This window comes from Amphiura filiformis, chromosome 13 (assembly GCF_039555335.1).
Source record: "Amphiura filiformis chromosome 13, Afil_fr2py, whole genome shotgun sequence".
In the NCBI taxonomy this organism is placed as follows: Eukaryota; Metazoa; Echinodermata; class Ophiuroidea; order Amphilepidida; family Amphiuridae; genus Amphiura; species Amphiura filiformis.
In genome coordinates this window covers 25471299-25759656 of record NC_092640.1, presented here as the reverse complement: position 1 = coordinate 25759656, position 288358 = coordinate 25471299, and the positions used below count along the sequence as shown (strand labels likewise).

Here is a 288358-nt window from a genome sequence, read left to right as displayed (position 1 = left end):
TATCAATTCCCGTATCAGCAGTAGATTTAGCCACTTAATTATTACCCGTATCTGTTGTAGATAGCTACTTCATACCGTATCAGCAGTATGTAGCTACTTCATCATTACCCGTATCAGCAGTATCTGGTTACTTCATCAATGCCCGTATCAGCAGTTGATATAGCTACCCAGCAAACACAAAACGTTTTCGACATCATTCGCCAAAGGTTAGAAAAGGTTGCCAGAAAACGTTTAAATTTCGGGTTATTTAAAGAGTATATAAGGGGTATAAAACGTTTTCATAACATTTAAAAACATTTTTTGATTACCTCCTGCAAATATTCTAAAATAATGTTATATATGTGTTGACAAAATATTTGGCAAAAATGTTTGCACAAAAATATTATTACAATAACATTTTGAAAACATTTTTAAAAGTTTTGTAGTGTGTTTTCATACATAACGTTTTAAAACGTTTTGATCACCTTTATATAACCCGACATTTTAATGTTATTGAAACGTTTTTACCAAAACCCAAAATATAAATATAATTTGCTGGGTAATCAATCAATTCTCGTATCTGCAGTATACAGCTACTTCATCAATACCCGTATCAGCAGTAGATAGTTACTTTATGAATTGCCATATCAGCAGTAGGTAGCTGCTTGACCAATTCCGCATTGTAGACAATAGCTACTTTATCAATGATAATATTATCAGGAGATAGCTTATTCATCAATGCCAATATCAGGATGATATATCTACTTCAACAAAGGTAAGGATAGCACATAGCGACTTCATCAACATCAATATTAGTATAGTAGATAGCTATTTCATCAATGCAAATATCGGTATAGGAGATAGCTATTTTATTTTCATCCATGCAAATATAAGCAGGAAACCCCTATTAAATCAATGCAAAACAAGATAGCAGATAGCGACTTCAACAATGCCAATATCAGTGGTAGATATACAGCTTACATACTGCAAATAAAAATGTTTAGGTTTCTGTATACTTTTTAAAGACATGAACGTGTTTACTAAACCATTGAAGATATTTAATATCAACATTATCTAGAAACTACTGGTATTTTCAGAAACCTCTACTCACATCATACTGCAGTTACTGTTCGTTTTCCTATACACAATACACAGTGCTCTCACCATTGACGCGTGACCCCTAAAAATGATGAACGTTGGAAGAATGGGCACGTGCCTAGTTAACATCACTGTGTGAAAAATAACCAGCCAATATTTTAGCTATTCTCCAAACTTCTAGCAAATATATTTCTCTAACATGACCTAAAATTACAGCTAGGTTAGATGTTCAGAAATAGTCGCACTTTTGTAAAATATGAGTGAGGGCAAGGCATAGCTAGCCAACTCCCCGTGTTAATTGAATGGAGATTTGACCGAAAATATTGGTATCGGACCGCTCACTTCTGAAGGATGCCACAAAAAAAACGGTACAAGCTACATCTTAACTATTCTAAATAGGTTCTAGAAAATATAGTTTTGTAACATGTCCTAAATTTTTAGCTAATTTAGATGTTTGGAGAGGGTCGCACTTTTGTGTTTTAGGAAGGATATGTAAACGACAGATAACACCAGAAATATGAAGAAATTATTTCCAAACCGTGTTAAGTCAACAATCATTATGTTGCTCATTTTGAAGAATGCTGGTTAACAAAAAGCAGGTCTTTGTCTCATTTCGTAAACAAAGCTACACATACCATTGTTTCCTTTCGTTTCCTTTATAATCGGTTAACCAACTGAAGCTATAATACCAGCTTTATTGCGATGTCGCACATTGAAAACAGACACTTGTGCACAACCAGAGAAGATCTGATTTATTCAGTTGAGCTGCTTCAATGAGTGTTATCTTGGTTTAATAGCTTTTAATGGGGTTTAAGTCCTGCAAAGGTCGAGATGAATTCTACTGTAGACATGACTGCATCATGTATACATATTACAAATAAAACCGAACACTTCCATTCCCTTGTCAAATAATTGCACTCTAAAGTTTATACTTTATAAACACTAACGATATAAATGCTTCCTTAAACACCATGTTTAAATTTTAAACATTTTTAGTGTTAAGGTAAACAATATTGAATTGACTCTAAAGACTAACAATATTTAAAACTCGAACATTGTGTTTAAGGAATCGTTTATATCGTTAGAGTGCACACCAGTAAATTCAAGTCTCCTACACCCTGGGAGCAAAAAATCAGTGTTTCAAACAAGGAAACGTGCAATACGACTAAATTAAATACATTAGAAAAGGCTTAAAACCCAAATATTAGGCCCTGATTCATATTTAATCCTCATTTAGGCCTGGGAAATAAATTATCTGTGAAAAATGAGCAGGATCTGACTTTTTATTACAATTTGGCTAAACTTTCAAAATGTGTTACATTTCAGAAACACCAAGCTATTCGTGAGGTGGTGTATGCTGTATGGGCTATAGGGTGATCTAGTCGGCATTTTTCTGGAAAAAATGCTGGGCTCCGTATATAATTTCTACAATAGATGACTTCATCTGACCTTCGACTTGCAGAAAGGGTAAGTTTTGAAGAACTGAGTCGCTCTGGAGTCAAGAAAATGACGTTTTCCTGGACCCTGTTTGTACAGAAAGTCAATGGGAGCTATTTACTGGTGTGCACCCGTTAGTGTTTATAAACGTTTAGAACACTTTGGTATAAACTTTAGAGTGCGATTATTTGACAAGGGAATGAAAGTGTTAGGTTTTATTTGGTATGTGTAATATGTAGGAGTAGAGGTTTCTGAAAATACCAGTAATTTCTAGATAATGTGGATGTGAACTATTTTCAGTTGTTAATAAACACGTTCGTGTGTCTAAAAAGTGTTACAGAAACCTAAACATTTATTTTGCAGTGCAGTACAATATAGTATACAGCTATACTTCATCAATGCAGACACGTTAGCTCAATAGATAAGGCGTTCGACTATGGTGCGAGAGGTTGCGGGTTCGAACCCTGGCGGTGCCTAGTACGCTCTCGTGGAAAAATTGAGTAAGCTTGAAATTCCCATGGACAAGGAACTCACTGCTAATTTATCTCGTTGTAACCCGTGCGAAACTCGGGGAGCTGATCCTGGTTGCGAATGTCTAGGGTGTGCGCTCTTGAAGCAGCAAAGTCCCTGAAATGATGTTAAATGGTTTGTGGAATGATGTGGGCCGTAGTGGTCAGCGACAACCTGTAAAGTGTGCACTATAAATCACTGCGCTTTTTTTTCTTTCTTTCTTATGCAAATATCAGTAGAAGATTGTAGTTTCATCATTCCAATGTTAATTAGTAGCAGGTAGAAACTTCATCATTCCAATATCAGCAGAAGATCAGTGGTATAGATATAAAAAAAAAATGTCGATACAGTGGTACATCGCAACATCATCATACCAACATCATCAGTAGAAGATTGCTAATTCATCAACTTCAATATCCATATCATTAGCAGAGAAGTACTCCATCAATGCCACTAATATCATCATAATTTTATATGTCTATCGTCTACATCGGCTCGGTTTATTTTGCTCGTCTTGCTATGTATAATAAGTGCAATTTGGTGATTCTAATTTATTTTGATGTATTTTGAATGATATCTTTTTATATTAATTTGTGAAATGTCATGCAATTCAGCTTATGGTAGCCTCACACCTCCTTCACTACGATTTCCACTAACTTCTCTGCACGGAGCCTATAGTGAGGAAGGAACAAAAAGGGCCTTGATGTTTCGGGCTAACCTTATGGTTGCGATTTGATGTAATTCTTATAATAAACCAAGAATAATATCAAAATAGATATCAATTATAATTTCAGTAGTTACACATACCTACTTTATCAATACCAATATCTGATATTGATGGTAGATACTAAGATAAACGAGAATCCCAGCAAACACAAAAACGTTTAAAAAAGGTTATACTTTGGGTTTTGGTTTTGTTAAAAACGTTTTAATAACATTAAATGTCGGGTCATATAAAGGTCATGAAAACGTTTTAAAGCGTTTTGTATGAAAACACACTACAGCAATATTTTAAAAATGTTTTTAAAATATTATTGTAAACTATTTTTGCAAACATTTTTTGCCAAATATTTTGTCAACATTATATTAAAATATTTGCACCCAGCAAACACAGAAATGTTCTTAAACTGTTTTTTCAAAACGTTTTAATAACATTTAAATGTCGGGTTATATAAAGGTCATGAAAACGTTTTTAAAACGTTATTGCAAATATTTTGGGTAAACATTTTTGCGAAACATTTTTTCAACCCTAAAATAACATTCTGTTTAGAATGTTTTGTATCAAGTTTTCAAAAATGTTTTTGGAATGTTATTAAAACGTTTTTATTATTTTCAAAGTTATATATTTTTTGTTATACCCTGTATAGATAATCGCTACGTGGCGTACGTGAAGAAGAAAATACGCTTCCGAGAAAAAAAAAAACGTGTTCGAAGTGTTACTATTAACGTATCGATACCCCTATATACACTGTTAATGGCCCTATTCCACTTTAAATTGAAGTTTAAGATTCAAACTATTAAACTTCAATCGTTTAACAGGAATAACTTTTATATGATATAGCTAGCTCTAAACCTTTACGCCACTTTGTGAAACGGAAAATTTGAAGAAAAAAATCACTCTACGCCATATGTATTGCGACCGACGATAGGCTACTTCATATAAACTTCATATCGGCGAGCAGTTAACATTGATTAACAACCATTATCAGCATTAATATAGAAGTGAACAGCAAGTAGAGTTATTTCATCAGCACCATACAGACTATTCCAGTTGAAATCCATACACCCCTGTGTTAGAAATGAATTTCATCTTCCACACACGGGGTGTAGATTTAAATGGAGTTGTAAACCTATTCAGGTGACCCCATTTGAAATTCACACTCCCCGTGTGGGAGATTAAGGTTGTGTCTTCCATAGGGGGTATATGGATTTCATTTGGAATAGGCCTAACTGATTATTCCAGTGGCTCCGAAGGCTTGTGGATGCAAGCCGCAGGCTACCACAGCTCTGAAGAATAAAGTCGTGAGACGTAAGTGAAAACTTTCTTATACTATGATTATCAGTAGTTTTATACATATACTAAATCAATCAGATTTCGTATATATTTGCTGGACAACACCGATTTAACAGGTAAACACAGTGGTAATTACTAATAATAAGATATGGCCGGGGAAATAACTTCAATTTAGATATCAGCACTGCAGCAGTGTATTTGAAAAACAATTCACATCTTTCGCTGAAACCTGAGCAGTTCACTCAAGAGAGTTCTGAAGTTCGAAGCCGTTTTACTCGCTGACAATTGCCGCGTTTAAATGCCCGGTAGCAGTCAACCATCATATTCAATTTGATTTTACACAGCGTCAAATTAGTCGCCTATTCCTCTCTGATAATATACATGATATAGTCATCATGGGAGAGCTATTTAACTTTAATTGTTTTACAATTTTAATGAACGCCTTTCGGTATATTTCACTATCATACTTCATTTTTGTATTTGAGCGTGTTGAATTATTGCTCAAGCATTCTGAGGTAAAGTTCCACAACTAAACATCTCAAAAAAAGTAACTAACCCCCCTTAAATAATGACCATTATTCAAAACGGGTGATTGTATTACAAATCTGTAAAATGCGTTGGAAGCAGAATTTATTTCTGCACATTTTGACACCTCATTTGTAGCAATTGACTAAATATTGACGTCACAGCGTACATTTAAATCAATGTAGCCCAAGATTTGAAAGTTGCAGTAAATTCTATTGATTTTGCATTCAGTGTATGGAAGGAAATCTGTGTAATGATATCTGAGTGTTTTTGTATTGTTAAAATTTGTATGTAAGTGCAACTTTCAAATCTGGACCTCACTACATTAAATTGACCCTCTGAAATTGACCGGTGTTTTATTGTTTTCTGGGCTATCGTATCAAACGAGGTGTCAAAATGCGCAGAAATAAATTCTGCTTCCAAATTCCATTATTTCTCTGTCTTTCTTTCTTTCTTTCTTTCTTTTTTTTTTTCTTTCTTTCTTTCTTTCTTTCTTTCTTTCTTTCTTTCTTTCTTTCTTTCTTTCTTTCTTTCTTTCTTTCTTTCTTTCTTTCTTTCTTTCTTTTTCTTTCTTTCTTTCTTTCTTTCTTTCTTTCTTTCTTTCTTTCTTTCTTTCTTTCTTTTAATTCTTTTTCTTTTTGTTATTGTTGTTGTAGTGATTGTTGTATATACCGTAAACGTTCGCCTAATGGCGCTTTTGGATTCTTAGAAATGTGAGAGCGCCATCCTTGTAAAATCTCAACAGCATTAAGGATACGTGTATGTTAAATTGAGCAACCTGGACATAATGCCTCAGAAAAAATATCGTGACATGACCCAATACTTTAGGTCACTAGGTTAGTTGCTAGAGCAGCAAATGTTTTGGGGTTTCTTCAGGTATTCTTTCTCAAAGTGCTATTGGACTTAATTTGTAAATCGATTCATACGTTATACCTAACTCATTTTGGTAAATCTTTTTATAACATTGTAATTTTTTCATATTTTTTTAATATTCTTCAGTTCAAAATTACACCCTTCTATTGTCTGACCCGTTAGCTCAGTCGGTAGAGGGTGCGCCTTGAATGGTGAATGGTACTTGTTCGAATCTTGATTTCTTCCCCCACTTTTTTGTGAAGAAGGGTCAAGAAATGTTTTTGGATTTTGTCCCCATTTTACGAACGAATATTGTGAAAATTTTTTAATTTAATTTCAATTTTCTTATTTTTTTTAGATAAATAGGCACTGCGAACAAACGGCAACAAAAACCGCTGACAAAATTTGCTCCACCTGCTACCTATCAATGCGTGATATATTCCACTACATTTAACAGTTAAATTAGTCGGGATTATGCACTTTCAGTTTCTCACGCGTTTGAACGGGGATTGGATTGCGTACTTTTTCGATGTCTAGTGAGCAAATTTCTTCAATATTTTGAGAAAATGATGTCAAATTTTCTATTCTATATTGTTTGGTAATAATGTCTTTTGCCAATAGTATGTTTAAAGTTGTAATTTTGTGTGTTTGATCGCAAAGATCGGATATTTTCGTTCCCGATTCGAATTCTGAACCCTTCGCAAGGGTGCCGATTTCGGCAGAACTTTGACGATAATTTTGCCTTTTTGGACACTAAAATGCATTCGATCCTTAATTTTGTTTCAACTGAGTCTTAAATTAGCAAGCACAATAAGGTTGGTACCACTTTTATATACATTGATACAATTTTAAAGATTTTTTTTAAAGTTTCTAACCGGCGCAAAGCGTTAAGTGTGTATTTCCCATTGACATCCAAAATGGGAAATACGAGTCTGATGGACATAGGAACGGCGTCCATGAGACTCAGCGAGTCTAAGTTAAATGACCTTTGAAAAATAGAACGGCCTCAATGTTTCAAATTGTGTAACTACATTACTTTATTCATTTATGCATTATAAATTATCAGCTATTTTTTCTTTTCTTAAAAGGATCGAACCCAAGTAGATCAGACCATTGATCATATAACTATCAGACCACGAAGTAGTTATGTAACTCCGTGATGGTATCGGAACCAAGCACTGTTTGTATGGCGATCATTACGATCACGCTATTTTGGTATGCCTTTTTTGTGTACTGATTGTTTCGATCGTGGTTCTTTACTTCGATACTGAATAGTTGTTGAGTGCACATAATATGGAAAGCCATTGTGGTATTGTGTGCCTTCCAAAGCGCCTTATAACATGTTCTCATTGTGTTGTGGAATCCTGGCCAGTATTCAATGATAGCTATAGAGGCCTTGCGTTTATCGATTGGCTCCAAACAAAAGATTTGAACCGGTTTCTTCCCCGTAATCATGGCGCAGTGCAGTCCATTCAATCAAATGTTGTCATCAACCTATTTGATCGTAGTGCATTTTGTTCCCGGGGGGGTCACTCCCATTGTGGTCTGTACACCATCCGCGATAATGAAAACACGTAAAAAGGGTCGTTTTCGTGGGTAGGCACGATACGCGCGTATCGCGTTTAGGGTGTCAAAAAAGGGTAGCAAAATTGCAATTGCTAAATACGCGGAAATGAAATTTAGGGTATGAAATTTGATGTTAGGAATGAAATCCCTGTTTAGGGTGTCGTTTTAGCCAAGGGTTAAATCCTTGTTTAGGGTGCTTTTCAAAAGTTGATTATTGCGGATGGTGTACAGGTCACAATGGGAGTGACCCCCCCGGGATTTTGTTATGTGTGTGAAACGAACTGTCGCGGTAGATGCAATCATGCTTTTGTTGAATGCATTTGAGTAGTCCACCATATTTACGGGATGATACGTCATATGCACAGCCTCTATTCAGTTGGTCGTTGTATGATTTTGTTCGTTCACTCATTCAAATTTTATTTATATCATTTGAAGACTGAGCCTATTATGATACATCCTCCGTGGAACAGTTTCAAACAAATATAGCTAGGGATTATTGGGGCAGAGGTTATCTTTTGAATCCTCTTAGAGGGCTATCATTTTTTTCGGAAGGGGGTCCCAAATTTACATAAAGTCTGCGTCAATAAAATTGTGCATCCCCTATTTCGGCAACAAAAATTTTATGATCCCAATCCCCAACATTGTATTGAAATCAGTCTTTTTGAATAAAATAACACACTTTCTGTGGTCATCGTGTGACTCCCTACATTTATGACCCACCCTCCTATTATTCTTTCCAAGACTTTATGACCCCCCGTATATTTGGGACCCCCCTTTCGAATAAAATGATATACCTCTTATGACCACTGATGCATAGGCAAGGACACGCGCGCGAATTGAAAGACTTGTCGCACGCGACAGTTCGACTCACACACATAACAAATGCCTATACAATCAAATATGTTCATTACAACATTTGATTGAATGGATTGAGTTACTCTAAAATGAAACGATTAAAACAAAGAATCATGAAAAAAGACACATACAAGATAAAATAATAAAATTATATAAACAATGTTAAAGATAAAATCAAGAAAATAGAGAATAAAATTTCCTCAAATCAGAAAAAAAAACATTGACAGACATCATAATCTGTCAGAAATTACTGCATGAGATTCGAACCATCAATCTTCTCCACACGTTCTCTTTATGCTAGCACTATAGTCTAATGCTCTGCTCACTGGGCCACAACGTATCAGGTGAATGATTACCGCATTATCATGAACAAGTTTGTTCGATCTTCATAATTGTATGTGTCGATAGGTTTCACACTTTAACTACACGTACCCTTAATGGTCAGTGATAATAGTCGGCTTTTACAAGGATGGCGCTCTCACATTTCTAAGAATCCAAAAGCGCCATTAGGCGAACGTTTACGGTATTGCATAACCAGGGTAATACTAAAATTGCCGTGTTCCTGTGCATGTGGCCTGGATTGATATACAAAGTAGGCCTACACTTAATTGAGTTCATTCTTTTCTCGTGGCTCAAGCGTACCTTTGTAATGCTTTTGAAAAATACAAATTGTCATAAATGTGCATAATAATGCAGATTAATCACTTTCCGTGTATTACTAGTATGAATACAAAAATATCTTTGTCCTGATGGTTGTTTGCAAATGGGGTGATATTAACAAGTTCACTACACTGCACTGTCAATAAAAAATATTTAGGTTTTAAAAACTTCAATATAAGGCCAAGTAAATAAAAAAACATGTTTCTCGTCCCCTCCCGCTTCCTTTTTTGAAGAATTTGCATTTTTCTTTTTATTTTGCAATCTTTCTGTCATAACTTTTTGTAAAGATACTAGAGAAGTTGCAACTTCTTCTTATCCTTTACAATAGTATTAGAAGCATATGTGAAGTGTTTTGTGATGACCAGAGGGGTTGACATCTCAAAACAACAAAATAAAATCTAATCTTTACGCTAAAAAAGGATTAAAAGCGTCTAAATACGGCAATTTAGGGCATTTTTTCAATAAAAAATAAAAAGCCCCTCTTCCTCCTTTTTTTCCAAAACCTGGATGAGAAACATGTTTTATTTTTTACTTTGCCTAACCACTTCGTAACACTTTTTAAACACTGCTAAGTGTTTACCACAGTTAAGGTATTGGAGGTATATAAACAAATTTTTAATCTTTCCGCAGAGTAGGTATTGGACGTAATTACTAAATTACCAAAATAATTAAAGCAATAAAATAAAACACGTCTGCAATTTAAAATTCTCACATGCCTTGTCATACAAACCTTTGAAAAAACGCGTTTCTTCTTGAATTTCTTGTGATTTTTTTGATACTATAGCCCTAAAATTACTCAATGTTGAGTAAAAAGGGAACAGAGCAGCAAAATGAGTGAATGGAACTCAATGTTGATTAAATTGTACTCAAATTGAGTCACAATTTAATCAATATTGAGTTCAATTTGACTCATTTTGTTGCTTTGTTCCTTTTTTTACTCATTATCATGTTTTGATGAATCCAAGTGTGTGAAAATATTGGATCCAAAACATAATAATGATAAAATTGGATGCTTTATGCCAAATATTTATTGGTCTTGCTATGAGTTTTAAAATATTGGACTCGACTATGTCTCGTCCAATATTTTAAAACTCATAGCTCGACCAATAAATATGGGCTCAGTCGATCCAATTTTATATCAACATTGAGTAATTTTTACTGTTTATTTTTAATTTATTTAGAGAATCAAAAGCATATAAAGCCTGATAGGATGTTTATTTCCACGTCGGGTGGGCTTGGTTGGTAGGTTAGCATAGTTAGGCCCGGGAGGGGGGAATTCCCCCCCCCCCAAAAAAAAAATAGGGATACATTTATTATTTGTTATGCAACGCGGTTGTAATTGTGTTATTTTTATGAGTTCCGTTCTCCCTCCTTTTTTCGTTTGAATGTCTATTTGATCATCCAGTTATTGTCTTTCAGCATTTCCTTGAAAGCTATCTTCATTTTAAAATGTTTTCCAAGAGGTTTTCCACAACTGGTGAAACATTTTAACCGGAAAGTTTTTCCAATTAAGAACTTTTTTTAGAGCATCGCAAGTTTTCCATGTACAAGACGAACACACTCGCATCACCTTAAACAAGAAAGTGAGCATCAGTGTTATGTGCCTTAGGCTGACTGATGAGTTCTCTCATTTTTCCCGCGTTGTGATAGAGCGCCTGTTATGAACTAAATGTTCCGTATAAAACGGTCTGTCGATAACAACCCGCCAAACTGCGCAAGAGAATTATACCCCCTTTTTACAGGTATTAGGCACAGTCGGATTGGAAACATTCCCAGCATGCATTTGGGTTTAGTATTGTAAAACATTTACAAAACCGGAGTTGTTTTTAAATTCTCTATTCTCTATCGATGTTCTTCAAAACTCTGGTCCCTTTATTCGTTACCATGGTTACTTCATGCACGTATAAAAGCCCTGATTGTTCCGAAGAACAAATAAACACAATGGAGGAACGACTGCGCTCTACAAGAGTAAGCTGAATATAATTAATAATAAGAAAGAAAGAACAGTTAAAGTGTTACAATAAACAAGACAACAACAACAACAACAACAACCAAAAAACACAAATCCAGACCAGCAAACAACTCAACTTGGCAAAAATGCAAGGGGATGTGCCGCCATGTGATTCGAACCCACTACCTTCCAGAAGGACGCCTGGGAGTAAACGTGCAGTCATTGAAGAGGGCTCGTTTGGAAAACGTTAGCTTCAACATAATTATAAAGTCCAAGTTTTGAGATATTTTCTCACAATATTAAGAGCTATCTTAAGAACCACTGATCCAAATACTAGGCTTGTTTGAACAAAATGTAATCTTTTCCCAGAGCAGCTAAGGCACGCTGGAGAAGAGCAGAAGATATATATCTATAGGTATTAGGTTCGAATGATGTTTGTCGCATTCCTATCGGAAGGCATCAGAACTGCATATTTATAATAAATACACACATGTATGAAATGTCTTATACTTTGTTCTCTGAATTGATAGGATGAACAAATTTTAATCTTTTCCCAGAGCAGCCAGCGCACATCGTTGAAAAAAATAGTGCATCTGGTCGGATTCGAACCGGCGACCTTCGTAAGGGTCTTCAGGAAATGATTCAGCACAAAATTTCTGCTGGAGCAAACAAAAATCAAAATTCAAAACCCAAACTCCGCCCTCCCCGTGGCTCTGAAAAAGGCAGGCAGATGAGATGACCTATGATAAAAACCTCGTTACAGTTGGTTCCGATCAGAGTAACGCCCGATTGTCGGACACACTCGCTGTCCTGTACAATTGTCCCAACCTGCCATCTATACGACGACAACACCCCCACCCCCACCCGATCACTTGGCCGGGTTACGTTTCGTCATCGTTTTCTCCCAGATTTCAGCTGTTTAAATGCCTAAATATACTTGACATATTTTTCATGGACCATAGTGAAAAATGGGTGTCTTTAAGAGCTGTCAGAGGCGAGAAATATGCACTTAGATATCCTGTCAAAAGGCCTAAAGAAATTAACGTATCCGCTCCCATCATTTTTTAACCTGGTAACCATGGTAACGTGTTAAACCCAACAGGGGTGATGGATTGTTAAACTGACTTAAAATCATGGAATTGAACTTTTTCCATTAAAGCATCTGACTGATAATATACGGGATGTAGAGTATTGCATTGTGGGATACTTTTCATTCTTTATGTGGGTATTATTTGATGTTGTTTAAAAATGAGCGAGGATTAGGTTTTACCTATATGATAAAAGACGAAACAGTGGTGAAAACATCTGAGCTATCGTCATCACGGGGAGTGCTGTTTGGCAATGCATTTGTCCTCTCCTCGCGCTTAACTAATGTTGTCCAAAAAGTACAAAATAATTAACAAAAGCCGTTTTTATTGTTGTTGACCATTATTTGCAATCTGTACGTAGAAATGAGTACAAACATGCTTAGTGCTGTTCAGTGGCTATTGAGACAGTGCATTTGATATTGTTGAGAATATCACAGTTTTATATCTACTCTGCGAAAATTTACAACAGTGCAGCATTATCACGACTTCATCAAAATGAAGTACAATACAGTTGCTCATATAACGCTAAGCTACATTATGCTTCTTAATGGCATCTACCATTTACGGTATCAACGAAATAGTCATTCGGTCTCGACATTAAGATGTTAACCCGTTTACTGTGTTATATGGGGACATTTATACATTATACCCTAACGCGTCAAATTCTTATATACATTGGATAACATTTATTATTGGTCATACTGGAGAATTGTAATGTCCCCTATCAGTTTTTAAAATGGCCTGTAAAATTTATTGATATACTTATTTATCAATTATTGTCTTGAAGTATTTACATGTAAACGTAACAGCGTTCATTTTGAGAATTTATTGAAAGTTATAATCAAAATCTAAATATAACTTTGTGAACTTGTAAATAATCCAGGTAAAAGAAATTAAACTCAATGAGAGAGTACATTTAAAAGGCACGATAAGTTTAGAGGAAAACCCAAGAGCATGCGTCAGAAAGAATACACTTTTATATAAAAGTTATTAAGAATTTTTTGATTATATAAAAACAAATATTTAAGTTCGCTTGAGTTTGGGACCACGCCTTTTCAGCGAGTTGTAATAAATATCGTTGAACATCAAATCTGACTGTAGACATCAATGCGATATGCATGCAAAATATATTTTGTTCTTTGAGATTAGCCTATATGAAAGAACAATTATAGCACACACATTCCAGTAATATACGAAATCTTACAAAGTTCACGACAATTATTTGTGATCCTCTGAGCTGAGCCATTGGCCGTGATTACCGCGATTCCGTATACGTGCAGCCGTCGCTTGCCCAATACCCATGCACCGCACGCAGAGAGTTACTTTCTAACGTAGTTTTTCCATCATCCGCGTCTCCGTGAAGAACTATCTCGGTGCTGAATTATTCAGGCAGTTAATGGTAAAGGGTGGATAAATCTATCGCGAGAGAGACATTTTGGGCGGATTGCAGCAGATCAACGTAGCTCTATCAAATATTAACGCCTATTCAAGATGGATTTTGAAGGCTTTAAGCACCCATTGCTGCGTAGTTAGAAACAACTATCTACATACTTATATGGATTTATAACGTGCTTGATACCTTTTACTAAGCACGCTTTTATGCGATGTATATGGTTTTGTTTGTTTGCTATTTGTCGCTCAATTTAGACTCAAATTCAAACGAAGAAGCATCGTTAACATTATCTCGGTTATCTATCGTGGCGTACGGGGTATTTATTATAGATTATGGCTGACTGCTATCTTTATGAAAGACGCTTTTATGCACTGTATCTGGTTTTATTTTGATGCTTTTCCCTGTCGGTTAGAACAAAATATCACAATATATAACATCTATAAAAGCTATCATCTATCATGGCGGTATCATTCGAGGAGGTTGCTTTCTATCTAGTTTTCAGTTTCTTGCCATGCACACCTAGCCTAAGAACCGTTGTGCAGCAGTAGAACCCACTCAACACCCGCTCCCACATCCCACCAGTTCACAGTCAGACACCGGCACCCAGACACCCACCCACATATGCACCCCCACCCATCAAACACACACCCCACATACGCCCCATCCAACCGCACGTACATAACAATTAAACATCCAACCGCACGTACATAAACACAAGTACAAGTGTACGAACACCACCCCAACACAGCCCGCACACGCCCAAACATCTATAGCCTGGAACTGTTGTGCATGCAGCAGTAGCACCAACTCAAAACACACACACCCCCACCCAATCAGCTCACAGTCAGACACCGGCACCCAGACACCCACCTACATATGCACACCCGCACACACCCCACCAAACCTTCATGCACTCACAGAGAATGGCAATACGTGATAGTAATGCAAACTGTACTTTGCCGGAATGTCCCTTCAAATTTTTCTTAATCAAAATGTAGCGATGAATCAACGTTTATAGAAATATAGAGTCAGGCATACACACCCCTACACACATACCCCTCACCCACAACCCATGCACCCATCACACACAGCCCGACACTTTCCCACTACAGTCACTTAAACCCCACTCACAGAAAACAGAGAATGGCAAGACCCGATAGCAATGTAAACTTTACGGGATATCCTCGCAAAAATATCGTTATGTAAATACACGGATTCAAATACTCACGTTTACAAAAAATAAGCAGACACACATACTCCTCCATACTCAACATCCCCACCCACACCCCACTCATGCGCCCCCACACACCCCCACATACACCCTAAATATAGTCACATCACCCACAGAAGACAGAGAATGGCAATACCCGATAGCAACGTAAACTTTCCATTTCCGGAATATCTTCGCAAAAATATCGTTATATGTAATTACATAATTAAAATGCAAGGATTCAAGTACTCGCGTTTACAAAAACAGAGCAATTCCTACATACCCAACAACACCATCCACACCCCACTCATGCGCCCACACACACACCCTCCACATACATCCTAAATACAGTCACACCACCCACAGAAGACAGAGAATGGCAAGATCCGATAGCAATGTAAACTTTCCATTTCCGGGATATCCTCGCAAAAAATTAATATCGTTATGAAATTGCATAATTAAAATGCAAGGATTCAAGTACACACATTTACAAAAACAGAGGCACACATATTCCTTCACACCCAACAACCACACCCACATCCCACACATGCACCCCACACACACCCTCCACATACACCCTAAATACAGTCACACCACCCACGTGTGAGAAGACAGAGAATGGCAAGACCCAATAGCAATGTAAACTTACCATTTCCAGGATATCCTCGCAAAAATATCGTTATGAAATTGTATATATGCAAGGATTCGAGTACACACATTTAGAGGCACAAATATTCCTACACACCCAACAACCACACCCCACACATGCACCCCTTACACACAGTATTATACAGTCGCATCCATACCACCCACAGAAACAGAGAATGGCAATACCCGATAGCAACGTAAACTTTCCATTTCCAGGATATCCTCGCAAAAATATCGTTATGAAATTGCATAATTAAATGCAAGGATTCAAGTACTCACGTTTACAAAAAAAACAAAAAAAAACCAAAACAAACAGGCAGGCTCACACACATATACAACTGGCTTTACCATTCTTTAGAAGATTATCAAAACATGTAGATCTATAAATCAAGGCGCTTCAGAATCAAGAGTTTACAATATTCGTGATATACAACGAGATGAGAAACGCAAATTGCATACCTAATGCTCGCTAACACTCGGATACTCACCATGCTCACCATACCCAGGCATTTAACCAATCACCCCACACACCCCTATCACTAAACTGGGGTGCACCCACCCACAATCACAGATTCCAACACAACTGAGTAACTTTTCTTTTGAAAGAGTATAAGTTGGCCTATAAATCAAGGGGCTCCAGAAACAGGAAAGTTCACTGGGTCTGCCTTTCGTCTGTTTCTGTCAAAAATATTCATTTAGAGGCATGATATACCCTTAGAGGACGGTATACTTTTGCAAGGGCTCCGTGCTTCAGAATCTATAAGTATGAAGTTGACATTACAATTTTCTTACTACAATATGCAACCAGTCAAATAATTTAACAACAAACTAGTTACAAATTCAATTTCTCGCTGTAAAGAGAGTTAAAGAAAAATGAACTCCCGCCTGGTAGATTACCCATACTTATCTGCCATTCTCAGTCGGAAATGAAACTAAAAAATAATAAAAGAGAATCATCGTCTTTGCAATGAAATCCTCGCGAATTACCGTGTAAAATCGTCTCAAAATGATCATGTATTACCAAACCTTTTGATTTAAGCCCCCTTGACGTCAGGTCATATTAAGAGATTTCATGAAATTTCTTTAGCTTAATCTCGCCATAATGGAAACTGTATTATCTACGGGTTGGTACTCGGGAGTATGCATGGACGTATGGCTGGTTGAGGGTGATACGACGACGTCAAAAATGATAGCAAACAATTGCGGTGATTTTGATAATGATTTATATGGTCAATTCAATATCAATGCAGAAGTTCAAGTTAGTGAGATGCGACTTTTTAGAAGACGTTTGTTTGCTCGCTTATTTTGCTCAATTTTTTTTCAATATTATCTTATATCAGCTTTCAGCATGTTCACTATACCGGTACCGTTCACCGTTTGTAGAAAGACATAATAGCTAGACATGCTATATTGAAACGGCGGATACGAAGCGAAGCAGCCCGTGAATCCAGATAAATAATCCAAGTAACATCGCATGGTATATATATATACAAGTATGAACGGTATAAAATGTTGCTCAACGATATTTTAAGATAACAAAAATAAATGCACAAATAATTAAAAAAGACAAAAAATAATTTATTTTTGTTATATTAAAACATCGTTTTCATATTGAAGATTTACATTTGTTCCCCAAAAGACCTAAATTTTGTTGGTGTTTTTTGAAAAATATATCTTCAATGCGAAAGGTCAAAATTTTCACCGGCTTTTCATCCCAGCTACACACACTTCATTCGATTTTTAAAGTTTACTTCGAGGACTGTTAAATATCAATTTTTAATCATTTACCATAAAATGTGTATTCATCGCGAATTTAAAAAAAATCAAAATTATTTTATATCATAAGGACATTCTTTGTATTCAGAATGCAATCTCATGTCCCACCAAAAATACTGCCCAAACGCTCATACCCATCCCTTAATGGACTGTATCTTCCGAGTGCCCTGTCGACTTTAAGCTCATTTTGTGGGAGCGGGTGGTTGTGATTTTGTTTTGTTTTCTCGGGGGGCTTTGTTTTGTACCATGCAATTTGGGGTGGCTAAAAAAATATGTTTGGTTGCCCTCAACCGACCGACCCAAAAAATTGGAAATCTTGGGTCGGTTTTTTTTTTTCAATCACTTTTTAGAAGAAACTTTAAATTTGGACAGAATCAAGGATTTTATATTTTTTATTCGCTCATTTTATTTTAAAATGCATATTTGATTGAAAACAAGAAGTATTTCCATTTAAATCCAGTCCAAAAACACAATTATTTTACCATAAAATGATCAAGCATTTTTAAAATGGAGGAAAAATCGAGGAAGAGATGCATGAAAAAAATCGACCTACCGACCCTACAAATGTTTGTCTTGGAAGGGCAACCAAACAATTTTTTTTGCCAAATCGTTGTGCGTAAAGTTTGAAGGATGACGACAACAAATCGAGGATAAAGATTCAACCATTCCCCATATTTGAAAAGATGGTTTATTATCAAAAGAACCATCTATAGTGATTTTTCTAAAGGCACTTTTTGGCCCTCTATTTGTCTTTATGCATTTAATTATTATTATCATTTCCATATTATTATATATAGCAGATAAAATTAATTGAAATAACATCAATATAATTAACTTCAAAAGTGCTTCAAAATCTTTTAATACTCTCAATAAATCATACAATACATAATTATATAAAATATGAAATGAAAAGCGATTCAAAACGCAGTCAAAACTAAGTGAAATGTAACAATGACTGCATGAACAAGTAAAAGATTGAAAATGATTCAAAACATATAGTCCGCGTCAAAAAGACACACCCTATAGGCATGATTGTTTTCTATATGCTGTTTCCTAATCATAGGTTTGTACTTAATACCACAGAACAAATTGATGCTTGTCCCCAGGGCCCACTTACAATCCATTGTATCATCAGCATATATATAATTGTATTATCGTCATTTCGCATTGACAGAAAAGAGTTGTATTATTACGATTGCAGTTGCATTATTACGATTATGGTAATAAAAAAAATATGAAAAGGGTAATTTGGTTATGATGCTTTCGCATAATGCGGCTATGGGTTTTCAGAACATGCAGAAGCAGGCTAACAAAGATGTTGGTTTGTTTTAAATGATTTATCAGTCATTTAAAATATTCATTTTTTCATTGGCAACATTTGTTCATTTTTTTATGTACTAAAATATAATATTTCTGATGATGGTATACATTCTTCATACATGTATGTATTTGGGGCCAAGACAAACACTTCTTCAAAATATAGCAATATTATAATATTCATCAATGACACATACACATTCTTTTAAAAAGTGGTTCCAAAATGGAGCCTAAAACGGTTCTTTAGTCCTTTATAGAACCTTACTAGTTTTACGAAGATCTATACCAGAAAGACCAATTTTAGACGATATCAAAGAGTTCTGTCGACATGGTCGACATGGTCGATGCCAGTAAGAACCATTTTGAGGCTCTTGTAACTTTCTAGAACCATTTTCTCCTAACATAACATAACATAACAGAAAACTTTTGGTGCGCTGTTCCTTATGACAAGCTCGTAGCGCTTACAAAGTAAAAATAAAAACATCTTAAGGTACACAAAGCAAAACCTTAAATAAATAACATTATAGAGTACAAACCTTAAATTTACATAATACAAGTCATAAAATATAAAGATCAACAAAGTAAAACACATCATGGAAAAAGATAGGTCTTAGTTGACTTTTTAAAACTCGCGATGGAAGAGGATTCTCTTATTGTGATAGGAAGTTTATTCCATTCCCGTGAAGCACATAAAGTAAATGTCCTGTCGCCTGCTCTAAGGTGAGCCTTGGGGTAATCCAAACGAAGGAAATCATTGACGGATCTGAGATTACGGGTTGGATGATAAATATGAAGACAAGTATTCAGATAATCTGGTGCTAAGTGGTTTAGAGTCTTGTAGACGTAGAGGAGCAGTTTGTAGATAATACGCTGTTGGACAGGAAGCCAATGAAGAGCAGACAACAATGGTTGCGAATCGTGCTTGCGAGGTACATTAAAAACAAGTCGAGCTGCCCAGTTTTGAAGACGTTGAAGACGAAGGACATGTTTATGTGGAATTGAAGACAAGAGACCATTACAGTAATCCAAACGGGACAAAACAAGTGAGCGAGCAGCATGATTACTATTCTAGTTAAATTACGTAGATGAAATGTAGTTGTTTTGCATAAATTAGTGATGTGCGTTGTCATAGACATATTTGTATCAAACAATGAACCAAGATTACGAACTGACTCTGATGGCAAGATGGTTGAATCTGCCATTTTGAGCGAAACATTGTTGATAAAGCGTGTGTTATGAGGAGACGATGCAATGAAAAATTCAGTTTTATCATTGTTGAGTTGCAATTTGTTTTGGATCATCCAAGTTTTGATTTCATATTATACAGTTTTGAAGTTTTGCAATAGCATTATCTAATTCACCAGGTATCTTAGGGTTACAGGAGACATAGAGTTGGGTGTCATCAGCGTAGACATGGTAGGACACTTTGTGTTTACGGGCGATATCACCGACAGGTAGTGTGTATATTGTGTAGCTAATAGGCCCAACAATTGAACCTTGTGGTAGTCCAAATGTTGCAGTTACTGGTTGTGAAAGTTCTCCTGCTACATCAACGCGAATGGACCATGAGGTAGGACTCAAACCATTTGAGAGCAACACCTTTGACACCAAGGCGATTTGAAAGGCGTGAAAGTAATATTCCATGATCGATGGTGTCAGCCCTTCTTTCTAAGAGTGTAGCATGAAACCGGTTAGATGTACTTCATTGAATAAAAGCATCAGAAAGTTTCTTTAGCAGTTCTAAATATAAGCGGTAGAGAACGACAATAATTTAAATTAGCAGTTGCGAATTATTTTTGCGTCCTCTTCATAACGACATTAACACAAAAAGTAGCGATATAGCGTTACTTCAGTCTTCAATACCAACATCAAAAACTTCATCCATATCTATACATGTATATCAGCAGTAGATATAGTTACTTCATCAATACCAACATCAGCAGAAGATAGCTGCATTGTCAACGCTGTATATATCAGTAAAATAACGTAGCTACTTCATCCATATCTATATAACAGCAGTAGATATATAGTTACTTCATCAATACCAACATCAGCAGAAGATAGCTACATTGGTAACGCTGTATAAAATAGATCGGTAAAATAACATACCCAGCAAACACAAAACGTTTTCGAGATCATTCGCAAAAGGTTAGAAAAGCTTGCAAGAAAACGATTACCGTGTCGGGTTATATAAAGGGTATAAAACGTTTTCATTACATTCAAAAACATTTATTGATAACCTACTGCAAATATTCTAACACAATGTTATTTAAGTGTTGACAAAATATTTAGCAAAAAATGTTTGCAAAAAATATTTTACAATAACATTTCGAAAGCATTTTGAAAATATTGTTGTAGCGTGTTTTCATACAAACCGTTAAACGGTTCCATGACCTTTCTATAATCCGACATTTAATGTTATTAAAACGTTTTATCTAAACCAAAACACAAAATATAATATGTTTAAACCGTTTTAAAAACATTTTTGTGTTTGCCGGGATAGCTACTTCATCCATATCTATACATGTATGTCAGCAGTAGATATACCCAGCAAACACAAAACGTTTTCGACATCATTCGCAAAAGGTTATAAAAGGTTGTCAGAAAACGTTTAAATGTCGGGTTATATAAAGGGTATATTAAGGGTACAAAACGTTTTCATAACATTAAAAATCATTTTTGATAATCTACTGCTCAGCAAACAAAAATGTTTTACAGAAAACGTTTAAATGTCGGGTTATATAAAGGGTATAAAAACGTTTTAATAACATTCCAAAAACATTTTTGAAAACTTGATACAAAACATTCTAAACAGAATGTTGTGTTGAGGTAACCAAAATAAACAGAATGTTATTTTGGGGTTGAAAAAATATTTTGCGAAAAATGTTTGCCCAAAATATTGGCAATAACGTTTTAAAAACGTTTTCATGACCTTTATATAACCCGACATTTAAATGTTATTAAAACGTTTAGAAAAAAACATTTTAAGAACATTTCTGTGTTTGCTGGGTGCAAATATTTTAAAATAATGTTATTTAAGTGTTGACAAAATATATGGCAAAAAGTGTTTGCAAAAATAGTTTACAATAACATTTTTGAAAACATTTTAAAAATATTATTGTAGTGTGTTTTCATACAATAACCCGACATTTTAATGTTATTAAAACGTTTTTATGTAAACCAAAAGCCAAAATCTAACTTATTTTAAAACGTTTTTGTGTTTGCTGGGTAGTTACTTCATCAATACCAACATCAGCAGAAGATAGCTACATTGGTAACGCTGTATAGATCAATCAAATAACATAGCTACTTCATCCACATATATCTATATCAGCAGTTGATATAATTACTTCATCAATACCAACATCAGCAGAAGATAGCTATACATTGGTAACGCTGTATAGATCAATCAAATAACATAGCTACTTCATCCACATCTATATCAGCAGTTGATATAATGACTTCATCAATACCAACATCAGCAGAAGATAGCTACATTGGTAACGCTGTATCAGTAAAATAACATAGCTACTTCATCCATATCTATATCAGCAGTTGATATAATTACTTCATCAATACCAACATCAGCAGAAGATAGCTACATTGGTAACGCTGTATAGATCAGTAAAATAACATAGCTACTTCATCCATATCTATATCAGCAGTTGATATAATTACTTCATCAATACCAACATCAGCAGAAGATAGCTACATTGGTAACGCTGTATAGATCAGTAAAATAACATAGCTACTTCATCCAAATCTATATCAGCAGTTGATATAATTACTTCATCAATACCAATATCAGCAGAAGATAGATACATTGGTAACGCTGTATCAGTAAAATAACATAGCTACTTCATCCAAATCTATATCAGCAGTTGATATAATTACTTCATCAATACCAACATCAGCAAAAGATAGCTACATTGGTAACGCTGTATAGATCAATCAAATAACATAGCTACTTCATCCATATCTATATCAGCAGTAGATATAGTTACTTCATCAATACCAACATCAGCAGAAGATAGCTACATTGTCAACGCTGTATAGATCAGTAAAATAATATAGCTATATACTTCATCCATATCTATATCAGCAGTAGATATAATTACTTCATCAATACCAACATTAGCAGAAGATAGCTACATTGACAACGCTGTATAGATCAGTAAAATAATATAGCTATATACTTCATCCATATCTATATCAGCAGTAGATATAGTTACTTCATCAATACCAACATCAGCAGAAGATAGCTACATTGACAACGCTGTATAGATCAGTAAAATAATATAGCTATATACTTCATCCAAATCTATATCAGCAGTAGATATAGTTACTTCATCAATACCAACATCAGCAGAAGATAGCTACATTGTCAACGCTGTATAGATCAGTAAAATAATATAGCTATATACTTCATCCAAATCTATATCAGCAGTAGATATAGTTACTTCATCAATACCAACATCAGCAGAAGATAGCTACATTGACAACGCTGAATAGATCAGTAAAATAATGTAGCTACTTCATTCTCACCAATATCAGCAGTAGATATAGCTACTTCCATCAACATGATGAATATTCAGCATCAGCAGAAAATACCGTGCTACACCATCAACGCCCTATCCAGGGTGGTCCCTGGTTTATTTCTCAAAGTTGAAAAATCTGTTTCAAGTTGTTGCATATTATTTTGAAAGAATATAATTTCTAAGAGCATTTGATGAAAAGAATTACTGAAAAGAATTTAAATAGAAGAAATGTGGCGCCAGTTTTAAGTCAAAGGGTCAAAGTTAAGTTTGTCCACACGTAAGCCTATGGGACGTGTCATCGGTGCTGCAAAATTTGTCGAACTATGAATCAGAATTGATTCGCACAAACTCATCTTGTAAGAATCAGGGGCGTATAGGGTTGGTAGCGCCCGAGGCAAGATTTCAAAATGGCGCCCCACCACCAATTTTTTTTCTAGCCATTATCTTTGCCAAAAGGTTGACCCTTACCAAATTTGTGTGTCGAAAAACTGGCAATTTTTGATGTTTTCTGTACAGTTTAGAAGAGAGTATGAAGTTGAATCATTTGTTAATGTCGGGGTTTTATTTATTGGCAAATGGTAGCGCCCGGGGCATGTTCCCCCGCCCCCCCCCCACCTCCCGATGTTACGCCACTGGCAATAATAAAGATAATCAATATTACTGCATGTGGAATAGAGATGAATTTAGGAGAGAATCGATTTGGATTCTTGCAAGCTAAGTTAGGAGAATCTTTGCGAGAATCGATTCTCCGATTCTCTCCCAGTGTGCAGCTGTGTCATTGTGGACATTACCACAAGTATTGCGTTAGGCCTATGCATGTATAAACCATTTCTTGTAATTTATTTTATGGTGTTATATAAAATTAGTGAAGGAAATGTGTCAATATATGGTTAGTGGTTTTATTGTACTGTAATCATTCCACTCATAGGGCAATTATGCATCTGGTTGATAAGATAAATAATGCAGTAGAAAATGATGAAACTACTATATAGGAGTGTTTCTAGACCTATCAAAAGCTTTCAACACTATTGACCATAGTATTCTACTTCATAAATTAGAACATTTTGGATTCATAGGAATTGTTTACGACTGGTTCAAGAGCTATTTAAGTGATAAAACACAATATGTGAATTTCAATAATAAAAATTCCAAATATAAAAGTATAATTTGCGGAGTCCCTCAAGGCTCAATATTAGGTCCTTTACTATTTATTTTGTACATAAATGATATAGCGAATACCTCGACTATATTAGACTTTGTATATTGTTTGCTGATGATACGACAATTCTATACTCAAGTAATGACATTGCTAATCAAATGTCATTAATAAATAAAGAGTTATCCGAAGTGAGTAACTGGTTTAAAGCAAACTAACTTTCTGTAATGTAAAAGAGTGAAAAACTTTATCATTCCACCCAACGCTTCCCCAAAAAATGGTCTGACCTCCCCCGTCACATCACTGATATTTATTTGTGTAATAGCTTTAACTGCTTCAAATCCCACTTGAGAGACTACTTTCAGTCCATTCAAGAAATTTAATCCTTGGTGCCATCTATGTTTTGTTGTGGTGATAGGGTGGGAGGGGCATTATCTCATTATGTTGTGGTGTGTTTTTTCCTGCTTGGCTAAGTGCAATATATTGTGTCTCTTGTATCTTGGGGCTTCATGCTTTTAACATAGTGCTGTTTTTAAAAAATGTTTGTACTTTTAATGTGTTAATAATCTTTGTAATTTTTACGTGTATTTATAGTGCAATACTTTGTTTATTTTCATGACCAGCTTGCAAGGGTGGGGTCCACTCATCTTTTAGATGTCAGTGCTTTATTTGCCACTTTTGTTGGGCCCTGGCAGCCCTTGCTTGCTGGTCTAATTTTGCTGTATATTTTTGTTGAAATGCCTAATGAATAATAAATAAATAAATTTAAAAAAAAGAGTGAAAACCACTCTAAAAGAGTGAATTTCAACTCGATCAAGGAGTTAAATCATAAATGAAGGACAACACATTTTTAGAGTTGTCCTTCATTTAACTCCTTGAAAGAGTTAAAATTCACTCTTAAAGAGTGGTTTTCACTCTTTTGAGTAGTTCTAAAGTTAAAAACACATTTCACTCCTTTTTGAGTGGTCTTATAAGTGAATCACTCTTTTTGGGAGTGAGTTTTTCACTCTTTTACATTTACTAATTACATGATTATGGGTACCCTTAGAATGACTTCGATAAATAAGTCACAAGAAAACAGAGATTTTACTTTGGATGGTACAAACTTGCAAAGGGTAACTGAAACCAAATTTTTAGGTGTAATTATCAATGAAAATCTCACATGGAAAAACCATATCAACGGAATCTCAAAAACAATTTCACGGAATATAGGTATGATAAACAAGTTGAAATTTTTTATACCTGGGCGTGTTTTGCACACGCTTTATTGTACGCTTGTCTTGCCTTATATTAATTATGGTATACTTACATGAGGGAATGCATGTAAAACATATCTTGATAAAATACATTTGCTCCAAAAACGGGCCATTACAAAGATATAAGCCACGAAAAAACTCCTGTGAAAAGCATGAAAATGCCCGAGTTAGAATCAAGCCAAAACAAACCCAGGAGATTTCCCGACAACTTACATCTCTGGTACAAAGATAATAACCACCAGCCCCCTGCTCTAGCCTCTTAATCAATTACTGTTCATAATCAAATCACGCATCATGGAAGTTATTTAAAAAATAAAATACATGGAGATGATCTGTGTCCAGTAGAAAGAGAATGCACAAGACAAGAAGCACGGGCAGCCAAAAAGAGCTGGGAAATGACAGACACAGATCAACCCAATAGTTGCATTGACATAATAAACAACAAAAACATGAAGAGGATTCATTATTCATAAGAAAACAACATACAATTAATTGTACACAGTAGTTGTTAAAAAAAAGTGAAATCTCTAATATCAGGGAAAGAAGACAAACTAAACCCACCCACCCCAACCCCCCCCCCCCCCCCCAACACAAACACGACTATGGCCGCCCATACACGACAAAACAGGGGACACAAAAACACATACTCAAACCAAACAAAAACAACAATCACAACACAACATACATGGTGTAATGATGTGGCCTGAAAAAGCAATAACAAAGAAAAACCAATATAACAGGGGTAAAACAAATTAAGAGGCTTCAAGATCAAGGGTCCATTTCTTAAAATGCTTATTTTAAAGGTTTCCCTTGCTTTCAGCAATTTTATATTCCGTGTTTTTCTTAATTTTAACCAAATTTTAAAAAGCAACCAAATTCTGCTGGGTTTGTTGAAATAAACAGATACGTTACCACAGAAAACGTACAAGTTAATTGCTTAGAAAAATCACCCATACATGCTGTGTCATGCACGTTCTGTAACTATTATATTAAAGTTTACGCGGGAGTTTACGATTCTGTAACTATTATATTAAAGTTTACGCGGGAGTTTACGATTCTGTAACTATTATATTAAAGTTTACGCGGGAGTTTACGATTCTGAATGATTTTTATGAATTCTTTGTGGTTGGTAATTTGTCATTCCTGAGACTAAGATTGAACACTTTATCCGAGAATAAAGTCAAAATGTTTTTATTTCAAACACGCCAAGCTATTTTGGAGCCTTGGAGATGGCGTGAGCTGGTACGAGTGATCCTGATAATTGGCAATTTCTCGCGAAATCTGTTTGATTTTATCATTTTAAAAATTTGTACACTTCAAAACAGGTAAAATTGACTATAAATATTTTTCAATGGCTCTTAACTCAATTTTAAGTAATTTTAAGTTATGAGCCGCATTCAAGCTTTTGTTTGGTTTATCTGAATTATTGTATTGTTTTCATGACTGCTGTTATGAAAATTGCTATATTTGAATTGAAAATCTATATCCATTAAGGTTAGCATCTATGACAAACAAAAATTGCATTGATCATTTCATAGCGAGTATGTAGAATTCAAATATCACAGATATACTTTTATAGGTCCTGTGGTTCTTGAGTTATGTTGCAAAGAGGCCTGAAACAACAACACTTTTGTAAAACGTACATAACTCATTAACAACAATAAATCAAGCAAATTTTCAAAGTATATTATTATATTATGACTTCTAAAGGTGTTATTTTACAATAATATATTGATTTAAAAAATGAAATGAACATATTTGGCTGCTTCGACCAACAATACCTCGTCTACTCTTAAATTAATGGCAAGAGACTTTCCATATTTGTTGACCAGTAAAAAGCTTCGTTTTCTTCGCATCAATAAGCAGGGCCGGATTTAACTTTTGCTGATCCCTGTGCACGTCAACATTTGGCCCCTAGTTCTTTGGATCGAAGTGTTACACCCCATCCCACCACTAAGGCCTAATTTGTTGTTTTTCAAGAATTCTTACTTCAAGTTGCTTGAGTGTCTTCAAATGACTTTACAGGGATAAAATACGCACAATGTCACGGCCGACTTAAGGGCTGGGGTATGAACGTTTGGACAGTATTTATTGTGGGACATTAGAGCACATCAGACATATCGAATTGCATTCTGAATACGAAGAATGTCATTCTGATATCAAATAATTTTGATTTTTGCAATTCGCAATTTAATACACATTTTATGGCAAATCATTAAAAATTGATATTTTTGATATTTAACAGTACTTGAAGTAAACTTTACAAATCTGATGATTTATACTTAAAGTGTATGTAGGTGGGATGAAAAGCCGACGATCAATTGAAAATTTTGATCTTTCGTATAATGAAGATATGGATTTTTTTTCCAAAACACACAAAAAAATAGGTCTTTTGGGAAAAAATCCATATCTTCAATATGAAAGTCAAAATTTTCAATTGATCGTCGGCTTTTCCTACCTGCTACATACACTTTAAGAATATGTCATTAGATTTATATAATTTACTTCGAGGACTGTTATATATCAAAAATTTGAAATATATTAAATTTTTATAATTTGTCATAAAATTTGTATTATATTGTGATTTTCAAAAAATGAAAAATATTTGATATCAGAAAGACATGCTTCGTATTCAGAATGCAATTCGATAGGTCTGAGGTGCTCTCATGTCCCAAAAAATACTGTCGAAACGCAATAAACGCTCATTTTAGATCCCTTAAATAACTCGGTCGAATTTTGCTAAAGTTAAAAAAAAAAAAAGTAAAAAAAGTAACTTACGGGTTGTTAATGTAGAAGATGTAAGTGGAATTTAGCAACGCGACTAAGTTTAAGGTGTCGGCCACCCACCTCTGCACAGTATTTTTGTTGGGCCTGAGGGCACATTGCTGAGCTGGTAAGACAGCGCGGGAAAAAAGCCACAGAGGAGATAATTTTAAACTTTGGCGCCTTTTACACGAAAACGTAGGAATTCTGAAAATCGCTCAAATAGGGCCTACACATTAATTTTCTCTACAGCCGGCATTTTGCAATTTATTTAATATTAACATTAGAAATGCCCCAATACTCTATTATAGACTTACACGTGCTTCTTAACAAATTGCAATTATGAAACCTAAAACTTTCAAATTGAACATAATTATATCAACCATCAAATAATGCGGTATACGCAAAACACTCTATCATTTGGAAACTATCGACATACCAGTAAACAACCTCTTTACTGTACACAATAACGTCTATACGGAAGAACTTCAATCAGACACACCCAGCAAACACAAAAACGTTTTTAAAACGTTTTAAATAAGTTATATTTGGGTTTTGTTTTAGGTAAAAACGTTTTAATAACATTAAAATGTCGGGTTATATAAAGGTCATGAAATCGTTTTAAAACGTTTTGTATGAAAACACACTACAAAAATATTTTTTAAATGTTTTCGAAATGTCATTTAAAACTATTTTTGCAAACCTTTTTGGCCAAATATTTTTGTCAACACTTAAATAACATTATGTTAAAATATTTGCACGAGGCAAGCACAAAAATGTTCTTAAAATGTTTGTTACAAAACGTTTTAATAACATTTAAATGTCGGGTTATATAAAGGTCATGAAAACATTTTAAAAACGTTATTGAAAATATTTTGGGCAAACATTTTTTTGCAAAATATTTTTTCAACCCCAAAATAACATTATGTTTAGAATGATTTGCACCAAGTTTTCAAAAATGTTTTTGGAATGTTATTAAAACGTTTTTATACCATTTATATAACCCGACATTTAAATGTTTTCTGTAAAACATTTATATTTGCTGTGCAGTAAATTACCAACAAATGTTTTTTAATGTTATGAAAACGTTTTATACCATTAATGTACCCTTTATATAACCCGACATTTAAACGTTTTCTGACAACCTTTTATAACCTTTTGCGAATGATGTCGAAAACGTTTTGTGTTTGCTGGGCACACATTCACTCTTCGAAATGCTTTTCAGAAAACACTGCCAACTAAGAAAACCAACAACTCAACAAGAATAAATCACTTTGTATATATTTATAAGAAACTTTCATAAATGGGACCCAGTTTAAGAAAGGGTGCAAAGCCACACAGGGAATTTTTAAACTTTGGCACCTTTTTACATTTTGAAACGTTTTTGGAAGATATCATTATACAAGAAACACAACACAACACAACCTGCGATGGCAGGGTTATGGCAACCTGGTAAAGAAGACAGCAGAGAGAGGCTTAAAGGTAATAGATAAATTGATGAAACAAAGTAATTTTAAAAGCTTTTTTAAACATTTTAAGCTGGTGTACCATAAATCGCATGCCTACTGGTAAGTTTTGGAGTCAATGTGCGGGCACCTGCCACATTCTGAACCAGTAACCATGGTAAGACTCACAGATACAGAAATCACCAAAAAAAAATGTGCAAAAAGGTCAAAACTAAATTAATATTCCTATTTCTGCACCACACTAGTACATGTACTTTATTTTACAATTCAGGTTCACACATTTTTCATACCAAAGTCAAATAGGGGAGACCGGGAAGTGTCCGCCCTCGGGGAAAGTCCCCTCAATCCCGTGTTTCTAAGTCAGCCCTTGCATCGTGATTCTTAATTTTCCTTCTCCTGCCGTTGCTGCAAACTCAATGTTCTTACAAATGTGGAAGTATTTAGCTACATCATACGGCTTTAAAGTGTGAACACTATAGCCTTCTGACATTAAAATTGCCCTCTCTAGGCGAGATTGAAAAAAAAGGCGAACACGCCCCCGTCTCCCCTATATATAAGTGCAACCAGCAAATCACAACAAGCATAATACAAACTTTATCGCCTTCCTTTTTACAGTGCAGTTTGCAACGCCTCTTTTTAAAGTTATTCCCAATAAATGTCCAATACAGCCCTTTCCCTTTAATCACTGCGTTGTCTTTTTAAAGACATTTCTTGTTATCATTGACACCAGTGAGACATAATTATGTCCCATTAATATTAATATTTAAAAAAAAATGATCTTTCTCAAACTATAATTAAAATGGATGATTTCACAAACTTTCGTATTACAACCGGTTCAAAACGACGGTGCAACTAAATAGTCTAGGAGCAAAGGGTTTTGAAAAATGGTCGAGATCACATGACAACCAATATTTGATACCATGGGGTGTTAGTAAATACCCTTTAGATCACTGCTAGGGGGTACTAGTAGTGGACTCCAACGGTAGGGTACGTTTTTCGCTAGAGGTTTCGAAATGTCACACCCGGGGGTCACACATGGGTAAAAAACCTGAGAATGCTACGATCTTGTTGAGAGATATACCAAATTACTCGTCTGATGACAAGGATTAAAAAATATGTATAGTTTGTGCTATCTAAGATCTACCGTTATTGAGTTATCCTATACGAAAACCTCATTTTTAGGCTAAATGACATGTTTTTGGTTGTACTTGGATCAAAATTTCAACTTTCTCCGATTTGGGCAAAAATGGTTCGGTGATTCGTATGGACAAAATGGCCGTCTCTCTTATATTGTTCCCATGGATAAAAACTCCTAGCCTACATGTTCGGTAAAAAATGGGAATAAGGCCATACAACATTTTTTAATATAAGTTTGTCTCAGAGACCCGCGCGCATTTTAGATTTGCTGCGTAGCCCTACGCGAGTGGTCTTTTTTTTCTACCTATTGACAATTTTGAGGCAAACAAAAAGTGGACAAAAATGAAATAAAAAGCAAATACCGCACAGCACATAGCTTCCCCCATTAAAAAACAAAAACAAAACAAAACACGCATAGCACTAAGAGCTTCTTGACTAAATGTAACTATGTTTCTGAAATAAGCCTTTTATAACCTAAAAACTCTGCGTGTTTGGTAAAAAGGGTGTAAATTTGAAATTCTATGCAATAGTGATATAATGTTTAGCAGAAGTCTTTGTCACAAATCTTTGGATGAGCAGATAATGAAACTCGTCGCCTCCGACAGCTCTAACTCTGAGCATGTATTAAAAAAACCGATCAGTACCGCAAAAGACAGTGACCGTGAAAGACGGTGACCGCGAAAGACGGGTGACCGCTAGTGTATTAAAAATTTGGGATACAAACTTATGCCGCGAGATGACGAATGTTTGAATGTCTTTCTTGAAACTCAACTTATTGTCGTTGTCTTGTCAAGAGGATGGAAAATGTGTACTACTAAAGTTTGCCAAAAAAAGGTCTGGTCAAAATTTCAAAATACTCCCATTTTGCTCGTTCAAAATACTTCAATTTTATAATACATGACAAAATAAAAAAAGACGAAAGTCCAAAATACCAAGTTTGCCTTTAAAGCGCACTGTCACGAAATTCGGAATGTGTTTGTACGTTTCGTCACCTCATCATTTCATCTGGGTGTTAATTATGTGTTTGCATGAGAGCCAATTTAGATTTGAACACTACGTGATAACATTTTATGTTGTGATTGGCAGCGTCTTGATTAAGAAATCGGGTTAAAGTGACTATTGGGAAATCAGTCCATATTCAAAATTGTCTCTTGCCATTATGTGCCTATCATTGAAGTGACTTATTATGTCAGCGCCTCCCATTTTAAAGAATGTGTTATCAAATCATATTACGGCCCGACAATTTGTTCAAGTAAGTGTTAAATTGTTTGGAGAAATCCAGGTTTTTGAAAAATAAGGAAGGAGGACGGGCTTTTTATTTAAAAAAAAAATTTGGTCTACATGGAAAAAAATGAGCAGGCTTCTTTTATTATTATTATTTTTGGTAGGTTAGACCCCTTTACTGATCACAAAACTTTCCTGAATTGCTTCTTATACATTTGTAAGGCTATAGCAGGTTATAGAACTTCTCAAACATCTTCATTAAAAAGTTATAACTGAAATTTTAGAAAATAAAAAGAAAATTTAAGAATCTTCAAAAAAGGAAGCGGGATGGGACGCTAAACATATTTGTTTTATACTCGACCTAACATATTTTCGTGTCGATCCGGGGTGTCGATATATGAAGAGTTGGTTTCCTAAATCCAATAGCTGCTTTGTGTCACATTTTTCCAGTATATTTTTACATGTTTAAGTTTAAATGACATTTAATGATTGGAATAGATATGTTTGCAATGCTAGCTTATTTTCTAACTATTTTCAACATAATTTTGTTCCCTAAAAATTCTCCAATGCGAAGTTTTAAAATGGCTGCCATTGGATTTAGCTCCTTTCGGAACAAAAAATATATTTTTTTTTTTCTTCGCACGTGGGAGGTTAAAGATTTTGTTTTTGAAGATAATCACAATTTTGTTATAACTATTCTAGTGGTTCAATGTTGTTAGATTGGCAAGGTTACTGCTATCTTCAAATGAACTTACAGAACAGCCTTTTGGAACCAAACTCTTCATAATTATTGCTGCGTTTTGAAATTGAGTGAACAACAAATCGGTATAGAAGACAAAATCTATAGAAAATGAAAGCGTGAATATAAATCATGATAACGGATGCAGATGTACAATTCTGCTAATCTGCTCTGATCTCATCTGCCCTAGCCCTGTATACTGCCCTCTCGAAAACACGGCATAATCCTGAATCCCGTCAAAAATAGGACAAAGGTGGATAATTCACTACGAGCTGATTCTGAGAAAAAAAATTATTTCTGATTTTTCAACGCGATTCCCTTTCATTTGGTATATTTTAGTGAAAAAAAATACCCCATGCAAAAATGTTATCACTTTTGAATGAAGTTTAGAGGGCGCTACCGGACGTACTTGGAACTTGTGCAGGTGAAGTCAATGGGATTTTAGGTGGAAATATTTCCTTTTCTGTTTTTGCCCAAAAAAAATAAAAAATTACTGGCTCAGTGCATGTGTCCAGTATGTTACTTTTCTCTTCAAAATTATTATTAAAAATTAAGCTTTCAAATACGAACAATTCAACACTGTAAATATAATGTGTTTAGGTTCTAAATGCCGAGATGTAACACTTTTAACATAATATATAACCTTAGTGAACCGTGCTTCATTGAGGTAAGACATGCCGTAAAATGAGGTAACTTCGGTCAGCGGGGTAACTTTGGTCGGTCAAATATATTTTTTTAAATGGTCATATTTCCGTACAGCAATATTGTTTTGAGTCATATTTGGTGTCAATTTGTTAAGAAATATATTTGGTAGAAATAATAGTCGCTCGGGATTTTTGACCAAAAATGGGCATTTTTTTACATTTTTTTCAGAAAAAATAAAAATCGATATTTGTGAGCAAGGATGTGTGCTTGATCATTTTTGCAAGGGGTCAAATGTCACAAAAAACAACAACTTGCCCATATACAGCGAAGATCAATTTTTGACATTTTTTTCTTCATGGAATGTAATACTCTGACCAAAGTTGCCCCAAATGCGGGGTAACTTTGGTCAGGCTATTTTTAACCCCTAGGGCACCCTTATTATAAAATTATTAAAAAATCTGTTTTCAACTTCAAATTGTAGAAGGGAACCCTAATGTCTTAAAAAAGAGCTAATTGGTAATATAATTGATTTTGTTTGGAAGCAGTGGTTTAAAAACTCTGAAAAGTGCCCAAAGTTACCCCATTTTACCATTTACGGTGCTTATTTTGCTCAGTCTGAGCTTATCTTGTTTGCTATATAGTTCTATGTGAACTTGCCTTCAGTTTTTGACTTGAAATTGTTTTTAAACTACAGCATGTAGTTTTCGTTGTTTGCTTTTATATTTTGTTGTCTATCCCTGAAGAAGAGCAGTTTATCTGCTCGAAACGTCGGGGTTTTTTTTGTCTGTTTGGTTTTGTTTGTCTCCCCAGGTTACTTTTGTTATTGTACTGTTTTGCTGACACTTCTGTGGGCTCTGAAATTAGCCATTTTTGGCCATCGAACTTTGCCTGTTTTTGTGCCTACATTGGTTGTTTTTTGGTTTACCGAGTCTGTTTATGTGCACAGTGATTTACATCATTGGTCCTTGTTGTTTTTGCAGGTTTAGCACTTTTGTGAGCCTTGGAACTGGTAATTTGTGGCTATCGAACTTTACCTATAGGGGCCTACTTCTAATGCCTACATTTGCTGGTCCCCACCCCCCGCATATAATTGTCTAGTCTGCATTTTACTTGTTTCCCCACATCAAGTTGGTGTACCTTGCTCGTTTTCTTTCTTAATAATAATATTATATACTTTGTAAACACATAAAAGTGTTAAGAAATAAGTGAAAACTGAATTTCAGAATATAAAAATATAATTGAAGAAACCTAAAAAAGGAAGCGGGAGGGCGTGAAACATGTTTAATTTTTATTGGCCTTAAGTCACTTTTCAGTGGTTTGCCAAATAATCGAAAAATTGACTTCACATGCATGCAAAAGTTCCAAGTTCGGTAGCACCCTCTAAACTTGAAAGCCTGCTACAATTTTGCATGTATTATGTCAGTAAAATTCACAAATTTAGAGGGTTTTCCGTTAAAAAAATCATTTTTTCCCAGCATAAGTCTTGCTACCCCTATCATGATCATGCTAGCAAAACCAAATTTCGCCACCATCCCACTGTTCAATGCCTGTCTGTCATAGGCGACGGAAGCGGGGAGACGTCCCCCCTAAATATAAAAATAGAAGAAAAAAAAGCAATAAATTGCCCTGTGCATCTTCCTTTTAGTATGAAAAACACTATATTTGGGCCCAAATAGGGTATTGCAAAATTTGAATGAAATTACCAGGGTACACCTTACGATATTAATTAGATTTAATCAAAACTGCATGCAAAAATGTTATAATTTGAAATCAAAATATCATATTATATAGGTGAAAATTATGACACGAAATATGTCTGGCTTCAGAGTCGAAAACGTAGAAAAATAATTCTATGAAATTTGAATTTCTGAGGTCAACATCAATATATCGTTTGCAATATCATCATGATGTAAGATAAAAAAAAAAAAACATGTTTTAGCGCTTATCAGCCAATTTGAACGTGGTTTAGTTATATTCGTCTCCTGGGTATACATGTAGGCGTATGAACAAAAAAAAGTAATATGAACATTGAAATCACTATTCAAGCTTTTTATTTCTCCGAAACGTATATTGCCTTATTATTAACAATTCGTTCAATCAATCATATTTATCCAGCATTCAATGCACATTGTACATCCCAGCAAACACAAAACGTTTTCGACATCATTCGCAAAAGGATATGAAAGGTTGTCAGAAAACGTTTAAATGTCGGGTTATATAAAGGGTATATTAAGGGTATAAAACGTTCTAATAACATTAAAAATCATTTTTTGATAATTTACTGCACAGCAAACACAAATGTTTGACAGAAAACGTTTAAATGTCGGGTTACATAAAGGGTATAAAAACGTTTTAATAACATTCCAAAAACATTTTTGAAAACTTGATACATAACATTCTAAACAGAATGATATTTTTGGGTTGAAAAAATATTTTGCGAACAATGTTTGCCTAAAATATTTGCAATAACGTTTTAAAAACGTTTTCATGACCTTTATATAACCCGACATTTAAACGTTATTAAAACGTTTTGAAAAAAACATTTTAACAACATTTCTGTGCTTGTAGGGTGCGAATATTGTAACATAATGTTATTTAAGTGTTGACAAAATATTTTGCAAAAAATGTTTGCAAAAATAGTTTACAATAACATTTTTGAAAACATTTTAAAAATATTGTTGAGTGTGTTTTCATACAAAATGTTTTCAAACGTTTTCATGACCTTTATATAACCCGACATTTTAATGTTATTAAAACGTTTTTATCTAAACCAAAAGCCAAAATATAACTTATTAAAAACGTTTTTAAAACGTTTTTGTGTTTGCTGGGTAATTATAAAGAAATGGTGGAGATTTTGCACCATTATTAATAAAAGATTTAATGAATAAAATACATTTATTTTAGACTTGATAAAATACATGATACAAAGTACACACAATTTGCAAAATTTTAGAGCCAATTGCCATAATTATACAAAATATTGAGATTATTGCCGTTTTTGTCGTGTTTGATGTCCGATAGCTTTATTATAATAACGTGAGGTTTATGCATGGTATGAGGAGTGAAAATTACAGCGGAAATATCTTGGATTTATAGAGCCTTTCTTATCAGTCTTCTTTAATTTACATTAATTGCCATTTTTTAATTAAAATGCATGCAGATCAGAACAATCAAAAACATCAATTAAGGGGGTACTACACCCCTCGAAAAAATTGTGTCTATTTTTGCATTTTACTAATAACACAGTGGTAACAAAAGTTATATATATTTTAGGGGCAAGGTATTCAATTACTACACTGGACTTTCAGTGACCCAAGACAAGCGGTTCGTTATTTATGATAAGAAAATAAGGTACCGCTAGGATGTACCTCGTTTCCTATCATATACTGAACCGCTTGTCTTGAGTCACTGAAATTTCAGTGTAGTAATTGGATTCCTTGCCCCAATAATATACAGAACTTTTGTTACCAGTGTGTTATTATTTTTTGAGAAAAAATGCAAAAATAGTCACAAATTTACCCCAGGGGTGTAGTACCCCCTTAACAAGCCGATACATGGTCTAACGACCAAAAAGGGCAACTATTATGATAAAAATTACAATTTATGAAAAGTGTTTTTAATTCGTAAAGCTAAAGGTCAAATCTTCCTGCGCCAAAACATCTTGTCTTCCTTCAAAATGTTCAAAGAGCATAGTTAAAGCTAGTCTCGGGTCATGGCTCAATCGCGAACATAGATTTTAAGGAAAAACAGAAAATTGCTGTGAAGGAGACTTGATATAGTCAAAGCGTCAACTGAATTCCCAGTATCGGCATCACTGCATGATCATCCCTGATCAATATATCGATAAGTATCGATTCCTCTCCGCATCATTCAAGTTGAAGTTGCCACTCTTAATGAGATCAATCCTCTATTCCATGTGATGTTTCCGGCATCTGAAGAACCCTTGAGGAAGATTGGGATAGATAATCCACTCTTAGCCATAAATCCTTTATTCTCCACTAACTTGATCAGACATGGATCTGTGCTTGAATAAAAACCACAGACACGAGGACAATAAACAGAATAATTAATACACATAATGGGGTAATAATGACATGTTTAATCTCTACATGGAGTCTATTATACGTAACGATTTGGCGGTACCACAAAGTCAGAACATGCGATCATAAAACGACATTGAACAGGTAATTTTGTGATGATTTTAAATGTAATCCCTATAATATTATGAATAGATTTATGCAATTGTTGGATGAAATTAACTCAAGTGTTATTGTATATTTAATAGGATAGGGCGGGATCTGAAGACTTTTATGGAGATGTTATTCATAAACATGATAAAGATATTACGATAACGCCTTGATTGCTGTACCAGAAATGATGGCTATCATACATGCACACTTCAATATTTTCGATTATTCCATTTATTTGCAGGTGTGCTGTACATTATATCAATTGGTGGTACTAAAAAAACCCCAAATAAAACAAACAAACAATAACATTTTATATTTAAAGTTCCGTAACCCTTTCATTGATGATGCACAATCCCCAGGACACAACCCCTAAGTCATAATAACTTTTTTCTTTATTGGATTTGTTGTTCAGGCTATGAGAACAGTACATATCTTCTCTGATATATTCAATACGGAAATTCGTTTGAAAATTTGCAACCATGGAAGAAAGTCCAGTTATAGAAGCAGAAGGAAACAGGAGAACCCGGAGAAAGGCAGAAAGCCTGTGGCAGCGAGTCTGGAAACCAACTGCATATAACGAGGTCTTCGGTGACAGCCATGGTTTGCACCCGTTATCACTGCTACGCTTTCACTACGCTGCCTCTTTTCTCTATACGTGATACAGGATCCCGCATGCTATCTACTGAAGATAGCGCACTGCACTGCATGCGCATAAAACGGTCTAATCTCAATGGCTAGATTAATTATTAGTTGAAGTTGATCCTGTTGTGATATGATGATATCATGTACAACAGCCAGATAAAATTTAAACTGTAGCGCGGGATGGTACCAACTACTAAAATAGGCCCAAATGGGGTTTTTTTTTTGACACTTTCAAATTCAAATTCATTACATTTCTTGTAAGTGACATTTCTTGAAAGCTTTTGAACTTTACTATATTTTATTCATTGATGGTGTCATATCGAATTTAGCAAAATAAGACGTCTCGACACAGGCACATACTCTCTAAATGTAAAAGAGTGAAAATCTCACTCCCGAAAAGAGTGATTCACTTATAAGACCACTCAAAAGGAGTAAATGCGTTTTTTAACTTTAAAACCACTCAAAAAGAGTGAAAACCACTCTTTAAGAGTGAATTTTAACTCTTTCAAGGAGTTAAATGAAGGACAACTCTAAAAATGTGTTGTCCTTCATTTAACTCCTTGAGTTGAAATTCACTTTTAGAGTGGTTTTCATTCTTTTTTGAGTGGTTTTGAAGTTTAAAAAACACATTTCACTTATTTTTGAGTGGTTTTATAAGTGAATCACTCTTTTGGGGAGTGAGTTTTTCACTCTTTTACATTTAGAGAGTAAGCCTACATAAATCAAAAGCAGTAAAAAATTGCAATTAAAAATCTGAGAAAATGGATCCAGGAGGTTTTGAAAATGGTTTGACACAAAAGATATGAAAAATGACTTTAGACACTTTGTGCTGTATATAAAAACATTTAATTGCATGACCAAATATGGAGTAAACACGTACACACACACCAAGTGGGTCCCTGTCACAAAATTGTATTTATTTTTAATGCTTCTTTCTACGTGAGAATTATCTCATTTTTTTAAACGGACGTTTTACCGGCCATAAATCAATTCAAATTATAATTTAACTAAAACTGAAGATATTCAGATATTGTGAAAGCATTGAAAGCTGCGAACTCACTTCAATTTCAGCTATTTAAAAACACGTTAACAATCTCCACCCATTTTCCCCGCCCCTGTAATGGTCTCGCCTTGAAGCATCATCATTCAATTATTTTAAATATCCCTGCCAAAAACAAGTAAATTCATCCAGTCTCCATCCAGCACGATATCGCTACTTCCTCATTATTAATAACCCATTTATCAAGAGGGCGTAACGGTGATAGGCTAATATGCCACTTGAACTGCTTCAAGCGTGACTGAGATCGGGGCATTATTATTAAATTAATGTTAACTTTGACTAACCAATCACAAAGTGGCAGATACCGCGGTATTAAGGACTTCTATTGTAAAGAGGCAAAAAACACTTAAGCGTGTATTAGTCATTTATCCTGACAGAATCTTCTTCATCAGTATATCATCAGATATTGTATTAAACAGCATCGCGTGTTACTTCGCTCTATCAAATTTCGCCGGCCGCTCTCTTTAGTGCCAATATCAGAACAAATTCTTATCAACACCCATGCTGAACAGTGGTTCAATCACCATGACAGCCGAGGGAGCGACCAACAGTACCGGGCAGACCTGTGCATCACCAAATCGCCCAGCTAGCCGTGATGGTCCCGTTGCCGCAACTACCACCGACGCCTCGACGGCTACCATAGGAGCAAAACGCAATTCCCGCGAAATGACTCCTTCGCCAATCCATGATAGTGCACCACTGAAAAGAATGCGACCTGAGTTACTTCTTCCCCCTGGTGTTCCAATCCCTAACATGCGTCTTACAGCCAGTTTTGCCCCAGCTTCACATCATCATGAGCATCCCGTGCTCCGTTATCCTAAACCAGTAATTTCAGCAGACATCGAGAGCCGGGAGCCACGGGGAGTTGTGAGAGGGGAGACCGTGATTCGGGAGCCCGTTCGTTCACCGTCTACAGGTAGTGATGGTTCTCATCATGATGCAGATTTAGATTCCCATTACTTAGACGTCACTGGCGATCTCGATGGCAAAGGTATGTCATGTGCAAAATACATGTTTGTTATATAAAGAAATATGAACGGTATCAAATATTGTTCAACGATGTTTTAATATAACAAAAATAAATTCAGACGTTTCGTACGATAGTACTTTATCAATGTGTCAATTAAAGTAGATTGTCCGCACTCGACTCGCAGACACTCTTGTCACATTGATAAATTACTATCGTTCGAAACGTCTGAATTTGTTTTTGTTATATTAAAACATCGTTGAACAATATTTTATGCCGTTCATATTTCTTATAACGTATTTTTTATCAAGCGATGTTATGTGGTAATCTTGTGGTCTGCATTGTGACATTTTTTCATTTTGAACAATTCAGTCCAACTAAAAACGAAGGTGATTTACTCATGTTTTAGTCTGCATGTTTGTGATATCTAATAAACACTTTCTAAACTGTTTTGTTGTAATCGATTTATAAACATGTTTAAAACATAATGATAATCATACATGCCAACTTCCTTATGACACAAGTTTAAACACTACCTGAAAACGCGACATTTAAACATTTACATATCGACGGCAAACATTTGTAATTAAGAAAGAGTGAATTCCTTGGCACGGGATGTTTCTGCAATTTAGTGCTATGACTTCAATAAGAAAAAAAAAAATATTCAAACAGCAATTGAAAATGTAGAGTTTTTTTAAGTTTCGTCTAATATGGGCCGTCCTAGTCAATCTACTGGATACTCGACTCGTTCATCACTATTCGGGGCCGGGGTACCGACTCATCTGAATTCCTGGGCTGACTTCAAGTTCAAACCACACACCTGTCCGTAATGTCACATAATACTCTCACTACATTTGAGCTATTATATATTTCGGTTTGCACTGGGCTTACATTTATTACTTAAATTGCTGAGGTTTAACCATTTAACTTGGGAGAAAGGGGCCCATGCAGTATTTAAAATTTACCGAGACACTCTCTGATAATGTATACGTATACTTAGCATCCCTGACAATAGGATGGGGAAAGATAGCAGCAGAAATCAGAGCAATGCAAGTGCAATATCTCAGGTGCCCATCATAGAAGATAAAGAACTGGATTCCAGAAAAGTCCAGTGACTTTTTTTGATATCTTTGTTCAAAAGTAACTTGTGTGGTGTTCCTATGCTTGTGTAATCTTTTTTGCTGTTGTAAATGACATATCATATTTATTAATTGTATTTTAAGTTGATGTTGTATCTTACTATCTTGCCATTTGTAATTTCATGCTATATGTCTTCATATGTGAATGTTATAGCAATTTGGCGACACTGGGTCATCATGTTGTATTTGTATAAAATGAAATGAAATGTGCTGTACACCTGTACACCTAGGTTGCATTATCATTGAGGTATAGGACTTTTTTATTTTTTCATGTACAACAACAGAGCATTTGTCTAAAAAACAGGGAACAACTTCCTTTACCAACTTTTATATTATGTTTATCTTGTTGGATAATTCTGCTTTATTTGGGTATTTGGTTTGGCACAGATAGAATATCAATTTGCAGAGATAAATTTGAGGCATTATAAGCATAATAATAACTATAAAATGTATTCACAATTCATAGTGTGTCATATGCTTTATTGTTGCCAAAATTGAAATAAGTGGAAGAGTATTATGAAATCACATGTACAGATGTGTCTGTGAATTCAGAAAATAGTTTGTGATAATTCAGAGGAGTTATAAAATCACAGTGGCCGAACTGATATTCATGATATTGTATTAGATTGAAAACAACGGTTGGTGATATAAAGTTTTGAGATTTGCAGCGAGGCATTTTACACCAGTATTTTGCAAACGAGGGCTTCGGCAAATATTTTGTCAACACTGAAATAACATCATGTTAGAATATTTTGCATCAAGTTTTCAAAAACTTTTTCGAATGCATCTTCAGCCATAGACCCTATGGGGTAGGGCACGTTTAAGTGGGTATCTGCCCCCACACTGTTGCATGGTTGAAGTGGAACGGCTAATTCAGTTAATATTACTTTAATACTTTTCATGAAATCGTCTCGAATTATCGGAAAGAACAGCAAGAACAATGATTTTCTTTCTTAATCATATAATGGACAGTTCCATAAGGTTGTACTCTTATTTTTAGATTTATCAATAAAACCTGAAAAAAGATTCAAGGCTTGTTAAAATTAACGACATAGTGTTTAGGATTCCCATTAAAATTGTTTTGAGATATTGTTTTAAACGATATCACGTTCTTTTGTAAGTTAGATATATAGTAGTAAAAATTACTTTAGGAAGTGACAACTTCTAATTTCATCTTAAAACGTGAAAAAGAATCAGTGGTACAGAGAAATAAAGTTTAATCGATGTGGTAAATTAAATATGAGAAAGGTTTTTAACACAAGTCAACACATACATAAATGACAGCCAGTGCATCGGTCCGGTGATCCGAAGGTCCCAGGTTCAAATCCTGGATAGTCAGTGAAATTTTTTCACTGGCTGTCATTTATGTATGTGTTGACTTGTGTTAAAAACCTTTCTCACAATCAGTGGTACACGTTTATATACATTAATGATGCTGATGAGTTGATCTAATGTGGATTCCTATTAAACAGTTAACAGTACAATTCAAGATGCATTGTTTTAAGGATATGAACATCTATTCTAAGTAACCTTAATTGAGTGGATGATAGGCGTTGTCAAGATAAAGTAGAACCAATAAGTATAAGGTGAACACCAAATGGCTGAGACATGGTAAATGGGAATCATTATTGGGAAATGGAAAGAATAAATCTAAGTTCAATTTCTATCAGGTCGTTTAAGAACCCACGCCATGTGTACTGATTTGCCTGATGAAAACATAAGGAGCCTCTTCTCAAGAAGTTCTTAAGAACTGACGCTCCTAAGGATCATGTGAAGAAAAAATTATATCCTAGCTGTAACACTTTTTAAACGCGTTATTAGGCATTTAGTAAAATTGTAATGACTATGCATGTAAACCTTTTTATATAAAAAAAAAAGTTTCTTATTTTGAAACCTATTCTCCTACACATCACAATTCCAAAATGACTAAACACAAGCTAAACACATATTACATACAGGTTTGGTATCTAAACACGTCGCTTAACTAAATGGTAACAGTTAGAGTGTTTAGGACGGGTATGTGTTACGGATGCGTTTAGATACAAATTCAAAGTGTGATAATTAATTATAAACCAAAGGGATCATGGTGTTGATTTTATTTTGGATTTGTGATGTATAGGAGAATATAGCTGTCAAAATATGAAACCTTTTTTTAAAAGGTACCTGTAGATAATCAGGGATGTGAGAGTTCCTCTTTTCATCTGATTTCCTCTTTTTTGTTGCCAAAATTTACGCATTTTCTTTTATTTTCAGCCCATATTTGGCATTTTTACCTTGATTTTACGCTGTTTTTTCAGTGTTTTTTGTAATTTCCCTCTTTTTTGGTCTGTGGCCTCTCACACCCCTGGATAATATTGGTAAACGCCAAAATGGTTAGGCCTTACATGTCCAAATTTAGCCTACACCTAGCTAAATTTACTCAGCCAAATTGGTTGTATTTGTCAATTCGCAACAAGTATACAATCAACTGAATTATCAGCTGAACTTGTTTGTTTGTTTGTTTGTTTACATAGCATGGAGTCCATGGAAAAATCATGGTCCAGACGCAAAATGACAAAGCCTAGCCGATCATCATTTTCTAATATTATTGAAATTACCTCAAAAAGTCATTCGCTTTAAAAGTTTTAAATCCACGTCAATGTCATAATGTAGAATCAACTGAAATTCTACCTGCTTCTTTTTGATTTCGATCTTTTTATAATTATTATTCTCTATTTAAAAATGTGAGTCTCGAATTCATAACATTAACTCATTCATCTGTTTCTTAATTTCGACAAAGCTAACTTAAAATCTATATTTTTTTATTCCAATCCAGGACTGACTGGGGACCCAAATCTCGATTCCCAGGTGAGACGTTACCGTACGGCGTTTACCAGAGAACAGATCGGAAGATTGGAGAAGGAATTCTCCCAAGAAAATTACGTATCTCGACCCAGAAGATGTGAGCTCGCAGCAGCACTGAATCTTCCAGAGACAACTATCAAGGTAGGTTACGAAACATTATAATTGTGGCATATACTGGTGAAGCACACTAGCATTACCGCGAGAAATATTTCAATCTTTTATTGAAAAGAATTAAATAGATTGAAAAATAGTTTGACCTGGATTTTTGTTTGACTCTTATTTTTGTACTCGAGACAGATGGTTCATGCAATCACCCCCTCCCCCACCCCATGTTGACGCCGTGACCATTTTAGGTTTAAAATTCCCGATGTATGTCATATTTGACCATTTTACTATTTAGCTTAAAAATGGCAAAATGTTTCGCGCGCATTTCTACCAAGAGAACAGATTCTCTCTATTTCAGAATTTTGTCACAAATCCCACCGTCCCCACCCCTATGTTGAAATAGAAATCTACGCCACTGATTATCTCCCCGGGATTATCTCTATAGGACACAATTCCTTAACCACAATTTGCTTATACACTCAAAGAATTGCATAATTGTATGGTTGATTAGCCTTTTATGACAGGTTAAAATGAAACTCTGGGTACAAAAACTCATACTCTGCAACTTAGGTCAAATTTTGCACTATGATTGTTTAATTGAGGTTATTGGACTATGCCATTGAGATTAGGCTATTGTGGTCCATAGTGCTGGTCACCGTCTATCGGGTTCTAAGAGGCGGTAAACTGGTTTAAGCCATACAAAGGTCTCGGTTTATTAATTTTGTATTTTAAACAAAAAATATACGCACAAGATTTCATCCCGTGCATATTAATAAACAATAATAAAATCAAATCCAAGCAAATTGTGGTTTTATTTCTAAGCTGTGCATACTTTAAGCAAAACAATTGCTTTTTACAATGTCATGCCAAATAAGGGGCCCGCCGTTGCGGGCGCCCCAAAAAGCGAAACAGAACCCGTCGCCAGGACCCCATCGTTCAGTGAATTTAGTAATGTCTGCAATGAATTTGATAAATGTGACATAATACTTCTTGGTATAATTTGTGTGGATTATGGCATAAATTATCATAATTTTTTTAATCGTTTTTATCATCTGCATTCCGTGCTCTAACTACATGAGTCAGTATCAGATTTTAATAGGGCCTAGATCAAAATCAAGTTTTGACAAACAAACGATGAAACAACTATAAACTTACAGGATAAAATTAAAAATGTAATGTATTATTGCTTGAACAAAAAAATATCCATTTGCGCTTATTTATTCTAACTTCAATCCACATTTAAAACATGTCATGAGTTTGCAATCCTAATATGATCATTGCAATGGCTTGTTTAGATTTATCGGTGTTTTAATCAGTTTTAGTCAAAGATAAGTCGCTACTTAAATCAATCAAGTACATGTATAACTTAAGAGGGTTACAATGGTTACTATGCCTACTATCTGGATCCGCCTCTGCAAGTCATATTATTATTGCAGAGGCGGGTCCAGGGATTTGAAAGGGGAGGGCCACTCATTTATTTCCGGGGGCGGCGAGTGAAGTTATTATTTCCTCCCTTCATTCTTTCCTTCCTTCCTTCATCCCTCCCTCTCTCGTCCTTCTCTGAGTTTTCTTTCTTTCTTCTTTCTTTCTTCCTGCCTTTCTTCCTTCCCGGTCTTCCTCCTTTCCTTCCTTCTTTCTTTCTTCCTTTCTTCCTCTTAAGTTTTCTTTCTTCCTTTCTTCTTCCTGCCTTGCTTCCATCCTTCCCGGCCTTCCTTCCTCCTTTGCTTCCTTCATTCTTTCGTTCCTCCTTAAGTTCCTTTCTTTCTTTCTTTCTTTCACATTTGTTTTAATGTCTCTCATTCTTTATTTTTTCCTACTCAAATTGTGGGCTCCCTGGATCTTTATTTCGGTCATGTGCCCAAGTTGAGCCCATGGTTAATGGGACCAGATCTACATGACTGGTCATGAGTGAAAGAGTTTGTGTTTTATTTTATTCAGAACAACATTTTTGCATATGTTTTGAAGTATGTGACATTCAGGAAACGAAAAGATTATTTTAGTTTAACACTTTAAAAAAAAACTCCTCATTTTCAAATCACATATAAGGAGAATAACTCTCTCGTTCTTAAACAGCCAACCAAAGTTTGTCATTCTTGTAATATACTTACGATTTCGCATCGGTTTCTTATTTTTTCATTGCAGGTTTGGTTCCAGAATCGTCGAATGAAAGACAAACGTCAACGTATGTCTCTCGCCGCCTGCACCTGGCCCCACCACGCCGCCATCGACCCACACCTCTACTCCCTGATGTTAGCTGGCCGCCTCCCATATTCATGCCCAACACCGACACCATTCAATTACTACCATCCCGCAGCCCTTCCCGCTATTCCGCCGACTGCTTCTCCGGCAACCACGCCCGCCGATGCTTACAGTAGCTACGCTCTTCAGCTCCGCAACCGTGCCGAACTCTTCAGGACTCTGCCGTACCCACATCCATACATGCGTTTCCCTGGTACACCCGGTGCAGCAGCATCACCAGTAGATCTTCTAGCAAGAAGTGCAGCAAGCTCGAGTCTGCTTTCATCAGGGGTGCTCCCTTCATCACCTACAGGGTCAGTTCCATGCGGATGTCATTATGGTAGTCCAACGGGTGCTCCTTTGTCGCCACACCACCACCATCACCACCACACAGCAGCTTCGTTACCCTCAGTCGTTCATGCGAGAGAGGCTTCATTGCACTCCGTAACTGCTAGTGCTAGTCACAGTGCATCGGCACCTGGGAGTCTCAGTGCGTTCCCACATCCAGCATCGCTTTCACTCAGTTCAGGCGCTTTATAAACATGGTACTGAACCTTTGTGGTTCCTAACTGTTAGCCTACGCCGTTATTAAAACCTTTGGACGTTAAAATTGCTTATAAGCTTGTTGTGTTTGACTTCTTGGTCCGTAAACACGTCTTGAACAAATGAGGTACACTTTGTGTTTGCTGCTTTAATTAAACAAATCACAGCACTCACTTATACTTAAAGAACACGCTGCACTCACCGGCATTTGAAAAACGCGGGACTTTATTTTGTGTTATCGGTGCTTTTTACGCTGCATGCGGTCGATGTAAGAGTATGCGGCTGTCCCCAAGAGCAAGTTGTGACGACATAATGAGAGCTATTGACAACTCATTTACTTAAAACTAATTGGACTGAAATGAATTTTGTTGTTGTTTCTGTAAATTTTGTTAATTATTGTGTAAATAGTGACAAAATGAAATTGTTATTGAAGAATTGACAAAAAATGTACCATTGAAGTATTCACCTTGTTCTCTGTTTATCAGACACTGAAAATCTGTATTAAGGGCATATATCTTATTAATGTGTGAGCATTTTGTATAAACAAAGATAATTACATGAATAAGGTTCATCATTTGAAAACCGAATCGCAGTTACTTTTGGCGAATGAAATGTGTGTTATTTAAGGGCAGGGAAGTAATGGGTAATTTCGTTTGAAGTATACTCGGCATTCCGCGACTCGTCCTATTGGTCGTAATTCTTTAACGACTGCGAGACAGTTCAATTGTTGCTAAAGAGTTTATAAAATATGGTAAAATATACAGTGAAGAATTATGTGAACTTTTGATTTGCATAACCATGATAACTGGACAGTGGAGCACTGTACGTTATCATATTGCAGTGATTTTAAGTGACATAAAATCATATTTTCTCCGGAATTTTCTCTTAACCATTAACACTGCTTATAGATATTTTGACGAGCATTTATACAATTGACTTTGTACACGAAGTCCATCAAAATCTTAATTTTAATGAAAACAAGTGGAAATCCGTTTGTCCCTTCAAATTCACACATTATTGTTTTTATAGTTAATTATTGTTAAGTGTATGAACTTGAAGATGTTATCGTTATGAAGTACAGAATGAGGGTATTTGTAATCGTCCATTTGGTATCACTTTTGTATTATGCTTAAAACCGTGTATATCTGACATGGCTAAGGTGAAAGTGTTTGGCTGATTGCTCTTATTGGTTAGATTTCTTCAGCAATTGGCTAATGACATGATGTTACGAAATGGATTCGTTCCTCATAAACTGCTCAAATGTCCGTTAATACTCAGCGTGCATATAAAGTCCCCAGATTTGGGGATATCTTCTCAAAATATCTATCTTAATAACTACTGAACCAATACTAGGCTTGTTTGTACTCATTTTAATGCATTTTTCATGCTGATTCCAAATATGGTCATGACATTTACAATTCTGACATTTACAATTCTGACATTTACAATTCTGACATTTGTTAACTTTATACTAAGGCTTTTCGTCTTCAGTCAGCACCTGCGTGGAGAGAGTATGGCGCCCAGTCCAGCATCGTCTGAGGATATCCAAATTCCCTTTAAATAAACTTTGTCATTACCGCATGTTAATATAGACCTAGCTGATCAGCAGAATTAGCTATTTAAAATGAAAGGTATTTTTCGAATTGTTCACTGCTCATCATAGGGGAGTGTTAGGCCCGGTTTATACTTCGTAATCGACGTCAGATATTTGATGCAACACATATTCAATCTATTTCCATGCTATATTCAGTAATTTTTACATTCTTGTCGACGTAACAATCGATAATATATTCTCACCAGATTTTCGACATCAAACATTCGTTGGAAAATTACATTAAATGACTTGAAACAGATTGGATTCCAGTTGCAGCCAATAGTCGACATCGATAAGTATGAATCGGGCTTTAGTTACACAAGTATAAAGACTTTTGAATTACATGGAATGCCCCGTAAGTTTACGGTAGTAACAAATCACAATTTATTCAGTGTCATACGCAAAGCGTGAGTGATGGCTCGGTGTCGATTCAATTCAATTCAATTCCATGTATTTTATTTAAGGAAGATTATTATCCTTGAGCGATCAAGAAATACGGGAAATTGTTGTTTTTAAACTCGTAGAAAATGCTCAGATATGAACATTTTCCTCGAAATATATATAGTACCCTCCTCGAATAATTTTCATATGTATTTTTATATGTGGTGATAACAAATCTGAAGTTAAAAAAAGGGTGGGGTTCGGGGTTAGATTTGAAGCAGAATCAATTCCAAAAAGTGGTTTTTTTCTCCAGATATTACTGTCAGGCTTCAGTGAAAAATATATCAAAATGTTCATAACTTTAAAAAAAATCGTTCATATAATTTGTTTGTTTTCACGTGTTCAGGTCGACTAGAATAATAAAGGTATAGCACAATGGGATGACAGAAAACGTTTAAATGTTGGATTTACATAAATGTTATGAAACATGTTTGTAAGAATTTTCAGAATATCACAAAATATTGTAATATTATTAAGAGGTTTTTAAACGTTTTGATAACATCACGAATATAATGACAAAGAATGTTTAAAACGTATAATCTTTTTTAATGTTAGTAAAACATTTTGTAACCTTTTAAATCATGTATTAAAACGTTTCAAATCGTGATATTTTGTGCTTGCTGCATGGCCGTTTTGGGCGTTGTTCCGGTGTAGTATTCAGCAGTATTACATGTACTTATAAAGTGGTGGAACAGTAACCAGAGCTAGACTCTATACATACAGGGAGGGTGTATCAAAATTATTGGGACCCATTAGTATTGAAATTTATTGAAAAGCCCGCTTCTTCCGAGTGTAACATTTTAATCATATTGAATTTACCACAATGGTCATTTATAACATTTATCCAAGAACCCGATGGGTCCTATGTTGCATTTTGATGTCTTGTTTATAATCGCTAGAAACTGATGAGTACCTATCATTTTGATACAGTCTGTATATAAATATGAAAGTTTTGAAATAACACACATCCTCATTTATTACCCAAAAATGTTTAAAAACATTATAAACGTGTTAAACGCGTTTTGGTTTTGGCGAAAACGTTTTAATAACATCTAAATGTCGGGTTATATTAAGGTCATGTAAACATTAAAAACAATGTTTTATATGAAAATATACTGCAAGAACATTTTAAAAATGTTGTAAAAATGTTATTGTAAAATAATTATATATTTGGCAAACATTTTTGGAAAATATTTTGTCAACACTAAATAACAACATTTTAGAATGTATTACATAAGGTTTTGAGAATGTTATTAAAACCTTTAATAGGCGAGGTCTGCTTGTTTTCTGTTGACAAGGAGCAGTCGTCAGTGAACGGCTCTTTTCAGAGCCACCAAAACTTACAACATCAGCAGATAGGCGAGATCTGCTTGTTTCTCTAGACAAGGGGCAGTCTTCAGCAAACGGCTCTTTTCAGAGCCACCAAAACCTTTATATTAGCAGATAGGCGAGATCTGCTTGTTCTCTGTTGACAAGGGGCAGTCTTCAGTGAACGACTCTTTTCAGAGTCATCAGTAGACAAGGGGCGGTCTACATGTCTTATTCTTAGGTACTTTGTCCTGAAGAAGTCAGAGCTACTCCTGACGAAAGCTTGACAGTTCTAAACTTGTCCGACGGCGAACCCGCTAAAAACCCACTAATTGTTATGAATTCCCGTCGTAAAAGCCTATCCCACAAAACGTTTTATAGTCTACCCTTTTTATATAACCCGACATTGCATTTAAACGTTTTGTGTAAAACGTTTTGTGTTTGCTGACTAACTATACTCTTCCGATTGATTTTAATGGTGCAAATGTCGTGAAGACTTTTTAAAACAAACAACGACCCATTCTAGTTGAAATATACACACCGGCTATGAAGACATTACCTTAATTTCCCACACAGGGGTGTATGTATCAAATGGAGTCACATCAGGTATTCCCGTTTGAAATTCACACTCCCTGTGTAGAAGATTAAAGTTATGTCTTCCATAGGGGTGTAAGGATTTCACCTGAAATAGCAAAATAGGACACTCTTAAAGCTCATACAACTATTCTGATTAAACTTTGTTTGACAGTAAAATCAAAGCAGCTATGGATTTCAGGACGGTACTATTATCAAGACTATAATATTGATATTTTGTAAGATGTATATTATGCATGTTAAAAATACAGATAACATGAAAAATTGAATTTGCCTCTGTTTATTTATTGAAATGGTATTTGTTTATTCTAATCCTATCTTGAGATCAAAAGTTCAGAATTAAAAAACTACTTCTATACACATGATACAGGAAATTCATATCAAATAATTGAACGACTACATATTAAAGGTGCATTTTTCGCTACATCAGTGGCAGCGCCACCCACGGGATCCCCTGGCCCCACCCAACATCAGAACAAATTAGTGACATTCCATCTCAACTTTTAGGCAATTTTTCAGCCCCCCCCCCCCAAATAAATTCACTACCGCGCCAGCTAAGATGGCTTCATCGGTGTATCTACCTTACATGCCTTAGATAACATGATCCATTTTGAGCTTTCTACTTACGATGACTGCATCAATAAGTGTTATCTACCTAAGATGACATCATCAATGAATACTTTCTACCAAAATGACTTCATCAATAAATGCTATCTACCTAAGGTGACTTCAACAATATCATGTTTTTTAAGATGACTTCATCAATGAGTGATATCTACCTAAGATGACTTCATCAGTGAGTGCTATCTACCTAAGATGACTTCATCAATGAGTGATAACTACCTAAGCTGCCTTCATCAATGAGTGCTATCTACCTAAGATGGCTTCATCAATAAGTGCATGCTATCTTCCTAAGATGACTTCATCAATGAGTGCTATCTACTTAAGATGATATCATGAGTGCTATCTAAGATGACTTCATCAATGACTACTATCTATGCCTACGACTTCGTCAATGAGTGCCATCTACCTAAGATAACTTCGTCAATGAGCCAATGAGTGCTATCTATACCTAAAGATGACTTCATCAATGAGTGCTATCTACCTAAGATGACTTCATCAATAAGTGCTATCTACCTAAGATGACTTCATCAATGGGTGCTATCTACCTAAGATGACTTCATCAATAAGTGCTATCTACCTAAGATGACTTCATCAATGGGTGCTATCTACTTTAAGATGACTTCATCAATGAGTGCCATCTACTTTAAGATGACTTCATCAATGAGTGCTATCTACCTAAGATGACTTCATCAATGAGTGCTATCTACCTAAGATTACTTTTTAATTTTGTGCTATCTACCTAAGATGACTTCATCAATGGGTGCTATCTACTTTAAGATGACTTTATCAATGAGTGCCATCTACTTTAAGATGACTTCATCAATGAGTGCTATCTACCTAAGATGACTTCATCAATGAGTGCTATCTACCTAAGATTACTTTTTAATTTTGTGCTTTCTACCTAAGATGACTTCATCAATGAGTGCTATCTACCTAAGACGACTTCATCAATGAGTGCTATCTACCTAAGATTACTTTTTAATTCTCATGAATAAGTGTTATCTATGACTTCGCCAATGAATAATTTCTATTTAAAATGACTTCACCAATAAATACTACATAACATACTAAAGATTATACTCCAGTATGTCTCTTGAGCGCTATCTACCTAAGATGACTACGAAAACTATAACTGCTATAGCTAGTTACTGAAGATTTGTATGTTTTGTTGTTCAAAAGAAATTTGTTTGGTATTTTCTAAAAACCGGAGCATTTTTACCAACATTTGACATCACAGATGTACTCATCAAGAGTTTGCCTTTCTAAATATGCGTACTTTTACATACTTTTGACCAACGATTTAGCAGTTATGACCCCAAAAGTGTTCACAATACCAACTTTAAGGTTAGCAACTATTTTAAACTGTTGCGATTTGGTAGTTCACAGCATCTTGCGAATGGTAGTGAGCTTTGGCAAAAATTGCATTGATCATTTCATAGCGATTGTGTAGCAAAGAATTCAAATTATCACATAATGATTTTGTAGGTCCTGTGGTTCTTGAGTTATGTTGTAAAGAGGGCTGAAACAACAACACTTTTGTAAAACGTACATAACTCATTCACAACAATAAATCAAACAAGTTTTCAAACATGTCAAAGTACCACCTTAACAACTTGACTTCATCAATTACGTCTATCTATCATCAAGGGTGGCTACCCAAAGAAAAAATACCTGTGTCATATGGATACAGAACTAGGCCTTACTACATATACATGTTGTTAGTAATTTTTATAGTACAATCATCATTATAAGATTATAGAAACTACTCAGTCATAATAGATATTGTCTTATCGATGCCAAAAAAGCAGCATTTTTCTTATTATCTTGATATATGTTTACACCACTTAAGTACCGCAGTATATATTGTCTCCTGTTTCTATCAGATAACTCGAGTCTTATTTATTATGAGCATCACGATAATTTGTAAAAACACGAATATAGTAATAGACATTAATCCTTAACCCACGCAAATGTCAACTTGTCACGAGCAAAAAATAAATTAAAAGTTTAAGAAAATATTTATCATATTAGAATGAAATTTATAACTTTCTTAACTTTTGCATGAAACTAAAATCTGTATAAAATGAAATCAAATGAGTACAAACAATGCTAGTATATTAGTATTGTGCTTCTTGATATACCGTAGAAACCCGTCTATAAGGAATAGAAGCGACTGTGATGATAGCATATTTCACGCTAGCGCCCTCCACAATATTATATCATTATGGAATTTGAGCAAATCATTTACCGACACAATCAGGTATACAATGTATTATTTTATCTTTATTTCGCATCTCACGAGCATAGCTCACTTGGCAAGGCATAAGACTTTGGTTCTTTAGATCGGAAGATGGTGAGTTCGAGCCTCATCACGGTCACACAAACTTTTATAAACAAAATATTGTTCAAACTTTATATTTTCTTGCATTTTCTAAAGACTCCTTTCGTGATCATTTTTTTTTCATATTTAGTTTAATTTATTCTATTGTTTTTCTTTTATTGTTTCTTTTCTTTGTCTTTTTTTCTTGTTTAATTTTATTTGTTCTTTATTTTTCTTTGATTCATATAATATTGGCAGGATAAGGAGAGGAGGAACTAAAGACCCATTCAGTGATTTGCTCATCCGGACGATCGTAAAAATCATCAAAATTCACCTTTGTCATTGTCATAGATGGTAACATAGCCTGCTAGTGGTTCAGCAGAAAACCGTGTGACACATAATATACATTTGGCTACATTTTATTATACGATAAATACGAATTTATTAAACATGGTAACAAATATTCTCTAGCAGATCGGTTATACGATGGAACTGGTAGGCATAGGCCTATTATAAATTCGGGATATTAAATATCTTCCTGACGAGACAGATCTGCGCATGTGGTCAAAGACGATTCCTTACTAGCCACAGACCGTCCGCTGGAATTAGTTGAATCGCTATGGCTGTTGGTCGGACCTCTCATCTCTCCACATCGATTGTGACCTATCCCCGACATTGCCCTTATGAACTCACATCCTCCTGTTTTATTTCAATACGCTGGCGAAGTTACGTAATAATCGGATTAACTACCATAGCAATAGGTGAAAACAATTTTTGAATATACCGCGTTATACACTGATACGTTCAGGCGGTACCTCTTCATTGAACCATATCATGCTGCACCTGTAAGATCTTTGAAAAGACCAGTATTGTATTCAATCTATGATTGCAGACATACACAGTACAGGTGATGAGTGTAACCTGCTTGTAGCGCAGCGCGATATGTTCAAAATTGTTTTCACCTATTGCTATGGTAATTAATCCGATTAATTACGCAACTTCACCAGCGTATAATGGCCGAATAAATTCTGACCATCACTTGGCTTGTTGGATTCGTCTATACTACAATTCGCTGTCGAAGTGACGTAATAATCGCAATAACTACCATCAAGCAGATTGCACTAATCACCCGCGTATGTCACCAAACATAGATTGAATACCACTCTTTTCATAAATACTAATCTTACATGGCGAGTGATTAGCATTTCTTTGACAACTATGGTTTAATGCATAGGTGCCACGTGAACGATGAAGTGCAGGGCTATATATTCGAAATTATATTCATCAATTGCTATGGTAGTTAATCCGATTAATTACGTCACATCGACAGCGAATAGCCTATAGTATGGGTTCAAGTGGAACAAAAAATAGTGTATGTCCATTGCTAGCTATGGTAATTAATCATGTTAGTGTTTACATCACTACTTCGGTGAAGACAAGAGAAGTGTGCCTTCTCTACCAACGCCTGTGATATAACAGGTGCAAGCGAAACAAAATTGAATGACCAGAATAGTTTCCTTTGTCAGATGAATTGATTGAAGTTTTTGAAGACACTCTATTCTTGATGGGACAATAGATTCAAATATGGAATAATTATTATTCCTCATCTATTTTTTTTTATTGAAAAAACTGCAATTGTGGCAACAGAACAATATTTATTTTGATTTCATTTCAAGTAGAAACAAAATCGTGCTTAAGCCAAAAACGCACCCTACCTCAAGAATTGGGATGGCACAAAGGTGCAACATAGGTTTTATTGCAAAGACGAGGACAGACAAGTAGTTACAACACATCTGTCTAACCGTGGGTTTCGCTATTATTTAGAATAAATGCTTTTACTAGTTTCTATAAAACCACAAAATTACTAAAAAAAACTATAAAAAAATACTATAAAAAAAAACAACAAAAAACGCACCTAAAATTAAAAGTAGAAAGGTAGATTTGAAGAAAGATAAAAAGAACATGTCAAAAGTTAAAATTAAACGAGAATGAAAAAACGGAACCGGTGCCCGGACCATGCTCTCTTCAGCATGTCTTCAGTTCCAAAGTCTGACGCTCTATCAATTGAGCTATACGATCCTGATATACGAAACAGTCGTTATTATGTCAATACAATTGATTGGTGTTACAACATACTTAGATGGAATGCATAGCCACCCAGTGCCAGTATATATTTGCTCAAACTCCAAATACAACAAGCAACCAATTTTATTGAGGCGGGCGTTTCTTAGGTATATCCTTGTAGACGGGGTTTTACGGTACTATATGTTTTGGTGAATTTCATAAACATATCCCTATTAGGCCTATTTGTCATGCGTGCTAGCCATATATGCTTCTTAACATCAAAAAGGTCCAAGTTTTGCCATATTTTCGCAAAATATCAAGAGCTATCTCAAGAACCACTGAACCAATACTAGGCTTACCTGTACATATTTTAATTCATTTTTCATACTGATTCAAATCTGAAAATTTACAATTGTAAAATTCTTGAAATTAAAAAAAAATTGAAACTTGTCGTCTGCAGTCGACACCCGCGTGGAGGGAGTTAAAAGCTTACAACTGCGTACACAGCATTAAGGGCGCAATGATGATGTTCAAGTACGCCTGATTTGTCCGCGTTCATTATATCTCACCTTTCGATGGCAGAAACGAAGTAGCATGGAGTATCAGCTCCACTCATGCACAACATGTAATTGATGACTTTATAATAATATTATTTACTTGGCGGATGCACTTTCGCTTGGCTACATCTTAATTTTGATAATATAACACCATGTGATGTAGTTGCATTTTAATGCTCTGCGTGCTAGCCATGCGCTTCAACGGAAAAAGTTAAAGTTTTGAAATATTTTCTCAAAATATCAAGAGCTATCTTAAGAACTACTTGATCAATACTAGGCATGTTTGTACTCATTTTAATGCATTTTTCATACTGATTCCAAATATGGTCATGAAAATTTACATTTCTGAAATTTTTGAATTAAAAAAAAATTGAAACTTGTCGTCTGCAGTCGACACCCGCGTGAAGAGAGTTAATGCCTCGTAACGCGGCTATTTAAGGTGTATTATTAATATAACAAACTCGACAGATAATTCAAGGATTATTGCTCATAAAATGAAACAGTTGAATTCATTCAAACTATAGTAAATCCTCGAAAACCACTAAAATTTGTCTGTGTATGTTTATACTTTAATTCTTATTTCAAGGTAAATTGGATCATCATGATGCATTATAGTATAAACAATAATAAAAAGAGGGCAACCAATGAAAATATACTTTAACAATTTCATTAAAATAACTAGATTAAATTATATTATTGAATGTCAATACATATAGTATCTTCTTCATATCTACATTGAAGTGGTATTTTGTGATGTTAGCAACTTAGCATCCTCTTTTTACGATATGGCTCAATAGATATCTACAAAAAGCTTATTTTTAAAATTTCAGTCCATTCGGACATTTATTTTATTTGTGAGTTTCGCATAATTACATGTATTACATCACTCCGCTATACTGTGTCGTAATTTCGGGCTGGTTTTATATAGCGTTCCGTAGTTGCGGACGTACATTTCAGAGACTTTGAGGACCCATAACTCATGATCACTTCTAAATTATTGTATTTTATTGTATTATTGCTTGCTCTGATTTCCTTGGCAGCAAATTGTCCATCTACTCGGGGGATTCAGAAAAAGAATAGTTTGCTCTACCTACAATGTCAAATTACTGAAATATACGATTTTCAAATTTTGAACATTTGGTTGACATTAAGGAATTGCCCATAGCAGATAGCATTTGACGAAGACATCTTATGTAGATAGCACTTTCTTGATGACTCCATCTTAGCATGCTTAGTAAGATAGTCTTTATGAAGTCATCGCAGGTACACTGTTAGAAATGTTCCGTAAATTTTACGGGAAAATACCTGGCAGTTCTATTACCAACCTTTTCCCGTAAAACGATGATTTAACAAGTATTTACCGTAATAGCATATTGCCGTAAAATATACGGTATGCGGTATAATGTACGGCAAAAAGCCCGTAATTTTTACGGTAAAATACCTGGCAGTTCTATTGCCAACGTTTTCCCGTTAAAATTACAGTAAAAACAGTAAAATTACAATAAATTATATGAAGTAGTCTCTAAACACAATCTGTCAAGACAATTACGGCTATTTCCTATTTGAAAAATGTTGACGATGCAACAAATTACAAAATAATCAAATTTAACGGTACTAACATGCCTACTTGTAGAGAAATAGTAATTCAGTTTACGGTAAATTACCGTAAAATTTTACGGTTTGAGCCGTAAAAAAACCGGTGATTTCTAAGAGTGTAGAGAGAATAACACGCATTGATAAAGTCAATTTACTGAATTTAGGTATCATTCATTGATGAAATCATCTGCATGTGATTGATATGTATCAACTCATTGATGAAGTTATAAGCTCACTGATAAAGCCAATTAAATAGACATGACTGAAGCAAGCCATGTAACACCATCATTACCATTGATGAAGTCGTCAATAGTGGAAACCAACTAGTTATACCGTATCTAAAGTAGATAGCACTCCTTAAGGTTGGTCTGAACCCTGGAATTATGGAAACTTTCGGGCCTCATAACTTCTAAATTGTTGGTCTAAAGTATATAAAAGTATACATATTTAGAATGGTAAAGACTTGATAAGTTCATCTGTGAGGTCAAATTTGTGCTAAAATGCCATTTTTGGCCCAAAATCCCAAAAATAACGGTTTTGGCCCACTTTTTTCGTGCATCCTAACAAAAAATTCTTGGGCCAAAATGGTTTTTTTTTATTAATTTTTAAAACTAGATCAAAATATCTAGGACCCGTTTTTCATTTTTTTGAATTTCGACCAATTTCACCAAAAATATTTGAAATTTGGGCCAAAATAGGACCAACCTTAATGGCGTATGGCACCAAAAGATGAAGTCATCTATAGCTTTGATAGCACGCGTTGTGTCATCTTAGGTAGATAGCACAACCAGTTCATGTGAGCCTATAAGCTACTTATAATTAATGGGGTGCTATCTACCCAAGATGACTTTCAATGGGTGCTATCTACCTAAGATGACTTCATTAATATATGTTATCTACCAATGACTTCATCAATGGGTGCTATATCTAACATGACTTCATCAATAGATGTTATCTACCCAAGATGACTTCATCAATGAGTGCTATCTACCTAAGATGACTTCATCAATGGGTGCTATCTACCTAAGATGACTTCATTAATATATGTTATCTACCTAAGATGACTTCATCAATGGGTGCTATATCTAACATGACTTCATCAATAGATGTTATCTACCTAAGGTGACTTCATCAATGAGTGTTATCTACCTAAGATGACTTCATCAATGGGTGCTAACTACCTAAGATGACTTCATCAGTGAGTGATATCTACCTACGATGACATTTTCATCAATCAATTTGTATTTTTCCTGTAGTATTCATGTTTCTCATTGTAAAGCGCTGTGTTCTATGCAGAGCGCTTATAAATGCTTGTATAGAATAGAATATAATAGAATAGAATAGAATCATTGCCATGCTATATCTACCTATAAGATGACTTCATCAATGAGTGATATTCCTAACACGACTTCATCAATGGGTGCTGTATACCTTAGATGACTTCACCAATGGGTGCTATCTACCTAAGATGACTTCATTAATATATGTTATCTGCCTAAGATGACTTCATCAATGGATGCTATATCTTGCATGACTTGATGTTATCTACCTAAGATGATTTCATCAATGAATGCTATCTACCTAAGATGACATCATCAATTAGTGCTATCTACCTAAGATGACTTCATAAATGAGTGCTATCTACCTAAGATGACATCATAAATGAGTGCTATCTACCTAAGATGACTTCATCAATGAGTGCTATCTACCTAAGATGACTTCATAAATGAGTGCTATCTACCTAAGATGACATCATAAATGAGTGCTATCTACCTAAGATGACTTCATCAATGAGTGCTATCTACCTAAGATGACATCATCAATTAGTGCTATCTACCCAAGATGACTTCATCAATGAGTGCTATCTACCTAAGATGACATCATAAATGAGTGCTATCTACCTAAGATGACTTCATAAATGAGTGCTATCTACCTAAGATGACATCATCAATTAGTGCTATCTACATAAGATGACTTCATAAATGAGTGCTATCTACCTAAGATGACATCATAAATGAGTGATATCTACCTAAGATGACTTCATAAGTGAGTGCTATCTACCTAAGATGACATCATCAATTAGTGCTATCTACCTAAGATGACTTCATCAATTAGTGCTATCTACCTAAGATGACTTCATCAATGAGTGCTATCTACCTAAGATGACATCATAAATGAGTGCTATCTACCTAAGATGGCTTCATAAATGAGTGCTATCTACCTAAGATGACATAATCAATTAGTGCTATCTACCTAAGACAACTTCATCAATGAGTGCTATCTACCTAAGATGACTTCATCAATGAGTGTTATCCACCTAAGATGACTTCATCAATGAGTCTATCTACCTAAGATGACTTCATCAATGAGTGTTATCTACCTAAGATGACTTCATCAACGAGTGCTATCCACCTAAGATGACTTCATCAATGAGTGCTATCTACCTAAGATGACTTCATCAATGAGTGTTATCTACCTAAAAGCTAAGATGACTTCATCAATGGGTGCTATCTACCTAAGATGACTTCATCAATGAGTGCTATCTACCTAAGATGACTTCATCAACGAGTGCTATCTACCTAAGGTGACTTTATAAATGAGTGCTATCTACCTAAGATGACATCATCAATTAGTGCTATCTACCTAAGATGATTTCATCAACGAGTGCTATCTACCCAGCAAACACAAAAACGTTTTAAAAACGTTTTAAATCAGTTATATTTTGGCTTTTGGTTTAGGTAAAAACGTTTGAATAACATTAAAATGTCGGGTTATATAAAGGTCATGATAACGTTTTAAAACGTTTTGTATGAAAACACATTACAACAATATTTTTAAATGTTTTCAAAAATGTTATTGTAAACTATTTTTGCAAACATTTTTGCCAAATATTGTGTCAATACTTAAATAACATTATGTTAAAATATTTGAACCCAGCAAACACAGAAATGTTCTTAAAATGTTTTTTTCAAAACCTTTTAATAACATTTAAATGTCGGGTTATATAAAGGTCGTGAAAACGTTTTTAAAACGTTATTGAAAATATTTTGGGCAAACATTTTTCGCAAAATATTTTTTCAACCCCAAAATTAACATTTTGTTTAGAATGTTTTGTATCAAGTTTTCAAGAATCTTTTGGAATGTTATTAAAACGTTTATATACCCTTTATATAACCCGACATTTAAACGTTTTCTGTAAAACATTTTTGTTTGCTGAGCAGTAGATTATCAAAAATGTTTTTTAAGGTTATGAAAACGTTTTATACTCTTAATATACCCTTTATATAACCCGACATTTAAACGTTTTCTGACAACCTTTTATAACCTTTTGCGAATGATGTCGAAAACGTTTTGTGTTTGCTGGGTACCTAAGATGACGTGGCTTCATCAAGGGATGGTTATCTACTATTAAAGATGACTTCATCAATTAGTGCAGTGTTTTATGGCGAAGACAACGAGATTATACCCATTTGGCTAAGTAAAATAATTGAAACACGAAGATCAACAATATCTTGATTTGACATAAAGATTGAATATCATACGTACGTCTGGCTAGACAGTATGCTATTCCATATGAAATCCATACACCCCCTATGGAAGACATGACCTTCCTCATCTCCTACACAGGTGGTGTAAAATTCAAATCAAATGGAGTCACCTATTCTGGTAATCCATTTGATATTCACGTTTGCTCCTTGTATGGAAGAGTATCATGTCTTCCATAGGAGCTCATAGGAGTGAATGAATACCGGTATCAACCGCAATAACCCAACACAGAAGATTCAAGTATCAAAAATGCAAAAAACATGACCAAAATAATGAACATTATCATAAATGTCAGAATACACGCGCTGGTCTTCTATATTGAACACAATACTAACACTATCTATCTGATACTATTATACTGTCAACTTCAAAACACACTTTGTTAAAGTGTTCTCGCCCAGTGAATTAACAAGATTAAAAATATGATTATAATGCGATTAAAACGTGATTTATTAGGTTGATTATTAAGAGGGTGTTTGAGCGAGTCTTTATCAGTTAAAAGCAGCGCTACATGTAGTTAACTCAAGCCACGCGCATCTGACATTATTGAAATTTGAATAGAATGACGATTTGAAATATTTTTTCATGTACATTTTCAACAAAAAAATCGTGAATTGCAATTTCATTGTCTTTTTTTGATTAACCTTCAAATACAGTATTGTTTTTGATTTAGTTGTTATCATGGTTATTGTGACATCCATATTCAATTTTTGCATACATTTTATATCTAGCTTCAGGACAGTTTCGCGGCTTTATATAAATAAAAGGTTACTTCGTAGTGTATGGAGTATGCAGTAAGCTCTCTCTTTTCTCTAGCGCAATCTGCCGCTGGTTATTCATGCGACGTGCGCAGCGGCAAGAGCGGCCTTGTTTTTAATGGTGATAATAATGGTGATTACGATAATGCAATTTTATGGGGAATTTGACAGGATTAAATGTCGCATCAAAATCATTTTTTATATCATTATACAGATAATTATGTAAGAGTGATCTATGGTCAAGGACGCCGTTGATGTAAAATAGTCAAGTCAATATAAAAAGCAAATGTCTGAAAGAAATTTATTTATTCTCCATGTCATTTGGTTTTGTACTTATAGAATGTTTTTGTGGCACTGTAAGGGGGTCTATTAAATCCTCATAAATTTAAAATAAAAATAGAGCCTCATCGTTTTCTTCGAAAATGCTGAATATAATGATATTGCTAGCAATGTCAATTTTTCGTGAAAACTGAGGCTGTATCAATGTCAATTTTGCCAAAATAATAATTTAAAAATATACACCACCCTCCCCACTTTTCCAAAACGTGAGGACGTAAAACGATTATTTAATTTTTATGTGACCTAACCTTTCCATTTTCTTCATATTTTGTCGCTATTCTAAAAAGAAATTGGTTTTAGAGCATTTCCTCGATTTATCAACCTTTTTGAGTGAATTCGGATAATTATTGTACAGATATTTTTTGGTTCTGGCGGATATCTCTGAAATTTCATTTAAGTGTCTTATGCCTGGTCTGCAGCAATAAATATATGCATTTATATCATGCGTGACAACATCCCCTTAACGAGTTCCGTGCACCTTATCAGCACAAACAATTTCCCCCTAAGCAAGCTTTTTGCTACATCTTCTCTGTATGTATTTACAATTATTTTGAAAAATTACTCTAAATAAGTTACCAAGTTAAAAAGAACTACCCTTTTCATGAAAAGGGTGTTTTTAATGCTTGTTTCGCGTACTCATAGGAGTTAGGTCATCAGGGCAAATGCCTTGCACAATGGGCTATTCAATTCGAAATCCACATTCCCCCTGTGGAAGATTTTGGAAATATCTTCCACAAGGGGAGTATGTTTTTCAAATGTAATTGGTCAAGGTTAATCATTTTAAAACCCATACTCCCCCTGTATTATTGCTTTACCTATATCTTCCACAACTGGAGGGAGTATTTCAAATGGAAAATACCCAATTGTCTATTCTATTCGAAACTCATACTCCCTCTGTGGAAGACTTTAGCTAAATCTTCCACAGGGGTAGTGTGGATTTTAAATGGAATAGCCCAATATAGGTCAATATACTTGCTCGGTTATATTTTATGACAATTCTTTATTCACTGATTGCTTATGAGATCACACCACTAAATTGGGTCCAACCCTATCTGACTGTAGAAATAAGAAGCAGTGCTTAATTCGCTGACCATACCAGGTACATTAAAATGGAAAAAAAAAGTTTGAAATGAAGGCTGATATGCCAATTTTTTGGTGATAGTTGTGCTCTGTGGATGTTTTTCTCATCATCTGAGCATAAAAAGATGAAACATACTACAATTCTGAAATTTTATGAAGGTTTTTTGGTTCCATGGACCAACTGATGTCACAACATAGAGGCACTGAGCTGTATAGTTTGGTATGGGTTTACCTCATGTTCATGCACCACTGCGAAAAATCGAGCCGCTCAACTACCAAAAAAATGCTGGTTCTAGGGTAGAATACAGTATATCAGAAACTTTTGGAAAAATGGTGTTTTGAATGAACGATGACGTTATAACCATGAGAAAATGACGATTTCTTGGGTATCTCTTAACACATAAAAGAATAGGAACTTGATTTAGTGGTGTGATTCCTTATAGCATAGCCTAAACATCGAATTTGCAACAATTTTGTAGGACTTGTTTGCATTTGTTAATGTTTGCATATCCATCCCTAAATCGTGCATATTATGAATTCAGATTCCATACATGTAGTTTAATAGTTTTTTGGTGTTTTTTTTAAAATAAAATTACACTGGCCACGTGTGTATATTGTATGCGTTCTCATTTTTTTTTTAAAGCCTTAAAAACATTTTAGTTCGTGCACATCCCGCTATGGTACTATAAATCAAATAAACACTTACTGAACACCTTGAAATTAAATTTAAACTGATGAAGTGCCTTCATTTATTAAGTAAAATAAATAGAGCCATTAAAGATAGCTGCCGCGCCTGGTACCACTGGAATCAATTACCGCCCATTTTGTTGGTTAAACGTGACAGTGTTAAATAAATCATCTTCAATATCCCTTTTCACGCGGGCTTCAACTGCATAAAGAAGACATGTTTCAAATTTTCTTAAAAATTCAAAATTTTTAGAATTGTACATTTCCATGACCATATTTGAAATCAGCATGAAAAATGCATTAAAATGAGTACAGACAAGTCCAGTATTGGTTCAGTGGTTCTTGAGATAGCTCTTGATAATTTGAGGAAATACTCAAAACTTGGATTTTTTAATGTGGAAGCCTATATGATTAGCACGCAGAGCATTACAACAATATAACATCCCCAGGATAACATCAGTTCAGCATTTGAACAAAGTTTATTTCCAACCATCTTGTTTTATTATTTGTTTTTAATGTTTTTTTTAAATGTTTTATTAAGAAAACAAATTAAAAACTCTTATCTTATAAGCTAAAACGCTTATCACTGCAATGATCTTGTATTCATATATACATATAGCGCCCACTTGTTGAGCCAGGAAGCACTCACTAATGTATTGTTATAGTCATCGTATATCAAGGGAGTCATCTTTGGTAGATAGCACGTATAGCCTACTGTTAAAGATATCTGTGTTGGTAGGTAGCTCTCACGCTGATATATTTTGGTAGTCATAGCACCCATTTTGAAGGATTTTGTCAAATCTACAAAAAAATCACCAAAACAATGACATTTTCATCCATGAATGAGTTGTGTTGAATTAAGTATTTATTTTGTTCAAAGATGTTAAATATCCATGTCATTGTGTTCTACACACCAAATATGAAGTTTCTACTCCATTTAGATTAAAAGAAATAGCTACACTGCAATTTGTATCTAGCATGGAGACATGTCTTCAGAAGACATGTCTCAGCGTCTTTGTGCAAGTCACATATCATAACCATGCACATATCTTGTGGTTAGTCATGACTTTATGCATATGAGTCGTGTCTAGTTTAGAGACATATGAAATTGCGATAAGACACGACTCGAAGCATTAGTGACTTGTTAGAAGTCACTTATTCAATAATGTGTCTTTAAGGTCAATTGCCATTTGGTCTAATACCATTTCGTCTAATTCCCGTTTAGTCTATATTCAATTGGTTTATTACCAGAGAGGCTAATTGCCACTTAGTCTAATAATCATATAGTCTAATGTCCATTTAGTCTAATATTGTTTGGTCTAATAACCGGTATGTCTACTAACCATATAGGCCTAGTCTAATAACCATTTGGTCTAATATTTCTTTAATAACCATTTGGTCTAATAACCGTTTGGTCTAATAACCGTTAGGTCTAATACTCGTATGGTCTAATAACCAGTTAGTCTAATACCATTTTGTCTATTTATTAATAAACCAAATGCTTGTAGGACTAAATGGTGTGTAGACCAAATGGGTATTAGACCAAATGGCTATTAGACCTATGGTTATAGACCAAATGAGTATTAGACTAAATGGTTGTTAGACTAAATGGTTTTAGACTTATTGGTTATTAGACTAAATGGTTGTCGGACCAAATGGTTATCGGACCAAATGGTTAAAGGACCAAATGATTATTGGATGTAGTGGATATATACCTAATGGGTTTAGACGAAATGGATGTAGACGAAATGAATATTAGACCAAATGGTATTAGACCAAATGGCAAATCCCCGTCTTTAATTAGGACATGAAGCAAGACATGTCCCATTCTGATCCTATAATTAAGACATGCCTTAAAGCTAGCTACATACTCTGTTGATGTCTTGTAGCTAGTCATATCTTGGATAAGGACATAGCTCAAAGTCCTGTCTTTCCACAAGCCATGTCTCCATGCAAGACATGACTTGCATAAGGACATGGCTAAAAAGTGGCTTCAAAGTCGCGTCTTAAAATAGTGTCCTCAGGTAAGACACAATTTTTGCAGTATAGTTAAAATGTGACATTTTTTTCGGTAAAAAATTACAACAATCCTTAAATAGCATGTCCGTTGCCATGGAAACAGAAAAGAACACGCTGGTTACAAATTTGACAACATGGCAGAAAAGATTCCCAGACTCTCCTGAACATTTTGATATAGGATTTGTCCATTTGAAACAGTTGTCATAAGAAAGCGATAATAGAGCAATTCTGGCTGCATGGCCGCTGTACTGTTACCTAAAGACACACCATGCACATTGGCCTTGATGGGGTTCGAACCCACAACCTCGCGGTCATGAGTTGACGATAGGCCATATTGATCTTGGGTACCAAAATAGGTATATGATTCTCTTTATCCATGCATAACACCAAAATAAGTACCAACAATCATTGGGCTATTCCGTTTAAAATCCACACTGCCCTTGTGGAAGATTTTGGAAATAATATCTTCTACAGGGGGAGTATAATTTTCCAATGGAATGAATACATTAGGCACCTCCATTTGAAACTCACCCCGCCCTCTGTGGAAGATTCAGGTTGAATCTTTCTCAGAGGGTGTATGAAATTCTTATGGAGCTCTCCAATGTTTCAAAAAACATATTATAGATAAAAATTCCTTTAAAAAAGGAATGGGGCGCCCAAATTATGTGAGCTTGGACGTGATATGGTGAATTCCATGGCATGGTGTTTAGATTTGGTCCCGGGGATTTGGTATCATAATGATTTTTTCTAGGGAAGAGTAGAAGATGATCAAATGCAAGACAAATGTGTTTGATTGGGGAAGGTGTATCACAGGACCGTTTTGGATGAAATAAATTGAATTGGAATGAAGCTGTCGTGTCAATTTGCGATTATGTGGGGTGGGGAGTTCAATTTTGGGGCATATTGTAGTGATGATATTGCTTTGGATATTGAATATTGTTGAATTTCGTTATGCAGGGGGGTATATGATGGATAGTATAGAAGAGGATCTACCCCTATGCTGACCAAAAGAAAAGTTTTTATGAATGTATAACGTCTGTGATACATATACATCATAACGTCTGTGATACATATACATCATCTACTTGCTAATACACTGAAAATCTAATAGAGATGAAGGATAAAAGACAATTACAGAACATTCATTCTTCAAAAGTAGCTATATGGGTATACAATGTTTACAAGATAAGAACGTTAATGTTTTGTACATGAACGTAACATCTTTGATACATAGTTGTTAACACACTGAAAATCTGACTAGAGATTTACAATTTGATGATATCCAAAAGAATACTTACTAACTTAGCATTGAAGAATTAAAATAATTACAGAACTTTCATTTGTTAACATACACGTAGCAATGATTAACAATGTTGAAAATACAAACGTAACGTTTTGTTCATAAACATAACATCCTCGACACATCTAGGATCCGCATAATTTGTTGATTAATGTCATAAACAGTCACAAAAGATTTATGGTCTGATCATTTTATCATTTTAAGGGGGACCCGATATTGCATTTGGAAGAACCAGGCTTTTCAATTACTATCAAAACTGCTGGGTACCAAACTTTTGATACAGCTTGTATAGTAATTTGTTCTAATTTCCATGCAAAAGGAGCCAGTTGTTTCATCCTTAAAACAAATAGGCTACACCATAATTTCCAATTACCCCATGCAGATAGATAAGACCTTGGTAAGATAAGCGTGTTAATTGTTATGTCACTATCACTATCTTGATCTTGATAAGATGCCTGACTTTGAAACTTTGGGTACAAAAACTCATGCTCTGCAAGTTAGGTCAAATTTTGCACTATGATTGTTTATTTGAGCTTATTGGACTATGCCATTCAGATTAGGCTATTGTAATCCAAAGTGTTGGTCACCGTCTATCGGGTTCTAAGAGGCGGTAAACTGGTTACAAAGGTCAAAGTGTTTACAAAGGTCAAAGGTCTCGATTTATTTGGTGTTTTTACAAATCCATTAATTTTGTCTTTTAAACAAAGAATATACGCACACCATTTTATCCTGTGCATAACAGAAAACAATAATAAAATAAAATCCAAGCATATTGTGGATTTATTTCTGAGCAAGGGCATAATTTTAGCAAAATAGCACAACAATTGCGGAGTAAATCTAGTAAGACTGAAATTAGAAGCTACTCACAAGTACATGCCAATATTGTGGGACGCCTCCGTAGAGGGCGCCCCAAAAAAGAGAAAATCCAAAATTTGTGGATATTTTTTTCAATTTAGATACTTCGTTCCAGGGACAATTTTTGTTTTTGTAGACTAAAGTTTATATTTTTCATTTTCAGGGAACAGGAACAGGTCTACGATCACAAACGTTTGCCAAACGTTTACGAAAATGTTTAACAAACGTTTGGCTCCTTATCCGTTTATAAACAGCTTGACTATAAATGTTTGACAAACATTGTGATCGGCAATATTTGTTTGACAAACATATTTTATTAGCAATGTATATTAAATGAATTAAATAAATGTTTGGCAAACAATAAATAAATACGTTTTGTTAATAATTTGTAAAAATTGTTTATAGTAACTTTTTTAAACATTAATCTTACGTTTTGTCAAGAAAATCCTTAAATTGATGTTTGTACATTTTCAGCAAATGAAAATTTTGACCAAAAATCGCATTTTTGATCAAAAGTCTCAATTTCGGCTAAAAATTACATTTTGAGTTTGATTAAAATCACATTTTTTGACCAAGAATCACATTTTTGATCAAAATGACCAAAAATTAATTTTTGACCAAAAAATCACATATTCGCCAAAAATCACATTTTTTACCAAAAATCATATGTTTGGCCAAAAAATCATAAAAAAACGTAAATTTAAAAACGTTTGGCAAACATTTGTAAAACAAATAAAAGATGATTAAAATAAAACGTTTGATAAACATTTTGCTCCATAAACATTTGACAAACGTTTAAAAAACGTTAAATTAGTGTGTGGCTCCTTATCCGTTTATAAACCGTTTGACTATAAACGTTTGACAATCATTTGTTTGGCGAAAACTTCAGCTGTGTACCCCATGCATATGTTTCACCGTTTTTCTAAAATGATTCGCTATCTGCACCCTGTACAGCGCCAGATTTGCAGATACATAGACCAAAATTTGATTTCCAGCCAAAATGCTAAAAATGTGCGATTTGTCACGAGGGTTAAGAGATGAAGTTCAAATGCCGTATTACTAATTAAATGAACCGTGGTTCTAGATCACAATTTCATTCAATTCCTGCACACATGACATATCTGTCAATAACAATGAGTACCACCTTCTTCCCTACTTCATGAGGTCCAATAAAACAAGAAGTTTGGAGCAAATCGCATACGAAATGTTTTAAATCATTAAGTCGTCTATCCCATTATGGGTTGAGCAAAGCCCGATAATGTCATATCAGAGACTGATTTTATAACTTCCCATAATGCACAATTACACATTAAGGCCTGGGGTATGAACGTTTGGACAGTGTTTTTTTATGGGACATGAGAGGACATCAGACATATCGAATTGCACTCTGAATACGAAGAATGTCCATCAAATATCAATAATTTTGATTTTTTTGTAATTCGCGATATAATACACATTTTATATTTTTGATAATCAACAGTCCTCGAAGTAAACTTTATAAATCTAATTATGTACTTAAAGTGTATGTAACTGGGATGAAAAGCCGATGATCAATTGAAAATTTTGACCTTTCGTATTGAAGATTTTTTTTCATTATTACAAAAAAAAGGTCTTTTGGGGAAAACAAATGTATATCTTTAGTATGAAAGGTCAATATTTTCAATTGATCGTCGGCTTTTCATCCCAGCTACATAGGCCTACACTTTAAGTACGTATCATTAGATTTAGAAAGTTTACTTCTAAATATCAAACATTTAAAAAATATCAAATTTTAATAATTTGTCATAAAATTTGTATATTGCGAATTTCAAAAAATTAAAATTATTTGATATTAGAAGGACATTCCTCGTATTCAGAATGCAATTAGATATGTCAGATATAGATGTGCTCTAATGTCCCACAAAAATACTGTCGAAACGTTCATACCAGAGCGGTTACAGTAATCATTTTAAACTGTTGCGACTTGGTCATTCACAGCATCTTGCGAATGGTAGTGAGCTTTGGCAAAATTGCATAGAATTACCACACATAGGCTACATGAATTATGGGATAGAAGCAAATCCATATCTGATGTTATAGTGCTCCTCACTTATCATGCTTACAGATAGTCCCTTGCCTCGCTCAACATTTTAACTTAGTCCAGCCTATAACACTATACGCTTAGCTACCGTATAATAGAGTTAACTCAAAAATTTCCTTTCCTCTATATCGCTACTCATGGCTTAAATATTTAATCCTTTCCGATGTAAGCCATTTCGCTGCATTTTTTACTTCAATCGTCGGAATTGTACAAAGCTCATGTTTTTTTCTACGATTTTTATTTTTCGTTTCATTATCGTTTATCCCCAGTAAGCCCGCTACGGAAAAACGTCGAGACAGACACGGTGATGCGATGATTTGATACAAGACGATAAGGCCAAAAAAAAAAAGAAGATGTTTACTTGCCCTCAACCGACCGACCCTAATTTTGGAAATCAGAAAAAGTTTTTTTTTTCTATTTACTGTACAAAAGAATACCGACCCTATTTTTTGAAATTCCTCAAAAAGTTTTTTTTTTTTTATTTTCAAATTTTTGTATTTAGTTGTTTTGTAATGTTAGTTGATTCATTTTGACATCAAAATATTGTTTGATTTTTCATATTTTGAGCCTTAATTAATGCAAACAGTAGAGTTTGCTAGCAATTAAAAAAAAATGAAAAAAAAAAAGAAATCCCGACCGACCGACCCAATTTTTAAAATTCATTTGAGGGCAAGCAAACATTTTTTTTTTCTTGATGTATCGTGATAGAGGTAGTCCAACTTTTTATCCACATGACGAGAAGACTAGCAATAATAAGCCTCCTAATGTGTTTTTCCCCGTTTCATAATAATTCGCTTTGGCTTTTAACACTACAAAAAAAAGAAAAAAAAGCACAGAGTTATTCGTTAAAAAATCCTTTTCTATTTACTGTACAAAAGAATCGACCCTATTTTTGGAAATTCCTGAAAAAGTTTATTTTTTAATTTTCAAATTTTGTATTTAGTTGTTTTGTAATGTTAGTTGATTCATTTTGACACCAAAATTGTTTGATTTTTCATATTTTGAGCCTTAATTAATGCAAATAGTAGAGTTTGCTAGCAATTAAAAAAAAAAAGAAATGAAAAAAAAAAAAATCCCGACCGACTGACCCAATTTTTAAAATTCATTTGCGGGCAAGCAAACAATTTTTTTTTCTTGGCCTAAAAGAGACAAAAAATGATGTATCGTGATAGAGGTAGTCCAACTTTTTATCCACATGACGAGAAGACTAGCAATAATAAGCCTCCTAATGTGTTTTTCCCCGTTTCATAATAATTCGCTTTGGCTTTTAAGGGCTGGGGTATGAACGTTTGGACGGTATTTATTTTGGGACATTAGAGCACATCAGACATATCGAATTGCATTCTGAATACGAAGAATGTCATTCTGATATCAAATAATTTTGATTTGAAATTCGCAATTTAATACACATTTTATGGCAAATCATTAAAATTGATATTTTTGATATTTAATAGTACTTGAAGTGAACTTTATAAATCTGATGATTTATACTTAAAGTGTATGTAGGTGGGATGAAAAGCCGACGATCAATTGAAAATTTTGACCTTTCGTATTGAAGATATGGATTTTTTTCCCAAAACACCAAAAAAATTAGGTCTTTTTGGGAAAAAAATCCATATCTTCAATATGAAAGGTCAAAATTTTCAATTGACCGTCGGCTTTTCCTCCCTGCTACATACACTTTAAGAATATATCATTAGATTTATATAATTCACTTCGAGGACTGTTATATATCAAAAATTTGAAAAATATCAAATTTTTATAATTTGTCATAAAATTTGTATTATATTGTGATTTTCAAAAAAAAATTATTTGATATCAGAAAGACATGCTTCGTATTCAGAATGCAATTCGATAGGTCTGAGGTGCTCTCATGTCGCACAAAAAATACTGTCGAAACGCAATAAACGCTCATTTTAGATCCCTTAACACTACAGGCCGTAGAGAAAAAAGCACAGAGTTATTCGTTAAAAAATCCTTTTCTATTTACTGTACAAAAGAATACCGACCCTATTTTTGGAAATTCCTGAAAAGGTTTATTTTTTTAATTTTCAAATTTTTGTATTTAGTTGTTTTGTAATGTTAGTTGATTCATTTTGACACCAAAATTGTTTGATTTTTCATATTTTGAGCCTTAATTAATGCAAATAGTAGAGTTTGCTAGCAATTAAAAAAAAAATGAAAAAAAAAAAGAAATCCCGACCGACCGACCCAATTTTTAAAATTCATTTGAGGGCAAGCAAACAATTTTTTTTTCTTGGCCTAAAAGAGACAAAAAATGATGTATCGTGATAGAGGTAGTCCAACTTTTTATCCACATGACGAGAAGACTAGCAATAATAAGCCTCCTAATGTGTTTTTCCCCGTTTCATAATAATTCGCTTTGGCTTTTAACACTACAGGCCGTAGAGAAAAAAGCCCAGAGTTATTCGTTAAAAAATCCTTGCATACTATTATATCACCATAATATTATAAAATTTCTTTGTATCAAAGTTATCAAAATATTAAAAATATCCCAATTTGTAGATTCATCTACGGTGCTAGCAACACAGGGCCTACAATAATTTCAAATGGTCCTAATTCTGACATATTTTTTTCTTCCCAAAATGCATGTAATTTTATTGTAAAGTTGTATCCAAGGAAGTACTGAACCAGTACCGATACGTGCCGTCAGTGGCGTATAGCCAGCACATTTTCAGAAGGGGGCAATCGGAGGGGCAGAGCAATTTTCAGGGGGGCAGGGAGCAAAAAGGCCTAAAATCTTACATATCAGGGCGGCCAGCATCCCACAGGGGGAGCAAGAGGGGGGGGGCAAGACTTCTCACAGGGGGGAGCTCTCCCTCCCCCCCCCACACACACCCATTTGCCCCTGGCTACGCCACTGCGTGCCGTCTGCTGTAGGCCTAAGTTTATTTATTAAGATGGCGTTTTTGTACATGGAAATTGTACGTGAAGTTAAAAAAAAATTATCATTATTTCGAACTCGGTACACAAAGGGTTATTGAAAATGTTAGTATCATTATTTTAGCCATGAATCTCACTTTCATGTTACCATGGCAACATATATTTTGAATTGAGCTCCAATCTAACCCACCTTTAACCAATATATACGGTCTGTGGAAATTGAATCGAATATAACTATTTTAATCAACAGCGACTGGATTTAATGGACGAATCTCTTTCTTAAACGCTCTCGTTCTTTTCATAAATCACAATTATTGTGGATAGGAGTAAAGTAGAATATAATACGCACACTCTTAAAACGATCTACCCATTTATTTTAATATAAACTCCCGGGTATAAACTATAGTCAAATCTGACAAGGGAAACTACCGGGTACCGGGTATAGGCCTACAGATGGGGCATAATCGATTTCTCTTCAAATTCAAAATGAATCGGATATTCTCATCCAAATGACAAAAAAATCATCAAATTTGATATGATTGCCTTTTCATTTTAAAATTTTAAAAAATTGATAGGTTCTTATCAAAAGTTACCAAACTTGTCAAATTTGTCTTGTCAAAAATGACCAAAAAAAAATCAATTTTGAATAGTTTGTCTTGCCAGAGGGACACATAACAGAATCTTGTCCAAATGAAATGGGTAATCTTGTCAAATAATGAGTTGGAGAACTTGACAATTTGAATAGTTACCTTTTAAAATAAAACAGAAACTATTCATTTTGATAAGATTTTCGGTTCAAAGTGATGATGTACTTAATCAAAATAAACTATAAATCTCATCAAAATGAATAGGGATAAAAAATAAATGAGTAGGGATTATTTAAAAAAAAAAATAACAGTACGAAATTAGAGTGTATAGTAAGCCTAAGTTTTACATTGACTCGATCGCTGTTATCACTTAATTTGGTAGATACGGACGGTGCAAATAAAAGGATACACAGAAAAGGATAGTTTAACATGTGAATTTTAAGGTTATAATCAACGAGCTATTCCAGTTGAAATCCATACACCCCCTATAGAAGACATGACCTTAATCTCCCACACAGGGGGTGTAGATGTCAAGTCAAGTAACCCCATTTGAAATTCACACGCCCTGTGTGGAAAATTAAAGATAATGTCTTCCACTTGAGCCGGGGTGTATGGATTTCATCTGGAATAGCCCAAAGCGATGAGCATCAAGTCTGCATCAAAACGTTTTTGCAACATTTTCTAAATTGTTGCCAGAAAACGTGTAAATATAGATATATAAACCGTTGTCATAACCGTTTAAAACATTTTCATGCAAAGGTTGCCACAAATGTTATTTTTAAATAATGTTGATGTTTTTTAAATAAATATTTTGCAACATCATTTTGACAACATTCTAAAAACGTGTTTTTGATAAAGAATCTTTCAATAACCTGTCATTTAATGTGATTAAAGGAAATCTGTACCATAAACTAATCAATGGCTATATAGTTGCAGTAATAATAAAAACGACAAACAGTAAAAGTCCCACGCTTATATACGTCCAAATAAAGGAGAAATTCTTAATTCCTTACGACAATCAGCCGTCAGTTTGCAATCCATGGTGGCTGCCATATTGATACCCGATGTATTTTTATTACGCTGTAACGGCACCCCGATTTTGAAACCAGCGAAATCCGTGCCATAAGCCTCGTCCCTCGTGAACTTTGGTGACATGAAGCGAATACTACCAAAGTTCAGATTCAACATTCGTTCAAAAGAAAACGCGACCATTTTTACCCATAAAACTACAGAAGAACATAAAAAAATGTATTTTAAGTAATATTTATGATGTCTTTTGAGAACGAAAAGTGTAAAACAGCACTAAAAACAAAATTCGCTGTAGGGGGTCGCGAATGCCATAAAGCAACACACGCTCGCCGAAGGTAGCCGAGGGTCTGTGTGAAAGGTTACACTACCGCTTGTGGCAGAAAGGATTCGCAAGCAGCTATCATGGCGGCTTCCATGAATCGCAGAAACGAAGGATTAAAAGTGCTTTTTCTTTGTTAGGAATATTCCGAAATTCATATAGACCGTCTGGTATAGGGTATATAACTATATTAGCCATTGATTAGTTTATGGTACAGATTTCCTTTAAGGACAGTGGCAAGAGCCATATTTGTTAAGTTTAGCTATTTAGCATTTTTGAAGACCTGAGCGCAAGAAGAAGACCGTAAGTCCACTTGGCCCCTCAACATGTATACACTAAAGTTGCGTATAATTTCGTATAGTTTGGTAATGTTTTATACATGTTCAGGGGCCAAAACAAATCTTTCACAACCTTTCATGATGTTTTCACCCTGGAACATGTATTAAACATTATAAAATCCTAAGAAACTATACGTAACTTTAGTGTATACACGTACACGTTGAGGGGCCAAGTGGACTTACAGTCTTCTTGCGTTCAGGTCATCATATGTATTTCTATAGGTCTTGCGGTTCTTGAGTCAAGACCAATAATATAGCAAAACGAAGGTTTGAGGCATTTCCCTTCCCAATAAAACCATGCTCATGGGGCGGAAATGACACCCTTTATACCAAGCCTTCGGATCTCCTTTATAAAAAACAACAAAAAAACAACAAAACAAACACACCAATACCACTCTCTTATAGGACCCCATGAGGACTAAACGCACAGAAATGCTATTTTTAGAGGTATTCTGGGGGTCTGTGTGAAAATACGTTCCTCGCAAACTTATGGTGGTACGTTTTTTGTACCCCAAAAGAATGGTGTGATAAGAAATATACCCAAGAAAGAACCCTGACCTATTTTGTACACACATAATGCTGGACCCCACAAGAATCCTGGTGTAAGAGGCTACACACATGGGTAGGCCTAAAGCAGTAACTATATATTCACTAGACAGCACAATACTCATTGAGTATATAGGCACTTATTTATCATGTTGATACATTTATCTTAAAGCCATATAAACATTATTAATGTGCAATTTGTGTAAAACGCCGCTCTTATTTTCCCTGAATTTCTACATGTACTTTTTGCATGATTGTAACGTCAAATAGTGAATGTGAAAACTATGCTTTTTATGACGCTTGTTAAATACAGTACAATTTAGGAGTTTTCAATAAAAGGTAGATAGCATCTATTGATGAAGTCAACTTAGGTAGAAAGCATCCATTGATGAAGTCATCTTAGGTAGATAGCATCCATTTATGAAGTCATCTTAGGTAGATAGCATCCATTGATGAAGTCATCTTAGGTAGATAGCGTCCATTGATGAAGTCATCTTAGGTAGATAGCGTCCATTGATGAAGTCATCTTTAAGGTAAAAAAACATCCATTGATGAAGTCATCTTAGGTAGATAGCGTCCATTGATGAAGTTATCTTAGGTAGATAGCACTCATTGATGAAGTCATCTTAGGTAGATAGCACTCATTGATGAAGTCATCTTAGGTAGATAGCATCCATTGATGAAGTCATCTTAGGTAGATATAGCACTCATTGACGAAGTCATCTTAGGTAGATAGCGTCCATTGATGAAGTCATCTTAGGTAGATAGCGTCCATTGATGAAGTCATCTTTAAAGGTAAAAAACATCCATTGATGAAGTCATCTTAGGTAGATAGCGTCCCATTGATGAAGTTATCTTAGGTAGATAGCACTCATTAATGAAGTCATCTTAGGTAGATAGCACTCATTGATGAAGTCATCTTAGGTAGATAGCATTCATTGATGAAGTCATCTTAGGTAGATAGCGTCCATTGATGAAGTCATCTTAGGTAGATAGCGTCCATTGATGAAGTCATCTTAGGTAGATAGCGTTCATTGATGAAGTCATCTTAGGTAGATAGCGTCCATTGATGAAGTCATCTTAGGTAGATAGCGTCCATTGATGAAGTCATCTTAGGTAGATAGCGTTCATTGATGAAGTCATCTTAGGTAGATAGCGTCCATTGATGAAGTCATCTTAGGTAGATAGCGCGTCCATTGATGAAGTCATCTTAGGTAGATAACATCCATGATGAAGTCATCTTAGGTAGATAGCGTCCATTGATGAAGTTATCTTAGGTAGATAGCATTTATTGATGAAGTTATCTTAGGTAGATAACATTCATAGATGAAGTCATCTTAGGTAACAACATCCATTGATGAAGTCATCTTAGGTAGATAGCACTCATTGATGAAGTCATCTTAGGTAGATAGCATCCATTGATGAAGTCATCTTAGGTAGATAGCATCCATTGATGAAGTCATCTTAGGTAGATACTAGATAGCACTCATTGACGAAGTCATCTTAGGTAGATAGCGTCCATTGATGAAGTCATCTTAGGTAGATAACACTCATTTATGAAGTCATCTTAGCTAGATAGTACTAATTGATGAAGTCATCTTAGGTAGATAGCATCCATTGATGAAGTCATCTTAGGTAGATAGCATCCATTGATGAAGTCATCTTAGGTAGATAGCATCCATTGATGAAGTCATCTTAGGTAGATAGCACTCATTGACGAAGTCATCTTAGGTAGATAGCGTCCATTGATGAAGTCATCTTAGGTAGATAGCGTCCATTGATGAAGTCATCTTTAAAGGTAAAAAACATCCATTGATGAAGTCATCTTAGGTAGATAGCGTCCATTGATGAAGTCATCTTAGGTAGATAGCATCCATTGATGAAGTCATCTTAGGTAGATAGTCATGTTAGGTAGATAGCATCCATTGATGAAGTCATCTTAGGTAGATAGCATTCATTGATGAAGTTATCTTAGGTAGATAACATTCATAGATGAAGTCATCTTAGGTAACAACATCCATTGATGAAGTCATCTTAGGTAGATAGCGTCCATTGATGAATTCATCTTAGGTAGATAGCGTCCATTGATGAAGTAATCTTAGGTAGATAGCATTCATTGATGAAGTCATCTTAGGTAGATAGCATCCATTGATGAAGTTATCTTTGGTAGATAGCATTCATTGATGAAGTCATCTGAGGTAAAAAAACCATCCATTAATGAAGTTATCTTAGGTAGATAGCATTCATTAATGAAGTCATCTTAGGTAGATAACTTCCATTGATGAAGTCATCTTAGGTAGATAGCATCCATTGATGAAGTCATCTTAGGTAGATAGCGTCCATTGATGAAGTCATCTTAGGTAGATAACATCCATTGATGAAGTCATCTTAGGTAGATAGCGTCCATTGATGAAGTAATCTTAGGTAGTTAGCATTCATTGATGAAGTCATCTTAGGTAGATAGCATCCATTGATGAAGTTATCTTAGGTAGATAGCAGTTCTTTTTGAAGCCATCTACAGTGGATAATACGCATTGATGAAGTCATCGTGTCCAGTAATAAAATTATCTTTGGTAAATAACTCATTTTTTATGAAACTTATATTTAATATTGATGAAGACATTTCAGATAGATAACAGTCATTGTTGAAGTCATCTTCATTAATTGATGAAGTCACCATTGTAAGTAATCATTGATAAATGGCAATTAATAAAGTCATCTCAGCACCTGTTGATCACAGGGCTATAATATTGAAGACCAAAAGTCTAGTTTGCGTCTGACGACGTCAGGGCAAAGGCGCGACGTGATTGGTTGCTGACCTGTACAGTACAGCATGACAAGACGTCATACGCAAACTAGTCTTTTTAATTCGGTCTTCAATTATAGATATATTTTTCAGGTTGAGCAGTATCGAGTTAGTTACTGACAAATCTCAATGGAGAAAAGTGAGATTTAGTCGAGTCACGAGCCATGACTCGGCTGCCATTCGGGCAAATACCACCAATCGGCGCGGTGTAGTCTACATTGCAATGTTGGATGTTAACATTGAATGAAGTAATACTTTGTTTGTTTGTGTGTATGTTTGTTTGTTGGGGTGTTTATAGGAGGTGTTTGTTGGAAGGTAATTATTTGTATCTTTGTTTTGTGCATGTATAATGTTGTCAGCCATTAATTTCCATTTTCGATCTACCCCACGGTATATACTTCTTAGATTCTTCAAGATACCCTTCTATATCATATATATCATAGGGTCTAATGGACATGAATAATTCTGATTTCCAGATCAGATCTGAGAGTGTTCCAGCCTGCTTCTGTTGCTATACAGATGATGAACACTCGTACATGTCAAATGTATGGCACAAACAAGATTATCTGGACAGGCATCCAAAAAAGAAAACATGTCCCGCACACAATGCAGTTGATTCATCTGTGTTAAAAGGCATAAAACTACAGATTAGAATCAAAATTATTCAGAAATTCATTGGTAAAAAGGATAGTGTAATGAATTATGAGCACCAGTCAAGTTATTTAATCAAAGATGTAGTTATCTCCACGTTTTATGCGCGTAGCAAGATAAGTTGATGCTGGTATTATTGCTATCCCAGCATACATTTCGATACGGGTTGGTACGCTGCAAAAGTATCCCCGGGTGTGCCAAACGAATAGTATAATTGTGCAAAGAAAGAAGTTAAAACTACCATAAAAAAAAGAAGAAGAAATAAACCAGTGGCGTGACCGGCCATGAGGGGACAGCTTTCCACACGTGGGACATCTTGTCCCCTATTCCTCCCCCTTTTGGAATGCTGGCCGCTGAGATTTTCAGGCTTTTTCAGGCCACTTTTCGCCTTGCCCCGCCCCTGGAAAAATCTTGACCACGCCACTGACAGAAACTCTTAAAATGCATCTTTCGAAAATATTCAGCAGTTAAGATGTTTAACAAAACCCTCGGTATTAATTATCATATAATTATATAATTGCATAAAAAGGAACATAGCGGTGAGGTCAAATTCAACCTTTATTATAGGCTAATGATGATAATTATGCCATTATTATAGTGGTATAATTATGATAAATCATCCCTCATTTTTCTTGTTTCATTCTGATAGAGAAACTCGCGTTGAATTCTGGGATATATATTTAATTTCATCCGATGCGTGGTAGTAGTATTTTAACACAAATATGACATTGTCGTTTGATCAGCTTCATTACAGCACCATCACAATCATCTTGTGCCTGATTGACCGCCATTATTTTAACTCTCTGTCAAGGGTAGAAATTCTTGGTTTTATGTTTTTGATATTTCAACATATTTTACGGTTAGGATTAGTGTTTTGGTTCAATTTAGGGTTTAGGATTAGGCCTATGTTAGGGTTAGGGTAAGGGTGTAGGTAGAGTGTACGTATAGGGCCTAATACAAGTTAGGTAGGGTTAAACTTGGGGTTAGGGTCAGGGGTATGCATACGTTCCTGTGTGGTAGGATTAATTATTTATGAAAAAAAAAAAAAAAACCCTATTACCCTAAACCAAAAATTGAAAACAAGAAATGTTTAGGCTACTTTTCATGATTTTCCTGAGCATGGCTGATTTTTTAACTGTCTTGTCTCCATCTAACGAGTGTCGATACAACTTGAGCTTTATTCTTATTTTGTTTGTGGGACATCCCAGAATTTATCATCATAGAATTGATATAGGAATGATTATTATAGAACTTTAATAACATAAAAATATGCTTAAGTTACACGTATTTTAATATCATATCATGTTAATTCAATATTTTGGGTATTCCTTCAGAAGTCCAGTCAGACACTCTTCGAAAAGAAAGTTCCAAAAAGAAACTGTTTTGTCCTCTATAAGGAGAACACATGATGGTTCTTAGAAGAACCATCAAAGGATCTTAGGCCATTCTGAAGAAACCTTTTGGTTATCTGAAACTTATGTGTAGCCTTTTTTGGTTCTACAAAATGCTCTTAAATTTTAACGAACCCCTTAAGGTTCTTAACATTTTAGAACCCGTTGGAGAACCAAAAAGGTTCTAAATATCATTCAGAGAACCAACAGAGTTCCCCCAGAGTGTCATATGCTGCTCCTTTTATTGTTCCTTCTAAGAACCTTTTGGGTTCTCCTGAGAGGACAAAAAAGTTCCTTTTGGAACTTTCATTTTCTACGAGTAGGCCTATACCAAGCATTTGGGTTTGTACAAAATAATTAAGTTGACCGATGACCAAATAATTTATCTTTTAAAGATTAATTTGTATTCTCTTTCTCTCTTTCTTTTTTAAATAATTCTTTTTTAAATAATTCATTCGAACTGATTTTTCCCCGACAGAAGCAGAACAGCCAGGCAAATAGTATCCGCGCTGATAGGGTTAAGTTGCATTAGCCGGGAAACGGCCGGGCAAAACACACAGCTGTGTCTCGCTGCCTTGGGGAATACGCCCAGCGGACTCAACTTGAGACAAAATCATTTCTTTTTCTCCGTATGACGGTGATTTTCAAAAAGACTTATCGTTTAGAATTATTAGGATGATACCAATTTAAAAGACTTGACTTTTAATTTAAAGGAGCACTGGTGTTATTAGTATGTAGGCCTATATGTTTTTAATGTCATCAAGTTGAACTGAATAATGGGGTTATGAAAATACTAGACCAATGTGTTGAATTGCTGGTATAGGCTCATTTTGATCCATGCAGATACCTCTGTTTTCAATCGTAATTTAAAAAAAATTGAAATAATACAAAATACAAAACTTCATGATCAGGCTCGTATATATAGGCATGATTTTTGCGGTGTCTTATCTTTCTAACTTACCGCTCTCTTCAAAAACGGCTGATTTTACATTTTTGTCTATTTCATTTATTACATTTTCTACATCCTGACTCTTAGGCTTATTTGTTTCCTGTTCATGTAACTGGTTTATTTAGAAGTTCAAATTGTAGCTATTGTGCGTCAAAATTAAAATGTCACTTCAATTTGAAAAATTGCTCATTTTACAGGGAATTCATCTCGATTTTTTGTCCTGTGTGGTCTTTTTGTACCTATATCAAGCAAATTGGTTTATGTGAGTTCAAATTTAATATCTGATTTCTTTTCCTGCTTTATTTTTTATTTTTGTGCAAATAGATTTACTTCGAATTTCAAATGGTAGCTTTTGTTCCTAAAATTTCAATTATTTAAGTGCAGCACGTTAATATATAGCAAAGATACATTTTAAACGCTACAATATTAAATTTCACTTACGTTGAAATTTACAAACTTTCCATCTATAGGAAATACCAAAATGAAAAGTGAAGCCATAATTGATTATACATGCTAATGTTATGCTACTGTCTCAATGCTAAAGCACATCAAGCAACATACAAAGTCATGATTCATTAATGATCAAAAGAATAAAACAGTAAGAACGATTGTCATTGATTCAGTGAGCACTAATTGGGATATTCCAGTTAAAATCTATGCACTACCTATGGCCTTAATTAATCTACAAGGAGTGTGAATTTCAAAATGGATGGTTACCTGAATGGGATGCCATTTAAAATCTACCCTTGTGTGATAGATTAAGGTCATGTCTTTTATATTGGGTATGAATTTTAACTGGAATAGCCTAAGTTTTATAAGGCTTTAATATTATTAAGTGACATATAGGGCCTACTCATGATATGGAATATTACATGGGGACATTTTAAAAATAATAGTGAAATATAGGGTACATACAGAACGAAAATTCACGATATTTCAACCACGTTCTTGTAAGCAGTAAGTTCTGGCGTTAGCCTATAATAGGACCTCCGACGGTCCCGTTTACTATATACCAACCCCGTCCACCCTTTTTCTCGGGCGGAGCGGTTTCGGGCGATGCTGGTTTTTGGATATCATATATCTAGGCCTATGCATGGTATGAATAATAGGGTTAGCCTGAAGTAGCCGTCTTCAACTAAATATAAATATGCTTCTCTCTTTGCTTTCCCTTATTATAGAAATCACGTACATATACAATGTACAAAGCGATATCATCCAGCATATGTCATTATTTTAATTCCTTATACATCATTTCAGTATTGCGTTCAAATATGATTTTCAATTAAAATCATAATGATATAATAACAACAAAATATGATTGGCATATTGTAAGATCCTGTATAACTCACTTGAATCCAATTATTCAACTTGATCGAGCACATCACTTTTGCATGATTGGTTACTCTCAAGTGGTCTTCACTGACATGTCGCAAAGCCGCAGGTTTACGATTCCTCCAAGTGAAAAGAAAGGCTATATTGTTCAAGAATCATGGTATCAGTTACTAGGCATGTTTGTAGCAGTGGCGTAGCTAGCTAGGGGCAGCTTCCCCCTGTAAGAAGTATTGCCCCCTCTTGCCCCTTGCTGGTCGCCCTGATTTTCAGCCCTATGTGCTTTTAAACCAATTTTTGACCATTTCCGTCAAAGTTTTCCCCCTTAATAATTGTATAGGCCCCCCCCCCTTGCCCCTCCCTTGCAAAAAAAAAAAAAAAAAATAATTCAATAATTGTTACAAAATATGATGGGCATAAAAATGAAGAATTCTTAAAACACCCCCCCCAAACAAACAAGCCTATATAAAACATTACGAAACACAATTCGAAGGATTTTTTCATTTACATTCGCAGCAAAAGCATTTACGTATCATGGATACACGGAGTAACGAGATATATTGGCTTAAATCATGTCCATTAAAATTGTTCAAAATTTCAAAATGAAATTATTTTAATTGTTTGTCGTCAAATCCATGCAGACAATCATGAGCGGAGAGGTCTGGTAGAGCGTTAAAGCTAGGAGAGGGAGAGCAGAGAAAAGGAAAGAAGAAGGAAAGAAAGAAAAAGAAAGAAAGAAAGAAAGAAAGAAAGAAAGAAAGAAAGAAAGAAAGAAAGAAAGAAAGAAAGAAAGAAAGAAAGAAAGAAAGAAAGAAAGAAAGAAAGAAAGAAAGAAAGAAAGAAAGAAAGAAAGAAAGAAAGAAAGAAAGATGACTGCGAGGAAGAACAATGTGAAATATGAAGAAAGAAAGAGAAGGAAGTACGAAAGAAAGAAAGAAATCGATTGATGGAGTCATCTCAGGTAGATAGCAAGTAGATAGCAGTCATTGATGAAGTCTTCTTGTTTAGATAGCATTAATTGTTCAATTAATCTTTGGCAGATACCGTACGCACGTACGTAGCACTTATTGATGAAGTCAGCTAAAGGTAGATAGCACTCATTGACGATAGCTTAGGTAGATAGCACTCATTGATGAAGTCATCTTAGGTATATAGCACTCATTGAAGCAGCCATCTTAAGTAGATAGCAGTCATTGATGAAGTCTTCTTGTTTAGATAGTAATAATTGTTCAAATAATCTTTAGCAGATACCGTACGCACGTAGCACTTATTGATTAAGTCAGCTTAGGTAGATAGCACTCAATGACGATAGCACTCATTGATGAAGTCATCTTAGGTAGATAGCACTTATTGACGAAGTCTTCTCAGGTAGATTGCATTCATTGATGCAGCAATCTTAAGTAGATAGCAGTCATTGATGAAGTCTTCTTGTTTAGATAGCAATAATTGTTCAAATAATCTTTGGCAGATACCGTACGCACGTAGCACTTATTGATGAAGTCAGCTTAGGTAGATAGCACTCATCGATGAAGTCATGTTAGGTAGATAGCACTCATTGATGAAGTCTTCTTAGGTAACTCATTGATGAAGCCATCTTAGGCAGATAGCACTTATTGACGAAGTCTTCTTAGGTAGATAGCACTCATTGATGAAGTCATCTTAGGTAGATAGCACTCATTTATGAAGTCATCTTAGGTAGATAGCACTCATTGACGAAGTCTTCTTCAGGTAGATAGCATTCATTGATGCAGCCATCTTACATGTCTTAAGTAGATAGATAGCAGTCATTGATGAAATCATCTTAGGTAGATAACACTCATTATAAAAAAAAATTCCAGTACTTATAGTGCTGGAATCATTGAATCATCATGTTAAGGGTGCTTACATTTACCCTTTCCAAACTAAAACAGACACATAATTTATACCGTACATATTTCTTAATCCTATCAATTTAATCAAGTCAACGACCCATTAAAGCATTATACGTTTTAATACATCAAGCATATGAAGTTGAGTTATATTCTTTACTTGTGTTTTCATTTATTTTTGTCATTTATTAAGGGATCTGGAAAGAGCGTTTTGACAGTATTTTTTGTGGAACATGAGAGCACATCAGACGTATCGAATTGCATTCTGAATACGAAGAATGTCTTTCTGATATCAAATAATTTTCATTTTTGAAATTCCGATATAATACAAATTTTATCACAAATTATTAAAATTTGATATTTTTCAGATTTTTGATATATAGCAGTTCTCGAAGTAAATTTTATAAATCTAATGATATATTCTTAAAGTGTATGTAGTGGGAAGGAGAAGCCGACGGTCAATTGAAAATTTTGATCTTTCATATTGAAGATATGGATTTTTTTCCCAAAAAGACTTGTTGGTGTTTTGGGGAAAAAAATCCATATCTTCAATACGAAAGGTCAAATTTGTCAATTGATCGTCGGCTTTTCATCCACCTACATACACTTTAACTTAGTATAAATCATCAGATTTATAAAGTTTACTTCGAGTAAAGTTAAATATTAAAAATATCAATTTTTAATCATTTGCCATAAAATGTGTATTACATTGCGAATTTCAAAAAATCAAAATTATTTGACATCAGAAGGACATTCTTCGTATTGAGAATGCAATTCGATATGTCTGATGTGCTCTGCTGTCCCACAATAAATACTGTCAAAACGTTGATATCCCATCCCTTAATATAACTCACTAAAAACCCCACATTTTTCATGTGATAATATTATGTCCAATTTGAAAATAATGGTCTATCTCCAAAATGTTACATGACTGAGCCATAATTTATGTACGTACATTATTTGATTTTGAATACAATAAGCAAACCGAATATTTCGATGAACAATATTAATTTATATTTTTTTTTAGTAAAATACTGAAAACTACTTGTTGATGATGATTTTTATTCTGCTGAAAACAATTAAGTTCGGAAGCTGAAGTCCAAGTAAAGTATCGGATACGTGATACGTGCCGTCGGGCGTGCCGGAAACAATTCGGACTAAATAGCATATTATAATCAATCTAGCCTCGAAAATTGCTCATTTCATTTATCTTACGTCTTCTTTGCATCAATTCAAAGGAAATTGGTTTATTTAGAAGTTCAAAAGCCTTTATTCTTCAAATTTCATACAGCCAAGGGTTTTCTTTAGGCGTTTTGCTGAAGGGGTATTTCCAGATTTTTGGACTCTTTCAACATTGTGAATTTTTCCTCTGAAGGGGTCCAAAACATAATGTTTTGGACCCCTTCAGAGGGTAGTTTTATTTTGGAAGATATTTATGACAAAGTATGTATTTTTGTTATTTTTCCTTTCGATCCGTCACCATGGTCACCCAAAGACCTATACTTTTCTATTTGAACAGCAACGAGTCACCAATTACTGATTTTTTAAATTCTTTTGAAATAACAAAGCCAATTTTCGAGGCTTCTTTTGGCTCTCACCCAAAGACCCCATTTTCAAACAAAGGTACATTCTCAGCCAATGCCCCTAAGTTAGATCCACACGGTCCGTCTCTCACTCTGATCCACGGGACCCCGTTTTTTTACATTTTGCTTTCTTACAGGAAGTTGTTCAGAGGTCAAGCTAAGAACGAAACGAAACGAAAGAACGAAAGAAAGAAAGAAAGAAAGAAAGAAAGAACGAACGAACGAACGAAAGAAAGAAAGAAAAGAAAGAAAGAAAGATGAATGGTCGAAATGAAAGTAGAAAAATATGAAGTATGAAAGAAAGAGATGGAAGTACGAAAGAGAGGAAGAAATTATACCATCCATCGACGAAGTGCATCTCAGGTAGATATAACATTCATTGATGCAGCCATCTTAGGTAGATAGCAGTCATTGATGAAGTCTTCTTGTGTAGATAGCAATAATTGTTTATTATCTTTGAAAAATGAAGAAAGAAAGAAAGAAAGAAAGAGAGAAGGGGAGAAAGAAAGAAAGAAAGAAAGAAAGAAGGAAAGAAGGAAAGAAAGAGAGAAAGAAATGAAATGAGAACTATGAAGAATTACGGTGGGAAACAAAGAACAGGCGTGTGGGGGTGTGCGTGAGAGAGGGGGAGAAAGAGGGAGTGTGTCAGAGGGGAGAGGGAGGAAGAGAGATAGTGGAAGGAAGAGAGAGAGAGAGAGAGAGAGAGAGAGAGAGAGAGAGAGAGAGAGAGAGAGAGAGAGACTTCTGTTATATAAACATGATAAAGAAAGCGTTTGTCCTTTAAGCGTGTTAAAGTTTGATTTTTATCATAATCAAGTTTGCCACAGGGCGTACAACTGGTATCACGATGAAATTAATACAATGAAGATCACATAATAATAATTTTGAGTGACTTTGAAGATCAAATCTGATTATTTTATAAGATTTTATTACTTTTTTATCAATGAGTTTTTATCGGGTCAAATACAAACCATGTCACATGAATAAAATATGATTTCTGGAATGAAAGCTTGAAACAATGAAATTATCTTTAAACGGGGACATAGCCGGCCAGCCTCACTGGTACGAGTGGGCGAAATTTTGTATTAATCCTCCAAGTATATTCCATTTTATATGTAAATCTCTTCTCTTTCTCCTCTTTCACTTTCCTTTCTACATTTTACCTCTATCGTTTTTTCTCTCCATGATGTTTATTTCTTCTTTTTTGTTCTTTTTTCCCTCTTCCATTTTTCTTCATCATTTTTTTGCTGAATTTCTGTCCACCCGGTAAAGCTTTATAGCTACGCCACTATCTTTAAGGTGGTACTCCACCCCTTGATAAATTTGTTACTATTTTTGCATTTTTCTCAAAAAATAATAACACACTGGTAACAAAAGTTCCTTCTTTCACCCTTTTCTCCTTTCCTCAACAAAACTTAATTTGTTTATACTCTATCAATCAATGGGTGCATGATTTTATCAATGGGTGCCATCTGCCTAAGAAAATTTCATGGATGCTATCTACCTACGATGACTCCATCAATGCGTGCTATCTGCCTAAGATGAATTTTTAAATGCGTGCTATCTACCTAAGATGACTTCATCAACGGGTGCTATCTGCCTAAGATGACTTCATCAATGAGCGTTATGTACATGTATCTAAGATGATTTCATCAATGAGTGCTATCTACCTAAGAGGGCTTCATAAATGCGTGCTATATATACCTAAGATGACTTCATCAATTCGTGCTACATGACTAAGATGACTTCATCAATGAGTGTAAAATAATAAGATGACTTCATCAACGGGTGCTATCTGCCTAAGATGACTTCATCAATGAGCGTTATCTACATGTATCTAAGATGATGTCATCAATGAGTGCTATCTACCTAAGAGGACTTCATAAATGCGCGCAATCTACCTAAGACGACTTCATCAATGGGTGCTACCTGCCTAAGATGACTACATGAATGCTTTGCTATCTGCCCAAGATGACTTCATCAATGCTTTGCTATCGTGGCAATCGAATGGTCACTACAAGCTCAAATCAATGCGTGCTTACGGTGCTATCTACCTAAGACGACTTCATCAATGGGTGCTACCTGCCTAAGATGACTTCATCAATGCTTTGCTATCTGCCTAAGATGACTTCATCAATGCTTTGCTATCGTGGCAATCGAATGGTCACTACAAGCTTAAATCAGTGCGTGCTCACGGTGCTATCTACCTAAGACGACTTCATCAATTCGTGCTGTCTGCCTAAGATGACTTCATCAATGATTGCCATCGGCCAACGATAACTTCATAAATGAGTGCTATCTATCGAAGATGACTTCATCAATGCGTGCTATCTACCTAATATGACTTCATCAATGCGTGCTATCTACTTAAGATGACTTCATCAATGAGTGCTATCTTCCTAAGTACTTCACTAGTATGTTCTATCTGCCGGCCTAAGATGACTTCATCAATGCGTGGATAGGACCGGCTGTTACAATATAGCTTTATCAGAAAACACTTTTTTGTTTATGGTAAGGTTACTTCTTGTCTTGTAGTTATGGATACCCAAACGTTTGGTGAAGTCGTTGTTGAATATGCAAGGCAGCTGTTCTATTGAATATTTGTACATTATACAAGCTGTGAGAACTCAAACTAACTGAATATTAAAATAATAATGTACGATATGGATTTGTGTGTTTATGCATGATTAGCAGAAAATACAATACCTTAATCATGTTAATCGGTATACAACTATCTGGTCAGTTCCGTGTTATTTATTTACAGTTTGCTTGTAAGGCTATTGTAACTAGTAACATGAAAGTTTTGTGTTGAACTAATAATGCAAATAATCCGTCTGTTCATACACACTCGTATGAACGGCAACGTAAGTCATGTACGCGCTAAAACTATTTAAAAAAAGGAAATGTCATCCAGACTGTGCGCTATCTACTGAAGATAGCAAAACTGGTTAAATGCTTGATTGTCCTATCTACTGAAGATAGCAAAGCTAGTTAAAATGCTACTTCGTTATTATTTACTAACATAATTATTAAATACATATATATAGAAGCCGTATAAAAAAGCCTAAAAAGACGGTTCTCAAAACAAATCTGATGTTTGCTAAACATTAAATACGAACCAATCAACCAACTCAGCAAAATGTCGTAAGTATGAAAACAAAGATCTTGGCAAACTGATTCCAGAACCAACATGATTCATAGAACTAAAAACTTACGAGAAGTTTCCAACAACTCTTAACTCAACTGGAAGTTAATATGGCGTAAAACCCAGAATTTTTACGTCGTAATGACAAAAATCAAGAATCTTTACAATTAGACTCAGTACTTAATGATTCACGAGCACGTCTAAAATTTAAAAGTTAACTTAACTGGGAGTTAACATGCGTAAAACAAGACAAGAGTTGCAATGTAACGTAACAGCTTAACTAAAATAATCTATACCATCAGTGTTTTACATATTCCCCGTGCGCTTATGTTTTATCACGGAGGAATTGAAAAGATATATTGATCATAAACAGGCGAATTGGATGCATCATGGTAGCAGTAGCAGTGGTAGGCTTACAAGGCCGATAGTTTGATGTAAAGGCACGTAGCATGTGTTATCAGCACCAAAATGCTATGACCATGACCTTATAGCTCGCACATACAGGTTTGTCCACATAAAGGTTTGATTTTTATTAAAAATATAAATATTTTTCAAATTATATAAGTAGGCCTATATTTAAAAACTTATTATAGCAAAGATACACGATTGTTTTCTCATTAATGTATTAATCTTACGGCATACTTTATAAAAAATAAGAAATTCAGATTTTGTTTGTAAAAAAAAATCTGCTTGTAATTTGAATTTTTTAGCCCACATGCAAGGAAGGTTAACATGATTTACACGGCACGCAACATAGCGGCTAGTGGAGATGATGTCGGTGATAGGGCGGAAAAGAGCCGTAGAAAGCCGGTCTTAATGGAGCTTGGGCATGCCTATGGGGTGATGATATGCATGTTATACTGCGATCATCTCTTCCGATAGCATGCTATCAGTGCGGATGAAAGCCAATGCGCAGTCGGGTTGAAAGGCTAGACCGTTTTAAACTTTTAATGCTAGCTTTTCGCTCCGAGATGTTTTATTATATATCTGGATTTTACGATCGATTGCAAGATTTGTAATTCTGTAGCAATTTATATTTTACACATACGGAAAGTAGGTGTTAATGCTGATTTAAATATTGTTATTTGAGGCTGATAGAGTATATTTAAGTTACCATGGTATACATAAACTTTTATTAGAGTGTCGGTAATTTTATAACTTGGACAAAAATGGTTAATGTGATTGTTTCAGTTTGTTATCTAGGATTATGTGTGGTATCAGCTTTGGCCATACAACCTTGGCTTTGTGTTTTTGTTGTTGGCTAACATAGCTTAAAACGTGAGATTAAATCAAACATAGAGACTCATTCTGATTGACCGCACGTCCATAAACAACCACTATTAAAACTAGATTTGGTTCTTTGTTGCGATGGTGTATTCCAGAAATGAATGACACCAGAAGTCCAGTACAATATTTGAACTCAACAATTGCGATTCCCAGTGTGAGAAAAATATCACCTAATTTTGGGAATTCCCATTGCTAGGATGTAATCAAAACTAGACCGCCGGTTGACTGGTGGTTAACAACGGTTAAACCGCGTTCCATTGTTTAGAACAATAGAAACCGGACTGAACCGCCCGCAACCGGCGGTCGACCTCAGATCGAGTTTTGATTTCATCCCTAACACTTCTTTTGACCAAATAATGCCTAACGGTATCTATTTATGATGAAGAGTTCGGCGTTTTGAGGTATTTGTTGTCTACCCAGATTTATTTAAGGTAACTAAAAATCAAACCCCATTGACGAAGTTATCGATAGGTGTAGGAAATACCAATTCACTAAGTCGTCTTAAATAGATGGCACCCATTGATCGTAGGTAAATAGCATCTTGACGGTGTCATTGTAGGTAGATAACATTATGTTGATGGAGTCATAGGTAGAAAACACCAATTCATAAAGTCGTCTTAGGTAGATAGCACATATTGCTGAAGTCATATTAGCTTGATAACATCCATTGGTGAAGTCATCTAAGCTAGATATCATAATATTGGTGAAGTAATCGTAGGTAGGCCCTATAGTAGATAAAGCGCAGTGATTTATAGTGCGCTACGCACAGGGACAACGCCTAGACGTTGATCCACAAGCCTCAGCACACTTTACAGGTTGTCGCTGACCACTACGGCCCCACATCATTCCATAAACCATTAAACAACAAATCAGGGACTTTGCTGCTTCAAGAGCGTACACCCTAGACATTCCACAATAACCTTCGCAACCAGGATCAGCTCCCCGAGTTTCGTACGGGTTACAACGAGACACATTAGCAGTGAGTTCCTTGTCCAGGAGAATTTCAAGCTAACTCAATTTTTCCACGAGAGCGCACTAGGCACCGCCAGGGTTCGAACCCGCAACCTCTCGCACCATAGTCGCGCCTTATCGATTGAGCTAACTTGACTGCACTAGATAGCACCCATTGCCATGTTGAAATCATCGTTGATAGAAAAACAAGTCGTCTTTTGTAGATAGTACCCATTGATGAAGTCATCTTAGGTAGATAGCACTCATAGATGAAGTCATCTTAGGTAAATGGCATCTATTGATGAATGAAGTCATCTTAGGTAGGCCTAGATGGCATCTATTGATGAAGTCAATTTAGGTAGATGGCATCTATTGATGAAGTCATCTTAGGTAGATGGCATCTATTGATGAAGTCATCTTAGCTAGATGGCATCTATTGATGAAGTCATCTTAGGTAGATGGCATCTATTGATGAAGTCATCTTAGGTAGATGGCACTCATTGATGAAGTCATCTTAGGTAGATGGCACTCATTGATGAAGTCATCTTAGGTAGATGGCACTCACTGATGAAGTCATCTTAGGTAGATGGCATCTATTGATGAAGTCATCTTAGCTAGATGGCATCTATTGATGAAGTCATCTTAGCTAGATGGCATCTATTGATGAAGTCATCTTAGGTAGATGGCATCTATTGATGAAGTCATCTTAGGTAGATGGCACTCATTGATGAAGTCATCATAACATTCACTTTGATAAAACTATGATAGATTGATTGATAGATAGCATCCGTATTGATGAAGTCATCTTAGGTACCGTAAAATGGGGTAACTTTTCAGAGTTTTTAAACCACTGCTTCCAAACAAAACCCATTACATTTCTAATTATCTCTTTTTTATGACATTAGGGTTCCCTTCTACACCTTGAAGTTGAAATAGATTTTTTAGTAATTTTGTAAGGGTGCCATAGGGGTTAAAAATAGCCTGACCAAAGTTACCCCGCATTTGGGGCAACTTTAGTCAGAGTATTACATTCCATGAAGAAAAAAAATCAAAAAAATTGATCTTCGCTGTATATGGGCAAGTTGTTATTTTTTGTGACATTTGACCCCTTGCAAAGGTAATCAAGCACACATCCTTGCTCACAAATATCGATTTTTATTTTTTCTGAAAAAAATGCTCATTTTGGTCAAAAATCCCGATTCTTTCGTAAATTTCGAGGAAATTGGACATGAGCGACTATTATTTCTTCCTAATATATTTCCTAACAAATTGATACCAAATATGACTAAAAACAATATTGCTGTACGAAAATATGACCATTTAAAAAAAAAAATTTGACCGACCAAAGTTACCCCGCTGACCGAAGTTACCTCATTTTACGGTACTAGAAAGCGCCAATCGACGAAGTCGCCCGTATAATTATATTACCCATTGACGAAGTCATCTTAGGTAGAAAGTATGAAGTTATCGTAGATAGCATCTATATTTATTGATGAAGTCATCTTTTAAGATGACTTAAAAGTAGATTATGTTATTGATAAAGTCAATTTTTTTAAATAAAATGCTATAGAGAACAATAGCCCATTAGGAGTGACACATTTCAAGAACTTAGATAGGCACTGATTATATTTATATAGGCACGATAATTTAACATGATAAAAGACGACCACATGGGCCAATCAGTGGGTCACACTAACTTCACCACAGCAACTTGGGAACAGCAAGAGTGAAGGGGGGTACAGTAACTACAGGCATCAGGCATGCTTATGCACTCTGCTCTTGAAGGATGGTGCGCCGTTGTCAGTTACGTCTCAGACTACTCCATCTGGTAGGTTATTCCACACGTTAACTGCAGTCGGGATGAAGGTTCTGCCAGTAGATATGGTTCTAGAAACTGGTACTGTGAGAGCATGGCAAGGCATGAACAAGTTGGACCGGGTAGTTCTTCTGATTACAAATGGCTTTGGTAGCAGTGCCTTCAGATCTGGTATGGTGGGCACAAGCTGGTGTGCATTTTGTGGAGGACTGATAGCACCCATTGATGAAGTAATCTTACATGTCTTACTATTGATGAAGTCATCTTAGGTAGAAAGCACCAATTGATGAAGTCCATTGATGAATTCATCTTAGATAGCATCTATTGATGACGTCATCTACGACAATGTAGATTACATTTATTAATAAAGTCATCTCAAGTTGATTGAGGACGTTATCTTAGGTAGATAGCACTCATTGATTAAGTCATCTTAGGTAGATAGCACTCATTGATGAAGTCATCCTAAGTAGATAGCATCTATTGATGAAGTCATCTTAGATAGCATCTATTGATGAAGTCATCGTAGGTAAAAAAAGGCCAATTGATGAATTCGTCTTAGGTAGATAGCACCCATATTGATGAAGTCATCTTAGGCATAGATAGCACCCATTGATGAAGTCTTACTAGGTATGTAGCATCTATTGATGAAGTCATCGTAGGTAAAAAAAGGCCAATTGATGAATTCGTCTTAGGTAGATAGCACCCATATTGATGAAGTCATCTTAGGCATAGATAGCACCCATTGATGAAGTCTTACTAGGTATGTAGCATCTATTGATGAAGTCATCTTGGGTATATATCACTCATGAGGTCATCTTGGGTAGATAACATCTATTGATGAAGTCATCTTGGGTATATATCACTCAAGAGGTCATCTTGGGTAGATGGCATATATTGATGAAGTCATCTTAGGTATATATCACTCATGAGGTCATATTGGGTAGATGGCATATATTGATGAAGTCATCTTGGGTATAAGATGGCATCTATTGATGAAGTCATCTTAGGTATATATCACTCATGAGGTCATATTGGGTAGATGGCATATATTGATGAAGTCATCTTGGGTATATATCACTCATGAGGTCATCTTGGGTAGATGGCATCTATTGATGAAGTCATCTTAGGTATAAATCACTCATGAGGTCATATTGGGTAGATGGCATATATTGATGAAGTCATCTTGGGTATATATCACTCATGTGGTCATCCTGGGTAGATGGCATCTATTGATGAAGTCATCTTGGGTATATATCACTCATGAGGTCATCCTGGGTAGATGGCATCTATTGATGAAGTCATCTTGGGTATATATCACTCATGAGGTCATCTTGGGTAGATGGCATCTATTGATGAAGTCATCTTGGGTATATATCACTCATGTGGTCATCCTGGGTAGATGGCATCTATTGATGAAGTCATCTTGGGTATATATCACTCATGAGGTCATCTTGGGTAGATGGCATCTATTGATGAAGTCATCTTAGGTATATATCACTCATGAGGTCATCTTGGGTAGATGGCATATATTGGTGAAGTCATCATAGGTATATATCACTCATGAGGTCATCTTGGGTAGATGGCATCTATTGATGAAATAATCTTGGGTATATATCACTCATGAGGTCATCTTGGGTAGATGGCATCTATTGATGAAGTCATCTTAGGTATATATCACTCATGAGGTCATCCTGGGTAGATGGCATCTATTGATGAAGTCATCTTAGGTATATATCACTCATGTGGTCATCCTGGGTAGATGGCATCTATTGATGAAGTCATCTTGGGTATATATCACTCATAAGGTCATCTTGGGTAGATGGCATATATTGATGAAGTCATCTTAGGTATATATCACTCATGAGGTCATCTTGGGTAGATGGCATCTATTGATGAAATAATCTTGGGTATATATCACTCATGAGGTCATCCTGGGTAGATGGCATCTATTGATGAAGTCATCTTAGGTATATATCACTCATGTGGTCATCCTGGGTAGATGGCATCTATTGATGAAGTCATCTTGGGTATATATCACTCATGTGGTCATCCTGGGTAGATGGCATCTATTGATGAAGTCATCTTGGGTATATATCACTCATGTGGTCATCTTGGGTAGATGGCATCTATTGATGAAGTCATCTTGGGTATATATCACTCATGAGGTCATCCTGGGTAGATGGCATCTATTGATGAAGTCATCTTGGGTATATATCACTCATGTGGTCATCTTGGGTAGATGGCATCTATTGATGAAGTCATCTTGGGTATATATCACTCATGTGGTCATCTTGGGTAGATGGCATCTATTGATGAAGTCATCTTGGGTATATATCACTCATGAGGTCATCCTGGGTAGATGGCATCTATTGATGAAGTCATCTTGGGTATATATCACTCATGTGGTCATCTTGGGTAGATGGCATCTATTGATGAAGTCATCTTGGGTATATATCACTCATGAGGTCATCTTGGGTAGATGGCATCTATTGATGAAGTCATCTTGGGTATATATCACTCATGAGGTCATCTTGGGTAGATGGCATCTATTGATGAAGTCATCTTAGGTATATATCACTCATGTGGTCATCCTGGGTAGATGGCATCTATTGATGAAGTCATCTTGGGTATATATCACTCATGTGGTCATCCTGGGTAGATGGCATCTATTGATGAAGTCATCTTAGGTATATATCACTCATGAGGTCATCTTGGGTAGATGGCATCTATTGGTGAAGTCATCTTAGGTATATATCACTCATAAGGTCATCTTGGGTAGATGGCATATATTGATGAAGTCATCTTAGGTATATATCACTCATGTGGTCATCCTGGGTAGATGGCATCTATTGATGAAATAATCTTGGGTATATATCACTCATGAGGTCATCTTGGGTAGATGGCATCTATTGATGAAGTCATCTTGGGTATATATCACTCAAGAGGTCATCTTGGGTAGATGGCATCTATTGATGAAGTCATCTTGGGTATATATCACTCATGAGGTCATCTTGGGTAGATGACATCTATTGATGAAGTCATCTTGGGTATATATCACTCAAGAGGTCATCTTGGGTAGATGGCATCTATTGATGAAGTCATCTTGGGTATATATCACTCATGAGGTCATATTGGGTAGATGGCATATATTGATGAAGTCATCTTGGGTATATATCACTCATGAGGTCATCTTGGGTAGATGACATCTATTGATGAAGTCATCTTGGGTATAAATCACTCATGAGGTCATATTGGGTAGATAACATCTATTGATGAAGTCATCTTGGGTATATATCACTCATGAGGTCATCTTGGGTAGATGGCATCTATTGATGAAGTCATCTTGGGTATATATCACTCATGTGGTCATCCTGGGTAGATGGCATCTATTGATGAAGTCATCTTAGGTATATATCACTCATGTGGTCATCCTGGGTAGATGGCATCTATTGATGAAATAATCTTGGGTATATATCACTCATGAGGTCATCTTGGGTAGATGGCATCTATTGATGAAGTCATCTTGGGTATATATCACTCAAGAGGTCATCTTGGGTAGATGGCATCTATTGATGAAGTCATCTTGGGTATATATCACTCATGAGGTCATCTTGGGTAGATGACATCTATTGATGAAGTCATCTTGGGTATATATCACTCAAGAGGTCATCTTGGGTAGATGGCATCTATTGATGAAGTCATCTTGGGTATATATCACTCATGTGGTCATATTGGGTAGATGGCATATATTGATGAAGTCATCTTGGGTATATATCACTCATGAGGTCATCTTGGGTAGATGACATCTATTGATGAAGTCATCTTGGGTATAAATCACTCATGAGGTCATATTGGGTAGATAACATCTATTGATGAAGTCATCTTGGGTATATATCACTCATGAGGTCATCTTGGGTAGATGGCATCTATTGATGAAGTCATCTTGGGTATATATCACTCATGTGGTCATCCTGGGTAGATGGCATCTATTGATGAAGTCATCTTAGGTATATATCACTCATGTGGTCATCCTGGGTAGATGGCATCTATTGATGAAGTCATCTTGGGTATATATCACTCATGAGGTCATCTTGGGTAGATGGCATATATTGATGAAGTCATCTTAGGTATATATCACTCATGAGGTCATCTTGGGTAGATGGCATCTATTGATGAAGTCATCTTGGGTATATATCACTCATGAGGTCATCTTGGGTAGATGGCATCTATTGATGAAGTCATCTTAGGTATATATCACTCATGTGGTCATCCTGGGTAGATGGCATCTATTGATGAAGTCATCTTGGGTATATATCACTCATGTGGTCATCCTGGGTAGATGGCATCTATTGATGAAGTCATCTTAGGTATATATCACTCATGAGGTCATCTTGGGTAGATGGCATCTATTGGTGAAGTCATCTTAGGTATATATCACTCATAAGGTCATCTTGGGTAGATGGCATATATTGATGAAGTCATCTTAGGTATATATCACTCATGTGGTCATCCTGGGTAGATGGCATCTATTGATGAAATAATCTTGGGTATATATCACTCATGAGGTCATCTTGGGTAGATGGCATCTATTGATGAAGTCATCTTGGGTATATATCACTCAAGAGGTCATATTGGGTAGATGGCATATATTGATGAAGTCATCTTGGGTATATATCACTCATGTGGTCATCCTGGGTAGATGGCATCTATTGATGAAGTCATCTTAGGTATATATCACTCATGTGGTCATCCTGGGTAGATGGCATCTATTGATGAAGTCATCTTAGGTATATATCACTCATGAGGTCATCTTGGGTAGATGGCATCTATTGATGAAGTCATCTTGGGTATATATCACTCATGAGGTCATCTTGGGTAGATGGCATCTATTGATGAAGTCATCTTGGGTATATATCACTCAAGAGGTCATCTTGGGTAGATGGCATCTATTGATGAAGTCATCTTAGGTATATATCACTCATAAGGTCATCTTGGGTAGATGACATCTATTGATGAAGTCATCTTGGGTATATATCACTCAAGAGGTCATCTTGGGTAGATGGCATCTATTGATGAAGTCATCTTGGGTATATATCACTCATGAGGTCATATTGGGTAGATGGCATATATTGATGAAGTCATCTTGGGTATATATCACTCATGAGGTCATCTTGGGTAGATGACATCTATTGATGAAGTCATCTTGGGTATAAATCACTCATGAGGTCATATTGGGTAGATAACATCTATTGATGAAGTCATCTTGGGTATATATCACTCATGAGGTCATCTTGGGTAGATGGCATCTATTGATGAAGTCATCTTGGGTATATATCACTCATGAGGTCATCTTGGGTTCCCAGCAAACACAAAAACGTTTTTAAAACGTTTTAAATAAGTTATATTTTGGCTTTTGGTTTAGGTAAAAACGTTTTAATAACATTAAAATGTCGGGTTATATAAAGGTCATGAAAACGTTTTAAAACGTTTTGTATGAAAACACACTACAGCAATATTTTAAAAATGTTTTCAAAAATGTTATTGTAAACTATTTGTGCAAACATTTGTGCCAAATATTTTGCCAACACGTAAATAATATTATGTTAAAATATTTGCTCCCAGCAAACACAGAAATGTTCTTAAAATGTTTTCTTCCAAACGTTTTAATAACATTTAAATGTCGGGTTATATAAAGGTCATAAAAACGTTTTTAAAACGTTATTGCAAATATTTTGGGCAAACATTTTTCGCAAAATATTTTTTCAACCCCAAAATAACATTCTGTTTAGAATGTTTTGTATCATGTTTTCAAAAATGTTTTTGGAATGTTATTAAAACGTTTTTATACCCTTTATATAACCCGACATTTAAACGTTTTCTGTAAAACATTTTGTGTTTGTTGGGCAGTAGATTATCAAAAAATGTTTTTCAATGTTATGAAAACGTTTTATACCCTTAATATACCCTTTATATAACCCGACATTTAAACGTTTTCTGACAACATTTTATAACCTTTTCCGCATGACGTCGAAAACGTTTTGTGTTTGCTGGGGAAGTCATCTATAAGTAGATTACATTAATTTTGATAAAACTAGTCCCGTATGATGTGCCTTAGAGAGTTGGGAAAAATCTCTCATTCGCTGTCGAAGTAATGTAATAATCGGATTAACTACCATGATAGCAATAGGTTCAAACCATTTTTGAATATATCGCGCTGCACTACAGGCAGGTTGCACTCATCACCTGTGTATGTCTGCAATCATAGATTGAATACCATGTCGCTCTTTTTAAAGATACTAATCTTACAGGTGCGAGTGATCAGCATTATATGAATATTCTTTATAATTACGATGCACGTATTTATCCCTGCTCTTTGATATGGTCAATGCAGATATACGCGATATATTCAAAAATAATTTTTAACGCCAAAAGGTGTTAGAATTGTTCTGATTTCAACATGTGCCTATCGATCGATTTCCAGCATTTAGAGGGTAGTCAGGGAGGTTCATGCAAAAAGGACATAAAAAAGACACTGGCAAGTCTATTTGATATGAACTTCTTCGTATACTTGTCAGTGGCGTAGCTAGTGGGGGGCCAGGGGGGCCGGTGCCCCCCCCCCCTCGTCATGGCCGTCGGTACATGTAAGGCCGTCGGTAGACGGTAGGCGTTGTTGAAAAAAAAAATTGGGTTAACAATAGACTATTTTTCACCCATGGTGACAGAAAAAAAGGGTAGAATTGTAAAAAAATGATGAAAAATTGTGTATTATACATAAAAATTGTGTGTTTTGATGTTAGTAGCGCCTAATATCCTTTTTTTTTTTTTTTTTTGCTCTTCACTTTTTCAAACCATGCAAAATTTTTTTGGGTCAACAAATCACAACTTCCGTCGGTAAAAAAATATTTCCGTCGGTACATTTACAAGTTGTGCCCCCTCGGTTCCAAAATACTGGCTACGCCACTGATACTTGTCCTGTTCTACAAGTACGAAGAAATTCACATTATATAAATTCATATTATAAAGTATGTACCATATTCCATGTTTTTTTTTATTTATTATATGTTTCTATGCGTTGGTCTGTTTCCGCAGGCTCGGGAAATCCATGTTGTAGGCGTACGGTTATTTTAGGTCTCTAAAAGGTAATGAAAAAAGATTAACCTTCGTGAGGAGGGAAACATCTTAGAATAATGTGATCTTGCAGTTCGATTTCCAACATTGTCTTAACGGTCAACCCCCCACGGAGTTGCGCATCCTATATATACTATATATACTTTTGTTGTATTGTCTTGTTTAATTGTAATTCTTTGGGTTAGTAAACTGTTATTTCTTTCTTATATTCAGAAGAAAGAAAACAAGAAAGAAATAAAGAAAGAAAGAAAGAAAGAAAGAAAGAAAGAAAGAAAGAAAGAAAGAAAGAAAGAAAGAAAGAAAGAAAGAAAGAAAGAAAGAAAGAAAGAAAGAAAGAAAGAAAGAAAGAAAAAGAAAGAAAGAAAGAAAGAAAGGAAGGAAACAAGAAAGAAAGAAAGAAAGAAAGAAAGAAAGAAAACAAGAAAGAAAGAAAGAAAGAAAGAAAGAGAAAAAAAAGAAAGAACGAAAGAAAGAAAGAAAGAAGGAACGCAAGAAAGAAAGAAGGAAAGAAAGAAAGAAAGAAAGAAAGAAAGAAAGAAAGAAAGAAAGAAAGAAAGAAGACGGTATCTTGCACACATGATCATGAACAGTTTCGAATTATTCGGTGATTCTCAAAGAAAACTAAAGACAGTGGAATTGCAAAGAAAGATAAAGACAAAATTGTTGTTATTTTGTTGAAAAAGTCACGAAATCCTGCTATTATTGTGCTTATTCGCATACTAGAAATTCCTGAAAAAGAAAATTGATCAGTTTGGCGACCTAAAAAATGAATTATTCACGCCAATGATCGAAATGATCACAAACCGTATCAATGTAATAGTTTTCTATATGTATTTACTAATCACGCTTTATTGGGTTGGCTGTTTGAAAACTGCTGGAACCGTTTAATGCAATAAGCGTCGCCAGCTAAACAAATGATTTAGCCAATAAAGTTCTTAATCAGATTAGCTGAGCAATTTAAACCTATGGAATTCGGCTTGTTTACTGACATAGATATACCTATAAAATCATTGGTAATTAATGATCAGTATCATCATCATTGACCATAAAATAACAATACTTAAGCTGATTTTAGAATTAAGACGATCAGTTTTAAGTGTCTGTTTTGATGATTATTCGATTTATGTATGAAATAATCGGGAAACAAACCAGTCCGGTGCTCTGCTGAGAGAACTGAAGCGCAACGTGCGGCACCATTTTCAAGCCATAAACCAGGCACGCAATAGTAGGCCTACTTTTACACAACGTAGGCACGTTGGCGCATACATGCTGATCAGTTTCGATGAAAATCCCAATTTCGATAAACATAGATAAAGAAAAATATAAGGATTTAAATTTTATTGCTTGAAATCAATTCAGAATGGATCTGGTGGATGATTAGATTTGATTTCATAACAATTATTAGTATGTTTATCATCTAAATCCGATTTATTTTGTCTTACTCAGTTGATATTTTTTGCTGATTATATCATGACGTTTTCATAATTTTTTGTTATAATGATAATAATCAAATTGTTAATGATGCATGCATGGTTACAGATTCCGAGTTTTTATATTTATTGTTTTTTATCTTTTTTATGTCTGTTTTTGTGGCGCCCTCTACGGAGGCGCCACAATATATATGCATGACTTTGTGAAAAGCTTCTAATTTCACTCTTGCTAGATTGACTTCGCAATTGTTTTGCTAAAATTATGTCCAGCTCAGAAATAAAACCACAATTTGCTTGGATTTTATTTTATTATTGTTTTCTGATATGCACGGGATAAAATGGTGAGCGTATATTCTTTGTTTAAAATACAAAATTAGGATTTATAAAAACACCAAATAAATCCTGACCTTTGTATGAGTTCAACCAGTTTACCGTGTGCCTTAGAACCCGATAGACGGTGACATTTGACCATACACTAGGATCCACAACATGCTCATCTATCATGGGAACAGTTCTTAAACCCTAATAGTAATAATACATTTGTACATTCATCCTTTGTACACAAACTCATACTCTGCAACTTGAGGTCAAATTTTGCACTATGATTATGTAATTGAGGTTATTGGACTATGCCATTGGGATGAGACTCTTGTGGTCCATAGTGATAAGATCAATTAACTGATGGCTTTTGTTTGCTAATTACCATAGAATCTATATAGCGGTTATTGCCAAAGTTACAATATGGTGGCACAATTGGGCGGCAAACTGCATGCAAACAACACGGCATAATAATTATACATGTTCTACATTGTTGTATTTTAAAACACTGACGACCAAAATTTACGTTAATGCCATGATTGGATCATGGAGGTAGTACTAGCTACTACCTCCATGATTGTATTAAGTAAATAACTAAATCCTGTTATCTACCCAGCAATGTTTGCTTATCTTAATAAACTGTAGTGTAAAATGGTTCAAGACAGAAAAGGCAAACAGACAGAAATTTATAGTTTTAAATTAGAGAGTTGACAGGAAGTTGTAAGAGTTAAATTGTTATGGATATGATTGGTGTAAGCGCGAAAATGTTGAATGTCAGATCAAAGTCATCCGAGGTGAATTAAGTAATGTCAATCACAAATTGTTACAGGTCATTTGAGGTGGACTATGTTTATATTTGGATTGTCAGAACACCTTCCCCAATCAAACACATTTCTCTTGCATTTGATCATCTTCTACTCTTCCCCAGAAAAATCATTATAATACCAAATCTACACACCATGGAATTCACCATATCACGTCCAAGTTCACATTGGGCGCCACATTCCTTTTTTAAAGGAATTTTTATTTATTTATGTTTTTCAATAACAAGTAGGGCCTACAATTAAAGGCGGAATATAAGGACCACAATCAATTAGTTTCATCAGATTTGAATGTTGATGTTGTTGTTTTTGCTGCATGCAGTGAGTGCATGGTACTCCCGTTTCCAGAAAACAGCCCTTTTAAGGTTAAAAATTAAGGTTAATTAATTAAAGTTCATGAGTGTAACACTTACACGTGCTCTTACAATTGCAACTTACAACCTAAATTTTGAACACCATACACTTAAAATTGCATTTAAGAACACTGGTGTTTCATAAACAAAGTATAACTTGACAAATTGTGTTCAAAATGTAGCCGCATCGGAATATAGACATTTTTCATCGTTTATATCTTTTTAATTGAATAACGTCAGTGCAGACCTTTTGCTCAAAGGTTTATGTAAGAAGACCGTATAAACCCTGGGGTATAAACGAACTTCGAAATCCATGTTTAAAAAAGTGACCGTTATTAGCTACGAATAGTTACATTTTTATCAAATCAAAACAAAATACGCAAATGACCTACGATCCATAGCCTCATCCCCCACTTTTCTAAAAAAAAGTTATGATTTTTATACCACTGGATACCTCTGGCTACATAATGTTTATGTACTAAAAATTTCTTGCAGATTAATTCGTTTAGCAAAAATATCGCCAAATTTGAATTTCGTTCTGGTATGATACCATGCAGAACGAAATTACAACACATTGTCTATGGAGCAGTGTAATAGGCCTACTCATAATCATGCATAACTCGCAAACGCAAAATCGGAATCAACTGAAATTTTGGGAATAAGCTTTTTTCGTGGATATCTACTGATAAATGTCATAAAAAGAGGATGCTAGGATTACGAAATCCTCCTTTAATTATTATGCGCATTTGATCACGACACATGAGTAAATTGTCCCGTCCCCAAACACTATACATACAATACAAAGTTTGATGAAAATTGATCGTTGCTTTCTACGAAAATCGGGGCTATTATTCAATAAAACAAAATGTGCATGGTTAAAGCACTTGTGGATATGCGACGGAAGCATTAAAATCTTCGATTTCAGGCTATTTTTGTCCAAAATGAAGGTAAATATTTGATGGGCCCGGGGTTTTTCGTGCTGAAAAGGAAGATGTATAGGACAATTACAATTAGCTTATTCTCTTTTGGGAATTTCAAGTTAAGACATTCCTCCACTTCCGCCACCTACGCATATCAATTTGTAAGCGCTCTTTAGCAAAGTCATAGTTCATTAAATTTGCAACCGTATGACAAAATAGGCGAAAACAGTAACTTTTTGCACAAGATTTGCATGGCCATGCATTGCTCATTGAAATGAAGCTAGTTTATGGAAAATAAGTGTGCTCTTTCATTTAATGACATTCAATTTGAAAAATATTGTAAGGAACACTCGAGGTTTTGACTTTTTAAACCTACATTTTGGTCAAAAATTGGTGGTTTTCAATAATCATGGATGGGTCGCCCGGGGGGTCTTCAAAAAATTTGTACGGGGATGTGCCACGCAGACTTTCGGGTGCGGACTTTCTCTATACCTGTACTTTTTGCTGTTTTTGCTACGCATCAGTATACCCATTTTTAACAAAAAGCACCCCCAAATCACCAAAATTTGCCTTAATAGGGCGATTTTAAGGGCACTATTTGCCCAAATGCGTCCAATTGGGCGCATTGGTCTTCACTGAAAACCCATCCATCGATATACCAAAATCGATGGAAAGGTACCCCCAAACCGTGGCACATCCCCGTATACCTTCAACCAGGAAGAGGCCCCCGGGGTCGTTGTCGAGTTCTACGGGAAGATAATTTAAAACAAACACACAAATAAACACGCACGGGTACAAACATGTACAGTATAATAGAGGTTATCCGTGTTCTATAAGCTGCATATCCTACCAGCGACTCCTATACCTTGTTTAGGACTTTCAAAAGAAGTACCTGCATGTGCAACCATGACTATTTCAAAATAGCCCGCCAAAGTCATGCAGATAACTCCGAGGTCGTGCATTGAATTAGTTTGAATGAGGAATACTACGGGAACCAGCGCCTTTTGTTAGAAGTCACGCATGAGTAAAGTGGATAACCTCTATAGCCAGGGGGCAGAGTGGTTGTCCCTGACAAAAACTGAAAGAGTAAAGTGCCCCTCTGATAAAAAATAAAAGGAGCTAGGAGCCGTTTTCCACCAAAATTCACCCGATCATGTCAAAATAATGTAAAATACAAATGAAGCCTTTTTTGGAAGCTCGTAGACTAAAAAACGGTGTATGTATAATAATGCCTGCACCGAGAGTAGGCCTACTAGGTAAAATAATGATACAACCAGGAAATTTGTTTTTCGTCATTTCCCCGAATTTTGTTATTTTGCCTCCCCCCTCTCCGACCAAGAAAGCTAGCTACGCCCCTGGTACAATGTGGCTCGTGATAATATTTTTACCATAGCCGAGAAGTTGGCATGATGATCATGCCACATGTGATAAAATAGCTGACGAGATAGTGCATTATTTATCAGCCAGTGTTCATGTAGCGTTCACGCCTGTCTAAATGACTACAATTAATGCTCCATGAACCTGTCTCGGATCATTGTGATATCTAAATTACAACCATGTTCAACACACATTATCTCAGATGAACAACCTATTATTATTAAGAGGCCTCTGGTAAACATTTTTGTGGACTGAAAAATTCGACTGAAAATTTAGCTGGTTTTACATTCTCAATCGAAAAGATCACTAAGTTTATTTGTGTGGTGTGTGCATGTGTGTATTATTTAGTTAATTTTTGACATGTCAAGACATTAAAAAATATCTTTGCTTCAACATGTCAATTCTCTTGTTATTTTCTTACCAGTGATGATCATTAGTACATAAAATGTAAAGGAGTGGCATTCCACTCTTTTGTTTGTTTGGATTGCCTGATCACTGGAAATCACACCCTTTTGAGAGTGAAATGCACTCCTAATTATTCACTCTTTCCAGAGTGAATTTCACTCATTTTCAGAGTGAATTTTAATTTTTACTCCGGTCATTTCATTCCATTGGAGTGATCATTGGAGGCAATCTTTTTTTCACTCTTTTAAGATAGGTTAGGTCTAATTTGGATGAAAGTGACACAACCATATGAGATTTCTGCTTGCTATGTACAATCAATATGCTGTGATGCATGAAAGAAACTCTCCGTTTTGAAAATCTATAAATACTGCCCATAATCAGCACAAAATTATTTGACGACGATAAAGATGTATTATAATAAACCAGTGGTATATAAAGAAAGTTTACTTTGATGTCGAAATATTCAGTTTTTAATGCAACATTTTTACTGGCAAAACAAAAAAAAAAAAAAGAAGAATATTTTTATTAAAGTTGTTTGATAGACATTGATGATAAAGCATATACTGTCGGATTTGTGAGTCCTTTGCTCACGCAGTATAAATTATAAAAGTTTTCACCGTTTTTCAATAATATCAATGTCACACCAAAACAAATGAAGATAGCTCAATGAAATTTCCATGATCATGATTACAGGTATTAAAATTCCAAACACGGCCGATTTTATATTGTACCTTTCTCAAAACGGGAGAATACAAGGTATTAATCATTGTATTTATTTTTGTTTATCCCTCCCCCAAAGTATAGTTCGAAATTGGAAGCGAACTATAACATTTTTTACCTTAATGTATAGACCATCATATAAGCGTAAGTATGCGACATTTGCAGTGGATAGCTATACTTTATCATATGCTGCAGCAGCTTACATAGCTCAGTACTTCATCAACACCAATATCAGCAGAAGATAGGTACTTCCACTACTGTTAATGTTAATTTAGAAGCTGCATATTTTTAATGATTCTATCGCAGAAAACGATTCCATTTTGTCATGTCTCTTATTTCATCGATACTCGTTGTATATCTAGATGTGATAATTATATTAATCAGGCATGAGACTGCACTTTCCTAAAAATAATGAAAAAAATGGAAATGTGCGTGAAATTGGGCAAAAAGTGCCAAAAACAGGCTGAAATTAAATGAAGTTGCGGAAATTCTGACTAACAAAAAAACTGAATTCAGTTTAAAAACTGGAAATTCTCATGCTAATTATCAGATAACTAGATCTTGGTGTTGATTATTCATCCAGTTGTTCAAAACATTATTTTGTAAATTAAATCTAATACTGGAACTAAAATTTGCCCGATGAATTCCGATGTTTTCGGAGGAAAATTAGATGCAAATTTTACGTTGAGTTTCAGTACTATTAGATTTAATTTACAAAATAATATGTAATTAAAGATAACTACTTCAAATGATCTTCTTTTCCTTCTTTATGAGGGGCATTATGGGATTTCACGCCCAGACTAGACTTCTCCGTAGTCCACTTGCCAATTGTGCATACTCTGGCTATTGTATTTAAGCTTAAAACTCTGATTAATTCATTTGTGCACAATTGATAGATTTTCACATCTGATCTTTTCAGTCACCGTACTCCCTCTGTTTGTTAGCTTCCCAAGTGGATTTTTAACTCGGGCTTTCGCGATTAATAAACTGGCAGATTATGTTGCATATAAGTCTACGTATACTTTACTTTTACTGTCACAAATATAAACTTTTTCATAACCATTTTATACTAGTATTTTGATGTAATAAATATCAGTATAATTTTGAGTTCAACTGAATGCGTTCATCATGATTAATAACACATTTTATTTATCAAAATCGACTATGGCATAGTCTACGCCCAGACAATCTTGGTTTCACGCAAACGAGTGCGACTTCTATTCAGTTTTGGTAAAAATCCAGTTTTAACGTTATACTATTACTAATCAGCATTTGTAAAAGTTCAGCTTAATTCGGCGTTTTTCGTGTAAAAATCCACGATTTTGTAACCAAGTTCCACAATATAGTTCAATAGTAGACTTAGCTTAATATCGCGGCGCTCACAATGTTTCTTATTTTCAATATTACAAATGTTTGTCTCTAATTACTGCTCGGTAGAGTATCCAAACTAATAAAATAAGGCAATTATGTTTTAATTCTCATTTAAAAACAAAATCTCCCAGAACCCTTTAAAGGAGCTCAGATTGCGACGTTTTCACGTATTTTTCGTGGGACCTGGGAGCACATCAGACGTATCGAATTGCATTTTGAAGTACCAGGAATGTCCTGATATCAAGTAAATAATGTCGGTACATATCACTGCACTACATCAACCTTATCAACGGTAGATATAAAGTAACTTAAGGGATGGGGTATGAACGTTTGGACAGTATTTATTGTGGGACATTAGAGCACATCAGACATATCGAATTGCATTCTGAATACGAAGAATGTCCTTCTGATATCAAATAATTTTGATTTTTTGAAATTCGCAATGTAATACACATTTTATGGCAAATGATTAAAAATTGACATTTAACAGTACTCGAAGTAAACTTTATAAATCTGACGATTTATACATAAAGTGTATGTAGGTGGGATTAAAAGCCGACGATCAATTGAAAATTTGGACCTTTCGTATTGAAGATATGGATTTTTTTCCTAAAACACCAAAAAAATAGGTCTTTTAGGAAAAAATCCATATCTTCAATATGAAAGGTCAAAATTTTCAATTGATCGTCGGCGTTTCCTCCCAGCTACATACACTTTAGATATCAAAAATGTGAAAAATATCAAATTTTAATACTTTGTCATAAAATTTATATTATATATATCGTGAATTTCAAAAAATGAAAATTATTTGATATCAGAAAGACATTCTTCGTACTCGAAACGCTCAAAACACTTATTCCAGATCCCTTAATCAATCAATCAATCGGGTGTGGCTTTTTAGGATGTAATGAGTTTTGAGCTAGATGTTAAAGTCTCGGAAATGATGTTCCAAACAAATGGGACGAAACATTTGTGACCTTCCCCAAAATTAGTGTTTTTACACTAAATTTATAATTATGCATTACATCTTGACTCATTTCTTTTTGAAAATTGTATATTTTTGTTATAATTATGCATTACTCATCTAGACTCATTGAAAATTGTATAATTTTGCTTGTGTCGTGCGTGATATTTTTAAAAGAAGTTACAACACTTTTACTAATTGATAGTTTTAATACCATTATCGGTAATAATTTATAGACATACTGACATACATGTAGTTTTGTCACGAATACCGATACTAATTGTAAAACTAATTCATCATACCAACTATTACTGAAATACGATGAGCACCCGCGCTTCGCTGTTTTTAAATATCGTTAATATTTTTACTTGAACTCGCAAAAACTATCACACCAATCACTGTTTAAAACATCAGATGCCCACAGCAGCAGAGTTTAACGACCTGCATAAAAGGACAGACACCCCCCCCCACACACACAGACAGACAAACAAACCGAAAAACCAGGTCAGTTAACTTATTAGTATATAGATATCATCAGCAGATACTTTCTCAACGTTTCATTCATTAATGATATTTGCCAAAGTCCCAATAATACTAGTATACTATACTAGTTCATCAACACTGTATCTTCAGTAGATAGCACAATTAGCAGGTAATCTTCGGATCTCCTGGAGTTAAAAAGCATGAATGCAATAATGTCTGATTTCTCCGTTCCACCATTTTCTGCTTCCAACATCATGCGGCAGAAACTAAAATTACATAATGCAAAGGAAAAGAGAAGCTACATTAAAATTCGATAAAGACATAGGGGCGTGAATATAGACATGGTAAGCCTTACATCACCACTGTGTGTTCGCGGTTTGAGCTGGTAATAATTAATAGCCAAGAGCCACGGAACAATCATAATTAATAGGGTCATCAGTTGTTTTATCTACAAACTGACATGCCTGCTAATCATGCATGACTTGCTTATAACTTTACACCGCGGAATCCGAAAGAGATGATTCTTTACACGCCGTGCTTTTCATACTTTTCACCAACACTAATTTATATCTCTTCTCCCTCAGTAAACGTTCTTTTGATGATAAATGTTGAATTATTATTACCAACCAGTTCGCCTTAATCATTATTCTCTAATTTTCCATTCATCTAATACTAATGCGCGTATTTGCACCAGTGACGACTTCATTATTTTTTAACCTTTTAAACGCGTTTATGCATAACAGGTGGATGCCTTTTAATAAACTATTTTCCCAAAAAAAATTACAAAGTCAACTTATTTAAATATGTTGGGATGGTTGTAATTTATCTATAGTAGGCCCTATGATATAATAAGTAAAAACTTGTTTATCGGTGGTTCTTAATATGTCAGTGTTTATTTCTATTCTTCTTTAAGTCTTGAAGCTTTGCACACACGATGCTAGGAAATTATTTACCGCATAAGCATGTATGGTTTTCACGTTAAATAGTGGCGTAAAAGGCGCGAATCAACCGTGACATCCACGCCAAAACGAGCCGGGTAGTAGTCGATCATTGCACGGGTTGTCGCGTTAGAAGCGAGCCACGGATATATACGCAGTACCACGAATGTGCTATGCATGACACAGTTTGGCGTTGATGAATGGGCTCATGATGGAGTAGAGCTGAAACACGGGGTGAAATGCTCTATACCCGAAACTTTGGAATATGTGGGGATGGGCATCTGTTTTTTTATAAGTCAGTGAATGTAGACCCTGCTACTACATGTAGCTTATATTATAGGGGGAATGGGAGAAGAGCAACGTAGAAAAAAAACATGAAATAAAAACAGGATCATATAAAAATTATGATGTCAGCATATAGAAAAAGGAGAGCTAGAGATAAGGATGCATATCATATGTGACCATCCACCACGAAGTGGTAGTAAAGTCGGCTCTAGATCATTTTCTGTTTATTGCAGATTTTAAAAGAATGCAATTTCAGCTTCAAAATGACACCTCAACCAGCTTCATCAGACATCTGGAAGTGAAGTTATGGTTCATCAAAGGTCAAATTCCTAATATATTTTACATAGAGATCCATATACTGTTTTTGATTGTATCTCAAAATGGAAAATGCCGACTTTACAACCAGTTTGTGGTGGATGGGCACATATGGACAGGTATTTTAAATAAAATTGATAATGCAGATTTGGATTCTTGTTAATGTTACAAAATTCATATCAAATTTCCTACAGACGCAACCCTAGCATTTAATATATTTAATGCTATCGTGGCTCAGTTCCAGACGTTGAAAACACGATTTTTCTTCCCGGCTTTTCTTTTTCCTTTATTCATTCATTCATTCATTCACTCATTCATTCATTCATTCATTCATTCATTCATTCATTCATTCATTTTCTTTCTTTCTTTCTTTCTTTCTTTCTTTCTTTCTTTCTTTCTTTCTTTCTTTCTTTCTTTCTTTCGTTCCTTCGTACGTTCTTTCTTTCTTTCGTTCGTTCGTCCTTCCTTTCTTTCTTTCACAAGGTATTTAAGTAGGTTACACCATTGGTTATTACAATTGTACAGAATAAGGAGGGCGTCTTTATGAGTAAATCACACATTTGCATGGGAAAGACCACGAATTGCCATTGGGCCTTCATTTTGAAAACATTTTCAACTTTTTCCAACTAAAATTTTAAACAATAGTGTACAAATGTGATGCAGTATTATCAAAAGGGGTGATTTTTGCGGCAAAGTGCTTTTCAAGATAAAGATGAAAATAGACAGAAAAATAAAGAAAATAATAAGAACTTGGGATGCTTTTTCATTTATAAAATATATGAGTTCATTTATCACTTTTAGCAAATGAGGTCATTTTATAGTTTGCAAAATGCTTTCAAAGCAGAAATACTGAACTCAAATATTATTGATTTCACGCGAAGTCCCCTCTTATGATGTACTTTTTTTTTAAATTTCAAGAATGAAACTTGCATCAAATTTTAAACAAAGGGTGGTTTGAAGAAATGGTAAATCATGCGAACATTGAATTATGACAATCCAAGGTTTGTTTTATATATAACTGTTTAATGGATATAGGCCTAATGTTGTATTTGCCATCAAACTAAAAGATACGTGGAAGAGAAACATCAGTCGTGGCAAGAAAGATAATAATAAATTTAAATGTCGTTGACACCTTTGCCCCTCAGAAACCATGTACGTTACTTCATAATTACCAAACGAGAAACGCTGGTAAATTCAACTAAAAGGCCCATTCAGTGATTTGCTCATCCGGATGATCGTAAAAATCATCAAAATTCAGATTTTGGTATCTTTGTCATAGTCATAGATGTGCTAACATAGCCTGCGAGTGGTTCAGCCGAAAGCCGTGTTAAAGACAAAATAGACATTTTACACGAATCTGTAATTTAGATACTGACAGTACCGTATCTAACTTAGCTACGTGTATTTGAATGGGGCTTCAACTTCGTCAGTACTGCTGTTTTCTGCCAAATTTATCATTTCAAAAATACCAAATGACAATTTGAATCCGGTATTTGAATGACTTATCCTTCACTTTTAAGCAATTTATAAGTAATTTGTAAATTATTTTACACTTGCGCTGGGATCACTGAATTTTGGGTCTTAATGAAGAACAATAAAACATTTACTGACCATGCCATTCGTACTGTTAGACCAATATTATGGAATTCATTGCCAAACTCAATAAAAACGGCCAATTTCGTAAAATATATAAACGTGACTTGATCTCAAAATATGATTAATTCTGAGCATTGTCTTTCTCGCTTGTTTGTTTTGCTTTGTTTTTTTTTTACTTCTTTTGATAGTAACATTTCTTTGTTAAAGGGGTTGACTTCCTCTGGCTTTACTGGCCTTCTGGTCATCCCCTCCATAATTCGTTTGTTTGATATTGCCTTTGTTTATTTGTATTTTAAAATCTATATTTGTGTGATTTGTTGTGAATTATGGAAATAAAATTATCTTGTATCTTGTTAGCCTTGTTCAAGGCCTTCTAAGATTGCCTCCCGGCTTGAATGAATTTGGGGCTCGCGAAGTCAGTGAGGGCCACAGATTACGGCTACAAATGACCGTGCGTATGCTGAAAAATCGAACTTGGCTTAACCTACGAACCGCCAAAACGGCTCAACCCGAGTTCGATCGTTTACTTACGCATCATTATAAGCAGCCGCAGTCTGTGGCCCTCATAAATTATCATGGGCTTGGCGAGGCCACAAGTGGTAATATGATTCAAGTGCTGGTCACGAGGGAGGAAACTTAGAGGGCCTTGAACAAGGCTAGTATCTTGTAGGCCTATCTTGTACCTGAGCTTAGGCTGCTTTGTGAATCCTGAATTTCGAAATAAAATGCTTTATACGTAAAGTTCTCAGAGAAAAAAGTTTCAAACATTCGAAATTAAATTAGCTCATCGGTAAGGGTTTCCTGCTCTGGGTTTCCTGTATACTAAAACTCAGGGAGGGGTTGATCACGGCAGAGCTGTAATTTAAAGCCATAATGTACGATCTTATAATATGAAATTGGTTAATTCTTTTTAACCTGATTTTTTTTTTTTTTTTTTTAATTTTTACACATGTCCCAACTTAATTCCTAAATGGAATCGGCAAAATTTGTTGTCTTTGTAGGTCAACAGAGAAAGTTCGACATATTATCATAATTAAAAAATTATGATAATATGTCCTCCCATAGAACTGCGTGTTAAATGGCCAAAATAACCAGTGGGGTTTCTTTCACTTTACCTTGTTATTTTAACCTGAAATGGACAGCAACCCTTCTCGTCAGTTATTACTAATATTATTTCAACATTTTGAATAAAGAATAACAAAATCAAAATTTGACAGAAATCGTACATTAAGGCTTTAATCAAGATAAACTATGTGTCCTGCGCTTGTATGGAGCTGCCTCACTAATGCTTAATATGTGATGTGATTGGGCCAAAATTATATGGTCAGCGGCTTTTGTAAAGTGCAATGATCTTGCTTAGGCTTATCATGAACACTCAAAATTATGACTTTGTTCTTTCCATTACTGGGGCATTTCGTGATCCACAGCCTCACCCCCCACTTTTGTCAAAAAAAGTTGAGATTTTTATACCACTGGAAACCTCTGGGTATATAATGTTTATGTACAAATATTTCTTGCAGATTAATTCATTTTTGACCCAAATTATTATGGGCAACAGAACAACACAATTCTTCAGTACATTTTTTAAACTTTTCAAAAAATAGATATACTATCTAGGAAAACACTTTAAAAAAAAATTGACCAACTTTCACCGAAAATGGTTGAAAATGCTCAATTTTGTAAACAAATCACAAAAAGCATGATTTTTACCCAAATTTCAATACATTTCCATGGGACTGGTATTTGGTAGCGAGGAATCTTTTATTATACAATAGTATCAACACTAGCAACCACGAACTACGGTACATTGAGAACACTGTGACCATCAGTGTCACGTGCCATGGCAAACAAGAACAATTTGAACGCTCAAGGCGACTGTCTTAAACTTAAAGGCGTTATAGCTTTGGGGTTATTATCAGCTTAGGTGTGCAATACAATTTTCCGATGAAAAGGTACCATTTTCATATTTTGCTGTATTGTGTTTTACACATAGATTTAATTTTATCTGTCAAAAGCTTGTTAGCAGATCGCACTTAATGATGAATTCATTTTAATAAATAACACTCATTGATAGAGTGATCTTTGGCAGATGCATCTTTAGATAATAACACCCAATTAATGATAAAGGTCACCTTAGGTAGGTCGCACTTAAATGTTAAGTTATTATAGGCATTATGCACTCATTGGTAAAGTCAAATTTTAAGTGGATAGCGCTCATTGATGAAGTTATCTATTAGATAGATATATGGTGAGATAGCACTCATTAATAAATTCATAGTAGGTAGTAGATAACACACATTGAATACATCTTTAGATAAATAACACTCAATGATAAAAGTAATTCTATATGAAAGCATTGGTGAAATCATCTTACGCAGATAGCACTCAGTGTAAAAGTCATCTTTTGAAGCTATAGTACTAATTGATGAAGTCATCTTAGGAAGATAGCACTAATTGTCAGTTTACGACGACAGCTATATTCATTGATGTTAGTGTTAGTAAGCACTATTTAATGAAGTAATTTTAGGTAGATAGCACTCATTGATGAAGTCATCTTGGGAAGATAGCACTCATTTATGAAGTCATCTTAGGTAGATAGCACTCATTGATGAAGTAATTTTGGGTATAGCACTCATTGATGAAGTCATCTTAGGTTGATAGCACTCATTGATGAAGTCATCTTAGGTTGATAGCACTCATTTATGAAGTCATTTTACGTAGATAGCACTCATTGATGAAGTTATCTTAGGTAGATATCACTCATTGATGAAGTCATCTTAGGTTGATAGCACTCATTGATAAAGTCATCTTAGGTTGATAGCACTCATTGATGAAGCCATCTTAGGCAGATAGCACTCATTGATGAAGTCATCTTAGGTAGATATCACTTATTGATGAAGTCATCTTACGTAGATAGCACTCAATGATGAAGTCATCTTAGGTTGATAGCACTTATTGATGAAGTCATCTTAGGTTGATAGCATTCATTAATGAAGTCATCTTAGGTAGATAGCACTCATTGATGAAGTCATCTTAGGTAGATAGTACTCATTGATGAAGTCATTTTACGTAGATATCACTCATTAATGAAGTCATCTTAGGTAGATAGCACTCATTAATGAAGTCATCCTAGGTAGATAGCACTCATTGATGAAGGCATCTTAGGTAGATAGCACGCATTAATGAAGTCATCTTAGGTAGATAGCACTCATTGATGAAGTCATCTTAGGTACATAGCACTCATTGATGAAGTCATCTTAGGTAGATAGCACAAATTGATGAAGTCATCTTAGGTAGATAGCACTCATTGATGAAGTCATCTTAGGTAAATGCACTAATTGGAAGTCGTCTTAGGTGGATAGCACTATTTGCTGAAGCCATCTTACGTATTACGTAGATAACACTCAGTGATGATTTCATCTTAATTTAGATAGCATTCATTGATGAAGTCATCTTAGGTAGATAGCACTCATTGATGAAGTCATCTTAGGTAGATAGCACTCATTGATGAAGTCATCTTAGGTAGATAGCACTCATTGATGAAGTCATCTTAGGTAGATAGCACCCATTGATGAAGCCATCTTAGGTAGATAGCACTCATTGATGAAGTCATCTTAGGTAGATAGCACCCATTGATGAAGCCATCTTAGGTAGATAGCACTCATTGATGAAGTCATCTTAGGTAGAAAGCACCCATTGATGAAGCCATCTTAGGTAGATAGCACTCATTGATGAAGTCATCTTGGGTAGATAGCACTCATTGATGAAGTCATCTTGGGTAGATAGCACTCATTGATGAAGTCATCTTGGGTAGATAGCACTCATTGATGAAGTAATCTTAGGTAGATAGCACTCATTGATGAAGTCATCTTAGGTAGATAGCACTCATTGATGAAGTCATCTTAGGTAGATAGCACTCATTGATGAAGTCATCTTAGGTAGATAGCACTCATTGATGAAGTCATCTTGGGTAGATATCACTCATTGATGAAGTCATCTTAGGTAGATAGCACTCATTGATGAAGTCATCTCAGGTAGATAGCACTCATTGATGAAGTCATCTTAGGTAGATAGCACTCATTGATGAAGTCATCTTAGGTAGATAGCACTCATTGATGAAGTCATCTTAGGTAGATAGCACCCATTGATGAAGCCATCTTAGGTAGATAGCACTCATTGATGAAGTCATCTTGGGTAGATAGCACTCATTGATGAAGTCATCTTGGGTAGATAGCACTCATTGATGAAGTCATCTTAGGTAGATAGCACTCATTGATGAAGTCATCTTAGGTAGATAGCACAAATTGATGAAGTCATCTTAGGTAGATAGCACTTATTGATGAAGTCATCTTAGGTAGATAGCACTCATTGATGAAGTCATCTTAGGTAGATAGCACCCATTGATGAAGCCATCTTAGGTAGATAGCACTCATTGATGAAGTCATCTTAGGTAGATAGCACTCATTGATGAAGTCATCTTAGGTAGATAGCACTCATTGATGAAGTCATCTTAGGTAGATAGCACCCATTGATGAAGCCATCTTAGGTAGATAGCACTCATTGATGAAGTCATCTTGGGTAGATAGCACTCATTGATGAAGTCATCTTGGGTAGATAGCACTCATTGATGAAGTCATCTTAGGTAGATAGCACTCATTGATGAAGTCATCTTAGGTAGATAGCACTCATTGATGAAGTCATCTTAGGTAGATAGCACTCATTGATGAAGTCATCTTAGGTAGATAGCACTCATTGATGAAGTCATCTTAGGTTGATAGCACTCATTTATGAAGTCATTTTACGTAGATAGCACTCATTGATGAAGTTATCTTAGGTAGATATCACTCATTGATGAAGTCATCTTAGGTTGATAGCACTCATTGATAAAGTCATCTTAGGTTGATAGCACTCATTGATGAAGCCATCTTAGGCAGATAGCACTCATTGATGAAGTCATCTTAGGTAGATATCACTTATTGATGAAGTCATCTTACGTAGATAGCACTCAATGATGAAGTCATCTTAGGTTGATAGCACTTATTGATGAAGTCATCTTAGGTTGATAGCATTCATTAATGAAGTCATCTTAGGTAGATAGCACTCATTGATGAAGTCATCTTAGGTAGATAGTACTCATTGATGAAGTCATTTTACGTAGATATCACTCATTAATGAAGTCATCTTAGGTAGATAGCACTCATTAATGAAGTCATCCTAGGTAGATAGCACTCATTGATGAAGGCATCTTAGGTAGATAGCACGCATTAATGAAGTCATCTTAGGTAGATAGCACTCATTGATGAAGTCATCTTAGGTACATAGCACTCATTGATGAAGTCATCTTAGGTAGATAGCACAAATTGATGAAGTCATCTTAGGTAGATAGCACTCATTGATGAAGTCATCTTAGGTAAATGCACTAATTGGAAGTCGTCTTAGGTGGATAGCACTATTTGCTGAAGCCATCTTACGTATTACGTAGATAACACTCAGTGATGATTTCATCTTAATTTAGATAGCATTCATTGATGAAGTCATCTTAGGTAGATAGCACTCATTGATGAAGTCATCTTAGGTAGATAGCACTCATTGATGAAGTCATCTTAGGTAGATAGCACTCATTGATGAAGTCATCTTAGGTAGATAGCACCCATTGATGAAGCCATCTTAGGTAGATAGCACTCATTGATGAAGTCATCTTAGGTAGATAGCACCCATTGATGAAGCCATCTTAGGTAGATAGCACTCATTGATGAAGTCATCTTAGGTAGAAAGCACCCATTGATGAAGCCATCTTAGGTAGATAGCACTCATTGATGAAGTCATCTTGGGTAGATAGCACTCATTGATGAAGTCATCTTGGGTAGATAGCACTCATTGATGAAGTCATCTTGGGTAGATAGCACTCATTGATGAAGTAATCTTAGGTAGATAGCACTCATTGATGAAGTCATCTTAGGTAGATAGCACTCATTGATGAAGTCATCTTAGGTAGATAGCACTCATTGATGAAGTCATCTTAGGTAGATATCACTCATTGATGAAGTCATCTTGGGTAGATATCACTCATTGATGAAGTCATCTTAGGTAGATAGCACTCATTGATGAAGTCATCTCAGGTAGATAGCACTCATTGATGAAGTCATCTTAGGTAGATAGCACTCATTGATGAAGTCATCTTAGGTAGATAGCACTCATTGATGAAGTCATCTTAGGTAGATAGCACCCATTGATGAAGCCATCTTAGGTAGATAGCACTCATTGATGAAGTCATCTTGGGTAGATAGCACTCATTGATGAAGTCATCTTGGGTAGATAGCACTCATTGATGAAGTCATCTTAGGTAGATAGCACTCATTGATGAAGTCATCTTAGGTAGATAGCACAAATTGATGAAGTCATCTTAGGTAGATAGCACTCATTGATGAAGTCATCTTAGGTAGATAGCACTCATTGATGAAGTCATCTTAGGTAGATAGCACCCATTGATGAAGCCATCTTAGGTAGATAGCACTCATTAATGAAGTCATCTTGGGTAGATAGCACTCATTGATGAAGTCATCTTAGGTAGATAGCACTCATTGATGAAGTCATCTTAGGTAGATAGCACCATTGATGAAGTCATCTTAGGTAGATAGCACCCATTGATGAAGCCATCTTAGGTAGATAGCACCCATTGATGAAGCCATCTTAGGTAGATAGCACTCATTGATGAAGTCATCTTAGGTAGATAGCACCCATTGATGAAGCCATCTTAGGTAGATAGCACTCATTGATGAAGTCATCTTGGGTAGATACCACTCATTGATGAAGCCATCTTAGGTAGATAGCACTCATTGATGAAGCCATCTTAGGTAGATAGCACTCATTGATGAAGTCATCTTAGGTAGAAAGCACCCATTGATGAAGCCATCTTAGGTAGATAGCACTCATTGATGAAGTCATCTTAGGTAGATAGCACTCATTGATGAAGTCATCTTAGGTAGATAGCACTCAATGATGAAGTCATCTTAGGTAGATAGCACCCATTGATGAAGTCATCTTAGGTAGATAGCACTCATTGATGAAGTCATCTTGGGTAGATACCACTCATTGATGAAGTCATCTTGGGTAGATAGCACTCATTGATGAAGTCATCTTAGGTAGATAGCACAAATTGATGAAGTCATCTTAAATATAGATAGCACACATTGATGAAGATAGCACTCATTGATGAAGTCATCTTAGTGTATATATCACTCATTGATGAAGTCATCTTAGTGTTGATATCACAAATTGATGAAGTCATCTTAAATATAGATAGCACGCATTGAGATAGCACGCCTCTTCATAGGTAGATAACACTAATTAATGAGAGTCATCGTACGTAGATATCATTGATGAAGTCATCTTAGTGTATATAGCACACATTGATGATGTTATCTTAGGTAGATAGCACTCATTGATGAAGTCATCTTAGGTAGATAGCACTCATTGATGAAGTCATCTTAGGTAAATGACACTAATTATTTAAGTCATCTTAATGTACATTGATTGATGAAGTCATCTTTGTGTGGATAACGCAGCTTGGAGGAAGAAAGAACATTAGGCCTACGTGTAGATTTTTGTTAAAATCAAAAATATGTCTGACAGGCAAAATATTCCATATGCTTTTTAATTGCTTCAAGTTATCAAAAAGGAGTCCGCGACCCTTCTTTTTAAATTTAAATATATGCCTAAGGTGTATACGATTTATGAGATTTAATTGATACAAAATTTCAGTAGAACATTTCGTCGTCATCTATCATAGTTTGAAAATAATTTCGCCATAAATGATATTTTAAAAAAGGACCAAAATTAATATTAGGCCGTATAAAATTAATGTTTTGGTTCTCGTCCCTCCCTCCTCAATTTCTGGGATTTGTCAGATTTTTTTTTTTTTATAGATTTTTCAATTATTTTAGACTTTGGAATGATTTATGAATTTTTCATACATATAAATAAGTTTATTAGAGAACAAGGACCACTTCCAAGTCTTTTTGTGGTACTCTAGGGGGTTTATACCTCAGAATCTCACATTTGAAAAAAAAAAAAAAGTGCCTCATCGTTTCCTCGAGCACTGTTGGAAAAGACCGAAAACTACAGACAATGCTGATTTTACACTGAAAAAAACAAAAACAAAAAACACCTCCCTCCCTCATCAATTCATGAAAATCCTCTGGACGAGAACCAAAATATTAATTTTATACGGCCTTATGATGTTGATGAAAAATTAATACTGCCATCTTTTGTACGCTTGTTGCTAGAATTCTCAACGTATAATATTTCATTGTTCCTGAGGGCGTATATTAATATTTCGCAAGATATCCTGCATGCAGAGTATCACCCGGTAAAGTAACGCCTCGTTCGACGCGACGTTTAGTTTTATAAACCAAATCACACAGTTAACTGGTACATTATAACCAAAAGTTTGAATGATAAAGTTGCTCTTTTCTCTTTTACAAAAACACATTGAGCTACAAATGCAATAATTTGAAGTGCGTTTTTAAGCCCTTGACAAATTTAAGATGCAAGCCATTTCTTTTAACAGAACTCGATCAGTTTGGTACAAAAATGGGGTTTTGACTAAATTTGAAATATCTGCAATGCATTATGGGTTACCATTAAAGCGCCTCGGCAAATTATGTTGCAACATCACGTCGATAAGCTGAGAAAAGATCAACTATGATTGAAAACAAAGTAGCGACATGCAGTAATTATTTCTAGCACCCATCATGTCCATCGGCAGTTTTGTTACCAAGTTGCTGAGTCGCAGGTATAGGACGCCATTCAGATTGAAATTTTCTCTTAAGAGTCTAGTTTTAAAGAACAAAATTTATCATGTCCATGTTTTGTTTCATTTTCACGAAATCTAAAACATTATGATACTTATGTCATTATTATAGGTCCAGTCCTTCATCGCAATCATCTATTTTATATCTTTTCAAAATTTAAAGAGTTCAGTCATTGCATAGTTTAGGCCGTATAAAATTAATGTTTTGGTTCTCGTCCAGAGGATTTTCATGAATTGATGAGGAGGGAGGTGTTTTTTTTTTTTTTTTTCAATGTAAAATTAGCATTGTCAGTAGTTTTCGGTCTTTCCAACAGTGCTCGAGGAAATGATGAGGCCCTTTTTTTTTTTTCAAATGTGAGATTCTGAGGATAAACCCCTAGAGTACCACAAAAGACTTGGAAGTGATGCTTGTTCTCTAATAAACTTATTTATATGTATGAAGATTTCATAAATCATTCCAAAGTCTAAAAATATTGAAAATGTTTAAAAAAAAAAAATCTGACAAATCCCAGAAATTGAGGAGGAGGGGACGAGAACCAAAATATTAATTTTACACGGCCTAATATTATGGTGGTGGATTGCTATATTCCCAGCAAACACAAAATGTTCTGCAGAAAACGTATAAATGTATGGTTATATTATGATATTAATAAAGGGCATATGGGTATAAAACGTTTACATAACATGTTTAGAAACTTGTCCAGAACGTATAAATGTTATTTAGGCCTAAGAAGGCCTGTTGGCAAAACACGCTGCTAAAATGTTTGTCAACAACTATTTTACAATAACATAACATTTAGACAACATTTTTAAAATGTTGTTAAAATGTTTTACCATATAAAGCGTTTAGAAAAACCTTCACACAACCCAACATTTAAATGTTTTAAAAACATTTTGACCCAAACCAAACACGTTTACAATATATGTTTGTAACGTTTTAAGATAATTTTTGTGTTTGCTGGGTTACGAACATAAAGGCATAATAAATTTTCGGATCTAAAAGTAATAATAAATTTCCTTTTAGAATTTATTATTCCCTGTTTGATCAAATCACGGAAAAATTATTATCACCTGTACTTTATAATAAACGAATATATGCTTTCAATGGCCTTATTTGGGTTTGTGTTGGCCAACATCAAGCCGTTCGATTTTACTGCTAACACATTAACAATACCGGGGACAATTTAACACTTTGGTTTATTTATCTTACTTGCCTTACTGACTTTCTGTGCACGCCTGTCACACCTGAAACACAACTCGATCTACATCATTTCCGTCATTATTCTCAAATTTATGTAAAAAGCCAACGAGGTATTTTTCCTTTTCTAAATTGATTATAATTTGGCGCTTAGATCCGTCCGGATTATGTGTACATACGTTACTTTGAAGAATGAAATGGTCTGTGATAAAAAAACAACTTTTTATACAAAACACATTATTATATAATTTTATATCAAACAAATTTTCGTACCGTGGCTATGCCACTTTCGCATCTTAGTCTATAAAGTAACATCAATATTATTTACTGATTTAGGCCTACCATGTTTTCAGGGCGACGCAGTAATCACGACTTTATTCATTATTCTACATTTTATGTAGGCCTACTTTTAGCTGAATTGTTTTGTTTTGTTTATTTGTTCTATTTTATTTAAAAAATATAATCAGTATGTTTTTTGAACTAAACTTCAACTAGTAGAGAAAAGTTCGAGTACATGACCACTCTTCGCTGATTTTTACATGCATTTTTTCATGATCTTGCTATTGCATATATACATTCATTGTTATCAGAAATCAAAAGGTACATTTAGATTAAACATTTTCAAACTTTTAGTTAATGTATCAAAGAATTTGTGCAACTCAGTTTATTCGAACTTAACCGCGTGATACTTTGCATGCTGTATATTTGAATAGCTTTGTTTCAAAACCCCTTACAGCCACTTTTGACTTTTTGAGAAAAACAGCTTTTTTTAATTGTGCAAGTATTACTTGTTCGATTTGATTCAATTTGGGTTCGGATAAAGTGTTGATGAATAAAAACTAAAAGAATAGTTTTGGTACAATTTTCAAGCCTTCCTATTTATTTTATTATTTCTTTAATATCGCGCCTTTTGTGGATGTAAGGGCTTTTGCAACAAAATAAATTTACCCTTTTCTAGAAACCACCTTTGCAATCAAATTTGAGCCCATTTGTTTGTACTACTTTATGTAACTTGACTAATGCTTTCAGAATCAAAAAGAAAAATTGAATTATCTCATTTACTTTTTTAATTATGAATTTTTCATTAAATCCGGGAAAATGACGTTTTTGAGCATTTCCGAAGCTACAGCTTTCGTTAATCATGTTAATTACAATGATTTTTTCAAACATAGTGACCCCAAAATAGTTCCTTTTGGTTTTAATAGTTAAAGAACATTCAAGGCTACTATTATACATCAAGAAATTATTTTCCTAAAACTTTATATTCATTTTAAGTACAGATTTCCCAAACGGGAAATATACGATATCTCCGGAAGGGAAAGTGGTATTAAGGTCAAACAACCAACAAATTGTATTTTACCCACACTATAATGTCATGTCAATAACATAATTTCAGCCAAAAGTGGATGTAAGGGCTTTTGCAACAGAGCTCTTCATTTGTGAAATAAATAGGCGCCCTCAGGAACAATGAAATATCACAAGATGAGAATTCTAGCAACAAGGTGCAAAAGATGGCAGTATTGATTTTTCATCGACAGGATATTGTTTAATACTATGCATTTTGTACTTTTTATAAATTTAATTTTATCGAGCGAAACTATTTTCAAACTATGATAGATGCCGATGAAATGTTCTAGTAAAATTTCGTTTTCGTATTAATTACATTAATCAATATACTCTCAATATTTGATTTGAAAAGGGGTATTCATTTTTGAGACATAAGGAGTTATAAAGCATTTTGTCAAGGAAAAAAAATAATACAGGCGCCTGAAAAATTGTACATAAATGTACACGTAATGTTCTTTCTTTCTTCAACTGTGTTATCCACACATTATAAATGACTTCATCAATCAATACTATCTATATCAAAAAAAACTTCAACAATTAGTACTGCTGGCTTCGTCAATAAGTGCTATCTACCTAAGATAACTCATCAGTTTCATCAATGAGTGCTATATACGATGACTATATAAATGAGTGTTATCTACCTAAGATGACTTCATCAATGAGTGCTATCTACCTAAGATGATTTCATCAATGAGTGCTATATACGATGACTATATAAATGAGTGTTATCTACCTAAGATGACTTCATCAATGAGTGCTATCTACCTAAGATGATTTCATCAATGAGTGCTATCTACCTAAGATGATTTCATCAATGAGTGCTATCTACCTAAGATGATTTCATCCATGAATGCTATCTACCTAAGATGACTTCATCAATGAGTGCTATTTATCAAAGATGATTTCATCAATGAGTGCTATCTACCCAAGATAATTTCAACAATGAGTGTTATCTACCTAAGATGACTTCATATGAGTGCTATCTACCTAAGATGACTTCATCAATGAGTGCTAAGATGATTTCATCAACGAGTGCTATCTACCTAAGATAACTTCATTCAATGCGTGCTATCTACCTAAGATGACTTCATCCATGAATGCTATCTACCTAAGATGACTTCATCAATGAGGGCTAAGATGACTTCATTCAACGCGTGCTATCTACCTAAGATGACTTCATCATTGAGTGCTATCTACATAAGATAATTTCACCAATAAGTGCTATCTACATACGATGATTTCATCAATGAGTGCTATCTACCTAAGATGACTTCATCAACGAGTGCTATCTACATGTAGGCCTACCTTTGATGACTTCATCAATGAGTGCTATCTACGTAAGATTATTTCATCAATGAGTGTTATCTACCTAAGATGACTTTTTCAATTAACATGCTATCTACATGTACCTTTGATGACTTCATCAACGAGTGCTTTCTACCTAAGATGACTTCATCATTGAGTGCTATCTATTCTACATAGGTAGATAGCACCCATTCCTAAGATGACTTTTTCAATTAACATGGTATCTACATGTACCTTTGATGACTTCATCAACGAGTGCTATCTACCCAAGATTACTTCACCAATGAATGCTATCTACTCAGATGACTTCATCTACCTCAGATGACTTCATAAATTAGTGCTATCTACCTGTAAGATTACTTCATCAATAAATAAGTGTTCATCACAGTGAGCCGATCGAACTCATCAGGGCGTTAAAAAATGTTTATTTCCCCTTATTAAAGCAAGCGGGAAAGACATCAAATTTCCCCTAGGCCCTATACTGTTATACACAAAAAGCAAAATTTCCCTCCCAGTACCAAAAATGTTCCTCCAAATATCAAAATTTCCTGGAAGGAGCTTCCCATATTCCCCATTTTTTTCATGCTATGGACCTCATTAACTAGCCCTATCAACGAACTGCAGGCCTACACGAATTGGCGAAATAAGCACTGGAATATCTTATTAAAATTAATCCTCGGGGGGCCTACATAGTCTTTTCTGGTTTTGTAAACAGATAAATAATAAGATCATAAAGATGTTCTTGTGCACACACGACAAGTAAGTCAGCTCCCGTCTACAGAAGATAGTGCAGATAGGTGGCGCTATTTGAATTGATATACAGACAAAAAACACTCTATTTGTCACTGATATGACGAAACTCAAACGTACGTATGCATTACAATCAAGAAATTAAAAATAATTACGAAGGAACAAGGAGGAGGTGAAGTAAAAACAAATGTCCTTAAGTCCAGGTAGAGGAGTAATTTCTACACTTTTGAGTTTAAAAAGATAGCTATAACATTGGACCATGCTGCTGCAAAAGGCTTGCAAAGTGCGGTTACAAAGTATAGTTTTTAGGGAAGATCAGAGAGATTGTTTTACTCATCCCTATCACTAGGGAAGTGGAATAATCATGAAGTCAAACAGAGAGTCCTTTAAAAAGCCTTTTTTTAATTTGGTTATTCTTTATTAGTAGGCCTATCAACAGTCAGGAAAGTTTATGTGGTCATTTTAAGCCAAAGTTGCCAAACTAAGCCTAATGAGACTAAAGCGACTAATGAGATCAAAATGATGAAAGAAAACTCACGTACTATCTTAGCCGCTTAACTGTTTTGTTCTATGGGGAAGTTAAAGTCATTATTTTGACTTAATATATATGCTCTGTTGTCCTAAAATTACAATTGAATTAGGTGTCAGTTTTGACATGTGTAAACATTACAAATTTGCCACAAAAAATCGGGTTTGAAAACAAATTGACCAAACTCAAGTAAAAAGATCTCATGTAGAATTTGCTGGAGTAAAAACCCCCAACAATTTATGTTTGACAGGTGGCTCAGATCAAAAGAGGTCAATGATTTTGTCCAACTTGGGCAATTGGTTCTGATAGAAGAATTCAACAAAAGTAGGCCCCTACCCACACCAACATTAAAAAACAAAAAAACCTCACGTGGAAGGGCTAGCTCATCACGACACTAGCAACATAGCCTATTAAGTACTTATTGTAAGAAACCAGGACATATTAATTCTGTAATTCAAACCATCAGGCAGCTGCGGTCCGGACCGGGGGTCCGGGCCGCATAATTTTTTTCTGCAACTTTAACGGGACGCAAAATTTTATTCTAACCCTAACCCTAACACTTACCCTATTAGTGTGTTCCTATGGGTTATAACATTTTTGCGTCCCGTTATGGTTGCAGAAAACATTTAAGCGTCCGGGCCTGCATGTTCAGGTGGTTGGTGGTTTATTGCCAACAGGTTTCACCAAGGATTCTCGAGTACTAATATACTAGGATAAGCCACTCGTTTGCGCAAATGAAGTCAGTCATTCAGCCTATGCGCCTTCATGCATGTGATGGCATAGCTGTGTATTATAGTGTATCACCTGTGGAAGAGATGGTGCATGTTTACGTCAACATAAAAAAAAAAAATTAAATGGCGAAAAAAGGCGAACATTTGGTCGAATCTTTCCATTACTATCATATCGTGAAAACCAAATAGCTGAGGGTTAGCTCAATATGCCAGGAAAATATTCTCTTCGATGACCCCATGACGAGACTGGCTAAATATGCTGCATTTTTGCTGGAAAGGGTCCGAATAATTGGCAGTCGATGTGCGCCATCACCATCTTGGAAAAATTTAGGGTACCAAACTACCAAAACTGTTAATCAATTACTACGGTACCAAACTTGGTACCAAACTCCCTAACAACCGTCACTCAAACTGCCGATATGTCAATCAAACTGCCGTGACTTCACTTTTTGTACAGGGATTGAATAAGAGTGTCACGGCCCTGGTTTCACTTAGGGCCTACCTGAAGTTATCGAGCAATCCAGTAGACTTTTAAGCCCCATTTCTGTTCTCCGAAGCTCAGCTCCTGGGGCTCAGCTTTGCTCAGCTCAGATGAAGTAGGCCTACATAACAGAGCAACATCGTCAGTCCCCAGCACATTGAAGATGTCGACATAGAGCTGTTTTCATGCAGTTGTATAGCTAAGAATGCAGGCCTACTCAATTAGGCCCAACAGTGCTGTGCGCCTTAAAATACAAGCGATTGGGCGTTTTTGCTGTTCACCGCGCCGTAGACCATAGGGGCCCTATGCCTACGCCGGAATCTCGGGATCACACCTGCATGTGCTTGGGCGACTGGCTACCGTCGTCGGTTTTTCAATGTTCCCCCGGCACAGTGTTCACGTTATTTTCTTTCATATCTTTTAAGCTTCCTGTTGCATTTCACAAATATTTCTGTCATCATAAGTAGCCTATAGGCTTTCTCTTCTTACAATTTGAGAAGAGTGGAAGTTCAATTATTTTCACGGTTGTATTGTATAAAACGAGGATATTAATTTATCTTCAGTCACTCCGCCTGTGCCACAATGCTGCATCGTCTGCTTTTTAAAAATTGGCACTTTTTTGCGCCAAGTTCGCTGGTACCCGGTCCGACATGATAATTACCAGCGGGAGTTCGGATGAGAAGACGCTGAGAACCAGTTGTAAACAAGTCACTCATTCTGATTCTGATTGGAGGAAACGGCTAGTCATGTGATGAGGCAAGCTGTGTGTCGAGTTGTAACCACTGAGATCAGTGGTTGTAACACCTGGCACCTGCAACCTCGTTGAATTTGACCCCATACGTGTCCTTGACATAAACACAAATTATTTGCGTACGCCGACGCCGTAGGCCTAGTCACAAAAACATGATTAGGCCTATCAGTATGGCCAAGGGCTACATAATGACATTTTCCCAGGAAAATTTATGTTCTCATCCCCTCTTGCATCAATTTCTTGGATTAGCCAGATTTTTATATATTTTTTCTAGATTAGTCTAGGGGGTTTAGGCCTATCCCTCGGAATCTCACATTTGAAAAGGTCAAAAAGATTAAAAACTACTAACAATGCTAATTTTACATGGGTGGGGGGAGGGGGTCTCCATCATCAATAGCTTTATCAATAATTTTATCTGGCCTAAAAAGTAGCCTATGTTCACTTCGATAGTGTATAGATATCTTCATAGAGCAAGTGGTGGTGCCAGGAGAAATATATTTTCAACATTTTGGCAAAATATGTTAAGCAGATTTGTAGACTAATAGGCCTATGCCCCAATCAATTTGTCATTATACTCATTGACCCTTCCCCAAACAGCAAACTTAATTTTGTTCGAATTTGTCATAACAGGACATTTTCAGATATCATGTTTATCTCTTGTTTAGAAACTCATTGTATAATTAGGGCTTAAACACTTTATAAAGTCTCACCCCCTGGCTAACTTCGGTCTTGGGTACAATTCTGGTTTATCCTGTGCACCCTGTGGTGTTTTCAATACAATTCTGGTTTACCCTGCGTATCCCATTTTTTAGGGTTAGGGTTATACTTGTGCCCAGGGTATACCAGAATTCTTCCGATAATTCCAGAAGGTGGGTGTGTATGGGTAAAAAGAGGTTAGCAAGAAAGAGTCTGCTAAAGGGGGGGTCAAGAGCACAGTTGCGTCTTGAAGATCTTGAAGAGACGGCAAAGAGTACCGTAGCAAACATCACTGCATTAAGCAAGGGTAAAGAGAGGTTATCATTGGAAAGATTCAAAGATTAAACAAAGACCCGGGCAGTATGCTAGCCGGGTATGCTAGGCAGATTCCGCCTGTTGATAGAGTGCTAGTACTTTGTGATGCTCCCATAATCCAGGACTGGTCAGGCCAGAGTAAAGTAAAAAGTACGGCGGGTGGTGCCAAGGGGTGTAGCAAGTGGGTGGTGCCCAGAGCAAAAGCGAAAGTAAGGATAGGGCTGACAAAGGAAATGTTAATAGGGCCTCACTCTGCTCCTTGTCCATGACCGCCCCGACTTTTGCTATGCCTCTGGACCGACTTCCTTGCAGATATGCTCAATGTGGAGGTTGCTACAGATGTGGATTATGAGGATTTTAGCAGACAAACCCTTTCAATAACATGGTTATAATCAGTTATTCATGGTGAACTCATATCCCCCATGCCATTTTTCATAAAAAATGAGATTTGGGAGCTCAGTTTTCATTACCCCAGTAAAATGTAATGCCCGAGATGTTATTCGAGGTGTGGGCAAAAACATGGACCATTGTAGTATTTGCTTCTTAGTTCAACACCGCTAGAGCAATTATACATCTCAAACGTTCGAAACATTGTTTTTAATGGTAGGCTTCAATGTAAGATAGAAATGATAAAATTGGACCACGCCCCTTTAATTAAAGTTTGCACACAGTCACAGTGAATAATTGAGTCCAAGTCACAAGTCATGGAGTTGTATATATATTTACATGTATATATAACCATAATAATAATACATTCCATTATTATAATATAAAACAATTCTTTTTAACATATTTTAGATTTGAAAGAAGAAGTAATCAACCGTGAAACTAATATGTAATGTAAATTAATATCAGAATAAATATCTGAATGACACCAAAACTATTACAAAGACCATGCCACACTCCAATGTTTACAAAACATTAATAATTTGGTTCACCTTGGTAGTGACGTACATGCATATTTGGCTTGACGCAGTATCGAATTGCGCGCATAAAGTTAAACATGCCGAGTGTACACGTATGCATACAGGGGCGGTTTGCCGGCACGCTTGTGGTGCAACCGCAAGAAAAGCAATGACGTCACTACCGAACTTGAGGTGAACCAAATTATAGTGGGATTTCTCGTAAATTCTACAGGCTCATTTTTGAAATTGACTTTTTAGTTACAGAAATGTTATTGGTTATGGCAATTATGATACCTCAAATGTTTTTAAATATCAGAAAGCCAAATTTTGACATGTCTTGTTTTGTGCTCAAAGCCCCCATCTGCAATAGCTGCCAGGTGACAAATCTTTTAGATGTGTATAAAACAGAATGCAGAAAATTGTCAAATTTCTAAAGGGCAGCTATATTTGTCAATAGGACCTTTGCATAACCCCTTGATATAATTTCCTTGGTGTTGAATGCTCGCATTTCATGGACCTACTGAAATATTGGGCTATTCCAGTTGAAATCCATACACCCATTTTGGAATACATGCCTTATCTTCCACACAAGGAGTGTGAATTTCAAATGGGGTTACCTGAATGGGCGACTCCATTTGAAATCTACACTCCCTGTGTGGGAGATTAAGGTCATGTCTTCCATACAGGTGCATGGATTTCAACTGGTATAGCCTATATGTTCCGAACAGTGGCGTAGCTAGGAGATGTGTCGCCTGGGCAAAGGATAAATAATGGTGCCCCGGATACATAATGGTGTCCCACCCCAATTCCTGAAATAAATGAGGGCAGAAATTTGCACTAATTAAATTTGGTTAAATGAAGTTGACTATTTGCGCTGAATTGCGCACACAAAAATTTGACTTTCATCGTTTGGGGGGGGCGCAGAATCGATGTTGAATTTGTCAATTCTGCGTCCCCCTAAGGTGGTGCCCAGGTGCAGGGCATGTCCCCCCACGGCCCCCTCGCTACGCCACTGATACTATCTTATGAAAGACTCATCTACACAGTAGTGAGTGGTTTTAGACCTGTATTCCAACTTCTACCTTTACAGCACAACAATATTAGTGCAAAATGTTAGTTAAATTTTTACACTTTTTTGTGAAGTTGACAGCCAACTAAATACTTTTGATTTGCAGGGTTAATGTGATGCTCTTTGGAGCTGTGTATGAAACAAACGTTAAAACTTGCAAAGATTTATACCACTAAAATATTCCACTTTACAGTACAAGTATTTCATTTTCCCCTTACATGCGTGGCTTTTCACCTTGCATGACAATAATTTCATTTTCATGGCAATAATGAAAAAAAATGAGAAACCATTTTTTAGCAATTTTCCTTTTTCCAAATCAATTGGAGGCACATGCCTCCCGTACCCTCAAGACACTACGCGACTGATGTTAATGGTGCGTGCATACCACTGGCGAAAGTAATTTTGATAAACCCTTTAAAACAGATCCACATATCTCTTTCTTACTTAAACCGATTTATACAATAATAAATTAATTTTATCCATACCTGTTACACCATACTCTCTTCAGCACTGATCAAGCTGCCATTTGTATATATATACACACAATAACCAAAATAATCTTGTATTTAAAATCATTTTTTCCTCCAAATTTGATACCAGAAAATAGATGAAATTGTAGCAAAATTTTATACAAATATATTAACATTGTGGAATACATTTTGACTCACTGACTGACACTATGGACAATTTATGCCAGTCGGTGTCTCATTTATTGGGCTATTCCAGTTGAAATTTATACACCCCCTATGGAAGACATGGCCTTTAATCTCCGACACAGGGGGTGTAGATTTCAAATGGTTTCCCATTCAGGAAACTCCTATTTGAAATTCACACTCCCTGTGTGGAAGATTAAGGTCATGTCTTCCACGGGGGTGTATGGATTTCAACTGGAATAGCCCATTAAGTGTTTCTTCTATAGTGCACACTGCACCCCTGATTTCATAGTTAATTTTTTTAATCTTTTTAACAGTAGAATTTTGCTACATTTATTGTTAAGTTTTTGTATTCTTGACCAATACAGTCAAACATATTATCACTGCATTTTAAGTGTTCCCCATTCTTTGAACTGAACAAAGCACACCCCCCCAATTTTTACTACTACTACATTACACAGAAAAAACAAGTCAAATTGGGCTGTCCCATTTGAAATCCACATCCCCTCTGGAAGATCACACTGCAATCTTAACTCCAGTTGAACTATGTAGCCAATCTACATGGATTATTTTGTACAGTTTAATTATGTTAAAATCCAGCCTCAAATATTGTTGAAATCAAATTGGTATTTCACCCAATGTGGGTCATACTTTGGACATTTGATTAGAAATCCTAAATCAAAGTCAAAAATCTTCTTCAGTGGGGATGGGATATTCAAATGGAACAGTCCATTTTCACTGGAACAGTCCATTTGCACTCCAGGTGAGACAAAGAGTACTACAGGTATATTTGTAATGGGATCACTTTTGACTTGGTGAATAAGGCTTTTACAAATAATGACCACCAAACTATAATACAAGGAAGACATATGGTTAACATAAGTAGTATCTGCTTCAATGACGGTTTAGAACAGGATGGACCGAGAATTTGGATGAAATAATAGTTCCCGTAAAAAAATCCCCTGAAAAGATAAATTGGCACACTTTATAATAAGGAAAAAAAGAATAAATTTCTTAATCCATTTGTACATTATATGCAGTTATAATACAATAATAGAGGCTGTATAACTGTCTTTTCACAGACATTATATTACACAATGCTGATTGAAATAACTTATATTCATAACCCCATGGGCTCTGCTGCCTTTCTTACATTGTCTCTGATTGGTTAATTACATGATATAATCATCTGAGTAAGCAATCAAAATAGAGCTTTTAAATCTCTGAGCAATTAATCCCATTCATCCCTACTGACTATTCTTACCATATCTCTGATTGGCTTAATACATGATATAGCCCTCTTTGTAACAAACCAAACTAGTTCTTAGAGGCAAATGCACTGAGGCAGTGCCCATGGGGATCAAGTGAATGAAAAGACTTGAGATGAAAATTGTTTTAATTTCTATTGATATGTGATTAGACTTTTGGTGTATTCTCCCATAGATTGTACATGTGAATGGACAAGTTAGATCAGACAATATTTATAATTATTATGCACACATTTCTTTTGAAATAAAAGCTGCAAACAAATAACGGTTACTTGCAATCACTGTAAATATCATCATCTAAGACAAAGATCATGACCTTTTGACCTCATCCATCATTTAACCTCAAAATGAAAGATTGTGACCTTTAGACTTAATCTTACAAGATGATGTCACTATTTTGGAGTCTTTGACCTCATAATTATTTCAACACTTATGAGAAATGATTCTTGTTGACTCCACAATATAATGGTCTTGCTTCCATTACTTCTCTGACTGCAGAGGTAGATAATCCTTTTTTTTTTACCAGAAAATACAAAGTTTTTACTTTACAGATTTTGATTAAAAGTTTGGTCAGAAAATGACAATTATAAAAAAAGGTCCTTGATCGCATGGACAGGAAGGAGCCTGATAATTTCAACCAGTCAAACTCTGAATGAGCAGAACGTGCAACAATTGCATGCTCTGAGTGTGCGCAAACATTTCTTAGACAGCAGGATGACACCCCGGCTTTTTAATTAACGTTTCAAAGAAACCTTTTTATTGGTCTGCTCTGATTCATCAGAATAAATCAAAATAGTTCTTACCAGTGGACATAACTTGTTGCAATTGGATTCTATGCACATCAAAACAACAAAATCAAGTTGCATTTTGGTTGTCGAATGGCTGGTATATAAAGTTTGTAAAATGTTTATAAAAGTGGCATCATATAACAATACTGATGTCATTGAAGTTATGGTAATGTTGTAATAATATTAAAACTTTCATGTGCAACAAAAATAAGATGTTAAACCGACGAGCTCATGTTGTCAGAGAAGCAACAGAAAGTGACTTGGAATTTTGGGATATAGTTTTTCAATCGTCTCCAATGGGCTATTCCAGTTGAAATCCTTACACCCCTATGGAAGACATGCCTTTTTATCTTCCACACAGGGGATGTGAATTTTAAATGGGGTTATCTGATTGGGTGTCTCCCCCCGTATGGGAGATTAAGTCTTCCAGTATGGGAGATTAAGTCTTCCAGTGGGGGTGTATGGATTTCAACTGGAATATTCCAAAACCAACACAGCTTCCTTGATAGCTCAGTGGAAGAGCACTGGTCCACTGAAGTTCCAGGCCCAGGTTCAAGTCTTGATTAAGGATGATGAGTGTCCTTTTCTTGGCCAAGCATAATCAGACCTTTTTTTATGATCAGACCTCAAGCATTTTACACACGCTTAAAGGTGACGGTATTCTAAAAGTGATGTTTGACGTCAAAGATAACAAAGCCATGAAAGAAGTTATATTTAAATCAGCTCTCTGTACATAACAAGTGAATAGGGGTTACTTGAGCAGATTTCAAATCTGAAAATGATATTTGCAGCTCAGGTAACAATGATATGGATATCATACAATGAAAAATATATAAGATATGGTGTAGAGTGAAAGTTAACTTATGTATATTATTATTACACACAATCTGTCTGTTGACCCCATTGTAAAACATACTGAATAAGTTTGGACTTGTTAATATAAGCACTATAGGCAAATTACCGGTAAACAATTCTTGGTCAATCTTGAACATACCTGTTGCGTACATTTAGCATACTAAGTGTGTACGCAATGAAAGGCGTGTGCATGCTTTCTTCTATACCACGCTATGTGTGTTTATCGCGGAGTCACTAGCGTTCCGAGTATTCTAACTTGGTCAAGAATTACCTAATTTACCTGTAGTAATGGTTAGCATTTCATTCAACAAGCATAGCTCAAAAGTTGACCTCAACTTGTAGGAGATCAGTTTGTGTAACCACCTCATGCAAAGGTCACTCTATGCACGTAGAAGTGTATCGGGTTAAGGAACTGTGTACTGACAGAGGAGAGTGGATCCTAATGCTTCATAAAAGTACAACACATACAATGTACAGCAACTCATACTAACACCTGATGCACATGCTCAACTTAAGGGGGTACTACACCCCTGTCCAATTTTGTGCCTATTTTTGCATTTTTCTCCAAAATTATAGCACATTGGTAACAAGTAAGATACATACATTATAGGGGCAAGGACTACAACTACTGTACTTAAAATGCAGCAACTCAAAGTAGTAATTGATATATTGATCAAATATTGGTTTTCCCTCATTTTTTACTGTAACTCCACAACTGTTGTCTGTGCTGAAATAAAATTTCCAGTGCAATAGTTGTAGTCCTTGCCCCTATAATATACATATCTAACTTGTCCCCAATGCGCTATAATTTTTGAGAAAAATGCAAAAATGGGCACAAAATTGGGCAGGGGTGTAGTACCCCCTTAAAAAGTTGAAATCCATACACAAATTTCAAGTAGAGTTACCTGAATAGGTGACTCCATTTGAAATCTACACCTCATGTGTGGGAGATTAAGGTCATGTCTTCCATACAGGGTAGGGACAGGCATAAAAATTTCAAATTAATTCTATTAACATGAATTGTTGTTTATTGGAAGAGAGAACTTCTCAGAAACAATTTGACACCAAAACCAATCTTCTACTGTATTGCTAAGTGAAGTTATGACGAAATTACTGTCGGAACATTGGGCCATTTTCTCTGATAAGACTTACCATAGGAGTGCATGGGGGACTTGATAATTTTTGTGCCCCCTGTCAATTTTTTGTTTTCACTGTAATTTAATCTAATTTTTGTTGAATATTATGTATGTTATCATTTTCAACACATCTGTGAAATTTTGTATGGAAATTCAAATTTTAAGGTGGTAAAAAAGTGATTTTTGTGCTAATTTTGGTCAAATTTTGCCATTTTTCGGCCATTTTAGGCAAAAACAATGATTTTCCCCAAGCGATAACAAAAAAGTGCTTTCTCCCAGCAAATAAGTAAACTGGAATTGTTATGTGAAAAGGATGAAAGTTTTTGACAAACCATGTTTCCCTTTTGTCAGGAGATGAATTTTGGGTCAAAATAGAATTTTTCCCAAAAATGGCCATTTTTGACCCCTTTTTTGACCAAAACGGTGATTTTCACCAAGGCATATCTCACAGAAAAAATATATTAAAAAGTGAAGTCAATGTTGCATTCTGCTTCCTAAAGCATTGAATCTGTTGTCAATGCAAACTAGAGCATCTGAAACAGATTAATTTTGGTTTTATTCATCATTTTCTCCAAAAATGGTGTTTTCAGTGGCACAAAATGGCACAGATTTACATAGGGCTTTATTATCAAGTAAAATAAATAGCGCCCTCACTCAGATGTGCCTGTCCCTATACAGGGTGTGTGAATTTTAACTGGAATAGCCCACTGTGGGTAATATGGTGACTACCGATTGACCTTTTCGGTAAATACCATAATTATGTGCAGTTAGACCTGCGATGTTGTGATTTGACGTCACGCTGATGTGCCCATAGTTAACCGAACATCATTACTGCGCATTTTAAATCCGTGAAGTGTGCAGTAAAGATGCGCGTATCAGCGTAAAGACATTACAGGTCTATTTAACTGCAAAGAATTATGGGATTTACCGAAAAGGTCAATTGGTAACTTTACCACGACCCTGTACCACCAACCACTTGTCATGTGAGTTCCCCTTTGTGAAACATTTTATGGTCTGTATGGACAGGGCTGAACATCAAGTAAGAAGACAGAGTACCAAATACTACCATCTACAATCTGACAGAGACAGCACCACTTGTTGAGAAAGCCAGGACTTGTCAATTGAAATCTGATGATGAGCCAGTAAAAGAGTATGCATTGTATGTCACTGGAAACCTGGACGGCAACGAACCTTGTTCTGGAAATACAGTGTCTTTTGGGGGATACGGACAGCATGCTGATTCAAAGTCAACTATCAGCAATGGCTCAAGACCAAGGAAACTTGTAGTCGCCTGCTCTGCAGCCAAAGAATGATGATGATGGATAGAGCCCATTTCACTTTGCCGGACAATGGATCTGACTAATGAGTTACTTGGTGCGTACACAATATAATATTTAACATAGGATTGTATGCTATAAAAGCAGAACATCACATTGATCTCTGTATACATATTATGAATGAATGAATGAATGAATACATATGGAATTCATGTTTTGTAACACAAGGCCTCGATTTCGTCTTGGTTTGCGAGAATCAAAATCCATCATAGTCAGTGCACTTACCAAATGATACAATAAGAGAAGTTGATTCTCACAACCGAGAATCATTACGAGAATCGATTCTGTGATTCTTGTGGAAATCTAGGCCCTGTAACACAATAATCATAACAACACCACCGTCAAACAGATATTGGACTATTCCATTTACCTCCCAGTCCCCCTCTTGACCATTTTGTAATTCCAAAATTTGCCATGCCTTTTTCACTTTTTATGGATGAAAAATAGTTGGACCAAGGAATAATTTAAACTATTGGAAATTCTAATTTTCCTTAACACTAACCTAACTAAACATCAAAAAACCTCAACACACAAAGCATCTGTAAGCGCGGGTATCCCACGTGATGCGATTGCATCATCATGCAAACAGTCATATGGTCACGGAAAGCTTGGCCGGCCAAGGTAGACCCCCATGGCAAGGTGTGGCCGTGCGTGTATCTGGCACCCGAGGGGTTACAGGTTCAAAACCGCACCCGAGAAAAACAGTTTTGCTTGTTCATTCCTTCTTTCTTTCCTTCCCCCTCGCCGAAATAGGCCTGGGGCATTAGGCCTAAGGGGGTATGGTTTTCAAATGGAATAGCCCAAAGTCCTGTACAGCTAGAACATGTGCATATTAATACACAAAACTATCTTACCAAGATACATGATAGACACCACAGGGTTAGTGCAAGGCCCCATCTGCAAAAGCTGCCATGCGTCATATTATTAAAATGTGTGCAATATAGAATGCAGAGATTGTCAAATGTTTATATGGCAGCTATTGCAGATAGGGTGTTCATGCACTAACCCTATGACATGCGGAGGGTCAAATACGGGATAGTACCCAAATTAATCCAACTCTTTACATTTACAATAACTCAGGATATCCATTAAAAACTTGTACAGTCCCTAAGATTTAAGCTTTCAATTGTAGTATGACATTTTGCTTACACGTTCATCCATATGGCGGAGTCTCGCCTCTCCTCATCTTTATTTCTTTGGAAGAGGTACGAATAACCCCATGGACACTACTGCTTTTCTCACAATAACCCTGATTGGTTAATTGCATGATATATTCATCTGAGTAACCAATCAAAATAGAGCTTGAAGATCTCTTGAGCATAATTAAGCTTAATCCCATTCAGCCCTACTGACTATTCTTACCATATCGCTGATTGGCTTAATTCATGGTATAGCCCACATTGTAACCAATCAAAATAGTTCTTAGAGGTTGATAGGTAGGTAGTGCCCAGGGGTTATCGTGACAAATCAGTGCTGTCTGCAGAGCTTCTGTACAATATCTCAATACAGTGGAAACTCATTACAAGAAAGTTGTCAGGGACAGAGAAATTGGTTCTTTATAGCCAAATTTCGTTATATCAGGGTTGTAAAAACAACAAATAACAAAAGAACTTTGTATCTTGGTTCTGGAAAAATACTTCTTAATAACAGGGGTTTTCTTGTATCAGATTTCGTTATAATGAGGTTTTACTGTATGTGCAAATCAACCATTTCATGTATGCAAAATTAGATTACAATTAAAAATTTAAACCAGCTTTTATCTTTCATAACAGCAAACACATAAACTTTCATGCCAAAATATACTCATTTGCATAATTCTATATCAGAAAGGCAGGAATTAGGGAAGGCGACAACTGGTTACAGTAGGTGAACTCAAGGTGACCTAGCATTGGGCTGTTCCAAAAATTTGCATCAACCCCTTTGATAAAGACAAAATTGTGATCTACAAAAATACTTAATTTACATCTGAAATAAGAATTCAGTTTGGACTTCGCCTCAATTCATATGAAAATCGACAAATTCCCATTTGGAAAAAAAATTAATCACCCTTTTAGTGAAATGACATTTTAAGCGAGATTAACAAGTTTTGGAAAAGCCCACTGTTTTTGGATAAAAGCTTGCTAAATGACCATTTTGTGACAATTGAAAGATAATGTGTATTGAACTGTATTCTTTATTGTAATGCCAAGGGCGAGTTAAATCAGGTTCTTGGAATTCGGCACACATGCAACTTAACTAAAACACTGGGCATAATTATTGGCATGATACTCCTCAGGAAGCAGTGCCATGTGACCTGTTTTATATTCCCATATTCAGACCTGAAACTGAGGTTTTGTAAAAAATGCGAAAAAACAAAGATTTTTTAGATTTAAAAGCTTACCACTACTAGCGATGTCACACAGCGCAAGTAAATCGGTGCTGCTATTCTGCAACACGTAAAAAGCTCTCAGAGAATTGCTCTAATTCCATTAATTCTTGAAATATTTTGCTGTCTCTGGCAATTTGTGACAAGAAAATTCATTTAAAAAAGACATCACAGCGTGATTTTTTAACACATCAAAACAAAACACTGAAATGTTTCAGGTCTTCATATCTTATGTAATCAATGCAAATTGATGGGAACATCACTTGAGCAAATTGAACTCTGCAGTTACAATGTGTGTTACAATCGGAAATGTCCAAAATAGTCATTAAAAAATCAGAACTAAAGTCTGTTCAGATTAAATTATGCAATTCAACTTTTGCACAGCTTGCCTCTGGCATGGATGGAATGTATATACTAGTATGCTGTGTTGCTTTAAGCCATCATATATATGATTACATTATGTGAAAATTTTGTCAAAAAAACTCCCCGAAATTAGATTTAACTCGATCTGTATATATTTACAAATCACTGGATTTTTAGATACATGTGTTTTATGAACATTTCTTTCTATATCAATAAGTACTCTGGTGAAAATATTTCCCTATATACAAAATATTTTTTAAAGTGAATTTTTTTTTGCTTTAAAATATAAATGATAATTATTTTTATGCAATCAATCAAATTTTGTCAGCTGAGTGCAAAAAGGTTGGAAGTACCTTGTTATTACTATGCACTAAAAACCATGCCCTCAGCTGCCAAATTTTACAATTTTTAATGAAACATATTATTTTAATAAGTCCTGGAATTCATAAACATGACAAATATTGCCATTTTAGTCACAAACAAAGTATACATATATGCGTGCCAACACAAATCTGTTGACTCTTACTACAACCTACTGTATAGTGGGTGTTAAATGTCCGCGTTTGAACAGGCAGCCATGAATTTTTAACCCCTGTGAAAATATTTATTACACAGGGCTTAATGTGAATAGATATGAAAAACGAGAATTACACATCCACTTAACTGTCCAGAATTGATAAAATTGCGAAAAAATTAACCCCGCGAAAATACCCTATTATACAGTATGTTGTTCAATGCCACCATGTTTCTCAATCTTAATTAAACCAGAAGATACAGGCTATTTCAGTTGAAATCCATACACATACCATTTGGAAGACACAACCTTAATCTTCCACACAGGGAGTGTGAATTTCAAATGGGTTTACCTGAATGGGTGACTCCATTTGAAATCTACACCCGCTGTGTGAGATATTTTAGTTTTGTCTTCCATAGGGGGTGTAAAGATTTCAATTGGCATAGCCCAATCATGCAGTACCTGTAGGTATGTAACCAGCTTAGTCCATCTGAGGGGATAAAAACCTGTTTTAAGGGAAATGCAATGCTCAATTGCCATTACCATACACAATTGTTGGCTTTTATACCTTGCTTTTTACCTCAAAATACTGTTAACATGAGGTGCTCTGTTTCCTTTCCCCTGGACTGGTTAACCCCATGAGAACTACCTGCCGATTGGTCAAAAAGAAGTTTTCATTATCAATTGGACCAATCAGCAACATTGTTAAAATAATTTGACCACGCAAAAAAACTGGGGTCAATTATTTTCAAAGCTCCATTCTGATTGGTGATTAAAATGAAGATATCATGTAATTGACCAATCAGAGGCAATGTTAGATTGGCAGGTAGCGCTCAGGAGGTTAAGATTGAGTAGTTAAGCGAGATCAGGCTTCAATAACATGTCAGATCAGATTGATACGACTCAGCAATGTATACTTTGTTTGTTTCAGTAGTGAATGCAAGTTAATTATCTTGTATCTTCCTATATGTTACACAATAATGCTATTGGACTATTCCAGTTGAAATCCATACACCCCCTATGGAAGATATGATCTTAATCTTCCACACATGGGGGTGTAGATTTTAAATGGAGTCACCCATTCAGGTAATCTCATTTGAAATTTACACTCTCTGTGCGGTTAGATTACATGTAAAGTCATGTCATCCATAGAGGGGTGGCGTACGTATGGTTTTCAACAGAAATCTAGCCCATTACCACTTTTCTTGGTAGACACTAGGAACCATTTTGCACATGCTCCATCTGTATCTCATTCAGGGCAATGTCCCTCACAGTAAATTACTATTCATACAATTGATCGTATTGGACATTTTAAACCACATCAGCTGAAAGGGGCATCCCATCATGCATTGCAGTGGATCTGCACGCTCCATACCAAATGTATAAAAAAAAGTAAGAACTGCTTAAATATTTTGTCATAGAGCTATGGATAGTTTCACAATATTTTAGTGGTCATATTTTGTCAAACAAAAGTCTTAGCACGATTGAAGTGAGTAATTAAAAGTTGAAGTGAGGATATGTGTGTACATTTTCTATGGCAAGTGCAGATCTATTATTGTACCGCAAAGCATCCTGGTATAGTCCTTTCAGCTGTTATGCAACTGAACACAACCTGTGCATCTGACAAGCATACAATGCCGTAAAGTACACATGACCAATCTGTGTAATTGACCAACCAAACAATGCCATGTTGTATCCAGTAAGAGTGTTGTATCTAGGCAGAATGTCTGAGCTTGTACGCCTGCTCAAGCAAGTGTACAACTTTGTTCAAAAATTATTCATTTCAACGGTACCTCGATGAAAGTGTTTTAAAAATGTTGGTTTTTGAACCTTTGGAACTCCCAATTTGCCAAAAGTGGATGCAGTTTATCATGCTCTATCCTTTTCCATTACATATGTGATCAACAAGAATCTGTTTTAATAAAAGAGATTATACCCAAAGAGAAATGACTCTGCATTGTTTGAGTGACTGTTGCTCACGGAGGGCAAACTAGTGTACCCAAGTGCTACGCATGCAAACCTTTGTATTAATATTTGTAACGCCCAAGCTTAAAGATGCAAATTATTGTTTGATATCAGACTTTTGCTGATGCCATTAGTACACTATTTTGTCCCCCAAGCATGACAAACCAATATGGCATATGTAGCATTGTGCTATTGCATTCACACTCCCCCTGTGAAAGATTTTGGAAATATCTACCACAGGGGGAGAATGAATTTCAAATGGAATGAGCACATTAGGCAGCTCCATTTGAGACTCACCCTCCCTCTTTGGAAGATTCAGGTTGAATCTTTCTCAGAGGGTGTGTGAAATTCACACAGAGCTGCCTAATGTGATAATTCCATTTGAAATTCACACTCCAACTGTGGATGATATTTCCAAAATCTTCCACAGGGGGAGTGTGGATTTGAAATGGAATAGCCCATTTATGAGCTGGTTCTCTTCCGGTTTAATCTCTTTGGTTTTACATATGTACGTACAAAGCAACTTAAAGGGGCACTTTGTGAGTTGAGAGCCCATCAGAAACCTATAGAACAGCATCAGCATAATGCTTGTGTGCATAAATGTTCTTGCAGATACGGCCATTGTGAAAAAAACATCGTCGTTTTTGCAATTTCTGTCTGTTGACAGATAAAAATTACAACACTCTTGCTTATGCAGCACTGTAATACATGCGTAACTCGCAAATTCAAATGTTCAAATTAATTTTGGAAATATGCTTTTTTTTGAATGCATATCTATTAAACCATACCCTAAAAAGAAGATGCTAAAATCACAAAATCCCCCTTCCAAGCTGGTAATTGACATTTTCCCCAAAGAGATACACTATGGAGAATGCGTAAACAACGATGGTGGTTGTAATGGCTGCTCTGTGACGTATCAGTCTGCTGGTACGGCATAGTCGGCTGGGTACAGACCTCTTACTCCATTCTTAATGCCCACACACCAACCATTCACATCCTTCTCCCGAATCATAGTGAAGATTTCACCTGAAATGAGAAGAAAGGCAAAGTCAATATCAAATACCGTATTCATTCCAATAAGCGCCCAGGGCGCTTAACAAAGTCATTTTGGGCGGGCGCTTATTTTTTACATAATTGTTTCAGTCATCAATCACCGTCTGAAAGTATTTAGTTACTCACAGTTAGTGCATCCTCACAAAATGTGTCCATATATTGTATTGACACCATTTCTCGAGGGCGCACTAACTGTGAGTAAAGATGGCGACCGCCGGCAAAAAATACGATTTTGAGTTAGAATCACCTCAAACTTGGCCTTTTAAAGGCATTTGCAGGTGGTTATTGTGAAATATTTTTAATATCTATACATCTGCCCACTATGAAATAGCATCATAATTTAATTTTGGTGCACATTTTGGATACTTTTTGATGCTTAAAATCCCACATGCATGCATGTTAAGTCACTCGACAAGTATTTTGACAACATTGGATGGGCGGTCAATAATAATTTCATATTGTGTTTGTTGCAAAGTCGCTGGGTGGGCGCTTATAGGGGCATGGGCGGTTATTGGAATGAATACGGTACTGTAAGTTGTCACACATGTAAGTTTTGCTCTTGCTGCTTGGCGAGTTTGCCAGCTCGCTGCACATGTTAAGCTTGTCATGCCATAAAAAGTAAACAAAATGATGAAAACAAAGATTGATTTTCAAATACCAGTGTTTTTTCTACTTTCTTTTGTATATGTTGTAGGATCAAAAAATCTGAAACAAAGGAAAATAATGTATACACGTAGTTCTCATTTACCCCATGAGAACTATCTGCCGATTGGCCAAAAAGAAGTTTTCATTATCAATTCATCTTTTCGGTAAATCCCATAAGCCTTTGCGAGTACACCTGAGAACTCGTCATTTGACGTCACACCGACTTGCAATGCGCAGTAACGATGTTCGATAAATCATATGCATATCGGTGCAGATCAGCGTGACGTCAAATGACGAGTTATCAGGTGTACTCGCAAAGGCTTATGGGATTTACCGAAAAGGTGAATTGGCCCAATCAGCAACATTGTTAGAATAATTTCACCACGCAAAAAAATTGGGGTGAACAATCTACAAAGCTCCATTCTGATTGGTGATTAAAGTGAAGATATCATGTAATTGACCAATCAGAGGCAATGTTAGATCGATAGGTAGTGCTCAAGGGGTTAAACAATTGAATACCTGACTGCAACAATAACACAAGTCCATACTTTGGCCAAATTTGAATTAGGCATGGGTAAATGTAGCTTACATTCAAGGATACCATGTGTGTGAATGACAGCCCCAAATTCAATCTGGAAGTTGTTTTATTCTGCATGAGAAAGCCAAGCCAATAGAAATTCAATCTTGACTTCTTGCTCCTGTACAATATGATGTTCCTTAAATGTGTATTAGTTTAGTGCAATTTGTAAAATCGCCTTAATTCTGGATTTGATGTAGACTTTTGTCAATGTGCTTTAATTTTCCTATATTGCTGGTGCTTTTCTTTTAATTAATATTGTTGTACATTATAATATAGCTTATAACCTATTTTATATTTAAAAAACCGTGTCATTGTGTTATGGATGCATGCTTGTGGATTTAGGATGAAGGTGCGCTATGGGAGTAAGATGTGGGTGCAAGCCTAGGGGTGGTGGTTATGTGGGTGTGTGGTATTTATGGGTGTGCTGGAGTTGGGGTGTACTTGGAGTGTGTATAGGCGTTTGTAGTGCGAGTGTGAACTTGGTGAATGTGTAAGTGGTATTCAGATATATATGTTGCAATATAAGGTCTAGAACTTTTATTTATTCTGGTGATTATATTTATCTTCTTGCCTGTTTTCTTAGATTTTGATGTCATACTGAAATGAGTTTTACTGGGTTTTAAAAATTATAGAAATATTATATGTTCTTATGCTTTCATAATTTTGTAATATACTGACTATTGTTTTAATAATGTTTTAATAATTGTACGTACTAATTTATAATTCTGTTACTTTAATGTGTATATGCCACGGACATGTGGAAGAACAATGACTTTTATATTGAACATGTTTTACCGTGAATAAATAAAGATATTATTATAAGTCCAAGTGTTTATATGGGAGACCATTCATTTGATTCAAACAATGACCCAAGTCCATGTGCATGCATATATGGGTGTCAGCAGGTTTTTGTTGGGTGCTGTTTGGTGGTGTGTTAGGGTGTTGGGTATCTGTGAGGAGTTAAAAAGTGAGATTAGGAATCATATACTGGGGAAATATAATGATTTCAGAAATTACCAAAGTCCATTTGATTAAAACAAGGACCCAAGTCCATCAGATAAAATGACCCCCACACAATAACGTAAGTGGTAATTGTCATACTTAATGCAGGCTCGTTCTATGCACATGTATTGTATTACCCTGGTGACCAAAGATATGTAACTGAAGAAATAAAACATGGAAGTTTTGTTTGAGTTTTCTCAAAATCACCTGTCATGGACTTGGGTCATTGTTGTACAGTAGATAAAACTGAGAAGAAAGTATGAGCTTTTACATTGCGGGCACGTGGGGAACGGGCATGAAACATGTGTTGTTTGTATATAACCAAGATCCAATATCGATTAGGTGACGTCTCTGGACCAAGATTGAAGATCTTGGAATGATTTCTGAGAATGTGAAGTGCTTTTGTTTTCCTTTATTAAAATTCAAACGTTTTATGTTTGAGGGGATGCAGTTTTATCTTAATTGACTTCTCAATTCTATCTATTTCAATTATTTAGACGACCTATGAGGTGTAGCTTTTAGGCAAAAAATAGTTCCGTTCAAAGAAACGTTTTTTACAAATGCTATATATTACAATATTATAAAGCACGAAATGCAAAAGTGGTTATATAAATCAACTTTTTAAACTTTTGGTGTAAAAAGTTCCGAGGTTTGGTTTTCACTTAAGGACGTCAAAATTGAAATCTATTTTGCAGGCAAAATGACGGTATTTATGATGTTACAAACAGTTACGCTTGAATGACCTAATACTATTCCTCCTTTGGCAGCAATTTTGACAATAATTATTGTGTGTGTGTTTCATCATTTGAAATGCTGGCCGAGACTGATTTGTCATAAAAGTAAGAGACGATTCATCCATGTTGATGCAGCATGTATAATTTATGTCCACATTATATGGGCAAACCAGCAGCTATGTAAAGGTGAAGATTAAATTTGCAGCCAGGTTTCCTTGAACACCTTATATCCTCTGTAATAATGATATTTTTTCAACCAAATCTGAACTCATACTGAAAAATTTCACTATAGGGTGGTCTAAACCTGGAATTACGGAAACCTTTGTGCCTCATAACTGTTAAATTGTTGGTCTGAAGTATATAAAAGTATAGGCCTACATATTTAGAATGGCAAAGACTTGATGAATTCATCTGTGAGGTCAAATTTGGAAGAAAATCCAAAAAAACCCATGGGGGGGGGGGCCCAAAATTCTTGAGTAAAAAAAAAAAAAAAAAATAGAATAGCCCATTTTACCTTCAGTAAGATCCAGTTCATCATCCTCAACATGCTCATAATTATAACAAGCTCTCACTCTGACATTAACTTCTTCTCCCTCGTCCAAGTCATCCCCATCCTCCATAGTGCCGTCTTGTCCATCCTGTGATGTTTGCCTGAAAAATACCAGTGGCGAAAATACTTTCAGAACACACATGGGTTTTTTTTTTATCTTAAAAATGATCTAAATCAATCCATGACAAACTAGCAAGACCTGGACTTATTTAATACGGTTTTCTCTTATTGATGACAAGAAACATTTCATGTTCATATTGTAGATGTATGCCGCAGTTCCCAGCAAACACAAAACATATTAAAAATGTTTTAAAGAGGTTATAATTTGGGCTTTGGTTTTGGTAAAAATGTTTTTAATAACATTAAATGCCGGGTTATAGGTCTGTTTTTTGAACATTTTGTATGGAAACACACTACAAAAACATTTTTGCCAAATATTTTGTCAACACTTAAATAATATTATGTTAGAATATTTGCAGTAAGTTATCAAAAAATGTTTTTGTAATGTTATGAAAATATTTTATACCCGAAAAAACAGTGGCATGCTCGACGGGAATTATATAAATAAACATTATTTTTCATCAGGTTCGCCGTCGCAAATAATAAAGGAGACAAGTAGAAAAAGTGATCCCGCCTGGGAATCGAACCCAGGACCTCAGGTTTACGAGACCACGCCTTAACCACTTGGCCACGGGAGCTTCATGATTAGGCTGGTTGAATTCGAACCCATAAGCGGTCACTTAAACTTATCTCCTCCCCGCAAATAGCCCATAGTAGCTAGGGCCGTAAATGCGAGAAATAAATTGCCATCCTCCCTGTGAGGAAATATTACACGAAAAAACAGTGGCATGCTCGACGGGAATTATATAATCTGGTTTTCTCAACATTGATGTAAGTATTCTTGGTTAAGTGCAGGTTGATTTTATTGACAACAACATTGCCATTTGCATTGGATTTATGTGTGATTTATTGACATAGAACTTGATAGATATGGGCAATATTAATGAATAAATAGAAGTTCCTGTAGAAAATAATAAAATTCCGAGTAACACTTCTGCAATCAACTGAAACAAAGAGATTCTTTCTCAGTATGATTAACCTTTTCTATTTTCCAGAACGCTCCTTTACCCCCAGGGAGGAAAGTCCACTTTTGACAAAAAGCCTGAAAAACAGCATGAAAATGACCCTAAAATGGGCTGAAAATAAAATAAAATGAAAATAAAAGCCTGAATTCAGGCAGAAGCCTGAAAACTTACATCCCTGTACCTTGTAGTCCCCTATTCCGACCGACCCAAAAATCTATAAATCTTTTCTTTTTTTTGTATTTGACCCCCTTCATAGAGGCAAACCAATGCCCACTACTCGTTAGGGTATGTGCACACTGCTATCAGTCCTTGGCTTACATGGGGTGGCAATGTTGACTTGTCATTAAGTCTCCAGATCGTATATGTGACACGCTCTGCTCCATGCCAGGCCCAAGGAGGCATTTTTGAAAATTGAGTTACTATAATCATTACCTTGTAGTAACATTTTATTGTTTTTTACTTTATATTTTTGCCTTTATCTCAAGTTTCAAATTTGCCGCCTTTGGCCCCCATGGACCAGATCATGTCACATATGTGACACAATCAAGGGAAATGAGTTGGATGTCGCTAATATTGATTTTGAGATATTGGCAAAGAAAGTGTTAAAATTCTTTTGTTTTATATTGTTTTCAGCGATTGATAAATTGATGTAACTTTGTAAAGAAAAATTGTATCAACATGGGGTTTTCAGTTACAGAAAGCTCTAAATGTCCTCTTTAGAAACATATGTAAAACTTATTTTCGACCAGGGTCGACATGTGACTCATTCCCCTTGATCATGTCACATATGTGCCCATCCACAACCACCACAAACTGGTCGTAAATTCGGCATTTTGAGTTACAATCAAAAACAGTATATGGATTTCTATGTAAAATATATTAGGAATTTGACTTTTGGTGAACCATAACTTCACTTCCAGATGTCCGATGAAGCTGGTTGAGGTGTCATTTTAAAGCTGAAAGTGCATTCTTTCAAATTCTACAATTAACAGAAAATGATCTAAAGCTGACTTTACTACCACTTCGTGGTGGATGGATATATGTTAATTTAAAACATGCTCAAACAAAATGCACATGTTAGTAAAGGTACGATTTGATGTATGTGAAGGCAACTATGTAGCAACATGAAGCAGTTACTGCAAAAATACATCTTGAGCACCTACCATTGAATCTGTTTTTCAAGGCCCACATTTTCTGTGGTTTGTGTGTTAGGGTATGTGCATGCCGCCATCAGTCCTTTGCTTATATGGGGGTGGCAATGTTGACTTATCACTAAATCTGCAGATCGCATATAGCGATCTACAGGCAAGTGTGTGGCGCTGTGTAATAAACTGAGCTCAAAAAGAAACTTATAAATTTTTACAACTTGTGAATCACAAGGTCATATCTTAAAATACTGTCAATCAAAATGAACCAAAATTACACACAGGATTAGTTTTAATACTCTACTCAAAACACATGTCAGTAACCAAGCAGTTGTCCAACTGACACAACAGCAAAATGCACTGTCACGGGACAGCTTCCTGGACTTCCTTCACTTTCACAGCCCAACATTTGGCACCCAGGACAAAAAATCTGTGAGAATGCACACAAGATCCTTGCACAGATGATAAAATGGTGCTGTTTTCTGCTTTTCATACACTTTTTTCATGAAACAGGGCTGGGCTGTGAATGTGGTCCAGGAAGCTGTCCCATGTCAGTGCATTTTGCTGTTGTGTCAGTTGGATAACTGCTGGGTTACTGACATGTGTTAAGAGTAGAGTATTGAAGTAAATCTGTGTGTAATTTTGGTTCAATTTGATGGACAGGATTTCAAGATATGACCTTGTGAAAAAAGTTTCTTTTTGAGGTCAGTTTATGTGCTGCATGTTTGAAGCTCACAAAACCAATCAAACAGATTATTATTTATATCAGGCTTTTGAGCGATACAATAAAACTGTATATTGTACAATATTTGCAAAATACCGGATGCAATACAATATTTTTTTTTTCAAAAAAATATTGTAACGCGTCGCGCGTTTTACCGCATAGCAAAAGCCTGATATAAATAATAATAATAATGGCTTATTTTCGTGTGATACAAGAATATATTGCACTAGATAGAAAAATCACACTCAAAGCCATTCAATATTATGTAAATATTGATAAAAACTTGATTTTAAGCCAAAATAAGGTATGTATGTGATGTCCTATACGTTAACATTCTGGCTGCTTGAGTATGTCTCAAAAAATGTAAATTTGAGTTATTCACTACTCCTGCCCCATTTGAAATTAGTCCCAGCCCGTTTGTGTTCCTTCGTCACTAAACAAAGCGCTTGGCAACATATACAAATGTTTTCAATTGGCAATGGAATCACATGAGTACAGAATTAAAATCAGACTCTGAACAATATACTGCCCAGTTTTGAAGCTAAATTGAAAACCGCAAGTGCAAAAGTGTACAACAGAATGATAGCACTAGCTAGACCAGGGGCGGCAGCCATGTGCACCAATCGTCTGATATCGCTTTTCTTGCCAGAGAAACCGCAGCACGCACTCACATGCATCGTGTGGATTTATATCACTGCATGGCTGTCAATCAAACACTGAAGTCCAGTGGTTGATTGACAGCTGTAAAAAATCAGTTCAGACGAATCAGAAATGACGTACTTAGAGCTCGTCGCCAGATGGTTTGTTTTGTGATGCAGGAGGACAGTCCGCCTGAGATTGAGCCCAATTTGAAACATGGCTCACTGTGGCATGATGGTTTAAAAGATTTTATTCATTGAGTTTTTCAAAGTATATGTAAAACAAATTTGCCACTTGATGAAGGTAGAGGTCAGTAGACAACACCGCTGAAGGAAAAAAAACCTGCCTGGTCTCTATGAAAGGTGAACGCCACAACAAAATATATCACATACAAAATGATTAAAGCCACCAAATATTAGCCAAACACTTACCCGTTGCCATAGTTATAGTCAGTATGCTGCGTATACCCAGGATACTCTGTATTGTTTGAACTGCATGACATGAGTGGAAGAGGCACAACCAGACAGACAGACAGATGGGACAAAGACAGGAAGAAGCAAGCAGGGAGGTAAAATGGTTGAAACATGAGTGGTTATGATTAACAACTGCATCAATGTTAAATAATGACTCACATTTGGAAATGTATTATCGTAACTTTCACCATTGCTTGCACATTAATTGGGCTAATCCAGCTGAAATCCATACACCCCCCATGGAAGACATAACCTTGATCTACTACACAGGGGTGTATATTTCAAATGGAGTCAACCACTCAGGTAACCCCATTTGATATTCACACTCCCTGTGTGAAAGTTTAAGGTCAAGTCAAGGGGTGTATGGATTTCAACTGGAATAGCCCATTGTCCGAGTCAGTTTCACAAGGAAGAATGATAATGCCCAAATGCTTTAAGTCATTGCAAGTCTCTGTCTCAAAACCTTCATCATTTCCCCCCTCATCAAATTTCACTAGGATCTCAAACATGACAATCTCTAGGACACAGTTCCTTAACCCCAATATGCTAGTACACTCAAATAATGACCTGTGGATGTATTGGGTACAATAACTCATGTTCCGCAATTTAGGGTCAAAATTTGAGTGTTGTTGTTTATTGGGGGTCATTAACCTAAGCCACTGGGAATGAGAACATCGATGAGCAAATTAAGGTGGGTTTGGAGACTTGCAAAACGTTGTGGCACTTGAGATGAGTTCAAACTGTCTTTGTGAAACCAGACCCTGTATTCTTGGAGAGTGTTTAACATGTGCTTTGTTCAATTACTCCTTATATCCAGCCATGCATGGACCTGGCATGTTGCAGGGGGTGGGTGGTATTGCAAATAAATGCACTGATTATAAATTGCTTTGGACCCACCCCTAGAGTTGTGTTAGCTAATAAATGCAGGATACAGCAGAAATAGATTATACAGACTGAATCAAAATGATTGGTACCCATCAGCTTCAACTGATTTAAATGAACAAGACTGCCTTATTAAAATGCAACATAAGATCCAGCTAATTAGCCTAATTTGTTCATTTTATGAAAGGTTTTGTAAACTAAAAATGTTGACCATTTCAATATACTGCATTTGGAAGCACAGCAGGCTTGTCAATAAACATGAAAACTAATGGGTACAAATCATTGTGATACAGCCAAACTTATACTCCACAGCAGGAGTATTATTTGGTCTAAGACATCAGCACATTTATTGCGCATTATTTTATTTTATTTTTGTGGCTTTGACAAAAGAGAAAGTTAAATTAACCTGCTGGACATAGATGAGTTATTAGTTGCCAACACAAGTTAAGCATTCTTCAAGAATATAGACATAATGGGATAACCCTACACCATTACAAATACAATTCTACTGTGTCAAAAATATTAACTAAAGTCTGCACAAGAAGTAACTCAGCTGTTATATATACGCCTATAGATTCAGAACTAATAATTGTTGTTACAATATTTCAACATAAAAAGAACGATGATTTATTTGCGCATTTTGATACCCCATTTGACCAATTTTGTTCAATATTGACAATACAGCAGTGTTTTGAAAGAAAAATACCCCAATTTAAAAGTTGCAGTTATTTGTATTGATTTGAAGTAAGCGCGAAGATAATGGCGGGCTTTACGTGTTTACAGTGCTGGCATTATAACCATTGATCGCTGTAAACGGCAACTTTTAAATTCGGGTATTTTTCTGTAAAAGCACTACTGTGTTGTTAATATTGAACGACATTTGACGAATGGGGTATCAAAATGCGCGTAAACAAATCATCCTCTCTCTTGTTGAAATATTGTGAAAACAATTATTTGTTCTGAATCTATAGGCGTATTTATAACAGCTGAGTTACTTTTTGTGCAGACTTTAGATAATTCTTTTTCCCCCTGGGTCATATGTTAAGTTCTTCTCAAGCTATGAAAAAATTCTGGAAGGTGAAATGTATTTGCATCAAGAAGCGTGACAGCCCTTTTTTGAAATTGTTGATTACAGATTTGGTCAATCTTTTTCACCAATTGCATGTTTTTTGTCCAAACTGCAGGTGAAAAGTTTCGAACTTAATGCCTGAACTGGACAGTGGACAGCAGAAAAATGAGAAATGTGCTAGAATTGGTTCAATAGAGGTTGTGCATATGACATATCATACTGTAAATATGGCAGACTACTCAAATGCATTCAACAAAAGCATGATTGCAATCTACCGCCACAGTTCGTCTCAGACACATAACAAATGCACTACAATCAAATAGGTTGAAGACAACATTTGATTGAATTGACTGCACTGCACCATGATTACGGTGAAGAACACCGGTTTGAATCCTTTGTTTGGAGCCAATGATGTGCATACTGATTGAAATTTATTTGTGATTCACAGAATAAGCTGATCTCATTGGTGGTTGGGCTATTCCAGTTTAAATCCGTACAACCCCTATAGAAGACATGACCTTAATCTCCCACACACACCTTTGTTTCCAATGGACATTTTATTGTGAAATGTCATTGTACAAGGAATACATAAAAAAAAATTCCACATAGCCCCCGAATGAAAAGTATTTAATTATCTTTGTAATCACTCAAAAAGCATTTGGTGTGAATTTTACATCCGAACTAGAGGCTATTAAATTTTTACGAGCCTTTTTATTTTACATGTAAAGCCTATGGGGGTGACGATTAGAAATGGACGGCAATATTGAAAAACCCTCATTTTGGGCCATTTTAGACACTAAAATGCCCATAAAAAAAGAATAGCCTCTAGTTCGGATGTAAAATTTACACACAATGCTACCTGAGTGAGTACAAACATAATTAAATACATTTCATTCGGGGGCTATATCAAAAACAAAAAATGTCCTATACCCTAATGGTTATGGAACAAAGGTGGCACAGGGGGCGTAGATTTCAAATGGAGTCACCCATTCATATTACTCCATTTGAAATTCTCACTCCCTGTGTGGGTGGTTAAGGTCAAGTCAATAGCCCATTGAAACATGATCACCGGGTGAGTTTCTGTGTTACCATTATTATCAAGCAGTTACTCTTCACAGACTGGGAAATAAACTAACAAGATTTCAGGCAAGTTAATATTTTTGACACAGTATTCCACATTAAATTCATGAAATTACTCCACCATTGACAATAACATGGCTATTTGGGGAAAGAAACATTGTATAAGATTTACGGAGACGGCTATTTCGTGAATAACCTGCAATTATATGCATCATGTTATCCACCTGATTTGGATATTTTCAAATGATTAAAATCGGCTCACACAACACGATTTCCCATCACACTATTAAAATGCCCTCATGAAGTGTATCTTTGAGGGAGACATAGCATAAAGTAAGTGCCCAAATGCTTGACAGTGTGACTGGGACAACATTATTACTTAATAGCAAGAAGTTTACATTATAACATGGAAAAACAGTGGCATGATCACTAGGAATTATAATTTTTCACCAGGTACGCCATCGCAAATAATAAAGGAGACAAGCAGTAAAAGTGATCCTGCCCAGGAATCAAACCCAGGACCTCAGGTTTACAAGACCTGCGCCTTAACTACTTGGCCATGGGAACTTTGTGATTAGGCTGGTTGAAATTCAAACCTATAAGTGGTTTACATCATTATCTATTCCAGCTCCAGTGACACCTCATTAATTTTCCTGGACCTTTGGAAATACTGAAATAGGTATTAGACATTTAACTATAACAGGGCTGTATTACTAGTTGTCATTCCCCTCCAGCTAGCATAGGTGTAATCCTACCCAGGACAATATGTATGGAGGTATCACTGGAATTGAAACATAATAATTAAAATTGCATTTTTAAAAAAAAAAAAACATAATGAGCTAACTTCCAATGACACAGTTCATTCACCTCCCAAATTTTGACCTCAAGTTGTGCAGTATGAGTTTTTGTACCCACAATGCATTCAAAGGTCATGCTATTGCTGTGCAATCATTTTGGGGTGAAAGAACTGTGTCCTCACAGATGAGCACATCTGAACACTGAAGGTCTGTTCATACTTTGCGGTGCGTTGCCAATATATCGACTACATTTTCCCGCAACTCAACACAACTCGTTGCATTTCCAAGTTAAAATGTATTTAACTTTATTGCGAAACCACAATGCAGTATTTTGCAGTGCGGCAATGCACCGCACCGCAAAGCAATTGCGGCGTAGTATGAACGGACCTTTAGTGTTGGTGAGGGATAGATATCTATATGTGACCTGCTACCACGGAATGAGCATAAAGTTGCAAGTTGGTAGTTTCGAGACATCCTGGCTAACTGAGTCAATGTTCTTTGTTATTGTGCACCTGTACAAGCCAGTAGTATGTCCTTCGTGAATGGCCCATTGTGGCCCTATTCACAAATGACATACATACTATTGGCTTGAACAGGTGCGTGTGAAACAAATACTAACTCAGCAGCCAGGACGTCTCAAAACTACCAACTTGCGACTTAACACTCATTTTGTGGTAGCAGGTCACACATGACACACTAATATCTGGGCACTGTGATAATCTACATTATTTATTAGTCTGTCTTTCTCTTCTAGTAACTAATTGGTTATCCTCCTCTCCACTTCTCTAATGTATACACAAAATAGACCTGAGAAGATATAACACTTCCCACAATGCATTTCTTCCCTGTAATGCTTTGCTATTCAGTGCAACATGGGTAGATAGTGACAAAAAATACCCCAATTAACAGAGTTCATCCAGATCTTGCAATTGAGATATTACATGGAATAAAGATACGTGGTTACGCACATAGTGCGTGGATAAGACACTGGCATACAATCTGAGGCCACTGACGTCATAGTTGACCAAGTATCAACGCTGGCAGCAGTGTCATTTTTCTGCTGGCGATTTTTTGTTGGCAAGTAACATCATTTTCAAGTAAGTCTTTATAGCTATACACATAATCACTACTCATGTTACGCAGGCTCCTCGAAAAGTGGCAGCGTCATTTTTCTGCTTCAAATGACCTTTGACCTGATGATTAGCCCTGTCTTATTTACACAGGTATGTTTACACTGTCATGCTTTCTTGTATTGCGCTGGCATAGGAATTGGCCCTTGCAACTCCTATACCAGCACATTTCTGTCACTATCAACCCGAATACTCTCCTACGAATAGTAAATCAGTACAGGGAAAAATGCACTGTGGGAAGTGTCTCTCTGTACCTGTACATAAATTTAAGGGAGAGGGACAAAAATGTGGCTGAGAGGATCAGTTGATAGTGAGAACACAATCTTATTTGTTTTTTTAAGACTAGGAGAAAGGTCCTGGGTGCAGATCATGTCCCCACAGTTTCACTGATCATATGGTTAAGCTACTATACTATTCATCAGCATTTACTAAATTGCAAATGGGTGCAACAAGTACTAGTGGTCTAATCTTTTTCTAATCATAATTACAACAGCTCTATAATACTATTTGATGGATTCTGTCTGATTTTCGCAACAGATTTGTATTCTTTTTTAAAACCTGATGGATCGTCTCTCTTTTTGTACTTGGAGGACAACTCCAGGGATGTCTTTAACCCCAAGAGGACTACTGACCAATTTTGCTTAGGGTAGACACAAAGCCAACTGCCGGTCCACCAACAGCACCCTGACAGAAAATGTGGTTGACCCTGGTTGCTATTGTCTGGTACAATAGAATGCAGTTAAACCACCAGTACCACCTGGGCGCCGACATTCAACCTGCAGTTGGGTTTTAAAACCTTCCCTTACCTACCAGACATGGCTAGTACAGGTATCTAAAAAATGCAATGCACACCCCTGGACAGGTGCCAGCACATTTACTACCTGTTGCCCAAATCTAAGGGATGCACATGAGGAAGATTGTTACAATTCTACGACTACATGACACAATGCAGGATAGAAGATCAAGATGCAGCTAGAAACAATGCAGAACATGAAACAAAGACAAGCATTTTATAATGCATCGGACTGATGCACCAAATGGAACAAGTTGCAACACGCATGCCACATAAAGATCTACTGTAATCAAAAGAAATGTAATAAGATTTGTGTGGGGTGTGGGGGTGGGTGTGTAGAAAATGTCAATATACTGTTTAATTAGCAATAAAAACAACCCTTCAATAGCACAGCCCAAATATTTAAATGCCGTCATCTGACGCAAAGTTTTCACCCACTATCATACCATCACCCAACAACCTTACACACCAACCACATATGCCGAAAAACCCGGCAACAAGAGAACCGCTCTAGTTTTGATGAAAAGTCTAATTTTGAAGGGAAAAGGTCTGATTTTGTGATTGGAAAGGTCTCATTTTGTGGTTGATTGTAAATGTAATAAAATTGACATTTTAAGGAGAAATGAATAGAAAATAGTCATACTTTGAAATGAAACTTTCCCCGATGTCAGCTATCTAGATAGATCCTCATATTTTACCTTCCCAATTTTGAAGAAAACAATTTTGATTTTGAAAGGAAAGGTGCGATTTTGTGATTGATTGTAAATGTAATAAAATTGACATTTTATGGTAAAATGAATAGAAAATAGTCATACTTTGACCTGAAACTTTCCCTGATGTCACCTATCTATAGATCCTCAAATTTTGCCTTCCTGAGTTTGAAGAAAGGTACGATTTTGAAGAAAACAATTTGATTTTGAAGGGAAAGGCCTGTTATCAGAACCACTTTCCGAAAGGTACGATTTTGAAGAAAACAATTTGATTTTGAAGGGAAAGGTCTGTTATCAGAACCACTTTCCACCTAAAATGCTGACGTCAAACAGGAAATGTTAGTTCAGTTGGAATTCGCCAGTTTACAAACTTTACATACATGTATCTGGTCAATTCCAAGCAACCTCGCCCAAATTGTCAAAATATAAAAATCAAGTCAAGTATGTGATTTTGGTCTCATATTGTAGCTAAAAAGCTATATTTTCTGAAAACATCCTTTTTTAGGAGGAAATGGTGTCCATTGTTAGAAAAACATCCTAATTCGCATAAATTTGCATATTCTTGACTGGTAAAAGCAGCAAAACTAAAAACACAGCAACTGCTCTATACTGTAAAATTTTGGAAACAAATTATGCATGTGAATATAAAGTTTATAAGTAGCTCAAAATATAAACACCAGAAATTTTCAAATTTTATAACGTGTAGCTTCGTCAGCATTGTTTGAGTACCAATTTTACGATTAAAAACATCATTCCGCAACGCAAAAGTATCATTTATTACTACTGCAATTTTAAAATAAGGTTGATTTTCATTTAAACTAGAATGCAAAGCAAATTTATTCATCCCTATCCAATGAAACAAAAATAATGTTCAAAAAGTCTAATTTGCGGCGGTAACGACCAATTAAAGTTGCATCATTCCGCAACGCTATGGAATGATGCATAATTCATAATGTGCCGGTTTGAAAAAAATATTCACAATTTTGGGTTAAAACTTTCTGAAATGCATTGCACAGAACTATCTTTACAGTAATTGATGTTTCAGCATTGCCTGAACCATTGTAAGTGACATTTCTCCACAAAACCCCTGCATCATTCCGCAAGAACGCCATAAGGATTCATGGATTGCAAGGATTTTTTCTTTAAATTTACGACAAAATAAAAACAGTGATGATTATTTCTTGATAGATGGTGATAGTTGTTATGTTACATCCTATAGCTAACATCCAGTGCTAAATTTCACTTCCAAGAATTTTAGACTAGCAGAATATTGACATAATTTTAGTTTCAAAATTTAATATCTCAGATTACTAAACTCACAGAGTTTGTCAAAAATGTTTTAGTGCAAAAAATACTGCTCCCTGTGCGCATCATTCAAGAACGCTGAACTTTGCATATGCAAATTAGGAAATTAGGGTGGTTTGGAAAAGTTTCTCCTACCTTAATCATTCACTTACCAAAAATACTTTAACATTATGCTATTCACCTTATGCTGTTAATACAATTTTGGCTGCTGCATTAAGAAGAAATTCGTACGAAGGCAGTTTGCATCATTCCGCAACGCTTGGAATTGCCCATCTAGTCAGCTAAATTTGCTCAAGAACTAAGTTCTAAAAAAAAAAACCCTTTGATTGGCATAACTTAAAATTAGGGTAGGTAGGAAGAGATTTTTTTTAAATCTCAAACTTACTAAATATTTAAACATGGCCTTGCCAGACGGGTGAAAGTTGCGACAGCATAGTATAGGCCTAGTGCCATTTGTACGATGCATGTTCATCAATCATGCATTGATGTATTTGCCAATATATCACTTCAATGGGAAATAAACAAAAATAGTAGAAAGCGATAGGAAAAAGTCAAAAAAATGTATACTTTAAATTTTTTTTTCAATTCAACTGGGCCAGCATTTGTTTGGCAATTTTTTGTGGATCAAGCTATATTTGACTTTTGAAGTTAACAAGTTCACGATAGGCCTGGCTTAAACAGGGATTTGGGTATTATTTTACTTCAATATTAGGGGTCCCCCTATTGCTCAATTGCGAATATCTTTGACAGAGGGAGTATGAATTTCAAATGAAATGAACACATTATAGGCACATTTGAAACTCACCCACCCTCAGCAGAACAGAAGATTCAGGTTGAATCTTTCTCAGAGTGTGTATAAAATTCCAATGGAGCCACCTAATGTGTTCATTCCATTTGAAATTCATACTCCTCCTGTGGAAGATATTTCCAAAATCTTCTACAGGGGTAGTGTGGATTTTAAATGGAATAGCCCATTCCAAGAAAGACCAGCATGCAATGCAATACCATGCCATGCCACTAACTAACTCACCCTAACCCCCAACTTCCAAAGGAGTCCAAACCCCCCTCAAACCCAAAGAGCCCTGGGCCCCTAGGTGCAGGTGTAGGCTTCTTTTCAATAATATCATCACTATATAAATTGAGTAGTAAAAAAAAAAGAAGTGGGTAACGGTAAAGTAATTGAATTGATGATCATATACAATGTATTCTTCACAATAATTACATGCTAAGTATACGGTCAATTTATTCCACCCAAGACAACTGTGCAGACTTTAAGCACCAGTATAATAGTCATCACTACTTTTGGGCTCTTTTGCTTTTAATAGATATTCTATCCTGAAAGGTGCTCATGCTCAGTCCAGTCCTTAGCTGGCCTCGGGCTACGTGCTCACGAAGTCTGTGAGGCCTCAGACTATGGCTAGTTTATAGTCCCAAGTTTGCTTTTTATGATACAAACACTGTATTTTTGGTTTTCCAGTATGATTTACCACTCAAAAGATTAACACTCTCCATGCGGGTGTCTGCAGTCGACAACTTATGAATTTTCTAAAAAAAAATGAAAAATTTCAGAATTGTAAATCATCATGACCATATTTGGAATCAGCATGAAAAATGCATTAACATGAGTACAAACAAGCCCTGTATTGGTTCAGTGGTTCTTGAGATAGCTCTTATAATTTTAAGGGAATATCTCAAAACTTGGGACTTTTCATGTTTAACCCTATGGTCAGCATGCATTGTTTTCCTTCTTGTAGATACAAATTACATGCCTGAATGTCATTATTATTATTAGCTGGAATATAATAACTAGTTTGTAAAAATAAATAGAGGGCTCCATCTAAGCCAACAAACAGAGCGTTCAGCTTAGAGGGTGTTAGTTACAACTTCAACTTGATTGGCATTTAACAAAATTAAGCAAACATCTTCCCAAATTGCTACTCTTACTACTACTTTCAAAAACAATACTGGGGCAATTTTTGTATCTATATTCAATTATACATTACATGTAAGTGTCCAAACCCCATGCTACATGCAATCCTAGGTACATTAAGTGATCATTTTCCTATTTTAAAGTATTTACACCTACATACAAAGGTTTACATACAAGTTTTCTATACATTAAATTTTCTATAATTAGTCAATAATTGGGAAACAAGGGGTCTTACCCAATCACATTATATTATTTGCTCCACCTACAAATCCATCCAAACCATGCTTTCATCAGTTGTACATTTGAGTAGGTACTAACATCAAATGAAGCCATATATTTCGACTTTTTAAAATTTGATTTCAAACTGTGCTAAGCTTTCACAATATCTCTAGTATGATCCATTTAAAAAAAATTGTTAAGTGGGTTGGATGGCTCACATTACAAAACTATGTTCATTTAACTAGTCTAATGGGAGTTCTGGGACATTGAGAAGCACAAAAAAACTAAAAACATATCACATAAAATAACTTTCCTCTCTTCTGACGACCATGACTGGAAATATATAGACATAATTTTCACACTGAAACTGGAATAAGCCCAAATGTTTTCTGTAAATTTCGAGACTTTTGTTTGCATGGTAACCTTTGCATGACAAGGCTCTCTGGCAAAAACGGCAAACAATGGGCTATTTCAGTTGATATTCATACACCTATTCTATAGGGAAGCAGTCTAGTAGGTCCACATAACTCACATCTACACCCATTATCTAATGTAATACAATTTGTAATTAGATAATGTACCATATTCAGAGTGCAGAGCCATTCAAAAAGTCTGAAACTTGTGAAAAGCCTGAAATATTGTCTAAATTTGGTGTAAAAAAAGTCCAAAAACAGACTAAGAATAAATAAAAGTGCAGAAACTTGGATTTTAAGAAATAAGGAATTCAGACAAAATCAAAGATGGCATCTCTGGCTGATGGTGTGGCCAAAAGGAACAACACAATTCAATAGGGAAGTAGTCTAGTATTATATCAACATAAGTCTACTTAATAAATACCTGTCGTTACATAATGGATCAAATTCATGATGTGGCCACTTGTCCTTTGATGGTTGCCCTGGGCTGGGGCTACCACTAGTGTGTGATGATTGGTGGTAGGTTTTATTTTATGGGAGTGGGGGTGAAATAAGTGATGAGTAAAACAAGAAGTAAAATAGTTTGTGAGATGTGAGTGAACAAACCAATCAAAATGCAGTGATGTGTGTGTGTGGGGCGGGGGGTGTATGTGTCAGGAGGTTGTGTGTAGTTCTGAGAGGAAGTAATATGTGTAATATATGTACATCCATATCAAAAGCATGCACTTGTCGGCTGCTACATTTGTCTCTTGTTACATATAATAAAAAATATTAAATACCAGACTCATCTCAAGTGGAGTCAATTCAAATCATTACCAAGTCACATGATTTAGGAATACAGAGAACATTCCTAAAAACAATGTGACTCTGGATAATTTGAATTCCCTCCACTTGAGATGAGTCTGGCACATCCTCTTGATATGGATGAACACATATATGTGTGCTTGGTACATGTTCAATTTACAAAGCTGAATTTATTCTTCAGCTGCTAGTAAACACCGATAAATTTTGATGCATGAAATAGGTTAAGTGGGTGTCAAGAAAACAAGCATCAAAATACCAGCACCATCACCACCACTACCATCACCACCAACATCATAATCACCATCATTATCATCTCAAGATACCAATTAGTATACATATTCATAATTCAAACACACCTGAAAACAATATATCACTGAATTATGGAGTTGAGGGCTAATATCACCTCTGACAGTGATTTGTTCAACTTGCCCCACTCAATAAGTTATAGATAAACCACTGGAAAAGAGAACACCAATTGTTAAAAGAATTTATTTTAGTTTCCATCTCCTCATCAGCTTCTAGTGTACACTTTGGTGAGAGATAAGGGTGTTTGGGTGGATGGGTAAGAGACTGAGCATGCGCAAAACTAACTCCTAAACTTAACAAATAAAGGAAACTTCCTAAACATTATTTGCATCTAAACTTGCAATAAGCTAGCATTTTTAACACAAACCATACACAGAGAACACATAATCAAAGGGTGAAATGAACACTGCACACTCACAAAATCAGTAAAATAAGAAAACTTGAACTAATGTCGAAATCATCAAAAATAAACCACATTTACAAAGGACAGATTAAGGGTGAAAGACAAAATGCTATTTACAGTGGTAAATTGAACTGGAGAGAGAATTTGAACATCTTTTTTAAAAGAACAAAAACAAGAAATAAACAAAACTGGAGAGGTCAACATGGTCTCTTTAAATAAAGCCTGTCTACGATGTCGGCAATCAAAACTAGGTTTGTTGATGGTACAGACTTTCTAACTACGCCGCCATTTGTACGCATCATATGTGAGACCAAGTTGGAAAAGCAGCCACAAAAGCAACAACGAAAAACATGCTACTCTGCAACATCCAAAATGAAATGCGAGCAACTTGATTTTTATAGCAAAAAATGGTATGTTACATTTACTTCCTTAATACCATATTTGCATTTGCCTTGATTTAATTTCATAAGTGTAATATGTTACGGGGAGGATTTCACAAAAGGTAAGCATTTTATCTAATTATCCTTTTCAAAAGCACCTGGCTAACCACTGCTATCAACCAAAACTTTCCAAATTTGGCCACTTGAACAAAAAGTAAAAATTGAAAGAAAAACGCAATCTGTCTGTGTGGTCATGTCATTTACTTATTGACTCATTAGCTTGTCATTATTTATTTAGCTCATTAGCTTGTCATTATTTATTTTCTTTTTCACTTTGGTGGCCAAGGTACCCTGGTGTCCTTCACAAATTTTGAGTTACCTTGGTGCCATTTAAAAAGATTCAAAAGTTTTAACATTGCTATGGTACCCTGTATCTTGAAAGGAAATCCAAAGCTATTACTGACTTGTCCTAAGAAACAAAATGCTTTGCCCCTACGAGCTTGTGTAATTTGAGGGCTGCAATCGCAAAAAAATTTGAATCTTTTCAAATAAACCGGGATGAGCTAGTTAGTAGCAATATAGCTCAGTATCGGGCACTATTAAAGTACTTGGAGCGAGAGCATTTATGTATAAGAATACCAACTGGATTCAATGAGCTGTTCATAATCATGAGCAATTGAAAAAAAAATGGTATCAAAGGAAGTAATTTTTTGCCATAAAATACTCAAACAATAAACAGACACTATTCAAATTTAAGAATTTTTGCTTCTCAAAATAAAAACAGTTGCAGAAGAAGTGATGAAAACTATCAACAAAACCAGTGATATATTGGAATTAAAAAAAACTCTAACTGCATTGCGTGAAGGCAAAGTCTGTTGTCTCACCTTTCTTTTCTGCTACGACGGGCCGCGCTTTCCGTAAAAAGATTAAATCTTGCACTTGCATCGCCCTTATCCCTGTGTATTACGGTGGAGCGTGAGTGACAGACAATACAAAAGATATGGGGATGGTTGGTGGAGGGATCTCTCTCTCTCTATCATATAAGGGTTACATTCACACCTCAAATTAACACTGTGCACAACCCATAAATGGGAATATATTCCCTGCAGTTCCAAGATGACTGCCAAGGTATGAGCGGCCATCTTTGATGTGCAGTGAAGGTGAATTTAAAAAAAGTTTATGAGGAATGACAAATAACCATTTGAAATATTGATGAAGTAATTGTAAAATGTTTTGGCAAATTCCTTCTACAAATTATAAGCGTACTGTTAGCAAATTTTGCACACAGTCCTATGCACACACTTGATGTCACACATGTATACCCGAGGACTAAAGCTTAAAAAGGACTTGGCAAAACATTTTAGTTTATTTTCCCTCATTCGCATATCCAAGATGGCCACCATGGGCTAGTGCCACACTGTGAGCAAAGGCAGTTTTAATTTGTACACCATTGTAATTAGCACCCCAAAATTTGCCTCTTGCGATACAATTTTCTAAACGTAAAAAAACGCAACGTAAAAGGTAGGGTGTAATTTGGCAACACAAGTTATTTTTGAGGCTTTGGTTACATTTGAGGGAGAATGTTTCTATGGTGCAACTATATACCTAAAGTGGAAGCTTATCTCAAACCATGTAACACTCTTGGGGCTCGGTGTATATAGTACCATGCACAAGACAATACTACGGTACTTGTAACTACTCTAATCAGTATTGCCAAAACTTTTCAGTGCCAAGGCGTGGCGACCAGGTCACAGTGAATGATTCTCAAGTAGCCCTATTTTAAATACTACTGTATGTAACCATGTTACCAATGGTAAAACACAGCTACTCCAGAGCTACTCAATGGCTAGCTGTGTGATGTATTAATCATATAGATTTGTGCACCTGTATATATATGTGTTGCCATTACAGCAGAGTGCTCGTGCACAGCTAGCTTATTCAATGATAACATACAGATCATGGCTAATACTTTTTCTTCTTGTGATGTTCAAGGATTAAGTCTTAAAGCTGAGAAAAGACGTCAAAAGTGAAGTACAAGATGAGATTTATGAAGTTTTCTACAAGACAACATAAGAATGAGAAGTCTGAAGCAGTGCATGTGCTTCCCTTGTGTGGGTAGGCATAAACAATGTTGTACTAAGTACCATATAATTATGTAAGAAGATATAGAGTACAATATCAACCTTGCACCAATGTGTCATATTTCAATTTTGGTTTGATCCTTTGTATTAAGTGTCTTAACTTGGACAGAGCTATTATGAATAAATGGGTATTGGTAATCAAGGCTGCTAGCACTTATCTATCTTCTTACATTCCCATCTGCTTACCTCTATTAGCAAGCTATACAAAATGAACTAACCCCACACCTCTATTCATTTTGGTTTACATTCAAAGTCAAAATGATGATATATTTTTATTAGTATTAGTACATGTAGCTCTACAGGACATCCACCATTTAATCCCAGCTGTTGAGAAAAATACAATTGTAAAATTCTGTGTATTTTTACACTCTACACAAATCTTGAAAAATCATACAGCTCTTGCTATGAAATGATGCACTTTGATATGAGAAAGCCAGTGGAACTATAGAGGGCAGTGTTGTCAATTTTGTGACAGAGAATGTGATCTGGGTGGGTATGGTTCGTGACTCATGAGGACTTGCCACACATCTCGAAACTTTGAAATCAACAAAATGTAGGCATTACCTTTATGAAAGCATATTTAATGGCCTATTCCAGTTTAAATCCATACACCCCCTATGCAATACGTGACCCTAATCTTCCACACAGGGAGCACAAGTTTCAAGTGGGGTTACCTGAATAGCACAAATTTCAAATGGGGTTACCTGAATAGGTGACTCAAAATTAAAAATTGACACCCCCAGTGTGGGTGATAACGGTTTCCATGGGGGGTGTATGATTTCGACTGAAACAGCCCAATTCACAGTCACAGCCTCATGAAATCCTTGGGTTCTCCACACAAAAGTTCATCATTTCACTGCTACAATTAGTCAGAATACAAATTCACCCATCCTTGTTAATCACATCCCCACTATGGCACAAATAATTACCTTTCTACCAGCGAGCTGAATGTAGGATCATTGTAGTCATGGTTGCTGTATTCGGAGGTAGACCGATAAGAGGAAATAGCTACATTGTCACCTCCCGAGCCACCCAAAGTTCCTTTCACAGACTTCTTACTAATTGCATGCAGTTCTTCTGACCAGTCCTTCATTATAAATCAGAGAACAAAAGTTATTATCAAGGAATGGATAAGGACTTTCTAGCATCATGTGTAAAGTTATGGGATATAACATAACATAATAGGCATTTATTGAGAGCCCCACAAAGAACGGAGCGCTTTACAAAAGAATATAGAGGTACATAAACCAGAGACATAAACTAATACAAACAATATAAAGTATAATATATGTCTTGGCAATTGGATAAGAGCATTCATGAAAAAACTACTTGAACAGATATGTGTCGTATTGGACAAAAAAGTGCAACTCTGAATCATTTCTGCAAAATTTGGGGCTGTACTTTTTGAAGCTCATCTTGTATAAAGATTTATAGGTCATTAAACAAAGTCCATTTAAGGAGTTATAAAATGAAATTTGTTGTGATTTTGAAAAATTATGTCTATACTCTGTTTGGCTTGTAATTGGCAAAAATAATTCAGTTTTTGTTAGCGTGCAGTCCAATTAAGTCTCAACTTACACTTGTGTAATTTAACATAAGAGCCCTCCAGTCACACATTATACAAAACACAACTAGTGTAGGCACTGCGTCCAACAGCGTGCATGCCATTAAAATGATTATCAATCCAAGATGTTATGAGTCTTTGCCAATCATAAGCCAAACATAGACTAAGACTGTCTAAAAAGAAACACTATAATGGGTATTGACCATGTGCAATGCTCTTCAAATGAAAAGTCCACAATTTAACCGATCAATGACACACATTGGCCACTGCCCACTTCGGGCAAGTACAACATCTCAGGCTAAGCCATTTTAAACAGTGTAATCTGTTCAATTTACATCTGAATTTACAACTTTTCAAATCACACCAATAAAATCAGGAGGGTTTTGATTTTTTTTTTTGACACAAGTGAGGTATCAAACTGAAGCTAACAATGTATGAGACTGACTTCAGAGGGTAGAAAACAAATTATACTTCTACGCTAATCAAATTTGGTACACTCACAGGAGCACTTTCACCGGTCAACCTGGATCTTCAGCGATGTTATTGCTCTGAAGATTTGTTGTTACTAGTGATGTTGTTGAGACACCTCTGATGATGTCACAGATGTAGATGACGCCAAGCAAGATGTTGTGGCGCCCCTTGGTTCCGGGGTTCAGGATGTGAGGTGGGTCAACATCTTCTTGTCGGTGGGTCAGTATCTTCTTGTTTCACGTCATCTACATCTGTGACATCATCGGAGGTGTCTCAACAACATCACTAGCAACAACAAATCTTCAGAGCAATAACATCCGCTGAAGACGGCGGTTGACTCAGTGAAAGCGCTCCGGTGAGTGTACCAAATTTGAGTAGTGTAGAAATATAATTTTGCGTTCTATTTACATTTACCGCTATGTATGAATATACATCATTAGACTTCAGAGGGTGTTAGACAGGGTAGCGTACCAGATTCTATAATGACAATCAAAATTCTTCACATCTGCATACCGATGTTATTGCTTGGGATTTATAATATTAAAAAGTTACGACCCCACAACAAGTGTGGACTTTCTCTTTGTATGGTGTTTTATATTACCCTATCATTTCACTTACTTCAAACACCGGCCAATTCATAGCCATGCCTGTGCCATAGTTGTTCTTCCACCACATCAAATCCTTCTCTCCATCTGCATTCTGTATTGTTTGTATGTAGTTTCTATACAACTGAGAAAAGCTGTATGAGGGAAAAACAAAAGAAAAATGTACCGATCATGAAAACTTATAGCAGTTTATAATATTGTAGCGGAAATGGATTCAGAAGAGAGATGGCGCCCTTCAGTTATTTCGGGTCACGGATATCAGGGTATATAAACCGTGCGCCGATCATTCTTGGCTCTTCCGCATTCTGCAACCGCCGAGGCAGGTTGGTCAAGACATACTCTCTCTCTCTGCATCAATAACCACTACTACCGCGCCCAGCCGATCACTTGGATCAGCCCAGAACCCTAATAAATGATGAGAACAATGACATATATCCGACTCCTTCGCCTGACTCATTAGTGTGACTAGTATTCATAAGACTGTGCGGGTTGGCCGCACGCCCAAGTCATATCACCAAGTTGCCTTAGACGCTCGCTACCAGATAGTTTCCGCCACATTGGTGTCAGACGTGCCATACGATATTCCCAGTCCACAAGTAAACCACAGATGGTCCGCACAAAACATACAGCTCAAGTAAATCCTGACTACAGGCCACAAGGAATGCTGGCGACGTATTCACCCCGGCGAGAGGCGATGGCACCTAACCAAATACAATGCCCACAATGTGACCGGAGGTTCACCCATAAACGCAACCTCTTACGGCATCAGTGCAACTTCCATGGGCCGGTAACGTACAGGTATGCTTGCCAGTTAAGCCCGGCACGGTTGTTCTCGAGACGCTCGGATCTGAGAGAACATTACACTGCACAGCATCCAGAGGCGGATATAGAAGAGGTGGAAGAAGTAGAAATGGCGGAAATACCAGTAAATCCCGCAGTAACTATTTCTTTAGAATCTCTTCAGAATCAGGCTGCCAGCCATGCCCAGTCAGCACAATCTGACCGTACGAGTGAAACTGGGATATCGCCAAAGAAGAGGGTGCGTAAGTCCAAGACTCCTGCATCCTCCACTACTACTAGTACTACAGCTACTACTACTACGGAGCAGCCAAGGGAGGTACCGGGAGCCTCTGGGCTTCTCCCAATGAGTCATCTTGCAGATGTTGGAGGGCGCAGCGGAAAACTGGTGCAAATTACGGAGACCATCACCAGAGAGTATACTTTTGAGTGAACTTTGAACCAAAACAAGCAAGGACTGCCAGGAATAACTGTGAACTAATGTGTGATTGGCAATTTGCATGATCAAAATAATGTGACTCAAGTTATAAAATGTTCTAATTTCATATGATAGTCCATTTTTATTTATCCATTACATTTTTCATCTCATTCCATCATCCGTCCATCACAACACATTCCGGTCATAATTCATCCCATCTTCACCTTCCAAACCATAACAATAGTTAATTACAATGTTATAATAATTCTTGATTATTGAAACAATTTAATTCAACAATGTCTATTGCTCCAACAAAACTTGGACATCTGGAATGTCGGAGCAAGTTTAAATATATGTGATTGGTAAAGATCTTGCTGCATAATCTCATGTACAAAGTGAAATCCTATGACATTGTACAATTGTTGTGTGAGTTTACACAAGTATTGGTGTTTTGAAGATCTGATTGTTTAGTTTAAACAATATAAATGCATTCATGGTGGTAAATCATTTATTTCGTATTCTGGGAATTGTTGGATCATCGGTTGTGATCCCTGGTGTCATGTATAGGCATTGGTTGAGGATTTGTCTGAGTCTTTTCCCATGTCGTTGCATTTCGCTGTATGGGCCCTTCCGCTGCTCCGGTGATTCCTAAAAGCATCTGGGAATGGATGGAATGCTACCATAAGTGAGATGTTGATGTTGCACAATAATTCATATTGGTGGATCAATCATTCCCAAATTTTTAATAATCAGTCAAATTACTAAGTAAAATCTGGATAAAGACGTTAAAGACAACATTATATTGTGTAGATTCTGATGAAGAGCAGTTGTAACATGTACAGATTTTTTTATGTTGTATTATTTTGTAAAGGAGCATGGTCATGCATTTTGTATTTAACAATTAATCAGGGTGATTTTGCAGGATATGATTGTTTTTAAATGATATTAGGAGACTCCGTATGGGGATTTGCCGGATCGGATAGGGAGTCTACCGGTGAGTGGTATGTGCACTAGCGAGGATCAGTAGCTTATCATTGATGTTCGATCTATGACTCTCCTGTGTTCTTGCTCATCACTGGCCGGCTCTTTCTTTGATGTGATGGCTCCGTGAAGGAGTAAATGGATACTCCTATTATTTGCGTGTGAACTAAATACACATGTAATCGTGGCAGTAAATAATTTATATGATCATTGGTATTAATAACCAGAATAACCAGCGATAATGCTTTGTACCGGAGCAATGATACAGTTCTTATAAGGCGATTCCGGATTTCTAACTATAATGTTAAAAAGATTACCAGCATATAATATACATGGTGTGAAGTTATTTAGAACTGCTTTGTTTAACAATTCAATATCACAAAGCATGACAACAAGTAATTTTAAAGTTGATGATAATATGTTTTGTATATGCCAAATTACTTGTTAGAGATATTTTGGAAAATTAAGTTAATTTTCCCACATTTTTATATGTTATAAAGTGTTGAATAGTTTCTTTTAATATAAAGATGATAGTTTTTAAGGAAACATCATTTACTCCGGATTTTGGACAAGGCGGAGCAGCGATTGAATTTGAGAGCAATGTGCATGGGCACCGGTGAGGGTAATGCACGATCATGGCTGATCTCGTTCCATGTCCGTATCCTCCCGCATGCTCTTGCATGCCGTTGTCTGGCTCTTTTGGTGATCCCCGCTGATTAGGCGCAAGTGATCGATCCTTACTGAATCAGACAGATTCAGTTGCATGTGATTTGATCAGTTCTGAAATACAATCACCGCAGACTTTCCCGCCCGGGCCCGACTCTGTACGATCCAGGACCGATCGGTGTGGGGAGGGGTGTGTGTAGCGGAAATGGATTCAGAAGAGAGATGCCGCCTTCAGTTATTTCGGTCACGTGATATCAGGGTATATAAACCGTGTGCGCCGATCATTCTTGGCTCTTCCGTACCCTGCGACCGTTGAGGCAGGTTGGTCAAGACATACCTCTCTCTCTCTCTGCATCAATAACCACTACTACCGCTCCCAGCCAATCACTTGGATCAGCCCAGAACCCTAATAAATGATAAGAACAATGACATATATCCGACTCCTTCGTCTGACTCATTAGTGTGACTAGTATTCATAAGACTGTGCGGGTTGGTCGCACGCCCAAGTCATATCACCAAGTTGCCTTAGACGCTCGCTACCAGATAGTTTCCGCCACAATATTTACAAAAGTACATTTATAACTTGCAGACGACAATAGATAATTCCATTTTAAATCCATACACCCCCTTAATATCAGTGGGTGCAGATTGCAAATAAAGTCACCCATTCAGGTAACTCCATTTGAAACTCACACTCCCTGCGTGGAAGATTAAGGTCATGTCTTCCAGGGGGTGCATGGATTTCAACTGGAATAGCTCATTTGTAACATGAGGAAGACAATAACAGCTCAAAATAATAACTCATACAATATAATTGAAGACTGAATTATAAACACTAGTTTGCGTATGACGTCCTGTCAACCAGACCAAAAATGCTGTTCTGCGCAGGTCAGTAACCAATCATACCGCGCCGTTGCCCTCACGTCAGACGCAAACTAGTCTTTTTAATTTGGTCTTCAATTATAATATATTTTATATATCACCTAAATATATTCCTATGATTTGAGTGGAGGATACTACATCACATGACAAAAAAAAATCCTATTTCCCCTGAAATTTCACAGCAGGAAAATATCAATTTTTTTCATGTTTCATTTCATTGAACTTCCCATTGCATTGCTTCATAAAAAACTTAAATTGACATTTTGTCATTTGAACTTCAACAAAATCATACCTAGCTATTAACCAAAATTTTTGTCTGTAGCTATAAAAATTTTGTACGAGTTATACTGTCATGCTCCTGCGCTTTTCTATGCACTGCCTTCTTTGCTATCTGACCCGTAATAAAGGATGCCACCTGATATCAAGGTCAATTACAGCCCAGCTGGATCAAGCATTGCTCTATTTATTATCCTAAAACGGAACTTTTGAATTACGTGCATTCAATTAGTAGGCTGTGGTTGCTTTACCTAATATAATTTATTTGTTTGTACATAAAAGTATATCTTGGTCTATGACAAGTACGCGTTTAAGAGACGCCAAAATATGTGAAAGCCACAATCCCCCCAATATTTTTTAAAAACATTGTACAAAAAAATAATAAAACAAATTAAGTTACCATGACAGGACAAAGTGGTAATTTTGTTCACTTCATAATCTATTATTTTTAAGACATGCATACAAAACTAATGGATTTTAAATATTTAAAAATATTTAATTGATTATGAAGTAAACACAGCTTACCAACACACCTTACAAAAAATTCCCCTTGAATAGATATAATTTTAAACATAGGACTCGGCACAGTGACCATAAAATGGTAGACCAAATCCAAATACCCTTAACGTGGACATAACCAGGTTTGACTTTAAACTAGACGAACAATCAAATACAGAAAGTTGTAGAGTCTTACTCTGGATTATTGGAGAGATCTAATACTCTGTGAAAGTCTGTCAACGTCGTTTTGAAGAAATCCAGTCGCTTCTTTTCAAAGTCCTGTGTCTTCTCAAAAAAAAAAAAAAGTGAACGTTTTTGAATAATTAATTATAATAATAATAATAAATATTATATTAAATAATATTAATAATAAATAATAATTAATAACCCATGCCAAATATCTTAGTGATTTCTCTATATATATCTACTATACACAGCCAAATAAAAAAATCACCACTAGTTCCATCCCCATTTAATCAGAGTCTGATGAGTTTATGGCAAAATAATTTATATAATTGATACCAAATTTGATATCAAAAGTTTAATCATCGTGAGCATAGGAACCGTTGTTTGAAAATTCGTGCCAAGAATTACGTCGCCTGAATAGGCTGGCAGGTTAATCAACATCTACAAATCTACACGCATCTGAGAGGTCTAATTTCATTATCATTAAAGGTTTACACATGCATGTCAAAATGCAAATCAAATACCCCGCTCTTTTAATTGTGCGCAGGCAAGTTTACAATGATTCCTGTACGGGTTGCTTTGGGCCACATAATAAGCTGATACGATTAATTGGCTTTTGCGTGGTCAGTTCGTACTTTGTCATTTTTAAAATTGCACAAATTTCCAAGCAACGGTTCCTATGCTCACAATATATCAAATTTGGTATCAACCTTCGAAGGAAAGTGTATAGAAAATTATTATATAAATTATTTTGCCATAAACTCATCAGACTCTGATTAAATGGGGATGGAACTAGTGGCGACTTTTTAATTTGGCTGTGTTTAGTAGAATCAATTAGCTTAATAAATAGGGATTTTGTGAAAATCTACTGCCTGAACAAAACATGCTTGGATCTTACTGATGTCAGCACAATATTAGTATGGAAACTATCAAAATTCTTAGAGAATTTCAAAGTGAAAAAGAGGTCTTTTGCCACATCCTAATGCTCAGGTATGACTCTCTTTACATGGGATCAACAGCTTAACATCCCCTCCAAAGGACGGAGTAGTCCCATGGTTCACTTACCCTAGCGTCCCCCTGGGCTCCCCTGGGAGTCAGAAAATTTTACAAATAAGAGGGCATGCATCGCCTATTTCCTAGTACATCTTATTAATTTGTTTACACGAAACTGCTGAATATTACAAATTTGTTCATAACCAAAGTGAATTTTGGCTCTCTAATTTCAACTTTCACCATTTTGGAAGGTGCATTAACAGCTGCTTTGCAGTACGGTTGACAAAAAATTGATATGTTGCCCTCTATACGCCGTAGAAGTGACGTCATAATCGGATTAGATGAAAATAAAAATACCGCTCTTTTTCAAGATACTAATCTTACAGGTGCGAGTGATCAGCCTTTCTTTGACATCTATGGTTCAATGCATCGGTACCGCGTAAATGTTGTAGTGAAGGGCAATATAGTCAAAATTGTATTCATCTATTGCTATGGTAGTTAAATCGATTAACTACATCACTTCTACGGTGAATAGGTAAAGCATTGATTCCTTGTTCTCCAATTAAAAAATAATGAATCCGGATTCTGCTGTCTGCCAAATTCATAACGATATGTACTAACCTGCATGCTCATGTCTTCCATATATCGTGGGTTGTGTGCTGTAAGCTCTTCCAGACTATGCTCATATTTTTCTTTGGTCTTTTCTACTTCTAATTGACACTTGGCCACTTTATCTTGGATCTTCTTGACCTGTTGGTGGTTGTACATGTACAAGTTAAAAAGAGTGATAAAAGATAGAGATATATGTATTACTATAGATTTGGAGGTTACTGTACCTGACGTGTGTTTCTAATTAATATTGTCTTTCCTTTAACTTCCATCCACTTCATTGCTATATTTTGGGAAAATTTCAATAAGTAAAATCACATTCTTGCTTAAAATGCACTTTCAGATATATTTTTGTAGTATTTACTGCAATAATATGTGATGCGATCAAACAAAAGCAGTCGGAACTCAAGAAATATTAAATTTTCAGTTTCTTATAGGATAGTAAAAAGCATTTACAAAGCTGCATTTTCCAGAAAACCCCATTAAAATTGAACAACCAGTTCCAAAGATATGAGCAATTAAAGAATTTCCAAAACAAAAGGAAATATTTCCTTTGTTTGGTGATATCTCAAAATCAATATTTCCTATTTCCGACTGATTTTGCTTGATCCCATCACATATGCTGTTATGTGGATCAGGATCCAAAAGCCGCCTGTTCAAATTCTTTTGGGGTTATGTGGCTGTATGAGCATCTTACAGAGCAAACCAAAATATCAATGACGTCCTTTTAAACAAAACTAGTTTCATTAGCATGATTACTAAATTTGTAACAAATTTAACAAAAAATATAAATGAAATTTTGGGCCCATACCTGTATGTATAATGTACCTACTTACCGGGTGCACCCTTCCTCAACTTAAGGGAAATGGGAGCTTAACCCCGTGAGAACTACCTGCCGATTGGCCAAAAAGAAGTTTTAATTATCGATTGGACCAATCAGCAACATTGTTAGAATAATTTCACTATGCAAAAAAATTGGGGCGAATTATTTGCAAAGCTCCATTCTGATTGGTGATTAAAGTGATGATATCACGTAATTGACCAATCATAGGCAATGTTAGAACGACAGGTAGTGCTCACGGGGTTAAGCATTTACAGTAAGCTGCAGCTTGGCTAGGGTACATGTACAATTGAATGATAAATAGGTATGTGTCCTTAGAACTAGTTTTGTTTAGGTCATGGACATTTTGATTTGTTGCCTTACCGCATCAGGTGAGAGTGCTGAGTCGCCATTTGCAGTCTGTTCTTGCAGTAATGCTCCCTTCTCCTGCTTGCAACATGAGTGGAAGTGTTTTTTGGTTTCTTGTAATTTCCTGTACAATTTGGCCCACTGCTTTTGTGCCTAATATTAGAAATGAAAAAACAAAAAGTAAAAAAATATTATAAAAGATGCTGAAGTTTACAGTCTGGTAAATGATGATGGCTTCAAATCAAAGATTACCATCTCAATATTGCACCATACATAATCACCATCTTGCTTGTTGTTCATGGAGGCCGCTTAATGTACATTCGGCATTTATCGGCAAGAGTCTGAATTAATAATAATTTGCATCTCTTTGAGTGTTTTAAAGGTTTGCACATGGATGCAGCTCTTAAGCAAGTGTTTTTGGCACAACAGGTTACACGCATTTAACAGAAACAACCACACGCATTTAACAGAAACAACCACACACTTTGAATCCAAATTTACTCAGCGCAAAGCGAAATAATCTGGACGTACATTAAGTGGCCTCCGTGAGCGACACACAAACAAGGCAGGAGTCGGGACTGTTTGTGTGTGCTGCAGCAATTGGGTTACCCAGCATGAGGACAATTTCTTAAAATCAGTTAATCATGAGATTTTTGAAAGCTGCTATCTTTGAAAACAACAAAACACAAATTCTCTTAGAAAAATTTAATTGATGAGGTTGTGGATCATATATACATAGATATCCCTTGAACTACTATGCTAAAAATATCTCCTTCTTTGGAGTGCGACATTGTAACTCAACTCTCCCCTCAGCATTGCAGTTTATTAAATTGCATGTGTCAAGTAAAACGACCCAAGAAGACACTTTCGGTGTGACAAACGTATTTGTTGTCATAATCACTTGAAATCTCTTTTATCCCCCTTCATATTGAAATAACATGTATATTTATATACTATATAGAGGAATGCCCTTTTGCATGTAATATGATGACCAACATTATGCAGTATCAGTTTATGAACCCAAATGGGCTATTCCAGTTTAAATTCATACACCCCTACAATAGACTTGACTTTAATCTCCCACACAGGGAGTGTGAATTTCAAATTGGGTGACTTGAATGGGTGACTCCATTTGAAATCTACACCCCGGTGTGGGAAATTAATGTTATGTCTTCAATAGGGGGTGTATGGATTTCAGCTGGAATAGCCTGGCCAACTGATAGGGTAACCTATAGACTGTGTATATCACAATCCTATAGATGTAAACTTGTTGATTTTAGAACAACTGTAGGCATACTCTGTCACATATTTTAGACATAAGGGTAATGTGGTATCTTTTACACCCAAATATTGTGTCTAAAGGCAGTATGGTATGTAAAATTGAAAATAATGGACGAGGCATAATAGCTGAACCCATGAATACTGCAGAGGACACATTATTTGGGTGTTAAGGATATTGCAACACCCTTTCATTATATTCTAAACACACAAATAAGAGTGATTTAAAGAGAAAATGTAATTTTTGACCAAATATTTGAAGTTGCTAACATCAAGGTAGATAACATAATTGTATATATGTATGTATCCACAGCGTTTAAGTGATAGAACATGTAGGGCAAACTAACATCTTTTTACTTGACAGTGGGGAGTTGTTGATGCTACCATCGTTTGATCACTCTCAAACAAAATTATACCGTGGAAAACTCTACGGCACATTAAGTATACTCGACCGATTTAGATGAAATATATCAATTCATAAAATGTAAAATGCAAGGGCCGACCTAGCCTGTTTATTTTGCCCTTCTATTAAATTACAGCATACGGTATATTAAAACCTCTTTTAGCCTTGAGATCCAATATATTTCACTCAATTGTAAGATGCCTCTAGCAAAACATGAGAAAAAGGTGCATCCTGCTCAAGTGTTAGACTTGTAAGAAATCCAACTTCATCTGCAGATGTGGCTTTTCGTTACATACAGCGTATATCCAAAAAATGTTATACAATGTCCAAAAAATGTTATACAAAGTAAAAATATTTAAAATACATTTATTGGCTCTGTGTTTAGATTTATCATATCAGAAGAAAGCTCAGAATACGGTAATTACTTTAGATACACAATGGCTTTTATCCCATCCCATATATTACTCATTCCATGCGGGTGTCGATTGTAGACAATTTTTTTTTAAATTCAAAAATTTCGGAAATGTAAATTTTCATGACCATATTTGGAATCAGCACAAAAAATGCATTAAAATGAGTACAAACAAGCCTAGTGTTGGGTCAGTGGTTCTTGAGATAGCTCTTGATATTTTGAGAAAATATCTCAAAACTTGAGACTTTATGTTGAAACCTACATGTATATGGATAGCACACATTCATCCAAAGATATCTAGTACTTTACGTAAGGTAGAAAATCCAAGTTGGTCTATACCTAGCATGGCGCGATCAATACATTTTGAATTGCCTATGGCTCAATGTATAGAAATTGGACCAGGTGAAGTTTGGCATGCCCTAGTAAATTGACTGTCAGTCTGTCACTTTAAAACAAAAGCTGTGAAAAACATACAAAAAATATACTGACACAGCCCACATCATGAGCACTACATTACATACTGCCTATTAAAAATATTTTTTTGATATCACTTTTCTTCTAATTTCTTACATATTTTGGGATACACACTGCAATTATGTCATTATACTACTAACGAATGGAATCCAGTCATATTTCTACTGTACATGCAGAGTATATTTTTAAAATCAATTTTGTTATGAAAACTGAAATTAAGAAATTTATTTATATGCAAATTCAGTTGTTCGTTTATTGTACAGGTTTTCAAAAATTGAAAACCCAATATACATGTAATGAATACGAATTTGCCCTTAAGTGCTGTACATACTTTATTTGGAAATCAAGATTCTTAAATTGGTGCGCAGGTACATTTCTATAAAATTTCTAATAAAAATGCAACTTATGCAAGCATACTGTAAAAGCATGGTATTTTCGGGCCATTAAAATTTTTGAGTTTTGGAAAGAACCCATGTATCTGCGACAGTATATTTTCGCGAATTTATCATTTCCTTCCAAGGAAGAAATTTTTTAAGGAAGCAACACTTTTAAAGGAAGAAAAAATATTTTTGTGAGTGCAGTTAATTCACGAAATTTTCATGTGCCCAAACATTTCATGTTTTACGGCAAATGAGTCCATTAGTGCGAGTGCCTGAATGTTAGGGTGCATACGTAGCCCCCTAATTTTCAAAAATGTAAGCATTGAACTTCTACCTACCCCTATAGTGTTCCACTTCCTAAAAGAACCCCTCATGTGAAATTTGGTTGAAATCGATCATTGTCTAGGGGTCCCACGGGCCGGTCAAAAGTATTTTGCTACTGTAGCACTAAATGCAAAAGGCAGCTATTTGGAATGCAATATATTTATGTAGAAAATGTTAGCTGCTTTATGATTCATTCTGCATAACTACCTTGTCCATAGTTTCTGAGAGTTTTTCAGAGCCCTAATTCACAAAATTAAATGCAGAGCAGCTTTGGGCAATATAAAGTACATAGTTACCAATAGCTGCCTTATGCTATATTTCACTGGAGCTTCATGTGCACACAGTGATATATCTGTATATGGCAAAACGGCTACATGAATTTATGCTGAAGTCACAGAACTTTACGCCCAAAAGCAGAACAATGTCAGAAATGGTACTAACTATGCTGCTGAACACTAACTTAAAAAAGAAGCTTTAAATACCTGGTTGACTGCTTGCTTTTGCATGTTTGATATTTTAATGTCATACATGTATTTCTCTTCAGATTTCCGCTTCCGAAGGTTTGACATAAGTCTTGTTTATCACATTCAAAGTATCAACATTATGAGCAGATGCTTGGTATGCAGTGAAAGTTAGGCCAGCTTTTAACATTCTCTGTGAGAAACCCATGGTCTATTTTGTAAAACTTGTAACCTTTTGTGAACCATGAATCTTAGTTGACTAGATCAGCAAGGGTAGTACACTGGTCTATGCATTTGGGAAATTTGGGCTTCCCAAACCCAGTACCATAATGATCACTTGGTGTATGCATTACTTCCTGAGGCCTATAACAGCCAAGAGTCTGTCAGCTAGTGCTTGTTTCTCCTCTTTCGGTACAACACTACTGAAGAGTGCATGTGGTACCATCTCTGCATTGAGGTGCAGAGGTGCCTTTGGAAAGCTCTGATTTCACTTCTTGAAACCACAGGATCTACGGCCTCATAGTCATACATTAACAGACAGTGGTACAGTTTCAAGTCATTCCATGGTGCATTGACAGCAGACTTGTATGGAAACCACCACAAGCTGCTATAGATAAGGGTAGCAAATAAGTCCCTGACTCTTGGCAATTGTTGTCTTGTTGTAATTATTCCTTGGGGAAGTTGGAGATTCCAGCAGACGGATTTTTATGGCATCATAGAAGCTTGGCCATCAAACATGCTTTGTGCAGTGCTCGGGGCGGGGCTCTGGGTTGCCTCAAGTTCACTTTGTCCTTGCCACCTAAAAATAGAAGACATATTCCACAAACTCTTGATGATCATCTTTTGAAGGCCTAATTTGGGGGTTAAGGTTTCCTGAGCACTAGCTCTCCAAAGTCTCCAAGCATGCCAAGCTTCTATCATCTTCCGAGTGCTTTCTGTATGGGGAAAGGTTCAACTAAGTAAAGACCCCGATCACTCTTTTAATGGCAGTAATTCAAAGTACTTGCGAAATCGCAATAAAAGAGAAACATCAGGCAACTTTGAGACCTCAATCTTTAAGTCATTGAACAGTATAATTTCACCAATGTGATGCCTGCACAACCTGACCACAGGAGTGCACGCCTATGTGTTGCTGAATGGTCACACAGGCTGCTGTCACATGCTAGACTCTGTTGCTTCCATCAAATACCATGCTAACTTTCAGAGAAATGAACAAAACTTCATGAACAGCACTTATATGTGTGAAAAATACAAATTATAGGCCTAAAATCACACACTTTTCCCATGAAACATATTAAAATACATGTGGCAGCTATTATTTTGTACATGTTAATAGCCCAAAAAGCTGCTTTATGTATTTTCCTTGTATTCTATTTCAACAAGTGATAACTAATGAACTCACAGCATCAATACAAATAACAGAGAAGGCAGCTATTGCATCTGCAATACATTAATGAAGCATTTACAAATAGCTGCCTTATGAACATAGGTAAGGAAGAAGATTACGAACTTTGGGCTCCCTGTGGGACCCCTAAACGACTTTCAATTTCGTTTAAATTTCATAGGGGGGATTTTTTTAACCAATGGAACATTTTAAGACTAGGTAGAAGTTAATTGGTAACTATGAGGGCTACGTATGCACCCTACTGAATGTGTTTGGTATCTTCCTGATAAAACTCATGAAACTTTGACTTCCAATGAGAACATCATTTACACTGGGGACCATCTATAGTTTGTGAGGATGTTTTAACGGGTTGCAAATAACTAAAAAATGTATTCAAAGCATAAAATATTCTCCCTATCTCAGATTTAACAAAGCGGTTCTCAAACCACAAGTCTTACCTGTTTTCACAATCAGTGGTGTAGATTTCTTTTTGACATTGGGGGGGGGGATGGGGTTGGAAAAAATGTCTTTAAATATAGTGAATCCGGCACCTTTTGGTGACAGAATAAGTTTATGGTACAAATTCATTCATTCATTCATTCATGTGTTTTATTGTTTAGGTGTTATTTTTGAAGTTAAACTGATGAAATATTGTGCAAAAGTGAAATAAATTCGCACATAGGGATTTGGGGGCTAAAATGGCCAAATATGAGGTTAATTTGGTTAGAAACCTACATACAGGCGTCAACATTGGGGGATGATTGTATGGATCATCCACCCTGGCAAAATATTGGGGTTTATCCCCCCCGATCTACACCTATGGTTACAATTACTTTGGGTATATAACACATTAACAGGTGAAGTAAAACAGGTGGTTTGTGGAAAAACATTTTGAAATTTTTTTTCTAAATTAAAAAAAAGAAAAAAACCCAGTTTTTTAAATCTGGGTTCACACACTGTCTGTATCCTTTCCTTCCTTCCTAAGTAATTTTGCAAGAAATACCGAACACATTTCAACATGAGATCTTTATTGGCTGCACTTTGAAGCAGAAGGAGAGGGAGAGATAGATCACAACATTACCAAGCTGTCAAAACACTACTTGATTGTAGATTCTCTTAGCCTCAACAAATTGGATTCGACTAGTACTAGCTGCACATTAAAATACTTATTTTGAAGGCTGCTGATGATACTGCCTTTTGCTACTACTGCAAGTGCTTCCTTAGATTTGTTATTTCTCATTTCCACATAGCTTGGGGACACTTTCAACTGCAGCAGAAAAATAACACCCAAATCATTTTTACATCCATCCATGCACTCAGTGGGAATAATTATCATACATGTATTGAAACTTATGTTGGGCTATTTAAGTTGAAATCCCTACACCCCTATGGGAAGACATTACCTTAATCTCCCACACAGGGGGTGTAGATTTCAAATGGAGTCACCCATTCAGGTAACCCTGTTTGAAATTCACACTCGCTGTGTAGAAGATTAAGGTCATGTCTTCCATAGGGGGTGCATGGATTTCAACTGGAATAGCGCAAATGTAGGGTGTTCCAAAATACATTTTAAATTTGGTATGATATTTGTTGCCGGTGTGGTACAGTCAAAACTTAACTCTAAAATTGATGGCTAATGCTTTAGATATTTCAAAATAGCTCAATACTTCATGAGAATGAAGCTTACTTATTAAGCTAACTTGACTGACATTATACGCCGTAGAAGTGAGTCAGTGACGTAATTAATCGGATTAACTACCATAGCAATAGATGAATACAATTTTGACTATACCGCCCTGCACTACAACTTTCACGCGGTACCGATGCATTGAACCATAGATATCAAAGAAAGGCTGATCACTCGCACCTGTATGATAAGTATTTTTGAAAAGAGCTGTGTTGTATTCATTCTATGTTTGCTGACATACACAGGTGATTAGTGCAATCTGCTTGTAGTGCAGGGCGGTCTATTAAAAAATTGTATTCATCTATTGCTATGGTATTTAATCCGATTATGACGTCACTTCTACAGCGTATAGGGATAGTGGCCTGAATGTCAGCAACTTTCTGAGACAGTCCAGCACTATTCCACCTTGATCACATTACAACTGATACTATTCCTATCAGTACACCGTCTCAATATTTGATGACTAGTGACATATTTTGGCCGGACAGCTGTGCTGAATGTTCAATAAGCTATTCCAGTTGAAATCCATACACCACCTATAGAAGACATGACCTTAATCTTCCACACAGGGAGTGTGAATTTCAAATGGGGTTACCTGAATGGGTGACTCCATTTTAAATATACCCCTCCTGCGTGGGAGATCAAGGTCATGTCTTCTATAAGGGGTATATGGATTACAAATGGATTTAGTCCAATCTCAAAATAGAATACCAATACCATTAAAAACATTTTTAATTTCTAATGTTACTGTGGTTTCCCTTTACATTTCCTGTACAGAATTTAATTTACAATTTCCTTTTCTGATATGTTCTTCTCAAAATATTAGCGAGCATATACCACTGACTAAAAATAACTGCTTAGTCAGTCATTCCACATGATAAGAAAAAGGAAGAACGGGGGAGATCACAAGACTTGGGGGTTATGTCTGTAAGAATTTGATGCCAGAAAAATGATCTTGTCATGTCGTTGTAGGTCAAATTTAGTTTAAACTGGATTTGTACAGAGGATTCATAAATTTAATAGCAGGGTTGGCGTGATTTAAATTTTTTTTTTCTTAAATCACTGATTTAAATCAATTTTTCATTTAAATTTTACCATTTCTGATCAATTTAAGTTAATTTCTTTCTTAAATTGACTGTTTACTTCATTCCTAATGCTTACAACTTCTATTTTAAAATCAAAATAGCTCTATGATGTCATTTTATCTATTGCTAATTGATCTTCAAGGTGAAGAATTCAACAGGTTTTTTCCCATGATTTTACCAAATTTTTTCATGCAAAAACATGTTTTGATTTTTTGTAAATTCCTGATAGGATTGCGCATATATGTCTAGCATTCGACTGGTCTCTTTTTACTTCATCATGGGGTATAGCAGGTCTTGGAATAAAAAAAAAAAGATTTTAAAATAAAAAAAATCACAGCTGATGATTTTTGCTGCTTAGCAACCGAGACGATGGGCAATACAACTTGAGTCACGTCTTTGACGATCTGATAACTGAGGTAAAATCAACTGGTAACTCGGTTGCTAAGCAGCAAAAATCATCAGCTGTACACAGATCGTCACTGCAACAATAGCATCGATAAAGGAAACTGTGAGTTTCCGAAACATCTGCAAGTAAGTGAAAATATTTGGACTAGTTGTTTGAAATTACAAATATCAGATGACCTTAATCTCCCAAATTAGGGGGTGTAGATTTCAAATGGAGTAACACCCATTCAAAATCCCCTTCCCTTTTTATGGAAGATTAGATTAGGGTCATGTCTTCCATAGGGGGTGTATGGATTTCAACTGGAATAGCCAGCCGATACTCACCTTCCTGAATCCTTCCTCGGCCTCATTAACTTCTTTGAATCCATTCATCATCTTCTTGTGGTAGTTTTCTTTCTGCCACATTTTGATGTTACTATGTACTTCATTCATCAGTTTATTTTCCATCTGCATGTGAACCTCGCACACTGAGTCGGCTTCTGTAAGGGCAGCTTTCCAGGCAGATTTTATGGTCCCATATTCTGGTCCTACAGTAACAGATAACATTGTCATAGATTACTAGTATTAGTATACATGTTGGCTATTTGCTAGTGATGTGTTACGTGCAAGCCGATTATCACAATGTCAACTGCTTTTGAGCCCTGAACCACGGTCAAAATGATCGCCGGTCACACAGAGTCAACGGCGATAACATCATTGAAATGCAAAAGGTGCATGATCCAATTAACACTACAGCTAATTATAAAAAACATCATCACTTTTTTGTTATTTAGACAAAGCTTTTGAAAAACAAACATACAAAAAAAAACACATTCCTGTCAACGAGCCTGAGGTGGCTAGAACAGAATGGATGACAAATTCAAAAGATGCCTAAAGAACACAAAATTTAATTTGGCTAAGGCGACCGGAAAAAAAACCCCACACAAATTTGTTCTAAGGGCCCAGCTTTGCACTTCCTAGCACATGCCCCTAAGAACAGCAGTATTTTGGCAGAGGTGGATATTATTTTGATTGAATTTTTTTTGAAAATTAAAAAAAGTTTCAAAATATGTTTGCAAAAATTGTTCAGATTTTTTATACTTTCTCATTGGATCATGCACCTTCTGATTTTTTAGGGTCATTTTAATAGCCTTTGTCAGTGCAGATCTAGTATAAGATACAACGTCTAGCCTTTTCTAGGGTCTATGGACAGGACATATAGCCCCTCTTCCACTCACCCTAGCATGATAAGCCTGTCTACAGACACAGTCTAGTACTTCCTCATTCTTTAATCACCTTGATGTGAGGCTGATATTCACAAGATAATGATTTAGACCATGGAAAGCAAAACCATGATTTCCTCATTCTGACTACACTTTCATTTCAAGGGCTTATCAACTGCAAGAAGGCCCTATCTGCAATAGCTGCCCTATAGATATTGGACAATTCCATTTTATATAATTGTACACATACATTGCATGATACATGGCAGCTATTTCCTCACTGTGACTACACTTACATTTCAAGGGCTTATCGACTGCAAGAAGGAATATCTGCAATAGCTGCCCTATACATTTTTGAAGATATTGGAAAATTTCTGCATTTTGTATACATAGGACACATGGCAGCTATTGCATTTATATATTGGACATTCTTACCCTCAATTTAGCATTTTACACAGGTATACAAAATGCATGTTATTCAGAATACGCCAAGTTAAAAAAAGAAACATGTTTAGCATCCCCTCTTGCTTCCTTTTTTGAAGATTCTAAAAAAAATTTCTTTTTATTTTCTAAAATTTCAGTTATAACTTAAAATGAAGAGGTTTGAGAAATTCTATAACCTTCTATAGCCTTACATGTATTAGAAGCACTTTCGGAAAGTTTTGTGATCAGTAGAGGGGCATAACCTACCAGAAAAACAAAATAAAAAAGGCCTCCTGTTTTTTTCCTGGTATAATGTATACAAATACGGACGAAATAGGGGTTTTGCACCATTAAAAAATACAAGCCCCTCCTTGTTCCTTATTTTTCAAAACCTGGACGCTAAACATGTATTTTTTTATTCGGCCTTAACTAGTTAAATGAAAATTGTTATGGCTTTTGTTAACTCTGATTATCTTGGAAACTACCGTATTAAAACCATGGTTTTAGACATTGTTCTCAGGACTCAGCAATTCCATGTTTAGAATTTCAGCACCAATCTGCGAATCGATTCTTATTCATTTCAAAATTGAAACCGATGCTTGCCCAATGTACATTACATACAATAGGCTTTCACTGCAGAATGATATTGTTTCTACAAGATTTGAAAGTTGACTTTACAGATACATTGAAACCAGTAGAGATAACCAGTAGAGAATGGTTTCCTGCTTCGCTCAGCAAATGCAGCAATTTAAGAACATTAAATCCACAAAATTTGTTCAAAGTATATTGTCTGAGCTCTAATATCACATCCTGACTGATGGATCAAAGGGCTATTCTTGTTAAAATCCACACTACCCCTTTTGGAAATATCTTCCACAGGGGGAGTGTGTTTTTCAAATGTAATTGGCCAGGATTAATAATTTTGAAACCCATACTCCCCCTGTATTATGGCTTTAACTATGTCTTTCACAACTGGAGTGAGTATTTCAAATGAAAGTTATCCTGTCCAATTATCTATTCTATTCAAAACTCATACTCTCTTTGTGGAAGACTTTAGCTAAATCTTCCACAGGGTAGTGTGGATTTTAAATAGAATAGCCCAAAATTTAGAAACAGGTTGTTTTTAGGCCTCAATGTCAGACAAAAACACAATATATGAAAAAAATCATATCACCCACCTTTAATACAATGATGGTATGGTTCTTGCTACAAAATTTTACATTCATCATCAACCCAAAGAATATCTTCCCCATTCCACTGCACAACGTGATTGCACAAATCAATAAAGCGAATCCAATTACGTCGTCATGCTCATGCATGGGTCTCCACTTTAAAGGGTTCATTTGCTACTCAGAAGGCATGGATTAACCCTCCATGGGTCATTAGTGAGTTAGGAAACACTACACTTTTTTCGTTGGGTTAGTGCAAGACTGTCTAGATATGATTTTGCATTTTTGTCATTTTACAGAAGCATAATAATCTATTAAATCTGCCTAAAATGTCACTTACAAAGTTCTTGCATAGAAAGAATGAACAGTTTACCAACCCAAAGTGTTACAATTAAACATGACAACAAATAAACACAAATCCCGGCCGGCACACAACCCAACTTGAAAAAAAAGCAAGAGAATGTGCCGGCATGGGAATCGAACCCACGACCTTCCAATCTCTAGACGGACGCCTTATTCATTAGGCTACTAGCTCCCACTGATAAACGGTGGTTAAAGCTGGGTCTAATGTTATAGCAGTCATGGTATACAATATACACACAAACAAATATTACGCAAGTACACAAGTGAAGGAGATCATTACTGATGCTTAATCGTTCCCCATTCAGTTTCCTCTTGTAGCGAGCAATCGTTCCCCATTGTGTTTATTTGTTCTTGTGCAGGATGCGTATCCCCATTAACTACTTTTCTTGCATAGACCCAATGATTTGTTTCTACTGAGTGACCACTGTTTTACATTAATAAGCATCTCTTTGAAAAATCTAAAGCGTAATAAAACCTGACACTAATTATACTAATTATAGTATGCTTCTGAATATCAAAACACTAATTAAAGCCTCAGATTGGATAAGAGTTTCCTTTCTCTTGACCCAGAGGATGACAGTAATAATTGCTCACTTGATTTTTAGAGAGATGACCTTCTTTTCCCTTTTCTCCTCTCTAAACTTCCTTTTAGGCCAATATGCTTATAGCTTTTTAGCTTGGCTGAGCACTTTGGTTGAGTTGGGTCCCATCAGCACTCATGTGTTTCCGTACGGAGCGACCATTTAAAACAAATTATTTTGCTCCATGGTGCAAAGTCGTCACAGGAACGTGATTCCACATTTTTTATCCTCTCCATATTGTGTTCATCCAATTTTATTAACCTGGTATCTTAACCCTATGAGAACTACCTGCTGATTAGCCAAAATGAATATTGTGTCCAATTTTGAACCAATCAAGAAGGGTATAAGATCATCTGCATTATGCAAGTTTGACCGTAATTAAAGCCAAATCATAATTGGCAATTGAAATGAGCATTTCAAGTTACCAACCAATCAGAAATGCTGTTAGATGACCAGTAGTGTCCAGGGCGTTAAGCTTCTACCAGATACCTACCTTTGTCAATAAGATCATTCCATTTTTTACTCCAATGTTTCAACATCTTGGCATACTTTTTCTCAATCTCGGCTCTTTCACTGATGAGCACTGTGAGTTCTGTGGAAAGTCTATAACCATCGCCCATCCGCTTGATGGTCTTACGGAACTGACCGATCTCCCAGAAGCTACTGGAATCATCTATCGGACTCAGCTGATTGTCGCCGCTGCACGTCGACATTTTGTTATTTTTGGTTTTACTGAGTTTTGGTAAGATTACGTAGTGGTTCTCATGGAATGGCACTGAAAGTAGAAAATAGTGAAAACAAAAATGATTTTAACATTTTGCACATTTTTGCAAGCATTCATTTTACCTCAATCACTTACACATGAGTCAAAATGGTCTGATCCCCAGTGACATAGTTCATTAAAATTAACCTTTATTCAGCAATTACATGTATTACTCTGCCCTCAAGTTGAGGAGTTTTTACACTCAACAAATTCAATGCATCTACATACATAACATGAGACAGTAAAGAACTGTGTCCACAACCCGGGGGTCACCCACATGTAATGGTGGTACGGGTATGTGCGGCAGTCAACTGTCCCTTTTTAGACTCTCCGCAGTTCCTTAAGACCCACATTCATTGAGCTTCAAACTCTGAAAATTGTAGCACTGTAGCTCAAATTTGGAAAAAATTTGAATTTTTTTTAGCTCCAAAGCCTATAATTTGGCCCAACTTTGGTTCATAGACCCCTAAAAAAATGTTGAAATTTTAGTTCATCAAGCCCCTATTTTGCCCCAAAATCAGTTCTTAGTTCCTAAAGTTCGACGCGGCACACTCCTACTAAAATTTCAGTTGAGTGCCCCCCCCCCCGAGTCCTGACAGCTAAGTACACTTGAGATGCTAGTCAATGCAGAGTAACAATGGGCTATTCTATTTGAAATCCATACACCCTCTAGATGGAGACATGGGGTTACCTGAATTGGTGACTTCATTTGAAATATATACCCCTGTGTGTCTTCCAAGCTCTTCCAGGGAGTGTACGGATTTCAAATGGAAGAGCACATTCTAAATTCCTTTTAAGCGTAGTATTCACATAGTACACATGCGACTGTGCGCATTGGACGTTGTTCAAAATAACATGCACTGGACAAATAATAATACACAGATTTTGTTAAAGGGATCCTGGAGTATAATGGTGTGCAATAAACAAATCTGGAATTCTCATCAAGCCAGTACTCATTCAAGATACATAAATGCCAAACTATCATCTGTAAGTTAGAAAGTACTTTCTGAGCCTCAACAAGAGGTTCATTGCACTCACTTTCAAGATGATTGTACAATTTGGTGCAACCTGGGTAGTCGACAATGAATGTGGACTATGATGTGCGTTTGTAAACTAACTTACAAGTTTCATAACTTGAAATCCTTGTTTTATGGTTGTAGCAATAGGCAGAGATGTAAGTGAGGTAATGATCCACTTCCTGAAAATTATGCGAGCAAGGCGAGGCATCCAACGGGGTCCATGGGGCGGGGTTCACCCCCTCACAAAAATTTTTTGCCCCATTTCCGAAGTCTTACATCTCTGAATAGGACACAACATGAGAGCCCATGGCTGTCCTAATATTTGAGGAATTTGTTAATGTATTTCTTTTTAACATCAATTCGACAAAAAACTCTTCTTTTGGTTGCCCGGGCTAGCCCCAATATGGCCCATGTATACAAAACTGACTCAAACTATTTTTATCAGTTACTGTTAGTATGTTAACATATTATAAATTGTAAACAAGCAAGGGGACTTTATGCAATATGCTGGTTTGTATTGATTAATTATGAAATTAATATATTCCTACTCGTTAATTAATATTCCTACTCGTATAATAGTGAGCCACTTTCAATACATTAAATGATGTAGGTTCCCTGACGCTGAGTATATCATCCACTCTGTTCTGATGATTATGTTCAGATGATGAGACATATGGAGTACAAAAATGTTGTTTCTGTTCAAAAATAAATTCTGACCGTATCCATTGTACATGTAGTACAGTGCAATATGTTCGGAGATTTTACACAAGTATGCCCCCTAATGCAGAAGTTGTTGACTTCTTTAAATACCAATTTAAAAAACCAAACATTTGAGTCACAGTACATGAATTGTATCCATCCTCCGCAGTACTTTAACTTTGTAACTACATACATGTGTCTTGTCTCAAATTGAAAGTAAACCATGTGCGTATTTCGCAGTAGCAGCAAATCGTGCGCATTTGTAGAAAGACAATTTGTCCGGATGTTGTGACATAACCATAAACCATACGCAATTGGCAATCTCAACTTGAGACGAGACACAGTAAAGCTAACACACAGAGCTGCAAAGTTTTTAATTACACTGATAATTATCGTAGCCATTATTTTAATAGATGTTTATATTTCTCTGACAGTTGTCAAAATTGAATAGCAGCACACAGCATGGATCAGGTCACGTTCAATGGTAATGCAAGCTATCAAAGAAGATATCTCACACTTCCCACAATGCATTTCTTCCAGTTCAATTTTCTGTACTGTTTTGCTACTTTTGCAACATGGGTCGATAGTGGCAAAAAGTACACCGATGAACAGAGCACATCCACATCTTTGCAAATTGTTTATTTCCGGACTATCGACCCATGTTTAGCCAGTTTATTCTCAAAATGAAAACAACTTAGGAATCTGTACAAAGTATTAGGAGTGTCATTTGATGTAGTGAGGTGATGCTTCATGTTGCAAAGGATTCTGGGAAGGATAAGATATCTTCTCTGGGAAACTATGAAAAGCTATGAAAAGGGAGAAGCACCCTTTATTTTGGTTGAGTCACATACAGTATTGCCATTTTTCCATGCCAAAATACTCTGTAACTGCTCAAAAGTAGCCCAAATCTCAGTTCAAAAGTTTCAAAGGAAAAGAAAACAACAATTTGGGCAGACATTGTTGTGCGTTTTGATTTTTGATGCACAGCTGATCTGAATGCAACATTGAGACATGCATACAATTTGTTTTTACCAAAAAACAATAACATCTGACCTTCAAAATTCACCCAAATACTCCCAAATGTGTGGGTAAATGACCCTTGTAGCACACCTGAACCTAAGAAGCCTCATTCTTTATTTTGGTTGAGTCAAGTGGGTGTGTAATGTCAAACCTGTCTTTGAAAGAATAGACGTTACGCTCATTTGACTATCAGGAATGTTGAGCAATCTCTATATATGCCTCTCTCCTTCATAAACATTGCTGATAATTAAGTCTCCGGTTCATCTATAGTTCGTTCAAAATGAAAGTGGTATTGCATCAAATTTCTTTGTAAATAAACAGCCAACGCTGATACTGATATAAATATTAAACCCACTCTATTGCTGCACAGGCAGTTGGTTCCAAATTTCCCCATATACTGTACATTGATTTTAATAATCCTGTAAGATTTATTCAATGAAAAAAAAAAAAAAAAAAACTTTAATAGGTTTTACACACATGTGTACATTCATTTAATAGGGACCAGGACCAAGTTGGTTGTTCCAATATCTGTGGTTATAATGGGATGTTTTGGTATCCAACCAATTTCATCTGAAAAAATAAAATGTGTGTCGCCTGCCATCATGTTTTCGATTATGGGACTTCCTTTTTTCTTTCATTCTTTTCTTGACAGCCTCAGAAATAAACCAAAACTTGGTCAATAAACTAAACTAGGTCATTTTCTTTACAACTATTTAAAATCAGATAGGTCCAAAATGGGTCAATATAGTAACATTACATGGCTTTTAGAAAAACAAGTTTAGACAAAGGAAAACCCTTTGTCCCCTCCATGAATACGGTTCAGAGGAAACCCCTCTTTCCCCCTCTACTCTCCAATCTATGCTCCCCCCTAAAAATGGTGCTTGCAGTTGCAGTCTGAAAGTAGCCAGGTAATGAGAACAGTGATTGATGTGCTTCTCCCTGCATCAATTACTCCTTCTGGACTAGGTAGAATGTGCATAATTTAAGAGTGCTGCTCTAAAACCCATAGACTCTAGTCCACCACCATTATTCCTCATTTGCCAGTGGTGTACTTTGGCCGCTTGTCCGGGCTGGGGGGGGGGGGCTGCAGAAAAGGTAAATTTTGCTGCCCCTTCATCAACACCCCAAAAAGGTTTACCCAATTTTTGGGGGGATGGTTTGAAAAAGTGAAGGGAGGAAAAAAAAAGAAGAGATTATAGGTGCTAGCGACTAAAAAGCAAAGAAAATTTGATGTACACATGTATGGTCCCATTTTTTTAAAACCTTTTTCATAATTCTTCCACCTTTTTTTTCTGCTGCCCTTCTTCTTCCACCTTCCTTCTTTTTTGCCACCCCTGATTTTACCCGGGGCTCGCACCCCAAAGCCCCCACCCCCAAAAAATATCGCATGCTTAGGCCCTTCGCACTTGATTATTAGTTTCCTGTTTAAGATTTTGAAAAAGGGACGAGGTGACTTTTAATTATTAATTATCTTTTATTTTCTTTATTTAGTTTGAACTATTACAAGCAACTATTGACTCGTTTTGACTAGAGCGGGCATTTAATTATTTCACAACAATATTTGATTTTATAAATAAGTGAAGGTGGAGTTGTACTCCTTGTTTATTCATCATTATTGTTGATATTAGTAAAGTCAGAAAATGGCAAGTAGAAGTAGTTGAAAGTTATTTTAAAGGAGAAAATTAGAAATAAAAATAAAATAATTAATTATTTTGAGATTTTCAATTTTGGACGCGGGCGGTAAACAGGAAACTAATAATCAAGTGCGAAGGGCCTTACATTATTACCTTTGGGAATATTTAAAATAGCCATTATATGATTTTTGGAATAAGGGCTGAATAAAATCTGTAATTTTGGTTAAAATGGTGACCTGTTAATTACCTAATGACCAAACAGAGTAACATTAACATTGGAATGGTGAACTGAGCAAATTTTGGAAATGTATGCATTCTACAACTCCACTGAAACAGAAAATTGCATTTGTAAAGCATGTTGAATTTGAATAAATTCTTCCTGTTGGGATACATTGTAGCATAAAAGAAATTGAGATATCGGCCTTTAAAAATATTATTGACAATGTTGAGAGTAGGAATTACCTAGAAAAAATGTCTCAAAAAAACAAGATGCCAGTGATATTCTGAAACTATCAGACAATATTTTAAACATTAATAACATCACAAATTCACTAAAAACCAAAATTGTGAAAAAATCACCCCCGGACAGATTGTTGGCTATTTCTCCATTTACCATCCTGCCCATGTCTGCTTTCGAAACCACATCACAAATTTACTCATGGAACTGAAAAGGAAAAAAACAACAACTTAGTCTAGATTTGATGAGGATAATTTCATTTAAAAATAGACACTTCCACAAGGTATCTAATGGTAAAGTGCAAAAAACAGGGCATAATGAAACCTAGCCGACATTTCAATTAGCTGCTCCATATACCATGGATAGTGTGTCAGGTAATTACATTTTTCCTCACCAGGGAGGATATTTGAATTGTAGACTGGTACCACTGATGATGTAACCCATGCACTTGACCTAGTTCATATGTAATACAATGATGATGGTTCCACTATTTTCTTCTTTTTTAAATGGAATAAAAGCTTTTCAATGGGGTACATGTACAGTTATTGAACACTGGAATATCACTACACAGCTTTCTCATTGATAGATATCTATTTAGTTTCCCATAGTTCCTCTGTCTAAACTGGTGAAAAGAACAAAACTTGTTTTAAAGGAGTAATATGAAAATGACTGGTCACACTAATGCTCTTTATGGTTTACATGTATGGTTAAGTGCCTGCCCTCTATGCATTTATATACAGCTTTGCAATAGTTAATAATGATAATTTTTTGTATAAATTTACTTTAAAGTAGCACTGTTTGTTGATGGAAATCTACCCACGCACACACACTATCACAAGCAGCCTGTTGGAGTGCATGGGTGATGGTTATCATCGATTTGCCATCACAAAGTTATTTATGGAAACAAACGTTATAAATATTTCACTTCAATATCTTCAGCTACCTAGCCTACTCACCATGCTCACTATGTACACTGACATAGTAATTCCATGTGGATCTGGTCTTTGCACTCTCATGCCTGGAGAAATATTTGAACATTCAAAAGGCAGGATATATATGCAAGTGTTTGACTAACCTTTCTCACTAGGATCCACAACATACTCATCTATCAGGGGCACAGTTCTTTTTAAAACCCCAATACATTTGTACATTCATTGAACAACCTTTGAAAATTTGGGTATTAAAACTCATACTCTGCAACTTGAGGTCAAATTTTGCACTACGATTGTTTAATTGAGGTTATCGAACTATGCCACTGGGATGAGGCCATTGTGGTCCTGTATGTGCAAGCTGCTATACACCAAGACAAGAAATTATAAGAATGGTTTGAACATGGTTTGAACATGGTTTGAACCAGTGATAACACCAAGAATTTTGTTCCCAGCAGGAGGTGACATGGGGGAGGGGAGGGGGAATATGAAAAAGTGCCTGAAAATGTGCCAACTTTATATGCCTCAAACGGTGGAATTTCAGCGATACTTTGTTTTGACTGGGAGGAAAGCTTTTGGCAGGGGAAAAGTCCCTCATGCCCCCTGTGGCGTTGCTACTGGAATAGTCTGAACCAAAAAGAGAGCAACTTGAAATTAGTTTATAGCTTTAGTTTGTAGACTTTATTGTTTTAAGGGCACCATCACCCACTTTTGACCGGTATGTTTGGTAATTTTACCTGCATTCATAGAATGAGGAAGGAAATGTTTTTCTATTCAGAGGTTTGATTGTTACACAGTTGGTTCTTTGAATAGTTATTAGTAGCTATAAGTCATGAATGTAAATAGATTTTTGAATAGGTAACAAGTTGACAGTAGTGTTTAGTTCAAATAATGCTAGGCTAGGACTTACCTATCATGATTACTCAATTCCAATTCAACTTACTGTTTAATTATTGGGTTTTAGGCAACAACAAAAACCAACCCTGTTCTGCCGGCCCAACTGATTTTGCATGTTGAAGTTTTTTGAAAGTTTAGTATTTCTACAAGTACCAGTACGTCATCAGTTATCACAGTAACTGAGACACATTGGACAAAAGCGTGGATGACCACTCCCACAGGGACTGGCTGCACATGTACTGTGATAACTGACGGTGTACTCGTAGAAATACTAAAACTTATTATGAATTCCCATCGAGAAAGCCTTTATTATCAAATTAAAAGTGCACTTGCATTATATTAGTAGCCACTTTTTTTTTACTTTTTGAACACCTATCAGTATCACCAAAAATGGACCTTTTGTCAATTTTTCTCCTACTTCTGGACCTTTTTATTGGACAATAGGGTGCATACTGCATACGTAGCCCCCTTATTTTCAAAAATGTAAGCATTGAACTTCTACCTACCCCTATAGTGTTCCACTTCCTAAAAGAACCCCTCGAATGTGAAATTTGGTTGAAATCGTCCACTGTCTAGGGGTCCCACGGGCCGTTTGAAAGTATTTTGCTACTGTAGCACTAAATGCAAAAGGCAGCTATTTGGAATGCAATATATTTATGTAGAAAATGATAGCTGCTTTATGATTCATTCTGCATAACTGCCCTGTTCATTGTTTCTGAAAGTTTTTCAGAGTCCTAATTCACAAAATTAAATACAGAGCAGCTTTGGGCAATATAAACTACAAAGTTACCAATAGCTGCCTTATGCTATATTTCATTGGAGCTTCATGTACACGGTAATATATATGGAAAATGGCTACATGCATTTATGCTGAAGTCACAGAACTTTACAACCAAAGGCAGAACATGTCAGAAATAGTACTATGCTGCTGAGCACTCTTAACTACCTGGTTGGGCACTGGGCAGTGGTTAACATATTTTGGTGTCATTAACTGCTTGCATGTTTTACATTTTACTGTAATTTTTCTCCTTAGATTTTTGCTTCTGAAGGTTTGGCATTATAAGTCTTGTTATCACATTCAAAGCATCAACATTATGAGCAGATGCTTGGTATGCAGTACAGATTGGGCAGCTTTTAATTAACATTCTCTGTGAGAAACGCATGGTCTAAAGTCCGATTCTTACTCCACATCGCAGTGCGATGCTTTTAAAAAATCGCAGCATCGTGTGATGAAATTAAAATGTACATTTGAATTTCATCGCGCGATGCTGCGATTTTTTAAAAACATGTGGGATCTACATCTCCTTTTATGGTCATTCTGCCGACCTTGATTTTCCAACAGCCAATCACAAGCGTGCACGGCTGCGATATCGCAGCGCGATGCTATAAAGTTGAACAAAATCCAACTCCATCGCGGACCGAAATTTCCATCGCGCGATGAGAATTTTAACCGCCGAGCCCGTAAAAATCAGGCTCAGATTACAGTTTTTATAGCATCGCAGCATGGCATCGCGCTGCGATGTGGAGTAAGAACCGGACTTAATATTTGTAAAACTTGGAAGTGTGACTGTGAACCATGAATCTTGGTTGACTAGATCAGCAAGGGTAGTAAACTGGTCTAGATGCATTTGGGAAAGTGGGCTTCGCAAACCCAGTACCATCTCTGCCAAGAGTCTGTCAGCTACATGTAGTACTTGTTTCTCCTCTTTCTGTACAACACTACTGAAAAGTGCAAGTGGTAATATATCTGCATTGAGGTGCAGAGATGCCTTTGGAAAGCTCTGATTCCACTTCTTGAAACAACAGGATCTATGGCCTTGTACATTTTAAACAGACTGTGGTACAGTTTCAAGCCATTCCATGGGGCATTGATATCAGACTTGCATGTATAAACCACTATGAGCTGTAGATACGGGAAGCAAATATTACTTAAGGGTACATGCCCATGAGTTTCATTCAGGGGCGTGTTTGTAAAACGGCACAGCGCATTAGTAAAAAGAATAAAAATACTAAAATTTTCACCGGGTTCGAACCACTGCCAATTTCACTGAATGCTAAAGATGCCTATGCTGTGCCACGGTGACTGTGGTTAACATTCGGCGATTTTCAAAGATATACATATCAACACGTTTCTAGTGTATTGAAAATCATTTTGATTTTGATTTTGGTAGGAATACGGTCATAGAAAGACATATGACTCTACTTGTCTGTTTGTTTTTCATTTAATACAAATTAATTTTGATGAATTGAACTGGTACAACTCTTAGCACTCGTGATAAACGACGATTAATTTAGTAATAATAAAATGAAAACGCTGGGTCATTCACGACATCATTTGAAATTTATGTCAAAACCTGGGGAGGACCACACACATCCGTGCTGCATGTATACGTGCTCAATCGATACTCAATGATCCAGACAATAGCGTTTGAATATACCGCCCTGCTTGACACATCTTGTCACTTGCGGGAAGATATACTATAGGCCTACCCTAATAGCTTACAATAGATACCCCACCGTAAATAACTATGTTCGTTATCTCGCTGTGCTAGTTTATACATGCAGCGTACAGACTTTTGAACCATATTTTGTTCATAAATGATAGGAAGGGACTGTTTTCAGCTAAAATGTTGGTTATCAGCAGATGCTTAATGATACCGGGAAGTGTTGCAGAAAGGTAAGCGTACTCTTTATTTATTCAAAATATGTATATCAATAAATTTAAATTTGAAATCCAAAAAGTAAATGTCAGGTCAAAATTCTCACCTTAGAATTATTGTGAAATAAAATCAAACCAAATTTAGGCTCCATAAACAACGTCCAATTATTCCCATTGGTGTTTGCTACATGTGCATATAATAAATTATGATTTGGGGCTAATTTGAGAAGAGTTAATGCCTCGTGTTTCAAAATACACCGAGTGATGTTTTTTTATCAAAAACATCGACAATTCAAGACTCTGTAAAAACAAATCAAGAATTTTCTGGGATAATTGCAACTAAGTGCAATGAAAGTTATGTAAAGCTACCAGATGCATCATTAATTTCCTGACTATGATATTTAGTTGTGGGAAAAGATTACTTTAATGTTTTGGCGGGATTATTTCCCGCCAAAAATTTCAACCAAAAAGAGCATGTAGCCTTAAGTCCTTCACTGTTGGCAATTGTTATCTTGTTGTAATTGTTCCTTAAGGAAGTTGAGAAATCGGACTTTTCGGCAGACATGTCTTTATGGCCTCATAGAAGCTTAGCCATCCAACATGCTTTATGCAGTGATCTGGGTTGCCTAAAGTTCACTTTATCCTTGCCACCTCAAAATACAAGACATAGTTCCACAAACTCCTGATGATCATCTTTTGAAGGCCTAATTTGGGGGTTAAGGTTTCCTGTGCACTAGCTCTCCAAGCTTCTATCATCATAATGAGCATCTTCCGAGTGCTTTAAATAACTGGGGGATGGAAAGGTTAAAAACTAAGTAAAGATGATGACCACTCTTTATGGCAGAAATTTAAAGTGCTTGTGAAATCGGAAGAAAAGATATACATCTTTCATGAGTATAATTTTGCCAATGTGATGCCTACAACCTGACCACAGGAGTGCATGCTTAAGGTGTGGCTGAATGGTCATAGGTTGCTGTCACATGTACTGTGTTGTTTTCAGTGTCAAATACCATGTTAACTTTCAAAGAAATGAACAGGATATCAAAACATAGCTTTGTGAACATCACTTATTGATTATATGTTTGAAAAATACAAATTATATTCCATCAATCACACTCTTTTCCCATGAAACATATATTGAAATGCATATGGCAGCTTTTATTTTGTACATATAAATAGCCCCAAAAGCTGCTTTATGTATTTTCTTTTTATTTCATTTCAACAAGTGTTAACTAATGAACTCACAGCATTAATACACATAACACAGAGAAGGCAGCTATTAGATTTGCAATACATAAATGAAGCATATACAAATAGCTGCCTTATGTACATAGGCAAGGAAGGAGATTCTGAACTTTGGGCTCCCTGTGGGACCCCTAAACGACTTTCAATTTTGTTTAAATTTCATAGGGGGGATTTTTTTCACCAATGGAACATTTTAAGATTAGAGGTAGAAGTTAATTGGTAACTATGAGGGCTACATATGCACCCTATTGGACAAAATAGCAAAAAGAGGACCTTTGTGGATTTTAAGGGCGTTCCCCTCATATACAGGTCTGGTGGGTACCATGAAGCCATCCCAAGATTGGACAGTAGCTGTATGACATTAAAAACAGTCATTTTTGGTACTGAGAAGTGCATTGATTTTGACAGAAATTTTTTGAAAAAAAATTCAGAAAATTCGAAATATGTTTACAAAAATTTTTCAGATTTTTGAAGCTTTTGGCGATTTTTAGAAACCAGCTCAAGCTGAAAGCTCAGTACCCCTATCCTTCAGTTCGTTTATAACAAACTCCTTGGTAAAACACTGCACTAACTTTGAGATGTGGTCGAGTGTGTTAGATGAATGTAGTGAGGACGTTTAATGTGCATGGACTGTCACAACGGAATTGAAGTGTTGTTGCTAAAGGATTGCCAGGCTCTGTTATAGAGTGTGATCTGCACACAATTTTTGTTAGTGACAGTTGGAAAAGTTTTTTTTTTTGCTCATGCTCATTTTTTTCAAAAATTTCCAGCCTGGAAGTCAAATGGTACGTCCCATAATCAAGCAAAATCATGATCTGTGATTACACCATCTGCAAATTTCGATTTATTCTTTGCTAATTATTCCTGTAGTTATTACAAACAAGGAAATCTCTCATTCCAATCTTCAACTCTGAAGAAATAATATCTCCCAACAGAAAAGCGAAACCTGTCTCATCCATGACTGCTGAGCGCTGTGTGCTTTAGATGATTATTTTTCCTAGAACGTGAGTCGCTAGAGTTACCAAAATTACAAACACAGCCAGAAGCCCTGCAATTGGTATAGTAATTTATGGTAGGAATTCATAAAGGCAAAATAATGTAGGAATAGTTGTCATGGATTGTAGAAAAAAATATATGACAAATGGAATTTGATTCTATTTCAAGTTGCTTTTAAACTAGCTCGGAGCTTATTATGTGTAGTATCTCAAGCGTATAATATATTTTTTAAAGATCTAGACACAATTACTATATACACCTCTACTCCCATTCCCAAAGCCAGAAAAATACAGCACTAACGATTTATTAAATTTAATTATAAAACTTCCCAGTTGTTAAGAAAGGGTTCCAATGCTTTTGGCAATTAATCATCATTGAAAACTGAATAACTGTATTTTGGTAAATGAGAATAAGAAGTACATGTATAGAATCATGATTTGTTCAAAATATCACTTTACCAGAGAATATCACATTTAAGATTTGGCATCAAATAAAAATGTACACATTTTTAAAATGTTCCAAATTTTGTTCAGTAAAAAACATCTTTATTATGTTGTCAAACTCATGCTTTTTTTCTCCTTCAAATTTAATCTTCTCTTGCACAGCTGAGAGAGGTTTAGATAGTTATCAGCTTAAAAAAAATAAAGAAGAGCCTTGCATGAGACTCAGAAATATTTTCAGTAAAATCTTACACAAGTCAGTATGAAATTTGATTTTGTTCAACATCATACATGTACACCAGTATGTTTCGTTACCATGGCTACCTTTTTAAAAGGTTTTTATGCTGTTCGATGGTATCTTAATACTAATTTCTATCTGAAAATGTTGCCAATATATGTATGTGTGTGGCAAAGCAAATCTGTCACAAATTCTATTGAACTTGAACAATTTTAATTCCTGCAAGATTTTTTAAAGAAAAGCACAAAGAGAGACAACCCATTATAATGCAAACCTTTCAATAATCATACAACGCTAAAATTTTGACGACAATCCAATCAGACTCGCTGGTAACATTCTAGTTGATCCTTAAACATTGATTAAATCCAAATTTCAAATGGTCACATACTTTAGAAAATCCTTGCCAAGACCCCAAATGTGGCCTGTGTTCTGTACACGATCAACTCAAAGTACCAGCTCACAGAAAGCTAGCTTTCCTGACAATGAACGCCACAGGCAGTGTCAGTGGTACTCGTTTATTGATCCTATATAGATGGGGAATGGAGGGGTAGTATTTAAAATGTAAAGCAATTCATCGTAAAATGTCATGTATATCTCTAAAGGGATATCACAAGAATAACTCAGACATTATGAATCATAATGAATCAATTATTTTGTAAAACGAATGAACGAACCATGGCAATGGGTCCCAAGCAATGGATGTGATAATTTCACGATGTATAATCATGGCACGGTCAAAATTCATATTTAATTGCATGACCTACAAACATATGAGGCCCTCACATGAGCCAAAATCCTCTGAATCCAGTGGCACAGTTCAAAGACCCACACTAGATCTATCATTGCTGAACACTTGACCTTTTATTGTTGAGTATGAGTTTTTGTACCCAACACATTCAAAGGTCATGCTTAAGTGTACAAACATATTGAGGGTAAAGAACTGTGGCTCGCAGATGAGGATGTTTGATATTCTAGTTCCTGTCTTGGGTTTCAAGATGAGTGCATACATACACTCCTACCTTCCTGCACTTCTTGTTCAAATCAAGGGGGCATATGTAAGCTCATTTTTGGTGAGTTATGGAAAGGAGAGTTAGATCAATAAAGAGTTAATATATATCAAAATGGAATTGAAAAATGGGTCATCACCCCAAGGATTCGTACAATTTTGATTTAAAATTGCCAGTTTTCGTTATCATTTTGTTTTTAGTATTTCATTCGAAGTACTCAAGTTTGGGACCCATTCATATACCAAAATAGGCTTTGAAAAAGGGGTTATTGATACTGTATACCAAAAGGCTGAAACTGCTACCCATATTTGCGGCACGTCCCCGTATGGTCATTTGTACCCCCCCCCCCCGGATTTCATTTTGTTCATGTTGTTCTTGACAAAAACAACCAACATACTACATGTACCTACACCTCAAGTGACTAGCTCACCGGGGACTGGCTTTCCTCTTTATTGTTTTACATTCAATACAAATCTCATCAGCTAGAGAGATCTGAAGACACCAGGCCCACATGCAGAATTTATTTTGGGTTGCGGAATTCCAAAAAGTGGACCTTTTACAAATTAAATGTGCACTTGCACATATTATTTGCCCCTTTGACTTTTTGAATGCCTATCACCAAAAAGTATGACCTTTTGTCAATTTATTTCAGCTCTATTTATTAATTGCTTCATGAGTGCTTTTAGCAGATTTTGCAAGCTGTTTACATGTAACATTATTATTATTTATTACTTGTCAAGTTGCCAATATTACATTGTATGCATAAATCTGTGCATTAAATATGTATCCATATACTGATATACAATGTACCCATAGAGTGCCGATTAGTAAAGTGTAGTGAAGAGGGGATTCACAAACATGCCCCGCTGGACAAATTAATATTCAAAATGAAGCATTTTCTTGTGAATATCATTTTGGTTCAAAAGAAGATCACTGAAGAATAAATTAATGTGACCAAGCTACAGTAAAATTAAGTAATTCTTGGCCAAACTGGAACATGCGCATTGCGTCCATGCAGTGAAGCGTGTAGTGTACGCAATGTACATGTACGGCGCGTGTATGCTTTCTTCTGTACCGCGCTTTATTCACGTGTGTTTATTGCGGAGCCACTAGCGTTTATAATTATAGTGTTCCAGTTTGGCCAAGAAATACTTAATTTTACTGTAGTCATGATTAAAATGCTAGATCGTGGGGGATATTTTCCAAAATTGGATGGAATTTACTTGGTTGTCATCAGTTGCTTGATTTAACAATGATTTTGCAGGAAAAACAATTCCTTACTATTCTAGCCAGTATGCGCATAAACAGAGAGACACGTACAGCCAAAAACAGAAACCTAAGTCAGACCCTGCTACTCACCAATCCATTACTCACCGTTTACATTCTCGCCATCTACCTGTCAGCCTATCAAGTTAGCAAGGTAATATAACCCTAAAGGGAAACAATTCCTTACTATTCTAGCCAGTATGGGCATAAACAGAGACACAGCCAAAACAATGTCAGATTCATAGCAATGGCAATTAGTGGATAAGGGGCAGGTAATAATATAATTTGAGCCTTTGCAACCGAATACAATATCTCGCCAGTGTGGACTGGCAAAACACAGCAGAATGAATGGAAATACTAATATTCATGGCTTACACAGTAGTGTACATTGTTCATGACTAGCAATTAAAGAATTACTTGTTTGCATACCCTAGTTTTATAGAAATCATTTTTTTCTTGAGCAAATATGGTCAATAAACATGAACAGTAAACATGTAGCCTACCTGTAATGTACACGACCATCAATCACTTTCAAGTAAATTTTGAGTAAAAATGTATTCGAAAATTTTTGAGTTTGTGCTTCGTTCATAATTTCAGAGTTTCTGCTTCAAGGGGTAGGGTACTCACATATTTGGGCCCGCACGGATGACCCCATTTTAAGGGTTTTCCGTCGTCACCCGATTCGACTCGACTATTGCGCCTCTTTTCAACGCGTGCGTACTCCACGTCGTGCTCGGCATTGCGTTGCAGACAACGATGTATGTTGTGCGTGTCAATGCTATTTTTGCGCACCGGCGATAACCAGGGCCACAATATAAAGAAAACAATGTTTGCTGAGCGCAAGAAAGGTGGCCACTTAAATATAACAAAAACATGTATGGTCAGCATGAGCCCCAGTACAAACAACCAAGAATATAATTTGCCTACATTTAATTTATAAATGATAAAAAAATACTCTTGGCACCTTTTTATTCCTGAAAAAATATTAACCCATAAACCCTTGCCCCCAATTTTTAAGTCTACACTGTAACCCTATGTCCCAAAATCTTAACCCTAAACCCAATAAATACATGGTACGGCAGGTATAGATGATGTGCATAATTAATTTGCATTATCTAATGCAAGTCACTGACCTACATTAATTGCCAATAGGGTTGCCAACAAAATTCAGCCCAAATCATGGGTGAATTAATCAAAAAGTTGCCAATTTTTCTCTTAACCATTGCATTGGTTTCTATGGAACCGGAAAGTCCCTGAAGTAATGACGTTGCAGAAGCCAATGTTGAAAAGTCACCCAATTTGTTTCTTTTTATGTATGGGAGAGGAAATTGTCAAGAATCGCTGGGAAAATCTTCAAAAGTTGCCCAATTGGGCTACCAAACCATGGGTTAAGCAACTCAGATTGACAAGATCTTATCCAGATGACTTGAAATGGGTGAACTTTGTACTACAACTTTGATCACTATCTTCCTATCTAGATCAATTGATTTGTGTGTCTTTGGCGTTTTTATGCATAATTGGGCCGGTCCCTAGTCTACATTAATATGAATGCAACTATGGGTGATTTAAGATTGCCGATATATTTTTTGAAAACATGAGAAATGTCACAACTTTTTATCATGAATTTTAGGGAAAAATGCCTCATGCTATATTTTATCATAACTTTGGTGTGCAAAATTTAACATTATGCTGGCCGAGCCCTAATATGAATTCACCATTTGTAAATTTACTTGTAAGTTACAATATTTAATTAATTATTTAATTTGTGTACATCGTAGAACATTCAACTACACTTGTTACTCCGTGACTAATCATGCTAATACACGAGCATCCAACGACCAACGCTACTCTACGCGTCCATATTAGCGAGGTTATCTGCGTACAACAGCGTAGGGGAGATTGGGGTTAGTTGAAACATTTTTCACAAAATCGTCTTTTTAACGCAAACCGATTACTTTCAAGAAACACTAACCATATCAGTATAAACATATACATACATGTACATGCTACAAATACAGCCTTAAACTTTATTGGACCTGCTTATGATTATTCATATAATCCAATTTGAAAATTTGAAAAAAAGTGTTTCAACTAACCCCACCCCTGGGGTAAGTTGAAACACGGCTTGTAAAAATTTCAAAATAATTATTATTGTGTTGTTAGGGTTATACTTCCCTTGAAGGCACCCTTTAACATACAATCAGTGTGAAAAAACGAATAAATAAATATGTGGGAGTGCGGGTCAATAATTTGGACACAAGGTGACGAGTGTCACCATGGACCAAAATATGAGAAGCCTCAAATATTATAAAATGTACTTTCTGTGTGCACTTTTTGCTTGTATTATTGCTTTTTAACCATATTAAAGCAATATTGAAGAAATGGTAAACATGTTAAAAATTTTTAAAAAGTCAAATTTTTAACCATATTTTTCTATGCGATTTTCACGTGTCAACTAACCCCACCTCAAAAGTTTCAACTAACCCCGATGCCTATTTTTACATTTCAAAGTTCATTACACAAAAGAAGAAATACAATAAAACTTTTATTTAACATTATTCTGGGACTTACTACTAGTGCTTATGATACTCAAAAATAATCCCTGAATCTTCAAACAACATGGAGATAACGCATCTTTTCTGAGGGGTATAAAAATTAGTCAGTAAGTCAAAAAACAGATATTCCTTTCCCAAGCCAACACTCTGGTGGGGCCATCAGTGCTGTTGCTAATTTGGTGGATGACCCTTACTAATACCTATTACTAGGTGCCAGTATTTTACCAAATTAATTTTTTGTGTCAGAAAAAAATACAATGTTTCAACTTACCCCGCGTTCCAACTAACCCCAATCTCCCCTACTACGTACAGCCACGCAAAGAGTATGTTCCACGATGTACACAAATTAAATAATTTTTCTATAGTATTGTCATAAAAATCATTTTATTCAATAGCACACATACATGTATGACCTTCTTATTATGTTACGTTTTGATTGAAATTATTATGATTTATTTTGGCATTATTGAAAATGGATGAAAACTGCATAATGTAGGCAAGGCTTCATAACATATAAACATAACACATGCTTTATCAGTTTATAAATCACCAACCTTAAGGTGGTATTGGATGCATTTTCTAGAAATTAGGAAATGCTTTGAGCATGTTTTAAACAGATTAATTGAGTAGGGTAATGTACACTGATCAATATGCCCTTTGTTTGGAGCAAATCGGACATACGGTTTTCATAATACATCAATTTACATGTTATTTGTATCCTATTGTTTTTGTCAATAATCAATATAGTTAATGAGCGAAAAGGACTGCAAAGGCTCATTAAAGGGGGGTAACCCTATTGGTTTTGGATATGGATTGTCTTTAAAATTACATAATAATATCAAATATCGCCTCCTTTATGCTGCTTTGTGAAAAAACGAGAGCATTTTCAGTGTAAATGTGAATAAATAGCCAAATTTGCAATCCAATACCTTGGTATACATGTACGTGAATTGCATTCTGGGCAGGCAATGACGAATGCTGACATGCTGTACAATGCCCGGCCCGTATTGAACGGAAAATGTTTTTTTTTTTTCGTACCGTTTCAGAAAAAAAGGAAACAAAATATATTTCCCCTTACAATATGTACATTTCAAATGAATATAAAAAAGTTTGGGTAAAATGGAGAGGAAAAAAACCTTCCGATACCGGGTTTTGAACCGGGTACCTCTCGGGTAAAAACAAACGCGCTAATCAATTGAGCTATTTAGCACACCACGATAACTATTTCCGTTTTCATAACTATATACGCCGCACCGTCTCCTCAGCAGTTAGTGTGGTTCGCTTTTTCACAGAATGTGTATGACGTGAAACCAAAGTAGCTGTTGCGGAGACTGATATTTCGTTCATAATTCCCTCCCAGAAATCCAAAGTATTTACCATTGTTTACAAACTGGTAACCTGTAAAAACCGCTGTGATTCATGATTTCTCCGAAATACATCGACTTGGAGCGTCAAATTTCAGGATAGTAATGAGAAAAATAGTATCTATTATGTGATACCAAAACCTCATCAACAATGAAAAAAATCGGGGATGATGCTGTCGATCGGGTTACGGACCTTTAATATGTAATTTTTGCCAATATTTTGCTAAAAATCAATGCATAAATGTTCAGGATACTTTTATTTTGCATACTTTTGCCCTGAAACTTGGTCAAAGTGTTTCTAATATGTGTACATCCATATCAAAAGGATGCACTTGTCGGCTGCTACATGTGTCTCATTTCACATAATAACTGGGAATAAATACCAGACTCATTTCAAGTGGGGTCACTTTATATCATCCCCAAGTCACATGACTTATTATTATACAGAGAACATTCTATAACCATGTCACTTGGGGATGATTTGAAGTGAACTCCACTTGAGGTGAGTCTGGTATTTACTCCTAGCTATGAAATGAGGCACATGTAGCAGCCGACAAGTACATCGTTTTGATATGGATGTACAGTTTGTACACATATATATGTTCTAATGTATTATATAGTGAAGCCGCCCTCTAATTTGCATATTTGCATAATTAATGAGCTAATTTGCATAAATGCTAATTAATTATGCAAATATGCAAATTAGGGGGTGGCTTCATTATATAATACATTAGAACACATTAGGAACACTTTGACCAAGTTTCAAGGCAAAAGAATGCAATATAAAAGTACCCTGAACATTTATGCATGGATTTTTAGCAAAATATTGGCAAACATTATGTCTTTTCTGATCAGAGGTCCCATTCTTTGGAATTCTTTAGATAAAAATCTGAAAGCTTCAAAATCTGTTAAACATTTCCGTAATCAATTCAAAACAAAACTGATCTCTAAATATAATTAATCTTTTTCGTGAGCACCCCCCCTCTCCCCTTCCCTTGTCTTTTGGTTATGTTATGTAACATTGATTTATTTTTTTAATTTCATTTGTTTTCAGGGAAAGGCTAACTTTCAGACCTTTTTGGTCTTCCAGCCTTTTCCTCCATATGTACCGTGTTTTTATATTTTTTTTGTAATGTCTTTGATTTTTATGGAAATAAAATATGAATGAATGAATGAATGAATGAAATGTTAATGAGCTTCTCCAGTCATTTGAGCTCATTAACTATATTGATTATTGATAAAAACAATAAGATATAAAGAAAATATAAATTAGTCCCAAACAGAAATGTTTGGTAGACTCATAACCGGTGCGATCTTACCTTTCCGATGTTGATTAAGATACTTCTTGCATCGATCCCGAGATGCGGAAAAACCAATAGTCATTTTGTCCCACATAAATGAATAAATAACAAAACCCCGATCCCCGGTGGACTCACCCAAAAGGTGACGTCACACCATATGATAAATCCCTTATCCGACTTGGGATCCCTACTCGGACCAAACTTGTAGGGGTGGCGGGGTCGGGATAATCAACATCGGAAAGGTAAGATCGCACCGGTTATGAGTCTACCAAACATTTCTGTTTGGGACTAGACTCAGTACACCGGTCGATCTTACCGCTTCCGATGTTGATTAAGATACTTCTTGCATCAACATCTGAAAGATCGATCTAGCAAGTAACCGACGGATGGAGGTACAAGATTGGTCAGCATCTGATCAGGGATCGGGAGCGGGTAACGATGGTTTTCGCGAGGTCAGAAAATATTTTCCCCCAACGGTCGGGAAACAAAAAAGACCACGCGATCACAGACATAAACCTCCTTACTTAATAAGTTTGGTGGTTAAGAATAGCGACACTGGTTCTTACCATGCTGAGTATTCTGTATAGTCTGAAAACCTAGTACCCGTACACCACCGTATTATGATCGCCCGAACAATGTCCCGGTAAACCTCCCGCCCCGTCTCTGATTACTAACGTAAACGGAAGTATCGTAGAGAAGGGCGAAGGTGGCTTCCGGGACACCGCCTGCTAGATCTCCTCAAGGGACAACCGAACGGTATACCCAAGATGATGAGATAGCTCGTGTCGAGTGGGTCGTGGGACGCGAAACCTTCGCAATCCCCCGGACCCCACCAACCCCTGGACCAGCCATTGCAACAGCGGCTGGACCGAAAGGCTCTGTAAGGGTGATGAATGCGGTCGTGAGTCCCTCGCAAGGCTTGTGTTCGGAAGAAATAGTGCTGCAGCGCCTTATCGGACACCCCAGCCTATCTTTGGCTTCAGCGAACCTTGCCCAACCCTGGGGATTGGAGAGGGACGAATGTCGGTCTGCACCGCGCCCGTTCGTAGTCACGAGAACAGAGCGCCGAAACAGTGTCGCTCCAGTGTTTGTGAACACGGAAGCTAACCTCGAGACCGTGTGCAACTCAGCACCGCCGTCCGAAGCCAACGCCAAACCGGAAAGCCATCTTGAGAGTTACGTATTTAAGCGTCGCTTTTGACGGAAGGTCAAAAGGGTGACCCTTAAAGTAATCTAAGACTGTGTTGGGATCCCTTAGGAGGATCACTTTCCTTTTTGGTAGACACTCGTTGAACATACCGTCGAGGCGTAGACGAATAAGGTAACCATCGGCTATGATAGTCGACCCGTCTCGAAACCTCGGTGAATGGAGAGGACAGCTGACTTATAGCTGGCCCCAGTGGCCCGCTGAAGTCTTGCTTGGAACTTTTCTGTCAGAAACTCCGGAACTAGCAGCACAGAGGCTCTAGCGGGAGAGCTATTTGTCTCATTGCACCAAGCGTAGTATGGAGCCAGACTCTGGCTATACGCACGGAGGGTAGACTTCCGTCTAGCCCGGCGATGAGAAAAACAGCTTCTGATGAAAAGTATCCCTCCGCTGCGTGTTCCTGGTAAGGGCCATGCAGCTAACTGCAGGTGCTCTAGTGATAGACTGGGTACCTCCGCTCCGGGCATCCGGAGTAGATCTGGTACTGGGAGTGCCAGCGGCCTTGCCGCTAGCAGAATGACAATGCAGTCTTCCCACCCGATCTTGGCCACCGCCCTCATGAGTAGTGAGATCGGAGGGACTGCATAAGCTGTCATCCCTCCCCAGTCTATGGACAGAGCGCCCACGGTGAATGCTTGGGGGTCCGCGACCCTTGAGCAGTACACCGGCAGTGGATGATTGCGATGAGATGCGAACAGATCTTTCGAGGGTGGAACATCCCTTGAAGATCGTCTGAGCGACCTGCGAGCAAGGGACCATTCTGCTGGTCCCGACACCCTTCCTCGTGACAGATTGTGCGCGAGGATGCTGGTGACGCCCGCGATGTGTATCGCTCTCATCGTAATCTGCCTGAACTTGCACCACCCTATCAGGTGTCGTGCATGCAGGCTCAATCGTGGTGGCCCGGAGTCCCCTTGTCTGTTGGGGTAGGCTACCACGGTTGTGTTATCCGTCAGGACAACGGTATGTGATTCCACGATCACCTCCTCGTAAGCGAGGAGGTTGATGTGAAACTCTGTCTCTATGGCCCCCATAGGCCCGAGACGGAGTCTCCGTGGATGTGGACCCCCAGCCCCGCTTTTGGCGCTATGGTCGTCACTACGTGACATACCGGGGTGCAGGAAACCTGACACCCTGGGTCAAATTGGGCTGATGGGTCCACCACCAGAGTTCCTCTCGCGCGATCTCCGACAACGGAACCGCGAGGGATATTGGTGACGACTGGGCCTGCAAGCAGGCTAGAAGGTGTAGTTGGGTAAGCCTAACGTAGAAACGGCAGTACAGTACGAGGTCTACCATACTGGCCATTAGGCCTACCACCTTCATCCATGCCACAGCGGGTTTTGCCCGAGACTCGGCCAAGAGTCAGGCACACCGCACCATGTTAAATCACCCGCTCGGGTGAGAGCACCGCGAACCCCTCCGTGAGGGTGATCTGGGCCCCTACAAATAGTGGTGTTCATGCGTCGGGACCACGCTGGACTTTTTTGAGCTGATCAAAAATCCAGGGTCCCGCACCCACGGACTATCAACCCCATGAGACCCGTAGTCTTCAGTGGAGTGCGTCCGTATATGAGCCAAACGTCCAGGTAGCAACTGATGTTGACACCCCTGTGCTTCAGGTACGCTGCCACCGCTCTGACCAAGAGTGTTAAACACCCTGGGAGAGATGGACAGGCGGATGGCGGTATCAAAACTGGTAATTTTGATCCTGTACCTAGAAGCGCAGATGCCTCCGATCTTGAGAGGCGATTGGCATATGCAGATAGGGCGTCCGAGAGATCTAGCGATGCTGTTCCCATGCCCCTGATGGGGCAGGCTAGCACCGAGGCGAGAGTCCCCATTCTGAACCTCTTGGGCCTGAAGAACGTGTTCAACAGCCTGCGGTTCGGATGGGGCTCCCGTCGCCGGTCTTCCTTGGAGCCAATGGCTCCAAGATCACCCGTAGAACGGGGGGGTAGACCGGGACAATCGCCCCGCTTCGTGAGAAGCTGTGTGATCCCTGTCAGTAGTGCCCGGCTGGGGCCGTCTGACGGCACTACTGTGGACCTCTGAAATGTGCAGGCGAATGTGGGGAGACTGGGTTGCCAGTCTGTAACCCCACTCACCACTGACCATACCCAGGCGCTCAAAGAGATGGTTTCCCACCTCTGGGTGAAAGCCATAGCGGTCGATCCACTGGGAGATCCCCTGTGGAAAAACCGCTGAGCCCCCAGGAATGCTCTGCCTAGCTTCCCTTGGAAGAGCGCTTGCTCTTCTTCGGGGCTTGCCAGCTGTTCCTGTGCTACCCTTGCTCCTCCCAGAAATGGGTGCTGCAGAGGTAGTGGGCTCGGGTACTGTTGGTGGTGCACGGCCTGCTGAAGTCGGAGCTCCTACCCATGGTAAGGGCAGTTTCCGACCTCTTCAGAGTGCTCCCGTTGGTAGCTTCTTTGCACGGTCCTCCAACGTAGCGCAGAAGCATTCCAAGAGAAACAGGACCCTGCCTTTCCATCGCGTTGAGCGATTGGAGTGGCAGGCCCCTCCCCGGGCGCTGAGTGGACACCCTATGGGCTAGGCCCATGGAGCTCTCGTTGAGGCTAGCTGTTAGCACCGCTAATAGGCTCACCTCGCGGAAGAGCTCAGATGTTGTCTGAGCGTGATACGCTTGCGACATCTGGGTCCCTCTCGGATCCCCTCAGGTAGGTCCGTGGTCCTCCCGCGTTACACGCAGAGGAAGCGTGCAAGCAGCGGCGCCATAGCTCTACTGAGCTCGACAGCCCCACGATATCTACCCGTGAGGTTTGCCGGGAATGAGAGTGCAGGCGTCCCCTGTGAGGAAGCAGCAGCTGAGCATCCTACTGAAAGGATCCCTGGTCCTCCTCCATGGACTCCCCCTTAGGGGTGTCCGGAGGAAGATCAGTGCTGTTGCTCCCCTCGGCGGGGCAGCGGGGAAGGAGATTGTAGTGATGTCACTACGGACTCAGCTTCCGACTCCTTTCCCTCGCCCACAGTATCCGTATCATGCTCCGATGATGACGGTAACTGAGGACGGGCATCTGAAAGCGGGTAAGAAGGCATAACCACTGTGTGGCTCGCCGACTACCTGCCAGCAGAAGAGGGAGTACTCCCGCAAGACCCTGAGGTATCCGCCATGGCACCACTGGGTCGCATGCTCTCGCAGCCGTCGCCCTAGCGCTAGCAGCACGGGCCTACCCTGATCAAGATCTGGGTTAGCCCCATGCCGGCTGGCCTGGTCAACAGCTGATGTTGGTACTGCGTGGCCATCGCTGGCGACACTTGCCACGGTGCTAGGCCGTGGAAGAAACACCCTGCGGCGGGTACCACGGGCATACCCAGCCGGCAGCTGACCCTGAAAGGATCCGCCCCCAGGGTAACCCCATGGTACTGCAGTACCAGCACCGCCTCCCCTTGTTGCCACAGAGACTGTGGCGACTAAAGGCGGTGCTGCGGTACCGGTGCGGTATCAGCGTGGGTACCCGTGAGGGTTCCCAACTGTGGACCGCTGTACCCTCGCCACACCGCGTTCCCTGTTTGGGGGATCAAGCTGTGTGCTGGCGTGGTACCGGCGCAGGTACTAGCATGGGTACCCGTGAGGGTTCCCGGTTGTGTACCGCTGTATGCGTGGTTCCAGCGTAGGTGCCCGTGAGGGCTCCCGGCTGTGTACCACTGTACCCATGCCTCACTGCGTTCCCTGCAAGGGATCAAGCCGTGTGTATGGGTACCCGCTATACCGCTGTCCCTTGGCTAGAGGGAGCTTGCCTAGTACCACGGGTAGCTGAGCGTGCATACCCCGATCAATCACCTCGCCACCTGAATAGGCAGCGTCAATCAATGGAGCTATGCCCTGTTGATTTGACAGTGATCGATCAAGAGAGGGTAATTGACCCATTGACGGTAATGGATCACCCACGCTCCGCTGGCTCTCGAGGACATAAGTGGGTTGTTGATCAGCTAGGCTGTTCAAGCTACTTACTGTACCCTCTAGAGCTTCGCCCAAGGTCGCTGTGTGTGGCGGACCACTCACGGCAGCTATGGGCGGGTGCATAGCGGCTACCACTGAAGTCAAGCCGTAGCTCGTCTTTGTAGCTGCCACCGAATGCACCTGGGTCGCTGTCCCGTGAGAGACTGCGAGCCCAACCCCTGAATAATCGCCAGCCAGTCCCTGTGGACAGCCAGCAGCTATTCTAGGGCCCAGGGTATCACTCGGCGGTCCCGCCATGGAACGCTGCCGTGTGACAACCCCAGTTGGTTCTGCTAAGACTACACCCACAGCGTTAGCAGCGGTATCGTCTCTGCTGAACCCATGCATGCTAGGGTTCAACCCAGGCAAGCCCGGGTACCCTTGCATGCTGCCCGTCGCTGGCTACTACTGTGGCTGTTTGAGCCCGTAGATATGCCTGCAACAGACGGGTGTCCTCCTGCTAAAAACCCGTGAGGATTTTCGCTAGAGGACTGGTATCCTCCTGCTACAAAACCGCTAGGGTTTTCGCTGGTGGTTACCGCTCTGCTGCCTGCTACTTTGCTCCGGACGTATAGTCAGTGCTTTCGCTGGCTGCTGAGCCTTTGGACGCGTTAGCAGTCCCGAAGGAACCGCCTGCTTGTCCGGGGACCGGAGCCCCTTAAGCAGACCTGCCATGACCCATAGGGGCTGTCACAGCAGAATCTACCGTGATCGACTGGTATCCTCCTGCTGCAAAACCCGCTAGGGTTTTCGCTGGTGGTTACCGCTCTGCTGCCTGCTACTTTGCTCGACGTATAGTCAGTGCTTTCGCTGGCTGCTGAGCCTTTGGACGCGCTTAGCAGTCCCGAAGGAACCGCCTGCTTGTCCGGGGACCGAGCCCCTTAAGCAGACCTGCCATGACCCATAGGGGCTGTCACAGCAGAATCCACCGTGTATCGACCTTACCAGTGCCCTTGGTAGATTTCTTCTTCGTCTTATGGCGATGACGGAGCCTATCCCAATCGTCAAGCTGGAACTCGGAGAGTCCTAAGCAAAAGAAAGACATCTAGAAGATCGTGAGCACTCCCTGTGGGTGAAACAGAGCGGGTGTGGGTCCCGCTCCGTCACCAGGGAAGGGCAAGCCCGACAGGGCCGAGGCGAAGCGAGGAGAAAGGGAGGGGGCACTACCCCCCAACACGCGACTCAAGCCCAGTAAGCAAACCTGAGCACGGAGGCTGGTCGCTAACGTTAGTGGTAAAGTAAGGACTGGCTAACTTTATTACTAAAATGTCAGACGGGTCCCTACCAATCCCCACCGTATGAATATCTGATTAACTCGTCTTTATTGGACGGTAATGAAGACATAACGATAGAGTAATCACCCTAACATAGCAACAATAACCTACCGTACATGAAATACAATGTGTATGTACAAACATCTATTGTAACTTACAGGCTGCAATGGTTGTTTTACGTGGGAAACAAAATGAATGGCGCCAACGAGCGGCCATTTTGAATTGCTCGTGTGTCCCGTGATACAAACGGAGGCACGATATGTAGCTAAGTTTTGGATCGCTTTTTTGTCACTTTTTCGCCAGAAAATGCCGTCAAAACTATCCTCAGCCGAACAATACCGGTTTGGTTTTACCTAAGGTGTGAAACTACAACCGTATATCTCGCCTTGGTCGAGAAATTGATACACAGTGCTATGAACAATCGATAGGCACGTCTGTGTCAGTCGGAGACCAAGGAGGATAAGGGACGATCATATGGTGTGACGTCACCTTTTGGGTGAGTCCACGGGGGGATCGGGGGTTTTTTGTTATTTATTCATTTATGTGGGACAAAATGACTATTGGTTTTTCCGCATCTCGGGATCGATGCAAGAAGTATCTTAATCAACATCGGAAACGGTAAGATCGACCGGTGTACTGAGTCTGATATATTTTGAAAACCGTATGTCCGATCTGCTTCAAACAAAAGGCATATTGATAAGTGTGCTTTGCTCTACTCAATTAATCTGTTTAAAACATGCTTAGAGCACTTTCATAATGCCTCCAATACCACCTTAACCATGCCCATCATCCCGCACTGTTCAATATACATTGTAATTTTTATATCATACGTAGGTATTCTTATCTTACACAGGAAATGCAACAAATTTGGCACAGATGTAATCTAATTCTTGATATCTATAGGATTAACCCTAATTACCCAACACATCTTACACATGTTTTTTTTTTGCAAGATTGGAAGGGAATGAAGAAACAAAAAAGGATTCGAACCTCGGACCTCTCGCACACCAGTAGCCACTAAAGGTGTACAATATCGTTAGATTCTCACTGCTACATCGATGACCCAACGCAATAACTATAGACTCAAGTCACTCAACAATTTCAAAATGAAAGCTGAATAAAGTCGCTAATTTGGCAATAATATTCCAAGTTTGTAGTCAGATTTTGATTTGTAGTCAGAGTTCAATTATTTGAAGTACGGTAAAAAACGAGATCCAGAAAATCAAAAAGCAAGAAAAGCGCAATTTTCCCTCCAAAATGGCACAAAAAGCTTTCAAAACGCCCGAAAATGCGAAAAAAAAAAAAAAATTAAATAAAAAATCCAAACATTTGCCGATCTGCCCTCTATGATATAAACTGCTCCAAAAAAGAAACTTACCAGGTAAGAAATTTGTCTGTCAAATTCAAACGACAAATTGTGTTACACTAAATGGGATATGAGTGGAAGCAGTGTTACTTGACGCGAATTTTTACACCTCATTTGTTGCAAACGGATGAGTATTTTTGAAGTTATGCTTATTTAACCGAACCTATCCACTGGAATGAAAGTTGCACTCATACCACTTGAGATGGTTGGCAGTATACAGGTGTAATCAGTGCTCTCCTCTTCTTCTTTGCATGACTAACTTTCCTATTGCTTCTTGTGAGGATGAAGAATGATCAAAGTTTATTGTGTGAATTCATTGGGGCGGACCTGCAACTTTCAAATTTGATAGTAGGCTTGTTCAAATGAGCATAACTTCAAAAGTTTTGATCTGTTTGCGACAAATGAGGTGTCAATGTACACCGCTTCCACTCATATGCTATTCAGTATAATACGATTTGTCGTTTGAACTTGACAGACGAATTTCTTACCTGGAAAGTTACTTTTTGGGACCAGTTTAGTTCAGAATTAGTTAACAATGTTTAGATTGTACATAAACAAACCTGCGACGGCCGGTGTCGAAGAAAATAATGACAAAAATTTGCCCTTGAATTATGTTTGATCAATACTCCAGTAATTCAATAAATATCATGATATTTAGCCTAAACTTGAACTCATTTGAAATGATGGCTTTTTAACTAGTCCATGTGGTTGAATTCTGCACTTTTGGCGAAGTTGAACTGCATTTTAGGCGGATGAAAGACGATTCAGAGTTTATCGTCCCCCGCCCGCGTCACTTTTTGGAAACCAAATATACCCGCGTCAAATTTTCAAAAATGCCAAAATAATTCATTATTTTCAAAGTATCAGTGTTTTCACCAGTTTTAGCAATTGAAAACATATAATTTTGTTTGTAAAACATAAATTCATAACTTGGAAGCAAAACCAGGCTCTTTTCTAGTCCCTACCATTCGTGAAAATTTCTTTGTCGCATTTATTTCCATTTTGATTTTAATCAACACGCATTTTAGGTCAATAATGAAATCTGATGAAATAATGAAAAATGAAAAATGAAAAAGTCACCTCACCAACCTGGAAAAAAAAAGTGACGATAAACTCGGAATTGACTTTCATGGGCCTTATGGAATTCGGCAAACTTTTATGGCATAAAGTAAAGCCAAGAAATTTCTGCTTTACAAATACAAATGCTAAATTCCGCTTTTCTCCGCTTTGTAATTTTAGCACATTTCTGACATAATAAAATATACACGTTCAAAAGGTCGGGAAAGCCCCAAGAGCTATTTTTAGTCGGGCGCGCAAAGGATTGTGGGATACTTGAGCTGTGAAAATGATGCATTGCAGCATGTTTGCAGCCCGGCCAATGTGACGATCATTGCGATGTTGCAAAGTTGGGATGGGTGATTGGGTATCATGGCTGCAATGGGAGGTACAAGGACCTGCGTTGTACGGTAAATCTATGACGGATTTTACTTTATTTTGATGAATTTTGAAGACCCATTTCATTTAGTATTTTATTTATTTCTTTTCAATTGTATTTTTTTTTCTAGGTCATTTTTTCTTAGAAATGCGTTTTCCACTTTACCTCAGAATTCTGCGATAACGCGGAGAATTCTTGGCTTTAGCATAAAGCAACATTTTTATAATAAGTACACTGCTTGGAAACTTTCTTAAAAAGCAAGATAGTTGATTAATTTAGCGAGAATCGCGGCGTGAAAAGCGAGATTGCGTTTTTTGCCGGGCCTTAAATAGTTAGTTATATGGTCATTTTCACGGTAAAGGGTGTAACTTCGGATTTTTAACACTTTGATCCGTAGTGTTCTAATAAAGCCACAGAATTCCATGATTTTTGGCCACATAAGTCATCTAGTTAGCAGCTACCTTGGGTAGCATAATCATCTTCGGGAGTTACTGCGTTCAGTTTTAGCAGGCTTAAATGTACCTAATATTGCCATTTTGAAAAACTACAAAAAACAGTAACATTTTTGTAAAACCCTGTGTTTTCTTCAGTTAGTTCATGGATAATTTTTCTTATCCTGAAAGTACGGTCATATGTTCAGTAAACACTGCCACATTAGATTTCATTGTGAACAGACCTGTATTTTTGAGAACCGGACTTGAGATTTGTCGTTTCGAGGCTTCATTTTCCGTTAACAATTGTTAACAAACTTTGTGGGTATAGCTTTGGTTCATAATTCTTGGTTATTTCTTCACTTCTTCTTGATTCATAACAGTTGATATCTTAACTTGAAATGGGTAACAAAAATTAGTCGATTTGCAAGCTTTTAAATTTTTATAAAATCTTGACTTCAAAGAGCCGTTTTTCCGTTAACTTTTTTTTATTCTCCGAAACAAACTGTTCAGCAAGCTTGGGCAAATATAAATAAAAGAGCTCATCCAATCTATTTATCAAAATGTAGCAAAGTAGATCCTCAAGTCACTTGTTTTTAAATCGTGGAGATATATATATCAGGGCCAGAGCCAAAAATGGTCATCACTCAACCTAAAATTTAGAAATTGTTACAGGAGTGAATTTCTCCTCTGGTTTAATAGACCACTTACCAAAGATTATGAATCGGCAAAAAAAAAGTAAAATTTGCCCGTCAATTTTGGAATACGAGCAATAAAATACACACGCAGCTCCCTCTCGGTGTGGCGGGACGGAATTGTTAAATTTGATGTTACTGCATATATTTAAAAAAGATAGGAATTTTTTGTTTATGGTATTATAAAGGTCTTCTGTATAGACAATTTCAGCACTAAAAAAAATGTCAGTGGACTTTGCAAAAATAAAGAAATAAATTAAAATATGTGTAAAATTCCGTCCCGCCACATTTTGAGGTGATTTTTTTACGTTCCGGAAGGGACGAAAAAATAAATTTTAGTCAGAACTTTCCAAAATATCAACTATTATGGTAATAAACATTCCTGAGTACATAAAAATTGAATTCATCAACTTTGCTAGGCTCAAAACCATTTTAACTTCTTCTATTTCAGGCCTTTTGTGGTAGGATGCCAGCAAAAATTCTATTTTCAGGGTCTTTGGTGTAAAACACGGCGCCGCCACATTTTGAGATGATTTTTTTAAGTTCAGGAATCTATGAAAAATTTCTTTCTCGGTCAATAATTTTTCATTGGAAGTGAAAGAAAAAACAATTTTGTCAGTTTTAAAGTGAATCAATTGCTTTTTTTCTTGATTTTGACATGGTGGACAAAATTCCGTCCCGCCACATAACACATTTCGTCCCGCCACATTGACATGATTTTTAAAAATTAATGAACGTACTATATAAAGAAGGGGGTGAATTTTATAATTCCTCCCATAACAAAAGAAGGATAGTTGAAGTTAATACCAATGTTAGAAACAAATGTTTTATCCCAGTACTTTTGATAAAAATTCAACAAATGTACTGTGTTCACAAATACATGAAGTTTATCATTCCGTCCCGCCACATCAATGAATTTGTGTTACCGTGGCAACGTGTTGATTCTTAGGACTATTTTTCTTGTGTGTGAATGTAGTCTGTAACTTACTTGTTTATATTAAGAACATAACTTTAGAATCCATAAAATAATCAGGCACAGAGCTACAATTTAAAAGGCCTATCAAAATTCCGTCCCGCCACAAACGGGAATTTTGGCTCTGGCCCATCACCGTTTGAAAATGGGACCCAATACAAACTTTCCGTTAACAATTGAAGCCTCCGAAACAAATGAAGCCTCCGAAACAACAATAAGGTTAATCATCATCTATGCATATCTAAATTGGTGTGTTCCATATTGATATCTGCATTGTAATTGTTGCATGATATGTGCAGAATGTCATAAATTTAAAAAAAATTTGATATTATGGTTAATGTTTGAAAAATATACTGATACCCAAGAAAGCCCGTTTCACAAGATTAACATTCAAATACCATCATACTTAAAAAAAAAAAAAAAAAATTACCATGTTATAAATCTACAATATCTGCCGCATAGAATCATTGATTCAATACACACAAGAAAATAACAGCTTAGATGATCCCAACAGTGTTGTTTTCAAAAAAACTACTTAGCTGCAATGTTTAACCATTGTTAACATGAAGCCTCCGAAACAAAAAAAATGACTTGCTGTGATAATTTAATTTTTGTCACAACTGAAATTCAATACTTAGAAGCAAAGCATGAAAATTGGTAATTGTGATATTTTTTACCTATTTTTTCATGTCAACTTGTAGTAGTTAGCCAATTATTTTACTTTTATGATCACCTGTGTTGTTAACTGAAGCCTCCGAAACACAAATCGCTTGAATTGCCATTTCTAAAAAATAACTCCAATTTCTGTGAAACTTGGCTGGGAGGTTCCTTTCATCAAGTAGTATTTGTACATGAAGTTAGACATTCAAATTATTTTAGGAACCCAATTAAAACTTAAAAAATATGTTTAAGGTTGGGAAATTTCCATTGCAAATGACCCTTGAAGTTAAAAATTTTCAAAATTGCAATTACAAACATACATGTAGCAAAACATGGTATAAAATTTAACTTATATCTGTTTACTTACTTTGGAATGGGATTTCACATGTATTCCAGCTTTCATGTCATAATTTTCTGAGCTTATGTAAAATACATTTTTTCTTAGATTTTAACCAAATGTTATGGAAATGTCAAATTTTTTATCAGAAATCAATAGATTTAAGCCTTGAAACATTATTTTACTGGAATTTAAGTTGCTTCTATGCATGCTTACAGTAAACAGAAACATAATTGGTTTGAAATTTTGACCCTAAAAATCAAAAGTTACACCCTTTACTGTGAAAATGACCATATGGCATCATGTGCAGTGGTTTTTCGTACACGTGAGATTTAGTGAGTTTTAGATGTAGGGTTAATTTAGTGAAATTTGTCAACACGTATACCGTACATAATTATGTTATGAGTTTAGATATTTTGGTTGATATTTTTCTGAGGGCACGGCACGGAAAAAGGCAGAGGCCCAATTGAAACAAACCCGACAATTTCACACAATGAACTCAAATTAGACGGTGCAAAGTTATTATTGTCATTCATTACCATTGTATCTGATATTTTGAACTTGGTACTTTAATTTAAATGTTATAAATCATGCCATAAAACACTAATAATATTATTATTGTAACCTGCCCTACAAAAAAATCAACCAGGCGAACTTGACATTAGTGCCAACAAGAACTACCAATCACAGAAGCGCAACGGCATCGCATGTGTGTTGCCGTAAGCGTAACGCTTAGTGTTATAATAGTGTATTTGCACCGTTACGCGCGCAAAAGTCATTGTACATAGCGTGTATCTGTGACAAACACCGTGTTCCAGGAGTCATTGTGAGTTATAGTAATGACCATGCAATAAGTGCGCAGTCAATGACCGTGCACTAATCTCTTTTGATTGGATCGCACATGCTGCGTATATTAATGAGTTTCTCATTCGAGTATATTTAATGAGGTTATGAATGAAATTTATTTTGATGAAAAACTGTATAGACAGAGCAAAGTTTGCTCATTTTTAAAAGATTAACCATGCTAACAATTCACCAACAGCGCTATACCCATCATGATCAGCGTTGTTTACTTCCGAATCTCCATTGCTTTATGGTGTCATGCTTCACTGATTCTGAAACAATACCCATTGTCCCATTCAATATCCATAATACTCTATAATCTTTAATCAGTTCTATAAATTAGCCATCATTACTAAGTCTGCTAAATTATAATCATTTATTTATTGTATGTATTTTTAGATTTATATCGTTCATGTACGCATGTACAGTACTTGAAATACATTTATTTTCTTTCACACTTATGATGTTTTTGTATTTAATGACTAAATATCATGTGAATTTGTAAATATTCTGTAAAAATGTTTAAATATCATTACATTGTATGAGGGCCTGCTTGGAAAGCAGTGCTTGCCACTGAAGTAGTTTAAATCTCTCAATAAAGATTTCACAAATCAAACCATTGTCGACGGTTATCAGTGGCACCGGCTTGGATTGATTGACTTCTAATTCAAAACTTGCAGGACTAAAGTAAATTAAGTTAACATGTTACTTCACCGTCGACCCGTCGCGTCCCTTGCTTTTATTTTAATTTTCATTCAAGTCATGCCAAGTTAAACTTCTCAATCATCCATTGTCAATCGACATGCAATCAGCATGATCTAGGTATGCTAGGTGAATTCAAATTTGCCATCAAACTGCATCATTTCATATATCAAATTAAAGCCCTTGAGTAAACAAAGCCAAAACTGAAAACCATTTTTTCATAGCACTTTCCGTAGCAAAGTTACATCTTGTCAAAGATTGACTTTCATCAAAAAGTTTCAGCTAGCAAAATTCCCCAAAACGGCATTTCGGGGGTGTTTCTAGATCTTAAGTCTCATTATGATAGCAGCTTTTTTTTTAATGGAACTGCTATCCAAATCCCTCTAAAATTCCATGTGCGGGTGACTTATCACCATAAAAAATCACATATTTGGGTCAAGTGAAGTATAGAAAACATATTTATGTAGGTTTCTTTCTTCGGGCACTTGTTTTAAATTTCTATGTAAAAATGCATTGACCCCCATCGGCGAATTTGGCTGACTAGCAAATGTGTTAACTAAGGTTTGCCTGGGTTACCTACATGATCAGTGAATCACATCAATTCATTTCTCAAAAATTAAACCAGTAATAAATTTGCTACTGTTTTCCCATGCATCCAGTGCAGTGCTGATGTGTACACTTTACCACTTGATGAGCGCTACCACATAATTAGATGCAACAAGCAAATAAACAGCACCGTTCACTGTACGTACATGTGTCAACTGTTTCGTGTTTGTACACCGCAGCTGAGCTGTACATAGACATTTACATTGAATTTTGAATGTGAAGTGACATTCATTTTCTTTGCTCATTTTGCTCAGCAAGACAACCCGATTACACCTACAAATAAAGTAGAATACGATCATTAAATGTCCTCTTACCGTTTATGCCAGTGAGATGCTAGAAAAGTTCTAGGAATTTCCCTGTGCAAAGCTGTATTTCTCATACGTTTCACCGTTCAGCTCATTACATTTTCTCCATGTAATTTGCCTATTGACGGGCAGGGCGATTCGAGTTCAAGATTACAATTCGTACGATTTTTATGATTGGCTAATGCTAATTTCTTATCAATAGCATATTCCACATATATTTTGCAAAATTTAACACTAAAAATATCATAAATTGACAAGACTTAATCGAATAGTAGTTTTATTTTATTGTTGTTAGAATATGCAATGCACTTAAAATATAATAGGAGTAAAATTAAATTAATTATCGATTTTTATTGACAAGTACCTTGTCCAATCATTTGCGGTCTTTTAGAAACATTGCGGTTAGAAATTTCCGGCTCAATCAATTAAGCCGTTGATGGGGCTATGACAATTAAAAAGGTGGTCGCACTTTACAACCCGGAAGTAAAGCTTGCTATGTTTGTAAACAAACGAACCGGCATAAATGTACTCCAAAATCAGCATGGCTCTTGATAATGAACCAGATTTATACGATTCGCTGACGAACCAAGTACAAAATGTGAGAGATTTGGGTAGAAGTTGGGGGCTTGATGATGATCAAATTGACGAATGTGTTCAAAAGGCGCTGATGGTTGATGAAAAGCCGAAAATATCGAGGCGTCTTCGTCGAGGATGCTTGTGCTGTTTTCTTGTGCTGTTTTGTTTTATGGGCGGCATGTCATTATTTTTCACTACTGTAACACTTCATAAAGCTACCCGCCTTTTCGTGACCAAGCACACACAGAGCATAGCATACCCACTTATGAGGGGCATAAGACTACTTACTTTACCCATTTCAAGAACATTTGATTTGCGGGGTAAGTATAAAATAAGCTATCAAATAGAAACTTAAAATTTTCAACAGATACCAGTGTTATCATAATAAAACCTTTTAATAATAACGCTGCTATAAAATAACAAGACACATGTTTCAAAATAATATCGGCTTGGAATGTGCCGGCATGAGATTTGAACCAGAAGGTCGTGGGTTCGAATCCCCTGGCACATTCTCTTGCTTTTTTTTCCAAGTTGGGTTGTGTATGTGGGGCGGTATGTGTTTATTTGTTGTCTTGTTTAATTGTAACACTTTGGGTTGGTAAAACTGTTCTTTCTCTCTTTTAGTTTGTTCAACTTTATCATTTGTTTTTATTTTTATTTACAATCTCTGCTACAGATATCTGTAAATTAAAAGAAAAGAAAGAAAAAGTTTAAATAACTACCCGGTACCCTAAAAATTTGTTCTCTGAGCAACTTGTTACTTAGGGAAGGGGTATGAACGTTTGGACAGTATTTATTGTGGGACATTAGAGCACATCAGACATATCGAATTGCATTCTAAATACGAAGAATGTCATTCTAATATCAAATAATTTTGATTTTTTGAAATTCGCAATGTAATACACATTTTATGGCAAATCATTAAAAATTGATATTTTTGATATTAACAGTACTGAAAGTAAACTTTATAAATCTGATGATTTATACTTAGCGATGTATGTAGGTGGGATGAAAAGCCGACGATCAATTGAAAATTTTGACCTTTCATTATTGAAGATATGGATTTTTTTCCCAAAACACCAAAAAAAATTAGGTTTTTTGGGAAAAAATCCATATCTTCAATATGAAAGGTCAAAATTTTCAATTGATCGTCGGCTTTTCCTCCCAGCTACATACACTTTAAGAATATATCATTAGATTTATAAAATTTACTTCGAGGACTGTTATATATCAAAAATTTGAAAAATATCAAATTTTTATAATTTGTCATAAAATTTGTATTATATCGTGATTTTCAAAAATGAAAATTATTTGATATCAGAAAGACATGCTCGTCAGATTCAGAATGCAATTCGACACGCCTGAGGTGCTCTCATGTTCCATAAAAAATACTGTCAAAACGCTCATTTCAGATCCCTTAAGCACATATGCTAAATCAACAAATTTTTATGGTAGGCCCTACCTATGTTTGTCTTGTTTATTTATTCCTTTAGGTTGGCATGAAATGGAATGCCTGGTACCCAACCCATTATCCGCCGTGGGTCCACCAGACTGTTATCCATGCCAAGATGTACATAACATCATTATCTTCAATGAACCCGTAAGAAAGTTCACTGAGCGATACTACAACTTTGGCATCCCATTTGTAGCTAAGGTATGATATTCGGCCATTCCAGTTGAAATACACACTCCTGCTATAGAAGACATGACCTTAATCACCCACATAGAGCTACATAGGGGGTGTAGATTTTAAATGGAGACACCAATTCAGGTAACTCCATTTGAAACTTGTACTCCCTGTGTGGAAGATTAAAACTGTGTCTTCCATAGAGGGTGAATAGATTTCAACTGGAATGAATTGGTGTGATTAGGAGGCACATGATTGGTGATTTCTATTTTGGGGACTCTATGTGTAGCTTTTTTGTTGTGAGGACTACTGGGGAGTAGTATATTTGGAAGGTACAGTGGCGGCGGGTGGGGGGGGGGCAGGGGGCAAATGCTCCCAGTCATAACTCTTGCCCCCGCTATTGCCACCCCCCAGTAAAAACCAAAAATTACGAAAACTACCACTTTTTGCCGCAATTTTGCACAAAATTTGTTGATTTTGCCCCCCCTGAAATTCACTTTGCCCTCCCCCGAAAATTTTTCCTGGCGCCGCCACTGGGGAGGTATCATTTGATTGGATCATGTAACCTTCTCGCCCGCAACCATAGTACACCTACACCCTACCCTCACACACACACCCCTACAACTACATACAAATGTCATTAAATCAATAAGGATGTCAACCTGACAGTTGTTATTCAATTTATTCAAATATGGACATGTTGGGCCATGGGTGTAGCCAGGATTTATTGGGCGGGGGCAGATTTTCAAAAAGTTGATATTTTTTTCTGAAAAGTATAGCGCTTTCCAAACATTTTTGACTTTTGTTACCAAAAAGCACAAAGAACCTAATTTTTTCATTTGCTACCCTTGCAAATGGATAAATTTGAACCTTTTTTGATCGAAAATAAGTTTAGCTATTTCTATTTTCCATATAATATCTCTGATTATTTTGTGTTTCCTTTCCAATTCAGGATCCAGACAGAAAACTGGTTCATTTTGAAGACTTGAAAGATTTATACCTAGCCAATACAGCTACATTAGAATACAATGCTAAGTCACTTGAATGTACCAATAGTTATGTAGATAGTATTGATGACATACTACATAAAGACAGGACTTCTCAGGACATTATTGAAGCCAATATTGGTGTCAAGTGGTAAGTACAGGTGATTGGTTTGCTTGCAATTCAGTTCAATTCAATTCAATTCAACTTTTCATATTAAAGCAATGTGCAATTTCCATAAAGAATAGACTCTTATTGTTCTTGAATTACTTTCAATTCAATTCAAATTTGTATTTGTATATATTGTAGCGCATATATTTTGAAGATAATGATTTTTTTTCGGGGGAATTACATGTATTTGACAGAGAACTGTTATTTTTAATCTATATCATATACAGGAGGATCATCAAAGCAGGTAGCATGCGTCTGATACGCACATTATCAGCCAAGCCTTATTTCATTCCACATAAAGGAGAAGTGGCTGCTGAGATGTTTGTCTTCATTGATGCACCTGCATCAGAAGCACATCTAATGGTAAGATTATAGACTGGGGGGCACTGAACACAAATGACCATATGGGTAGGCTCCCCCAGAAAGACCCTGGATTTCACTGCTCCGAAAGACCCCCTATATTTGACCAAAATAGAGCTATGCAAGACCCTTGATTTTGATCATTTCAGCTCTAAAAGACCCAAAAATTGCTCATTCCTCATATTTCTGTTTTTTTCAGGTAATTTTTAACCAAAAGGCCAAGAAAAACCCTTGATTTTTTTGACTGTTCGTAGCTCCAGAAGTCCCATTTTACTTGTTCGCAGCTCCAAAAGACCCCCCCTTTTACCGGTACGCCATCAGCTCCCAAAGCCCCACCAACTCTAGACTACCCCGTAGTCCACTTGTCCATTGTGCATACTCTGGATATATTTAAGCTTAAAACTGATTTAATTAATGTGTGCACAATTGATAGATTTTCACATCTGATCTTTTCAGTCACCCTACTCCCTCTGTTTGTTAGCTTCCCAAGTGGACTACTGACTTTGGATTGCGGTTTACATGCTTAACACGGCTGTCTATGAGCTTCTATGGATGAGATTGTCGGAAATCTGGCCTACTAAAATTGGCCATGATGTAATGCATCTTTAAATGGATCTGGCTTGTGATTGGTCGCCCAGATCTCGTTATGGTTTAAATCCTCCGGGTACCTGTCATTACCATTTAAACTACATGGTACACAAGTATGCGGCCTTTGTGTTGTGTAATTGCATGAACGTGTCAGTAAGTGCATGAGCGCGTCTTGTATTTGCTTGCGGTTAAATTTGATTGATAAACAAGTATGATTGACAGTGTGAGTGTTAGGGACTTTGCCCGTTCAAAATCCCGTTTAAAATTGAAAGTCCATAGTCGATTTTTAACCTGGAATTTCGCAATTAATAAACTGGCAGATTCTAAAATCAGAATTGTTCAGTATTGAAGTGCCAATACAATTATGACATTATGATATGTTGCATTCAATAATAGAAGCCTACGTACACTTTACTTTTACTGTCACTAATATAATTATATAAACTTTTTCATAACAATTTTATACTAGTATTTTGATGTAATAAATATCAGTATAATTTCGAGTTCAACTGAATGCTTAGCTATGCTTTCATCATGATAACATTAATAACATGCTTTTATTTATCAAAAATCGACTATGGCATAGTCTACACCAACTCAAAATTCCGGGGGACCATACCCACCAAAAATGTTTGATGTGCCCCCGGTTTATAGACAAATCCTCATTGATGCACCTGCAGCAGAAGAACATCCAATGGGGTAAGATTATAGACAGTGGCGTAGTCAGTGGGGCTCCCGCTCAATGGCCATCAGTAGGGTGTCAATACATGGCAGGCCTTTGGTGAAAACAAAATTTAGGTCAGCAATAGACAATTTTGTGTGCATTTCTTGTTCAGGGTGATGAAACAAAGTTGCCACAGTGAAGGATATTGATATATAAATGTATCAACAATTTTGATATGTACCCCCCCCCACCCGGTCAACAATTTACAACTCCGGTCACTAAAATTAATTCCGTCAGCACATTTACAAGTTGTAACCCCACCACTCCCCCACCCGGGTCGGAAAACCTGGCTATGCCCCTGATTATAGACAAATCTCAAACATATTCTGGGTGAGTTGGAGGCAAGGATCTGCATCTGATAGAAAATATAAAGGAGCAGGATGCAGATGTCACCAATAAGCTACAGATCCAGAATTTGAAGTTCAATTAGCAGTGAGGAGTCTGTGTGTTAATATTACCCAAAATAGATATGCTCTATGATTTAGGGGTTGTGCAATAATTATGAGCCCTGTGGGGTAAGAAATGTTTGGCAAGCTGAAAGGGGGGCAAGCAATTTTTGGCGAGTCGAGGGGGGGGGAGCAAGTTTTGGCACAAAGTCATGGGACGCCTTTTAAATCAAACGCTCTAAAAAGGCTTAGGAAAACAGTACGGAAGCTCTTTAATATGCAAATTTTCCTGATCGCTGCGCTCGCAACATATATCCAGACCATTTAGGTTTGCAAATTGGGACCCCAAAAATTTGGCATGTGTAAAGGGGGCAAAGATTTTTGGAGGGGTGAGAGGGGGGGCAAGCAATTTTTGGCAGGCCGAGAGGGGGCAAGCCATTTTTGGCGGGCCGTTCTGAAATTTTACAACCCCCCCCCTCATAATTATTGTACAGCCTCTTCATGGAGGGGAATCCACCATCTGAGCCCCAGGTCATCAAGGAACCTTTAACATGACTAATTTGCCAATAACTTTATTATTGACTTTTTTCTTCTTTGTTTTCATTTTGACAGCCACAAACTTATTTTGGTAATTCCTGGTTAACTCAAGCTTCAGGGTCACGAGAGGTCACGCTAACACCGCTACCATCGTGTCTACAGAATTGTACAGAGGTATCTGTTGTGCTACAACCAAAAGATATTTGTAAGTATTCATCTGACAACCCTGTATATTCTGCCAGCAATATCAAGTTTGGTATAGCGAAATTACAATTCTTGAATCTGGCATAAAAACCTTCAAGCCTATAGATGGGTCTCAATTTGGCATTAAGTAGGTATGGAGAATGGTCAACAGTTTTTCTAAACTCAATGGGCACATCCCTAAACAAAGACACATTATTTATGCATTATCACTATTTGCCCATTTTCATGTTGTTTCTCGGAGATCTGGCAAACTTAAACATTCAACAACGCGTTGTGCCATATTTAGTAAATTCACCCCAAAACCATGATGGTTTTAGCATGCAGTGTGCCTAACCTTAATTAAATAATCTAGGCATTGGACATGCCTATGCACCTAGGTGCAGAATCAAATCACCCCTCCCCATACTGTTCATATTATCAATCTACATGTTGCATATGATTTTTTTTATATCTTTTAGCAGCTTTAGTTAAAATTTCAGGTTTATCATGTTTTCTCTTATTTTTCCCCAGTATTTTACAGTGGCTTCTTCTGGCAGTTGAAGACATTCCCATTTGGAGATGATATAAGCATTCAGTTTTTAGGCTCTTTCTTTTGATTGGTCCATGGATCAAGTCACTTGCCAAGGCATTTGCCAGAACAGAAGAAAGACATCTGGAGATGTCTCAACTATCATTTAAATAAAATAAAATAAAACTTGACAGATCATATAAAAAGCACTTTACCGTAAAAAAAACCTTAACCTTGTCAAAAAATGAAAGCACTATACAAATTTTATGAAAATTAGATTATATGGTATTATTGCTTTCAAAAGAACACATATCTATAAGAGTTATTTATTTTACAAAATAGTAGGGATTTTATTTTGTATTTTTGTTACCTGCCATGGCAGTATTTTTCTCCAGTACTATTAATTTTTTATATATTCTTATATGGTGTATATAAGAGTATGGTGCATACACGCTTTTTGTAATGTAGTGTAATGTAAGGAACATGTGCAATTCAGTTAGAAAATATTAGTGCTGTCATAGACACAGATTATGTTAACATAAAGTTAGTTTTGTAATACTTCCGTGGTCCGAGCTGGGCGCCAAGCGTACACACAGAAGAAATAAACAATCACGCTGATTGGCTGATCAACGCAATTGACAACAAGCCGGTTGACTCATTGGTCGTCGCCGCCGCGCGTAGTAGGCGACCTTGTCACTTCTACGCGATCGCAATTCACCAGCGCGTACCCGGACCACGGAAGTAATAAAAAATTAACTTTAGGCCTACAACAATGGTCAGGTCCCAACATGTCAAGAGTATGGTGGTGTAACAGTTAGGCCAAAAAAAAAAAAAAAGGTTTGTTTGTCCATAGAGGCTTATGAAACAGTTGGGTCGGTAGGTCGGATTTTTTTTTTTTTTTTTTTTTTAGATATTGCACTTGAAACTGACAATTTGAAGACTGGTAAATAAGTCAAAACACACAGCACTTTACTGGTTTAACTCTTGAGATGGTTCTGCATGTTATTCTGTTCATTTTCTTTACATTTTCTTTCTTTAAATTTATACTAACCACTGTTTTACTAGCACATTCAACGTAAATTTAAAATAAAAAAAAGACACGGTCGGGACCAGGGTACACGGTCGGTCGGACGTGGACAAACAAACAATTTTTTTTTGGCCTTATGGCATGCAGCTCATGATTACAAGGTTGTGGGTTTGAATCCCGTTAGGGCCAATATTTTGTGTCCTTCGAGCAAGAAACTTTATCTGAACGCCATAACTGTTAAGACCTCCGTGCTCCTGTACTTGTCCCACTCAGGCCCGTACGCAGGATTTTTTTTGGGGGGGTGCTGATTTTGAAAAAGTGGACTTTTTTCCCAAGGGGGGGGGGGGCGATTTTGTGAAAAGTGGACTTTCTTCCCCAAATTTGGACCTTTTTGACCAAAAATGCGTAAAAAACACGATTTTTTGGCTCGCTAAGGCGCCGCAAATTCTCAAAATTTGGGACTTTTGTATACTTTTTAAATTTGGGGAGGTGCGGTCGCACCCCCCGCACCCCCCCTGCGTACGGGCCTTACCCAGGTGTACAATGGGGACCTGTATTAGGGGGTAGTCATCCAGTACCATTATTATTTTTTTGGCAGCGAAATTATATATCCTAGTGGGCAGTTGCAGTGGAATAAAATTAATGTAAAGTGCTTTGATACCTGTTTCAAAGGCATTACCGTAAAACCTCTTCTACAAGCATATAGAGTGCTTCGATCTGATGAAAGCTAAATTAATCCCGGTGCCATTATGGAGTTTGAGCAAATAAATGACAGATCCAAGCATATACAAACATATATTATTATTATATATTATATATTATTGTAAGACCAATATTTTGTTACTTTTGTATTGGCATATTTACGCTAGTTTCGTAGGAACTTAGCTTTCATCAAAAACACTATATATGCTTGTAGACAAGGTTTTACGGTATATCATCATGTGCAAGAAAAAGATCTCAATGGAAGCACTTCATAATAACAAATAAAAATATGTGTGTCCAAAAAGACTAAAGAGCACTTGACATTGACAAGGACAAAGGAGGTATCATCCATGAACATGGATTTTCAAAAGGCACCCTATACATGTATTATATAAGCATCATGTACCGCTTAACAAGTATGGCAAGTGTAATTTCCATACCTTAAGCAAGTATTGGCATTATGTTATTACACAAGGTTAGTACAGTATCAATTGTCTGGTCAGATTGACGAGGCCCTATCAACTAAACATGTTTCACCAAGGAGAGGGGTGAAAACTCTTGATTATATTTGTCATATTCCTTCAAAAACATCAATTTTGATGTAATTTTGACTCATTTCTGGTTTTGTTTCACATGGGGAGAGGAGTTACTTTGTAAGTTGAAAACTATTTTTGGAATGAAGGGTTTTTTAAACATTTTTTTAATATATGGGACAAGCTTTTTGACAAGAATAGACCACCTTTTCAACTGTTAAAGAGGTTTCAGTGCGGTCAAGATGAAACATTTTATTTAGATTTCCAATTTTGGCTATTTTGACGTTGGACGATGTCAGACGTGATATTTTTTGTGTGGTGGATTTGGAAAAACAACAGCGGAAAAAACTGAAATTTACTCATCCAGCCTGAATAACTCGCAAAAAGCGGGCAAATTTACTAATGCGCACAGGGGCCTGTGAGAGAAACTATTAAATTAATCTGGCCTAACAAATCTATATTTTTCAGCAAGGTTCTTCATCAGTGTGCCGATTTTGGCGCTGTTTATGGCATAACCACACAACAAGTGAGGTTTTGATTGGCTAATTGAATCGCATTATTACATCCGCACTTAATTCGCTGGTCAAGCTGTGTAGCATCGCGCAACCTATTTCTTTTTATGCGATCTGATAATCACAAATAGCAGACGGACACAGCTGAAGGAAATTTGCTGAATAGTATAATTACGTTTATATGGCTTCATCGATCATTTGGTTTGCTACCTTGCAAAATGTCCTTGTATTATGGCATTTTTTTCAAATATATTTGTATGTGTACAGCATAAAGGCCAATAAATGAACAACAAAACAAGCATCTGAAGACATTTTAAGTTACTTTGTTATTGATTCTTTTTGTTGTTTATTTTGTCACATAATATAATTTTGTTACAAAGTATAATGGCAAATTATATTGTCTCACAGTGCAAAGCTTATATCAATAAGATGCAAGTTTCTCATCTCAGTGCTAGAAATAAACTATCCAATAATTCAAATTATTCAAACCTGTTCGCATCACTGTTCATCTTATCAATTTGAAAGAAAAAATGATTGCAAAACTTTTAAATACAAAGTAAACTAGTGGCAAATGGTGGTCATAGACCACAAACCTAGCTGGGGCATGTTGGTGTTGTGGAGGTATCTGACCCCTACAAAATGTTCCAAAAATGCTCCCCTGGTCATGGGGTTTGTTTTCACCGAGTTTGAGTCCGTACTCCTAACAGATGTCCAAAAAATTCAATTATAAGATTTGACCCCAGATGACCTTTGACCTGACCTATGCATGATGTTCCATAATGTTCCCCTGGTCTTGAGGTTTGTTGTCACCATGTTTGAGCCCCGTACCTCTTACAGATATCCAGAAAATGAAATTCTACGATTTGACCCCAGATGACCTTTGACACCCTTGCACAGTGTTCCAAAATGTTCCCCAGGTCAGTAAGTTTGTTGTTGTGGAGTTTGGCCCCGTACCCCTAACAGATGTCCAGAAAATGCATTTAGAAAATTTGACCTCTACATGACCTTTGACCTGACCCCTGCAAAATGTTCCCCTGGTCATGAGATTTGTTGTCACTGAGTTTGAGCCCCATACCCCTTGCATGTATCCAGAAAATGAAGTTATAAAGATTTGACCCCGGATAACCTTTGACCTGACCCCTGCAAAGTGTTCCAACATGTTCCCCTGATCATTAAGTTTGTTGTCACCAAGTTTGAGCCCGTACCCTTACAGATGTCCAGGAAATGCGTTTCTAAAATTTGACCTCTGCATGACCTTTGACCTGACCCCCGCAAAATGTTCCCCTGGTCATGAGATTTATTGATCCGAGTTTGAGCCCCATACTCCTTACAGATGTCCAGATAATGCAATTATAAGATTTTACCCCCTTAATGACCTTTGACCCCAATTCTGTGTGCAAGGTATGGGCACTGGGTAAAGCCGATGCACATGTGTAAGTGACGTCATTGTGCTATGTAATATGTGGCAGAAGAAGCATTTTGAAGATATTTGGTTATATACCGAAAATGCCCCTTTAATGACCTTTGATCCCAATTCTGTTTGCACGGGCACTGGATATAGGCGATACATATGTGCAAGTTACGTAATTGTAGGGTGTAACATGTAGGAGGAGAAGCATTTTGAAGTTTGTTGCCAGAAGAAGAAGAAGAAGAAGAAAGAAAGAAGAATCGGAGAGCATTACAGTACCTAGCTGGGGGTGTAAACCCCCCAGCTAGGTAAAGATTACATGTCTATTATAACCCATTTTTACATAAAAATAATGTTAAATAATATTTGAAATTTTGCTAAATACTAGTAAGCAAATTACAATTGCATGTTTCTTTTCAACATTCACACCATAAATACTGTCCTGTTTGTAAATGGTTTATTCCAGTTGACATCCATACACCCCCTATGAAAGACATGACCTTAATCTTCCACATAGGGAGTGTGAATTCAAATGGGGTTAGCTGAATGGGTGGTTCCATTTGAAGTCTACAATAGTACATCCCCTGTTTGGGAGATTAAGGTCAAGTCTTCCATAGGGGGTGTATGTATTTCATCAGGAATAGCCTGTTAGTTCTTAAAGGGATATTACCAGAGCTTAAATCGATAGTTGATACATGCCATAGTATTATTTTTTCTTTGAGTCGGTTAAGGGTTGCGTGTCTACAGCAAGGTTATTTGCAGATTGACATTTGAAATCTTCCCATGATTTTTAGGTGCGACTTGACGGTAGAAATATTTACTATTTGAGATCCCAGGGGAGAGCGTAATTTGCTGGATAAAGCTTCGCATTACGGACTTAAGATGTAACAACATCCAAGCCGCACTATTTGGCTATTCCAGTTGAAATCGATACACCCCTTAAAGAATACAGGAGGGTGTAGATTTAGAATGGAGTCACCCATTTAGGTAACCCCATCTGAAATTCACACTCCCTGTGTGGGACATTAAGGTCATGTCTTCCATACGTGTGTAGGAATTTCAACTCGAATAACCCATTCATGTCCCATTGAAAAACATTTCGCAGCAAATACGCACTCCTCTATGGTATGAAGTTTCTTTTCAGAAAAATGTGATCAAGAAAAATTAGTATATTTTTGCCTGAAATCGATACTAGACGAAAATCTTCCTACCTCGGATCTACGAGTCTAATATTGATACTGCTACCAGCATATTGAAGCCTGTTAATGAGAAAGAATAGTAAATTGCTAATTTTTCTCGATCACCATCACCACAAAGCTTGTGACACTCCACTAACCACAATGTACAGGATGTTTACACATACAGGAAGAAATCTGGTAAAATCCCTTTAATTTCTACTACTGTTAGTTAATAAGCTTGCACAACAAAAAAGCTGTAACATTTTGCAGTTTATATTATTTTCATCTCGTACTTTTAAAAGTCCTACCTAAACCTTACACATAAAAAACGTTTGCTTTCTTAATATACGCTGTCCACATTATATATCCATAGAATGCAACACACTAAATCAAGGGGTGTCCAACCTTTTGCTGTCCAATCCAATGGGGTTAGAATTTTGTCACGCTGCATGTGAGAGTCGATCTCGATTCCTTACAGAAATTTTGAGGGAATCATAGGCTTTGCCGTTTGAAATTTGCAGGGGAGCTGTTAATCGCTCTCCTTGAGTGCTACAGGAGAGCATTATATGTGGTTATCATTGTTACACCAAAGGTAGGCGAGCAATAAAAAGCTCTCCTCAGCTTTATTTGAAGGGAGTGATGGGGAGCAGTCGCTCTAGCTCTCCTCAAACGACAAAGCCTGGAATCATATGACTCTTACAAACAATTTCACTGTACTGACTTGGAAATATAAGAGAACCAACTCTCATGCGAATCATTTTACAAGAATTTTTGCCAGACTGAGTGATTTTGATTCACAAAATCATGACAAAATGCTCACCAGCCCAAGACCTGCAGCAGGTCATTGTTTACTCCAGAGAAGTCTTGTTTCTTAAAGTTCCCACGCTCCCACATAGCTTTTCTCAAAGAACAGAAAGCACCAAATATTGAATCAAATGTAAGAGAATCACTAACATGTGGGGTTTTACGTACTTTGTATGCAATTATACAGTTTCTATATGCACATTGCACTATTGTTAGAATGCGTAACAATAGAGCATGTGGCACTCATTGTTATAATATACAATACACTATTCCTGTTGAATTCCATGCACCCCATATGGAAGATAAGACCTTTAGGCGACAAAAACAAACCGGTTTTACAGGCCCGACTGACCCAGATTTTGCATTATTGGAAAATTGTTTGCTAAAATCAGCCGTTTTTTGACCAAAATTGATGATTTAGACTGAAATTTTTGGAAAAAATTCAGAACATGTTTCAAAATATATTTGCAATTTTTTTTCAAGTTTGCAGTGATATTTTAAGAGTAATTTTAGCCTCCCAAAAAAACCCCACACACACAAAAAAACCCACCAACCCTACTTTTCGTCGCCTTATCTTCCACACAGGTAGTGTGAATTTCAAATGGGGTTACCTGAATGGCCGACTCCAATTGAAATCTACACCCCTGTGAGGGACATTAAGATTGTGTCTTCCATAGGGGTGTATGTATATCAACTGTAAGAGCCCAATATTGTAGAACACTTCCACCTGCAAATGAAAAAAGTTGAACACCCCTACACACTTATCGTTTACTTTTTGGTAACATCCAAGACAGCCTTATTTAAACATTCAAAAAAACATAAAATATTTAGTAGAAATATACATCTCTCTATTATGAAATTATTCCATAATTAGTTTTTCTTCGATGTGCTGTTTTATACTACCTAATTAGAACCATTCTATAATTGTTTCAAGGTTATTTATTAGCTAGTGTTATACAAGACCAAGCTATTTTGATTTACTATATTAGGTCTACATGATGCTCAATATGAGCTGTTTTAACCCCATGAGAACTACCTGCCGATTGGCCAAAAAGAAGTTTTCATTATCAATTGGACCAATCAGCAACATTGTTAGAATAATTTCACCACACAAAAATTGGGGTGAATTATTTGCAAAGCTCCATTCTGATTGGTGATTAAAGTGAAAATATCATGTAATTGACCAATCAGAGGCAATGTTAGATCCGCAGGTAGTGCTCAGAGGGTTAATGATAATGACATTTTGCATGATTCTTTACAAACATTCTACATTTGCCATCACATAATTTATTGGGATATTCCAGTTGAAATTCATACACCCCCCATGGAAACATGACCTTAATCTTCCACACAGGGAGTGTCAATGCCAAATGGGGTTACCATGGGTGGATTTGAAATCTACACCCCTGTGTGGATGATTCAAGTAATATCTTACACAGAGGGTGTATGGATTTCAACTGGAATAGTCTATTGTGCCATTTAAGTGTACGAACCAGAGGTTCGGCTAGGACAATTCTGGATTCCACCATTTTTGCGTATATATTTTTTGGTATGGCTTCAACACCCAACCTCTAGTCGAAGACCGGCGCCCTGGCAGAAACAATAGTTTAACCAATTCTATTGTTCCATACAATTGTTTCTATTGTATTGTTCCATACAATAGTTTCTATTGTTTAGAACAATTCAATATGGTTCTGCCAGGGCGCCGACGGTCAACCAGCAGTTGAGTTCAGCACATGAGTTGCCCGACTTATGTACAAAAAAATTATTATACTCTGATCAGTTCCAAATAGGTGTAGCTGAGCAATACAGACTAGCTAAAAAAAAAGCCAACATCAATTTTAAATGCTACAGAGACAACATATTTGGTACAGATCAGAGCACAGAAACAGGGTCACACTAGAATGAAATTGATTTTTTGGAGCAATTACCGAATAGGGTGCAACTGTACTAGTCTTATTACCAAGACTGCCCTACCCCAACCATAAACCCTAACCCTAAACACCGTAAACGAGGACTGGACTCAAGTCTAGCAAGTTGTACCCAGTTTGGTAATTGTACCAATTTTTAATTGTCTTCAGTTTAGATTTAACCTCATGAGTTGTGATAATGTATTAAAATTCTGCAAAATATGATAAGATTTTCACAATGCACTATTTTGGCAAGAAGAAATGTGAAATTCTAAATCTAATGAAAAAAAAGAAGCAAATTTTGGGCAAGAACTATTTGAGAAGTACACATGAAAAATTCAAATAATTTTAAAGAAGAGTCATTTTTGTCTCATGATCCCAGAGACTCCATTTCTTAACCTCATGAATACTACCTACTGATCAGTTACAAGAAGGATATATATGATTTCACCCACTGAATGCAGTGGCAAAGAAAATGTCAAAATACCAGTTCCACCTCATTCAAGCGGAATTTATCAATATGGTTTTTGAATGAGGATGATGTAAAGTTGCAAACTTACAATGGTTATTCATTAAGAATACATACTAGATTTTTCAGCCACTTTGAAAGCTATTCACACAAAGTCAAAAATTTGAATTCTAAATGTGACTAAACAGTGGCGACGCCAGGAAATTTTTTTTGGGGGAGGCATGGGGGGGGGGCAAAGTGAAAAATTGTTCTCAAAATTGCAGCAAAAAGTGGACATTTTCGTAATTTTTGGTTTTACTGGGGGAAACGTGGGGGGGGTGGCAAGAGTTCTGACTAGGGGCATTTCCCCCACCCCCTGGCACCATCACTGTGAGTAATCAATGTTCACTTTCAGGAAAGAGCAAGCTAAGTTGAGTTAAATGCTGAAATAGAGTCATATTAAAGTTGAGCTGTTAGCAAGTACACTCAATTATATCAGTGTCAAATAAATCTTGCAAAAAATCATTATCACAAACACTTAAAGTTACTGTATACGCTGAAATTTTCGCGGTGGTTTTATTTTCGCAAATTTTGCGGATTAATATGTGCCCACGAAAATAATAACCTGCAAATATGTTGAAATGAAGACATTTCTTATGTATTTTATTATATAAGTTGCCAACAACCGCGAAAATATTGGCGTATACAGTTCATGAAATTGTCTACACCTTTACCATAACAAATGGTTGAATTTTTGAAGCTAAAAGATTGACATACAAGACATTACATGTATGGCTAAAATATCAAAATGTATGAAACAGTTTTTGGCTTACAGCCAGATGTATACAAAAACATGGGGGCCAAGAGGAGGGTAGCTATAGTACCTTCGCAATAAGTTGACTCATGACCTCTTGAATTCCTACTGCCATTTGTGAACATATACTATACATGCAGGGTCATGAATATCTTATACGGAAGCATGGAGTCTGCATGACACTTTGGTCACTGTGTTTTTTTGGTTCATTATGGCTTAGGGGTCATGTCTCAACCTATAGTGAACAAACCATAGTATATTTATTTGAGGAGAGCTTTGATATCGTCTTTTTCTGCACAGTCAAGATAGCCCGATCCATCCGGCGCTTTTCCACTTTTTGAAGCTCCCTGTTTATGAGAAGAGAGAAAAAAAGAGAAAAAACAAACTGTTACTAATTTGTACTCATTTAATATCTTAAGGTTAGCAACTATTTTAAACTGTTGCGATTTGGTAGATCACAGCATCTTGCGAATGGTACGTAGTGAGCTTTGGCAAAAATTGCACGAATTGCAAATGTGTAGAAGAATTCAAATCACAGATATACTTTTGTAGGTCCTGTTGTTCTTATCAGAAACCAAATCAGTGCTGGTCTGTTTACTGGAATGGTGCTTCTTGACATCCAGAAAGCATTCGACAATGTTAATCACTCTATTTTATGTCAAAAGCTTACTGCCCTGGGAATGAACTCCACTAAATGGTTTGAGTCATATCTGAATTGCAGATCTCAGATTGTTAATGGCTCAGACTCCAACTCTATGGCTTTAACATGTGGAGTTCCACAGGGGAGTATCTTGGGTCCCATTTTGTTCCTTTGTTACGTGAACGACATGCCCAACTGTGTTGATTGCATGCGCCTTCAGTATGCAGACGATAGCGCTCTTTTGGTTTCTGATAAAGATCCGTTAAAAATTGGGCAGCAGCTTAGCAAAAATCTGGAAAGCTGTAACAAATGGCTCATTGATAATAAACTGTCTCTCCACATGGGTAAAACAGAACTCATTCTTTTTGGAACAAAACGTAAATTGAAGAAAGGGCAAACAATTCATGCTACTCCCTCAGTTAAATACTTTGGTCTTACTATTGACCAGTGCTTGAATGGTGAAGAAATGGGTCTTGGTGTCATAAAAAAAGTAAATTCTAGACTCAAATTTCTTTACAGACGGGCAAAGTTTCTTGATCAAAATATCAAGAAAATTTTATGCTCTGCTCTTGTACTTTGTTTGTTTGATTATTCTATTTCTTCTTGGCATGCTGGCACACATAAGCAGATGAGTAAAAGCCTTCAAATTGCTCAAAACAAAGTTTTAAATAAGAATTGCATGTATCATATTACAGAAGATGATTTTAAAGATCTTAATTTCCTTAACATACAAAATAGGGCAAAACAACTCAGGTTGAACCATGTTTTTGATATTTTTAATGAAGTTGGCCCAGACTATCTTAGTTCAAATTTTACCAGAGTTTCAAACGTGCACCAATACAGTACCAGAAACAGTGCTCAAAATTTTCGTGTTCCAAAATCCACTACCATCACTTCTGGCTCTTTTTATTATAATGCCATTCAGGATTGGGCCAACTTACCAAGTGCAATCAAATCAATTTCTGATAAACCAAGTTTCAAAAAGTCTGTTAAAACTCATCTTTTAACCAAATTTAGTTTCTAATGATTTTAATCATGTTTAAATACTTTTTACTTTTAATATTCACTTGTATATATTTTTTTTATTTGTATGTTTTTGTTTTATTATGCCTTTTGCCCTTCTATGTATAAAGGACCCCTTCGGAAATAAGCCTTTGGGCTTAAAGGGCTATTTATCCTGTGATATCTCCTTGCTTTGTTTTTTATGTGTATTATATGTTATTTATCTTAATGCATTTTATATCTATTTACCTTGTATTGTTGTATGGGCAATATGGAGATACCGAATCAAATCAAATCAAATCAAATCAAATTGAGTTATGTTTTAAAGAGGGCTGAATCAACAACTTTTTGGTAAAAATTTTGCAGAGTTCCTTTTACAAATTATGCGTAGTGCTAACCGTCCAGCGCATATTATTTTCCACAAGATCCTATGCACATGCTTGACGTCGCGCGATAGTTAACTCATAAAAGGAATCTTGTAACAGATTATAATTCCCACCCCAGGTGAATAGAAACCGAAACTGACCAAACGCAAAAATCCCTCCAAGGCTCTAACAGAATGGTGAAGTTTTGTCATTTTACTAAAGCCCATAAAATCCATGATTTAAAAAAAGTGCAACATTAATGGGGACTGGGGTAGCGCTAAGTTGCTTTTTGGGGTCCCGGACCCACCAAAATAGAGTTGGGACCCCCTGTTTTAAAATTTTCTGCAAGTTCAGGGGTCCCTGCAGACCCCCAGTTTTTCAATCAAGCGCTATTGCAGACATACTATTTATGCTGCATTTGTGTAACTCGGACTCACCAAACTCTACTCCGGACCCCCTACTTTTTAATTTTCTGCCAGTTCGGGGGTCCCTGCGGACACTCAAGTGTTTAGTTCTAGCGCTACCCCTGAATGGGGAGGGAAGATTAGCAACCCAAGTTAGAATAAATATTAACAGTGGCATAATGGGTAAAGGCTTAGATTCACAATACCAAAAGATAACTTGTGCAAGCCTTGAAATATGCGGACTGGAACCAGGAGCAATTTGTGACCCCTCAGCACAACTGAGCCCTGAAGTCGCCAATCATCATTTTTGAGATATTCAACCAAAATATTCTGCTTGAAATTAGCTTTAAAATGATGTATATCATGTCTATAGTACTTGACATTTAAGTAGTGAAAAATCAATAAAACAGTCAATAAATCCTTCGTTTCCTATTGTTAAGTTCAATGGAGCATATCTCAATAGTGGCACTGGCGACATCCGGGCTCAGTTGAGGAGGATGGTCACATTTGTTTTTGAACATTGCTCCTGGTTCTCTGGGCTTTTACAAGAACCAGGAGCAATTTCTGAAGAAACAAGAGCAATTTTCAAAATTAGTATATCCTTTTCTGCATATGCAATACAGCATACCAGCACTACTGCATGAAGTTCAAAACTGGAACCAGGAGCAATTTGATTTAGAAAATTGCTCCTGGTTCATGTGAATTTTACAAGGACCAGGAGTAATTGATGGCTTTACAGGGGTAAATTTGCTCCTGGCGCCTGCTTATTTCAAGGCTTGAACTTGTGGTCATGGGTTCGAATCCCTGCAGCACAAAATGTGTTGTTGCTGTGCACATAGCAGCAGGGCACTGCACCTCGCTTGCCTCACCCCATCCAGGTGTAAAGGAGAGCTGTTACAGGATAATTATAACCTAATTGCTGAGTCGAACTGTGCTACAGTCGAGCCCTTGTTGAAGCAAAACGATTGTGATGTAAAAGTGACAGTAGGATAGCCAGGACTTTTTCAGAGGAGGAAAAGGGGGCAATGCAACTTTCATGGGGAGCAAAATTTGAAAAAATGGGCTAAAAAGTATGAAAGATCTTAATATCAGGGCAACCAGCATCGCACAGGGGGGGCAAGAGGGAAAGAATTTTCACAGGGGCAGCCCCTTGCTACACCACTGGCAAGTGGAATAAATATTGCTGAAGTGTGCTGGTTGGTACTATGGTGAAGTGCATATTAAAATCTGTCACGCTGCTGTCACATTCAAGTGCCTCGCTCCAAGAAACAAGCTGGCGGTCACGCTTTTCAACAGCTGGGGCGCTTTGGAACGAAGTTGCCCACCACTGTCTGAGGTCAAGAATATATTACCACTTTCAAGAATCTCCTTAAAATTCACCTGTTTCCCATTGTTTAGCTCTTTTACCAGGCTTTGAGTTTTGAGGAGTGCGAGTGCGATCACACTCCTCCGCACTCTTTAAATGATCATAAGGAGTGAGATTTAACACACTCCTTAATCTTTAAGCTTACACATAATTTAAGCATAATCACACTCATTCAAAAAAAGCACTCCTCACAAGATTGAGGAGTGCTATTTATCGTGCACTCCTCATTTTTTAACTCTCTTTTAGCGTTTTGCCTACTTTTGTAAATGGCGCTTTATAAATGGCGCTTTATAAATTGTTAATGTTTATGCTTAAATCGCCAATATTTTATTATTTAAAATGTACTTCTCTATTAGCCTTCTTCTAATGATAGCCCGCCACCATTACAATTTACTTACTTTTGATAATAGAAATTTAACACATTCTGTGTGGCCTTCCCATATTGCTGCTAGAATAACACTTATGCCATGCTTATCTGTTGCCTGTAAATAATAAGAATTATTACATGATTAGAGGCAGCTTTCAAGAGATCTAGAATCACAGTATTTCTGTACAAACTAGGGTACTTTTTCTTACTGCTCCACAAAATAAGCAACAAAATAGGCCAATTTAAAAATAATATTACATGTATATTTCATAACATTGGCCAGGGACAAATGATTTGCGCGGAAAAAAATAGCAAATTCGCGGGTAAAAATTGGCAAATTGCCGGAGATTGCGTGAAAAACAGCCAATTGCGCAGAGATTATGAACTTTTACACATAAAACACAAGAAGAAGAACAAAAATACATGTCAAAATATGAAATTATACACCTGTGTTATGTAAGATATATTGTTTTAGCATTATGATATCTAAATCACACAATTTGTGGCAATTTATGACCATTTTTAGACAATTTGGCGGCCATTTTGAAAAGCGCCCTCTATTTGGAGTGTCCCACCATTTGACAAAATTGCATACTTTTAAACGATTCCCCATGCTTCAAAGTATAAGATACCATTTCACCCCTATTATACATGCATCTCCAACTTACACCTGGATGCTTTTCCAACTATATATCATAGATGCCCACTCCCCTAATTCTGTGGAAATGCCTCAGAAGTTCTTCACACACATACATTTTTTTTTTTTGTAAAGACAAATATTCAGTATGATGATAAATATGTGAAACACTGGTTCGAGACAGATTAGCAAATGATTGGCGTTACTGTGACGTTTCAAAAAAGGCTGATATTTCAACAAAATGACCGTTTTCGTTTACATTTCATATTGAATTGCGCGCAAAAACACAAATTTTGCGGAACAAATGAAATTGCGCCGATAAAGGACAATTTCATGGCTCCGCGCCGCAATAATCATTGGACCCTGAACATGGCAAATAACTGTAATCGTTAAATGAAATTTGACATCTGATATCAGATTTTATCTTCATCAGACTGCTTTCATGTTTGACATGTAATTGCTTCATAAACACGGCTATGTTTTTTTTTCCAAAAATGCATAAAAATCTGATTTTTTCTTGTGTGTGACTATGGTGTGTTCAGGTTTGGCAAGGCACTGATAATCCCCTGATAAATTTTGTGACTAATTTTGCTTTTTCCTCAAAAAATAACTACACACTGGTAACAAAAGTTATGTACATGTACACTGTATATTATAGGGGCAAGGAATCCAATTACTTCACTGAAATTTCAGTGATTCAAGACAAGTGGTTCATTATATATGTTAAAAAATGAGGTACATTCTAGTGGTACCTCTTTTCTTATCATAAATAATGTACCGCTTGTCTTGAGTCACTGAAATTCCAGTGTACATAGTAACTGGATTCCTTGCCCTATAATATACAAACATTTGTTACGGTGTGTTATTATTTTTGAGAAAAATGCAAAAATAGTCACAAATTTATCAAGGGGTGTATGTACCACCATAAATCTGGAGTATTTTGTAATCACATAGACCTACTGTAATACTAATAACTTAGTAGTACTTCTAAATAGATTTATTGTGTTTTCTGAATAATTTCCTTCACAACTTGAAACTGAGCTCAATTTCTGCACCTCAAAATGTAAAAAATACACCCGTAAGCAGGCTGTTGGATCCCACGATGTGAGACTAGTAGTCCGAATAATCAGTCCCAGAACAAAATATTTCATTTACTGACATGATCGTGTTCTGGGTCAGAACTGTTTGCATTTAAAATCTTGATGGCAAACTGGACAATAGAAGCACATGGTTCTACTTCACAGCTTTTTAATCCCTATTCATGTTGCGTGCATCACGCTAAGTCTATTGTGGACCATCCTTCTGATACTTGAGTGTTTGGACAACCAGAACAGTTTTGACAGGTCTTTTGTTACCTCTCTGTTTGTAAACAGAAAAGGATGTCAAAATTGACATTCTTACCAAACAGGAAAGTAACAGCGTTAGTACGGCACTGTGAGACAGGCATTTTTGCGCCCCTTGCAATTCTGAGTACACCCCTGATAAAAGTCATGCTCTAACAATACTTAATCAGAATTGGTGATTCACATTTTGCAGTGTAACTTGCTTTATGACCAACTTATGATACCTAACCCCATCCCATTTAGAAAAAGTAACAAAGAATACACAATATACATGTAGCCCACTTACATTTACATTTGCCTTTTTATCAACTAGATAATCAATAACGTCGAGTTGTCCATAATCGGCTGCAAAATGAAGAGGTGTTCTACCATCAATTTCCTTACTCACATCGGCTTTACCCTGCAAAATAAAATATCAAACACATCAATGGAGATATATTTCAATATGAAACTAGCCACACAGATCTGTGCAGTTGTGTAGGTATGAGGCTGCTAGTTACTAATTTGCAATGTGGTGTCATCATCAAATTTGGTCTGTCCTGCAAGATTTCCACGTATATATGTGATGGTCAAATGACTTGCATCATCATCAAATTTGGTGTGTTCGTGCATGCCTTTGATGTATTGCGGTGATCAGCAATAGCAGGGAATGGTATGTTATGTTAACTTCTAAGTTCTACTCCCGATTCCAAACAAAATACAGCACTAAATTATCCTGTTAAATTGCCAAATTGTAATTACCGTATTCGTCCGAGTATAGTCCCACGTTCGAGTATAATCCCATCCCCATTTTTCGAAAAATTTCAGAAATAAAAAAAAAAAAAAAATTCAAACTCAATGCATTTTGAAATCATTAATAGAGTATGACATGAAAACAAAGTATCAATTTTCATATTAAAAATACAAAATATCTTGAATTTTTTTTTTTTTTTTTTTTTTTAGGTCAACCATGAATGATCCTAGCATCTAGGTCTAGGTCCAGGGACACTCCAAAACCGGAAAAAAATAAACTTATAAAAAAAAATTTTTTTTTTTTTTTTTTTGAAATTGAGTATAATCCCACCCCCAATTGTGAAAAATTTTCACATAAAAAACGGGTGGGACTATACTCGGACCAATACGGTAATATTTTTAAATTTTTAGAAATAATGATCAAGTGGCTAAAAATGCAAGAGAGTCACTGCAATTTTGCCTTGTTTTAATCAAAGTTTATGAGCAGAAATGGTAATTCAAAACAGGACTACATGTATATTAGAAACACAGCTGGTTAAGATAGGAGTCAATGGTATGGTAAGTGGAACATGATTTTTTTGAAGTAATAGCTTTTTCACATGTTTTTCTTTGTATTTCACAAGGATATATTTCCAATGGGCTTTGCCTTGCCTGAATCTGATTGTCAGATGAAAAGATGATTGAAATAAGCTTGCCACTTCCGTATTTATTGTACATGTAGTACGCTCTCGAAATGTAATAAATTGACAGATAATATTAGAAGTTTGGCACACAATTTAATATTATTATTTAAACTTGAGTGATCTCCAACGTCTGTAGAACCCCCAAAATCAGAGTTTCTGCGGCAAAGAATTAATATTAAATTATATTCTGTTGACTTGACTACATGTCCAGAATAGGGCTTCCCCTTGCAAGCCTTTGCCGCTGTCCATAACCCTGCCGTGTAATCGTCACCTTACACAAAGACATTCAGTCTGCATCCTTGTACAACTCGGTGCGTCTCAAGAGCTCTCAATCAGGTACAGCCATCAGTTCAGCGCATACATCAGGTTGTTTACAATTTTTGATTGGATGTTGAATATCAGGTGTTGTTATGGGTAGTAGCATGATAGCGATTGGTTTAATACTCTTTAAATTATGAACATGTTTCCATATTATATGAACTTGCTCTTCGAATCTCTTTGAAGTTAATGTGGCGGGGTGGCTCAATTTTTGGGTAATTTAAAAATCGAAATGCAGTGGAGGTAGAGTTCAAATATTATTAAAATTCTAAAGCTCTGTTAATTAATCTAAATATTAATTATTATTAGTTTTATTACCAGTTGTCTGTTAAATCTTTAAAAGTAACAACTTGAAGTTGAAACATATCGACGTCCACACTGCATGCTGCTATGCTCATTACGTCGGAAACTTGTAACAAGTAACAAGTTGGCATTCAAATGCCATTCATGAATGATGCAGTAGGCCTAGTGCATACATACAATGTACATCGCTCATTCTACAAAATCCGTGCCAATCCACTATAAAATTGAAAAAATAAAAGTTGTTCAAAAAGACCTGCTTTTTGTGTTTTTTAAGAGTAAACCTTTCAGATGTAAAAAATTGCCAACACCACTTGCATATTTTTCTTTCAGGAAGTCATGATGTTTTTTAACACTAAAACTCAATGTAATGTGAGCGACGTTACCGACTACAAAATGGGCTGGTTTTACTCAATCCAAGGTCATAAAAAGCAAACTAAAGATCACTTGAGTGAAATGTAAAACAGATTTAACCATTTCATAGAAGTTTTGAAGATGCGTAAATGAGTGTGTAACGTAGCTCACAGTAACATAGTTCACTGGTTTTTAATGTTTTTAATGTGATTTGCGAATGTTAGAACGTTATGTCGGTTAATTCTAATATAAATGGGGTTCGACCACTGGTACATGTAGCTTCTTTCACATATTATTAGGAAGTACATGTAATACAAGTGCATACTATAGAATCCTGGTAACGTAGCTCACCAATCTTAACATGGTCGGTCGAAATTTCAATGTTTACAACATTTCTATGCCAAAAATGCTACAGCATCACAATTTTTACAGTGATTTTTAAAAACCTATGAGTGTTTCCTTTCAAAAACCGCAAATTACATTGATACCTCTGTTTTACTTCTTTCCAATAACGTGTGTTAAAAAGCGTAGCTCACAGCGTTTTGGTGGAAAGTGCAATTTATTTTAGAATTACACAAAGACGTTTGAATCACTAAAAAATAATGTTGATAAACAATATGATGGTGCGTTATCTAACAACAAATATGTAATGAAATCGCAATTATTCAAAGAAAATATTCAGGGTAAGATGTGACACTTGAGCAGTGGAAACGCATTTTTAGCGATTTTTGAGCCTTTGCAAGGGTTAATCAGGCTGAAGAAAGCATTTAAGTATGGAAAACTATATATGTCCGTGTAGATCTCGTTGAGTTCTTCCAGAAAAACAACATATTTGATGCCCTAAATGCTCGTCAAAGTGTTTGTGGACCAAAGAATGGAAAAAAGGCTATTGGCACCGGATTTTGTAGAATGAGCGACATGTAGGCCTACGTACTTGTTGTACGAACGTATGGGAATTTGCCCCTGGTATTCTGGGTGACCAACCGGTATAATGATCATTCAAGATTTTGGTCCTGCTATGCTCGCTTATTAACATGAAATGCGCTCACAAATAAGGCCCAAAAAAATAATTATTTGTTTGTCCTCCACAGCTTTGAAAGAGGAGGTGCGGGCAGGCGGATTTTTTTTTTTATAATTTTTTTTTGATTTGGCGTATTCCTGGACCTAGCTAGAGCTAAAAGCTACAATCATTCATGTTGACTTACAACACATTTTGTTTCTTTATATGCAAAGTTGTGTTCATGTCATAGTCTTTTAATGATTTAAAAATGCATATAAATCCAATGTATTTTGAAGTCATTAACCCTAACACTGACCCATGCTTTTTGGTCTCTGAAGTCAAAGAAGATCCGAATTTTTCAAGGAGAAGAAGAATTTTTGACTTGGCACCCCCGGGATTTGAACCTTTGACCCCCCGCATGCCAAGCACACGGTCGGTCGCGGACCGGTAGCTGCATCGGGTTATTGCTGCCCGCCAGCAATTCCGTGAGCATATCACACTTGGGTGATTGCGTCATCGCAGACCCTGGGATGCATGCATGTTATGAATTTGTCATAGTGGTATTTAGTGGTTTTACTGGTGTTAGGGTTAGAAGACACTCTAATCTGGAAAAATACATCTTACCTAACCCTAACACTGACCCATGCTTTTTGGCCTCGGAAGTCAAAGAAGATCCGAATTTTTCAAGGAGAAGAAGAATTTTGACTTGCCCCCGGGATTCAAGCTTTGACCCCGATGCCAAGCACACGGTCGCGGACCAGCAGCTGCACAGGTTATTGCTGCCCGGCCAGCAATTTCGTGAGCATATCACACTTCGGGTGATTGCGTCATCGCAGACCCTGGGATGCATGCATGTTATGAATTTTTCATCATGGTATTTTGTGGTTTTTACTGGTGTTAGGGTTAATAATAATAAATTATGACATGAACACAAATTAAAACTTTGCATACCGTATTGATCAAAATTATTGAAGACATATTTTTTTTTTGTTGGGGGGGCCAGGGGCTTTTATTTTCAACCATGAATGATCCTTTTAGCTCTAGCTAGGTCCAGAGATACTCCAAATCTGAAAAAGAAAATTGAATTTTTTATTTATAAAAAAAAAAAATTGTAAAAAAAAATATTGGTCAGGCCTTAAAATGAGAAGTGGGCAGTGGAGGACAAACAAACAACTTTTTTTTTTTTTTTGGCCTAAGGGCAGTTAAGAAATTAGACAAGACAGTCGGGGGAGACGATGCAGTGTTCCATTTTTGTTATTATTCTTATTATTAATTTAAAACTTTTGCAGCCAGTGTTCGATTTTCATCTATTTTTTTGTGTAGCAAAAACTGCTACTCATTTTCAGATTTGAGTAGCAATTCCAAAATTGTAGCAATTATTTTCACCATATTTTGTGGATTTTTTTGTAATTTGTATACCTTTTATTTTTACCATCATCGCCAAAACATTCCTACTTTCAGGGGAATTCCTGTCATATAAACTGTATCTATCATCTTTTTTCTCCCTTCTTGCAAGTTCGTAGACAAATGCAGTGGCCAGTGATCGATTTTCGTATATTTTTTTTGTGTAGCAAAAACTGCTACTCAGTTTCAGATTTGAATAGCAATTCTAAAATTGTGAATAGCATTTTGCTACGCTAATCCAGGTAAATCGAACACTGTTTGCAGCTTCCATCGCAATTACTGAGTGTGTGATGCTGCCATGCTAGATTAAATTATACTGCTAAATGCATAATAAACATAATGGCAACTGTTGAAAATTTGAGAAGGGCACCAAGGCAATTTCTCAAAAGCGAAGAAAACACACACAAACATAGATGATTTTATAATGAAGGGGCAGGGCTGGGGCACTGACGGCAACTTTATTAGAGGGCACGGCAAGTGACTGCCTTGGGTAAAGGACATATTTTGAGGGCATTACGGCAGTGGGGATGGGCACCCACGGCACATGGCATTTTGCCGGCGAGGGCTGGTGATTGGACACTCGGTTTCAAAGAAGAACGGAAGTCCCTTGCTCAGACTGATGCAAGCGCAAGCACCCTACTAATCAACCATTGCCTTCACGGCCTAGGCTTTGCGACATGTATACGCGCGAACCATGTTTGTTTGTGCCGACCAACGTTTTGATGCTTATCTGCCTGGCAATCAGATTCCGCGTCAGTTGTTATGATTGTCAGATGATTTAATCAGCCAATCAGAACCCCATTTACGTGTTTACGCTGTGCACGCTCTCAAAATGTAAGCAAGTGCCGTTCTCTTTGACAGAAACTGTAAGTCATCAAGCTCAAGTACATGAGCATGATGAGTAAGTAAGCTTACCGCTTCAACAAGTTGTTTGACTACCGCCAGATCACCATTCTGGCACGCCCACCTTAATTCACTCATTTTCTTTATATAATTGTTATCTTTCTATTTCACAATTGAGCAGACGTGAGGCTGCAGCTACTGTTTTACTCGCAAAAGCTGTATTGCATCTAAGAAGTGGTCCGTTTACTTCCTTGTTTCTTCCTCGCTGTGTGCAAAACAAAATCGTGAACTCCCGTATTTTATTAGTCGGCCATTAAATAAAACTCTTTCTCACATGGAATACTGTACAGCCGTTGCATACGGCTGTTACACGCTAAAGAATGTGAAAATACTGTCCAGGTTAATTTACCATACCTTAAACAGTAATGAAACTAATCATATGTACTCAAATTAACGTATAGTTGATGGGAATAAGCTTTGGGCGTTTTTCATATACACAATTTTAGTAGGCTAATTTTTAACTCAAAATGCAAGTATCGATCAAATATAATTTTAATATTCCTGTTTGATTTGATACATACATCTCATAGGTTATTAAATAGTAATAAAAGTTTCTCACACCTGGCTACTTATATTAAAGACCATAGGCTATGTGACACCAGACGGTTTGTGTAAATGACACAACGAAATTCCCTTGTACAGTGTACTGCAAGGTACCTAATTTTAATAGCCTGCTGCCAGTCAGTCATTCAGTACGGTACCACTACCGGGTACCACTGTCCGCTGTGATTGCATAATTAACCCCTTAGTTTATTCTTAAAAATACGTATAAATAATTATAGCCATGATCTTGGAAGGGTCATCATGTGGTCATTTCGTACTGGTATGTTTCCTTCCCTTTCCTCATGCAGTTCAGCCTAAAAAGTTGTGTCATCTGATGTGCTGTCATGTTCCACAAAAAAAAAAAAAAAAAAAAAAAAAGCCTAGGGACTTTCTAATTAATTAATTCAAGGACTTGTAAAGTTAAGAAAAGTGAAAAGCAGTGTGAACCGTTTGTGGTTCATTTTCTTGGCTAAAGATTTTGTTCTTTCTGTTGTACAAAGAACCCTCATCAAGGGTTATCAGTAGAACATTTTTTTAAAGCCAAGAATGGTTTTTAAATCTTTAAGGTTCTTATTAGAACTTTTTTAAGGTTTTACCGTCGTCAGCCGAGTCGACTTGACTATTGCGCCTGTTTTCAAGGCGTGCGTACGCCGCGTCGTGTTCGGCGTTGCGTTGCAGACATCGCAGAGAACGATGCGTGTTGTGCGTGTCAATGCTATTTTTGCGCACCGGCGATAACTAGGGCCAAAAAATAAAGAAAACAATGTTTGCTGAGCGCAAAAAAAAAAGTGGTCGCTTCTAATATATTAAATACATGTACAAACCAAATCTTGCCAGCGTGCTTCCAGTAATAACGGACCTCAAAGTAGGCCTACGACAGTAGGGTCCAATAGATGGTATGAAGTTATAGGCCTACCAAACAAACACAGAATCAGGTTTTTTTTTAACATTAGGCCTAAACGAGTGTTGGTTAAATTGGTTAATTCGTTTTAATAGTATTTTGGCCTAAATGTTGGGTAAGCATTACGGTATATTACAGGCCTATTGAAGGATATAAGTTTGTAGAACGTTTCATAATGAGACACACTACAACAAAATTAAAAACATGTGAAAATGTTATTGTAGACATATATTATTTTGGCAACATTGTTCCAACTAAGAATATGTTTTGCAGCAAGTGTTCAAATGTTTTTGATTGTTATTTTAAAATGTTTTAAAAGTTTATAATCCACCATTTAAATGTTTAAAGCATTTTGTGTTATTGGGTAAAGACCTACTACGTGCACTGAATTCATAATGCATGCGATATAGGCAACACCATCAAAACTATTCGGTTTTAAAAAATGTGTCATACATTTACAAAAATGATATCATAATTGGCCAAACGTTATATGAATCCACCTCGAGATAATTCCGTAGGCCTATAGTTTTTGTGACCAAAAAGTTTTCCTCTCGGTAAACGGCACTAAGGATGCTAAGTAGGCCTATGCCTATAATAATTGTAGGCCTATTATAGTCAAAAACTTCCGCCCATGGTGTCAAACGCTTCGCTTTAACATCTTTAATAAATCCTCTTTTTGGTCATTCGAGTCAGGTGAACATAAAGCTGAAAAAAACTCACTTTGTGTAACTTGATAACTCTTTGGCCCAATATCTTTGCAGAATGGGAGTCTTTCTTACACCCGTTTGTGACCAAAATACATCAAATGATATTTAAAAAAAAAAATATTCTTAGCCTTAATTATAATAGTCGACATTATTATAATTGTTCCTAATTATGGACACTTCTTAGCCTAAGTATCTTTTTTTTTACCTATAGGTAACTTTTTTTTTTACAGTGAAAAATTCCCTGCGTAAACAGACAATTCCTTTTTTGTGGCCATATGCGTAAATGAACGCTGATCCGGCATCAGATCGCGCTTCATACCAGCGCGTTGGCACGCACCAAAATATCCACGTACGCAATTAACTACGCATGGTGTCGCAGAAAAATGCATTTTGACCTATTTTGGTCAATTTACGCGAAAACTAGGTCCGGTACCCCAATTTTTTTGCGCGATTTTATAGAGCTTTTTCTTTTTCATAACATATATAAAATTAAAAAAATTTTGTCTCGACAATTTTTTAATACAACGCAAAAGGTGATATATTTTGGGCAAATTGCTGATTTTGCCATTGAAGTGTACAGAGATTTTTGGAAATGTACAACTCTTTTAAAACGGCTGTAGCTCAAAAGTGAGGTCCGGCACCCCTTGTTTTTTTTACAGATTTATTATCTACACATATCAATGTACAAAATATGTCAATTTAAAAAAATTTGGTCGATAGGTTTAGTAACGACGGTAAAACCTAAATCACTAAAAACATGCATTCCCTTATGAGTTTCAAGAGGTCATAGTTCAAACCCATAGTCACAGAAAAATGTACATGTATCATTAATAGATAATCATGATAATAAAATGCATCATAAATTGATACACTTTCCATGACTCCTTTTAAAAAATATCCCATGTAAAAATTGCACAAAAAACGACATTTTCACCTATATTTAAATTAAATATGTTGAATTAAGTGATGAGTTTGTTCATGTGTTCGGCACACCAAATATGAAGTTTCTACACTCCGTTTAATTTTGAAGAAATGTCAAAAATTCTTAAATAGCGTACTCCCGTTGACATGGAAACGGAATAGAACTCGCGAGTTACAAATTTGCCAACATGGCATAAAAGATTCTCCAGACTCTTCTGAACACTTTTTGATATAAACTGAGCTCAAAAAGAAACTTATATTTTTTTACAACTTGTGAATCACAAGGTCATATCTTAAAATACTGTCAATCAAAATGAACCAAAATTGCACACAGGATTACTTTAATACTCTACTCAAAACACATGTCAGTAACCAAGCAGTTGTCCAACTGACACAACAGCAAAATGCACTGTCATGGGACAGCTTCCTGGACTTCCTCCACTTTCACAGCCCAACATTTGACACACAGCACAAAAATCTGTGAGAATGCACACAAGATCCTTGCACAGATGATAAAACGGTGCTACTTTCTGCTTTTCATACACTTTTTTCATGAAACAGGGCTGGGCTGTGAATGTGGTCCAGGAAGCTGTTCCATGTCAGTGCATTTTGCTGTTGTGTCAGTTGGATAACTGCTTGATTACTGACATGTGTTAAGAGTAGAGTATTGAAGTAATCCTGTGTGTAATTTCGGTTCAATTTGATGGACAGGATTTCAAGATATGACCTTGTGAAAAATTATAAGTTTCTTTTTGAGCTCAGTTTATATACGATTTGTCCATTCAAAACATATCTGTCTTGGGGCTGGCCCCTATAAGGCTGTATTCAACAGTACGGTGTACCATCTCCGCCAATTTCCTTTTTCAATTTCCCTTTTTTTTAATTTCCTTTTTTTTTAATTTCCCCTTTTTTTTTTTTAATTTCACTTTTTTTTAATTCCTTTTTTTTTTGAATTTCCTTTTTTTTTGAATTTCCTTTTTTTTGAAATTCCTTTTTTTTTGAATTTCCTTTTTTTTTTGAATTTCCTTTTTTTTTTTGAATTTCCTTTTTTTTGAATTTCCCCTTTTTTTTTTTTGAATTTCTTTTTTTTTGAATTTCACCTTTTTTTTTTGAATTTCCTTTTTTTTTTTTTTTGAATTTCCTTTTGAATTTCCTTTTTTTTTTTGAATTTCCCCTTTTTTTTGAATTACCCCTTTTTTTTTGAATTTCCTTTTTTTTTTTTGAATTTCCCTTTTTTTTGAATTTCACCTTTTTTTTAATTTCCCAAGTAAAATAGAGTTTGGCAGAGGCGGGGTTCGAACTCACGACGCAGGGCTTTGGATACTCTGTGGGCCTAGCGCCTTAGACCAGTCGGCCACTTGTCATATTGTTATGCTTCTGAAAATTATTTGAACATATGGTCGCAACTTCAACATAGGCCTACCACGTGACAAGCAAAGGCAGAAAATGCGGGAGAAAATGTACCATATTTTGGAATTTTATTTGTTAAAAACATTAATGTGTATTAATAGCGCTCAATTGTTGAGAAATCCGACAATAATAAACATGATAAATGGGCAATTATTATACATGCATTATCGATTTGAACTCGCTAGGCCGTATGGCCGCACCGGCTGCACGTGCTATAATACTCCTATATACCGGGCCCGGGATACCGGGTATATACATGTGGTTCACCTTATAGAACCTGCCATTTTTCGTGCATACACGGTCTGGATTTTCGCGATTTATAGGATAATTACACGTAGGTCCCCCAAAGTTTCTTCCAGTTATTGAAGTGCTTATATAATGACATGATGTTGCATTCAATAATATAAGCCTACGTATACTTTACTTTACCTTTACTGTCACTATTATAATTATATATATAAACTTTTTCATAACCATTTTATAGGCCTACTAGTGTTTTGATGTAATAAATATCAGTATAATTTCGAGTTCAACTGAATGCTTTCATCATGATTAATAACATGTTTTATTTATCAAAAATCGACTATGGCATAGTCTAGGACCTACGTAAAATTTTCATAAAATTTTTACCATCAATAGAGTGTTAATTTTGACTAAATTCAGAAAATATTTTGCCGTATATAATTATAAAATTGAAATAAAATTCTCTGCCTTGATTTATTTGTTTGTTTATGTATTTATTTAACAATTACCGGTAATTGATTATTTGCTTATTTATGTGTTTATTTATCAATCAATGAATTCTTTTATTTAGGCTATTAATTTATTGATCAATTAATGATTTATTTTATTTATATTTATTTCTTTATTTAATCGTTTTCATTTAATAAATTAATTGATAACAACCGTATTCATTCCAATAAGCGCCCATGCCCCAATATAAAGCGCCCACCCAGGGAAGCTTAGGGATTAAGTTTAAGATGTAGCTCCTGGATGACCTTTGACCTCGGATGACCTCGATTTTAAGTTTTACGTGTTCCCCTCATATCAAGGATTCCACCCACCAAGTTTGAGCCCGATCGGACAAAGTTTGAAATTTGACCCTCCATAATGACCTTTGACCTCGCTTGACCTCAATTTTATTTCGGGAATATATTCCCTCGTATCAAGGATTCCACCCACCAAATTTGAGCCCGATCGGACAAAGTTTGAAATTTGACCCCTCCGTAATGACCTTTGACCTTGGTTGACCTCGATTTTATTTCGCGCATTATATTCCCCTTGTATCAAGGATGCCACCCACCAAATTTGGGCCCGATCGGACAAAGTTTAATTTTTTGATGAATATGCATTTTTTTTTGCGAAATAATTTCCCCTTTTTTTTTTAATTTCCCCTTTTTTTTTTTAATTTCCCCGATATTTTTTTTTTTGATGTGCGTATAATGTTGCAGCTAGTGGATTCATGTTAGTATACCGCGGGGAGCATTAGCCTTAGTCAAGGCTTCGTCCGTACTTACCTAGCCGGGACACCGGCTAGGTCTTGTGATGCTATCGGATCTTTCTTCTTTACCTAGCCGGGACACCGGCTAGGTCTTGTGATGCTATCGGATCTTTCTTCTTTCTTCTTCTGCTTCTTTCTTCTGGCAACAAATTTCAAAATGCTTCTTCTCTTACATGTTACATCCTACAATGACGTCACTTGCACATATGCATCGGCTATATCCAGTGTCTATAGGATATTCACAAATTTGGGGTCAAAGGTCATTAAGGGGTCATTTCCGGTATAAAACCAAATATCTTCAAAATGCTTCTTCTCCTACATGTTACATCATATAATGACGTCACTTTCACATATGCATCGGCTATATCCAGTGCCTATAAATTATTCACAGAATTTGGGTCAAAGGTCATTAAGGGGGTCATTTCCGGTCTGAGAGCTAAAAATATTCAAAAAATCACTGTCTTTACAAATTACATAGCAGAGTGTTGTCATTAGCACACATGCATTGCTACCAACCAGGGTCTTTGGTGTGTCTACAGATTAGGGGTCAAATGTCATTAAGGGGTCGCTTCCGGTCAAAAACCAAAAATCATCAAATATGTTCATTTTTTATATCTCAAAACGTAACCAGACCAGAGTGACATAAATTTCATATATGTATTAGTGATACCTGATGTATGCACGGTATTTTTTATTTTTTTGTTCAAAGGTCATTTAGACGTCATTTCCGGTTTAAGCTAAATAACTTCAAGAATTTTTATCTCCATAACTAAGCATAGTAGATTTTTTTAATTTAAACTGTAACAATGCATTTTCTCGGTGTATATGAGGTTTTTTTATATTGGGGTCAAAGGTCATTAAGGAGGTCAAAATGTCAAATTTGCAAAAAAATGTTTAAAATTACGGAAAAGTAGCTGTATCTCAGCCTATGGAAAACGGATAAAGCCCCTACATGCTACAGTGATGCACCATTAATGGTACGAGATGTCCATAATAGCCGGTCAAAGGTCAAACTTTAAGTTAAGGCTGGCATTTCCGGCCCGGCTAGGTCCAGATCTGTAACCAGATCTAGTTCTTCTTCTGCTTCTTTCTTCTGGCAACAAATTTCAAAATGCTTCTTCTCTTACATGTTACATCCTACAATGACGTCACTTGCACATATGCATCGGCTATATCCAGTGTCTATAGGATATTCACAAATTTGGGGTCAAAGGTCATTAAGGGTCATTTCCGGTATAAAACCAAATATCTTCAAAATGCTTCTTCTCCTACATGTTACATCATATAATGACGTCACTTGCACATATGCATCGGCTATATCCAGTGCCTATAAATTATTCACAGAATTTGGGTCAAAGGTCATTAAGGGGTTCATTTCCGATCTGAAATCTAAAAATATTCAAAAGATCACTTTCTTTACAAATTACATAGCAGAGTGTTGTCATAAGCACACATGCATTGCTACCAACCAGGGTCTTTAGGGTGTCTACAGTTTTGGGGTCAAAGGTCATTAAGGGGTCTCTACCGGGCAAAAACCAAAAATCATCAAATATGTTAATTTTTTTATATCTCAAAACGTAACCAGACCAGAGTGATATAAATTTCATATATGTATTAGTGATACCTGATGTATGCACGGTATTTTTATTTTTTGGTCAAAGGTCATTTAGACGTCATTTCCGGTTTTAAGCTAAATAACTTCAAGAATTTTATCTCCATAACTAAGCATAGTAGATTTTAAAATTTAAACTGTAACAATGCATTTTCTCGGTGTATACGAGTTTTTTTTTTTATATTGGGGTCAAAGGTCATTAAGGAGGTCAAAACGTCAAATTTGCAACTGAATGTTTAAAGTTAGGGAAAAGTAGCTGTATCTCAGCCTATGGAAGACGGATAAAGCCCCTACATGCTACAGTGATGCACCATTAATGGTGTGAGATGTCCATAATAGCCGGTCAAAGGTCAAACTTTAAGTTAAGACTGGCATTTCCGGCCCCGGCTAGGTCCAGATCTGTAACCAGATCTAGTTTATATTTGAACACAGCTGTCCAACATGGATAGCGCTCGCATAGCGTTCTATTTACAAGCCGACGACGGATGTCGGCTTGTTCTGTCTCTTCTCAATTCTTACCTAGCCGGGACACCGGCTAGGTCTTGTGATGCTATCGGATCTTTCTTCTGCTTCTTTACCTAGCCGGGACACCGGCTAGGTCTTGTGATGCTATCGGATCTTTCTTACCTAGCCGGGACACCGGCTAGGTCTTGTGATGCTATCGGATCTTTCTTCTTCTTTCTTCTTCTGGCAACAAATTTCAAAATGCTTCTTCTCTTACATGTTACATCCTACAATGACGTCACTTGCACATATGCATCGGCTATATCCAGTGTCTATAAGATGTTCACAAATTTAGGGTCAAAGGTCATTAAGGGGTCATTTCCGGTATAAAACCAAATATCTTCAAAATGCTTCTTCTGCCACAAATTACATAGTACGATGATGTCACTTACACATATGCATCAGCTATTACAGGTACACAAAAGTTATTCTCCGATTTTGGGTCAAAGGTCATTAAGGGGTCATTTCGGTCTGAAAGCTAAAAATATTCAAAAAATCACTGTTTTTACAAAATACATAGCAGAGTGTTGTCATTAGCACACATGCATTGCTACTAACCAGGGTCTTTGGGGTGTCTACAGTTTTGGGGTCAAAGGTCATTAAGGGGTCACTTCCGGTCAAAACCCAAAAATCGTCAAATATGTTCATTTTTTTTATCTCAAAACCTAACCAGACCAGAGTGACATAAACTTCATATATGCATTAGTGTTACTCGATGTATGCACAGTATTTTTATTATTTTGGTCAAAGGTCATTTAGACGTCATTTCCGGTTTGAAGCTAAATAACTTCAAGAATTTTTATCTCCATAACTAAGCATAGTAGATTTTTTTTATTTAAACTGTAACAATGCATTTTCTCGGTGTATATGAGGTTTTTCTTATATTGGGGTCAAAGGTCATTAAGAAGGTCAAAACATCAAATTTGCACAAAAATGTTTAAAATTACGGAAAAGTAGCTGTATCTCAGCCTATGGAAGACGGATAAAGCCCCTACATGCTACAGTGATGCACCATTAATGGTGTGAGATGTCCATAATAGCCGGTCAAAGGTCAAACTTTAAGACGGGCATTTCCGGCCCCGGCTAGGTCCAGATCTGTAGCCAGATCTAGTTCTTTCTTTCTTTCTGGCAACACGTGCGTGACTTGCCACGTTTCGCCCTAGCTCTGTTATGCTTTGACAGTTTTTGACCATACTTGGTCACAAACACCACTGACCATGTCCCCACATGTGACATGACATTGAACTCCATTTGACCTTTGACCTGCTCACTATGGCAAAAATGTGATTTTTACTCTAAAATGCTTCTTCTTCCACAAATAACATGTGATGGTGACATGCTTAGGTCATGTGACTTGACTTTGGTCGGTGTCTATAATTTATTCACAGAATTTGGGTCAAAGGTCATTAAGGGGTCATTTCCGGTCTGAGAGCTAAAAATATTCAAAAAATCACTGTTTTTACAAATTACATAGCAGAGTGCTGTCATTAGCACACATGCATTGCTACTAACCAGGGTCTTTGGGGTGTCTACAGTTTTGGGGTCAAAGGTCATTAAGGGGTCGCTTCCGGTCAAAACCCAAAAATCATCAAATATGTTCATTTTTTTTATATCTCAAAACGTAACCAGACCAGAGTGACATAAACTTCATATATGCATTAGTGTTACCCGATGTATGCACAGTATTTTTATTTTTTTGGTCAAAGGTCATTTAGACGTCATTTCCGGTTTTAAGCTAAATAATTTCAAGAATTTTTATCTCCATAACTAAACATAGTAGATTTTTTTAATTTAAACTGTAACAATGCATTTTCTTGGTGTAAATAAGGTTTTTTTTATATTGGGGTCAAAGGTCATTAAGGAGGTCAAAACGTCAAATTTGCAAAAAAATGTTTAAAAATACGGAAAAGTATCTATATCTCAGCATATGGAAGACGGTTAAACCCCTTACATGCTACAGTGATGCACCATTAATGGTGTGAGATGTCCATAATAGCCGGTCAAATGTCAAACTTTAAGGCGACACCCGCATTTCCCGCCCCGGCTAGGTCCAGATCTGTAACCAGATCTAGTTCTGCTTCTTCTTCTGGCAACAGATTTCAAAATGCTTCTTCTCCTACATGTTACATCCTATAATGACGTCACTTGCACATATGCACCGGCTATATCCAGTGTCTATAGGATATTCACAAATTTGGGGTCAAAAAGGTCATTAAGGGGTCATTTCCGGTATAAAAGCAAATATCTTCAAAATGCTTCTTCTGCCACAAATTACATAGTACGATGATGTCACTTACACATATGCATCGGCTATTACAGGTACACACAAGTTATTCTCCGATTTTGGGTCAAAGGTCATTAAGGGGTCATTTCCGGTCTGAAAGCTAAAAATATTCAAAAAATCACTGTTTTTACCAATTACATAGCAGAGTGTTGTCATTAGCACACATGCATTGCTACCAACCAGGGTCTTTGGGGTGTCTACAGTTTTGAGGTCAAAGGTCATTAAGGGGTCGCTTCCGGTCAAAAACCAAAAATCATCAAATATGTTCATTTTTTATTATCTTAAAACGGAACCTGACCAGAGTGATATAAACTTCATATATGCATTAGTGTTACCTGATGTATGCACGGTATTTTTATTTTTCTGGTCAAAGGTCATTTAGACGTCATTTCCGGTTTTAAGCTAAATAACTTCAAGAATTTTTATCTCCATAACTAAGCATAGTAGATTTTTAAATTTAAACTGTAACAATGCATTTTCCCGGTGTATATGAGGTTTTTTTTATATTGGGGTCAAAGGTCATTAGGGAGGTCAAAACGTCAAATTTGCAAAAAAAATTTAAAATTACGGAAAGGTAGCTGTATCTCAGCCTATGGAAGACGGATAAAGCTCCTACATGCTACAGTGATGCACCATTAATGGTGTGAGATGTCCATAATAGCCGGTCAAAGGTCAAACTTTAAGTTAAGACTGGCATTTCCGGCCCTGGCTAGGTCCAGATCTGTAACCAGATCTAGTTCTTCTTCTTCTTCTTCTGGCAACTCGTGACATTTTGCGTGACTTGCCACGTTTCGCCCTAGCTCTCTTATGCTTCGACAGATTTCAACCATAGTTGAGCCAAATGACCACTGGACTAGGCCAAACCTTCCATTTGACTTTGACCTTGCTGTGACCTTTGACCTAGCTATAATGGTCAAAAGTGTGATTTCACAAAAATGCTACTCCTTCCACAAATTTCATGCAATGATCATGTGACTCATGCATATGAATCAACATGTGGCAGTGCTTAAAACTTCCTAAAAAGAATTGAGGTCAAAGGTCATTAAGGGGGTCATTCCCGGTCTGAAAGCTAAAAATATTCAAAAAATCACTGTCTTTACAAAATATATAGCAGAGAGTCGCCATTAGCACACATGCATTGCTACTAGCCAGGGTCTTTAGGATGCCTACAGGTTTGGGGTCAAAGGTCATTAAGGGGTTACTTCCGGTCAAAAACCAAAAATGTTCAAAAAATTTTATCTCAAAATGTAAACAGACCAGAATAATATAACCAACATACATGAATTAGTGTTCCCTGATGTATGCATGGTATTTTTATTTTGGGGGTCAAAGGTCATTAAGGGGTCACTTACTGTTTTTAGCTGAATAACTTCAAGAATTTTTATCTCAAGAACTGAACATGTTAGAATTTTTTAATTAAAATTGGAACAATGCATTTTGTCGGTGTACATAAGGTTTTTTTACATTGAGGTCAAAGGTCACTAAAGGGGTCAAAAGGTCAATCAAAAATTTTCAAAAAATCAAAATCGATGTATAAGTTCCGATTAAGCTGAAATTCACCAGGAATATTTCTTATGACATCCTAAGCACAGTGCAAGAGCAGTTGACCCCATCCGTAACCCAGGGGTCAAGTTATAGGGGTCAAATTGCGGCTTGTATTCAGCGTCTGTTGACTCTAGTTTTTTATATCTTGGCCTATAGTGAAGACAAAAATTAAATCCAAACCTAGTAAAACAATCCGAATCCAATAGAGTGATCACGAGGCTTATATTAAAAGAGGCCTAATTTGAATTAGATTAGAATAATAATTGTTAATAATATATTAAATATTTAGACCCTTCCACTGTATAAGTCTTTATTCGGCCTATAGCTAAAGCCACAATTTCTCCGTGTTCATGGTGTTCCAAAATCTAAAATCCGTCTTGCAAATTGGACGATTCCGTGATTTTCCGTGTCCACTATAAAGCACTAGGCCTATGGCCAGAATCTTGGATCGTAGGCCTAAAATTAATGCTAGAATTGATTGTTTAATGGTTGATTACTGCTAAATAATCACTTTTCTTTGTTTTATTTTACAAATCAACACAAAAGTTAGACATTTTATACAGTTTTTCACTATTTGGTGGCATTTTCAAATTTCCCTGAGCAAACCCCGACATAAGATGAGTTTTTAACATCTTTTTAAACATAGTTACATTTTTAGCAGTTCTAAAATATATAGGCAATTCATTCCATGACGTGGAGCTGCAATTTCAAATGACTCATGTGCTCTTATTTTGTTTCTTGAAGAAGTTGCATGTTTCCAGATCGAAGAGTAGGCCTACGAGTGGGAACATAATTTGAAAGAAGTTCAGATAAATATGACGGAGCAATAGGCCTATCATTATTACATTTATATACAATCAACATAAGTTAACAACAATTCATTGGAACACAGGAAGCCAATGCAGTTCCTTACCAGTGTCTTATTAGTTTGTGAGAAAAATGCAAAAATAGTCACATATGCCTAATAGTCATAAAATAGCTCTATTAAATAGTACGAATATGCCGTCCCTTTACATGGCAATTTTAATGGCAATTTTAAAACATTTGGCATGTGCAAAGGAGGGGGGGGGGGCGAAGATTTTTTTTGGCAGGCCGAGAAGGGAAGCAAGCAATTGTTTTGGCACGCCTTGGGAAAATTACACCCCCCCCCTCTCACGGGCCGGGATAAAACCACTGCGATTTATATACTAGTATTCTTATGGTTTTCCCGTGACTTGAAATAAGTCTACGGCCCTAGCACACAGGCTCCGGCACAGGCTATATCAGTGGTGTAAATAATACACACACATGGTCTGACCACTGACTTCTACACAGTGGGTCTGTCCATATACTATATCCATGGTCTGTCACACGTAAAGACTACAGTGCGAGCAAATTCTTGGAGTATGTGTCTCGGCCAAGATTCTGCTTTGTGAGAAAATAAAAGGGGGAATTAAAAAAAAAGAGGGAAAAAAAAAAAAAAAAAAAAAGAGAGAAATTAAAAAAAAAGGGGAAAAAAAAAAAAAAGGAAAAAAAAAAAAAAAGGGAAATTAAAAAAAGTGGAAATTAAAAAAAAAAGGGAAATTAAAGAAAAAGGGAAATTAAAAAAAAGGGGAAATAAAAAAAGAAATTAAAAAAAGAAAAAAAAAAAAAGGGAAATTAAAAAAAAAAGGGGAATTAAAAAAAAGGAAATAAAAAAAAAGGGGAATTAAAAAGGAAATTGGCGGAGATGGTACACCGTACAACAGTTTGTCCAAGGTTTTTCCATGACTGAATCGCATACTTTTGAGGGACCGAGGTAAAACAAATTCTCTATTTAATCCATCGTCAGGTCACGCGAATTCAACTCATCAAATGACAAGGAACTTATAGTAAAGGGTTATATAAAAACGATATAAAAGAAGTATTATACATGTATCGCCAAGTCATTAATGATATCATTTCCTGTGTGCTGTTACCAATTCCCAGGTAGGTCAGGTCGTGCCAAACCCCGTGCCAAACTTCATTAATGATCTCTGGAATCTGGATGTCACACTCTGGTATTTGTTAAGGGAAAATGGTTATAACTGGTTCATTTCTTGATCAACGAACGAATTAGAGATTTATATAATTACTGATACTGTTCGCGACGCGATGGAGTCTTCAGAGGAAAACAAGCGGGGATCATGGGGATCTGGCAAGAGTAAATTGTAAGTATATGTTTTTGTAGTGGGATTTTAAATTTAAAAACGACAAAAATGTGACGCAACATCTGGTGAAAACAAATTAATACACAAAGTTTTAGTTTGATAGATACGCAAGCAGGTTCATTGAACCATGGTAGGTATTCTATAGGCCTAATACCTACCATGATTGAACTTAATTATAGCCGGGGCAAGCATTTTTGGTACCCTTTTTGGATTTGTTTTGGGGAACTTCATAATTATTGCACAGACACTATAGTTAATAATACTTACTATATACTATACTCTTCTTGCTCAGTACTTTTGCTTTCTCTAATAAGAAAAGGCCCTGCACTATATGGGCTAAAATTACTGGCCTAAGCTTGGTAGCAAGATATGAATGTTATTAGTATTATATAATGTTCTTCATCACTCAGTATACAGTAAGCCAAAAAATTAAGGTACCAGTTATGTTCACCTCCTGTATATCCTACACAAAGACAGATATGTCATAATTGGAACCAGCAGCCAATAGCGGCATCTTTTAGCTCGAATTTAAGACCTCATTCGTTGAAATTGTTCAAGAAATAAAGTCGCGGCGATCCCAAAACCCAAGGAAGATATCAATTTAAAAGTTGCAGACGGTTTGCTGCATTAAATGCCCTGTACACAAAGTGTTCGTGAACAAGAGAACTAGCGCAACTTTTGATTTCTTTTCTTCATTAGGTTTTAGATCACCGTTTCTTTAATTCTCAACCAATTTCAACAAATATGGTCTTAAATCAGACCTAAAGAGTACAGGTATTGACTGTCTGTTTTAATTTTGACATATTTGTCTTTATTTAGGATATACAGGGGTGAACATAACTGGTACCTTAATTCTTTGGCTCACTGTACATATTTTTGCCCGTAATTTTTGCCTATTTCTTTTAAGGTGGTGTAACGCTCAATTCAGGCTTTTGGCTTTTGTTACATCTCCGCCATCTATTTTAAATTCTATTTTGCCGTTTTGTTAAATTTGCTTGCATGTATTTTGATTAATTATTGAGGTCCCTGCAGCTCCACGCTATGCGTTTAGCAGGGTCCTCGTCAGTCAATATTATTTTAGTCATATTAATTATTATATAAGATAAATTATCTGATTTGTAAATTGTAAATTGCCTATATCCACATATAAACATATTATTATATATTGTATATTAACGTCATGAACAGTAATATTATATATTACATAGATTATGTATTCAAGTTATATTAACCATCACAAATTATTATCAATATATCTTTTTGTTAATATTATTGCAATTTACTCTTATTATTAATTGTTATTATATTTATTAAACTATGTCTATTGTACTCAATGTTATTATTATATATGCTATGCTATGTATGATATTGATTGATAAAATAAATTTGAACTTGAAAATAAAATAAATTTGAACTTGATATGATGGAAATAAATAAAATACGTATGTATGTAATATGTAGGCCTATAGCTCAATTTTCATTGTTGCCGACGTTGGTTTGATTGGGATCAGTCATCTAGTCGTGTTGTTGGGAGCGCTGAAACGTTTAAAAAACAGAATGCTATATAAAATATTCCATAATTATTAATCAAGACTAGGCCTATGTGTAAAAATTATACTTAATTGGGTCTTATTATTTTCTAGGTTCCATTTCAATAAGAAAACCGAAAAGGAAGAAAAGTTAACGAAGAAGAAATCCGACAAACGTGATAAGCATGACAAGAAATCCAAAACGGTACAACCCGTGGAGCCTGTATCACATAAGAAAAAGAACAGAGACTCGTTGCCTGAAGAGCTTTCTCCAAAAGACGTCTCCAACATCAACGAGAACGTCAGCAAGGATAAGATGGTAAGTACTTTATAGATGTATTCAGTGGCGGCACTACGGGAGGGGGGCAGGGGGGAATCCCCAATATTTTAATTTCCTCAGTCCCCCCACACACTTTTAAGGCAAAAACGCCAAAATTACATTTCCACTTTTTGCGGCAAAAATTGAAATTTGTTGACCCCCTGAAATTCACTTCCCCCCATGCTTCCCCCGCCAAAAAAAATCTATACAAAAAGATTTTTGCATAAAAAACGAAAGTCATTAAAAATATCTTGCTTCAGCATCATATCGCACTTTTCGTGAACATTTTGGCACTATTATTCTTAAACCACGTGAATTCTTTTAAATGCGAAGAAAATACAACACAAGGAGAATCTCTGTTTGGAGTGAGAGGTAAAATTTAAAATGTCACAGCTAGATTGTTAACGTAATATTTTAAATAATGTTGAAATATGTTAAAGAGTATTGATCAATTTCTCGATTGCTCGATCTTTTGATTGATTGAATTGATTATTTGAGTACCTCATAGGTATTTGAGGAGATACCTATGTACCTCCAAAACAACCTACACGAACACCTCTCTCACCGTAAGGTACAGGGTGTCCCAAAAAAAAGAGGCCCCCTCATTGCGCCCTCTTTTTCTCCTTTTTCAGAAAAGTTGATCAAGTATGTGTTGGTATGTAAAGAAGCCTTTACCCGTTAGCATTAATAAACCGAAACAATTATTTCAATCGGCTCATAACTTTTGAAGATATGCCCTTTTAAAGAAATATATCCGTTTTTTACTCTGTCCACGGAGGTTTGGCTACTTCAAAGATTGAAAAGTGCATATACCATGCATGAATATAAAACATTCCTCGATGATAACTTTATGAAATAACAACTTTATTTTAGGGGGTGAGCTTATGGGTTATGGATTTTGTTAAGTGTCATTAATTTGGGCGAAATTGATGTGGGATGGGACTTCTTTTGCTATATTTGCAATAACTTGTGTTTTTCTCGGTTATTTTATGCCTTTTGTTTTATTGTGTTTCTTACTTTCTTACTGTATTGTTTCTTGCTTTCTTTTTATTGACAACAAGTCCCCAGCAAACACAAAACATTTTCGACATCATTCGCAAAAGGTTATAAAAGGTTGTCAGAAAACGTTTAAATGTCGGGTTATATAAAGGGTACATTATGGTATAAAACGTTTTCATAACATTAAATAACATTTGTTGGTAATTTACTGCACAGCAAATACAAATGTTTTACAGAAAACATTTAAATGTCGGGTTATATAAAGGGTATAAAAACGCTTTAATAACATTCCAAAAACATTTTTGAAAACTTGGTACAAATCATTCTAAACAGAATGTTATTTTGGCGTTGAAAAAATATTTTTCAAAAAATGGTTGCCCAAAATATTTACAATAACGTTTTTAAAATGTTTTCACGACCTTTATATAACCGATATTTAAATGTTATTAAAACGTTTTGTAAGAAGCCTTTTAAGAACATTTCTGTGTTTGCTGGGTGCAAATATTTTAACATAATGTTATTTAAGTGTTGACAAAATATTTGGCCAAAAATGTTTGCAAAAATAGTTTACAATGACATTTCGAAAACATTTTAAAAATATTGTTGTAGTGTGTTTTCATACAAAACGTTAAACGATTTCATGACCTTTATATAACCCGACATTTTAATGTTATTAAAACGTTTTTACCTAAACCAAAACCCAAAATATAACTTATTTAAAACGTTTTAAAAACGTTTTTGTGTTTGCTGGGTCATTTCTCTTTTTGGAATACAAGGTAGCCCTGAAAAAGGATGTTTAGTTTGTCTTTGGTTCTTTTGAAGTGAGTTTATTGTGCTGCTTTGCCCTCTACCTGGTTGCTTTTTTGACGAATATAGGTTTCAGCCCTAGTCCTCATGGCATCAATTGCGTTGCGTAACCTTTTATGCCGGATAGGCCTACTTGCGAATATCAGTAAAACGTTTGCAAAGATCTTGGATTTTGCCACAGATGAAGAAATCAAGTGGTGTCAGGTCTGGTGATCTTGCATGCAATTCCACAGCTTGATCCATCCCAACCACTCTGTTTGCTATCCGTGGTCAGAGTGAAAAACGGGTACTTGTCTTTAAAAGGACATATCTTCAAAAGTTGAGAGCCGATTAAAATAATTGTTTTGGTTTATTAAAGCTAACAAGTAAAGGTTTCTTTACATATAAAATATATCTGATAAACTTTTTAGAAATAGGCAAAAAAGAGGGCGCAATGAGGGGCCTCTTTTTTTTTTGGGGGCACCCTGTATATCGTCTTTGAAGCCTTTAATCATTGATTGATTGATTGATTGATTGATTGATTGAGTAGTTGATTAATTGATTGACTGATATACTGATCAATTGATCGATCGATCGATCGATCGATTGATTGATTGTTTAATCATTAATCCTCTTTAAATTTTACAGGGATCCGAACAACCCACACCAACACCTCTCTCACCGAAAAGGGTATCGGCAGTGAAGAACATGGTATCTGAAACAAATATCATAGATTCGGACAAAATAGTTTCCAGCTCAGAGCAACAAACGTTTGGCAGATCAATCTTGCAAAAATTATTATTCGCCTTCTACTTCATGGCATCGTGGTTTACACTTCAGTAACTTGAGTGCTATACGTAAACTTGTGAACATAAGCAGTGGCGTAGACAAGGGGAAGGGAAGGGGAAAAGGGGGAGGCTCCCAAGAAGTCTTGTCCCCCTGTACACCCTCTGCAAAAAGTGTTGGCTACGCTACTGAACAAAAACTATATTGTATATATTATTTGAATACTACAATGTATAGATGAGTTTACTTCAATATGTTAATGAGAAAAATATGAGCTTTCACCTGATATCCAAATCTGCATTTTGATGGGAGTAAAGTGGGGGATGATGCTGACAATCGGGTCACACACCTTTAATGCCCACCTTGGGTCGAAAATTTGTATGACCCCCCCTCCAGACTCAGGACACATTGCCGGAACAAAGTGCGCGGAGTGCGTACAATTCTTTTCGTAGTAAAGAAGGCCCGCGATGCGCGCCAAAAGCATAATATAACAAAAGGATTGTACGCATATTTTAATTGTTAAAAGGGCATTTCGTGATCCACAGCCTCACCCCCCCCACTTTTCTCAAAAAAGTTGAGATTTTTATATCACTGGAAACCTCTGGCTACATAATGTTTTTATGTACAAAATATTTCTTGCAGATTAATTCGTTTAGCAAAGATATCGTGAAATTTGAATTTCGTTCTGGTGCACCAGAACGAAATTACAACGTATTGTCTATGGAGCAGTGTAATGCTAGGATCACGAAAGAATGCGAGCGCAACGCACAAAAATTATGATCCCCTATTTTTGGTGTTAAAAAATGATAACTCCCTCCCTATTTTGGTCTAAAAAATCTATGACCCCACCCCGTATATTTGGGCCCCCTTCCGAAGAAAATGATAGCCCCACCCCTTATGTAGCTTATAGCCTATACAGGAAACTTTTTGGGTGGGTGGGGGGTGTGTGTGTGTGTGTGTTTAGCCTCACATATAGGCCTACCTTTGAAACGTTATTAGCAAAAAGTGTGTTTAGAAATTAAACACTTTTCTAAACACTATTTTGCATTGCACCATGTTTTTAAACATGCTTAAAATCTACACATGTTTAGGAATTTGATGCCTTGTGTTTAGGAATTTAACATGTTTATAAACGTTAAACGTGGTGCAAGAAAAGTGTTGAATTTCTAAACATGTTTTTTGCAGTGTGCTAATATATGTATAGATATGGATTTTAAACAATATTAGTGGCTGTGCAATAATTATGAGCCCGGGGGGGGGGGTAAAATTTCCAAAACGGCTCGCCAAAAATCGATTGCCCCCCCTGTCAAAAATCTTTGCCCTCCCCCTCTTGCACAGAGTTTCCGTAGGCCTACTGTTTTCAGCTGTTTTCCTAAGCCCTTTTAGAGTGTTTTATTTAAAAGGCGCCCCATGAATGTGTGCCAAAAATCGGTTGCCTCCCCCTCGTTGCCATAAATTGGCCCCCCTTTTCGGCTCTGCAAAAATTTCTTGCCCCCCCCCCCCCCCCCCAATTTTACCCTCCCACCAGGGCTCATAATTATTGCAAAGCCCCTTACCCTCTTTAACTCTTACTGGTTATTTCTCCGATTTTCGAAAATGTCTAAGTATTGCAATTGTTCAAAAATTACACTTGAACTTGCACTTTAATAATGTTATCCCGAGGTGCGTATTGGTATTATCAGGGAAGTGTATCATGGCATTTCCTTGGCATGATTTTATTATTTTGTTGATTTTTTTTTATTAATCACCGTCACGGAGGCTCTCTAGAGATTCCAGGCCTATCCTGAAGGTCATATAAAATGTACCCACCTTATATAACTTATAACTTATGTAACTTTTATAAATTACATATCTGATATATAACATTTTCATATTTTTTATCATTCAGTTTGCTCGAGCCCCCCACGTCTATGGCAAGCCATTAGGGTCATAACGTGCAGGTAGCTACTACGCACAGCTTATTAAACCTACATACAGCCGTTTGACCAATCAAAATCGTAAATTTAATCACATGGTTGGGTCTTTACCTGCGCGTGGTATAACGCAATTTATCCTCTGTCACAAATATTAATGTTAATTTTTATGAGTGTCATGTTGCTAAGATCATAGCATATTCCAGTTGAAATTCATACACCCTTATGGTAGACGGAGTCCTTCAGGCAATCCCATTTGAAACACACACTCCCTGTGTAAAAGATTAAGGACATGTCTTCCATAGGGGGTGTATGAATTTCAACTGGAATGGCTCGTTGTGTAAGAAGAAAGTTAATTCCATTACATTTCATAGGCCTATTTAAAAATTTAATGTGCGGTTGCTGTCATTAATATGAAATATAAATAGAAGTAGTTTGTTTGTTTGTTTGTTTAAACAATCGCTCCGTGTCGAGACACGCTTGGGTCCTGATGGGACCAGGCTCTAACAAAATGCTAAAGCCAGACTAAAAAGCCTATATAAACATGCTGGCCTGTATAGAAAGAGAAGTGAGAATTTGAAGACAAAATTATTACGCTGTCGCGGTGGATGGACGTGAAACAAAAATGCTGCTCCCAAAAGACTTTTAAAATCTTAAATTTTAAACATTTTTAACGCCTATTTGGCTTTTTATCGACGCTGTGACGTCTTTTAAACATTTGGTGTTCATTTTGGTGTGAATTTCGGTTATTTTTGGTGTTTCGAGCTGTGTTAAATTAGTGATTTAGTGCAATACCCCACTTTCCTTTGTGTGAACATTTGCCGGCGGCCATTTTGCCTGAGGATATTTTTGCTTGGTTGTGGAATTTTGCTACCGCTGAAAGGATGTATACAGAGCGGAAATCTTTGCTGGATACCTTCAGACGGACGGTGTTTGTGTTGGCTACATTTCACCTAACAAGACGGGCTTTGTATTTCCCAACTATCCATCAAGTTAACAGGGTAAATGATGAATCTCAAGACAACAACACGTGGATTCCGGTAAGGTTTCTAGGATTCGAACAAATAACGAGGGTGAACATTCCAGAACTGTATTGTGTTAGAGAGGGCAATTATTCAATCTCCTGCAGACTTCAGACGGGTGTTGATACAGATTTATTGCCTGAAAACATCTCCAAGTGTACATTGTATTGGAGAAGCCCTATTTGGAAATCGCATTTGCTGAACTTAAAAAACTTCGCTTTGGACATGGTTAAAACTCATAAAGAAATCAGAGGCTCAGAGAAGTATATCACTAGACCAACATCTTTTGTGTGCATCATTTTGTGTGGGGACATAGAAGTAAACCCAGGGCCTACTAAGCCTCAGTCTCAGACCTGCCAAGTTACCTGTGGTAAATGTGGCTATGTCATGCGCAGAAATGCCAGAAAGTTAAATTGTAATGATTGCAGTGAATGGTTTCATCTGAAATGTACTGATGTTAGTGACAATTGTTATAAGAAACTTGTTAAAGACAAATCAATTTGGTACTGTGGCGGCTGCAGCGCCCCATGTGCTGCGTGTTTAAATCCTGTCTTAAATCACCACCAAGGATTGCAGTGTGACACCTGTGATTACTGGTTCCACACACATTGTGTGGATGTTGATGAGCACAGTTACCAGGTTCTTCAAGATTCCGATACACAATGGTTTTGTCCAGGTTGCCCGACTGGGGATCATCGGACTCGGTTCTGCTCGACTCCGAGGATTCTGAGGTCGAAGAACAGACACCCGTAAGTACGATGCATGTAAAACCGAACAGAGACTCTACCAATACATCATCATTGCCCAAGAGAAGACAGCCATCTAGACCTACAGTGAGCAAAGGAGTCATGGCAAACTTCGTGTTCTTTTAGTAAATTTCCGGAGTGTATGCGCCAAGGCTGCCGATGTTGAGGCCTTGATTGAACTTCACCAGCCTGATGTAATTTGTGGCACAGAAACATGGTTAGACTCTGACATTAGCAGTAGTGAAATCTTTCCAGACAGCTATGTGGTGTACAGAAGAGACCGCAAGACAGTGACAAATGGTGGTGGGGTGCTACAAGCAGTTAAAAAAGAACTTATTTCATCCCAAATCCAGGATAACTCGGGTGATTGTGAAGTGATTTGGACAGAGATCCAAGTGAAAGGCAGGAAATCTTTGATAATTGGTACTGCATATCGTACGCAGGAGGATACGCAAGGAGATCATGTTGATCATCTCTCGGCTGCATTGTCCAGACTGGGTGATAAGCTTATTACTCACCATGTCATGCTCAACGGGGACTTTAATCTTCCGAACATTAATTGGTCTAATCTATCTGTCACCAATAAAAGTGGTTACAGCAGGATAGCAGCTAGAAAACTCATCGAGCTGGGTGAGGATCATGGACTGAGTCAAATGGTGCATGAACCAACTCGGGTGCAAGATGAAGCGAGAAACATATTGGACTTGGTATTTACAAACAATCATCAATCAATTTTCAAGACAGCGGTGGTTGATGGAGTTGCGGATCATTTTATTGTGATTGTGGACATCAACATTACACCGACTAGAAAAAGGAAAGTTAAAAGGAAGGTCTACCTCAGAGACAAGGCTGATTGGGAACAGATACAGAACTGTCTTCAAGACTTTTACCAGAGTATAGTGGTGAAACGGCTGGTTTTGGTGTGGAAGAAAAGTGGACAAAATTCCACGAGAAAGTCCTTCAGATCATGGACGACTATGTCCCTCATAAGCAGTCATCGACCCGCTATAACTTACCTTGGTTTAGTAGAACGCTGAGACGTCAGTGCAGAAGAAAACAGAGACTTTATAACATTGCAAAGACTTCCGGCAGGAAATCAGATTGGGACAAATATAACTCCATGAGAAAGGAGGTTCACCACAGTCTTAGAGTTTCCAAGATGAACTACATTAGGGACACACTGGGTGAAGCGCTTAAGGAAAATCCAAAGGTTTTCTGGAACTACGTGAAAAATCTCAGGCGCGAGGATCTGGGTGTAGCTGACTTGGAAAAAGATGGTGTCATTATTAGCGACAGTAGAACCAAGGCGGACATCTTGAACAACCAGTTTGCTAGCGTGTTTACCTCGGAAAATTCTGATGAACTACCTGATCTTGGAGAAAGTCCTTATGAAGAGATCTCGCCTCTGGTCATCGACAACAATGGGGTGGTAAAGCAACTCAAAAATCTGAATGCATCTAAGGCCCAAGGCCCCGATGAGATACCGCCGTGGTTTTTGAAAATGACGGCTGACAGCATTTCACCGTTTCTCACGGACATTTATCAGACTTCTATTAACACCGGGCAAATTCCAACTATGTGGAAAGAAGCAAATGTCACGCCAGTTTTTAAAAAAGGGAAGAAAACTGATGCTTCCAACTACAGGCCAGTGTCTTTGACGGTTGTGATCTGCAAAGTTTTGGAGCACATTGTCGCCAGTCATGTGATGAAGCACGCTGAGATCAACTCCATCTTGAATAATAATCAGCATGGTTTCAGACAGAGACGATCCACTGAGACGCAGCTTGTCTTAACCGTGAATGGTATCGCAAAGGAGCTGGACCAGGGAAATGTCGTCGATGCAGCGGTGCTTGACTTCACCAAAGCGTTTGACAGGGTACCACACCGAAGACTTGTCCATAAACTCCGCTTCTATGGGATGTCAGGGCAGATAGCTGACTGGGTGAAAGACTTCTTGACAGGAAGAACACAGCGGGTCATCATTGATGGAGTGGCATCTGATCCAGCCAAGGTGATGTCCGGAGTACCCCAGGGTACAGTGTTTGGGCCAATAGGTTTCTTATTCTACATTAACGATCTGCCAGCAAAGCTGTCTGCGGAAGTTCGATTGTTTGCAGATGATTGTTTGTTGTATGCTCCGGTTAAGAATGGTAATAAATCCTCCATCCTTCAAGAAGATCTTCATACACTGGAAGAGTGGCAGAACACCTGGTTAATGTCTTTTAACCCAAAGAAATGTGTTACCATGACCATTGGGATGAGAAACCCCCCACAACACAGCTACAACTTCTGTGGACAGACACTTGAGAGCGTAACTACACATCCATACCTCGGTGTTACCTTCAACAACACTTTGACCTGGGGAGATCACATCTTGGAAACCTGTACGAAAGCGCAACGTGTCTTGGGGCTAGTGAGACGCAACCTATGGGGGTGTACAGAAGACGTTAAAACAACTGCTTATTCAACGCTCGTGCGGCCATTGTTAGAATACGCCGCCTCTGCATGGGATACAAAGATTCAAACAAACTCCAACAGATTAGAAAGAGTGCAAAAGCAAGCTGCCAGATTTTGCAAGAGGGAATACAGCAGGGAAGAGGGGACAATGACCAGAATTCTCACAGAACTGGAATGGAAGTCTTTGCAGACTAGGCGTCAAATCCAACGTAACATCATGTTCTACAAGATCAAAAATGGCCTGGTAGATATAGATTCATCATACCACATCAAGCACCAGACTAGGGCAACAAGAGGGCACAAACAAAAATTCACCCAGATTAGATACAAAACCAGACGATACGGGGACACCTTTTTTCCAACAACCATACCTGAATGGAACAGTTTACCAGAAAAAGTTGTTGAGGCACCAACCCTGGCCAGCTTCAAGAAAGCGATTCAGAAATTAAATTAAATTAGTTGCCTCGTCCATCCACTTAGCAGCAAGAAGTTGGTGATGTTGCCTTTTTTAGGAGGTGTTCTACCGACACAAATATCCAGATCCAGATCCAGAACAAGGAAAAGGAGGCCACTCCCAACAATCAAGTTAACAATTTTTCTGTCAGCCTTTGGGTCAAGAGAAAGGAAGTGCTTAATCCAATCTCAACAGCCACCGAGACCTAAAGGGAAAAAAAAATTGATTTGCAATTTTGAATCTGAATCGGGTAAATGTATAGGGCCTACTTCACCATGTATTTGTGTATATTTCGTTACAACATATATTTTCAGGGGCGTAGCAAGACCCGCGGGGCCCATGAACATGTCCATAGGACAAGGAACATTGCGGGGCCATTTTAACATCTCCCAGTGTCCCCTTTATTTAATTTTCGCTTTTGCCCGGGGACCCTGAACTCTCGGGGCCCATGGAATGACCCACTCTGTCCACCTGCTTGCTACGCCCCTTGATGTTTACAATGTGCATGCTACAAAGTTATGATATAAAGAATTGTTATCACGAAAGTAAAGGGAAAAACTAAAACTGTGATTGTGTTCTTGTGTTTTGTTTTTTGTTTTGTTTTGGGGTTTTTTTTCTGTGAAACATGAACTCTCTTTTAAAGACACTGCAGTTTCGCGTATACGTACGCACGCGTACGTATGAGTAGGGACTATTCGAGGTATCGGTACCGTCGTGTGGACGCACCATCCCGATTCGATTGGCTGGGAAAAGTTAAAAGTTAAAAAAACATAGGCGTAGATCGCGGGGGAGGGGTTGGGGTAAGTATCATTACGTCCCAAATCACGCATTTATTGTCAAATCTGTGCAGATGGAGTATAGGCACAGTGAGTATAGGTTAGATATGAAAATTGAAAGTTAGAACAAATTACTGTACACCTGATCCGTAAACTTTGTCTTTTTTCAAGGACTCTTCAAGCTTGTTATACTTTCGTTGGGATCACTGAAATAGTCCTTCGCCCGGGGGTCTTTCAGGTAAATAAGATGACCAAGCACAACGAGATACAAGGTTTTATATTATTGACCAAGTATGACAAATCCATTTCCATGGTCTGTAATTCAAATCGATATATCTATACGTCTCAAAAGAGGAACTAGTCTGGGATCAAATAAGGATTTGTATTTGTATTTGTATTTTTATAACTATTGAATGGATATTAGGCATAATATCCAACGGGTTGTCCATGGTTTGGCCCTGTCGAGCTTTAACCATGACTGAATCGTGTACTTTTTTTAAGAACTGAAGTAAAAAAAATATATACTATTAATAATATTTAATCGAACATCATGTCACGCGAATCCAACCAATCAGAATTAATGACAAGGATCTTAGTAAAGGGTTATATAAAAAGGTTTAATAAGAAATATTATAGCCAAGTCAAAACAACATCTCATGTTCGTGCCATCACAAAAGTTCAGGCAGCAATCCCAGACGCTTCATAAATATGATAAATAAATATCTAGCCAAATTAATTGTTTAATTTTTTGATCAACGAACGATTTTGTGATTTATATTTTATTGATACTGGTCGTGATGGAGTATTCGGAGGGAAACAAGCGGGGATCACTATCATCACGGCTGGCATCAGGCAAGAGTATAAAAATGTAAGTATTGTGTAGTGGAATTTTAATGTTTGATATCGTACTGTAAGCCCCCTTAAAGCAATAATGTGTGATTTGCATAAAGAATAGATTCCTATTTAAATGTTTGTTTCACTGATCACATTATCCCCTTTTAATTTCGAGCCAAACAAATGAGGTATAACGAAGAAAATTGTGATTTCATTCCAGCGCCTACAATCATGACAATGCGTGTGTCATGTACGCTCGCCGATCGTAACATGTAGGCCTATACACAGAGCATCGCGCTCGACGTGTGTACACATAAGCTGACATGTTATTAGCAAGCAGTATAAAACCGGGTCGACCCGGTTTTAATATAATAAAAATTCCCTTTAAAAGGGAAAGCCAGCCTCAATGTAGAAGAGGTCTTGTAATTAGTTTTGGTCAATGTGAAAGGCATTTTTAGGATCACGCTTACATCTACATGTCAGTCCACCAAACCATCAACGATGAGAACATGCACACTGAAACAGCAGAACACATTAATTCCTAATCTCATGTCAACTCTTTTAATTCATTACTCCAAATTGTTCTGGTCTGTTTTTTTTTTTTTTTTTTTTTGTTGTTTTTTTTGTTGTTGTTGTTGTTGTTGTTGTTTGTTTGTCTTTTCAGCTTTTTACCCACGATATCTCAATTTCCAATTTTGTAATACCAGAAATTACGAACTCAATATCTTCGCTTAGGAATGTCCGATTTCACTGCTTTCGATATACCACTTCACAAATACACTGCCGGTTTGAGTTAACTTACATGTACATTTTATTTTAAAATAACTTAATTAATTCGCAATGTATAGTTTAAGCCTACTATATTATAATAGATAGTGGCCAGCACATTTATAAAGGACTGGTTACTCACTACAATCTTCACTCTTAAACTGTGTGCCGTGAACATTTCCCCCACTTGAACCCATATCTCATATGCACAGTTTATCTCTTACATACACTGTGTCTTGAATAACTATTGTAGCCCATCAACCTGTTGTTATGAGGCTAGGAAATAATTCCTAATGCCTCATACCCAGGTTTGTATCCCTTCATCTAATCCGACCCCACATGACGAGGACTTTTTAGCACATCTTATCTTGTATTGAGACAATGGCAGCCAGGACTATTTTTTTGCCTTTTTTCTAAGCATGTTTACTATTGGATTAAACCATCACATGATTATAATAGGCTTTACTGATTGGCGGGTAAGGTCAATGCTATTGTTTATTTTGTGATAAGGCTGAGCATATTACTGCATATATATATGAAAAATACACTGCTATTTTGATACAGGCGATTTACTCAATTCCTTCCAACTGACAAAGCTTAATTCCTGTTATCTACCCAGTAATGTTTGCTTATCTAAATTGGATCCCAAATAATTATTATCTGCATGGTATATTAATTGAATTTCAATAAGCTATGATAGTGATAATGAGTTTCTTGCTGGATGGAGAGTTATATAGCCAGAGTCAGGATGTAGGAGTCATTATGCCTCAAATCACTAATTTATTGTAAGATCAGTGCAGAGTAGGTTAGATATGAAAATGGAAAGTTAAAGAACAAATTACTATACACCTGATCCGTGAACTGTGTCTTTTTTGAAAGACTCTTCTTGTTCTGAATGTGCTGATCATGTTGATTGCTAGTCGGAAACTCCTGCGAAGCTATGGACATGGCATCTTACCTACTCCATTCTATAACAGTCTGCCTAGTGCCTTGTGTGTTTTCTCTTCAATCATTTTGTTGAATGTAATTTTATGAATCAACTAGTTATGTGTCATTTTATTTATAATAAAGAAGTTATTAAATTAATAAAGTAAGACAATTTATTTATCTATAAGTGCATGTCAAATGGGGTACATTGTTCAATACTATAGGCCTACATGCATAAATTATGCCCATATTATAGCTAGGCCCTAAAAACTTTATTTTGCATCGGATTTTTCCCGTTGAAAAGACAAAACTGATGTTTATGATAGCAACCATTTCATCAATAACATTTTGAGTCATTTTTATCCATAAAACGACACAGGATATGATAGATAACTACTTTCGCATCAATATGGTCCATATGATCACAGATTGTTGAGAATCTGTGATATGATCCGGGGATATGATGAAGATTTTGATTCTATAGACCTGTTATCAACATGATATCACGCTGTTCAGTGGTCAAGGAGTAAGGACCCCCGGTCAAGGACACTGATATGACATCAGATTTTCTTCTGCTGACCATATGATGCTATATATTAACTATTATTGTTACATTTAGGCCTATACCTAGAACCTTTAAAGTCATAATTAGTTCAAACATAACTTTGGTAATACTCATTCGTTTTCGTTCGTTGAAACGGCAAAACATACTTACTTTTCCTTACAAATCGAATTAAAATATTTTTAAAAAAATTCAACTACAAAAAGTTTTAAACAAAAGTCATTCCAATACCAATAAAAATTAATCTCTTGAGCATACAAACACCATCCCAGAAATAGGTACCAGCCCGATGGGCTGGCGAAAAGTTAAATTAACTCTCATAAACAGTGTTGGAGGACTCGGGACTCGGACTCGGACTCGAGTCCGGACTCGAGTCCTTTTTTCAAGGACTCGGACTCGGACTTGGACTCGGGAGCTAAGGACTTGGACTCGGACTCGGACTCGGACCCCAAGGACTCGGGGACTCGGCTCCGAGTCCTCCTCGAGTCCGGCAAAATAGGGTCTTTTTAGGTCTTTTATTTTTGTTCATTGTAAACTTGCACTTGATCAATGATCACATCACATGATTAATCTAAGTAATTTTGCATGCAAATAAATTCAGTTTGTAAATAAATATACAACCAAAAAGCAAGATTGTTTTCAGTTATAGGCCTATCTTTAATTGGTTAAATGGATTTTAATCATGATTGTTTGTTTTGATATGACTGCTTTGTTAGATGCAAATCTAGAATGTATATGAATAATAATACCTTGGGGCACTCAAGTTAAATTTTGGTAGGTGTGTCCGGTGCCAAACTTTGGGAATTAACTAAGAACTGATTTGGGGGAAAAATAGGGGCTTGATGAATTGAAATTTCAACATTTTTGTGGAGGTCTGTGAACTAAAATTGGGCGAAATTATAGGCTTTGGAGCTAACAAATTCAAAATGTTTCCAAATTTGAGCTGAAGAGCTACAATTTTCAGAGTGTTAGGCTTAATGAACTGGAGCATGATGCAAATGGGGATCTTAAGGAACTGCAGGAGAGTCTGGAAAGGGACTCTTGACCGCCGCACATACCCGTACCACCTTTACACAGTGGCGTAGCGTCATGGGGGCACAGGGGATGTGCCCCCCGATCGATGGCAAAATTGAGAAAATCCCATAGTAAAAGTGCCAAAAAATGGCTTCTGCCCCCCCTCCTCAATATGATGACCCGCGCTACGCCACTGCCTTTACATGTTAATGATCCCTCACCCCCGGAATAATACTGCATAGGCCTACACCAGATCCAACACCCCTTCGTTTGGCACCTGAAGTTTGGTAGTGACGTCATATTGCATCTTTTGCCTCTTTAAAACACAAGCCTAATAAGTTACTGCGAGTCTGTGATACTCAGTCTGTTTCCAAGGTATGCTATCTAAGGGGCTGAGCAAAAATTATGAGCATGGGGGAAGGGAAAATTGGGGGTAAGAATTTTTATGGCCGGGTGGAACTAATATTTGGCAAACCGAGAGGGGGGTGGGGACAAATAATTTTTGGCTCATATGGGGCACCTTTCAAAGAAAACAGTACAGAAACGTTTACATTATATATGCAAATTTTGTCAATTAGGATCTCAAAAAATGGCATGTGCAAAGGGGGTGCAAAGATTTATGACAGGCCGGGGGAAGCATTTTTGGCAGGCCGAGAGGGATAAGCATTTTTTGCTAATTCATCCCTCCCCAGGCTCTGCATAATTATTGCACAGCCCCAAAACAATTCTAGGCATGCTAGGTGGGACAAGCAAATTATGTATTTACAAGAAAATAATATAGAACTAAAATTCTGGCTAAGTATAGGCCTATGTTGATAAAGTATTGGTGAAAACCCCGATGCTTGAATTTGATACATAAGGACTCGGACTCGGACTCGGACTCGAACATTGAGGACTCGGACTCGGACTCGGACTCGGACATCAGAAATTGGCAGGGACTCGGACTCGGACTTGGACTCGGACACCAAGGACTCGGACTCGGACTCGGACTCGGATGACGAGGACTCGACTACAACACTGCTCATAAAGCACTTCAGGCTTAGTCTTTTACGTGGTATTTTAGTACACCACTGGGCATTATAATTATGCAAAAAGTAGAAATCCGAGTAAAATTGAGGGCGTCGCTGTGAAGCAAATCACACATTATGGCTTTAATACAATTCTTGTTCAATCTATCTTTATTAACACAGCAAAATACATACAAGCAGTATTTACTTCATTATTAAACAAATCAAACAAAATTGTGTTTTTGTCCTATATCTCAATAGTATGAAATTGGTCAGTACTTCCTTTTGTCATGCAGGTAGGGCAGAATAACGATTGTATACAAATGCCCAGGACATGTACCAGGGTCCAAATCCAAAACATACTTGATCAATATTATTTTATAGTTTCAAAGTTTGGGACTTAGACTGATTAGACTGAAACCAAAGCACTGGATACGTATCCCCGGGATACGTATCCTTTGGAACCCGTTACTTGGTTCAGCTTTGTTGATGACACCTTCGTCGTTGAACCATGAACCTCTGTGGATGAAACCATCAAATTAGTATACATTAATAAAAATGATGATATAACGGCAAAGACATCAGTCGTATGTGGCGCTCACTATTTTCAAACAACCAATCACAAAGCCGTTAATCTCTACCACGTCCGCAATGACGTGATATATGTGCGCTCATCAAGTATCCAATCGTTTTCAAATAATCATCTGACGTCAGTCGATGATCACCGATATCATAGGCAAGAGGCAGCTTATAATAATTACATAAAGCATGCAAAGAGGTACGGGGCAACATACTTTGTTGCAAACTCTCTGCAGTTAATCACAGATAGGCGAGGTCTGCTTGTTTTCTGTGGACAAGGAGCAGTCTTCAGTGAACGGCCCTTTTCAGAGCCACCAAACCTTTAAATTTAGCAGATAGACGAGGTCTGCTTGTTCTCTAGGCCTATTGGCAAGGGGCAATCTTCAGTGAACGGCTCTTTTCATAGCCATGAAACCTTTTACATTAGTAGATAGAAGATGTCTGCTTGTTCTCTGTTGACAAGGGACAGTCTTCAGTGAACGGCTCTTTTCAGAGACACCAAACCAGTGGCGTAGCTGCCAGGGGGGGGGGCAGGGGGCAGTGCCCCCTGGCAAAATGCCTATTTGGGCCCCTGCCCCCTACCCCCCCCAGTGCAAGGAAAAAAAGAGGAAAAGGAGGAGAAGAGAGGAAAAAAGTGAGGAGAGAGAGGGAGAGAGGGGCTGAGAGATGGGGAATCCATACGATATGCAATACCATACGATTATTATCAATAAGCCTGGCAAAATTGTCTATTTGGGCCCGCCCCCCTTCCCCCCCCCCCCCAAGTGCAGGAAAATTTGGTGGATTTGGGCCCCCGCCCCATACAGGCTTGCCCCCCCGGAAAAAATCGCAGCTACGCCGCTGCACCAAACCTATTACATTAGTAGATAGGCGAGGCCGAGGTCTGCTTGTTATCTGTTGACAAGAGACAGTCTTCAGTGAACGGCTCTTTTCAGAGCCACCAGTACGCAAGGGAGGTCTACTGTACATGTCACATTCTCAAGTACTTTGTCCTGAAAAAGTCAGAGTTACTCCTGACGAAAGCTTGACAGTTCTAAACTTGTCAGACGGCGAGCCCGCTAAAAACTTTGGCAAATGTTTGCGATCGCTAAAGGTTTGTCAAACGTTTGGCGAAATCGGCTATGTAAGGGTGTGCCATTTATACTTGCTACTCTATCTTGAAATCCCAATCCCCAATGGCGGCGCTAGGGGGCCAAATATTTTTTAATGCAAAACCCCAAAATGACGTAAATGACCACTTTTTACGCAATTTTACGCAAAATTTGTCGATTTTGCCCCCCCTGAAATTCAATTCCCCCGAAAAAACTTCCTGGTGCCGTCACTGCCTATCCCTTCCTAGCATAAGATTGGTTGCAAGTTATCAGCTGAAGTTATGAATTTTTATTTTCATATGTTAATTTTCTGATGTTATACGGCCTATTGCAGTTTTGTTACTTATTTTTGCCTATATATAAAAAGAAAGCCTATACACAAAAGTCCATACTTATTATTTAAAACTATGTGCAATAATTAGACTTAATTGGATTTCATTATTCACCAGGTTCAATTTTAATAGGAAATCAAAAAAAGAAGAACATTCATCCAAGAAGAAATCAGATCAACGAGACAAGAAATCCAAGAAGGTACAATCCGTGGAGCCTGTGGTACAACCTGTATCACATGAGACAAAAACCCGAGACTCGTTGCCTGAAGAGCTTTCTCCAAAAGACGTCTCCAGCATCAACGAGAACGTCAGCAAGGACACCGTCCCAGAAAAGCCTATCGAGAATTTAGCACCTGATTCGAAGGCAGATGACACGAAGATGGTAAGTGTGGTGAGTAAATACTATTATGGGTACATGCTCTGTGTGCTAGCCGCAGACTTCAACAGAAAAGTTCAAAGAGAACTCAAAAATATTAAGAACTATCTCAAGAACAACTGAACTAATACTAAGCTTGTTTGTATTCGCATTTTAATGCATTTTTCATGCTGATTAGAACTATGGTCATGAAAATATACACTTGTGACATTTTTGAATTTTGAAAGAACATGAAGAAAATTGATATCAAAAGGACATGATTCAACATGCAATTCGATATGTCTGATGTGCTCAGGTCCCACGAAATATGCGCGACAACGTCGCTATCCGAACCCTTAACCACATTGAGGTAATTCGATTGATTGATTGATTGATTGATTGATTGATTGATTGATTTATCATTAGCTTTCTTTGAATTTTTCAGATATCAAAACAACCTACACCAACTGTTCCTCTCTCACGAAAAAGGATATCGCCATTGAAGGCCGTGGTCCCTGATGATTCACTCTGGATCTCGCCATTGAAGACCTTGGTCCCTGACGATTCACTCTGGATCATGGAAACCGATATCACAGATTCGGGCAAAATAGTTCCTAGTCTAGAGCAGCAAACTTTCCTCAGATCAATCTTGCAAAAAATATTATTCGTCTACTTTTTCCTGGGATCGTGGTTTACACTTCAGTAACTTTGAGTGCTATACTTGAACTTCTGATATTATTTGAAAATCACATTGTATTAGATATTTGAATAGATTCCACGTACGTTCGATGCTACGTTTGGAAACCGCAATCACTCTACTTACTATTCATCATCATCATCATCATCATCATCAGCCGTATTCATCCCACTGCAGGGCGAAAGCCTCCCCAAGTTGGCACCAAAGTTTCCTGTCATTTGTTTTTGCCATCCACCTGATCCCTATGAAACTTGCTATCTCATCCCTCCATCTGACTTTCTGTCTGCCTTGGTGTCTTGAGCCCAGCCAAGGCCTCCATTCTGTGACATTCTTTGTCCATCTATTATCTGTTGATCTTACAAGATGGCCAGCCCAATGCCACTTCTTCATCTTTATTGTGTGGATTATGTCTGTAACTTCTGTTTGGCTCCTGATCCATGCCACTGTTTTCCTGTCCCTTTTGGTGTAGCCCAGCATACATCTTTCCATGCTATACTATGCAGTTTTCAGTTTTTGCTCCATCCTCTTAGTAAGTGACCATGTTTCAGCTCCATAGGTCATGGCTGGTAGTACACATTGGTTGAAACCTTTCGTTTCAGAAAAGTTGGCATCTTACTTCTCATGATGTCATTGAGCTTGCCAAATGCACACCAATCAGCCCTAGTCCTCCTCTTTACTTCATCCATGTGATTGTGAGTCATGTTGATTAGTTGTCCTAAGTACACATATTGGTCCACCTTTTCTATTTCTGTGTTCCCTACCATGACCAGCTGTTCTGTGGCGAACTGGTTGAACATGACTTTTGTCTTTTTCATGTTTATCTTTAGTCCCACTTGATTGCTTCTCTGGTTGAGATCATTGATCATTTCTCTTAGGTCTTTACTCTTTAGCATTGTCTGTTATTATGACTATGTCATCTGCGAAGCGAAGGTGACTCAGGTTGTCTCCGTTTATGCTAATGCCCTTACTTTCCCAGTCTAGGTGACGTATAATTTCTTGAAGTGCCGCACTAAACCGTCTATTTATCATACTTACTATTATTTCCTCTTAACAAAAAGTAACGAAACATGTTAGATTCAAAATTCTACCAAATATCGACCGGGGTTCGAACCAGCTACCTATGGATTCATAGTCGAGACGCTATACCACTATGCTACGAGACGTCATGCCAGATTGCCGTCTATTTATCATACTTATTGTTTACGGAATAAAGCGCATGTTATACACACGATTACTAGTATATTACCAATGAATACGTATATAATCTCCGTTCAATAATGAACCCTAACCCTAACCCTAACAGCCTCACCCCCCCCCCCACTTTTCTCAAAAAAAAGTTGAGATTTTTATTCCACTAGAAACCTCTGGCTACATATGTTTATGTACCAATGCATAACTCGCAAACGCAAAATCGCAATCAACTGAAATTTTGGGAATACACTTTTCGTGGATATCTACTGAAAAATGTCATAAAAAGAGGATGCTAGGATCACGAAATCCTCTTTAAAGGTAAATATAATTAACTTTATTCAGGCGTTTCTTCAATTCCCCACGTTCGATTCAGAAGTAAACACTAATACCTCGTGCCTCCCGGCCACTGACCTGTAGAGGTCAATGCTCCCGGCGCGTGGAATCAATCCGGGATAAAAGGACTATTTTTATAACTATTGGGTGATCAATGATCATTATATTTAAATA

At 36.5% G+C, this 288358-nt stretch overlaps 5 protein-coding genes across 9 annotated transcripts; 3 read left to right on the top strand and 2 right to left on the bottom strand.

Moving 5' to 3' along the window:
* The first annotated feature begins 39725 nt into the window (after window positions 1-39725).
* Window positions 39726-49800, top strand: LOC140168161 (uncharacterized). The gene is made up of 3 exons (XM_072191486.1): window positions 39726-40686; window positions 44617-44786; window positions 46893-49800. The coding sequence occupies exons 1-3, from the start codon at window positions 40197-40199 to the stop codon at window positions 47526-47528; spliced, it is 1296 nt and encodes a 431-aa protein (XP_072047587.1). The 5' UTR covers window positions 39726-40196; the 3' UTR covers window positions 47529-49800.
* An 82033-nt stretch (window positions 49801-131833) lies between these two features.
* On the bottom strand, window positions 131834-224916 carry LOC140168164 (protein kinase C and casein kinase substrate in neurons protein 2-like). Of its 5 annotated transcripts, none has more exons than XM_072191489.1 (12): window positions 224802-224916; window positions 190002-190283; window positions 186095-186297; window positions 177493-177630; window positions 176301-176429; window positions 174697-174794; window positions 169995-170115; window positions 168271-168428; window positions 166085-166156; window positions 152938-152997; window positions 148878-149014; window positions 131834-145375 (listed from the first exon to the last, which is right to left on the bottom strand). In XM_072191489.1, the coding sequence occupies exons 2-12, from the start codon at window positions 190219-190221 to the stop codon at window positions 145266-145268; spliced, it is 1446 nt and encodes a 481-aa protein (XP_072047590.1). In that variant the 5' UTR covers window positions 190222-190283; window positions 224802-224916; the 3' UTR covers window positions 131834-145265. The 5 variants fall into 5 exon arrangements, with proteins under 5 accessions (XP_072047590.1, XP_072047589.1, XP_072047591.1 ...); XM_072191488.1 differs by lacking the exon at window positions 166085-166156 and adding an exon at window positions 163732-163806; XM_072191490.1 differs by lacking the exon at window positions 166085-166156.
* Window positions 224917-225280: 364 nt separating this feature from the next.
* LOC140168160 (bombesin receptor-activated protein C6orf89 homolog) lies at window positions 225281-232838 on the top strand. The gene is made up of 6 exons (XM_072191485.1): window positions 225281-225688; window positions 226862-227022; window positions 227948-228132; window positions 228378-228513; window positions 230821-230950; window positions 231460-232838. The coding sequence occupies exons 1-6, from the start codon at window positions 225316-225318 to the stop codon at window positions 231543-231545; spliced, it is 1071 nt and encodes a 356-aa protein (XP_072047586.1). The 5' UTR covers window positions 225281-225315; the 3' UTR covers window positions 231546-232838.
* Window positions 232839-234563: 1725 nt separating this feature from the next.
* LOC140168166 (myotrophin-like) lies at window positions 234564-252901 on the bottom strand. Its single transcript, XM_072191495.1, has 4 exons — window positions 252624-252901; window positions 247204-247317; window positions 244969-245052; window positions 234564-241140 (listed from the first exon to the last, which is right to left on the bottom strand). The coding sequence occupies exons 1-4, from the start codon at window positions 252687-252689 to the stop codon at window positions 241054-241056; spliced, it is 351 nt and encodes a 116-aa protein (XP_072047596.1). The 5' UTR covers window positions 252690-252901; the 3' UTR covers window positions 234564-241053.
* Window positions 252902-266553: 13652 nt separating this feature from the next.
* Window positions 266554-271477, top strand: LOC140167238 (uncharacterized). The gene is made up of 3 exons (XM_072190582.1): window positions 266554-266707; window positions 268351-268555; window positions 270989-271477. Exons 1-3 carry the CDS (start codon window positions 266652-266654, stop codon window positions 271181-271183), a joined length of 456 nt encoding a protein of 151 aa, XP_072046683.1. The 5' UTR covers window positions 266554-266651; the 3' UTR covers window positions 271184-271477.
* Window positions 271478-288358: the final 16881 nt, after the last annotated feature.

Bases quoted from the DNA above. Each gene is read 5' to 3' on its own strand.
- LOC140168161 (XM_072191486.1), top strand. From the start codon at position 40,197: ATGCTGAACAGTGGTTCAATCACCATGACAGCCGAGGGAGCGACCAAC. The intron at 40,687-44,616 runs GTATGTCATGTG...ATTCCAATCCAG, and splicing joins TGGCGATCTCGATGGCAAAG to GACTGACTGGGGACCCAAAT. The intron at 44,787-46,892 runs GTAGGTTACGAA...TTTTCATTGCAG, and splicing joins TTCCAGAGACAACTATCAAG to GTTTGGTTCCAGAATCGTCG.
- LOC140168160 (XM_072191485.1), top strand. From the start codon at position 225,316: ATGTACTCCAAAATCAGCATGGCTCTTGATAATGAACCAGATTTATAC. The intron at 227,023-227,947 runs GTATGATATTCG...TTTCCAATTCAG, and splicing joins GCATCCCATTTGTAGCTAAG to GATCCAGACAGAAAACTGGT. The intron at 228,133-228,377 runs GTAAGTACAGGT...TATCATATACAG, and splicing joins GCCAATATTGGTGTCAAGTG to GAGGATCATCAAAGCAGGTA.
- LOC140167238 (XM_072190582.1), top strand. From the start codon at position 266,652: ATGGAGTCTTCAGAGGAAAACAAGCGGGGATCATGGGGATCTGGCAAG. The intron at 266,708-268,350 runs GTAAGTATATGT...ATTATTTTCTAG, and splicing joins GGATCTGGCAAGAGTAAATT to GTTCCATTTCAATAAGAAAA. The intron at 268,556-270,988 runs GTAAGTACTTTA...TAAATTTTACAG, and splicing joins ACGTCAGCAAGGATAAGATG to GGATCCGAACAACCCACACC.
- LOC140168166 (XM_072191495.1), bottom strand. From the start codon at position 252,689: ATGAGTGAATTAAGGTGGGCGTGCCAGAATGGTGATCTGGCGGTAGTC. The intron at 247,318-252,623 runs GTAAGCTTACTT...TTTATTTTGCAG, and splicing joins TCAAACAACTTGTTGAAGCG to GGTAAAGCCGATGTGAGTAA. The intron at 241,141-244,968 runs GTAAGTAAATTG...TCTCATAAACAG, and splicing joins TTAAATTTCTATTATCAAAA to GGAGCTTCAAAAAGTGGAAA.
- LOC140168164 (XM_072191488.1), bottom strand. From the start codon at position 190,221: ATGTCGACGTGCAGCGGCGACAATCAGCTGAGTCCGATAGATGATTCC. The intron at 186,298-190,001 runs GTAGGTATCTGG...CTGTTACTGTAG, and splicing joins GAATGATCTTATTGACAAAG to GACCAGAATATGGGACCATA. The intron at 149,015-152,937 runs GTAAGTGTTTGG...GGTATTTTTCAG, and splicing joins GACTATAACTATGGCAACGG to GCAAACATCACAGGATGGAC.